This window comes from Stylophora pistillata, chromosome 1 (genome assembly GCF_964205215.1).
Source record: "Stylophora pistillata chromosome 1, jaStyPist1.2, whole genome shotgun sequence".
Lineage (NCBI taxonomy): Eukaryota > Metazoa > Cnidaria > Anthozoa > Scleractinia > Pocilloporidae > Stylophora > Stylophora pistillata.
In genome coordinates, this window is record NC_142519.1 from 5741880 (window position 1) to 6024944 (window position 283065).

General features: G+C 39.1%; 26 protein-coding genes, 4 long non-coding RNA genes and 4 pseudogenes across 52 annotated transcripts in view; 13 read left to right on the forward strand and 21 right to left on the reverse strand.

The window, feature by feature from the left end:
• LOC111324695 (endothelin-converting enzyme homolog) overlaps positions 1-13910 on the reverse strand; it is a 15172-nt gene extending 1262 nt beyond the window's left edge. Inside the window, exons 1-16 of the mRNA XM_022928305.2 lie at positions 11994-13910; positions 10953-11009; positions 10223-10342; positions 10057-10143; positions 8081-8214; positions 7357-7588; positions 6972-7070; positions 6782-6859; positions 6329-6432; positions 5557-5615; positions 4946-5000; positions 4336-4403; positions 3897-4039; positions 1071-1136; positions 643-738; positions 42-118 (exon numbers count right to left, since the gene is read on the reverse strand). Coding sequence (XP_022784040.2) covers positions 42-118; positions 643-738; positions 1071-1136; positions 3897-4039; positions 4336-4403; positions 4946-5000; positions 5557-5615; positions 6329-6432; positions 6782-6859; positions 6972-7070; positions 7357-7588; positions 8081-8214; positions 10057-10143; positions 10223-10342; positions 10953-11009; positions 11994-12731 — 2213 coding nt within the window. The 5' untranslated portion in view covers positions 12732-13910. The remainder of the gene's footprint in view (positions 1-41; positions 119-642; positions 739-1070; positions 1137-3896; positions 4040-4335; positions 4404-4945; positions 5001-5556; positions 5616-6328; positions 6433-6781; positions 6860-6971; positions 7071-7356; positions 7589-8080; positions 8215-10056; positions 10144-10222; positions 10343-10952; positions 11010-11993) is intronic.
• A 5121-nt stretch (positions 13911-19031) lies between these two features.
• Positions 19032-40958, reverse strand: LOC111324656 (endothelin-converting enzyme homolog). Of its 2 annotated transcripts, none has more exons than XM_022928268.2 (17): positions 40112-40958; positions 31169-31225; positions 30326-30439; positions 29743-29829; positions 28243-28376; positions 27740-27971; positions 27148-27246; positions 26352-26429; positions 25337-25440; positions 24974-25032; positions 24649-24703; positions 24180-24247; positions 23624-23763; positions 21397-21462; positions 20749-20844; positions 20258-20334; positions 19032-19986 (listed from the first exon to the last, which is right to left on the reverse strand). In XM_022928268.2, the coding sequence occupies exons 1-17, from the start codon at positions 40889-40891 to the stop codon at positions 19887-19889; spliced, it is 2346 nt and encodes a 781-aa protein (XP_022784003.2). In that variant the 5' UTR covers positions 40892-40958; the 3' UTR covers positions 19032-19886. The 2 variants fall into 2 exon arrangements, with proteins under 2 accessions (XP_022784003.2, XP_022784004.2); XM_022928269.2 differs by lacking the exon at positions 40112-40958 and adding an exon at positions 32258-33559.
• A 5374-nt stretch (positions 40959-46332) lies between these two features.
• Positions 46333-62011, reverse strand: LOC111324657 (uncharacterized). Of its 2 annotated transcripts, none has more exons than XM_088732028.1 (14): positions 61874-62011; positions 57297-57507; positions 56725-56866; positions 55568-55975; positions 55056-55256; positions 53838-54006; positions 52044-52324; positions 51896-51958; positions 51256-51368; positions 50160-50417; positions 49526-49662; positions 48556-49238; positions 47921-47985; positions 46333-46604 (listed from the first exon to the last, which is right to left on the reverse strand). In XM_088732028.1, exons 2-14 carry the CDS (start codon positions 57386-57388, stop codon positions 46580-46582), a joined length of 2637 nt encoding a protein of 878 aa, XP_088588154.1. In that variant the 5' UTR covers positions 57389-57507; positions 61874-62011; the 3' UTR covers positions 46333-46579. The 2 variants fall into 2 exon arrangements, with proteins under 2 accessions (XP_088588154.1, XP_088588150.1); XM_088732024.1 differs by lacking the exon at positions 61874-62011 and adding an exon at positions 59432-59561.
• Positions 60279-62830, forward strand: LOC148740991 (uncharacterized). The gene is made up of 2 exons (XR_015991320.1): positions 60279-61232; positions 61942-62830. It is a non-coding gene; the product is annotated as an uncharacterized LOC148740991 (long non-coding RNA).
• Positions 62831-63516: 686 nt separating this feature from the next.
• Positions 63517-69777, reverse strand: LOC148740992 (uncharacterized). Its single transcript, XM_088732049.1, has 2 exons — positions 69592-69777; positions 63517-64750 (listed from the first exon to the last, which is right to left on the reverse strand). Exons 1-2 carry the CDS (start codon positions 69673-69675, stop codon positions 63833-63835), a joined length of 1002 nt encoding a protein of 333 aa, XP_088588175.1. The 5' UTR covers positions 69676-69777; the 3' UTR covers positions 63517-63832.
• A 1352-nt stretch (positions 69778-71129) lies between these two features.
• LOC111324694 (transmembrane emp24 domain-containing protein 7) lies at positions 71130-81431 on the reverse strand. The gene is made up of 3 exons (XM_022928303.2): positions 81129-81431; positions 73163-73450; positions 71130-72505 (listed from the first exon to the last, which is right to left on the reverse strand). The coding sequence occupies exons 1-3, from the start codon at positions 81285-81287 to the stop codon at positions 72323-72325; spliced, it is 630 nt and encodes a 209-aa protein (XP_022784038.1). The 5' UTR covers positions 81288-81431; the 3' UTR covers positions 71130-72322.
• Positions 76273-81122, reverse strand: LOC148740993 (zinc finger protein 862-like). Its single transcript, XM_088732091.1, has one exon. The coding sequence runs from the start codon at positions 79035-79037 to the stop codon at positions 76647-76649; it is 2391 nt and encodes a 796-aa protein (XP_088588217.1). The 5' UTR covers positions 79038-81122; the 3' UTR covers positions 76273-76646.
• A 147-nt stretch (positions 81432-81578) lies between the features above and the next one.
• Positions 81579-103005, forward strand: LOC111324701 (uncharacterized). Of its 4 annotated transcripts, none has more exons than XM_022928315.2 (28): positions 81579-81741; positions 83324-83383; positions 84119-84653; positions 84868-85314; positions 85520-85659; positions 86401-86601; positions 86727-86841; positions 87031-87122; positions 87229-87380; positions 87778-87961; positions 88174-88234; positions 88563-88618; positions 88969-89055; positions 89171-89214; positions 90324-90419; positions 90876-91011; positions 91928-92074; positions 92648-92866; positions 93692-93913; positions 94054-94261; positions 95422-95570; positions 96229-96540; positions 97251-97529; positions 98190-98395; positions 98820-99129; positions 100194-100369; positions 100639-100829; positions 101673-101836. In XM_022928315.2, exons 1-28 carry the CDS (start codon positions 81703-81705, stop codon positions 101687-101689), a joined length of 4881 nt encoding a protein of 1626 aa, XP_022784050.2. In that variant the 5' UTR covers positions 81579-81702; the 3' UTR covers positions 101690-101836. The 4 variants fall into 4 exon arrangements, with proteins under 4 accessions (XP_022784050.2, XP_088588204.1, XP_022784048.2 ...); XM_088732078.1 differs by having other exon boundaries at positions 81582-81741; positions 95422-95564; positions 101668-103005; XM_022928313.2 differs by having other exon boundaries at positions 81583-81741; positions 101668-103005.
• Positions 102923-116598, reverse strand: LOC111324687 (uncharacterized). Of its 3 annotated transcripts, none has more exons than XR_015991356.1 (2): positions 116495-116598; positions 102923-103085 (listed from the first exon to the last, which is right to left on the reverse strand). XR_015991356.1 is itself a non-coding variant. In XM_022928297.2 (2 exons), exons 1-2 carry the CDS (start codon positions 116544-116546, stop codon positions 114798-114800), a joined length of 483 nt encoding a protein of 160 aa, XP_022784032.2. In that variant the 5' UTR covers positions 116547-116580; the 3' UTR covers positions 113723-114797. The 3 variants fall into 3 exon arrangements, 1 of the variants encoding a protein (XP_022784032.2); XR_015991359.1 differs by lacking the exon at positions 116495-116598 and adding an exon at positions 109349-110075; XM_022928297.2 differs by lacking the exon at positions 102923-103085 and adding an exon at positions 113723-115228 and having other exon boundaries at positions 116495-116580.
• Positions 103944-111131, forward strand: LOC111324685 (uncharacterized). Of its 2 annotated transcripts, none has more exons than XM_022928296.2 (2): positions 103944-104277; positions 110075-111131. In XM_022928296.2, exons 1-2 carry the CDS (start codon positions 104223-104225, stop codon positions 110584-110586), a joined length of 567 nt encoding a protein of 188 aa, XP_022784031.2. In that variant the 5' UTR covers positions 103944-104222; the 3' UTR covers positions 110587-111131. The 2 variants fall into 2 exon arrangements, with proteins under 2 accessions (XP_022784031.2, XP_022784030.2); XM_022928295.2 differs by lacking the exon at positions 103944-104277 and adding an exon at positions 107495-107706.
• Positions 116599-118046: 1448 nt separating the features above from the next.
• LOC111324688 (uncharacterized) lies at positions 118047-119833 on the reverse strand. Its single transcript, XM_022928298.2, has 2 exons — positions 119697-119833; positions 118047-119142 (listed from the first exon to the last, which is right to left on the reverse strand). Exons 1-2 carry the CDS (start codon positions 119743-119745, stop codon positions 118640-118642), a joined length of 552 nt encoding a protein of 183 aa, XP_022784033.2. The 5' UTR covers positions 119746-119833; the 3' UTR covers positions 118047-118639.
• A 68-nt stretch (positions 119834-119901) lies between these two features.
• Positions 119902-124647, reverse strand: LOC111319536 (uncharacterized). Of its 2 annotated transcripts, none has more exons than XM_088732141.1 (4): positions 124223-124647; positions 124009-124060; positions 121963-122140; positions 119902-121172 (listed from the first exon to the last, which is right to left on the reverse strand). In XM_088732141.1, exons 2-4 carry the CDS (start codon positions 124046-124048, stop codon positions 120533-120535), a joined length of 858 nt encoding a protein of 285 aa, XP_088588267.1. In that variant the 5' UTR covers positions 124049-124060; positions 124223-124647; the 3' UTR covers positions 119902-120532. The 2 variants fall into 2 exon arrangements, with proteins under 2 accessions (XP_088588267.1, XP_088588262.1); XM_088732136.1 differs by having other exon boundaries at positions 121963-122143; positions 124223-124646.
• A 3401-nt stretch (positions 124648-128048) lies between these two features.
• On the reverse strand, positions 128049-130387 carry LOC148740994 (uncharacterized). The gene is made up of 2 exons (XM_088732162.1): positions 130221-130387; positions 128049-129032 (listed from the first exon to the last, which is right to left on the reverse strand). The coding sequence occupies exons 1-2, from the start codon at positions 130282-130284 to the stop codon at positions 128578-128580; spliced, it is 519 nt and encodes a 172-aa protein (XP_088588288.1). The 5' UTR covers positions 130285-130387; the 3' UTR covers positions 128049-128577.
• A 77-nt stretch (positions 130388-130464) lies between these two features.
• Positions 130465-132532, forward strand: LOC148740995 (uncharacterized). Its single transcript, XR_015991383.1, has 2 exons — positions 130465-131381; positions 131665-132532. It is a non-coding gene; the product is annotated as an uncharacterized LOC148740995 (long non-coding RNA).
• Positions 132533-134285: 1753 nt separating this feature from the next.
• Positions 134286-135792, forward strand: LOC148740996 (uncharacterized). Its single transcript, XM_088732131.1, has 2 exons — positions 134286-134514; positions 134654-135792. Exons 1-2 carry the CDS (start codon positions 134341-134343, stop codon positions 135728-135730), a joined length of 1251 nt encoding a protein of 416 aa, XP_088588257.1. The 5' UTR covers positions 134286-134340; the 3' UTR covers positions 135731-135792.
• Positions 135793-135892: 100 nt separating this feature from the next.
• Positions 135893-138580, reverse strand: LOC148740997 (uncharacterized). Of its 2 annotated transcripts, none has more exons than XM_088732155.1 (2): positions 138203-138580; positions 135893-137845 (listed from the first exon to the last, which is right to left on the reverse strand). In XM_088732155.1, exon 2 carries the CDS (start codon positions 137285-137287, stop codon positions 136559-136561), a length of 729 nt encoding a protein of 242 aa, XP_088588281.1. In that variant the 5' UTR covers positions 137288-137845; positions 138203-138580; the 3' UTR covers positions 135893-136558. Both variants share the same exon structure in this region, with proteins under 2 accessions (XP_088588281.1, XP_088588283.1).
• A 3196-nt stretch (positions 138581-141776) lies between these two features.
• LOC148740998 (uncharacterized) lies at positions 141777-145411 on the reverse strand. Its single transcript, XM_088732134.1, has 3 exons — positions 144824-145411; positions 143272-143615; positions 141777-142562 (listed from the first exon to the last, which is right to left on the reverse strand). Exons 1-3 carry the CDS (start codon positions 145150-145152, stop codon positions 142267-142269), a joined length of 969 nt encoding a protein of 322 aa, XP_088588260.1. The 5' UTR covers positions 145153-145411; the 3' UTR covers positions 141777-142266.
• Positions 145412-154775: 9364 nt separating this feature from the next.
• LOC148740999 (uncharacterized) lies at positions 154776-159441 on the reverse strand. The gene is made up of 4 exons (XM_088733227.1): positions 159280-159441; positions 159067-159118; positions 156922-157102; positions 154776-156136 (listed from the first exon to the last, which is right to left on the reverse strand). Exons 2-4 carry the CDS (start codon positions 159104-159106, stop codon positions 155497-155499), a joined length of 861 nt encoding a protein of 286 aa, XP_088589353.1. The 5' UTR covers positions 159107-159118; positions 159280-159441; the 3' UTR covers positions 154776-155496.
• A 3632-nt stretch (positions 159442-163073) lies between these two features.
• LOC148741000 (uncharacterized) lies at positions 163074-173910 on the reverse strand. 2 transcript variants are annotated; one of them, XM_088732147.1, is made up of 4 exons: positions 173544-173910; positions 171991-172334; positions 170169-171276; positions 163984-164057 (listed from the first exon to the last, which is right to left on the reverse strand). In XM_088732147.1, exons 1-3 carry the CDS (start codon positions 173846-173848, stop codon positions 171149-171151), a joined length of 777 nt encoding a protein of 258 aa, XP_088588273.1. In that variant the 5' UTR covers positions 173849-173910; the 3' UTR covers positions 163984-164057; positions 170169-171148. The 2 variants fall into 2 exon arrangements, with proteins under 2 accessions (XP_088588278.1, XP_088588273.1); XM_088732152.1 differs by lacking the exons at positions 170169-171276; positions 171991-172334; positions 173544-173910 and adding an exon at positions 165247-165530 and having other exon boundaries at positions 163074-164057.
• On the forward strand, positions 165576-167944 carry LOC148741001 (uncharacterized). The gene is made up of 3 exons (XR_015991384.1): positions 165576-166414; positions 166698-166932; positions 167691-167944. It is a non-coding gene; the product is annotated as an uncharacterized LOC148741001 (long non-coding RNA).
• A 5083-nt stretch (positions 173911-178993) lies between the features above and the next one.
• On the reverse strand, positions 178994-180904 carry LOC148741002 (uncharacterized). Its single transcript, XM_088737623.1, has 2 exons — positions 180714-180904; positions 178994-179522 (listed from the first exon to the last, which is right to left on the reverse strand). The coding sequence occupies exons 1-2, from the start codon at positions 180769-180771 to the stop codon at positions 179209-179211; spliced, it is 372 nt and encodes a 123-aa protein (XP_088593749.1). The 5' UTR covers positions 180772-180904; the 3' UTR covers positions 178994-179208.
• Positions 180905-184227: 3323 nt separating this feature from the next.
• On the reverse strand, positions 184228-190204 carry LOC148741003 (uncharacterized; annotated as a pseudogene). The gene is made up of 8 exons (XR_016001700.1): positions 190010-190204; positions 189715-189924; positions 188428-189122; positions 187883-187996; positions 187402-187666; positions 186787-187063; positions 185860-186367; positions 184228-185827 (listed from the first exon to the last, which is right to left on the reverse strand). The product of XR_016001700.1 is annotated as an uncharacterized LOC148741003 (transcript).
• A 5845-nt stretch (positions 190205-196049) lies between these two features.
• On the forward strand, positions 196050-199146 carry LOC111334605 (uncharacterized; annotated as a pseudogene).
• Positions 199147-200994: 1848 nt separating this feature from the next.
• Positions 200995-206712, forward strand: LOC111334595 (uncharacterized). Its single transcript, XM_022940381.2, has 2 exons — positions 200995-201187; positions 206130-206712. Exons 1-2 carry the CDS (start codon positions 201103-201105, stop codon positions 206492-206494), a joined length of 450 nt encoding a protein of 149 aa, XP_022796116.2. The 5' UTR covers positions 200995-201102; the 3' UTR covers positions 206495-206712.
• Positions 206713-206857: 145 nt separating this feature from the next.
• On the forward strand, positions 206858-209865 carry LOC111334619 (uncharacterized). Its single transcript, XM_022940414.2, has 3 exons — positions 206858-207051; positions 208509-208673; positions 209457-209865. Exons 1-3 carry the CDS (start codon positions 207003-207005, stop codon positions 209681-209683), a joined length of 441 nt encoding a protein of 146 aa, XP_022796149.2. The 5' UTR covers positions 206858-207002; the 3' UTR covers positions 209684-209865.
• A 586-nt stretch (positions 209866-210451) lies between these two features.
• On the reverse strand, positions 210452-211739 carry LOC111334620 (uncharacterized). Its single transcript, XR_002695253.2, has 2 exons — positions 211618-211739; positions 210452-210861 (listed from the first exon to the last, which is right to left on the reverse strand). It is a non-coding gene; the product is annotated as an uncharacterized LOC111334620 (long non-coding RNA).
• Positions 211740-213566: 1827 nt separating this feature from the next.
• LOC148741004 (uncharacterized) lies at positions 213567-214546 on the forward strand (annotated as a pseudogene). The gene is made up of 2 exons (XR_016001861.1): positions 213567-213739; positions 213994-214546. The product of XR_016001861.1 is annotated as an uncharacterized LOC148741004 (transcript).
• Positions 214547-222843: 8297 nt separating this feature from the next.
• Positions 222844-224953, reverse strand: LOC111334615 (uncharacterized). Its single transcript, XM_022940407.2, has 2 exons — positions 224814-224953; positions 222844-223362 (listed from the first exon to the last, which is right to left on the reverse strand). The coding sequence occupies exons 1-2, from the start codon at positions 224857-224859 to the stop codon at positions 222995-222997; spliced, it is 414 nt and encodes a 137-aa protein (XP_022796142.2). The 5' UTR covers positions 224860-224953; the 3' UTR covers positions 222844-222994.
• Positions 224954-232836: 7883 nt separating this feature from the next.
• On the reverse strand, positions 232837-246462 carry LOC111334609 (uncharacterized). 5 transcript variants are annotated; one of them, XM_088732229.1, is made up of 2 exons: positions 246378-246462; positions 232837-233543 (listed from the first exon to the last, which is right to left on the reverse strand). In XM_088732229.1, the coding sequence occupies exons 1-2, from the start codon at positions 246442-246444 to the stop codon at positions 233179-233181; spliced, it is 432 nt and encodes a 143-aa protein (XP_088588355.1). In that variant the 5' UTR covers positions 246445-246462; the 3' UTR covers positions 232837-233178. The 5 variants fall into 5 exon arrangements, with proteins under 5 accessions (XP_088588355.1, XP_088588351.1, XP_022796134.2 ...); XM_088732225.1 differs by lacking the exon at positions 246378-246462 and adding an exon at positions 239122-239296; XM_022940399.2 differs by lacking the exon at positions 246378-246462 and adding an exon at positions 238107-238211.
• Positions 239389-243101, reverse strand: LOC148741005 (uncharacterized). Its single transcript, XM_088732219.1, has one exon. The coding sequence runs from the start codon at positions 242565-242567 to the stop codon at positions 240993-240995; it is 1575 nt and encodes a 524-aa protein (XP_088588345.1). The 5' UTR covers positions 242568-243101; the 3' UTR covers positions 239389-240992.
• A 17097-nt stretch (positions 246463-263559) lies between the features above and the next one.
• The window catches only part of LOC111334617 (uncharacterized), a 26662-nt gene continuing 7156 nt past the window's right edge, over positions 263560-283065 (forward strand). The window contains exons 1-3 of one of the 5 annotated variants that reach the window (XM_022940410.2): positions 263599-263796; positions 264706-264839; positions 265206-265519. In XM_022940410.2, the coding sequence (XP_022796145.2) occupies positions 263748-263796; positions 264706-264839; positions 265206-265433 (411 nt within the window). In that variant the 5' untranslated portion in view covers positions 263599-263747 and the 3' untranslated portion in view covers positions 265434-265519. Of the gene's footprint in view, positions 263797-264322; positions 264441-264705; positions 264840-265205; positions 265520-283065 lie in introns of those variants that run through there. The other 4 variants (XM_088732290.1, XM_022940411.2, XM_022940412.2 and 1 more) reach the window with 4 other exon arrangements.
• On the reverse strand, positions 264581-270489 carry LOC111334616 (uncharacterized). The gene is made up of 4 exons (XM_022940409.2): positions 270353-270489; positions 268380-268574; positions 268096-268281; positions 264581-266732 (listed from the first exon to the last, which is right to left on the reverse strand). Exons 1-4 carry the CDS (start codon positions 270408-270410, stop codon positions 266392-266394), a joined length of 780 nt encoding a protein of 259 aa, XP_022796144.2. The 5' UTR covers positions 270411-270489; the 3' UTR covers positions 264581-266391.
• On the forward strand, positions 272034-280727 carry LOC148741006 (uncharacterized; annotated as a pseudogene). Its single transcript, XR_015991425.1, has 16 exons — positions 272034-272506; positions 272588-272690; positions 273229-273434; positions 273525-273574; positions 274054-274133; positions 274324-274496; positions 274607-274752; positions 275068-275179; positions 275980-276063; positions 276720-276900; positions 277136-277225; positions 277339-277407; positions 277493-277549; positions 278133-278205; positions 278337-278524; positions 278793-280727. The product of XR_015991425.1 is annotated as an uncharacterized LOC148741006 (transcript).
• LOC148741007 (uncharacterized) overlaps positions 281695-283065 on the forward strand; it is a 2967-nt gene continuing 1596 nt past the window's right edge. Inside the window, exon 1 of the mRNA XM_088732279.1 lies at positions 281695-282344. Within this exon, the coding sequence (XP_088588405.1) occupies positions 281940-282344 (405 nt within the window). The 5' untranslated portion in view covers positions 281695-281939. The remainder of the gene's footprint in view (positions 282345-283065) is intronic.

Sequence of the window (283065 nt, forward strand, 5' to 3'; positions counted from 1 at the left end):
AACTTTCATTAAGAAAACACAGAACTTCTTTTGGGTCTTACCTGTAGCTTGGTATTGAGTGCACCCTTGTCTTTGTAAAGCGGAAGGCAGCTGATGGAGTCATAGCAGCGCAAAATGACTAAACAGAGTGAAATCCATTGTGAATAACTGCAAAGCTTTAACTAGAATTCAGTTTGATAACCCTTTCCCTTCAAAGATCTTATTAGTAGTTCTCCTTACTATCTGCCATATACAATTCTTAAAATGTTACTTTAGAGAATTTAGTATTGGATAAACTAATACACTGTAATGCCCTAGTTGATATTTTTCTTTATTCTCATCACTTTTCTGCTTGATATTTTGCTAATATTGTAAGGAGAAATTCTGTCTTGATCGCTTATGGTGATGGGAATTCAAGGGTTAACTCTTGTGCTTCATCTTATGTGCTCCCCTACCCCAAAAACAGATTTTTCCGTAATAGAAACGCACGCGAATTCCTTGTTTTACCTAAAACTCTGTTTTAATCTCTTTTGTTAGGAGGAGGAAGGTGAGATTAAAACAATTATCTCAATTAAGAATGGAAATTCAAGTTTTCCCTACCCACCCCAATCCTCACCTGACTTAACTACAAGTCTGCCCCCCTCTCCCCCACCCACTCCTCACCTGACTAAAGCTCAAGAACAAGAGCTGCTCGTGAGTCATCTGCAGGCCAGGCAGCTGAGGTTCGGGAGCATTGTTCTTAAGCCAGTCCTTATACCCCTGTGTGTGAGATTCATTAACAAGTTAAGGTGTACTGAATGATAACTACCATACAGACTGTAAACAAAAAAAAGTGGAACTGCAAAATTACATTATACGAATGCAATTATTAAAAAAAAATGGTTTGATACGGTTGGTCTCTCAGTGCGCCAGTCTTCATTTTTAATCTAAGTGACCTCTTCCTTCCTACACCCCACCATCCTGCACCCCCAGCATCTTCTGACACCACCAATTACTGTTTGTACTCGTACAACAAAAGAGCGAGTGAGCTAGTCATGTAGCTAGATCTTACAGAAGTTAAATGTGATGTGATGCGTCACAGTTAGACTTACCGAGTAGGCCATACGAATGCCACCGTTGTCTGCAATGTTTTCGCTCAAAGTCAATTCACCATTCAACTGCAACAATTTAAATAAAAAGATAAAAGCTTCCAAAACAATCTTGAATAATGAAAGATGGTCTCCGTTGATTTCCCTCACGCCTGCTTTTCGCGTTTTATTTGTCAAATTGGGGATTGATGAATGTATAGATAGATAGATGGATGGAAGGATTGATGATGGATAGATGGATGGATGGATAGATGAACTGATGGTGGATAGATGGATGGATAAATTGACTGATACAGAAATTGATGATGGATAGGTGGACAGATAGAGAAATTGATGATGGATAGATGGACGGATAGATGGATTGATAATAGATGGATGGACGGGTAGATGGATTGATGATAGATGCATGGACGGATAGATGGATTGATGATAGATGGATGGACGGATAGATGGATTGATGATGGATAGATGGACGGATAGATGGATTGATGATAGATGGATAGACGGATAGATGGATTGATGATAGATAGATGGACGGATAGATGGATTGATGATAGATGGATGGACGGATAGATGGATTGATGATAGATGGATGGACGGATAGATGGATTGATGATGGATAGATAGACGGATAGATGGATTGATGATAGATGGATGGACGGATAGATGGATTGATGATGGATAGATAGACGGATAGATGGATTGATGATAGATAGATAGACGGATAGATGGATTGATGATAGATGGATAGACGGATAGATGGATTGATGATAGATGGATAGACGGATAGATGGATTGATGATAGATGGATGGACGGATAGATGGATTGATGATAGATGGATGGACGGATAGATGGATTGATGATGGATAGATAGATGGATTGCTGATGGACAGATGGTCGGATAGATGGATTGATGATGGACAGATGGACGGATAGATGAATTGATGATGGATACATGGACGGATATCTATCTACATGGACGGACATATATCCGTCCATGTATCCATCATCAATTCAACTATCCGTCCATCTGTCCATCATCAATCCATCTATCCGTCTATCTATCCATCATCAATCCATCTATCCGTCCATCCATCTATCATCAATCCATCTATCCGTCTATCCATCTATCATCAATCCATGGACGGATCCATCTATCACCAATCCATGGACGGATAGATGGATTGATGATGGATAGATGGACGGATAGATGAATAGATGGTCCGATAGTTGAATTGATGATGGATAGATGGACGGATAGATGGATTGATGATGGATAGATGGACGGATAGATGAATTGATGATGGATGGTTGGACGGATAGATGAATTGATGATGGACGGATAGATGAATTGATGACGGATAGATGGACGGATAGATGGATTGATGATGGACAGATAGACGGATAGATGGATAGATGATAGATAGATGGACGGATAGAAGGATTGATGATGGATAGATAGACGGATAGATGGATTGATGATGGATAGATGGTCGGATAGATGGATTGATGATGGATAGTTGGACGGATAGATGAATTGATGATGGATAGATCGATGGAAGGATTGATGATGGATAGATGGACGGATAGATGAGTTGATGATGGATAGATGGATAGATAGATAGATAGATAAATGCATTGATTAATGAAGGAAAAACGGATGGATAGATGGTTAATATATGGATGGATGTATGCATGTTAGGATTGATGGGTGTATGCATGCATACATGCATGAATGGATGATGTGATTGATGCTTGGATGGATGGATGAAGGGATGAATAAATGGATGGATAAATAAAAGGATAGATGATGGACAGGTGGATGGATACATGGATGGATGGATGGAACCCCTTATTGAAATATAGCATTTTATCAAATTCAAGTATACAGCAATATTAAAATTTGGTTTACATAAATTCCGTACGCAATACGAGTTATATATTTACTATTAAAAAGCTTAATGTTCTAGAACTAGTTTTGCTGGTGCGGATAGTAATTGTCCAGCTTACCCATAAACTTTTTTTAGAGAAGTTTCTTCCTTTAAACTGTTTGGCAAATCATTCCAGATTCTTACGCCGGCAAATGCAAAACTGTTTCTGTAAAAATCTGTACGACTTTTAGGGAACGCGAGATTCATTCTGGAAGATCGCAGTCCATAATCATGAAAAGAAGCGCTATGGGTAAACATTTCAGACAGGTGCGGGGGATTGAGACCATACTGTATTTTAAACATCAAAATGGCTTTTTGACGTTTTCTCTTTGTTTCTAATGTCGTCCAGCCTAATTTACAAAGAACATCACTAGATCTTTGCAAATAGGAAGCACCAGTTATTATTCGCGCTGCACGGTTTTGGAGCTTTTGCAAATTAACAATCTGTGTTTCACTCATACTATCCCAAACAATGCAAAAATATGTAAAGTGAGGCTCAATTATTGACCTGTAAATGTCAATTAGGTTTTCTGTTTTTAGAAAAGGTTTAACCCTTCTTAGAACACTGAAATTACGGGTAACCTTCTGTCTTATACTTAGCATGTGGCTATCCCAAGTGAAATATTCATCGATATCTACACCAAGACATTTAACATATGGATACATGATTGATAAATGGATTGATGGATCAATGCATGGATAGGCAAGTGGATCGATTGGTGATGGATAGTTGGATGAGTGAATAAATCGATTGATGGATGGATGCATAAAATGCTTGTATGCAAAGATGCAAGGATGCAAGGATGGAAGGATGTAAAGATGCAAGGATGCATGGATGCATGGATACAAGGACTAAAATCTCAATGCTTCATTGACGATTTCTTCCTTGTAACTTACGTTTTCTCTTTTTCCATCTCCAACATCGACTGAGTACTTGTTGTACTGTTCCACGATACATTCGGATCTCTCTTTGAATCCTTGAGACGAAGAACTGCTCCACCAGTCTTCAACAACCTCTCCGTTCTCGTTGAATTTTCTCCCTGAAAGCGTAACGCGCGTAAGCTTTATCAAAATGTCACTAAAGCTTTTTACCACTCATTCAATTGGTATTTAGGTACATATTATGTGCCATTGCTGAATACAGTAGAGAGTGGGATGAAATGCTCCAACTGAGCAAGAGCAATACACAATTAGCGAAATCAAGTTGATAAAAACTACGCGATCAAGGATTAAGGTAGGTTGCCGTTTCTCCCACGAAAACTTCCAGTGCGATTACATCCGCCATTATTCAAACACCGCTTTTAGACTTAAATCACGCTATTTTTGCTCTACAAACCAGCCGCGTCGAATCCGTGCGATAGCTCGTGTGCTAGAATCATTCCAATCGCACCAAAGTTTATGGATCTGAAGATGAAAAGTTGACAAGTTAATTCCAACACCAGCGTTTTAATAAGAAAGACATCTTGTTTAAATCTAGTTCACAGACAAAGATATCCATCATTTTATATTTCTTGTCAGCGAAAAAAGGGGAAGATTGGAAAACCTTTTAATCTCAGCAACACCTGTTCAAGGAAAGCTGCCCCGTGTGCATTGCTCAATTCACTTCGAACCACCGCAGCGAAAATTTAGCTCCATGACGGGAATTTGTTGTTGCGATTGCTCCCACGATTTCAAATAATTATCCTGGATACGTAAAAGTGAAAGGAAAAAGTGCACGCTTTAGTTATCCAGCATTTTCTAACTTTGTGTACAACTTGAGTAGTAAGTCGTTTGAGATCCATTTTCCAAACATTAGCACCTGCCTGATTTCAGTATCATCTGTGATTTTTTTCTCTAGTCGCTTCCGAACTGAAATATCACCCTGCTACTTTGAAAATAAGTGTTCAACATTTCTCTTTCTCGCCAATCCATTTTATTTTTAAATAAAAGAGAGATCCTGCTCATACCTGGGAGCTTTTCGCCCGTAGTAAAATGGAGGCTGAAGAATTCCTGCGAGAATACCTACCGAATAAATTATCGTCATGTTAGACTTACATGAAGACCTTCGAGCTGCAGATCATGTTCAGATTTGAGAACTTCCTTTTCAAAAATTTTGAAGTTTGTAACAAGAGGAGAAATATGAGGGACGTGAGGTTTGATGGTTATGTTTAACAGTAAAAGTTAAAAAGAAAACTTGGTGCTGTTTCTTCAATGAAAAGAGATTATTTGTATTAGTAGTGAACACTTAAAGATCTTTTCTATTTTTTGTAATGTTTATGTAAGGATGATAGGAAAAGTGAGTAGGGGAAAAGTTCATTTTTTTCTGTTTGCCGATGTCGTTTCTTCAACAAACCTACAACGGATATAAAGGGAACCTTTCGAGATTTAAATATGGAGTCTTTTCAAAAGAGATAGGACTGATACAAGAAGTTTCTTACCCCTTAAAACGCGTTTAACACACAAATGTAGATTAGAAAAAATACTGTGCAATTCAATAAAAAGGAAAAGAATAAAGGTTTGGTACAAAGTCAAGTACTAGCCATGGGCTATCATTGTTTAAGATGAAATTCTTCCTTACTTATCTCGTTTCTGCTTCGTAGGTAAAATGCGTTAACTTTCTGAGGTCCAGTGAACCATCTGAGATGAAAGAAAAGCGGAAAAAATGTTTTGACCGTTACTATTTAATTATCACTGCTAATCCATCCTCGGGCACAGTCGAATCTCACTGCGTGGAACACATTCAGCTAGCTATTAGACTCCGGAAGGAGAAAGCGTTGAACTCGAGCAAATCTGCAATCAGACAACATACTGAACCCAAGGACCACAGCATCCATCCGAGACGTCCACATTCTCGAACGCAGTGACGGTAATGAACCATCATGGAGTTATTGCAATTGAGCTTTGGATAGCGACGCTAATGAAAAACCTAAACTGCATCCTTTCGCTTACGTACCCTTAAACGAAAACTGAAGTAAAACAATTGCGTACGATCAGGAGACATAAATGGGCTCCTGGCACGATCTTGTAGATCGAGCAATACCTAATTCTTTAAATATTTGCTAGCTTTCCGAAAAAAAGCAGATCGGAAAAGGAAACATTTCAAACTTTCTACTGCCGGCAGTCATCTCAGTTACATTATGAAATGTATAGTGACTAAACCGATCTTGAATCAAAATTTTAACTGCGGAGACTACTCGATACAAAATGACTAAGATTGGGCACACATCAGTAAACTAGAGGATTTGTAGAGACACAAATACACCGGCGAGAAGAGCATCGGATCGCAAAATATAATAGTGTAGTCAAGAATGTGCACCCTCGTAGTTAAGTATCAGGTATTTTCTACTTACTGGTCTTTGTCCACTACTGTCTTAATTTTTGATAAGGCCCGTCTCTTTTTCCACATCATCACATCCAAGACGTTCTTGAGATAATTATTCTCACTGATGTTCAGCTGAAGAGAAATTCAGTTTGAAATGATCTCAAGAGTGGCTTCACATTAGTTTTAATCAACTTTGCAGTTTCAGTGTAATTTCATTGATCATCGCAGGGAATAGAAAACTGTGACTTGTTCGTGAGATGAAATCTCAAGGAATTAAGGAAGTTGTTTTCCTTTGTAATCTTTCCACTATGGAAGCGATTTTCTGCTAGTGCTCCCAAACTTTTAGCGAGGGCTTCTGTAGATTGCACTTCAGCATTGAACTATAGATTTTGATCTACCAGGATGTAAGGATCACAGGTTTTTGAAAAACACAAAAAAATTCGTCCATTCGCCTCATACTGAACGGTATGTGCACACTTACGTCTTTGTAAAACTCGTTCAGCAATGTTTCGTTAGCACAGAGCTTCGGAAAACCAATGTTGAATTTCATAGCATCTTCCTACAATTGAACCGTGGACAACCTTAGATTGCCTGTCATTGACATAATAAGTGACCAACACGTATTATCAAAGTATTCTATTCTGACTTTGTTAACTTTTTAAGTACTGCACCTTTTCATTAATTTTTCGTCGGGTTTCGTCGTCAATCCAATCGAGGTGGGACATTTCATTTCTAAATGCACTCCTTATCCTTTTTGACATGTCTTGAATCTGTCGCAAAAACGCGTTTAAGTTTTAAAAATTTTGCATAAGAAATTCCAGAAACGTAATCTTGTTTAAGTCACTTTGACTATAGTAAAGCAGAATGTTCCGGGGTGAGGGGGAGGGAGGAGGGGGGCAGGGGGGGGGGGAAATGAAGGAATTACGTTTGTGCGTGTGATGCAATACTGTTAGGACAAATATCCTATCGACAATGACAAATCAAAACACCACGATTGTCGACAAAATCACTGCTTAGTTTGTTAACAAGGAATACTACATTACAAGTTGTACTCACAAATGGAATAATTTCAACGTCGAACACATTTGAAATCCATATATATCCCAAAGCGAATGTCAGTCCATGGTAATAGCCATTCTCGTCCTCAAGGCACGAATACCATCGAGGAGGGGCAGATTTGGTTCCTACCGTCTCCTTCTGATATTCCAATAAAGCAGACCGGAAGTCACGGGACATGTAGGGAACAACAGATTGAACAAATCTCCAGATCACGTAACTCGCCAGGGTCCTGAGCAAAGATGTGTAATGATATCAAATGTCAAATTTCCGACTGGCTGAATGAACTTAATGGCCAGGTTTTATTTTCACTATATAAATGTTATAGCCTAGTTGATAGTCTGATTAACTGACTGATTAATAGATTGGCTGACAGAAGGACAACAAGCTTACTGACTGAATTACCGACCGACTGATCTACTATTGGCTGACTGACTGACCAGCTAACTGACTGTGACTGACTGAATTGATGGTTGATTTGCTGATTAACCAAATAACAGGCTCCATGAATACCCAATAGCATTAAGACTTAGGAAAAGAGGAACAGAGGTTTTGGACTTTGCTCCTCAACAGTTGAGACTGAATGACTGACTGACTGAATGACTGACTGACTTGCTGAAAGGTTTAATTCACCATGCTTATCCGTGCTTTGTTCTTCCTTCGAATTCATTCCATTAAGTAACTAAAAGTCAAGCCTATAGAAAAATGTATCTGTTTTCCTTACTCTTTGCTAGTATTGTTGACAACGTCGGAGAGATTCCGAAGATACTCTGGCGAAGGGACCATGACTATGTCTGAAGCGTTCAGCCACACGTTGAACGGCTTTAACAGATCGTTGATAAATCCCAACCAGGTGAACTAAAAGGGAACCACAATCCGTTATTTAATTTCATTCAAATATGTCCAGATATTTCCCAGTTGCACACCAACTCAGTGAACTTGGGAGGGACAATAGGTTTTTCAAGCAGGATTCTTTCTGTGGCCTATCAAATTCGAATTAGAATGCGGCACATTCCAATTTTATGGGGAGGATCCGATATGATACTACGTTCAATCGAATCAACACTTTGTGAGAAGAGACTGTGGGATATCATCGTGGTGACTACACTAGTAATGAAGCGTTATCGCTTGTCTCATGATGACGTTCCTTCAGATGTGGAACGAGACTCTTCGACTGGAAACTACGAGGGTTCGTCATGTGATGAGACCGAAGTGATATTTATCACTTTGTGAAGCATTATGCCCCTCACTCATGTATTTCCTTCTCGTAGTATAAACTAGGAAAATATTTAGAACACAAAATACTAGAAAGAGCCACGGATTGGAGTTTAAAACTCGTGAGGCGTTTGTATCGCCGTATTAGATCTCTACACCAGCAATTGAATCAACCAAGATCTCTTTAAACAACAAACATATGAAATACATATATATGAACTGCGGTTATGAAACGTATATGTGCACGATCCTTCGCAGTAAAGCACTATTTAAGCAATAGTGAAAATCAGACCTGAAAAAAATTCAGGCCTGTACGGGATTCGAACCACTGACCTCTGCGATACTAGTGCAGCGCTCTACCAATTGAGCTAACAAGCAAACTGGGAGCAGGCCATCAAATTAATTCGACATAAACCCGTAGATGATAAATCAAACAACAAACATATGAAATACATATATATGAACTGCGGTTATGAAACGTATATGTGCACGATCCTTCGCAGTAAAGCACTATTTAAGCAATAGTGAAAATCAGTATTTCATATGTTTGTTGTTTGTTGTTTGATTTGTGCAATTAAGACCGTGACTTCAGATTGCAGCAACAGTCTCTATGTTGTAAAAATGAGACGATGGAAGGGAGAAATTAAAAGAAGCATACTTTATGTAATCATTGTTGCTTCCCAGAGATTAGGGTAACCATGAGGCTTTCGAACCGCAGTTCATATATATGTATTTCATATGTTTGTTGTTTGATTTATCATCTACGGGTTTATGTCGAATTAATTTGATGGCCTGCTGCTCCCAGTTTGCTTGTTAGCTCAATTGGTAGAGCGCTGCACTAGTATCGCAGAGGTCAGTGGTTCGAATCCCGTACAGGCCTGAATTTTTTTCAGGTCTGATTTTCACTATTGCTTAAATAGTGCTATACTGCGAAGGATCGTGCACATATACGTTTCATAACCGCAGTTCATATATATGTATTTCATATGTTTGTTGTTTGATTTATCATCTACGGGTTTATATCGAATTAATTTGATGGCCTGCTCCCAGTTGGCTTGTTAGCTCAATTGGTAGAGCGCTGCACTAGTATCGCAGAGGTCAGTGGTTCGAATCCCGTACAGGCCTGAATTTTTTTCAGGTCTGATTTTCACTAATGCTTAAATAGTGCTTTACTGCGAAGGATCGTGCACATATACGTTTCATAACCGCAGTTCATATATATGTATTTCATATGTTTGTTGTTTGATTTATCATCTACGGGTTTATGTCGAATTAATTTGATGGCCTGCTCCCAGTTGGCCTGTTAGCTCAATTGGTAGAGTGCTGCACTAGTATCGCAGAGGTCAGTGGTTCGAATCCCGTACAGGCCTGAATTTTTTTCAGGTCTGATTTTCACTATTACTTAAATAGTGCTTTACTGCGAAGGATTGTGCACATATACGCAAGATCTCTTTCATGCACAGAAGAAACATAGAAATCTCCTACCCCGAAACCGGGTGCCGAATTCTCCAATTCCGTCACGTTCATGTTGCGCAGGAAATTTTTCCCCAGTTCGCTTGCCGGAGGTATAATCTGTAATATCAGCACAAAAACAGCAGTATGTTATGATGCATGTTTCAATTCCGTTTATTCTTTAAGGAGATAACCTTACCTGTGCAAGCTTTCCTTCCAACTCCAAAACCTTCTCCATTCTTTGCTTTGTTTCATTATTTTCAGGACCGCCAAGCAACATCCCTACCTTGGTCATGTAATTCAAGTATGCCACCCGTGTCTAAAATAAGCCCCCAAAAAATAAATAAAAAAACATGAATTGTGATTTTTAATCTATAGCACAACATCCTGATTAGCTCACATGGGGAACGTCTGAGAAATGTCCTGTAATGGTATTAAAAGTGCGCTAAATATACCTACAATCAATTAATAAACGAGAAATAAGCCACAACATTTTGATCTTAAACTAGAACGTTCTTGAATGTCGGTGACTTCAAAGCGTGAGGGTGGAATTTTTTCCTAAGATTGGCGGCTTGCGTGGCTTTGGGAGTATTTTTTCAAAAGGTCTGAAGAAAGAGAGGGAAGGTCAAAATCTTAGCTTACCATACTGATTGTAAAATTCTCTTGTTTTCTTGACCACGATGTTCATAAAGTCGGACATGTAAATCAAGTGAGACCAGGTATGCTACGATAATTTAGTTTTCCGAGCATACCTGACCTCACTTGATTTACTCGTCTGCGTTTATAACACTCAAGGAGAACTTCGGTATCTCTCGTACAAGGACCAAGTTTGAAGAGTGTACCAGTTGATTAAGAACAGAATCCACTGAGCAAACATTTAGGAAATTATGTTTTAAGTTTCTGAAAGTAAAAAGTAGTGATCTTGATACCTTGTTATCCCCTGTTAAGTACTGCTCGCGAAGGAGACTCAAAGATGGAGGATCAAACTAGGACGAAAGAGAGAGTAAGGAATCAAAAAGGCTCGGTTGAGACAGACACCAAATGAAGTTAATTCAAATTTGGACTGACCCATATTAAAAAAAAAAAAGTACACCTGCTGATTCGTGTTCTCGTTTTATTACCTTGTCTGATGTTATTGAAACTTTCGTGACGATGTGATGTTGTGTTTGATAAAAATGTTAACGCATGACTAGGCGGTTATAGTCAAACGCGGATAAGCAGTTATTTTGTCGACTCATTGTCCAACCTGGTAAAACATGTTTTCTCGTGCATGCGCTTCAGGATTGCGCTTGCACAAGTGCAAATATGCTACACAAAGTTAAGTTATACAGTTGTTAGTTTAGACTGAGATCTTTTGATGCCGTAACTGATCTTGTTTTAAATTTATGTTCAGTCACCAAAAACTTCTTCATCTTTTTCGGTCGTCAATCCTTTTCTTGTTGGACAAGCTTCTTAATTGTTAAGAGCTTGGCGTAGTACAAACAAAAACAGAAATAATTTATAACAGATATTTCATTAAATGAGGTGGAACGGAATTCGGTTCTGTCCTGGTTTACCGGTTCACAAGGGAATTACCATTGTTCTTTCTTTATTTAGGAGTCATTGGTTAGCTGTTGTGTATTGTTCGGTCTTTTGTAACGGCTCTTGTGAACCGGTACACGAGGACAGAACCCGGAATTCTTAATCTCGACGGAGAAAAAAAATCTGTGGATAGTTGTTCATGAAGAGAACAAACTTCTAAATTGTAGAGTTCGGCGTGTTACAAATAACAACAGAAGTAATCTAGCGGAGATTGGATCACCTGTGGTAGAGAATTATTCATCATGATACCGGCTGGAACTTCAAAAATATTGTGAGAAGTTGTTGACACTGAGTTTTAACTGAGTATACTTTACCGCCAAGAGAACAAATATGATCATAAAGTGATTAGTAATATCATAACATGAATAAAACTACATTTTATGTCATACCTTTAGAATATACTCAGAGGAATTAAAAGGGTTCACATCTATAGTCATCGCAAACAGAGGTGTCATAGCAGAAAAATCACGATGGATTTCCAATAAAGCGTGAGTGAGACTCCATGTTGAGACATTCCAAGTGGCCATATCCAGTGGCCAGGATCCGAATCGACGAATAAGGCTTTTTAACTCAACAACTGTGGCGGTGTTATTATCGTCATAATCACTCATGCAGGATTTGAAATAGTTCTTCGCTTTCTTCACGGCATGTTCGTTTGGAAGCTCGTCATCTTCTAACAAAAGCAGCAACAATCTTTCATCGTTCTTCTTTGCTCCTTCTGTAAAAGTAGCAGTTATTGTTTCTGATGGTGGAATTGGGTTGTTCTTGATCCAACTGCCACAGGAGTATTGGTAGAAGTCTTCACACGGATCCACGGAATCGTTCAGGCTCTTCTTCACAGCGGCTGCAACTTCTAAGCATGTGGACGAAGTACAATATTTCACCTCATTTTTGGTCGCATCTTTTTCTTTTCTAAACGAGAGCAAGATCACATACGAAGCAAGAGCAAGACAAGCAAGTAATAGGAATGCACACACGATTGCCAACAGCCTGAAGCGAAACCGCTTTCTTCTCCCTTTAGAGAAAGTAATTGTGCTGCTCTGTACAGACTCCATTCCTAAAGTCTGGGTACTGCTGCCAAAACCCAAATTCACGCTTCCTTCGTTTTTCATCCGATAGGAGCCCATTGCAACTCTAAAACGTTTTGAAGATGTAAATGTCTAGAGATTATCTTTAAATAGTCTTAATTTCCGCTGCTCTTCGCCTGACTGGTTTTTCCACGCAAGTGCAATATCTTTGAATATCATTAATTATCAGATCGATTGGAAAAGTCTTAAACTGCCCCAAGGTTTCAGTTTAAGAAGTCATTCTAACTAAGAAAGGATATGACACTGAATAACTAAAAAATTAACTTTCAATTAATAGCATCTGTACAAACTCTAACTTGTCATCGCGAACAAGTTTCATAATCTTTCTTGTACACTTGAATGACTATCGGCTTTTCTTACGAAACACTTTCAAATCAAGGACCTATCAAATTCATTAAAGGTTGATATGTCTGGAAGTCACGTTGCTTCAATTTAGCCAAACGTTTTCCCCCGTTTGCGGCCAAAAGTTGTTTACTTGATAATTTTAACCAACACTTACGCTTTCGAGTACTTTCAAGTAAACAGAAGTTAATACTATAGTTTTCGCAACATTCTATACTTCGCTCTTTGTAAGAAATTCAAAAGACCGTCAAATGTATTATAATTCAAGTATGACTTAAAACAGCACCCCATTTTAATCCGGCTCAAGTACTTTAAATACGTCATGCTACATGCCTTTGTTAAGCGCTTTACGCTGCCAGCATTCATGGATAATACTACCATCTGAGAGGTTTCCGTTAGGCTTTCAGCGTGTTCTACCCCTCCGCACGAACGGCAAAGTCGTGGAGATAAATGAGGAATAAGTAATTGACAGTACGTAACTTCCCTTTCGTCTCCTTTTCACCTGAGCATAAGAGCAGTAATGAATTCTCCTTGACCCTATGGCAAACCCGGGAGGATGGCAGATAACACACCCACACACAGAAACCAAAGAGTTAGCAGCGTTATCGCGAAACAAAAACCGAAAAAATTTCTTTCAGTAATAAGGTAAAGTTTTGTTTATAGAAAGTCCTCTTTGGATGACTTGTTTCATGGTCTGTTTTATTCCCTCCCTGATTTCCGCTTTTACTTTATTGTCTTGCATGATTTCCTGTTTTGGCAGAGTTTATTTTTTGATATAATGAATTTGTAATGGCCGGGTAAGACTGACTAGACTCTCAAAGCAATTCCGGAAACCACAGAAACATTTTTTTTTGGGTAAGGGAAATAGATTACTTCCTTGAGTTATAATTGTTTTACCATGTGAAGGCAACAAAAATTCCTTTCAAACCACGCACTAAATACCCACAAAATTAATCATGCCTGCTTCGGCTCCAAAATCCTAAGTGTCAAATCCTGAGTGTCAAAATGCTTAGGGTCAAAATGCTTGTACACCCCTTCATTCTGATGAGAGATTATCTTTTCTGGGCACGAATGAAACTTAAGTGTGCTATTTCTTTTCTTGGTGTCCAGAAATCTGATATCTGTCTCAGAGAAATCATCATTACCTTGGAAGATAATGAAGACACCTGAGCCATATTTATATCTAAATTAAGAAAATATGTCACTTGTTTTGTCAAATGACAAAAAATTGCAAAACGTGACAAAACGAAAGATACTTTTCCGTAGTCAATGACCATTCACAGAATTTAAGATCCTCTTAATCTATTTATCACTTTCGACATTGTTGACGGTATTGGTATGCAAGACGTAAGTGATGCGAACCTCAAATTGCGTAGCTTGCTGTAGAGCATCGGGGGGCGAAATCCATCTTGCGCTGTTACATTCCTCTATTTACATTTGTATCACTTTTACAACTTTTGGCACCAAAGATTAGACATTTTAATTTTATCGCAGTTGACAAATTGCGTGTTTTTTGTTATGACTCCTTAACAAAGTTGATTCAAAAGCAATATTCCAAGCAAATATCCTAATTCCGTGGATGAGATGGGAAGTGCCTGTCACGACCAAACTCAGTAACGTTCGATATGTGAAACACGAAAGACTCTTGAGAAATCATCATCACAATAAAATATTGACATCCTTATCCACAGGCGTACATGTAATTTTCTAATTCTTTAATGACGCTAATTACCCCCTTCAATCAAAAACAATTTTAAAACACACTGAAGAACACCTTTTGCTAATTGTGGCACCGGATCAATATCTATTTGATAAAGGCTGTCAACTATATGCAGAAACTCTGAAAATGAAGTCTTTGGAGGTGTCCACGGCAATATTTTGCCCTGAAATAAAACCGGAAAAAACTTGGCAGGCCATGCCATATGAATTTAGTTATTTGGAAAAAGTGCGCATAAACAACATTCGTACGCTTTGACGATGGTGGAGGCCTGATTACGAACTTCAACTTCGGTTGATGACCAATAATTTTTTTTTTGTGGATTGTATTAAAAAAAACTTCATAAATAATTCTGCCAAGCAATAAAATAGATAACAATGCAGATTTAGCCAGTCCAATAAAAGCCGAGCTGCAGTTAGTTGATGTTTCACTGCCACTCACCTCTTAAAAATTTCCCACAGGATGTTGGTGAGTTTATTTGCAGCAACTTAACAACTGATCTTTATTTACGTAGACGAAAGAGGAAGTGGAAGGAAGTTTGGTAGTTCAAAAGCAGACTTTTTTTTTGTATTGAGCAAAAATGGGGGCTTGTTTTCACTAGGTTCATTGTTTGGTGAGAAATTTACCATGAGTGGTAAATACTGGACTTTCTTAGTCGCAGTTAAATATGAAACATAACCTTAGTCATGTTTTCTCCTGTGTAGTTTCTTAACATAAGAGTCAACCACATCCTCTTGAAGTCTAACTTTCTTTCTGTCTCTGCCTTTGCTAAAGTTTTAACACTGGGGGCCCACACAAAGCGGCGTGTCTGGTCGTTTGTTCGAAATATAAAGAAATGTATAGGAGAATATTGAAGAGTCGTAATATCGTAAACTTATGTCGAGGAATGTCTATGTTAAGGCTCAAAATAAATGTAAACCTACCTCACTTGCCGTGTATTGTCGTTTCTGTGGTTCTAAATGGCGAATTTGAGCGATTTGGTAGATGTTGCGTTGACTGTTACTCTTCTGTATAAGAAGGAGACAAGGGTGGAAAGCTCATTTTCGACCGTTTCGCTTTCGAAGCCGACTTTCACCCAGAAATTAGAATCGCCCGGCCTCCAAATCGAACACCAGATAAACCAAAAGGTTGACGCTTCTTGTCGTGTCATTCAATCGAAGATCTATTCAAAATCCAAGCGCTAACCGCCAAAAAACTTTCGAAAAATGCAGCTTTCCAAGCGATCGGCATCCGCGGCACAGATTTAGTGTGCCAGGGAGCAACCGTCACGCTGTTTGCTCCACGCTGATTGGATGGTGGTAAATAATGCCCTGTTTCAAATGCCTCATGTGAGAGGGTAGTCAGGGGCATATTCGCGCCGGCGATTCATCTACTGACTAGCCTGGTGTGAGGTTTTTGGCGCGTGACGGAAACCCTACACGACCTCAAACCTCTTTGTTCGCGTAACCCAATGAGCTCCGAGAGGATACTTGTGATTATTTTCGAATAACGGATTGAGCTGAACGGTAAAGAGAAGGAAGGGTTGAATAGCGCTTTATACTAATGACGTCATGAAATTTTAGACCCCCCGCGTGACTCAGACAAACAAACTCCACTTCTTTGAGAGCTACAAGGGAAATGGCGGGTAGTTCGCTTATTCCCTTACAGTTCTGACCGAAGAAGACGGCGTTCCTGGCTCTAAATTTGAAAGAGAACCAGAAGAATACACTGTAGACCAGCTAAAACGGTGGTTAAAATGTAGGGGCTTAAAATTTAACAGTAAACGAGAAGATCTTGTACAGACTGTGTGAGATGCGGGAATTATCACACCCTTGATCCGGCAATCGATCACGGAAAATGGTTTGCTGCCAAAGTTCTTCAAGAAAATTCTGATGTAAACAATGTAAAAAGGGGGTTGACAGGCCTACACGACTCCCCAGCGCGCGTTTAGAATAGCCTATTCAAAGTTTGGCCCTCACGAGTATGTCTTTGAGCGATCGCCCTCTTTTGTAAGATACGAGCGGCGGATTTTTGTATATTTCGCTCAATACTGGTTGTGTTTCTATTAAATGCCAGTTCATGTAGTTAATGTTTATGCAGTTGTCATTGAATCATTTCTGTTTCTTTGACGCTGGATTTTCTCTTTCTTTCGGTGCTTTCCTCTTAGGAGCATGTGCTCAACTTACTTGCGCTGGTCTTAGATTTGCCTTCAGTGGATCGGGAAATTCGGCTGTTGGACCTTTTTCGCCGGGCCAGTGAAGAGCACAAATATAACTTAAGTGTTTCTTGTTATGTTTTTCTCCGTAAAAAAATCACGGGAACATGCCACTAGCCAACGCTTGCACTTTGCCATGTCTCGCGAAGGTTTTGGGAAAGGAATGAATACTTTCATCCCCGATTCCTTTCACTCTTTGAGTGATTTTGGCCATTTATCTGCATGTCTTGAGTCTGTCTTACACTCACCCCAACAACAGTGTTTGGTACCAACCATGCCGCTTCCTTTTAGAACGCCAAGTAATTTTTTGACGAAATTTTTCGTCGTTTTGTTTTAATTTTACAGCTCTCGCTCATACATTTCCTTAAGCTGGTCGCAATGTTTGTCTGAGTCTGTGCGGGGGGTCTCATAGGTTATCACGTAACAAAATCTATTTTTAGTAATAGTATAAAGCGCTATTGGCGATATTTTCTGCGTTAAGAAAATGACAATTTGAGGTTACAAAACATCACAGGGTAAATAAACTTTCTCCAAGACTAAATGATATTGAAATGTAACGATAGAACGAATAATTTCTGTTTACCCTGCCATGTTTTCAACTGCGATTGTTCTTTCCAATTATTCATCCAAAAAATGAACGCATTTCTTGCAACGATACAAACCAAGACAAGATTTCGCTGGCGGGAACACAGGGGTTTTCGCAGTTTTGTCAACTCAGAGCTCATTGGGTTACGCGAACAAAGAGGTTTGAGGTCGTGTAGGGTTTTCGTCACGCGCCATAAACCTCACACCAGGCTAGTCAGTAGATGAATCGCCGGCGCGAATATGCCCCTGACTCCCCTCTCACATGAGGCATTTGAAACAGGGCATTGTTTACCATCATCCAATCAGCGTGGAGCAAACAGCTGACGGTTGCTCCCTGGCACACCAAATCTGTGCCGCGGATGCCGATCGCTTGGAAAGCTGCATTTCTCGAAAGTTTTTTGGCGGTTAGCGCTTGGATTTTGAATGAATTTTCGATTGAATGACACGAGAAGAAGCGTCAACCTTTTGGTTTATCTGGTGTTCGATTTGGAGGCCGGGCGATTCTAATTTCTGGGTGAAAGTCGGCTTCGAAAGCGGAGCGGTCGAAAATGAGCTTTCCAGCGCTTGTCTCCTTATACAGAAGAGTAACAGTCAACGCAAAATCTACCAAATCGCTCAAATTCGCCATTTAGAACCACAGAAACGACAATACACGGCAAGTGAGGTAGGTTTACATTTATTTTGAGCCTTAACATAGACATTCCTCGATATAAGTTTACGATATTACGACTCTTCAATACTCTCCCATACATTTCTTTATATTTCGAACAAACGACCAGACACGCCGCTTGTGTGGGCCCCCTGTGTTTTTTATAGCAGATCATTGACGAGAAAATCGGTTGCCCGCGCATCCCCTCAGGCGTCTGTGAAAATGAAAAGTTGTCTACGGAGTTTTAACTTGGCTGAGTCTTTATATCACTTGTTGTTTTGTGGTAGGGGATCAAGGAAACAAAGCTAGCGGTTATTGAAAGATTCAGCGTCGCAAGATAGGAACATCTGGAAAATATATAAGTAACGAGATATTATTTTACCGTGGCGAGTTATAAAAGTTGTTCTTTTCCGTTTCTTTATCGTAAAAAGTAATCTGGAAGGAAACCATTTGAGCAGATAGAGACAGGCGCACTTAACGGACTGCAAGTATCGGTGCACCGTTAGGAAAAGAGGTAAAATCGTCCTAAAACTCGTTCTATTGCTTACGACTGGATTTAGATCGAATTTCATAAGTGGCGGAAGATAGACACGGCTTAAAAGGTTATGATTAATAATCGTGGTGAAAGCAATTTCGATAGCGTTCAGGGTCTCGATGTGGTGGTAGCTTTTATGGACGATGAACGCCGGTACTGAAAGGAAAGTACCGCTGGGATGGGGTTGAAGTGCTACGCCCTATTTCCCAGTCCCCCCCTTTTCTATTCCCTAGCCCAGCGATTTTACGAAAGCTGACAGCCTCAGAACAACGTAGGCGCTGCTCCAAATATAACATTCATGTAATGATGAAGCACCGTGAAAATGATAATATTTATATTCAGTTTTATAGAGCGCAGCAGGTTACAAGCCACATGCTGTAGCAATACTGTAGCCTGCTGTATTGGTACCATTCACTCTTCCATACATCAAAAAATTATGATCTCGTTCTTTAATCCCTCTACAAATCGTTCGCCGGCGAACGATAATTTCGCAGAAATGTCAAAAAAAAGCTATACGAAAAAAGCTTTGATAGGTCCGCTTTAAAGTAAAACTTATATAATACTTAGTACTTCTAATTATTGAGTACGTATTTACTACTTGAACTAGCCTATATTTCATTAAGTATGTTTACTAGCGATGAATCAGAGCTACTACTTGCAAATTACTCATAGCTCTGCGGATATGAGCCCGTAGCTTCGCTACTTGAATGTAGAAATACAAAGAGACGATTATAACCGAAAATGTCATTTGAGACATAATTATATTTCTGCAAATTTTGTCCTTGTCGATCGTGTATAAATGACAGGTATTGAGAAAATTGTGAGCTAAAGGACGTAAAATCGACCTAACAGCTAATTCTCTAAACTACAGCATGGCGAAGCAAACGAGAAAGTATACCAAAATGTTCACATCACAATGGTAAAAAAACTTAACATAGAGTATATGTTCTTATTTACCACTGATATATTTTTCTACAACACTGGCAAGATTAAAATGTCGAATAAAATACCGGAAAAAATGGGAGAGACTTAACATGTTTAAAAAACTGTTTCAAAGTGTTTAGTCCTTGACAATTCTCTCCTCTGCGAAAGAAACGCAATCCATATTTGATACGTCTTTGGACATTTCAAACGAGTTAAGATATAAGTTTGAAAAGATCCCTTTCAGTGTTTTACCATATTTTACATTTTTTCTCAGGATTCATCCTGCTACCAGAGGGGCACTTGAAGACATCAGAGAACTCTTTCATATTTGAAAGCGAACCAATAACCCTAGAAACAGAACGAACAAATAAACAAATAAACAGTGTCAGAGAATCTTCTAATTAGTCAAAGCTTTGCGGTTGCTGTAACCACTTTGAGCGACGGGCAGACCAGAAAGTAATTTAGTCATAAGCGAGTCGCTAAATCGAGTTCCCCTACACAGCGTATTTTACATGGAGTCACATACGTGAAGGGAAAAGCATCTCAACACTGATTTAAGTTATTATTTTTCTCTTGTTGCGTAAAAAAAGTCTTTCTGTTTCCCTTCGTGTGCATGTACCTGTAATTGGCCAGAGCATGAGTGTCTGTTGATGCCATAACATAGGCCGCTGCTGGAGTAAATGCACTGCACCACATCTGTCAAGAATGAAAGATTTCCCATGTTATTGTAATGTACACCAAAATTTTACCTCCTCATGATCTTATAGGTTGAAAATTGACGAGCTTGTTGCTATCTCAAGCAGTAGAAATGTAGATTATGGACTCATTCCGATCTCACCGATTTGAGGAGAGAGGGAGGGAAGCCGTAGGCCTCTCCAGCTAGGTTTTTTGAAGTGCTTCCCTGTAACAATTTATTTAATGATGATTTTCACATTCTTTCACATTGCTGATGGAGGTTATTGTAAAAGTAAAGCACTTAAGTCAATTTTTTGTTTCGCTATTTTTGTTGACTCCGTCACGAACTTTGCCGGAAAAGAGGGAGCTCCTGTAGTCTAATACCGCGAAGGGCGTCAGAATTGAGCAGTTCAAATGTTCCAATCCAGATCTTACCTGAGCGAAGCTAACGAACAAAAGCTGGTCATTTGTCATATTGAGGCCGGGCAACTGAAGCTCAGCACCATTTTTCTTGACCCAGTCCTTGTATCCCTGTTTGCGAGAAACAAAATCTATCGATCATTTTCATTCTTCACTGGCCAGAATTTTCAAACAGTGAAAAAGTTTGCGAATCATCTTCGTCCCCGATTCCTCGCTTTGTAAAAGTATGCGTAAACTAAGTTTAATCTCGATCACGTTTGGAGATTTCCAAGGAAAACAAAAAGACGCACCTCACAGACAGCTTTTGCTGTTTTTCTCTTGTTTCCTCGAGCCAAGGATTTAGCTTTTAATTGTCCAAACACATCCACAAGAGACGGGAAAAAAGAAGAGTGACTTATTTTCACCTAACAAGTGAGCGACCAGGTTGCTCGGTAATACTTCAAAATAGGGATCACTATAGTCCCGATTTTACACACTTTTGCAAAACGCGATCAGATTTATAACTTAGTTTGAGGTTTTTAAAATTGAAGCTATTAAACAGATCGGCCTGACTGTCATGTGGCTCAACTCTCTAAACTTTTGGAATAACTTGCGATGCCATCATAACAGTCTGAAACTCATCATGAAAGAATCGATTTGTTACCACAGTAATGAATAATTTACCCAGTAAGCCAGTCTGATTCCTCCATTGTCGGCAATATTTTCACTTAGAGATAGCTCTCCATTGATCTGTTTGAAAGGTAGATCATAAGTAAACTTATAGAGCACTTCGGACTGGCTCAAAATTTTGAAGGATTTTTATGTTGTATCCCGGTCCCTTTTTAATTCCAGTAAGTGTTTTTAAGAGTTTGAAGTAATTTGGCTGAAACCAGGTCCCCGCGACTTCCCTGGGGATTGTCTTGCATTATCATCGCCAATGTTTACCATCCACAGACCGACAAAGGTACAAAAGACTCAGACATGCTGAACTACTTCTACAACTCTATGTCAGTCATTGAATATCGCTTCCCAAACTGTGAGATTCAAATAGCCAGCGATTTCGACAGGCTTAACAAGTCCCGTTTTTGTAACGCCTTCCAACTCAAGCAGATCGTCAAATTTAATAATAATAATAATAATAATGATATTTAATACTTATATTGCGCTTTTTCTATAAAAATACTCAAAAGCGCATTACAATATTAATTATTAAATCCGGTAAAATTACAATATTTACAGTATAAAAATTTCCAGAGTAATTAGTAAAACATAGAATTTTTTAAAAATCACAATATCAAATTAATTGAATAAATAATCTAACTAAAAGCCTTTTTAAAAAAAGTATGTTTTAACAGATCGTTTGAAGGAGTTGATTGATGTTTCCTGTCTTATTGGCAGAGGAAGACTGTTCCATAAGAAGGGGGCAGCTATTGAAAACGCGCGATCTTCGCGAAGGGGGCAGCTATTGAAAACGCGCGAATTTTCAACGCGCTGCAATCGTACACTTGACCCGACCTTCACCAAACAGGAGGGGTTCTACGAGACCTGGTTAAACGCCCGAATTCTGCCTCTCAGACCATGCCACCGTTGAGATCCAATCCCTATCCCGACCGCACAAACCAAAGACGTAATTCAGCTTAAGGGCTGCGATGTTGTTTATCGATGAACTCTACTCTACTGTGAAAGAATGATCCATTGAAATTGTCGCAACCTTATTAGAAACCAGTCTTATGCGGAAATAATTTTATACCATTTCTAGATGGCATTGTGTATTTAGGCTTGATTATGATGTGATGGGTATGCAGTTAAAAACAAACTTCTCTAAATTTCAGAAGCACCAAAAAATATATATCTATTTATAAACAGAGGGATTAAGCTTGGTGTCCGTGAAACAGTGCTCGATACAAATAGTAGAGCGGGTATGATATGTGGTAGTCGGAAAAAAAATAACTACAGATACAACCCTACAGACCTGTTTCGTGGTTGCCCACTCATCAGAGGATTTTAATGGCAGAATAATGCAATACCATCGCTTATATATTACACTAATTGCTAATTAACATGGTTTATGCAGTGTGAAAAGTGTCAAGTCAGCTGTTGCGTAGGAGTGCTTTGTTTCTGTGTCGGCAGGAAGAGACGAGTTCACAATGCATAAACCAAGTTAATTAGCAATTAGTGTAATATATAAGCGATAGTATCGCATTATTCTGCCATTAAAATCCCCTGATGAGTGGGCAACCACGAAACAGGTCTGTAGGGATGTATCTGTAGTTGTTTTTTTTCCGACTACCACATATTATATATACATATTTAACAAATGGTAAACACCACAGCGTACACTATTGAGTTATGGTGCACGCGGGAGGTTGCTAAGCACGAAAGAAGCGTAAGAGTCGCTCGAGGCGATAGCCGAGAGCGACTCTAGCTTCTTGAGTGCTTAGCAAACCTCCCAAGTGCATCCATAACTCAATAGTGTACGCTGTGGTGTTTACCATTTGTTTTATAACATAACATTGATACATTGTAGCTAAAGAGTTCCCTTTTATTTAACAAATCTTACGTGACCAGAAAAAAACAAGCGCGCACGGAAAAATAGTCTTTGCATTTGCTCACGTCAGCAGCGTACACCCATGGGCAAATGGAGGACGCTAAGTTGACCATTCAGAGCGCGCGCTTTACTTTGGTTATGTTATAAATATATATATATATATAGTTTAAATATAAAAACAAGGGACGAGTATATGACGGTCAGTGAGAGAGAGCAGGGTAGCCTGGTCAAAGTACATGGAGCATATTTAAAATTGCTTTTCTGGGATTGCAACGCAATGGTCATCCCCTCCTATGGCGCCGATAACGACTTCTCTGCTATTGAGGAAATAAATAGTTATTCCATCAAAACTTGCAGACTTACATGTATTGGACCATTTTCCCCGTCCACAGAGTAATTGTTGTATTGATTCACTATACACTTTGATTTTTCTAAGAACTTTTGTGAAGTCTCTGCACTCCACCAATCATCCGTCATCTCTCCATTTTCATTGAAATACCTTCCTGGTGTAAGAAATAAAAAATAAATTTTAAAAAGTCACACACAAAAACACAATTTTCTACTGGCCCCCTTTGTGTTAGTTACCGTGAATGGCAACTGCTTATTGTGGTGGTTCTTCACTAAAAACCCACAATCTGTTGACGATCATTTTAATCAAAGTATATACCATATCATTTCACGAATAGAAACCTTCCTTCAACTCTGGCTGTCAAACATATTATGTATCACTAGATTTCAATTTTGCGATCTTATAGCTCCTTTCCGAGTTCTCAGGATTCAGGGATCTGCTAAAATAAAGGCACGAGAGCAAGGCTAAGGCTCATTGACTCTTAGAAAACTGCCTAAGTTTGTAGAAATAATTGATTTGCACCTAAATTTTTGTCAAAGTTACGTGTGAAATGTGTATTTTGCCACTGACCTAATGCATCAAACCCGTGTGACAGCTCGTGACCCAGTACCATTCCTATTGCTCCAAAGTTGACCGCCCTAAAAGTGTGAGATAGAGGTTAGAGCCTGGATAATTTGAAAACGAAACCATCATTACCATGCTCCGGAATAACTGATGGAAGACTGTCCGCAAACGACTATCATATGCGATGATGCCGTTTGCTTAAGATATTTTCACATCAGTGTTTGCGGAGAGCTTAGCTTTCGGCTAGTTAGACTTCTTTGAGAATAAGATACAGCCTGCATTTCCGGCCTACGGACACAAGTGCAAGGTGGCCGCAAGGGAAGAGTCACTTTTCGCGCTCCTCCTTTCGCACATGACTCGTCCTCCGTGCTCGTTTGGAGCTTGTGTCGCGCTCTCCACGCGCTCTCCACGCGCTCTCCACGCGCTGCCTCCTCTTCCCTAAAACGCGTAGACAAATAACACAAAACATCCATACCTCGGTGCTTTTCGTCCGTAATAAAATGGAGGCTGCAGAATTCCTGCCAGGATGTCTAGTTAGTTATGAATAAAAGAAAAAGAACTGCTTGATGAACTACAATGAACAACTGGTGTCCGACACAGACTCTGAAACAAAATAGTTTTGGGATCAAATTGAATGAATTGAATGATCGATCTGCAAAGGTTTCGTTCGTTATTGTAGTAATCGTTGAACGCAGTCGACACCTCTTTAATTTGATATTTTACTAGTACTAGTTTCAAGGAAATTAAAATCGAAAAACGAAAAAAAAAAGCACACTCTTTTTTACCACAACGATTCTTACTTATTTCGTTTCTATTGGGTAGGTAGAAAGCGTTGACCAGCTGCGGACCGAAATACCACCTATAACAGTCAAACAAAAAAATTGTGTTAGACAGAAAAAAAAAAAAAAAACAGAAGTTACACATGGCATCACACCTTGCCTTCTGTCAACGATTTAAAAGTGATGTTATAAAGAAATATAGATAGAAATCCTAAACTACACAAAGACAGATGACAACGAATAACAGTAGCTAAGGCTCCAAGCTGAACTTTTTGACATGGATACCCCTAAGCTCTTCACCCGGCAGCCGCGTTTAACTTTCGTTCGCCGAATCTTAGGACCCCATAGTCCTGTGGCTCACTGATTGAATTGAAGACCACTTACTGTTCTTTGTCAACCGGAGTCTTGAGTATCGAAAATTGAGACCGCCTTCGCCATTTCGTCACATCCATGGCATTTCTCAAATAATTACTGCGACTGATGTTAACCTTAAACCAAATGATGACGACAATGGAGTGTGATCACAATTTTTTCAAAGTGAAGCCAAACAAGTTTCAGGAACGGAATGATGAGGGGCCAGTCATAATTATTGTTGGGTAGGGACGGGGGATGGGGGGCGGGGGGGGGCGGGGGAGTAGAATGTAGAAAACATGCATTTCAAGCCTAATTCACTGTGGACAAGCTCAGTAGTCAGTAGTCATACAGTTATAAAAGGAACTTGCTGGTCTGCTAAATATCAAATTGTTTTGCTTCAAATTCTGTTTGATATATTAAAGACAAAAACCTGCATAAAGGTAAAGTCTGTTTACGAGCCTAGTGGCCCATTAGGCCGGTGCTTAACTCCGATTTCTGTAGCATGAAGCGACTAGGAGTATTTCTACTACCCCCTGGATGGGATGCTAGTCCATCGCAGGGTTACCCCCAGCATTAAATTGCCGGTACCCATTTATACACCTGGGTGAAGAGAGGCACTGTGAGAGTAAAGTGTCTTGCCTAAGAACACAACACAATTGTCCCGGCCGGGGCTCGAACGCTGACCACTCAACCCAGAGTCGAGCGCACTAACCATGAGGCCACCGCGCCTCCACAAAAAAAAAAAAAAGAAAAAAAACCTGCATAGATTTGTAGATATTGTTGTTGGTATGTAGATATTGTTGTTGGTATAGTGTTGGTTTCGTCTTCTTGGGCATGACATTTACTCTCACTGTGAATTTAATGCTGGGGGTAACCCTGCGATGGACTAGCATTCCATTCAGGGGGAGCAGAAATACTCATAGTCGCTTCATGTTGCGGAAACCGGAGTTAAGCGTCTACCCGATGGGCCACTTAGCCGACCTCCCCTCCCCCCCCCCAAGTAATAAATTAGGACAAGTTCCTAAGTTACCTAAACGGTACTTACATCTTTGTAATACTCATTCAGTAAAGTTTCATTGGAACACAACTTCGGAAAGCCAACATTGTTTTTCATTGCTTTTTCCTGCAAGTAATTAAGAGCTCACAAAAAAAGTCATCTTAAGTTGGCCATTTCTAGCTATGACTATTTTTTGTCAAGTGAATACCTAAATTTCTTCGGAAAGATTCCAGAGAGCGAGGTCCCTTGTATTTGAGTATCATTTTTCGCAGGATGAGTCTTTACTTCGCGAGGCTATACTTTATGCGCATACGAACGTATTGTAACCTGTATTGGAAGCTTTCTCATGGGAACTTCAACAAGTTTACTAGAGCCCGTGATCCATCACGAGACCGTCTTGCTTCATTGGGTAGATGTCTATATTCAGTCATGATATACAACACAGATGAAAAGTGCTTTTCGCGCGCGCTGATTGACTAGTTCGGAAGTGATTAGCAAGTGCTATTTTTACCTCCACTTCCACGAATAATTGTCAACTATTGTGACATTTCTCTCAACTTTGAATTGCTAAGATGGAGGGAAACAATTTTACGAGATGATGGTTTGAACAAGAAATTATTAGCTGTTTATAATCTCCTGGTTTGTACGCCTGCATTGCAGGTTAAGAAACAAAGCTGGCCATGGTTCATTGAATTTGTTATACTGGGGATTTTATACGATTAAGGATAAACGGATCAATAATCACAGTAGAATAACAATGAAAATGGGAAATAGTCAAGTCATAGCAATTAAAAGGGTTTCAAAATCAAGCTACCGATTCAGGTAAAGATAAAACAACACTAACCTTTTCAATTATTTTTTGCCGTGTTTGTTCATCGATCCAGTCATCGCGCGATGTCTCGTCTCGAAAAGTTTTCCTTATTGTTGACATCATTTCTTGTATCTTCAAATAATCATATCATGATAAGCAGAATCATACATGTATTTGATTGGTTCTTACTTATAATCTATTGGAGGACAGATGCATAGATGACGTCACGATTAACAAATTTTGCTTTTGCTTTTTATCGTATAAAATAAATAGATTCCATGTTGTGGTGGGGCTATACGGTAATGGATCACAAAAGACGTCAAATTGGGATAAGAACATTAGTAACACACTCGACTTCTCTTTGTGTGCCACTTCTTCGTTCTTAACACATTTTGACTTCCACTATACTTAGAACCAAGCGAAAAAATCTGACAAAACCGTAACTGTTACCTCGGAATTGCGCGGGGGTTGGGTACGAACCGACATAAAGGGGATACGAATCGTCTGAATTTGAGTGCTAATCAACTGAATACGAAAGGTTCGTGGGCAAGAAACGACTGGATACCTTACCCACATCCCAGCATCAAGAAACAGGAATTTGGTACAGATTTAATTTTTCACTCACTAATGGTATGACTTCAGAGTCAAAGGCGTTGGTAACATAAATATAACCCAACGCAAAAGTAAGTCCATGGTAATAGCCATTCATTTCCTCCACACAGTACAACCATCGAGGTGTGGCTGACTTCTTCCCCTCTACTTCCTTTTCATATTCTAGTTTAGCAGCCCGGAAGTCACGTGACAGGTATGGAATAGCAGCGCGCACGAACGTCCACATCATGTAATTCGACAGGATCCTGAAAAGAACATTGTTCATTTAGGACCCGGTTTAGAAGCAAAACATTAAATGAACTGAACTAAGGCTAGTCCTTTGACTGAACTAAGTACATGGACAGTTCGGCACTTGAATCATTAAAAAACGGTTGTTTTAATTTCGAATCTTCCCGTATGGACTAGTCGAGAAGTTTGACTTTCAAACAGTTGTTTAATGCTGTTTTTTCTTATTATTATGATCGGGGATGGTGCAATGATGAAAGCGAAAGAGAAGTTTCACCGATTTGAGCTTACCTCTTATCCGTCTCATTAACAATAGAAGACAAACCCTTCAAATACTCTGGCGATGGGACAAGAATGCTGTCAGTAGCGTTCACCCATACGTTGAAAGGTCTTAGTACATCGTTAATGTATTGTAACCACGTGAACTAAAAGAGAATCAAGCAGCGCTCTTACTTTTACACATGAGGAATTCAACTATCACAGCTAAAATAGCACTTTTCATGTCGCATCACTGGTTTTGTAAACAAAATTCAAAGACATTTGCCTTCGGAAAAAAATTTTTGTTTCTAAGCGATTCACGTATTCTGGAATTGTTTCCCAGAAAATAAAATTTCTAGCGAGCATAAGTTCAATTACAGCTGCAACTGAATGCAATTCGTGGTGACGCTCTTATGACGTGTAGCTAATAGAGGAGTTTTCAATTGTGTCGAAAGTGATCCGAGATCGTTTTGGTTTTACATCAATCCAGTCTGTGATTGGTCAACAAAACTTCCGCCATCCTCTTAACCAATCAGACGCGAAACAAAAACTAACCTTGGCTCGGTCACCCATGTTTTAACGCCTTTTTTTTAATGGTTTGACTATTTTGACTCTGAGTCCTCATTGGCTAATGATACCGTAAACCTTCATTATGACTGGCTCACGTGATCACAGTTGTTTGTTTTGTCTTCTTCTTAAAACGTAACCACTCAAATAAAACTAAGAACAAGCTTCCAAGCATATATCAATCCATGTTCATCATCCAAAATGCTAGCAGTATTCTTAAGCGAGTTTTTGTACATGAAGTGGTCAATTAAGTGGAGATTGATTTTAGACGCCACCATCAACGATAGTTCCGTTGAACTTTTTAAAAAATTAAGCTGGTTACCTATAGATGACATTGTACGCGTTAGAAAACTTTGTATGCTAAATAAAGTTAGCCAAGGTCATTGTCCTGAATATTTTAGTTCATATTTTAATTATGTCAGATCTTCACATGGTTATTATACTAGATCTGCTATCTGTAATGACGTTCTAACACCATCTTGTAAAGGAAACTCAGGGCTTAGAACTTTCCACTCAAGTACATGTAGGCTATGGATTAAACTAGGTAACTCATTTAGAAACATAACTTCCCACTCAAATTTTAAGATAACGTTACTGAAAAATTTTATTAAAGAAAATACCTCGATAGAGCATAAGATCAGTAGGACGTTTTAAGTACAATTTTAGTATCATGAATTTTTTATTAGGTATTTTTATATTTAGTAGGATTTGTTGGGGGCCATTATGTAAAATACCGGGTAACCGGAAATAATGTATTTTACCCTCGGTAAATAAAGTGTTTGTTTGTTTGTTAGTTTGTTTGGCATAAAATGGCAGGTTGTTTTATTGTCTTTTCTGATATCACTCTACGGAACTTGTATTGGGCGCTCAATCAATATTTAGCGGTAACCTTGCCAGTCCTGTGATGGACCGCTAAGTACAGGTTCGATCGACTGTATCTGAGTTTAATTTTTTCTAGAACCTTACCTTAAAACCAGGCGCTTGTCGTTCGAGTTCTGATATGTTCATGTGGCGATGGTAATTTTGTATTAAAACGCTTCGCGGAGGAGTGATCTGAAGAAACATTAAGGACAAAGCTACTGCTTTTATACAAAATAGTCCTAATTGACAGTATTGATATTACGTTAAGCCTGCATTGACGGTTGACCATCAAGTAACTTTACAGTTTCCTAGTCATGATCTACTCATATCCTGGATTGAGAGAGGCTCTTTGTGGATAGAAGACAAGACGAGGAACCCTGTCTGATCAACCTCTTATTGTGGAACTTTCGATACCCCCATAATAACTCTTCCACAGCTCTCCCCGGTCTTAAGATCCACTGTAACAACTCTCCCCCAGTCTCTTCCCCGACTCTCCCCCCCCCCCCCCCCATAACCACCCCTCTCTAAACCCACCTTCCCCCCACAACTAAGTCAAACACTCTGGTGAAAATTTTTCATTTGCCATCACCACAGACCAAGAACAAACTTTCATTTCTCGACATATTTAAAATCTAATGGATTCGCTGGCTTTACGATAGTTCAAAGTGGCAGACTGTGATTTACGTACATTTGCCAGCCTTGCCTCAAGCTCCATAACCTCCGCCATTTGATCTCTCGTGTCGTTTCCTCCGCCAAGAAGCTTCCCCACTTTTGTCATGAATTTCAGATAAGCCAAACGTGTCTAGGGTAGAACATAACGATAACTTTAACGCAGTTTGATTAGTAGAACAGGTCGTTACATGTATTATATCGGTCTTTAAAGACGTTGCAAATCATCATGGCGAGGGGTAAAACAAAAAAATTGATGAACTTCAAGATCTCATGATAAGTTCTTCTTACTGTCTGGCATACATTTTTCTTAATTTTGGCTCTGAAAGTTGACGTCAATTTGCATAATATCCCCTCATCTGCTATTTTCCCTGTCCATTTATCACCTTTTTCTTTTGTCTTTGTCCTGTAATTTGTGCGAGCGAAAGATTTTAGCCTAAAAGCTTTATTAATAGTATTTCTTACTCATCGTATTCAAAGTGAAACCGATGAATTAAGTCAGTTTGCACATTTCTCAGCACGGAAGCCCTGATGGCAAATTTTTTTCGTTTTTCAATATTTGTTGACATCTCCGCACGCAGCTAACGGACCTCTATGCCGATGGAGGACTAGAAAACAATTTTTTTTTCTTTTTTTCTATCTTTCTTTTTCAGTTTTTTGAGGCTTTCCCCTTATAAATTCCTTAAGCTCTCAGGTTGTTATGGCCCTTACTTTGTGACTGTTTAAGCTCTAAAATAAGGGTTGGACCAAGAGACGTAATCTGCTTATCTTAGTAAGTATTGTCTCAGCGTTTTTCCGACCACTTAGTGTGACTGTATATGCGTAGGATCGAGTAGGAAAATTTTAGAGATAAGTAGAATACCTTGTTCTCCGGGGCTAGGTACTTCTCGCGAATCAGACTCAAAGTCGGAGGCATTATCTGCGAAAAAAGTATAAAATGTTGACATATTTACCCAAGTTTAGTTCAAGAAGCTTAGGATGATTTTAGCTGTCAAAGGATACGGCTAAAGGCTACAGTGTTCTGTTCATTATGCAAATCTATTTTTTTTGGTCATATGGTTTGGAGCATAACTCGCCATATATGTCACCAAACGTTCTGAAACCCACATTGTAGTTTATTTCAGGTCGCTGTTTGTGATTTCCTTCACCCTGGAAAGACATTTCTCATCCTACCGACAAGAACCACGTTAAAATGAGAAACTCCCAAATGTCTGTTGAAGCCGAAGAGAACAAAAGCAATGTATTGTAAACTTTTTTTTTTTCAATTTTTCTCTTTTTGCATGGTTAGTTTACAGAGGTTTGTCAATATTTATGCCCAGCTTAACAACGGGAAACGTCCTCAATGACGATGTTAAGACCTAAAAATACCAAAACGCTTAAAAAGCACGAAAAAAATCCCTCGGAACAATGAGCTTACTAAAAAGTGATCGACAGCCCGGGGAATCGTTGCATTAAATTGATCTGTTTCAGTCAACATTTTACGATATGTTGACTGTGTATTTTATTAGATATTTTAGCCTCCTTAAATAGCAAGCCTTTATCGTCGACATGCAATTATTCTAAATCATTCAATCGTCAATGTTGGAGCAACCATGACCCTTTAGTCATTTGCATAACTGTTACCGATAACCCCGTATGGGGGGTCGTATGATGCCTGTACATTAACGATAGCCTGAAGGGTGCAATGAAATACTTCAGCGATGTAATACTTGATCTACCGACGTTCGGTATCCCTTTGATTAACACGTAACCAAAAGGGCACGAAAGGTTCTCTCTCCAAGAACTTAGGCACTTCAACACTTTGCTTTTGGGTGTACCGCCCGTTTGAGAAAACAAACAATAGTCAGTAAATGGTGTTATGATTAGAATTTAAAGCATGGTATTGAATTGGTAATGGATATAATCACTTGATGAGCTCTAAAACATAACAATTGTCCCAGTAATGTAATACCTGTAAGACGCGTTTCGAGGAGTTGAAAGGGTTCACGCTCAAGCCTAATACAAACAGAGGTGACCCGGTCGAAAAATCTCTTTGCAACTCCGCTAAAAGTTTGATAGGATTCCAAGTTGACTCGTTCCATGAAACATCACCCAGGGGCCAGGAACCGAATCTAGTAATGAGGTTTTTTAGCTCGTTTAGGGAAGTTTTTTCGATTTCCTCCTCAGCCATGCATGACTTGAAATAGTTTCTTGTTTTCGAAACAGCATGTTCTCTGGGCAGGTCATCATTTTGTAGCAGGAGTAACAACATTTTTTCGCTGTTTAGCTTTGCTAATTTTCCAAAAGTGGAGAACCAGTTGAGAGATGGCGGAATGGGGTTGTGCTTTATCCAACCGTCGCAGGAATAGTGGAAGAAGTCCTCACACGGGTCGACGGACTCATTTATGCTCTTCTTAACTGCGGAAGCTACTGCCAAACATGCATCTGAAGTACATTGCATTTGCTTGTGTCCATTTTTCCCATCTGCGTTACCCATATCTTTCTCTTGATCACGCGAACTAACCACAACAAGGCACACAGCGAGGGCAATACAGACGAGAAGCAATGCTACACTGGTAAAAATCAAACCCATGGTCACTTTCTTCCTCCGTTTGGAGTAAAAGATGGAACCACTTGATTGAGAGTGGACACCCAAGCTCATGGTGCTTGTAGTAAAACCTGGCTCTGCATCAATTTTAGATCGATGTGAATCCATTTTAACTCCTGGTCCTTGCTGTGCTGTCTCCTGAAGGGGCAGCACCAGAGTGCTTACTTAACATTCAAACGCTTTGTATATGTTTAATCTAATGACAGTATTGACATGGAATGCCGTAATGAGCCGACGTCAGATTGTGACATAAGATAAGCTTGTTTCAATGCGATGTTTACACTTTGTCTTCTTTTGTTTCGAGATGTCTTCAGAACCTTTTCGGAATCGTTTATGAGGTACACTGCCTGATAAAAGGTTAATTTTTCCCTCTCACTCTATCTTGTGCTCGCAGTGACATACCTTTCTTTTTATTTGACTATTACCTCTTTTGGCCGTTGTCCAGCGTTTCAAGGAGATCACTGCAAGGTGCAAACTTAAATTTAGGGTGCCAAACCAGCTATTTCGCAACCGTAATAAGTTATCTGAAGATTCCAACTACATTCATCATGATATCAACTTCTAAGTGTCAATTCCATGAGGACAAAAAACGAGAAAAAACCAACAAATGAGACAAAACAAAGTGTAAAGGACAGTTCAAACCAAGATTGCACCGCGTGATTATTTAGCTAGCGCGGTGCTTGACTCCACCCACCTGGGCACTGTTATGATAACTTAGTCAACATAATTGTATTAAATGAATTCTAATTGTCAGATAGAAGGCAGTCTAGACTCCTTCCACCAAAAAGACCGAGGAACTTCGATCTCCAAAGTGTGAAAATGAGCAGATGAAATAAGCAAAACAGCTGTGGAACAGTTGTAGCCACAAAAACCAGTATTTTGAAGAGAGAAAAGAGAATTATTAGGCATGTTCAGACTGAGTGGAAGTTTCTTTTTAATTACACACGTTTCCTTCTTAACAAAAGATGTTTAAAGAGGTTTCAGATCAATACTGAGTTCTTTGATTTCAGCAATGATGTTTCTCTTCCGCAGATCAGATTCGACCAGGAAGCCATCGCAACGTGTCTGTAATTTACAACAAATCATTAAGGGCGATAGCGCTCCAAGTTTCATGCTGTAACTATCTATCACGGAATATATGCAGGACTTAATGCTACTGAAACGTCAGTTAACCTCATTACCAGTGACGTATTGTCGTCCTTCTGTGCGAAGTATCACTTGAGGAGACCTTTCAAGAATTTAAGTTCACAGTTGACTGTTAGCCACCCAGAGAGAGGACTGGGTGTAAAAAAAAAAAAAAGAAAGAAAAAAAAGTTCGTGACTTTCGTGCAGGAGTTACAGAAAAAGAAAGACAGACATCCGTTCGTTGTTCCCCATCTCTCGAACGGAAATTATACCGCCAGTGTATTAAAATCTCACACTTTCCAAGCAGTCTATGATTTGCATCAGGCCTGGATTTGCATGAGCCACAACGAAACTGTTCATTTTGATTACCTCTTTCTCATTGGACGCCAAAATTTCGCAAGCATCGACTTACACTATATATCGAGCGTTAGGCACGAGTGGAGCCTTACTCGCCACAGTCTGGCTGGCTATTTTCCGCAGCTCAGAAAGAACTGAGTTGAAAATGAAAAATTGACTCTTTCATTTCCTTCGGACTTTTGATCAAAGTTACTGAGATGCCCAGTGTTTGGAACTGATATACCTTGTAGTGAATGTTATTGATCGGAATAGAGGTCGCTTCGTTTCGACACGTGCTAAATTAGAACTAGAAGGTACGCACTTGGTTCCTCATTGTGCGAAAAGAAAAAGAACTACCACCAGTTTGGATGCTGTGAAAGTATTTCCTCTTAGTCTGAGGTCGGTCATATTTTAATTGTTATATGACCCGTACGTACAGCGCACTTTTATTGAAATAGCTTGGACAAAAATCCCCGTATAAGGCCCGTACGCGATGGCGTGAACAGGTACGGCTCCGACAGCTGCGAGTGGAAAGAAGAAAGAATTAATAAAAAAAAACACGGTCCTATGATAGAATGCTTATGGACTAAGTTAGGTCGAGCTGTTCGCTTTTTTATGTATTATTTTATGTTAAATGAAGGATGTCACCCCGATTTTACTGGCGTACAAAGGTACTTAAAGTTTTATACTGGTGGAAACTGATGAAAAAAACTCTTTTGGCAATAAGAGATGTAAAGAATGTAAGGTAGAAATGTAAGTATAGCTGTATTACGTCTTAAGTGTAAACTGTAAGTAAGGTTTCTGTAATTTTTTTCTCTGTATAATTTATTTATCCTAGGTGTTTGAAATATCGTTGTAATTAAGGCAAAAAAAAAAAGACAAACAAAACGACAAAAATCCAGAAGTATAGACCTTCTTGCTGCGCTCGGTCCGTACGTCGTTCATGTCCTCGAACTAGATATCAAGTCCCACCGGCGTTAGTGCGTAACAAAAGTCCCTCATTTTTATAGGCCATGCCGACCCTGTTACACAGCAGGAGCTTCACTTATTTGTCTTCTCGTCTTTAGCACAGATTTCGTGGCCCCCAGGGAAGCTCAACTCTGCTGGATAATGCGTGTTTCTCCAACACAGAGTCAGTTGAGGTGTCAGTTACTCAGAGTGCGACGGACCTCTGCCAGATCAGAGGTTATTTACTATTAAACTATTATTTACTTTAAACTATTCAAATACATTTACTAGCCAATGCATGAAGTGTATATTTTTTAAATGAAGTGAAGTGTATATGTTTGTGAGTTATTTATTCAAACCTTACTATTTTCTCTTTCACTTACTTATTTATGACTTTGTATAGTTTTATTTTGTAAATTTGCAATATTTATTAATACGAGCGCCTTGCTCTATAGAGTGTGATTATAAACAATTATTGGATGAGGTTTTTGTGATGTTCAGAATAATCAAGGTCGAGGTACTGTGTTATCAGCCGAAGCGAAGCCGAAGCCGAAGCCGAAGGCTGAGGCTGATAACACTAACCGAGACCTTGATTATTCCGGATATCACAAAAACTGAATCCAAAAATTGTTTTTTATTATACATTCTTTTAGTATTTTCCGAATCTTTATCTTCAAGTAATTTCTCAATTTCTCGCTGGGTCGATGAAGCGAATCCAGAAGCCATTCTTACTTCATTGTCCGTGAACTTGACATTGCTCCACCAGAAATCATGCATTGCGCGCGCAACCTACAGATTATTCACTAATCTGTAGGTTCAGATTAGTGAATAATCTGTAGGTTGCGCTGTTTCCCAGAATTAATTGTAGCCGTTTAGCCAATGAGAAGACAGATGGTGACTACAATGTATAATAATGCTCCAAAGCGCCTCGTAGAGAGATAAACAAATGAATAATTGATGGAACGATTGCTTGCTTGATTGATTGATTGATACCCGTCAACACTGATCTTATCTAGGAGCCTATTCGATCATTTACACCAATTTAGGTAAGGGAGGTGTCATGTAAAAACCATTTACATTATTTCAAAAGATGGTAAATTCAGGGGAAGGGATAATCTGCTGACATATTTTGAGAATTTGCCTTTTACAGCTATCCAGGCTTAGATTTTACTCAATATTCCAACACAAAGAGGAAGATATAAACAGTAAGGCCGTTACAAAGAGCATGCTCTTAGCAACCCTGAGATGGACGTGTTTCTGTAAATTGTATAGAAGAATCTTTTGTAGCTCAGTGTTAGAGAATCTGATTGGCATTGGTTTTCATGCTGTTGATAGCTCTGAGAATTCCCGTTTCACGATTATGCTTGTGTCACTGGCTGAAAAACGTTGATTTTCTTTCTAAAAAATTGGGCTTAGAAATATGTCAGACTTGTTTTGAAGAAGAAAAACAAACTGATTTGTCCAAATTTCCAATAATGCAGGCCTCAATCTGACGAAAACTTTGGGCGGGTAGCGAAAATTTTTATTTGCGCACAATGTTACATTTTTTTTTTTTGGCATGTATTCTCCATGATTAAATTGTAGAGAAAAACTTTTTAAACTGACAATCACTTGCCAGTTTAGTCGATTACATTCTAATGAATCTTGCATCGCCGAATCGAAGATCGAAACAATTCACCCCCAGCTCCCTTACATTGAGAGAAAAAACTGCGATTATGGAAAAAGTTAGTTCATAGTCATGAATAATGGGGGTAGGTTACTATAGAAACCGCAATCTACTGTAGACCGAAATTTGCGGCCTTTCCTTACACTTAGGTAGCACGAAAAGCCGTAAAACTCTTGAACAAAAGCTCATCTTTTAAACCGGCACAGTCTAAATCCCACAGGTATCAACGAACGCTTTTCATTCCACTAATTATTTTATTCGTGTTTTACTCGTTGCCATGTTCCCACCACTAACGTAGCTCCATTTTCTGCCTATAAAAGCACACACAACCCACAATTCCTCTATTCGCTCCGACGAAGGGCTGACGCTCGAAACGTCAGCTTTTTTAATCGTTAAGTTGGCCAATTTACCATTTCAACTTTGTTGATATATCCAAATTATTTCGTTACCCCTACCGACGCAGCCCCAAACAGTTTCTTTAGAAACTATCAGCCTTTACTATAGAAACTGTGGTGCTGCGTCGGTAAGGGGATCACAGAGCGAATGACGAAAAATGTCAGCTTTTAGGACTCTTTAAGGTGGTCAATAGGCCTTTTGCAGCTGGGGTCATGTGATCAATATTAGATATATATTATGAGATACAACTTGAAGAATACCAGAGATGGAAAGAGCATATCGAAAATGCCAAAACGGCCAAGTTTGGGCCCCGGGAATTACAGAGCACTGTTTTTAAAGCGGTTTGAACTTTCGGAAAATTTAGAGGATTTGTATGGAAAATGTTGCTAGAGAGCAAGGCCTTGCTCTCCAGCAACTTTTTCCATATAAACCTTTTTATTTTATTTATTAAAAAATTCAGAGTGTCATCAAATCTCATTTTTGAATAATGGAGGCCTCATTTTGTTATTTTCGAAATGCTTTTTCCTTTTCTGAATTCGGCTGAGTTATAGCCCATAATTTCATGAAAAGTAGCTCACGTGATGGCTTAGCTGCAAAAGGCCTATTTAAGTTATCAACTCAAAACATATAGTCACGTGGCCGACATGTGATTAACGAAATAGATGACAGGACTACGAAATGCAAAGGGACTGCACCGGATGTTGGTTGATTTTTTTTCCTGACCTGTTTTATTCTTGAAAGCTTTGTTGCTTGTTGTCTCCTGATCCTTGGAAGCGACAAAGAGTTTCAAACTCGATGTTGTTGGGTTGGTGAATTTGGTCGATGCTTTAGCTGCTGAAAGATTGACTAAGATAGAGGAAAGGGTTTGATGAATATATTCAGTTTGATATCTACGAAATGAATAACAAATAAAAAGTCGGTACACTATGACGCACTTTATTTTCGACCGAAATACCAAATAAATCTGTGCGCCCGATTGAAGTGACTGTTCGTCTGTTGTGGCAAAAAGCTGCTTCCTCTAGTTTCAAGGTAAGAAATATAGTTTGTTACCTGCTTATGGAAAGTTGTTTAGACTGTGCATTTGAAGTTTGAAAACATTGCTAGTGAATGATTCGTGTACGCACGGATTTCGCCCGGCGCCTCAAATTGACCCGTCGATATTCTATACAAAGACTTGACGATCTTAAAAAAGGGAAAAGGCTAGACAAATTTCAAGAACTGTTTGTTTACTTACCATGAACTAAAGTGAACTGGATTAATTTAAGAAATTAATTGGCATTAGAACGAAGCGGAAAGCCATTTTTTCCATAGAGTGAACAACACCACATCCGTGCGAATTTCAATTCTTGATTTGCTTCTCATTCAAAACTGGGATTTAATTATTGATAAGTCTGAGAACTTACTCTCTCAAAGATCAGGGCCACGTTACGCCAGTTGATGAATATTGGTTACAGATCGTAGTCACGTCGTTTAATCCGTTACAGCAGAGGTTGTCTCGATTTTTAAGGACTGAAATAAGTTTTGATAAGATGGCTTAAGTGAATAGGTTGATACGTTAAGATGTTACACAGATCAAACATAAAACATCTACGGTAGTTATTGGCCGGGTGTACAATTTTGTGGATTCTGGCTCATAACTTTGGGTAAATCCAAACACCAACAATTTCCATCGACTTGAATCCAAGCATTAATACTATCCAAGTATTCACCGAGCTGGTTTTTTCACTGATCAGTGATGAAAGCAAAAAACTTTTACTCCAGCTTTTTCAATCTAGTTAGATAAGGATTAAAACTAACAATTGTATTCAGGTGATTATTTCTAGTATTCATAATGATCTCTCTAGCTCCAAATTATCTTTTATTTCCTATTTTTGTGCATAGCCAGTTGTTACTGACGGGAAAAAATATATACTTAAGTTTACGTTTCTTATTCCCCTTTATTCTACACAGCCTGACATAAATTTGTTGCCGTTTATATGATCTGCGACGTCTTCAAGTCTCTGTAATTTCCCAACTACAAATCAATTTCCAGACACGGCAAACACATTAAATGATTCGAAAAACACAGCAAGTAAAGCGAATAACAAAACCTTCTTTTGAAGTCGAATAATCTCTCCATAGAATGAATCTCCAATGTTTTCAAATCATTGATTGTATATTAGAGATCTAAACATTGCATCAATCACGTAAGGTCTTGAAATGTTTCAAGGAGTTTTTCGTTATAATTCTTCTGTTAAATTCTTTATCTTTATCTTTAATTGGAAATTCAGTAACAGAAGCAGTAGTGGTAGAAACAGATGAGAGAAAAAGATAAAGACTGAAGCTGTAGCATCATTGAACAATAACTCACAATGATCACAGTAGTAACAAACAAAACCAGTAGCCAACATCACTTGCTTTATATAACCAATTCAGTGATGCTGCTTGACATATTGGTTTCAAACCAAGCTTTGCCACTGAAACAGAAGTACCTTTTCATATATCGTTCAAATCTTTTTTGTTCAAATATGTTTGCTATTTCATGCGAGCGACAAGAGATTACCTCACGTTATCAGGAAAAGGTCACATTTTTTTATGTTTGGAATACTGAACTGGTACTCTTAAGTTCTTACTATAAGCCTTCGTAAGCCTTTAAGGTTATCACAGGTTCTATATCTCTAGCACTGAAAAAACTCTAAAGAACTAGTACAAAACTTAAAAGGCAAAGTTCAAAAAGTAATTTCTCTGCTGTTTTAAACATCACTTACCAATATCATATGCTGTGAAGAATCTCGAGGATTAATCTCAATTTGCACTTTAAAGAGGGGCGTGTCTGCAAGATCTCTGATCATTTCTTGCAAAACCTCGGACCATTCCCACTGCGATGCGATCCACTTTTTCTTATCCAAAGACCAAGAGCCATATTTGAATATGTATGGTATCAGACCAGTGTTTGTTGCCTTTTCCACTGCTTCCTCATCAACGCACGAGTGAAAGTAACCTTTAGTCTTCTTAACAGCACTTTGTTTCGGAAGCTCATCCACCTCTTCCATTAATTCACGAAGCCTCCGCGCGTTTTCGTCTTCAACTTGAATGAAAGTATCATAAAAACTCTTTGAGGGTGGAATCGGATTTAACCTGATCCAAGAGGCACACGAATACTCATAAAAGTTTTCACAGGGATCAACAGACGAGTCCATATTCCGTTTTAAGGAAGCAGCAACTTGCAAGCAGTCCGAGGTGTAACAATGTTGATCTTGACTTATTGTGCCTTCAGTTGCTTCAGTCGGCTCCATGTTCGACTGATGATTCTTTTTGACTTCTCTAACGAGAAAGATGACTAACACAAGACAAGCGATGGCTAAAAGGACAGTTATCAACCCAACAGCCACGAGACAGGTGTTTTGCCGAATTTTTCGAAAGCATAATTTTTTTTTGAGTTGATCAGCATCTTCAAAATCTCGAAAATTTTTGTTTCTATCAATTGCGAGAGCTTGTGTGCTTGAGGTTTTTTCCGTGCCGTTCGTCTCGTTCGTCTCGTACGACATTTTTATCACAGGAAGCCTCTTAGGAAAATCACCGTTCTTGGTTTCGACGCTGAATACTTTCTGGCCAGTGTTGAGCTATCCATTATAAACTGCTTGATGACAGTTCAAATCGTGTTATTTCAAGCCATTTAAGTCCAAATTTCCTATTGGTCCAAAGCAAGAACATTGGCATTTGATGATAGATAATTGACAAGTATTTGTCAGGTTAGCATCATTAGGACATAAGAACTTTTGAAAAGATTCCAACACAATGGAAAGACAAGAACAGCAGGTGAGGTCTGACGAATGAACACGATGCCGTAAGAAAATAAATAATTTACCTTACATTCATATTACTAAACTGGAAAATTTTAAGCACAAAGATTCTAAAATTTGATATTAGTGCAAAGAAGAGTCTCTCTCTTCGAAAAATCAGTACACAGTATTTTACCTAAAGGGAGCTGTAAAACCGTTCAAGTGCCGAGTTAAGAGGCCTTTTTTTGGCTTTTGGGGTTGCTTTTCGTTTTAATAGAGCAACCCATGTAGATTGTTATTCTGGAGTTGCCCTCTACAGTCACTCAAGAAGAAGTTCACACTGAGAGCTGAACCGAGGGCAACCCGTTATCCTGCGCCAGATCAATGATTCATAACTGCCTGTCTAATTAATTGCTTTCGTGACTGATTATGGTCGATATTTTTTTCAACTTGGGTCGATTGACACTTTACCGAAAACGTCGTTTTAAACAAGAGGATAGAGACCTTAAAGTCACGGTTATGGAAACAAAACAGAGAGCGGCAAAAGCTCCATGAATTGAGAGCTGTGATGACCATTTTTTACACGCTTGATAAAATGTAATAGTGCAGACTTGTGAACAAGCTTTCCTTGTATTAGTGATGGATTACAGATATCCTAACAGTGATTTTATGGTTTTACAAATAAGATTTGTCGCCGGAAGGCTGAAAAAAGGTTAATCATTGCGACCGTCGGGAAATAACTAAACTATTAAGAGGAAAGTGCAGGAGTACGCACAATGAAATGTGTCTTCATTTTGAAAATTGATATAGCTATGGGACACCGAATAGATTTTGCAATATTTACAATACGAATCCACAAAATTCCAGTTTTCATTTTCATTTGTTTTTGTACCTACGGGAAATGCCGGACTCTTGAGGTCAAAACCAGTATAATTCTCTACAAGTTTCCGGTCAAAAGCTTTATTTATCGAAAAGATGAAATCAGTATATGCTGATACGCAAAAAGACCCAAAATCAACAACCCAAAAGGCTTTTAACTTTAGCGAACATTTTCAAAGGTCGAATGTTATGCAACCCTGTGGATGACTGAAATTCTTTGGTTTGGTCATGGCAGAGGAATAAGCCACTGGCTGCTGTCAAATGTGATTTCAATTATCCCAAATAATGAGCAATTCCTCAAAACGTATGTTTTAAATCTCAAAGCACCGTTTTATCCTTTCCCACTTTCGTACGTGTTTGGTACATAAATCGGGATAAAGGAATCAACTCACGAAACTCGAATTACGTTCAACGGATTAACTTAAGTAGCGTTAAGTCTCCATAAGGAAACCGTTTCCAACGTTGCGAAAAAAAAAAACGGTAACCCTGTGTCCTTCTCTCTTACTTAAACACTTCCGACAACTTACAAGCCACACAGGGCCATCAATCTCCTTATAACAACCATTACGTAGTTTTTCAAATTTCATTAGAATCTTGTTACCTCGGTCATTGGAAAAAATGACCTCTGTTTGTAAATCGCATTGGAAACATACTTTCGTCTCGTCGTAAGAACATTAGGATTCGATTGCTCTTAAGGTTGCACGCGACAAAAGAATTTTAAGATATCTGGGACTGTGCTGTATTACATGCTCAATTTAAAAATTTAGGACGGAATAGCACGCCCCCGTTAACATAAATAATCAGTGCGTTTTGGATTCCCCTATAAGCGGGCCTTTTGCTATACCAGATGTTGTCAGCAGTTTCGTATTACCAAATAGGAATAGTTCCTTTCTCAAAGCTATTTTTGCGGTTTTTCATCTACATCAGAATGACCGACGCCGTCAACAAAATTAAGAAGCTTACTTAACAAAATATGTCGCAATTGGGGGAAATAAAAATATATGTAAAAAAGGCCGTTTTAAGAAAACATCGAGTCGCCTCTTGTCTGGATCTCTAAAAAAGCTTTCAATCGCTGGGCAATTCTTATACAATTCTTTCTATCAGAGGCAGATCCCCGGCAGCGGCTTGTCGTCCATTGTCTGATTTCAGTTTTTGTAGAAGTAGGAAAAGCGACAAGCTTTAAGGAAACCTTCAAAAAGGACGAGATTTAATGAAAAGTCCAATCCACATCGTACACGTTCGCATGAGTTAAGCTCAGGCCTTACATCGGATGGGAATGCTTTCATTACGGCACTATTCCTCATCAGTTCGCTTGCCAGTAAACAGTTTGCCAGGCTGCAAGTTTTACAGGAAAATTAATTACCTGACGAAAGAATCGCGCGTTAAACTGCACGCGAAAAACGATATCGCTCAAATCGCGAAGCGATGAGCTCACTATTTGTTTTCAAGTGTAATTCAACGTGAAATTCACGAGTCAGATTTTCCTTGAATCGCATATTTAAAGAAAAATAAGAAAAAAGAAAACAGCAATGCTTGCTTTTATCCTGAATGCGAAACAAGAGATGCGAAACAATATCACACCCTCGTTTTCAATTCGCAATTCCTCGCTAATAAAATACCTCTTTCCGTTAACCAATCAGAATGCGAGATTCTATTAATTACGCGATTCTTGGGTAAATTTGGACGTATCAAAACCAATCGCAGGACATTTTTAATCTACCTAATCATTCTAAGCAACATATGGTAATCTGTGGTCTTTCCTTACATTTAGGTAGCTCGGAAAGCCGCAAAACTCTTGAACAAAAGTTTATCTTTCAAATCGGCACTCTTAACCCCATAGGTATCAACGAACGCTTTTCATTCGACTAATTTATTCGTGTTTTTCTCGTCACCATGCTCCCACCAATAGCGCAGCTCCACTTTCTGCATATAAACCCACACACAACCCACAATTCCTTCATTCGCTCTGACGAAGGGCTAACGCTCGAAACGTCAGCTTTTTAACTCTTTACGGTGGCCAATTCACAATTTCTACTTAGTTGATATTACTAAATCTGTAGCTAGTTCACCAAAGAGAAAACGTACCACTGTATACGTATCTCTTTTAGTTTGGCACACGCTGGTCTATGTTGAATAACGCGCCATATCTATCAGATTTCCCCGTCCACACTGAGCTTTCGTATTCCGCCAGTACACTCTTATCACGCAGCACCGTTTTGGATTCCGTGCCGTACCAAATCGAGGCTGGACGGGCATTGTGTTTCGCGTGTTTGGCATATTTCTATACAATTCACTATGGCTGAGAGAGTAGCTTCTGTTACGTGGTCGAAATCTCTTAAGAATATTCCTTATTTTGATTCAACTCGTCGAGAAATGGCTCGAGAAAGATGTAAAGGTCCCAAAGAAAGTAATAACCCGTGGTTACAGCAATTTCTACGAAGGCTACATCTTTGATATCGACGAGTTGTTCTGAGGTTGTTGTTGATGCCTCAACTCTGGATGAAGATGGAAATATTTCATTCGAACAGTTGGGTGATTCACGCCATTCATACCATTTTTACAGATATCGTATTGTTCTTATCTTTTATTTATGCCCGGATTCGTTAATCAAAAACTTCCAACGAAGTAAAAAAGTGATGAAATGAAGCTTTAGAAACCATGACTCGTAGCGTGTCCACGTTGTTACACATCCGCGTTCGCACCTTTCCTTTCAGTGAAAACACTAGACACAGGAGTCGTCGTGAGAGCTCGAAGCTACAAGTCACAGCGGAAGAATGAAGAGCCGTGGAGCTTGCAGATATTTATTTGACCATCTTGATTTAAACCTCGCCTTACGTACTACTAATAAATGATATTTGAGTAAAATTTTAGTGTTTTAATTTCGGGCAGTTTTTAGTAATTTTCTGTCGTGTAGTTCAAGTTTGTTGTAATTCAAGTTTTATTTTTCATTATAACGCGAATAAACGAGGGCCGGAGAATCTCATTTAATACATATTACAAAATCCGAGTTAATAAAAACAAACAAAATATTGCCATGAGCGTTTGACAGCTTGAGCCAAAAGTAAAAGACTAGTAGATTCCTTAAATGACTAGTGTTCTGGATACGAAAAAAGTAGGTATTTCGCAAAACGTGTAGTGGCTTTGTTTTCAATCGAAAGCAAAACTTCGGTCGCTAGTAATACGCGCGTCTGACAACTCGCCAGTCACAGCTCCGGATTCTTATCTCAAAATCTAGCCCTTCATCTCGCTTTATAGCGGCAATCCATTTCGATGTCAATAAAGAATTTGAAGGAAAGTTGAAAAAAGATAAATTCTCGCTCCTCTGATTTCTCTTGTTATTTGTACAGAAGTTAACAGAGCAATGATCCTGAGCCATGCTCACTTGTCATATATCCCCACTGTAAACACTAGTGTAACACAAACTTTATGCCCGTCCAGCCTCGATTTGGTGCTTCACGCAATCCAAGATGGCGCTAAGTGATAAAGGTGTATACCGAGACTGAAGCTCTTGCACCCCGATGACTACCCGTCGGATTTACCCTAATAAGCCCGTGCTTTCCGGTCACCAAACGACATGAAATGGTGCATACTTATGAAATTTCTTAACTAAATAGATCATTTTCAGCTAAGAATCGTCGGTTAGTGAATATTGAAAAGATCAAATGCTGACTCACGACTGCCCGTTAAGAGAACTTGAACAAAATTATATGAAAGTCGTACACTGTTTACCACAAAACAAGATTTCCTATTATCTTATTTACACTGCAAGCGGCTTTCCACAATCCAATCAGTTACAGATGTCCGGAAAGCATTTCACAGATTTGAGGCGTGTGGGAACGTAAAGATCCCACAAGCTGAAAAATGGAATTTTGAATGGCGAGCGCACGAACACAAGTCGAAAGTTCACACTTTCTTTCCAGGTCACGATTGAGTACGCCTCACGCAACCTCTCTTTCAGGGGAGGGGACGGGGAGGAATTTGAGCTATGGGGGGAGGGGAAGGAAAGGAGTTTGAGCTATGGGGGGAGGGGACAGGGAGGAGTTTGAGCTATGGGGTTGAGGGCATTAAAATTGATAACCAAAGTGAGAGAGAATTACTCCGTGTAATAAGGGCTTGACACGAGATTGCTTACCTTTCTTCGCTCCCAAGTTAAAGTTCAAGCCAATTGCGGGAATAACCTCGGGTTCAAACTTAAACCAATCTTGCAGAAAATCGGTTACATGCATTATTTTGTGAAACGAGCGATAAACCGATCGTAAGGCTGTCTAACACGCGCAAACTGAATACCAACATACCACAGAACATGAGAACGAGACTGACCAGGTTAATTTCAGTCAGATTTCCCGATTTATTTACAATAAAAAATATGTTGATCTGATTGTAATATTTACAAGCAATAAAATTATTGTCTCGAAACTGCATGAGAATTCCACTTCTCCCTCTTTTAGAGGTACAAATCTTGCTTGGTGTTTTTTTTTTTTTTTTTTTTTTTTTATAGCATGAAAGGGGAGTTCCTGACCATCAGAAAAGCTCAGCTCATTCTAAAAGTTATCGGGTGTCTTTGTTGGCGATACTTCATTCAAAGTCGTCCGTTTCGTACCTAAACACAATAAACAATAGTGTAAGTGATAAGGCTGCTATGCTACAGATAAACAGTTACCTTATCAAACGAACCCACCCTTTGCACCCTAACATCAGTATGCATATTCTCCATACTGTTCTCTATACATTTCCTAAGGTGCTGACAAGGAGAATTTGTTGAACAATCAAGAGCTTCTTTAGTTGGTGATCATTTTCATTTATTCTCCTGACCTTAATGTTTGACTCAGGGGTGATATCGTAGGGAGAAATTAGATGCCTCCCGGTTAGCTCAATTGGTTAGAGCGCCGGATTGTGTTGTGCGGGAGGTCGAGGGTTCGAGCCCCGGCCGGACCAATACTCATGGTCTTAAAATAACTGAGGAGAATTTGCTACCTTTCTATAATCAAAAAATGGATAGATATTCTAGTCTTCTGGGATAAAGACGAATAAACCATGGGCCCCGTCTCCTGCAGGGTTAGGGGTAGGATAAGTTAATTTCCCACTCACGAGATTACTGTGTAATGGATGTCCTCCCCTGGGGTGGGATGGGTGGGAATTGGCCCTGAAAAGCCCCCATGGGGAGTGGTCAACTAACGTATGTATGTATGTTAGTCACTCTTAGGGGTGAAAGTGTTAAAGACACTTCTCCCTAAGATCAACTCGCAAAGAGAATTTGAAAGGATGGTTTTGCTTTGGACGGAAACTGAAGAACTTAGACAAAAACCCATTAAGCGAGGAAGAAAATCAAAAACGATCTTAACTCACACGTAACAGCAGCTCTGCAAATGAAATCTAGGCCACAACAGGGGGGAGAGTGTGCTAACCTACGCCCCAGAAAATTTATATACCGTCTGTTACGCAAAGATATCTAGGGACTGGGTATCTCGTAGCAAAAACTTAAAGAAAAACAACAAATATACGTTTGCAGCACGAATTTCCCCACTGCTCCAGAAGGTGGACCCTAACCCAAACCCCTTCTTGGCCGGAATCTCTACTCTAAAAAAAAACGCAGAGGCGGAAAGGGGGCAGTCATTCTTACAGCTCGCATGATGACCTGCTGCCAGACAGGGTATAGTGTTTGCATCATTCTGTCCTAAACGGGTAGTATGATCTTACGCGAGTCTGTCTTGACAAAAGCCAGAACCTGTTCTTTCATTTCACTTAAAAAAACACCAAAAACTTCCTAGCGACTTTCTAGAAACAGTTCTTTACAGAAAAAATTACCTCGGCCTAGGTGGCTTAAGTATCACATGACACCAAACTCGTGGCATTAGGGTACACGTATCTCTCTGATCATATATAGGCAATTAAAATGATATACAGTAAGCATATTACCATGGTCTGTCGTCCTGTTGAAATCCATCATACGAATAAGGTAACATTTCATTTCCAAGGTTTTCCTATTGCAAGAGTAAAAAAGATATTGATCAATAATATCAACCAATGTTGCAACGGTTCTCAAAATCGTTATCATACTAACACAGAAAAGACATTGATCATTGATTTTGACAAATGTCATCAGGAACATATGAACAATGATTTCACACGGGACACGACTGTGCAACTTTAACCAACTAAAGACAAGAACATTTCTTTCTATTAATTCATGTCCCCTTTAGAGCATGATAAAATGGGACAGAAAGCTTAAAATGACCTTCCACCAACCCATCTAGTCTTGTAAACTAACAGCTTCTGAGTACGCTAGTAAAAGCTACAATGTAGGCGTAAGTTGCGACGCCGGTGAAAAAAGGTGAGAGTCGGCCTTAAAAATGTACTAATTATATTTGGATATATCAACAAAGTTGAAGTGGTAAATTGGCCACCGTAACGATTACAAAAGCTGACGTTTCGAGCGTTAGCCCTTCGTCGGAGCGAAATTTACGGCGGCCGCAGGCAGCAGCAACAAAAATAAAAAAACTTTGATAAGAACAACGTGGATTTAAAGCACTCAAATATTGTCATAAACCTACCGGGACGGATTGAACAGGGCGCTCAATAATAACAGACGGAATAGTGACATGCTCCACACTTTTCATGACTCCGTTCCTTGACAAAGGACTTCGACTCACTCGGCCATACCCACTCGTACCAGTACCACGCAACAGAGTCCTGACTGTCCGCGCTGGCGGTTTGGGCGGTTCGCGCGATTTCTCACTAGACATGTCTGTCCTCATATTAGATACATTTGACTCATTCGACGATTCCTTCCACGAAACAGTTTTCTTCTCTGTGCTCTCAACTTCAGAGGATTCTCTGTACAAAATGTGCCTTGAGTTCGTTGAATTCTTACTGTGCTCTTTCCATCGATTCGACAGGGGGTACCCCCTTTGAGAGCGTAGTCCGTTGTTACGCTCTCCATTACGCTCAGCATCACTGTCCGAGCTACTGACTGTGCTCTCAGAACTAAACGAAGGAGATTTACGTCTATTTGGGAGTGATCGTAACCTTGAAGGTGTGCCTACTCTAACTGTCTCATTTGTAGATTTTCTCTCGTCTCGAACGGTTTTTATTTGTATGTCATTCTTTTCTTTCAGGGTATATGTGCCAGAGTTTGGTCGGCTTCCTGATGTCGAGTCTGTCCGAGCAGGAGAATGGGATCGAGATGACGACGGAGAATAATAAGCGTCGGTCGACAAGACTTGGAGACTAGAACCTTCGGAATAAATGATGAGTAAAGTTGAGCGCAAAGCATTTTGCTCAAAATTTGAATTTCAAACGAGTGGACGAAAAAATAAATGCACATTTGAAAGGGGAATAACATTAATCGCTGCATCGACATGTGTTCGACACACTTTAACTTTACAAAGAACCGAGGAAGAATTAGCTGGGAAATTCGCAAGGTATACGTGTGTGCGTATGTGCGTGCGTGCGTACGTGCGTGTGTGTGTGTGTGTGTGTGTGTGTGTGTGTGTGTGTGATTACTTGACAAATGGTGAATACCTTTTATTCTCGGCTGATCCACAGACAGACCACCAACTCTGACAGGTGTCAATTTGGTCACGATCAGCGGCGATTCCTCCACCTTTTGAGCATGTTTCGACACAACAAGTCTACGAGTGTTAGCCGCTATTTGTTTCCTACAACAGGAGTTAATTATAATATCAAATGTAAAAATATGAATAAAGAAATAAAGAAAGAAATATCGATCTCCCACCCTGTATACCCCGCCCAAAATTTAAACCCATTTGACACTAGGAGTGTTTAATTAGGATTACACATGTAACGTTTGAGTTTATTTATAATTTGTCATCGTTGCACATATTCATGTGGAGTTGCTCGAAACGAAGTACCTTCCGTCAGTTTTCATACAAACAATGATTAGCGCAGCTTTGTTGACAAGATTGCTTTAGTCCGGCTTGGAACACTTCTAAACTGAGAGTTTGTAAAAAGAAAATCGGTACCAATGATCTACAAGAAAAATTTTCGTTTTATATACTTGAGGTTTCGAAAATATCACTGGGTAGATTTTTTCCGTGGAAAAGTCGCGAAGGAAACTAAAAGCTTTACCCTCCTGCAATTCGCCTCTCAAATCTACATACGCTAGCACAGGTTTTGTCTCTTCTAAAACACTTACGCCATTACATACTGCATGACCGTGGTATCTGTCGTTGTATCGGACCATGACATCGGTGAAGAAACACCCGAACCGCTGGAGTCTACGCTCCCCCTTTCGCTCGTTCTTCTAAGCTTTTTTAACTCTTCAAACTGACGAGCGCTCTTCACTTCAGCCTCTTCGTTCACAACTGTTGCACCATCTGTGTTAAGTTTTCGCTGCGGATGCCTGTGTTTAGGGCTGTGATCTGATCCGTTGACGTGATAGCGATAAGCAGTTCTAAGTGGCACAAGAAAGAAACCGTTTGAAATAAAATTAAAAGCAGACAGTCTGTTTAAGAAGTCTCCTTACTCAACTATACAACAGAGCACAGGGGTAAGTTTCCAAACAAACTGTGGTGCTGTATAGGTGGAGGGAACTACAAGATGAATTGGTTTTATCAAGTGGGTTGATATTGTAAATTGTTCACCGTAAAGAGTTTCTTGAGTCGATGATTGAAGCGTTAGCCCTTCGTCAGAGCGAAGGAACGGCTTCCGAGGACTGAGAAAAAATGGACAAGCATGTTGTAGCTAAGTCAGGAAATATGGCTAATAACTCTGACAGAGTTCTTCATTGAGTGTTCTGTTCAGGTTGGGAACTGGAAAATCACTGTTCATAATCAATCCCCATTCCCTCCTGAGTCGCGAATCATTTTGCATCTCATCAGTTGAGAAGTTAGTGCAAGTTTTCTAGACGAATCACAGAGCAAAGTGAAGTAAACCAAGTTGTCATCCAAGATTACATTCAACACTGCTTACCATCAAGACGGGATACCACTTCACTACAGGCTACCGTCACCTCGTTCGGGCGGAGGTGACTAATTATCAGCTACCTGTGCAGGGGAGGGTGGGGAGGGTCTTTTATTCTCATTAGCTGTTTGTGATGTCTTTTTCTTTTCTAATTTACCGCTGCGATCCGTTTTGTTTTGGTTTGAAAGCACTCTAAACTCCGCGTGGTAGCTTTATACCCCTCGGTACTTGTAAAGGAACTGTGTGAGCCTGAGTGTCTACCGTTATTTTCGTTGGTATGAGGTTTACAAAAAATCAATGGATTGGGTACAACAGTTTGATTCGCTAACCCGTCATGTCCAAATCCCTTGGGACTTTCTCCATCAGGTGTACTATCAGAACGACTTCTGTCGCTGTGTGGACTACCTTGTGGTTTACTAGTTCCAGTGCTACTCGTATCGCTCTGACGAAAAAAAATCAGAACAAGAAGAAATAGAAGGTTATTCATCTCAAGAATCTCAAGACAGAGAGTTCTAACGTAAACACACCCTTACTACGCAAAATATTTAGTAATACCTAGCGTCCTAAACTGAAAGACGCACACCGTTGTAAGTTTCCCGATATTTTGTTAAAACCGTGGTATTTTAGTCACTCACAATGGGTCATTTCCAATCAATACCAAATGAAAAAGTGATTCTTGTAATGCTCAGTCGCCACTTTTTGCCGGATCTCTTTCTCATGAGATACTCGTATCAGACTCCACCGTAACGAATACATTGACAAATAAAATTGCCAATCGGACAATATAACAGAGGACATTTTGAATAGGAGAAAGAAGGACCTATTTAGGACAAGGCTATAACCAGTAAATAGCATGGGCCCTGAAAGAACTCTTGGTCGAAAAAGGTCTATATCAAGAGCCCTCTGTTGCAGTGCCAGCCTTATTACTTACTCAGTTTAACATTCTTTTCTATATCTGAAAAATTTTACCTGATCTCCACCTACAGCCTCTGGTCTGTCAGGCATTCCAGATTTAGCGTGACTTTCAAGAACCTGTTGGCATAAAAACCGTACTGTTGAAACTCTTAACTCAGGAACAAGATACTCGACCATACTTGACCAAAAAGCGATGACTTACTTCAAGCCTCTTTTTGAGGTCTCTGTTCTCCGCTTTGCAATCTTTGAGTTCTTTGTGTAACTTCGCCACCCTTTGGGATAGCAACCAACACGATTCTTCCATTACCAAATAACGGGCACAACTGGTTTGACCGGCTGCGTAAGCGTAATCGGCAGGAGAGCGCCCATCATTATCGGCAGTGATGACGTCAATATTGTGATCCACAAGGGTCTGGAGACAAGTCATATGACCCTCCCTAGCGGCAAGGTGGGCGAGTGTTACACCAGATGAATCAGCGATGTCTGCAAGGGAAACGTGTCCAGGCTAATGAATCAAAAGAAATTCTATTTCATCGTAAAAGACAGTGACTGAGAATAGATGGAGAAAGCTGGTGGCGAACAAAGGGGGAGGGGGATGAGGGGGCGAGTTCACCGGTTCCCCAGGTTCTCACCTATCCACTACCCCCTTAGAAGAAACGTTTTCTCACCCCAACCTTCCTCCGATTTACATACATACATACATACATACTTTATTAGCATTCCCCTAAGGGCTTTTCAATACTAAACAGTACAAATATATTGTGATAATAAATGAATGAAGTTATAATTTATAAAAAACGGTCATTAAAATAGTTGTCTAGCATGTGTATTTTCACCTTCAAGTTTTTTTTAAATGGTGTTAAAGATAACTGTTTAAAATCATTGTCTACATTGTTCCAAATGTTGACTGCTCTGTAGAGGAAACGTCGCTGGCCGGACTTTGTCTTACTTGGAGGAATATCAAGGGTTTCTTTGTTTCTAGTGTCATGATAGTGAATAGACTTGCGCTTTCGAAAAGACTCACATAAGTATGCGGGGGCCAGGCCCTTGATGCACCTAAATGTCATTACAGTGTCTCTGTGGTGAAGATGCTCATTTACTGGTAGCCATTTGATTTCGTGTAATGCAGGAGTAATTTGATCAAATTTCTTGGTGTTTGTAATGATTCTGCACGCGAAATTCTGAACGGCTTGAGGCTTCTTGATGTTTGCGGCAGTTGTGTTTGACCAAGCGGTAGAGCAATAGAAAAACTTACTTAGGACTAGAGCGGAGATGATCGTAAGTAGTGTGTCCCTATCAAAACTGTTCTTTACCCTATTTATTTGACGAAGTTTGGCCATGCGCGATGAGGTAATTTGATGAATGTGTTGGTCAAAGGTTAAGTTATTATCTAGAATTATTCCGAGATCCTTGGCGCTGTATACAGGTGTGACCTCTTTCCCCAAGAAAAAGATCGCGATTTCATTTGGAAACCTGCGCAATAGTTGTTGTGTCCCGACCATTAGGAACTTGGTTGGGACACAACTTTGACGACTAAGATGGCGGCCAAACATTTCAGCCCAACAGGTCGTGCAGAAATTTTGAGAGTTATCCTGGACTGAATTCGCCTTCAGTGTATGCTTGAGAGGTTAGAGTTGTACTCTACAAGTTCTGTTTAACATAAATTGCAACACAAGCAAACTACTAAACGTTGGAGGATAATCTGAGAGGTGAGATTGCAATGAAAAACTCGTTTGCAAGTTTCCTATTGCACACATCACTCGTCTAACGCATATTTAAACAAAATGATGATATCTCCTTGATTTCCTTATTTGATTGCTTAAGTAAAATTCCGAAGCATTTGAAATCTGTCTTGGTAAAACATTCAAAGGCAAAGATGATGGAAGATAGATAATGGAAAATTACTCCCTAATTGATGCAGTTATAAAAAAAACACCTTTTAACGTATTCGTGGATAATTTCGATCATCAAATATTAGCAGAAAAACGACTTTTACCAAGCTCTAGGTATTTTCCACTGATGTAAGACAAAAGGTATTTCAGACACTCGTCCTGTCCACTTTGAACTGTCAGTTGGATCAGTGCAAATCTGCCAGAATTGTTAGACATTTCATCTGCAGAGGAAGTGTTTTCCAGCAACCACTGTGCACATTGAACACTCCCATGCTAAAGAGAAAAACAAGAGAGGAGAGTCAGGGCTCGAAATTAACGGTAACCCGTTAACCAATGGTTAGTAATTTTCAACTTTTGGTTACTAAAAATGTGTCCAACTAACCCGCCATGGTTAATAAAATTTTCTAACATATTTAGACATTGGTAGACCTCAGGACAAAGAGCACGTAGACCCGCATCTCAGACGAATACTTAGAATACTCAAGTTGTTTAATCAACTTAAACTCTTTTTAGAGAATGTGCTGTAGATGTACTGTTCTTGACTAATCATGATAAATGAGAGGGAAATAAAATAGGTGCATAATTGTCAACACTTTTGAGGTCACCATGCAATTTCAGCTACTCTTTAATTTGTCCTAGTCGTTATTATCAAAATGTTTCATATTTGAGATATCGTAACTTGTGAGGTTGGATATCACACTAATTTGGTTATTAAAAGAGATGTCTACTAACCCGAAGGGTTTGTCATCCAAAAATTAAATGCAAGTCCTGAGAGTACAATAAATAACTAAAGGACTAATAAAAAAAGAATTAAATAAAAAAAAGAAATTCCTATAAATTTCAAGGCAAAGATGTTTAAAAACCTCACATGAGACCAAAGAGGATTTCTTCCTTACAATAACAGTATAGTTTTGAGTTTAACCCTTGGATCCCTGAGATTCAGACTGGCATCTAGTTTTTCCTCAGAATATTACCCCTGAATCAAACTTTTAGATCACAAGAGTAAAGGAAATGATCACTAACTAAAGAAAATTGCGATACCTAATTAAAACAAATTCTCCTTGTCAGAACCTAAGGAAATGCATAGAAAACATTATGGAGAATATTCATATTGATGCGAGGGTGCGAAGGGTGAAGGGCGAACAGAGGAAAGAAAAAATTCAACCAAAGGATTTTGTCGAATTCAGCACCAAATTCTCAAAGCTCAAGTTATGAGAACTGTATGACAGTGTCAGTTCCCCCCTCCACATTTGTAGGTAACATAGAGGAGGGAACTGTAATATCAGTTACCATGGTGATGATAACAAACAGAGAACTCATACCTTAACTGCAATAGCCAGAGGTGTGTGGTAATCTTGGTTTGTAATATTCCTCACACAGTCATTTGGTAACTGTCCTACAAGCCACTGAAGGCAGCCAAGGTTACCAGCCTGTGCAGCTTTATGTACAGCAGTGTTTGCACATGAATCTGCTACTCTGATCAGTATTTCACTTGTTCCTCCAAGCTTGCTATAAGCCTCTTGCTGTTGGAAAAACAGTGGAAGACAGACAAGTATATTATTACAGCTTGGTTTCTGGTACATGTATGTATATGCTTTTACACATAACTATAATATGAACAAAACATAGTTCAACCAGCCCTTGGTTCAAAATATTTGTCGAACTATCATATTCTATCATTTGATCAAGGTACAGATCAAACAAAAAGGTATTTAATATAACCTTACATTTGTTTAATCATCAAAGAGCTCATATCTCACTAAGCCACATGTGCATGCTGAATACCTTAAATACACTTGAAAATCAAAATCAAAAGACAACTGGTTAATCTTACCATTCCTCTCAAATCCCCAGCTTGTGCAGTTTCAAGAAAATGTTCTTTCCATTCATCCATGTTAAACACACCATATTTACCCCAATTATTCACCTTTGAAATAGATGCTTGCACTTTAGAAATTCTGGCAGATCTAAGTAACTGTTCTCTCAACTGAGAAGGGGAAGAGCTGGTAACTGCATTAGTGCCGTTGACAATAGTCTCTTTAGTTACTATGCCCCTGGGTTGGAGTGCCTTGAATGCTGAACTCTGATTAGCTGAAAAAGTGTGCGAGAGCTGGTTATGATTCCTTGTGGTAGCATTGTTTTCTTCTTGAGCTAACTCAGCATGAATGTTAAGCAGTGATGCGGTGCTGGCAACAGAATTGTAGTCATCAAAATCATATTCTTCTAAATCACATTCCTCCACCTTCCAACGAAAATATACAATGCTTGTTAGTACAGGGACATTCCTAAAAAAAGGAATATTCTTTACTCAAGTCAAGTGGCCCATCTAGCTGGAGCTTATTGCTGTTTCCTTAGCATGAAATGACTAGGAGTATTGTTTCCTTTCCCCCAGTTCATCACAACGAAGGTTGAGGTAAAGGTAACGTCTGTTTATGAGCCGTTCTGATTTCTGTAGCATGAAGTAACTAGGAGTATTTCTACTCCCCCCCTGGGTGGGATGCTAGTCCATTGCAGGGTTATCCCCCAGCATTACATTTGCCAGTACCCATTTAAACACCTGGGTGAAGAGAGGCATTGTGAGAGTAAAGTGTCTTGCCCAAGAACACAACACAACGTCCCTGGCCAGGGCTCGAACCCGCACCTCTAGTTGAGCCTACTAACCATGAGGCCATGGCCCTCCCATACAACGAAGGTTACCTTCCAGCATTTCATCAGGCATCTGAAAATTTGCTGGCACCCATTTATACCCCTGGGTGGGGAGAGGTACAGCTGTGAAAGTAAAGTGTTTTGCCCAAGAACAAAACACACGGGCCAGGTCTGAAACCTGAACCACTCAGCTCTAGATTTGCCAAAAATAGGCCAGCATAAAAAAGGTGATTACAAAGTAACTCATATGTTGGATCATTCGCAACTCTGAGATTATTGCTCTTTGGTTTGGATTGTCCACAGGATGTTTTGTTAACTGTGATCTTGTGTTGTCATCTTGCTTACCTGTAATTCTTCAGGACTGCCATTAAGTACTTTTAGACATTCATCTAAATACTGTTCGTCTTTTTCAAAGCTCTGTGGTTCATCAACAGAACTTCCCTCTTCCAGGATGTTTGTAAGGATCAGGTCTCTTTGTTTTCCAGGTCTGAAGACAAATCAGAGTTATCAATTTTAAAGGTGCTCTCAGACTAGTAAATCAATGCTGCTTTTTAATATTTAGTCACATGTACAGTTACCTGAGGACCATATGTTTTGAAATGAATTTCTGGAAAACTTCTTAACTTTTCAATTTTTTGTGTATTTTTAGCTGTACTTTCAAGTCAATTCTTAGAAATGCAAATGCTCACATTTTTTCGGTTTTCATTTCAGGTAATGTGGTTGAAGGTGAACAATTAACATAAAAATTTTTAATCTAGTAAAAGAATTTCCCCTTAAGTCTCAAAACAACTGTACAGATCGCAGTTAAGAGAACATGTATCTTGATATTGGCACTAAATACTGTTCACATTACCAACAGTCACTATGAATAAACCAATTAATCAAAACATCTGAAGACAGATTTGTTGAAAATTTACCTGTGAACTGTTGCTTCAGTTGTGTGCAAGTCTGGTCCATTGCTGTGATTTGTTGAGCTAATGGCTTTTTTCACTTTGTGTAATTTGAACATCAGTCAGAGTGAGCATTTGCTGGTACACTCATGCCTGACCAGCTGGGCAACTAACACATTTTTTAAGTTTTCGATGTCTTGTTTATCTATGAAACTTCACATGGCCAAGCATTTACAACCTTGAAAACAGAATAATGGGCAAATAGAATGTGAGTACAATTTAAACATGAAAAAAAAAAAGTATAGAATGTGTTGTTGAGCTAACATCCAACTGTAATTATGACTTGCTGGCACAATCAGTTGCTGCCATCACTGAGTACTTCAAGTACAGGATACAAATTCAATACTGATGCATCTATAGTGTACAAATAATAATATCACATTTACATTAATTTAATTAACTTTCTGTACTTTAAATTTTGGTTACATTTATAAAGTCTTGCCTGAAAATTCAAATTTCTAAACCCCTTGCTTCTCTCCCCTCTCCCCCCCTTCCAAAAAAAAAAAAAGCTTTGAAGTACTTGTTGTATATTGATATGTGTGCTAAGCAGTACTTTCCGACAGATTATGCTTGCATTTGAAGGACTGTGTTAGTTTCTGTTTTAATTATGAATCATAAATTTTCCACCAAAGAGATGCATGCTGTTCAGGGTTTCCATAACATTTGCACACCAGTTCAAAATAAAAAGAAGACAACTTTGCATTTTGACCTTGATCAAAAGGTTTTTGATAAGCTCCCTAAATCCTTTTAAATGAATAAGCCCCCATCTCTTCTGCCAACTTGTGGCAATTAATAAGAATATTTACAGTACACCATTTTCTTTTAATTGCCAGTGAGAATTAGTTCTTATTAACTTTTTCATGCATAATTCTTTGTGGTTAATTTATTGGTTTCTGATAATATCAGGTTGTTTTCCTTGCATTTTTCATGATTTACAATAAGAACGCCAAGAAATATTAATATTAAGGCTCTTTGGTTAGTCACTTTACTCTGATTTAATCCCTCTCTCCAACCAGGAGGTAGAATAGGGGACGTGACATAATGCTGGGAGAGAGGGGTATCCAGTTATGAGCTGGCTTCTCATCTAAGGAGATTACCACATTCCTAGTGATCTTGTTATATTATCGAAACCGGGATAAACTCAAGCAACAACGGCCACTTCGCATCTAACCAGCGATCACAAGAATATGTTGAATAACCGTGAACAATGAATCTTGGTGGTTTTTAAAATGAACCTTTGTGAAATATCAGCGAAAGCGAATTCATATCGAAGACGACTACTTAATTTTTAAAAACTGTGGGACGATGGCTGGTTTGCTTAATTATCTATCGCTGACACGAAACTAAACGATAATTTACAAAGTAAACAAAATCGATGGGGGTTTTGTTCACATAAGGCTAATAGATGAGCGTAAAATATTCAGAACATTTTAACATTTGGAGACAAACGCAAACAAAATATTCAAGAAAGCGATAAATTATAACTTGATTTAGAGTTAAAGCTCAGATATGTGATAAAACCAAAATACATTTCCTTGGTTTGGATAACACAGAAGGAAGTCGAATGTTTGTGTAATATGGGTTTGATATTTGACTGTTCACGACAATTCTACTTCGATTTTCGGGCTTTTTCCAATGAACTAATGATGAAGATAAAACAAAATCGAATTGTTCAAAATTTGAAGAATGAATCAATGAACAATTAGGTCCGTTTAGTGGACTAAACAGATTATAATCTAACTTTCCAAAATAGCAACGGATGTGATCAAGTAGAGAGATTTGTCACTGGTCACGTCACAGCGGATTTCGATAAGGTGTTCTGTTCGATGTCATATTGGTTCTCAAACTCACGCATTCACGTGGTTTTATGCCACCCAAATGAAATTTTCAGATACATTTAGTTCCTACTCTTGACATGTCTATCCTTTCAGGACACAGCTGTCAAGGTGAAATGTGGTTTCAATAAATATTTGCACAGCTAGAGCTAGTCAAAGGATTGTGTACACTAAACATTAGCGATTTTCATCCGCGTTCAATATTTAGAGAGTGTTTATCTCAACATCATTTCCACGTCTTTATCAAATATATTAAAATACACTTACCTTGAAGTGCATAAATGGTGATATGAAGAGCTTCAACCTAGTCAAAACACGACAAAAAAGTACCGTAAAATGGCCGACGGCATGAAAAGGTTCAACAAAGCCCTTAATGAGCGGTCGCACTTTAGTAAAGAGAATTTTCACGTGCATCACAGAGTAACAAATTTAAGCCTCCTTGAAAATCTATATTTTTACCTATAATTGAAATTCCGCTTCAAATGAAAAACACAATCAGTGTTATTTAGTTCAGAAAACAGTCTTCGTTATAATAAGATTTTTTTTAAAAGAGCTTTTGCAGTTGTTCTTACACCTTAAAAGATCGTTATTAATTTCTCAATACCAAGCAGTTTAAGGCAAAACCGCAAACCTTGATGAAGTGTATCAAATGTAGATGGTATGTGGTTTACACGCTTGCGGCCGTTATAAATGTAAAACATTGGATGGTGGAAAAATACAAAGGAAGGTACATACGTCCTCAGCGGTTCTGGCTAATTAATCAAAATATATTGCGACACAAAATATAAAGTACTTAGATCATAATGTCTGAGGCGGTACAAAAACTACTCGGTCGAAATACTCGAAACTACAAACTACATAATATAATTCAAGAACACTCCAGCCATAAGTGGGAAAGAACAAAGAACATGTGTTTCTCACTTTCGTGATTTTCCACATTGATGTAAATTTAGGGATGGTGCAATTATTGTTTTTGGCGCTTTTAACTGACCGATTAGAGGTGATAACTTTCCATGCTGACAATTAATTCGCACTCAACAATGAGAGAACGAAATACGTTGCCCTCCACAGTGACTATCGATACGTAGATAGTAGGAAATTTAAAAAAAACTTTCTTTTTCGATGATGAGTTTGTTCTTTTCGATCTCGTTGATTAAGATCAAACTTCATGATATTTGCTTCAAACCGGGTTCAGGATTAGCTGACTAAGTTTGCTTGGCTTCCTGCACGCTCCTCAGTAATTGTACAAATACACGTCGAAGCTGTTGTCCCCAACCCCTGGCGGCTTCGCCGCTCAATGTTTTGTTCAAAAAATAGATGAATTAATTAATTCATACGGCATGTGTACGATCCGTAATCGATTATGCAGCACAAGTTCTTCATTACTCTCTCCCTGAATACCTCCACCAAGAACTAGAACGTATTCAGGAAAGATCCATGAGAATCATTTGTCCTGGTATGCAATACGAACAGGCCTTAGCTATTATGAATCTTCCAACTGTGAAAGACCACCATGAAAATATGTGTACAGCAACATTTCGCAACATAATGAACGATCCTCAGTACAAATTAAGCAAACTTTTACCACCCCGCTATGTAAGCTCTCATACCGGGTTAAGGCACGAGCGTACCTTTGCTTTGCCACTTTGCAAGACAAATAGAATTAAAAACAGTTTTTTTATTGCTTCGGCCAGAATACTCAACAGTTAAAAATAATGTACAAGTTCCCCCTTACGACGAACTGCGTATTTTTTAATAATAAGATGAATACATGTACATAGTTATTTTTATTTTATATCTGTGATTACGCAATTCAGTTCATGCTGCGAAGTATTTACCAATTCAGTATCTATCTATCTATCTATCTATCTATCTATCTATCTATCTATCTAATTCGTTGAGTGCATGGTGGCAATACAAAAATTCCAAATTCGAGATTTTGTCGAGAAGAAGAAGAACTCACTAGAAACTTGAAGCTCAGGAATAAGGATGGGGGCTTATCAAGGTGATCGCCTTATATCGCAGCAGACCTAATAGGTCGACACGGAGAGGCATGGAGACTTAACAGGTTTGTCAATTGGAAGTTTATTCTTTCATCAAAGTAGCAACTGAATGAACAAAGGAAAGAGAATGGGATCGATGAATAGAGATATTAAAAGGTAGGGGGATCGTTGGCTTAGATGTTACCGAGTGGCCTGGCATTAAGATTCTCAATTTCCTGTCTCCGTCTCAGCGACAGGGCAACATAAACCAGACTATGAAAATAGCAGCTGCCTTTAGTAAGTACATCATATCCACCTGCTTCCATTCCGGTGGCTTTAATATAACTTAAATGATAAGATGAACAGACCAACTGTCTATGCACGTATAGTTTGTAGGATGGTCATAGACGGGGGAACTTCAGAGACTAGTGAACCGTTGACGCTTTCGCATATAGGCTCAGTACTTGGTTAGACGAACTGAACTGGACGAACTACGTTCCAAGATAAATATATATTCTCTTCGCTTCTGTTTTCCTTCTCGTCTCCTAATAACTTTCGTTATTGGGACATTCAGTCACGGTTAAAATCTAATCATTCATTGATTAATAAGAAATGAACCATGATAAATCATGCACGGGGCATAGCTCTGCAGTAGAATTCAGTAGATGCGGGACTATTTCGGTTTCCGCTAATATTTCAACATTTCCTAATTATGTAATGAATTTACCTTTTATCGCGTGTAGTCATCGTTGTAAATATCTTGTAAAATGTACCCCATATGCATTATCTCGGCAGGTTGCCGTCCAGAGTAAGACTTCTGAATCTTGGGGAATAATAAGCCGAATGAATGGACAATTCGCATCTGACTGTTGACGAAATATGAATTAGAAAACGCACCGAGTGGCTTCTGGCATTAAGATTCTCAATTTCCTGTCTCCGTCTCAGCGACAGGGCAACATAGATAAGGCAAGACATCTCCCACGAGTTGCTAATTATAATTTTTCAATTGACCACTTTCAAAAATGGCTGCCGGATTAATATTCTTTTGTTTAAATTTAAATTAGCCTTTCTGGCCTCGCTTGAGATAATGTATCCTTTTGAATTTTGTACTGGAGAACGAGGCCAGAAAGGCTAATTTAAATTTAAACAAAAGAATATTAATCCGGCAGCCATTTATGAAAGTGGTCTATTGGCTGTAGTTAAAGGACTCTCTCAGATTTAATGCAAATATGATAACAAAATAATGAAACGTTTGTTGCGCGCTAGGATGGCAAAACACACAAAGACAGCATAAACCTGAATAATCTTTATCACTTTTGGGAGTTCAAAGCAAGCATTTTTCAAAAAGGGCAGATATGCTCACGGCTGGGACCACCCAAAGTTCCTCCATCGTCATATTGGCCATTCTTGATGCAGACTCAACAGGAAATGCCAAATGAAAAGCAGATGGCGTAATTCATGCTGAGTAGAGGCTGATTTTTTATTATTTTTACTTCAATCTGTGTTTACTCACTCAATATCTCGAGCTAAGATGCACCATAATGAGGCTTTATCAAAGTGAGTTATGGAATTACACTTGAGAAATCAATGAATTATTGATAAATTGAAGATAATCATAGAGTAGATGTCATTTGATTTTCTTATGTTCAATACTACGCCTAATATATTGAATTGGTTGAAATTATGTGAGAGGATGTCGATCTGGTGAATGCTTTTAGATAAAGAACCCAATTTAAGACCCTTTAATACTCTACCCAATAACTTTGCCAACTTCCTTCCCAGCTTCAGGGTCTTTTCCCTTAGGTAGGGGTGGGCTAAGGGTAAAGGCCTTGGGAACGAGGTCGTAATTGTGCACGCTTTTGACGTGACGGGTCGCATTTTAACGTGACCAATTTTAACGCCCAGTTAAAATTGGAGAATATCGGGTGATATTCCCCAAGTTTTCTTGCGTTCTCCAAGTTTTTCTTGCGTCCAATAAGATAAAAAGTTTTTGTTAACAAGGTGACGGTAAGAAGCGGAGGGGGATGGAACAGGCTTGCACGTTCATCAAGTCCCGCCAAAGGATCAAGGACGTTTTTCACAGAAGGCGGTTCGAAAATGATCTGCCCTGCGCGCTGCAAAAATCTTTGAAGGGTTGTTGCGCACAATTGCCTCAGTTTGGCGCAAAAAGGCTGCATCATTTGATCCAGAGGTACACTGAACAGATAATGTCCAAGGAAAGATATCCAAGCACATCTTCGTGCCAGATGGGAGCTATTGTTTATCAATTTTTCATCCAGCCGCAATGCTCTATAAGGGTTTGGATGCGCCCGCGATCCTCTTCACTGCTGGACACCGTGCTCGAGCTCTATGAGACACTGCAACACATCCTTAAGTGATAAATGACCTCATTTAATAAACTTGATATAATTTACGCAAAACCTTTTCAGAATGAAGACTATGGTATGACTAATTTTTGTTAATGTCTAAGGATGACTAAAACTGCTGTTCAAACGAATTTTTGGTACCCACGCAACCTAAGTTACGTCCTACCCCTCTGAGAGGAACACTTCGTAGCTAAGTAACTGAACTTTTAAAACTTTTTCTCTTATAATATAACATTTCAGCTTTGTCTTTCCGAACAGTTTTCCCGTGATACTAAGGTAGGCCTCTGGTCCAAACCTGCCTACTCTTGAGTTACTTCAGATCAGTTGTCCTTTTTGGAAGGTAACGCCTCGATACAAAGTGAAATCAAAATAGCCGATGCACTTGCTAAATCTGCGACTGTCACTGCAAGAGTGAAACCTCGTTCCAGATCATTCAAATAGTACATGAGTGAAACGAAAGGTACTTTCCATGCTATGCGATAAAACACAGCTGCTATTGGACAAGCCTCGTTTCCGTCTCCTCCTCCCAAAACTTGAAGCCAGCCAATAACTGCCACTTGCATGAAGAACAGGGATAATATACCCTTTGAAAAGCCCTGAAACGCGTCTAAGCCCATCAACTCACGCGCTATATCGGGCTTCGCCATAAGGGTGACTGATATCACAATTTCTAAATAGCCGATTATTTGTACAATGTTCGAAGACCATTTTTTTTCGGGGCCCAGGATGGGAATCATTAACTTTCCTATCTCCACAAAACAATTTTTTAGAGACGCTTGTGGAGTGTTGCGGTACCATATGATGTATGTTATAATGGCGAACCCAGAATCAAGAAGCGAAAATGCCGCTGCAAAGGGTAAAGAGACCAAAGATTGGTAACACAGCCATGCCAAGACTGGCACAACGAAAAACAACCTCTCGGGAACAGTTCCCAAAATTGCGCCGTTTCCAGTTATTAAAGGTCGAGATCGCGCCATCACAACGTAGAGGAAACCTATAACAGTGAGTAAAGCACACGTGATCCTCCAGTACAATTTGTCCCGACCAGTCAGTTTCATGAAGAGCATGGCAGAGAGTAGCTCATTGAAGATCACGCCGAGTAAACCATTCAATAAGTAAGCCAAGAGCGCCGACCACATCGTGAAGACGTGAAGGGTGTCGGAAGTTCGACTTTGAGGGGTGCACATCATCGTGGAAAACCAATTTGCTTTCGTTATCTTGCTAGAGTCAACTGTAGCCTGATAGGGGAAAAGTCATGTATTGTAGTTAGTACAAAGCTGACGGTTGGCGTTCACGTGAGCGGTTAAAAATTTTGCAACCGCATGGAACTCACATGATTGAACCCTTGTCTATTTTCGTTTCAGTTTAGTCTGACCTTGAGACCCTCTCACGAGGATCTTAGGAGCTGACAAGTATCTTTCGTGTATACATAGTTAGTGTGGTGCACGTGATTAATTTGGCTCAATGCCAATGTCAACGAAGCGGTTCACTCCTGGTGATTTATCCGTCACCAGACCCTCAGCCTGTGAGGGTGTAAGGCGCGCGAGGGAAAAACGCGGGTCTCCTTGCTCGCGCGCGAAAGTTTAGGGACCTCCTACGGCTTAGCAGCGCTCAAGTTACAGGACTAAGGCTCAGTTCGCACTACAGCCCAAACCAAAAATTTTTCGAAAAGTTGAAACCGCAAACGGAAGTTGCGAAAAATGTGACAGAATTTTTGGGTCACGACACTGAAATACAGAAATAGGCCATGGATAAACTAACTATGGATAAACATGAACGCATATCAAGCCTTGTGCTTTGCTTTTGTTTTGCCGTTCTACTTCCACAAATTATCCGGACATGTAACAGCAGCAAATTTTTGCCTTTTTCATCCTGTGTCAGAGATGGGTAAATAAATACATGCAATTTCTAACCGGCGCATTGTAAAATGGGAAACGGCCATCCACGTTGAAAGCTGGCGGGTGAATATTAAAATTCCCGCCGATTGAATAATTTAACTGCAGGTCATATCTGGCTTAAAGGACTGGTGTTGATAGCTGCGGAAGCGTGTCTTCTGTTTTTTTTTTTTTTTTTTTTTTTTGTTTTTTTCAAAATCTGCCTCCTCCACCCGGCATCTAGTAAAAGAAGGACTGGATTGGATTAGTAAAACATGGATTGGTAAAAAACATGGATTAGTAAAACATGGATTAGTAAAACATGGATTAGTAAAACATGAATCAGTAAAACGCGGATTGGTAAAATGAACGCTAAAAAGGGCGAGTTACATTTTATCTTACTTTTAATAGTATTTTATCTTATTTTTTTACTCTTACTTTTCAACCAAATTATTTCGCACAAAATAGACAGTTTCATTTAAATACTGATGTTACCTTTGCCCACCCACAGGCGGTTTCAATTGAAAACAACACTCCTTTACCATTGTTTTATTTGCATGGAAAGTGACAGTTGCGAAATAAACTGTGCTGACAAAAAAACGCACGCGACTAAAACGTGATGCTTGAGTAGCCGTACACGACTTAACGTCAAACTGGAAAATCAGCTACAAAATCTTCCTAGTTGAAGACAAACAGCTTCATTAAGGTGGCCGGACGGCAGCGTCGTTATTGTTTGTTTTATTATGGCTTTCACTTCCATAGACTTATATCCATTGTAGTTTAACTTGTAAGAAAGGCAGATTTGATTAACATCACGCAATAACTTACAATTCAGTAAGCCGGGAATAAAAAAAAGAGATCAGTTGTTAATCACGTTTTTGCAAGACGATTCATGTCCCGGAATCCCAAAAGATCTTGTATTTCGCCATTTACCTTCGAACCCATGGCAATGCGCATGAATAAGGGGTAACATGCAAGAACTATAGCTAACCAGTAAGCCGGGATATGCCGAGGCATTCCGAAAACGCATAAGTCAAACACTACATAACAGTAACTTCCACACTTCTTAAAGTTCGGACCAACTCAATGAAACTTTTCAAAACATAACCAGTAATATTTTAGTCTTCTACAATCGTTTCATACGGTCGACCAAATCAGTCGATTGCAAAACATATAGAAAACAGCTATGACGATGAGGTCGTTCGGCCACCTCAACTAAAGCCTGGTTCTCATACGCCGCCGGTGTATCTGCGATGTAACAAACGCCCGCTCCACCGAAATTAACATTCCTTTCCCAATCCTAGCCAATCACATTGAAAGCTGACCTTGACAGCAAGGTAAACTAATATTCTCCCAATCTGCTTGAAGCACTGAGAAAGCTTTCTGACCTCTAATAAATGTAAGATTCAGAGCAGCAAAAGTAAGGTTTAGTCAAATGTTAGAATACTCCGTGCACTGCATAATCTTAGCGAAGGAAATCAAAGAAGGAAACGGTTACTCTGGGCCGTCTAGGGTCACGTTCTAGGCCCTGTCTATACGTCGCATTTAATGACACGAATTTAATTGATGAATTTTTTTCGTCTGGGAGACGAAATTAAATGTCAGTTCATTTTAGACGTCGAATATAATTTCGATGTCGTTTTGTGCCTGCATTGACTTTGATCGGCGGAGAACTTCCAAAAACAACATGGGAGCGTTCAGAGAGGCATTAATGCTAAAGATTGCTCTGGCGAGGCGAAGGCGTAGGAATTTGTCTTTTCAGATGTCAACGCTTGTAGCAGTAAGACGAAAATTCAGGCTTCGACTGCTGGCTTTATTAAGTTTATTACTACAGCAAGTGGGAGAAGAAGAGGGACGTTTTGATAGCGAAGATGTTTCATCTACCAAATTTACCAAGATAGATACTTCTGGGCTCCGAGGAGTGGATGTTCGTGTATAAATTCTTGCACAAGGAAGACACTACCCAACTCGCTTCCCCGGCTCCCATCCCTCCGCGTCTTCATCCAGTTCAGCCACAGAACATTCCAAACGAACACATACAGGTCTGTCACATGAAATACAACTGTATTTCGTTTTAGCCTCGCATGACCAACAAGTCTGACTCAACGTTCTTCGGAAAAGGACTCCAGCAGTCGCCATGTTTTCTATTTTCGCGGGAACTCTTCTCCCCTTACCCATGCCATGCAGGTGGAAACTGTGAGCGTGGGCTCAAAATTAACCGGTGGAATAATTTATGTCATCGAAAAATAATGTATGCATTTACTTCGATGCGACTGAAAAGCGACGTATAAAACTGACACGCATTTCAGACGTTTTATCCGTCTGGGGTACACGGATAAAACGTCTAGGACGAACTTAATTCGTTTTAGACGTCGCTTTACTGTCGAAGAAAATTGCTGGAATTAAATTCGTGTGAATTAAATTCGTCTCTAATGCGATGTATAAACCAGGCCTATGTCGTGTATGGTTACTCAAGCGTCACGTTTTAGTCGCTTGCGGTTTTTTGTCGGCACAGGTTATTTCACAACTGTCACTTTCCACGCAAATAAAACAATGGTAAAGGAATGTTGTTTTCGATTGAAACCGCCTGCGGGTGAGCAAAGGCAACATCAGTATTTAAATGAAACTGTCTATTTTGTGCGAAATAATTTGGTTGAAAAGTAAGAGTAATAAAGTAAGATAAAATACTACTAAAAGTAAGATAAAATGTAACTCGCCCTGTTTAGCGTTCATTTTACCAATCCATGGTTTACTAATACATGTTTTACTAATACATGTTTTACTAATACATGTTTTACTAATACATGTTTTACTAACCCAATCTATGTTTTACTAATCTAATCCAGTCCTTGTTTTGCCAGATGCTCCCCCCCCCCCCACCCATACACTTCGGTGTCTTTGAAGTTTTACGGAATTTCCGAAATTTTAGAAATTTATTCGACACTGGTCGCATAAGAAAACGTCCTGTGACGACAGATGATAATCCTTTTTTAAACGCCTAATTAATTGATCAAAACTTCTCTTGTGCGATCGACTCTTGGTATATACCATCGTCTCGGCAAGTGATTTGCCCCCCTTTTTTTTTCGTAGTTAGTACATTAATTTGTCAAATGTCAATCCAGCTTGAGACTATAACCTACATAGCAAATTTTCTCTAAAATCAATTTAACTAGCCTTTGGACCCAACGCAACGCAATATACGTTTTTGATACGTTGACGGCAGCCGGAAGTTGAAAGATCTCATTGCTGTGTTCACTCCAGCGTTACGTTTTGGTCAGCGCATTTGATTTAGATTCCTAAAATGTCAACCAAACGCACGGAAACTAACTGTTACTGGTGAGAAAGACTAACGTGTTGAAGAGCATGGGTCCCTGGCTTTATACTGACTCAGCGATGCTTTCCTTCTTAAGTCTGTTTTTTTTTGTCATTGTAATGTATGTTTTTTTTTTCCTTAATAAATGACACCTAGGATAACAATTATCTCGCTCTAGTAACCGGAGGCTTTCTACTACGAAAAGCACGCAAAAGGTATTTTACAATAATCGTCATAACTGGTAACCCATCTCCGAACAAGTCGCCCGCACGTTGTGTCCTGATCTCACTAGGACCCCACTAGTGTTATTACGAAACGTATCATAATTATAATTGAGACCTTCTGGTTCTACTACTTCATGACTCTCAAATGACCTCAATATTCAGAGAAAGGTTATATTTAGAAGATAAACATTGTCGTGCTGACAAAATTAAACTATGGACTTGAGACTGAGTGATGCCTGGGGAGTGCGGCAAAATCCATGGATCATCACGAGAATAGCGACGGGTCACTAAAACCTCTCAATTGATCATAAGACTTCATCGTTGTCTGTTTCACTTTCTTATACCCATGTGAATTCAATTACTTTCAGCGCAAATTTGATCATCTTGCATATTAAAAAACTGCCACTCTGTGACAACTTATCACTCAGTGAAGCTATCATCACTGCTTCAGAATTAAAGCAGACCACACTCCTAGATGAGATTTAGATCAGTGTTTCTCCTGAATAGTTTCTCTTGTGGGTACAAGCTGTAATTTACCGTAAAATTACACGCCATACTATGTGCTAATTATTGAACTAAACGTTGCCTGTTGTGTACAAATTATGACACTACAACTACCACAATTATTCTTGGATTGTCCGAAGAATTGAACGAGTTCAAATGCGTACCATATTCTCCCTTCGCTTTCGGCTTTGTCTTCTTCGGTTGACGACCGTTTCTCCGGCCCGAAGCACCTCATTCAAATCCTCCATGGCGTCGGGTCAAGTTTGCCCTGGCTGTAATTTATTCTGTAGTTAATAGCATTATCAATTATTCAGCCAGTAACGGACACGGTGGTTCTTCAAAAATATTGTTGTTATGCAAAAACTAACACGCAAGAAAATTCTTGCTTAAAGAGCATGTTATGTGATATGAACTTAGAAAAATTTTTTCAGTACTAGAAAATGTACGTTTTGGAAATACATGTCTAATGATATATGTTTGAGTCCGGTGCGGAATTGATCGTCGTTGATCGGATAAAGATCGGTCTAGGTCGGAAGAATTCGGATCTCTTCGGATCGACCCAGATTGCCTGAGATTGGATTACGATGCGATAAGCCACCTGTCTGTTCAATAAGCCCCTATCAATAGTTTGTCAAAGCGCCAAATTTTCAAAGCCTGGTCCTCTTTGAAGAATGATTATGTACGATTTTTTACGGTGTTCCTTAAAAAAAACAGAGAAGGACTGGGGCTGCACTGTGTAGTGGGAAAAGTTAGTGATATTTCGTGTTTGTTTGGAGCATGTTTATTCGTTTTAGTGTTAATGGCAGAGTGGAGAGAGGTTGGAACTCCTCTCCACCCTGGTTAATGGTCTCTCTCTGCGTGTTGTCTCTACCGAGCTAGTTTCCCCCGTTGTTATTGCGTTCCCCGCATGAGTCCAGTTTTTAGCGAAAAAATTATCGTCACAACTGTGGATGGCTTGACTCGACTCGACTCGCATAGGGCTCTAATTTAAGAATGTAACCCTCCTGTCATAATCTTTTACCAACCTGACCGACTCCTGTCTTGTTTTTGGTTTGATTAAGCCCTCTGACCCAATGAGAAGCTCTCCGTGGTCATTTCGCGGTAAGAGGCCAAATCAACTTTATTAAGTTATCTAAGACTCTCGCAATATAATGCTCCCTATATTAACTCCTACCCGTTTCTCAGTCTAGTAGGACGCGCAACACCATGCCACTTTAGCACACTTTTGCGCTTTGTAATCCCGACGGCAGTACTGGGCAAATGGCTGGCTCTGCTCAACATCTATAACTATGTAATTTACTGGTAAAAATACGGAACCATTACACAATTTATCTTTGTCTGTAACTATTCATCAACAAAGTGATCTATTTTAAAAATTTATTTGTAAATAGTTTGTTCCAGGACTAGTTTTTTTTTTTTTTTTTTTTTTTCTGTAATAAAGTATCCTTTGACCAAATATTCTGTGGAGGGCGAACAAATAACAATGAACACAGTTTCTTCCAACTCGAACATTGACCTCAAGTAACATAACCTTTCTGTTGTCTGCTTCAAAACCTCTTTCCCATTTGAAGAACTGATCCGATCAGTTTTTTCATTCTCACGACCTACATGACTAGCTTCAGTCGTGTTAGGTAAGGAGAAGAACAGGATGGGGGTATCGTTATTGACAAGTTTGGAAACAAAAGAATAAAACACGCTTGAATAATATCTCTAGTAACTGAGTTTAATACAAAATAGATCTTAGATACCATGAGCATTCCAAGGATAAAACATTTTGGCTAAGAAAGAGATGTAACAAGAAATATGTGTCATCAAAACATTATAAAGCCCAATAATGCCATTAACACTCTAACTACCTTCATTTTAACCAGGGCAGCTTATTGGCAACGCTATATTTCCTTACATAACGAGTACTTTTCTGTAACCAGAAATACATAGCACAAATGTAGCTCTTCCAAATTCGACTCACACTTCGTTTGGCAAGCTCTACAGACTAAATGAAATATTTTGATGACAATACTGTTAAGAAAGGTAAAGACAGTTGGAAGCATGTAAATAATCGCACTACAGGCTTTTTGGATGGAAATAATGTTTTTCTTTTTTTTTTAAAGGAAGACCAAAAGAATAATTTTTGATAATTCAGCAGGACAAAAAAAGAAAGATACTGGAGCAAACTTGAGGTAGCTGCCAAGAGAGTCTGAAAGACACGAGTAGAAATGGTTTGAGAAGTAAAACTCAATATCATCCAAGTTGATCCTTGAAAGAGACTTCAAAGGTTTCGTGGATGCATCTACATTGTAAAAAGCTAAGTACAGGCATAAAGCAAGGGGATCTTTTACCCTAACAATTGCACTAGTTCTGCAAAGTAATATTATCCATGCATCTCATGGAGCCTTTGCAATTATCCAAATGGAAGGGGAATAACATGCATTTTTATCTGACTTTTTGCAGCCATCAGTTGGACAAGCAAGTAAGAATGTGTACAAATAAAATGCCATAATCACTGTAAGACTACATGGAAAATTATTCAGGGTCACCTAAAGAAGCCTGGTAAGTTTGTATACATAAAAGAATTAGTGGAAATTCAGTAACCTTGCTTCCAGCTAACCATTAACATTGTGAGCAACAAAACTACTGAGGTTCCACTTATTACCATTCACTACATATGTAGCACACCAGTTTAAGGAACCACAAAGCTGCCTTGCAAAGGCTCAGCTCTTGTTCCACTTTATAGAATGAGAACAACTTAAGTGTCTTCATCTTCACCAATCACAGTTCTTGTGATTGTGAGGCAACAGTTTTCCAGGATGATTTCTTATAAATTTGATGGAATTAATATCTTTACTGTACAAACTGGGAAAAGAATGATTTCTTCAAGCTGCAATGTTCCAAGAATTAGATAGTTGACCTCTTCTCAGCAAAAAATCGCCGTAAAATGACTACTTGACAGATTCCAACAGAAAGAATAAGACAAGCTTCTCCAACAGACCACCACTGTATCCTTTCATTCAAATACTCAGCCATATCGCGTCCTTGAGATTCTCGTAAACGATGGTGGGTTTGGTAGTCTGTTGCAATCTGAATGAGGCAAATCAAATAAAAGCCACTCAGATAAATAATTCTTTAAGAAAATGTTAATCTTTACAGACGGTGTAACATCGTTTCATTGGAATTTTTGAAAAGTAATTTGAGGAGAGGAGGAAGAGTATTCTCTCGGAGAAAGAAATGAAAAGACAATCAAAAGTTAATGGCAATTGATAGAAAGCAATCACAAGAAATAAAGCCAGAAAAAACAGAAATGAGACTGGCAAGGTTTATAGCTATACCTCCCAAATATAATTTGGTTGTTATTACAACATATGTTGAGGTTCATGTCAATTACTTGGGTGAGTTATTTGCAGCCCACTTTAAGTTATAGATAAAAAAAAATCCAGGTTCCCAAGTTCGAGATTTTTTTGGCTAAAATCCCAGACACATAAGGAAGGCTAATGAAGAAAAGAAAAAAGTTTGTTACTCTTTTTCCACAAAATTGATGAAAAAATTGGTATATTGTACGAGTATCTTTGTGGTTTAGCATGCAACTGTTAACCACTTCATGTTACAGTAAGGCTTTGCATTAATTTGTGCAAGGGTACTCTTCATGCATGGCTCACATGTAAATTATAACCCTAAGTTCTACAAGTTACACAGCCTTGTGTGCAAACAATTATGAAGATTCTAACAGAAAAGACTGACCTTAAGGTCTTCATGAATGGTTACACAGGCTGTTTCCATCTGTGTCAGTGCTGTTTGGTGTGCTCCCATTTCTTTGGTTAAAGGTATTTCATCTCCAGCTTGGAAATCAAAGTAAACCACCTTGTGACTAAATGTAGAAAATTCATTGCTGAAGCAGAACTTGTAAATTCCATCATTTTGAGCTGTAAATGAATGGCTGTCATACTGTTTCTTTTGGACGTTGTAAACACTGTTGCCATTTTCATCATAAAGAACTACATCTACATCATAGTTTCCACCACTTATAACCTGAAGAGAAAATGGAATTGTTCAGACATACTGGTGCTAGTTTTTCTCTAGGTTCTGGGCATTTCAAAAGAGAAAGCCTTACACATTAGGTATGGCAGATGCACCCGTCAATGGAAAGATAAGACGAAATATGTGCAATGCAAGATGGACACCACAGTAACCCATTGCAAGATCAAGCTGGTTAATGTTATCCCTTAAACAGGAAGGGGTTAACGCATTTTATGTCAGATATTTTCACAGGGAAACCCAGCAGGGGTACTCACAGTAGATACCATAAAAACCCACAGATAAGCTGCACTTTTTTTTCAAAAATTGTCGCTAGAAATTGGGGGTGTGGCTTATCTATGTGACCATTTGAAAAAAGTGTCATGAATGTCAACATTTTTGCATCTGATCTAAAGCCTGGTAACTAAGCTCCAAATGTTCTGCTGACATTCTTGTTGTAATGCAAAAGTCTATGGAAAAACTGTGTTGAATGAGGAAATTCCTGCCAACACATACCAGAAAAAGATCAATCATATGTCAAAGTCGGTAGAAATGGTGTTCATTATATTAAAGTGCCAAAAATTGTGGGTAAGACTTTCAAGTATTTTCCGTTGCAATGTTAATAGTGAGTTTGTGTTTGATAAACAGTGGATGAAGACTTCTCAAGACTTGACTTTGGATTTCTTTTGATTTCTTTCATAAAACTTTTTTCCCAAACTTTGAGCTGGTAAATTCAAGGAGCAGCTTATCTGCAGATGCAGGTTATCCACAGGTTTTTACAGTATGTACTGGGTATGATTTATTTGTTATCCCTACAAGAGGGAGAGCTGTTAGTATATAAGAGTAATGTTTCTACAAGTTAGTTTGGGTATCTAAATATTGTATGAGCAAAAGCTTACTTATCCTGTATCAGTTGCCTTTAATAACAATAATAATAATAATAATAATAATAATAATAATAATAATAATAATAAGTTACAACATTTTTAAAATCAAATCAGGCCCAAACTGGCCCAAGGCAATGAAAAACTAATAAAGGGAGTAGGTTTCTAAAGAAACTGTGGTGTTGCATTAGTGGGAAATATAACTAGATAATTTGGTTTCATCAACTGAGTTGATAAAGTAAATTGACCTCTGTAAATTGTTTCTAAAGGTGACCTGTTGGGCATTAAAACCCGTCATTATTCACTCTGATGCAAAAAAACATCAGCTTTTAAAACTCTTTGCAGAGGCCAATCTAAATCATCAACTCTGTTGATAAATCATAATGAAAAATTAGCTTTGTTCACTCATTATTTCCACTTACACTTATCAAGGCCAAGTAAGACTATGGAGGATTGATGTAAGGGGTCTAAGAAACTTGCATATTGCAAAAACAAGGTTTGAACATCAGCAACATAGCTATACTTGGAGAAAAGATAAATGCCTGTGCTCCCAGTATTGTTCAACCTTTGAAGTGCCCCCAATCACTACTTGCAATGGTGACTACAATAGGCTATTTATATACATACAGTTGGACCCTGATAATTCTAAGTCTCAAGGGAAAAGCAAAATAGTTCGAATTATCAGGGGTTCGAACTATAGGGGTCAAAAATAAATAAGCAATTTTTACCCCTGCATAACTTTATTTACCCTATTTCCGCGATATTAGTGAACAGCCGAAACTGAGTTCAATTTTCTGGAGCTGTTTGATCACCGCACAAGCTCCAGCACAGAAATGCATGCCAATTAGCACCTCGGTAAAAAAGCCTAAATTGAAAAACGATACCGACGAAGTGATCCACTTCCGCTAAAAGTGTGATTTAGCCTGTATTGTTTACTCATATCGCGTCCTTGTCATTAGACGCATGCACTCAACTACTAGATACCGGCTTTGAATTTGCTAAATCAAGCTCTGCTTAAATCATGGTTTGCCCAAGGAATGTTGCTTCGCTTCAGATAACACCCACATAAAGGGATATCACGACTACCAGGAAATCTGTAAACCAACAGTGAATGAAAAACTTTCAACCAGAAGAGAGCCCGATAACCCAGTGGACAAATATGCCGTATGTGGGATGCAAGATCAAGAAACCATTGTTGGACATCTGAAGAAGGGAAAGAGTGGACGATTTGCTAAGACAATCTTTTATTTTCTGAGAGTGGATAATAGAAATTCATGCACTGTTATTGTGACAGGCATGCCTGTTCATCTTGGCGACGGTGAAGGGATGCAAACTTTTGTTTGAAGGAGAGAAGAAATACGTCAGTATTCTTGAAAGAGAGTTCACAAAGCTGTAAAATTGGATTTTTAGTCAACTCTTTAGGCAGATGGATTTTCATCACATCAACATGATAATAACTTTTATAAAGCACCGCACATACAGTAAAGGGATTAAAGCACAGAGAACTGTTTTACACAATTATAAAGGGATTAACAAGCTGTGAAATGTTCGAAACTGTTATTACATAAATATATATTCTAATTTCTGACAACGTCTGTTCTTTTTCATTCAGCTGGTAACTTAACTTTGAATTATCAGGGTAAAATCTGACATAAGGGAACAGAAATTACTTCGAATTAGTGGGGACTTCGAATTATCCGAGGTAAAATGACTGAGGAAAGTGGGGCAAAACCAAGGGAAATGAATTTTACATCGAATTAGCGGGGACTTCGAATTATCCGAGTTCGAATTATCGGGTCCAACTGCAGGGGTTTCATTAACTTTTGAAGTAGGAGGGTTCTTGTGTTAGAGTAAGCGGGCACCCCCACCGACACGAGGGCCGAAGGCCTGAGCCGCTAGGGGGGTCCGGGGGCATGCTCCCCCGGAAAATTTTTAAAATAAGACTCTCGGAAATGCATTTTCCAGCATTCTGAGGTGGAAATTTATTATTCTACATCCTCATTTTGCAAACACAAATTGTGAATAATTTAAGGAGGTTTTACCCACTAGCACAAAGTGACTATATGAAAGACAATATTGCAACTGTTCACAGCCTCAGAGAATTTACTAAATTGACAAACATTGTTCTTTCATTAAAACACTACTGTAACTGTTCACAATTTACTAAATTGACAAGCATTTTGACCTCATTAAAACACTACTGCAACTGTTCGCAGACTCAGGGAATTCACTAAATCCATAACATGAATAATTATATTAAATCTAACTCATTGGCTTATATTGTTTACTTTGTTTACAAATAAACAGTGTTAGGTGAAACAACTAAACTAAAAGTCATCGAAATCAGAGCCATAATCTGAATCATCACCGTCATCTGCAGGTAGCTCAAGTGCTTTGGAGGTTGCATCAACTTCCTCTGCAATTGAAGGGTGACTTGGCATGACACCCTCCGCGTCACCCTCCGTCTGTACACCAGCATCCTGCACAGTTACAAAGTTCTCACTTATATCACCGGCGCTGGCAACCACTGGTGTGCTGACAAACTTTGGAGGACACTTTTGCCGTGGTTTTGCAGCTAACCAAGCTCTAACAGAAGCATCAATCACTTCTTCAAATTCCTTACTTCCCACTTTTGGACCATTAATGAGAATGTGTAGTAGGGCGTTGAGCATGTCATTCTTCATCCTACTCTGAAGCCTTGTCTTCATCAGTTTTAAAGAACTGGCACCCCTTTCTGGCCATCCATTTGAGACTGGAAGAGAAATCACTGCCTCTGCCACCTTTGCAACCAGTGGAAGATTAAATGGAACCAGGTCCTTCATGAACATTAGCTTCTGGAGGCACCAGTCAGTTGAAGTGACTGTAGGTTTGCTCCCACCAGGGGGCTTTCTTACTTCCTCAGGCAGCTCATTCTTCCATTTTGCCAAGTCGTACTTGAATACCTGCCACTCATCCATCAGCTGCCTTTTGTCGCTGTCTTCATCAAAGAACTGCTCAGCCAAGAGTTTCACTGATACACTGCCATAATCCCTAAATCCCGGCTGGCCCCTTTCTGGAACTAGTGCAGGGTCGAATATGCTAAAAGCAGACAGGAGAGGAAGGGTGGGAAATCTGCTGTTTAAGCTTTTTTTCAGTGAATTGACATATTTCACCAGGAAATTGCTGAGAAACAGCTCATCTCCATCAGAAGCAATGAGATCAGCTTGTTCCAGTCTGCCTCCAGGTGATAGATCTCTAAGAAACTCAGTGACTGGAACTCCCGTCTGGACAATCTTGTCAAGATCGTCAATACACTTCTGAATTGCTGGCTTTATATGGGAGAAGGAAATCTTTCCTTCTTGGAAGGTGCAGCTGAGTTTGTTGAGAACAGGAAGAACGTGATGCATGACTGTTACCACCCCAATGAATTTCACTTTGTACATTTTTCCAAGAAGACCTGATGCTTGGGCATCTTTCTGGTCAAGTTGCCTTAGTGTAAGCATGAGGGGTATGTAATCCTTATGTACACCCTCTACAGCCTTGCCCAGAGAGAGCCACCTTGTGCGAGTAGCTTTAGCAAGTCGACGGACACACTTATCTTTAGCCTCTTTAGAAGGCTCTTGCAGCTTTTTCACAGAAAGTTGGGTCTTTAGATATGCTGCAAGTCGTTTGGGGGAATTTTCAAAAAATTTCCAGGCCTGGAAAAGCCATCTCTCAACTTCTTGCATGTATGCGATCTCATCATTAGTGTCACAGCAAGCAAGTGACAGTTTATGGCAGATGCAGTGAATGCTGACAAGGTGTTTGTTTAACTCTTTGAGTCTGGTAGCTACCCCACTGGTTTTTCCCGTCATCACTGATGCTCCATCCGTGCAAAGGCCATTGAGCTTTTCAACTGATAAGTTACACTGATTTAACTCCTTTACAAGAGTGCTTGTTATGGTTTCTGCATTTGCAGAATCAGATTCAACAAGGAGATCATTAGCACTAAGAAACTTAATCTCTGTGCCACCAGAAGTGCTGTTCCAAAACTGCACGAATGTGATTAATTGCTCAGTGACAGCAATGTCTGTTACTTCGTCAATTAGAAGGCCATAAGAACCTGCTTTTTTTATTTCTTCTATAATCATGTTCTTGACCACATTTCCACTTGTCAGGAACATTTCTCTCACTGCAGCAGGAGATTTGTGGTTAAAATGCTGCATTTTGTCTAGACCAACAGCCCGGAACAGATTTAGCAAAGAGAAAAACTTAACATTGGCAACTGCCTCCTTTGCTAACCAGTACAAGGCTGCAAAAGCATTGTACAATACATCATTGCGAACTGCTTTCTTTTCTTCATACTGTTGATGAAACATTGACACCCTGTGATTCATTTCAGCTTCCACAGCAGCTTCATGCATTTTGGTTAAAGAATGTTCTCTGATGGCCTCTTTCCTGTATCTTGTGCTGGGTGTAGTGCTGAATACTGCAGCATTGTTTTGAGTGTTCAAAGTTTTATGTTTGCAGCAAAGAAAACAAAACATGCCTTGGTTTTCTGAGAAAAGAAGCCACCAAATGCCTGTGGTGTTATCATAGGCTAGTTCTCTTTCTTCAACCCAGCTGTGATGAAATCGTCTCTTCTTCAGCTTCTTCTGCCTGGCCTCTTCTTCTTTTGAGAAATCTTTGCAGCTTTTTTGTTTGCACTCATAGTAGTTGTGCAGGTTAGCAAGTCCACATCTCTCCATTTCTAATAACATAATGTCATCTGCTATTGCTTTAGAAACATTTGTCCCACGAGTTTTTTCTACTCGCTGTGACGTATCTGAGACTGCTTCATTAGAAGACTTTGTTTCTGCCTCTCCAGTAGCCTCTTGTACTGAAGGCACTGTTGAATTGTCTGCCAGGGCGAAAAGAAGTAAACAAAGCGGCGAAATCGGTGGCGAACGAAGGGCGATTTTGATGATTTGTTTATATTGAAAGGTCGTCGCGGTTCACTGAATCTTTAGACATGCAAATATACTTTATTTATATCCACCACTGCAAGTTTATTATGTTGAAGAAATGACTTGTGAAGTATTAAGAACTCACCTTTTGACTTCTTTGAAACGACAAAAAAATTGTCAAGGACGCCTTGAGAAGATCTTTTATTCGTCGCGGCCATTTTAAAACCATGTGCTTTTCAGTCGTGTGAAATGTCACGTGCAAATGTTATGCAACAGCTGACAAGAGGGGGTCCTGGTATCTACTTTGATATCGTAAGCGATGCGTTTCGCGAAGACACGCGATGCGATCAAACTTTGAAATTTATTACTTTGCTTGACAAAACACTCGTTAATCCGGACACAGAAATATTAGTTTACATGTAAAAAGGATTGTAATTCGGAGTTGCAATTCCTGGTTAACTAGCTTATGCTAGCAAAGCGGGAGAGTTGTGGAAAGATGTTTCGGTTAGTCTGAGTTTTTTTATTGTTCTTTTATTTATCCACTCATGACCTCATTTTTGTGAAGGCGGGTACTGTACTCAGAGTAGACGGGTGCCGGTACCCGGGTCCCGGCTTCTAATAAAACCCCTGCAACTGTATGTCGTATACACTCTTAGAAAAAAGACATTAAAATAAGTGGTCTTTGGTGGCCATTCATTCCTGGTAGCAGCGACTTGATTCATAAGTCTGTTTACGAATCAAGTGGCCCAGGCTGGCATGTAACTCAAGTTTCTATCGCATGAAGCAACTAAGAGTATTTCTACTCCCCCCTGGATGGGATGCTAGTCCATTGCAGGGTTACCCCCCCAGCATTAAATTCACCAGTACCCAGTTAAAAACATCTGGGCTGGGTTGTTCAAAGCTTGGTTAAGATAACCCAGGGTTGGTGTGAAAATTTCAGTTCAGATCTGTAAGCTTTAAGAGAAAATTCAGTTTAACTATTTTTGTCTACAATTTGATGATTGGATGCTCCAGAAAGAATAGGGACAATTATCCCATAAAGGTTCTTAAATAAAGAAATAAGGAAACCTGGAGGAAAATTTGACCCTGGGTTAGTGCTAATTGGCCTTCGAACTACTGGGCCCTGGTTGAAGAGAGGCACTGCGAGAGTAAAGTGTCTTGTCTAAGAACACAACACAATGTCCCCAGCCAGGGCTCTAACCCAGACCACAACATCAGGAGTTGAGCACACTAACCATGAGGCCACCGTGCCTCTAACCCAACTTGATACATGCTAAATATATATATATATATATATATACACAACATGCTTAACTTGAAGAGGGTCAAATTTGCACTTAAGTTCACTAATACACACTGAAATCTTGATTATGCACAAATGCATTCCAAGAGCCAAGTAGAGATTTTGAAATATATCAGTTGAAAGAAATACTTTTAGTACTTCTTATCACCTGCAGGTGTATACCAAAGATTAGTCAACAGTACTTCTTTGTTTTCAATGACAAAATTGTAATTCTAAGGTTAAAATCTCCCAGTAGTACAGGGTATTGACTAAACAATATCTATTTATTATTATCTCAAAGAAGGTTAAAATAGTGATTTTTTTTTCCTTTCAGCAAAATGTGCGTTGAATAAACTGGCCGTCATGCAGTTGTACGCCATTGATAGCGATCAAATTGGCAGTTTATATACTTGTTAAGGTAAATTACTCAACAAACAGAACCAAACAAACATTTATATTAGGAATCTAAGTAAAAACCCTGTACGTTTGACAAATCACACATTGGCTGATTTATATTTTAATGAGATTTGAACGCTGGCAATTAAAATTGGAAGCTCTTCACGACTGGATGAATAATTACAAGAAATCTCAGTTCTCGCATCCTAGATAAATTGAACACTGACCTGAAATTCAAGCGTTCCTTTAGTGTCTTTCTTGAGTTCTTCGTAGAAACATTGTCTAGCGTTGTCTTCCAATTCAAAAGTCAACTCAGTACATTCAACTGGAATCAGCGCTAAAAGCGCTAAAACTAAACCAACTAGAACGGTACTTAACCAATTCATGGTGCACTACTTCACTATCACCTCCTTGTCCAAATCAGTGGGGAAGCAAGTAAAATAGATTGTTCTAACGCCGGTTTAATCCGACGTTAAATTTTTGTTTCGATCAAAATGGCGCTGACAATACGTGGCATTAATGAAATGACCGTAGAGCCTTGTGGGAAGAAATGGTCATCTTCAGTCTTCTAGTCCTCCCTGGTAAGTTAGCTTTTTTTCCCTTAGGGTGCCTCCCCTTTGAGGACTTTTTATGGTAAGTGTTAGATACTGGCACTAGTAATAATTTTCGCGGGCAAATTCCCTTGAGATATGAAATAATCTTTTGAGTTGCAATCCGCTCATTTCTTCGTTCTTTTTTTCTGTTTTATCTTTGAGAAAATGCTTCGATCGAAGGTTAAGCACCCAGATAGATAATTGAGGAATGAGTGTTGGGATCAGCCAGGTGAATTTCGATGCTCAGGTAGGCATTTGCAGTTTGACAAGTTGAAATCAGAGTTGTGTTTGATTATCAACAATTTATCTCGAGGCACAGTGCACTGAAAAAACTGCTCGCTTTCGCTCTGTATATGCTGCTTTTAAGAGCTTTGATTTGAATCACTAGTTATGCAAGCATGATATTTCCAGTTTAGCCTTCCATAGTGTTGTTTTACGTTCCTTGCGGCTGTTTCACAATTCATTAGGATCAAATTTCATCTATGATTTCGTGTTGTGTGTTTGTGCTGACTAAATTTTTGTTTAGCCTAATTATATTGACAATACACAAGATTCTTTCTTCGTTCACTTGAAAATGTGATGCTATATTCATATTTTGGGTTGGGCAAGAGGTTTTCTATTAGATCTAGGAGACAGTGATGAAGATAGGATGTTTATTTCCTTTTCGCAAAATAAGTTACTCTGAGTTACTTTAGTGAATCTTTCGTGAAACAACAGGAGCCGCGTTGATTCTTTGAGTTTTGGTGTGTCAGTGTTTGCCCGCCCATCACATCTGCCACACATGCCAATTTTCCCATTTCAGTGAGACTGTGTTTACGTCGAAAATGTCTAATAACATCCAAAGTGACTTTGAAAGTACACGGAATCTAGTAAACTTAAAAATATCAAACAACTTCAGTTAATTAAGAATAGGAAGCTTGCGGCTCAATTGAAAGTGCATGAACTTATTAACATCTCTCAGATCCAGGCATTGTGTCAAGCTTATTAAAAGTGAAAATGTTGGCGAAAAATTTACAGACATCAAGAATGTATTTTCTCCTGCATCAGCTTGAAGTCAGGCCAAATGGCAATTCTTTTAAATTCCTAAACCCCCTGCCTTCCTTATGAAAAAGAAGTTGATGTCATATCCTGAATTTCCCATGGACATCCTATCTTGATGGAGGTTTTGGTATAATCCACCACAATCCAACAGGAACATGTAAATTTTTGAAGTACTCTGCTAAATATACATCCATGGATCTGTGACTTAAAGAATTAGATTTAATTTTTATATAATAAATGTCTGCATGCAATTTTTCTCGATGCACCAGCTGGTGTTTTTTTTTTTTTTTTCATATTGGGAAGTTTTCATTCCAAACTGTAAAATTAACATCATATTGTTTGAGCCCTCCAGTCTTGTCACTTTAGGGCATTTCTTGATATGATTCTTATTCTTATTCGAAATTGCAATAACAAAGCTATAGCACTCAAGAGATTTCCATAAGTTCCTTGCTGTTAACAATATGACACCCTAAAGTGGTCATGCAAAAAAGCAATTTTAAGTCATCCTACTTTAAAATTCCATTTCCTATAATTCAGAGATTTTTACATAATTATAAATTCATGTGTTTAGAATGAAAAGTTAAAAAAATTGAATGGCACTGTAAGGATTAAAACTGACTGGCAGAAAGATCAAGAAAATTTTAAAAATATGCATAGATATAATTTATATCATCAGGCAAAAAAGGTTTATGTACTTTTTACAACCTTATCATCCACATGGAATTGTGATTTAGATGGAAGTGGTGAAAGGTTAGGAACTCATTGTTGATGCCTTTTTTATATGACAGGTGCTGGAAGACGAAGAAGAAGCAGCATTGGAGAAGGAAGATCAAGAAAGAGAGCAAGAGGTACTGTATGGTGAATTGAACCAACCTAATAAAAAGAGAGTATTTTAATGATGTTGAGACCTTTTGATAATTTTGTAGGCTTAATGTTTTTTTTAGTACTTTCTTGGTGTCAGAAAGAGTGTAAAATTTATGCAAAAGAAAAAAATTTAAGTAAAGATGATAGTGATCTTTCATTTATGAACAAAACTTATAAACAGGAGTGAAAATAAAACCTGAAAAAAATTCAGGCCAAAATGGGAGTTGAACCCATGACCTCCATGCCACCAATCACTTTCATTTATCAATTATTTATCCCCAGTTCAAATATATGATATTCATATATTTGTATAAACAAAATAAACAGCTCAGTATGAGTTTTTTCTACTAAAAGATCCAAGGGAAGGATGCCTTTTTTTTTGTATGTTCTTGTTTGTTATATACATGTATGTACAGCTTAATTACTCATTCTGTACACTCAGTGGTTAGAACTGCAAATTAAAGTAAAACATCTATATATTCTGTGCTTGGAACTGCTTAATTTAGTGCAAATAGTTTGGTTTCTATTCAATGTAGTTTTGGATTTATTTATTTTATATTGCTGAATCAATGTATTCACCACCAGGTTTCATGTATCACGCGTAGTAAGAGGTTATTAAACCTTAAGTTAAAAAAGTAAAATTCCTGTTTTCTACAACAAAGTTTACGTGTAGCTCACACCTGATAGAGTATGCTGTGTTTATTTTTCTTCCTATTAAGATTCGAGAGTTGCTAGACCGTGAACTGGACGATGGACTTCTTGATGATGACAATGCTTCTTTTTCATCACACGATCCTCGAAGCTCAGGGTATAGCAGAGAGACTCCATTCTCTGATGAGATTTCTGAACAAGTACCTCCAGCTATCTTTAATAGACAAGATTCCAAAAGGATAATACCATCTGAGAATGGGGCATTTGAAAGACCCTCGCTAATGACGCAGCGTGCATTTCAGCTCGTCAGTGAATCAGGAAAAAGCAAAGTGTTAAATCCAAATGAGGCACAAGAACCTCATGATTATCACCCTGGACATCAATATGAGAATCAGTATGAAACTCAAGCATATTATCACAGAGAGCAGGAGAGTCCTGATGATGAAGGCCATGATCGGTACAATCAAAATTATAATGGATATGAAAATGGTGTGAATTATTATCAAACTTTGCCAAATGATGTTGATGTTGATCAAGGTTTTGAACAGTATGGGAGCTATAGTCCTCATCAAAATATACAAGGAAAAGCCTCTCCACAGAATGGTATGTAGCACTATGGCTCTCCACAGCCAAAATATCCTCAAACTAAAAACTAAAAAAAACTAAAACTAAAATTGTGGATTTATATTGCGCCGTTTCCATGACGGGATGATCAACTGCGCATTACAACAATGCATGGAATAAATACTAATTACATCATTACAACAATGCATGAAATAAATACTAATTACATCATTACAACAATGCTTTGTAATAGATGCCAGTTACTCAAACTTATCTGAAGACAGCAGCAATCATGGTGGTTACAACTTGGATGAAGATTATGGAGGTTACATTGACAAAGGAACATATTCACAAGCTCCAGTACAAACTCTTTATACCCAAGATGCAGACAATACACAGTATTCAAATGAACAAAATTATTACAGAATAGACACCCCTGGAAATTATAGAGTTCATTATCATGGACACCATGAAAGATTTCCCCACACAAACAACAGGGTCACCAAAAGAGAAGAACAAGGAAGAAATGACAGTGAAAATGGCTTTTCAGGAGATGGTACCCAGGACACAACACAACTTCAGATACTATACAAAGCACGAGGCAGAAAAATTGAAGAACTGACACAGAAGCTCCAAAACCAGGAGGAGGAGATGGCAAAAGAGATCCGTATTTTAAAACACCAGATTGCACTGATGAAAGGTTTGTAGTAACATAAAATGAAATATGTGGGAAAACCAAAGCACCTCACCAATCAGAGCAAAGGTTCTTGTAAATGTCTCAAGCAGAGAGGGGTAAGCAAGAGTAAATGGATTGCAGAGCCCGGAAAATTGGCCCTAATGAGAACTTTGTCCATACACTGCTTCATGCATTTTGATTTTTTGCATAGTAATTTGTATCTTTGCAGATGAGCGTGATGGCATTGCAACAAGTCTTGAAAACTCACAGCAAATGGTGCAAACATGTAATACAGAATTGAACAACTTGAAAGGCCAACTTGCTGCCGCTTATCAACAGATTAATGCTTTGAAAGAAAGTAAAGAAGAGGTACATATAATTGAATAACATACTTGATTCATTGAAACTGTAATCATACTAGACAGATGTCACTCAAGCTTTCTCTCCTCTCTTCTCAGAAAAGGTTTTGATCCACGAGCTGAATAAACTCCCAAGAAATCTGACATTAAAAGTTTACTCCTATCCCAGCTTTTGTTATTAGCCTAAGCAAAATAGGAGTGTTGGCCAGGAGTATTGCATTACCACCAAGATGGGGTTCTCTATCATTCTAGGTAACCCCTCCCATTTCATCATTCTTCCTTCAAAGTTTGGTGGTACCAATTTTTATTACACGACTCGGGCAGTCAGAGGGCCAATAACTAAAATCAACCAATCAAAATGCTCTATTACCGGTCCAATATTCTCTAAGTATTGGAGCGGGCACTGTCCCGAATGATACCGCACTTGTGTCCCTTTGAACTTCAGTGGTATAATAAATCTCTTATTAACCAAGCTTGCTCGGGACTGTGCTGGAAGAACATCGGCCCTTGGTCTTTTTTGTACGGACCGAGCTGCACTCGGTCGGTACTGTCAAGACCTCAGGCCGATATTCTCCCAGTACCGCCCTCGCACTTGGTTAATAAGATATATGTACTCCAGGGTGTACATGTACTATGAGACTTAAGTGTTGGGGCCAAAAACTCACTACTATGACCTTGGCCAGAACTAGAACTCCAACCTCGATGTGCCAGAGTCTGGGGTACTGGTCACCACATTTTCACATATTTTCAGGTGGTCAGCAAACTTCATGTCAGTGAAACCACAATTGACAGCTTGAACCAGCAGTTGGTTGAACTGAGTCGTTCAGAATCCTTGACCAGGGCAAAAGAACAGCATGAAAGTGTTACAAATGCCATGAAGAAAAAACATGAGGAGCAAACCCTGACACTAAAGCAGAAACTGGATGAAGCTATTTTATCAAGGGACTGCAAGGTGAAAAAAGACAAAACTGTATTACACTTTCTGTTGTTTCTGGAGTTTGACAGAAAATTCCTTTGTGGATGCTACTCTTGAGAAATAATTTTAGTCCATTTAACAAATAATTTGTATGCTTATAGAATGAAGAAGTTAATCAGTTGCGGGATGAACTTGTGCAGAAAGCAGAAATGATCAATTCATTAACAAGAAGTCTTGATTCCAGTCAAAAGCAGTGTCAAGAAATCCTTAAGTCAGGTAAAAAGATTGAAATGATTGCCAACAAGCCATCCAAGCAAAAGGGTGAGGATGACCTTTGGCATTTAAAGTGTTGATGCCTGAAGATTGGATACACTAGAAACTTCAATATCTATAATTAAGTACACCCTTTTCCTATCCAATGTTATTGATATTTTTCTGTCATCGTGTTTAATAATTTTTTTTTAGGGACAATGTCAGAAATTAACCAATTACGCATGGCTCTTCAAGAGACTTCCACTGCAAGGAATGTTGCTGAAGGCCAGTGCATTTCCCTCAAGGTTTGTTTTCTTATTATAATTAATTCTATGTTCATTTGTACAATGTTTAAAACTTTGGTTATGTGATTATTATATTAAACTTTGCACTGTCTACTTCACGTATCAGCATGAGCTGTCAGAACTTCAAGGGCAGATCAAGATGTATGGAAGTGCAAGTAGGCTCGGTGTAGGATTAGGGCCTGGAGGCCATAATGAGTCTTTGCCACATCTGACTGCGAGAAACTTGAACAAAGAGAACTGGAGCACTCCAAAGTCTCAGTAAGGAGAGATTGTCTGTAGTTTATCTGATTAATACTTGTCACTTGGGCTTTAGCACTTACCCTTTGTCATCCTCCTTAGGATGACTATCAACTAACTTCTTTTTACAATATCACACCTGAATCGCATGGTAAGGTTACAAGAATAAGAGATACAATCACTAACTAGAGACGGTCTTGATTTTTTAGTAAATTCTCCCTGTCAGCAGCTTAGGAATTGTTTAGAGAACAGTATGGAGAATATGCATACTGATGTAAGGGTATAAAGGGGTTATGTGCTTTGCTGTGTTTGAACCCTAACTGTGATCTGAGTATTTCACATTTGGGTTTTAATTTTACTCTAACCTAAAATGCAGATGTAAGAAGCAGAGCTTTTATTTATGTTTTCTTTCTGTCAGCAAAATTCCATTGGAAGAAACAGTGAGTGAGCTGAGGAAAGAACTTGAGCACTGCTTGATTAGTTACAAGGCCAAACAGGAACAGGTGCATCAACTAGAGACAAACCTTGACACCTTAAAAGATCAGCTAAAAGATCAGGAAATGAAAGCTCAACGCATGGAACAGATTGCACAGGAACATGAGGTGGAGTTCTATTCATTAGTTTATTGACAGCAGTTTTTGACTCATTACAACTCCTTTCAAGTGCTGCATTATATTTCTTTCGTACCTCACAAGGTGATCCAACGTGTACAGTGTCTGTACGTGTGGAGCACTTGCTGTTTTCTTCAGTTTAGACCTAAGGCTAAAGAAAATTGGTTTATTTATCAGTGTTTCCCTTTTGTGACATTCACCAGAATAAATCGTTACAACTGGAGAAGAAAATAAAAGAAATGGAGGATAACAAGAAAGATCCAGGTAAAAAAATTTCCTTTTTTTTTAATATGTTTGAAATTATTCCCCAGCTAGCAACCTGTCAAGTACAGTTAAACCTATTTTTGCTAGGACACAACCCATTTTTAGCTGGACAAGTATCCATTACATCATATCTTAAAACGTTCTTTCCCCCATCCACCTTATTAAACAAGTACATTTACCATGCTTTTTTTGTATGTGCAGCCTTGAGCTCAATACAGAAAAAGAGAGACAGCCATCTTGAAAAACTGAACTTTGCCCAGAAAAATTAAATTCCTCCTCCCTCACACTCCAACCATTGACATATACATGTATGTGCTGATCATTTCAGATGAGGAACACCAAAGAGTGCTTAAGGATTTAGAAATAACAACGAAAAACCTTCAGGTGTGTTGCAGATTGTCATGAACTTGTGAACTAGAAAAAAATTCTCATCAGATAGTTCATGTATAAAGGCTGATAGCTGATAGTTTCGAAAGAAACTGTTTGGGGCTGCGTCGGTGGGAGTAACGAAATAATTTGGATATATCAACAAAGTTGAAGTGGTAAATTGGCCACCGTCACGATTACAAAAGCTGACGTTTCGAGCGTTAGCCCTTCGTCTTTCGCTCCGACAAAGGGCTAACGCTCGAAACGTCAGCTTTTGTAATCGTTACGGTGGCCAAATTACCACTTCAACTTTGTTGATATATCCAAATTAGTTCATGTATAAGCTTTCTTCTTTTCTTTGAATGAAGGAATCCACTGCAAACCTTAAAGAGGCTCTTCAGGAGAGAGATGATTTGACAGATGCGTGTGCTGAACTTAAGCAACAAATGGCTGAGGTAGGTAGCCATAATCTCGAACTACTGTATATAAGTTGCACATGTCTTGAATTTTAAGTTTTACCCTGCTGCAGCATCTGCTCTTTGATTTACATATTTTTCCACTCTTTTTCAGATGGTTGCAGAATTTGATGAAGACAAAAGGAACAGCATAGAAAAGTAATATATTGTAAATCGTTCTTGAACTTTGATCTGTTGGTAAACAAGCTATTTACAATACCTGCACAGGGAGAGAGGGATTTGTTCTAGCAATGTTCCAATTTTTTTAAATTCTCGTGAACTCCTTAACCCTTGATTTTTCTTTGGACATCTCTAAAAACCAGGACTTTTTAAGTTTTAAAATGCTGATATATTTATTACTCTAAAAGAAAGCGTAACGCTTACACACAAGTATCTCACAGTTCACTTTAAACCCATTAACTCTCTAGATCCAACAAGTAATTCTCCCCACTTACTGCCGTACTTGTCCTTGTGATGTAGACTGGAGAATTTGGTCTTATTCCAAAATAAAATTCTCTAGCAGATGAGCTTGTCTATTCTCCTAACCTGTTTACAAGATAACTTAATGGAACTACAAGGAGAAGTTGCATGTTAATCTTGCGATAGTTATGCACTAACTGACGCACTGACTGACTCATCGACTGACCGACTCATTGACTGACTGACTCATCGACTGACTGACTCATCGACTGACTGACTCATCGACTGACTGACTCATTGACTGACTGACTGACTCATTGACTGACTGACTGACTCATTGACTGACTGACTCATTGACTGACTGACTCATCGACTGACTGACTCATTGACTGACTGACTCATTGACTGACTGACTCATTGACTGACCGACTCATCGACTGACCGACTCATCGACTGACTGACTCATCGACTGACTGACTCATCGACTGACTGACTCATTGACTGACTGACTCATTGACTGACTGACTCATTGACTGACTGACTCATCGACTGACTGACTCATTGACTGACTGACTCATTGACTGACTGACTCATTGACTGACTGACTCATCGACTGACTGACTCATTGACTGACTGACTCATCGACTGACTGACTCGTTGACTGACTGACTCATTGACTGACTGACTCATCGACTGACCGACTCATTAACAGACAGATTGACTGGTTGGCTGGCTAACTGGCTGAGAGAAAAACATCCTGACAGACAGACAGACTGTCTGACTGATATGTTGGTTGATTCATCTATCCTTAAAGTAAGTGATTGATGAGCTTCTCGACTTTCTTTTAGATGCAGAGAAGCTTGCCTACAGCTTCATGAGGATGCTAAAAACTTGCTAAGAGATCAGTTGACCCAAGAATATGAACAGAAATTCCACGAGTTGAAGTATATTTCTCTGGGTGTCTACTTTTGTATCTCTTTCACTTTAATTTACGGCGTGGGTTACTGTCCCACGAGAACGCCCTGCATTATTTACAACTGCACACTCTCCTTAACATCGTTTAAAATTTCAATTTTACACTTAAATTTCCTACAGTACCGCTCAAAGTTTCCCTCCAAACTCGTTCCTCGATTCACCATCCTCGATTCTCGAAAACCGTGATGATCGAGATCGAGCCGTGTTTTGAGACGGTCGAGTCGAGAGTCAAGACATTCGAGACTGGAAAACAAAGGATTTTCGCGCGATTAATTTTCACACAACTTGAAGCTTTGGTACCAAAGCCAAAATCCTACTACATGCACAAATTCTGTTTTACACTTGGCAGCCAAAGGCATTCATTAATCTGCTGATAAAAGCTTTTGAATAGACAAGCAAAGAACTCTTCTTTTTTTTTTTTTAAGGAAAGAGTTGGAAGAAAATAGTGAAGAGTTGATCAGGATAAAGGAATGTTATGTACAGCTAGGCGAGGAGAGCCGCGGTTTGGAACAGAAAATGAAGGAAGAATTTGAGAAGGAAAAACAATTGCTATTGTCCGGGGTAAGAGAGACGTCATGTCCAGGGTTTTAATGCTCTTAAGATTGAGATTAAAGGTCTCAGAATAATATGGTAGTAGGGATCAATGGAGTCCCATTGTGTCCGAAATGATATTATAACATAACCAAAGTAAAGCGCGCGCTCTGATTGGTCAATTTAGCGTTCCCCATTTGCCCATGGGTGTACGCTGCTGACGTGAGCAAATGCAAAGACTATTTTTCCGCGCGCGCTTGTTTTTTCTGGTCGCGTAAGATTTGTTAAATAAACGGGAACTCTTTAGCTACAATGTATCAATGTTATGTTATAAAACAAATGGTAAACACCACAGCGTACACTATTGAGTTATGGATGCACTTGGGAGGTTTGCTAAGCACTCAAGAAGCTAGAGTCGCTCTCGGCTGTCGCCTCGAGCGACTCTTACGCTTCTTTCGTGCTTAGCAACCTCCCGCGTGCATCCATAACTCAATAGTGTACGCTGTGGTGTTTACCATTTGTTAATGAGTGACGAACGCGAAGCGGGAATGCGATTTGTTAAACACGCCGAGTTTTAGAGTCAGAATTGGACGACACGAAAAACTGTTACCAATTTGTTGAAACTACGACAAAATTAATGAACAAAAAAAGATCTGACAAACTTGTTCATGAATAAAGAACAAAACGGTGACCTTTCCTACGAGAATATGAACCAAAAATGTGTATAGTACAACGTACATTCATGACGCCAACCGCATACTTCAAATTAGTTGACTTCGAGGAAAAAAAATAGCAACATAAAATTTATATAGACCTCAAAATGCAAGAAAAAACACTGCAAGAGTCTAGCACTTAAAATTTGTCCGAAGCCCAGACTTCCTTTGGCTTCTACTATTCGAGATTGACCACCAATGTGTACCATATTTTAATTTATCTCTTTCGTCAGAGTGAAGCCAAGTTAGTCGATGAATTGCGGGCTTCTCTTGAAACGCAACACGCCCAGCATCTGGAAGAGGCCCAAGATCGGTGGAGGAGAGAAGAGATGAAGCGAATCAATGATGAAGTTATGAAGCAAAGGGAACTGCTTCTAAAGGTTGTTACCGCTTTTCAAATGTGTCTATAGCCCGTCCGAAAAAAATCGCGTGCCTCACAGAGTTCGAACACGAACTCCTGTCATTCGCGATCTTGCGGTCTCTTTAACTGAGCCGTAGAGAACTCTTTAGCCATCTGTGGTAGGCCATTTGCGCAATGGTACAAGTTTGGGTTCATTAGTGATGAATATAGTGAGGTTCACCGTTGTTAAAAGCAGTTTTTTCCAATTTAGAGTAACGATTTTGGTTGGCTTGAATGCTTTGCGGTTCTAGTGTCGTGCAGGAGCTCGCCCTCAAACCCCCCCCGTAGATTTTTCACCATGCTCGTTATTGAGTAGAAGTTATGACATTTTAATCAGAGGTGTATTGTTTTTTCGATATGTCTATGACAAAAAATCGTTTATTTTCAGCTGTAACTTTTTCGAACCGTTGTAACCTCTTGACGCCTTGAAAGTTTCTCTTTTTCAGTAGACTTTACGTTTACTATAACTATTACAGTTGGGAGTTATATCTAGTTTAGTTCTTGTTTCTTGGAATTTTTATCAGGTGTGTAGTAATTTACTTTCAATGTACAGGATATGGGGGAAGAAAAGTTTAAAGCAGTTGAGGAAGCTGTGTCAAAAGCTCGTATGGAATGGAGCAGTGAGCAATCGTCTTACTTTGCTGATCAGATAGCTGCTGCTAAGAGAGAATGGATCAAGGATCATAACGATGAATTAGAGAAACGTTTAGCTAATGCTATCGAAGAAGTGAGACGAATATGGGACGAAGAACAAAAGCTGAAAACAAAGGAGGTATAGTAGTAATTTTAAATTTTATTACGATACAGGAACACCTTAATAAACGTCGGGTCGCATTTGACGTATTTTCACGATAGTAAAGTTTAATTTCGTACATCAGCCCGGTGACCCTTACTGCCCGAAATGATTCTAGTTTCCATGGTGAAGGGCTAGCACAATTTTTGCTCTCTCCCTGAAAAGGATGTTAGTCGATCGAAGGCGACCTCCAAACCGACATTTTATTCGTTTTTTATGACAGTTTAAGAACACCCATGTACAAATTTGGGTGGAGAGAGAGAGAGAGAGGCACTATGATCTTCCTCAATGTCTCTAATCTGTACTCCTCCCCCGAACCAAGTAATAAAAAAGTGACAGGAAATAACTTTTACGTGATTAAACGAGCCACAGTTTTCGTTTCCAGGCATCGATTGTTCCGCATGACGGTTTCCTGGGTGCTGGAAACCCTTTGAGTGATTTTAGACCTAGGCTTTTCTCTGCGTCACCCAAGGCCAGGTTGCTGAAAACAAGATTTGTCTGAGCCAGACTTGAAATTAATTTTTGATGTGGTTTTGTAGCTTTGCACAGATTGTTACTGTTCATACCGTGTATTTTGCTGGAAAGGAAACCTCACATAACGTCTGCCCTGATATGCGTTATTATGCATGAAAAAATTAAACCTACTTCCAATTTTTGTACCGGCTGGATTAACGATATACTTCTTTCGGAAAATTGGTGTCAATTACTAATAAAGTTAAAAGTATGAGAACTTTACGTTTCCCTTAGACATTAGAAACTATCATGATTACTTCCTTCCTGCTGATGTAGTGTAAATTTTGTCAGGAGATAGTTAAAGTACGCACAGAGTTGGAGAAAGCACACGGAGCATCCCGTGACCAACAGCTCAACCAGGCAGTAGAATTGGCTTTGTCTCAAGCCCGCGCGGACTGGCTGAAGAACGAAGAGGAAATGAGACAGCGAGAGATTGATCAAGCTGTTGAGGTGGCCATAACTAACGCAGTGGCTGAAGCTAAGAAGGAATGGCAAAAGGAGATTGTGGCTCAAGTGAGTACTTTCGGCAGAGTGACTGTCAACTCAATGTCGCTTTCTGTAGACTAAAAAGGCTTGAATAAGTATGGCTTCTCTCGAGTGCTTCCAATAGCCCCACAATGAGTTTTTACAAATCCTCACCATCGTTTTTGCAGGACAGCCTATTACAGACCTCTCTCACTCAGGAAAGGCTCCGATGGAAGAAGGAAGACGAAGCGGTGAGAACTAAAGCGATAGAAGCTGCTGTGGCTATTGCTGAAGTGAAGTGGTTGGAGGAGGAACAAAAGAAAATATCTGAAGCAGTGGAACAAGCCATGAAGACGGCGAGGGAAACGTGGCAAGAGGAGAAGAAACGGGACATAGGTATAACTATGCATAGAAACGTAATGGTACATAAACAAGTGGAAAAGGGAAAGTGACCGGTGCTTCGATCTCATTATGACGCCATTGTCGTGGTAACTGAAAGAGCAAAACTACTGTCAGAGTCAACATAACAAGTGCGCGAGGATGACAACGATACGTCGATCATATTTGCTACTACGAATGTCGCACAGTCATGAACCAATTCACCATATAGTTAACTGTAGCTCAGGGGTGGTGTATCAGAGCGCAGAATCCGAAAGTTATTCCCGCATTAAGATATTTTGCGCAGCACTCGTCTCATAAGTAGGGAGCTTAAGATACAGACGTTTTCGGGGCGACGGCGACGTGGAGACCGATTAAGATTGGGGCGAGATTGACTGCGCATGCGGCCCCGCCGTCGCCCTCACGTCGGCGACGTGAAATCAGTGAGTTTGCCGTCGTGGTGAAAACGTGAGTTGATCTTGTTTAATATACTGCCAATTTTGTCACTTGTATTAAAGTGATTGCATTATCACATTTCGCACAAATCATCACACGATGTCTCGGCCAACTCAAGAGACCTTTTGTTTTCTCTTTTGGTTAAAATGACCGAAGCAACAGTGAAGTCCAAATCGTCGAGGTAAGTTTTGGGCACGTACGCGTACAGTACTTGAATTCTTAACATAAAAAGGAATTTTGCTTGCTGCCATTCCCTCTATCAATTCGTAGATGCACCTCGAAAACGTACACCTCAGATCTATGGACATTTTCATATGGAAAATTGAGGTTTTTAGACGGAAACATTTCATACAAAACCAAGAACTCTTCATCGCTAATAAGATTAGCGTTTGTAGTAAAGGACGAGGAGATGGCGGAATTGTTCAAACTTAGCCATGCTACGACAAAAAAGTCTTAATTTATAAAGCGCAACAATTAATTAAACTCGACGTCATCAGAATCTTAACAACTTAAATTATGGCACGAAAACAGCAACCTCTGGCCCAGTCTACCTAGGTTGTCACGTCACCGTCGCCCCGAAAACGTCTGTATCTTAAGCTCCCTGGTTTCTTTAGATTTGCTTTACTTTGCAAACGGAACTTAGCAAGTATATTTGAGTACATGACTTACCTTCGCCATGTTCATCCAGTTTGTTTAATCTAGCATTGTTCGCCTTTCTGCAGCCATGGCGGTGGATTTGGCTAAACAAGGGTGGATGTCTAGGAAAGAAGATGAAGTGAACCTGGTCTTAGAGTCAGCCAGCTCTCAACTCGTCGAACAGTTTGAACAGCAGAAGAAAGAGGCTGTGGAAAAAGCTCTTGGCGAGGCACAGGTAAAGAGATCAGTTGTTACGCTTGTAAAATCATTCCATTACTCAACGTATCTCCAGCTGTGGTCGCCAAAGCTTTACACCTTTTTCGATATTATTATTCAATGGTTGTTTCCTGCCAAATTATATCGTACCTCAGGTTGTTTTCCCGCGGAACTTTGGTTGTCTCCCGCGTAATTTCGCAACGTTTGTTAGTTTGTTTTTGGTCAGGAAAGCTGCTGTGGAATTAAAAGAAGAAATCATCACTATCATTTATGCTGCTTTCCTTACCGTAAAACACCCATTCTGTTGCTTGCCCTCATGTACAGTTTTTACACACGGTTGTTTGATCCAATCTATTCGCATTCGAATAAAGGGTGTAAGTTTCTAAAGAAACTGGTACTGCGTCGGTGGGGGTGACAAGGTAATTTGGTTATATCAACTAAGTTGAAATTGTAAATTGGCCACCGTAACGAGTTAAAAAGCTGGCATTTCGAGCGTTAGCCCTTCGTCTTTCGCTCTGACTAAGGGCTAACGCTCGAAACGTCAGCTTTCTAACTCGTTACGGTGGCCAATTTACAATTTCAACTTAGCTGATGTAATCAAATTATTCGCATTCGGTTTGTTCAAGCTTTTGTACCATGCTATGGTAATCTTTCGTTTCTGTTTTTTATACATACAGTTGTTATGGGAAAAGCGATTGTCCGAGGAAAAAGCTTCAGAAATTGCTTCCATTAGGGAAGAAATCTTCAGAGAATTTGAAGAACAAAAGAAAGCTGAAATTATGGAAACCTTAGAGGAAGCCAAGGAAGCATGGACGGAGGAATCTGAGCAACAGAAACGTAAAGAAGTCAACGAAGCTATGGCTTACGTGGAGTCCGAATATAATAAGAATTTAGAAGACTTTAAACATAAGACATTGAGAGATGCTCTCGAGCAAGCCAGGAAGCAGTGGACTACTGAAGAACTTTCACATCGAGAGAAGATTCTTAAGGTGAATGTCGTAAGTTGTGTAAACTTCATTTAGAAGGGAGAATTACAAGCACGTGCTCTAGGGTTAGTACAGTAGATTATGGAGAAAACAAGATGTTTTGGAAGAAAAGGGAACTTTTCTTGTCTAAGTATTAATTTTATTCTCCGCTCCGAACTAGCTTGCGCTTTTGGACGAGTGTTTATTCGCCCGCGGGTAAGTAGGAGACTTTGAGCAGTGCGAGCCGGTGAGAGTACTGCGAGGGGTCTGGCACGGAAATTGAAGCCTCTTTATTAGTGCCATACCCCGGCAAAACTACCCGCTCTTTTCTCAAATCCTCCCGCGGGCGGAGAAACGCGCCACGTGCAGCACTAATAATGAGGGTCTACTGGCGGGGCTATCTCCGAACATGAATGATTTGTGTACGTAAAACATTTCGCCAAAATTCTTTATTTACAATTAATTTTAACATTTTCCATCCTTAGCCATCTGTGTTCCTCCGAGTTTTTTAATTCCCCCTTTTTTGTGTTTCTTTCCTTTTTTGGCTCTTCCAAGTTGAAAGTAGATCGCAGGTTTCACAGCGCAAAAAATTGCTGGAAAAATAGTTAGAGAAGAACTATCAAGTGAAGCTAAGAGGACGACTTTAAATATAGAGCGCTCTGCGTCGGGTAAGAAGGAAGGAGTCTCGTTCATGTTTGAAAAAGTTTAAGAGCTTGACCTCAAACTTTCTTTAGGCTCGTATATTAACAGCCCAAGAGGACTGGCGCAAAGAAACAGCTAAGTCTACCCAAGAAGAGATTGACCGAGCCTTGTCCACTGCCAGGGAGGCCTGGGCAGTTAAGGCAGATGAAAAATTGGAGAGTCGTGTCAGGGAAATAGAGGCGAATGTGCGACAACAACTGGGAGCTAAATTCCAGGAAGAAAACAAAAAACTTGTAGATGAAGCACTTCAGGAAGCAGAGGAAAGGTTTAACCACGAAAGGAAGAAATTAGAAGAAAACTTTCACAATAAGGTGAGCTTTACTCATGTGCGTTTTTTGAGGAGATAAATTGGCGTGATGGTGAGCGCACCGAACTCCAGATTCGAGTCCTGAACGAGTCAATGTGTTTTGTTCCTAGGGACGACACTTACTTTTCTCATTGTCTCAGTTCACTCAGTTCACCAAGGAGTATTATAAGAGAACACAGCGATCTCTCTGGGAAACTTGACAAAATTATGTAAAGTAACTTGCGATGGAATAGCATTCCTTACATGAAAGTAGCAACACTCTTAATCGCAGTATGCATTGGGATCAGGGTATTGGTATTGTGAGCCTTTTGGCGAGCAAGGTTAACTTGCCTGACAAACTGCCATACATGTTTGTCGGGAGCGAATCAAATTTAGCGGCCGTCCTACGGTTTTTGGTCAAGTCGTTGTTATGCTATTTAGTTTGATTTTTTTATTGCGTATCAGTTTGCTTCTGCTTTTGTCATGACCAATATTTGTATGTAACTTGCGGTTGGACCTTTATCTTTCATGACATTCCTCTGTCTAGAAATCTTATCACAGCTCTCCAAAAGTCCTGAAACCCCCTGAATACAATGAGACGAACATAGTAGAGAAGACATCTTGCGCTGGTTCACAATTCATGCTGCCATGCTGAATATCCTCTTTTCTTTATACCTATCCTTAGGCTGACGACTCTTCACGTGGACAGTGGGAAATTGAGAAGGCCCGCTTGTTGAAAGAACATCAAAACTATCTTGAACACATGCGCACTGAATACGAATCCAAGCTGGCTGATCAACGTGCAAAGATTGAGAGGGATCTGGACATGAGAATGAGAGGCGAAGTAGAGAAGGCGAGAAATTGTTTGAATAAAGAACAGCAAGATGTAATGTGAGTTTTCGTTATAATTAAACAATGGGCCAGTGGTGTTTATTATTAGTTCACTGCAATTTAACAATGGGCCAGTGTTGTGGGCACCGCGGGAGCTCCGGGAGTCGAGCGCTCGACTCCTGAATCTCTTGCGATGCGAAAGTCAAAAGAAGAGCTTCCGCAGCGCGCTAACGTCAATTTTTTCCATGGATTTTTTCGACTTGTGCGGCGGATCTCGCCGAAAAGGAGGGACTGCTCGTAGTCTACTCACGATGTCTCTCTGAACCTAAGAGTACAAATGGGTTACAGAAAACTGTCAGGCTGCCTGCTATGAACCAGCTTCCTGTTATTCTGTGTTATGGAAGCCGGTAACAGCTTTGGCAGTAAAGGGCCATTCTTTATTAGTTACGCCAATACTTTCAAAATCCTTACAAATCCTTTTTAGAGCCCGACTTGAGAAACAGTATGAACAAAAAGCGAGAAAAGCAGTAGAAAACGCAAGAATTCAGTGGGAGAAACAACAGCAACAGGAGATCAGCAAAAGTAACGAGGATGCTGTGAAGCGACAGCAGGAGTTACGGGAAAACGAGAGACGGGAAAACCTGTCTACCAGGGAGAACATGAAACACGAGCTAGCCTCGGTCAAGAAGGAATACGCGATGGTGATAGAGAAACTAAAGAGAGAGATAGCAGAGGAGAAAAAGAAAAGTCAGTACAACATGAAACGACGAGACTCGAGGGATAATGCTGCTCAGGTAATCTCAATGAGGTAATTTGGATATATCAACAAAGTTGAAATGGTAAACTGGCCACCGTAACGATTACTAAAACTGACGTTTCGAGCGTTAGCCCTTCGTCGGAGCGACGAGCGTTAGCCCTTCGCTCCGACGAAGGGCTAACGCTCGAAACGTCAGCTTTTGTAATCGTTACGGTGGCCAATTTACCATTTCAACTTTGTTGATATATCTAAATTATTTCGTTACCCCCACCGACGCAGCCCCAAACAGCTTTAGAAACTATCAGCCTTTAGTCTGAATGAGGTGTCTTAAAAAAGGTGAACTGATGAGCCAACGCTGAGGTATCTTTATTCGACACTCTGAACCATTTACAGCCTAACATCAGTATATTTTTTCTCTGTACTGTTCTCCATTCATTTGTTAAAGTGCCGACAAGAATGACTTGTTTAACAATCAAAATCTTCTTGAGTCTAGGATCATTTCCTTTACTCTTGTGACACTTATGTTTGATTAATAGTGATATTGTCAGGAGAAATTAGATGCTGGTCACTCGTAGAGGTTTAAGACAGGGCCTGGACACTAACTTTTCAACTTATTAGCCAAGTGGCTAGTGACAACGTAGATGTTACGACAATTTCAGTTTGTTTACTAGCCAAACTGGCGAGTGGAAATCGAAAACCACTAGCTTGAGCTGAATTTCTGCTAGTCTATGATTGGTAGGCTACCGTTAGTGTCGAACCCTGGTTTAAGGGTTAAATGGAAATACGAGTGTTTCTTAATAATTATTTGATATCTCAGGCTTAAAATAATTTGATAAAATTTATGTGCTTACAACCCGCTTTTGTTCTTTTGAAGTCTTTCCTTTTCCAGTTTCTTGATATTGACTTCCTTTTTATGCGTACCTTAGTGACATGCATTTAGTTTTGAAATAATAAACTTTCTTTGCCCTTCGTAACTGACTACAAGGTTGACTATCAAGCTGACTAACTGACAAAATGATAGATTGACTAACCGACCAGAGGGACAGGTAGAAGATAGAAAGATTGATTACTTGATCAATTGATTGATTCATTTCCACTCAGACCTTGCCACAAGCGAACAGCGGTAGTGACACAAGTTTCAGTAGCGTGGATCACGAGTCAGCCACCCGTGGACTCCACGAACTACGTCAATACTACTTGGATACCATCGCTAAGATACGTGATGACGTGTTGAATCACGTGCACCAGACCAAGGCTAGTGCGGCCAAGAAGATCAGGTGAGCAAAAATTTATTTTGCATGTAGTGCATTTTTGAAGCGCAAATAAACAGACACGGGTTTGGTTCCCGTCGCGGCCTGAACTTTTTCAGGCCTCTTTTCTGCAATTGCTAAAATTGCAGCTTGCCTGCTAGGATCATTACTTTACTTGACATAATTATTCCAACTACTCGAGTAACTTAAATTTCCTGAGAATCACCCATCAGTCGATGATCCCACAGGTAAAAGCGCTGCTGCTTTAAAGTTGCGATTTTTCATTTTTCGAACAGAGGTGAAGTTTTAAAAGAGCGTCACTCCACGGCCAAAAAGCTTCGTAAGTACTACCTCCAATGTCTGAAGCAACTTCTTGAGGAAGATCGCGTGGCTCTGGAGGGTAACAGGTCTCCCATCAGTGCTGACGATAAGTTGAACAGAATGGCGGAGGCTTTAAAAACGCTGAGTCCTGATAAGGAATCTACCGGTAAGCTTTCTAGTTTAAAACGAAAATCTTTGCAGATTAAATTTGAACTCCTTGCAGATTAAAATTAAAGAGGCCTGAAATAAGGATGAGAACCCGTTTCCCCGCAAAAACAGTGCGTCACTCTGCCAACTTTAGTCACAACTTTTTTGGGAGACCTCTGGTCAGTTGACATCCCAAACCCCAGATCGCAAACAATTGTCCTGCTTGAAAAAAAGTTATGTTCTTATAACCAGTTTGTACAGTGGAACCTCGATTGAACGAACCTCTATACAACGAAGTCCTTGGTATAACGAACGATACTTTAGTTTCAGCCCGGCTATAGTTACAGTAAAATGTATCAAACAACAAACATATGAAATACATATATATGAACTGCGGTTATGAAACGTATATGTGCACGATCCTTCGCAGTAAAGCGCTATTTAAGCAATAGTGAAAATCAGACCTGAAAAAAATTCAGGCCTGTACGGGATTCGAACCACTGACCTCTGCGATACTAGTGCAGCGCTCTACCAATTGAGCTAACAAGCCAACTGGGAGCAGGCCATCAAATTAATTCGACATAAACCCGTAGATGATAAATCAAACAACAAACATATGAAATACATATATATGAACTGCGGTTATGAAACGTATATGTGCACGATCCTTCGCAGTAAAGCACTATTTAAGCAACAGTGAAAATCAGAACTTCGACATAACGAACACTTGATATAAAGAACCAATTTCCCCAGTCCCTTGGCAATTCTTTAAATCGAGGTTCCACTGTATCTGTTACCCTATATTCATATACCTCAAATTCTTGACAAATTACTAAAAGAGTTCTTTTTTCCTTTAGGACAGCATTTCCAGCAACCTGAAGTGTATGAAAGCGCTCAAACGCCTCGTTCGGCATTATTCACTGTGTTACGAACTTCAAGCGAACCTGACGTCCGGGACTTAAAGTCACTATGTACGCCAACTCCCGTCAGACCACGTGACGGGCTCCCTGATGGAGCAAGCGACACAGCTCAGCCAGTCACAACTAAAGACAGAGCATTTACCCCCATATTAGGAAAGTTACCAGCAATGGACGACTTGCTAAGAAAAAAACAGTTTGCTCCGGAAAGGGAATATGAAAATTTTCCCTCTAAGAGGACAAATATTAGAGCCATGAAGGCCGATAATGTGGTTATTCCAGCTCTTAAGCATGCTACAGACATAAATTCAAAGCACGATGTTTCAGTACCTTCAGATGACAAAGAAAAACAGGTGGCCAATGCACCTCACGAGCGTGCCTTCAAGGATAAACCGTCTCCGTCGTACAAGAGGAATGCTGCTTCTCCCGCTTTTTCTACGAAATCTTACGAGTCAGACCAGTACAGTGAACTCCCCACAGTAATTCACGTTTCAAGACGAGAATCTAGTGGCTCAAAAGATAGCAACAGCAGTGTTCAAAGTCGTACCTCAGAGGCAAAGGATGACATAATCTCACCCATCAGGCCACCATCTGCGAAAAGTAGAACAACTCATGTGTTGTCTCGTGAGAAAAGAATACAGGCCTCAGCAGGTTTACCTTCGAAGCCTCGGATCGATGTTCGAACGAAACGTGTGCAAAAATCTTAACGATAGAGTTTCAGTTTGGTGTCATCCACTTATGGAACGGAGTGTGATCATTTCCGGAAACAGATATTGATCGTAGAGGTTTCCCCAACGTTGATTGAACCAGGCTTTTTCACTTAGCTTCTTCAATTTGTTCCTCTTAGTAAAGCTATAAATTCTTAAATGTCACCAAGCGAATGAGACTGATTATTAATCAAGTAACAAGTCTTAAGAGTCTAAGTGGAATTTCCTTCCTTTGTAGAGAAGGGTTTGCGCTTCCACCCTCAGAGTGGAAATTAAACGCCTACGCACGAGCTTGCCCATGTATACAAATTGTCGATTCGCTTTAATAAGGACGTTTGATTTCTCTTTGCAAAAAAAAAAGGGCGAAGTACACTAGAGAAAATACAAATAAGTAGAAAAGAATAGTTTTTAGTCCAATTTTTAATGTCCTATTTTTGCAATACTTGTCAAAAGGCATCCCTCAGTTGGTAAGACTGTTTCTACTCCAGTTGTGTACTAGTATTCTTTTCTCTGAGAATCTTTAATTTATTGATCAAAGTTTATTGCAATTTGTAATAAAAATGAAATCCAGTCTTGTCTAGATATTCTTGAAGCAGCACCGGTTGTTCTTGAGGCCTAAACCAAAGTTTGATGGCAAATTGCAAAATCAGCCTGCAAAAAACCAAACAATAAACATTGCTTTCGCATAATCAGCTTAGGGGTATTCTATGTTCATCAGTCAAAGAGGATACATACTGCGAAAAATTCTCTTTTTCGTTTATCGAGATGTCATCTAGTTGCTGAAGGTGTGAAGAAAAGAACTGAACCTTAAAAATCTAACCTTAAGAACTGAACCTCAAGAAGTGAACTGTTAGAACTGAACCTTAAACATGTAAACTACCGTAGGCGCGAGAGAAAGCGAGTAAGCAAGTCACGGTTGGTTTAAGTTTATCTGATCCATTAGGAGTGACGCTGAAAGTTTTTAGACCAATCACAAAGCGAAGTAATTCGAAACCAAAGCAATCTCGGACAAGTCTCATTACTCTTTTGAAAATTGCTCTGAACCACTTTCACTGTGAGAAACGAGCTAGCTATAGAGCCTCGGAATTTTAGGAGGATTACAACCAATGAAAACCTTTACAGAAGGTCCTCTTATAACAAACAGCGTCACAGTCTCATTGTTCACAACTGCTCTGGTTGAAGTTTGACGCAATATTGTTCAAGTTATTTCGTAATTAACAATGTAATGTTTACATTTCAAACTCCGGCAAGATGGGACGAACAAAGCCTTAAGGATGAGTGCACAAGGTCTAGTGACGTCAAAAACTCGCGAAAAATGAACAAGATGTGGTAAATGGCTTAGAACTGAACGAAACAGTCGATCGTGTATTGAGATCGTCCGCGTGAGGTGACGTCTAAAGAACTGTTGTTTATGACTTGAGTTTTGACAACCTTTAGCGGTAATCACCATTTAAGTCGATTCAACCCTTAAACTTGACTCTGATGATGACTTCCGCTCTGGTTTTCGAAACGTCAATCAATGTTACCAACAAGAGTCCTTTACTGAACAACTCACAGCCGTGCTGTTTGATTGAGCTTGAATGAGCTGAAAAGAGAATGCTTGGGAACTAGTGGACAATGTCGTACCTTAAGTGTGTTCTGACCAATTTTGAATCGATGACGTCATTTTCGTAACAAATGGGTGGAACTTCAGTACTTGTTTAGACTTCGAACAACTTCCTACAGCATATTGCAACGCATTGGAAGTATTGCGTATCTACAAGAGTAGAATTTCGAAGGCTATACAGAATGAAATCCATGCTTTATGTGGCTATTTTAGCAGTGATACACATTTCTACCCAAGGTATTCATTATTTGAATAGTTTACTGTCAGTATCGATGTAAAGTGGCTCGCTAGGTATTGCGTATCGAGTATTAAAATACTAGCTACATCAGTGTATGACATAGTTGATATCATAGTTCACTAATGTTTTCTCTGCAGGTCAGTTTATAGGGCATTTAGCTTCGAAATCTCAACTGGCTGAGGTTCAAATCGTCTTTCTGCGCTCATATACTGGATTTTAGGGCAATAATTAGCCACAGGCAGCCAAGAGGTTGATAGACACATTGTCAGATCTTAGTTACTCACCAGAGACTGTTCATCTTCGCTAACCGTCCAGTTATGAGTGTTGATCACAAACGGTGCGGTAACAATTTCTGACTGCGTTGCAAGAGACAAACGGAAGCTAGGATCTCTAAGACTAAACTTGTTACTTTTCGATAAAAAATGGACCTGATTTGACCCTATTTTCCAAATTGATCTCGTAGCAATGTAGCATTAAATTCCTAAACACTGTGAATGAAAATTTTTTCGCTTCTTAGTACTCAAACGAGACACATTTTTCGTCTCCATTTTGCCGTAAGTGTCAAGCCTGACCTCCGTTTTAAAATTTAAATTTAACCACACAATCAGTGATAATTCTGGGTGTTTTTTCTTTGATGCATTTATGAAAACTCTTTAAAAGTTAGAGTTAAAGTTAGTTAGATAACTTGGATAACAAACAGATAAGTGGTGAGAGCCACTCCACTACACGGTAAAGCCACGATAGGGCTAATTTGCATCATTGTTAGATTGGGTCAGATAATTGAAAACATTGCGCCAGGGTGGCATTCACTGAGACAAAAGATCTTGAAATGTGTCATTAATCTTAAAAACTAATTAAAGTGTAAATAGTTGAGTTGCAAAAAACAAGCAGCAATGATAACTTTTTTTCGCAGTACTCTCCGTAAGATTCCACAAAAGTTGCTATAAAACTGATTATTTTACAGTCGGGCTGTGAACTCTGACATTCGCTGATAATTAATTTTATAATGATGGCCTCGAAAGTGAACCACCCGCAAGACACTTAAGTTATTTCTTCAACCACTTGAATAAAAGGTAAATAAGTTCCTTTGCCAGTTATTGCTGAATCGAAGCTGTCATTTTGACAGCTGAGATTTTCAACTTTTTATTGCCAGTCATTTCAAGCGAAATTGCGCCCAGTTTGCGAAAAAGGAAAGCTCTGCTTTCCAGCTTTCCCGTCAATACGACCTTTCTTCCTGCGTCTACGACAAATGAAACAATTACGGATCTCTTGAGGACGCCCGCGAGCTGGAAATCATCAAAATTGTACTTGCAGAGGTAAAAAAACCACCAGGGTCGGAAGTGCTGCCCTAAATACCCTGCTTAAAACCTTAAACATATCCAGCTAGAGATGTAACGAAAAAAAAGGCATCCCTGTTGTTTGGTAAGCAAAAATCAAAACTACGATGACTGAGATCAAAGGTATTGCTAACACGAACTAGAACTGATAAGGAAATGACAATATCCACCGGGTAGTTCAAGGGAATAGAAACAAAGATTTCCGTGCGACCAAGTGATAACTCGATTCGCATATCGTCTCGAAACATGGCTGGAAACCCTACAAATTTTTCGGATCGTATGTACCTTTGCCGCTCTAGTATCACGGAAGCTCTCCTTGACAATTAAATTCTACGACTCCGATCATTAAAGTGTTGGAGGACAAAAATTTTACAAGTTTCTCCTTCTGAATTTGTGCTTTTTCAATTCAGAAGGAGAAACTTGTAAAACTTTTGTCCTTCAACACTTTAATGACAAATCTAAAGGTTTCGCATATCAGAGCTCGCGAATTTTTCTTTTCTCCTTGAACGTCAACAACAGTAGCGCCGCGCCGGGAAGAATTTGGAAATTTCATAACATCGCTTACAATAGAATACGCCGACTAGTAGCCAATAATTAAAAACTTTGTGATCGGTTTAATTATCGGACATGGCTGCGTGCGATATAAACTTACCTTGTGTGATGGAACAACACCTAAGAGTTTTGCCACAAAACCTTCGCATAAGTGAAATATGTTAGACAGGCCACCACTTTTCAAGCTAATTAATCAAAGAGTTTACCGGCCTTTTTCGAGACGCGATTATCAACAACAACAACAACTTTATTAGGTACTTCTATAAGTAGTACATGACATTACCGTAAGTAAGAATAAGTAACAATAATTATTTAACATAATTTCGTCCTTAACAGAACTTCTTGTCTGATATTCATTATTTGGAATGCAAAAGCAGAAATGAGTCTACATCTAGACGGATCAGCGTTATCAAAAAGGAATAACACTTTAGAGTTATGATCAAAGTTTTAAAAGCAAGGATACTTTCTTGCGATTTTTTTGTTAAGTTATAATCGAAAACTATCATACAAAGGACAACAAAAAAGCACATGTTTTTCATCTTCAATTATCAATGGCGATGAACCGCCTTTACGAATTTTAAATTTCGCAATGTGCCCCTTAAGCTTACTATTGTGCGACTCGCAGCCGCTCACAGCATGCTGTTGCAAATGTTTTTATCAACTGAGCCCATAGTCTTTACAAAAACTATAGACTGAACAGCCTTATGGCACGTTCAGACTTTTCTGTTGATGCAAGGAGGCGTTGAATCGTGCAAGTATCATCAGCTCGTATCATCAGCTCGTACCATCAACAATGGCAGTCGAACTTGGATGAATTTGAACATTCTGCAAATCAAACAGCTCGCCAACCTTTTCTTAACACGAATGAAAAAGGCGGTGGAAGTTCAAAGAATTTGGTCACAGATTTTATAACATCGCTCAAAACTGAGTCCATCGTTGTAAGCGACTCTTAATTAAGCCAAAGAGGTTATTGCAAAAGGTTGCTTTTCCACTATACGATAGATACCATACAAAGCAAGGCTTCAGAATTGACAGTTATCCAAAATGTTCGAGAATCAGCCAAAAGTTATCTAAATGTCGACTCGAACGTAATTGTTAACGATAACCGCTGGTCGTGGGAAAGTTTTTACGCCTCATTTATTTCAAGCCGAACCTTAACCCCAAAATTTTCAAAGCTCTAGATACGTGTCATTCATCAAGCTTAGTTTTAAAATACACATCTCAGAATGAACTTTAACAAATGTCCAGTGTTGGCAAATGAAGAGTATTCGTGAGATGTGTATTTTTGGCAGTTTCATCAGACTAAACTCGGTGGGATCCCGGGGGACGAATCGAGAAACTTCAGAAAACAAAGGAGTGACGTCACTTGGGTTACAAACAAATGTATTTACGGGTTCAACGGATTTGACACCGTTCAACCGAACTTGTCAAATATTTCAGAGATCGAAAGGATTGAATTTGTACACTACAAAATGGGATCGTGCAAAACGACTGTACTTTTTGCAACCGTTTGGACAGTAGTTTACATTTCAAGCGAAGGTAAGGGAGCAAAGACAAATGTTTTGCATTTTGTAATCGAGACTTGAGTGGTTTTCTCGTGATTCGACAAAAGATACAGACGGCTGCGGTTAAATTTCAGCAACGAAACAAGCGGCCTCAAGCTGCTGTTAAAGTACAGGTCATGATTATTTCTCTGTGGAATACACACAAAGATGTTATTTAATCATATCAATGACTACGATACAGTATTTAGTAACATCTTGTTGTCATAGCTTAAGCGAAACTGCTAGCGCTTGAAACCTCGCACCGCCGCATTGAACCGAACTTTCTAGTACAGATCGAATTAATGTGGAATTCTTGCTAAGCTTCACTAAAGAGATCAGTTTCTTGTTATATCAAGAGGAGTAGGTTTTTAGTGATATATCTGTATTTCAGTTATATCTTGTTTTCCTGTTTGCTTGCATGCGGTTATGACCTAATTCCGAAGTCAGCCATCGTTTTTGCGGATACGAAAGAGGTGTTTAACGAGAAGGTGGCCTTCGGGAGTTAAAGCCGGACAAGTTGCAAATTTTACCGGTAGATTCTTCGACTTTTATTCATTTAGGCACAATCGCTAAAGGCGAAAGAATGGCAGCTTTTAAAATTAGTTGGAGGGAATTATATCTTTTGCTTTTAGTTCTCTACATTTTAATCATATTTGAGAGCGCTGTGCTTCAACCTACATTGGCGCCAAGTTCTGTGACACTCTATATATAATTTAGTGGTTTTTCACGCATAAATCGAGAAAGAAATGCTCGAAGTCTTTGAAAGAACGCGGTGGTTTAAACGTGTAAAGCGAGCTCTTGCTTATTTGCATTTTCCGCAACTGTTCGCTGCACGACTTCTTTTCGAAGCAGTTCACAACAAAATTCTAAAACTGATAAACAAGACAGCTGTTGATCTATCAACACCTTTCAGCAGGGAAAGATGACAATTTGACCAAACGTAACCTTTATTGTTACAATTAATCCGTTTGTGATCGAGAAACATCATTTTTAACACTCGTCGTCATAAGTTGAGAAAGGCAATAGCGTTGTAGAGCACATCACTTTCTTTTATCAAACATCAACTTTCTACTTAGCTTATTATAACTGATAACGGTTTTAATAAGCGCTGATCGATTTTATCAAATGAGTTCCTGGCAAAGGTTGGATAACAAACGACGTATTTTCAGAACAGACAGGGTTTCCAACTTAATTTTCTATGACATTTCAAACCAACTGACAGACAGTTGAAAACCCCAATGACATCTCTTACAGTATGCGTATGGAAATTTTTTTCACATTGAACAATTACTTCTTTGTGTCCTCGCCATTTATGAAACAAAGCTTTTCTTTTAAGGCTTACACCTTTCAAGTGTATTATATTTTGACATACAGATTGCGTAAAGCGATTTTCCGAAAACATCAGCGAGTTAACATGAAGGATTACAAATTATTTTGAGTCAGTGGAATTAACTTAGAGCGCAAGACTTCGTTTAATTCTCTTTTGATAAAGAAAAAGAAAAATTAATCAAAATTCACCAAAATTGTTTTGACTGACCGACCACATTAATGAGGCGGTACTGTCTGAGTATAGTCAAGTAAAATAATCTTCAAAACTTAAACTACGGTCGTTCTTAGAATGCTTCTGTGTAATAAACCTTTTCCAAAGCAGCCTTTTCTAACCATTTGTGATTTACTTGTAACTGGGTCGAAAGGCCATTCTGAAAACTAGAGAAATAAATGCTCGCTTTCTATAAATCGGAAATTGATTTTATTGATAATCCACCCTTGAACTACCAAAGATGATCTTTGTGTGATTTCTCATTCTTTAAAAAAAGACTGAATGTTTTCTGTGTTCTTGCATATCACCACCTTAACTTTCAGCTGTTTTAGCAATGAGTACTTTAAGGATAGTGAAATGGACAGGTGGAAAATGTCAGCTGAACTTCGTCATCATTATTCAGACTTTGAATTTGATAAAAAACACTGCTTTACGCACATGGTGTGGCTTAAAGTCTGACAGAAAGTTTCACTAACATGCTGCTTTTTCTATCTGTAGTCTTAACTGCAATCAATAACCCTTCTCCCGGCGTCACTCGAAGGCCGGAATAGCAAAGGGTATTCGAGGTTTGAGTAGCCCATGATCGATCCACTGTTTTAGTGTATACTAATCAAAGATGAACTCAAGTTCGTTTAGCTTCATCAAAGAACTTTACTGATGAGGTCATAGTAATTTTTTTGCACTGAGGAAGGGTCCAGGTGTTCGAAGGCTGATTAGCACTAACCCACTGTCTGCCAATGAAACAAAAGAAAGCAGATTTTGATCAAGGGAAACAGCGCGTGTAATAAAATGAGTTGAGATCATCTGTGACATTGTTTTTCAGTGTTCGCTGCGGATCCTTCTGGCCTTTACTGCTTCAGTTGCCATGGATATGATGAAGATGGTCGCACGAAATGTAAAGGCAGAGAGAATGGTGAATTGTTCGTAAGAAAGTGCACCACAAACTCTTCTCTATTACCGGCCTGTCTCGAGTACACCGCTTTTTACAAGATTCCACAGATGATGGGCAACCAACTTAAAATGGTTGAGTCCGCTGTGCATGGTTTACACTGTGGAACACTGGCAATGTGTGCGAGGAGCGAATGTCCGAATTTCTGGCCAAAGGATCTCTCTACTGATAAGTGTAAAGTAAAATGCTGCACGGCTAAAGACAAATCCTGTTCATTCCCGACGCCGACTCAAGTTGAAATTGATAGATATGAGCAGCGAGAGGCTATGAAGGGTAACGTGGATGCTCTTGGGGTCCAGAGTGGAAAGAGAAGTGGCGGCGTAAACAGAATCTCGGTGTCCGTGTGGATACAAGGCGTGGTTCTTGCTTTTTGCTGCCTGGGTTAAGGTCTAAAGGTCTTAACACACGGTAATTTGCATGCCGAGTGTAAGCGTTAAGGGGCTGATCGCATCACGTTTTCACCACTGGTAGTTATATTTCAAGACTAAAGCTGACACTCTCTCTGTGAGACCTGACTGTTGAATTTCTTTGATTCCGATCCTCTCTCGAGAAAGAGGACCTTTTCATGAACAGAATTAGTAGTTAATGATGTATATTGAAGGCCTGACTATCATCAGAAAGACTCTAAATGTAAGGTGATTCCGGCTTCACTACAACCAATCCAAACGTGGGCAGCTCGGGGATGTGCTGCTCAAATATACTGGGTTTGATGCTGCAATTAGGCCTCATAGTTACTCTTCTGTTGATAGTTTTCTTGACGTTATCGATAACCCGATAAATATCATGTTTATGTATTCTTCGCCTTATCGTAATCTTAGTATCAGAGTGGGTGACTGAGTCACACCCTCTGCAACTTTCTACCGTATTGTATATATAAGAGGGTCAGGATCTGACTTGGCACATTCTTTTTTAACATGCTTGTACACAACTACTTTTCAAAAGACAGTATCTTTTTAGAACCATTAACAAACCATTCCTTGCTTTATAAATACGCGACGCCAATTGGAGTGTTACCAAAGACCTCTGACCTCACTGTGAGTCAAATGTTTACTTCACTTGCTTACTTACAACACAGCCGTTTGTCCATTTTTGTTTGATGCACACTTTTTTTTTTTTTCATACACGAAATAAGCCCTGCTTAGAGTGGTAAAGTTTAAGTGATGAGGGAAAATCTGTACAAATAATCAAAATTTTTGGTAGTGCGGATAGGTCTTCGCCACGTTCCCTTTGGAATGCATACCTGAGAATATTCAAACAGGAAATCACAAGATTTAGTGGAATGTGATATCAAACATTTCTTGTCGTTGGTGAGTGCAAACATGCCCACAATATTGTGGACTTCGAGTTCGTAAGTTTTCTTTTATTTACATCAGGCAAAAGTGACCTATATTTTTCGCCAACTTCGAATGCCTGTTTATTGTCCTAAACTTGAAAATGATCAGAATAAAACTAGTGTTGTAGCTTCCTTTCGGAAAAAGAAAGTCGAAAAACATCAGCTCATTGGCGGCAGAGAATTTCAAATTCTTCAAAAACCGATAAGTCAACCCAAAGTAACAAACAGATAAAATCATTCCTCACTTTGTAACGCATTTTCAAATTCTGCCGCTGTAAAGACTTAAATAACGTGATGGAAACGAATTTTTAAACTTATTAATCTAAGAAAGATGTTTGTAATTGTATGAGTGAGCAAAAGCTGTGATATCACTCGGGTAGTTTGGAAAATATAGAATGCCGGAATTCGGAGCCGGAATACCCGGAATTCCCGGAATGACCGAAAAATAATAAATTATAAGAAAATAAGAGTAAATAAATAAATAAATAAGTATTCCCTTTGGAATGCATACCTGAGAATATTCAAACAGGAAATCACAAGATTTAGTGGAATGTGATATCAAACATTTCTTGTCGTTGGTGAGTGCAAACATGCCCACAATATTGTGGACTTCGAGTTCGTAAGTTTTGTAATCATTACGGTGGCCAATTTACCATTTCAACTTTGTTGATATATCCAAATTATTTCGTTACTCCCACCGACGCAGCCCCAAACAGTTTCTTTCGAAACTATCAGCCTTTATAAATAAATAAGTATATTGATGATTAAAAATAAATGGTGAATTCACAACTTAATTAAAATAATATAATACGAAATTTTTCTCTGAAGGTCCCAAAAAAAAAAACACTTACTGGCAGTGTTCATGGAGATGCACGTATTAGAATTTTAAAAAGTCTACGTCAGGCCAGTAGCCCATACAGCCTAAGCGACGAAATATTTCTCCTCTCCCTTCCCCCTGGATGGGATGCTAGTCCATCACATGGTTACTCCCCGTTTTAAATTCGCCTCCATCCATTTACACACCTGTAGGATGTCTAGGGCGCCATGACCATTAGGCCGCCACGCTTTTCCAACCGGAACCATTACAGAAGAATAAACAAATGCAACATTTCCAAGTAGTTTAATAGTTCAATTGTAAAAAGCTCTGAACTATTAAAAGTTAATACTCTACCTTAAATAATTAATAACCATGCATCTCCTTGAAGAGTGCCGGTTAGTGTTTTTTTTTTGGGGGGGGAGGGGGGGGGGGCTCAGAGAAAAATTTGGTATTAAATCATTTAATTAAGTTATGAGTTTACCATTAATTTTTAATCATCAATATTCTTATCTATTTATTTATTTATTTATTTATCAATTTTTTTAAAATTTACTATTTTTCGGTCATTCCGGGAATTCCGGATATTCTGAGTATTCCGGTTCCGGTTCCAAATTCCAGCATTCTATATTTTCCAAACTACCACATCACTCGAGTATGGCTTGCAGATGTTTTGATCAGAATGTATCTTGTTTTGGAAAAAACGTTCATTGTTTCAATCCTGACATGTGTATCATGATATGAGAATATTTTCAAAAGAGTTTGGCCAAGCGACCGAGGTAGAATAAAAAGAACCATCCTTTGGCTCACTATCTAGTCGCTTCTGATGTAGACTGTAGTTTTTCGACTGCGTATCCCTTAGTTTTTTATTTATTTATTTATTTATTTATTTATTTATTTTTCTCTTTTTCATCACAAGTGATCTGGGCGTGGGTCAAACGATCATTATTCACGCAGTCGATAACTTTGAACAAATATGATGCATTCTGACATCTAAGCTAGATTTGAACAACACAAGCTGCAACTGTGTCTCTTTTTTTCATGAAACGTTTTGAGGAGAACATTTGTAGCCGCTTAATATTAAAAGAAAATGAAAGCCATTGTTTTTGGTTTCGGTCCTCTCTTCAACGGCGGAACAAATACCGTTCAAATCATATATTAACCCTTGGGCTGTACACGTGAGCTCAAACCTGTGGGTCAGTCAGTGCCCTTCCCCTCCCCTTTACGAATATCCCCCGTTCCCCTCTCCCGGCACCCTGAGAATCCAAGAGAAAGTCTGCACAGTCTGATAACTTGCACTTTTTTGTGTCAGAAACTTAAAAATAGAGACATCAGTATACCAGCCAACGATTGGGTCATCTATATGCCGGGTGTGTTTACCATTGCAAATATTTATTTATTAATTAAATGAAAAATTACAAACGTGTTGTATTTATCAAAATATTCAAATAGTAGTAGTCTACATGCAGACTGGGATGTTACGTTTTCCTCATCGGCCTCAAAAACCAAAGTATTGAGTGATGGGGCAAGTAGCTAACAACAAATAGCATTACATCAGAGCTTACCAGCTGCTTCGGTGAGCAAAACCACAATTACGTTTACTGAGGATCAAGCCTTTCAGTATTTCAGCTTATTTCATTTTTCCTCTACGGAAAACAACCGCTTCTTTTTCGAATGCAATCGACAAATCCATTTTCCTCTTCCACGCTGAAAGATTCAGTGGGTTACAAGTCCAAATGGAGTAGCTAGTTTCGACAAGGCGTGAGATTTTTGTTCGTCTCGAGAATTAACTTCCCCCGGTGAACAGAGGTGAACAAAGAAGACCTTATCTTTCAAAATGCTTGACAAAACAGTATCAGTGAGACACAATAATTTAAAGATAACATGTAGGGCCGGTTCTTTACACGAAGTCTGGCCCAAACCACGGTTTTACGAAAGCGGTGGGCCTCAGGTATTCTCTAAAATAGGGTACGTTGATTTGACTGAGTAAATGTCCTTCCACTGTTAGCTTTCAGTCTTCTTGACACTGTATCAAAAATGATTGTTCATATAAAATATTCGGCTAAATCGAAGACAGTTTAGAATGCGGTTTTGTTAAACAATGGCTAAACTTTGGTTAAATAACCGGCCCGTAGTAATTACTACTGTTCAATGTCATCATCTTCCAATCCTAACATCAAACTCTACACAAAATAACACGTACAGAGAGCGCGCGCAGTCCTTTTCCATCCTGAGAAACTAGTTATGGGGTTTTTATTTTCAAGGTACAGATACCTTTCTTTTTTGGTTATAAGTCGGTTAATTGAAAAATTAATCGAACAAAAATTTTAAAAAAATCCAAAAACATTGCCGCGTTAGTCACATCAAAGCATATTTTTCAAAGTTTGATAGGGCGCTGATGAAACTTTGCCTTACATTCTACATTCTACTTTACACTGAAAACTAAATCTTCATAAGAAGCAGACCCTGAAAAGACTCAGCAGAGCACTTGTTACCGTGACAGAAACACTCGCAAGATTTGCAAAACCTTTACCGCCTCGCGCTCCTTTCACCGGACCCTCATTTCCGTCAGTGATTGTTCTGTTTCCCTCGGGACAGAAATCCCCCTCACAACAGCTCATCTGGCAAACGTTGTAAGCGAGTGATTCCTCGCCGTAGTGTTCCGCAAAGTGGCCCGAACAACGCTTGAACACACACTCATCTTGAGATGCGCAGCCCCTCTGAAAACCTGTTTGATTTTCTCCGAGCATTTTGACGTATACTTGAACAGTCATGTTACGACAGCGATCCGTCGTCTTTGGACACTCGGTCTTCTTCATAAATTGAACACAATCATCCATGGATATCAGAGAAGTACATTTAAAGCACTCTGTAGACATGGCTGATAGAAATAAAGATAATTTGGTTACACCAACTGAGCTATGACGAGGAAGGGCTAACGCTCGAAACGTTAGCTTTCGAAACTCCGGTTAAGGTAGCGAATTTACATTTATAGATCACCGCGGTTGATAAAACCAAATTTTCTTGTTATATCCCCTTACCGACACAGTCCTTCAGTTTCCAAAGAAAATTACCCACTATATTAATTTGATGGAAAAAAAACTCGGAAGTCTTATCAACAAAAGGCAAACATTTTCGGTTTTTTAAGGACTTTCTCTACGTCTTACGGTTTCCGCTTTGTCTTTCCTTGTTTTTCATCAATTGTCCAGCTTGTTCGTCAGGCTCACGACCACCATGAATTGCACTTGCTAGAATGTGCCTTTAACAAACACGGCCGAACATTTTGTTCGCTAAATTTTATAGCAGATCACGGTTCATCTTACACAGAAAAGTTAATAACATTGCCGAGTAGCTAAGTATTTTAAAAATTTTCTCTCGATTCCTATACCCAACAATATAAAAATGCTGTTAATTTATGCACTGTTTACATGTGGATTTGAACTAAACGAATAAAAATGTAAATTGTAGTTAATGTGTTGTGTTCAAAGAAGTTTTATTGCGAACTGATTTTTTACCTCCTCCAGGAGAAAAAGGGTCAGTCTTGGTAAAGATTCCAATAAAAAAAAGGCTAACACTTCTAGGTATACATAATCCCATTTTTTCTTTCAGGCAATTTTTCAATGTGGTGTGATATTACCTAAAGCGATATTGTGGTACTGAATATTTCCTTATTTTAAAATTCATAATGACGAAGGCGCGACTATATCTCCTCGTGAATAAAATTCAACGCGGATTTTTCTTGAGAAATGGCGAAAACTTTACCAAAAACTGATGTTGAAAGATCCATCCCTTTACGGTCACGCTGTTTTTAGTTCAAAGATGTTTTCAATATAAACCAGTTGAAAAATAGGCTATGACAAAGAGTTCAATGTAAACATTACCACCCGGCAATACCAATGAATAATTCAAACTGGGCACGAAATCACATCGATTAAACCTTGCTATCGAAGTTTAGTCAAGCGTTGTGAAGTATTTATCAATCTGGCTTGAAATCCGTCATGGAATTTCTCTCAGAAATCTCGATTAAAATTGGATGTCTGACGATACACTACACAGTCATTGTTTGTAAATCTTGAGATCACGCTGAACAAATTATATTTCGTAACATTACAGACACAAAAACTATAAATCAGAATTATACACTCACCAAATGGAGATGAATACAAAACAAAGAGTGCTCCAAGGGCTATCCACAACATCTTCGGCCAAACTTTCAGGACAAAGACTGCGAAATATTGAAGTGAATCATAAGTGAGCCTGTTGACAAACTGTATTGCGGTATGTCATTAAGTCTAAAGTACGTCATGCAAATGAAAATGCACATATCAAAAGCAAGGCGCTGTGAAAGTACATGTATCGAGGGAAAAATTCCGATTTGGATAGGGATTTTAATGTTTTGGGAAGGGAGAGAAGTGAGCTTGGATTTCGACAAGAAGAAGGAGCAACAAAGGAAATTTATTGACTTTCGTCCAGCTTGTCAGTTTGAAGACAAGATGGTTGAATTTTTGAATGATGATATAATGAAAGCTTGGATGAAGTCAAGAAAGGGAGTAAGGTATCTTCGAATCTTTTAGAGTGGTTGATGTGTTGCACTGTCAGCTTTTGATGCCAACGTTTATGGCATTTATTCGTCATCGCGAGGTGTAGAGTTTTTTTCAATTTCATAATCTAATAGTGGTTGTTTCGAGTTATCTTGAAGTTCATCAGTACCAAGGAGGTCTTTGCCAAAGGGCTAATTTTGTTTGTTGTGCATGCCCTAGCCTGTGCTGCGGACGAAAAAACGAGCGAGCAAACAAAATTTGGTAGGTTTCATGGATGGAGAAACCGAAGTGCATAAAGACAACTCTAACCTTCACCTAACCTTAAAAAACGGCTTAAATAACCCGCCCTGAGTGTTTAGGGCGCTTGAGTTAAGATACAACTTTTGAAATTTGGTTTCAGAGATGAAAGATAAGTTCAATCTAACGTTAAGATCTCAACAGTTTATAATCTCTTGGTTCTCAATATGAAAACACGTTGATCTTCTCCTGCTTTCCAGTTTCTTGAATAAGATATAAACGATCGAGATATCGACATCGCAAAAGACAGTAGACTTTACCTTACCTGAATACCCAGTGACGGTAAAGGTGACAGCAATAAAAATCAACTTGATAATCATGTTTTGGAAAGGGAGACACTGACAGTTGATCATGCCACACTGACTCGTAATGCGATTCACCCGGTTTGAATAAAACGAAAGAGTTACACCCACAGCGAGTGGTCGGCCCCACTAATGAACAAACACAATTTCCATAACTTCTGTGATTTTTCTTAATGCTGTATTCTTTTTTGTAATAAAATAGAACGATGCTATTTTCAGAAGTTTTTTCTTTTGTTTGAATAGTGGCGGTTTAACATTCAAAGTTGGGGATGAAAGGACAAATACGATACGTAATGCGATTTACCCGGTTTGAGTAAAACGAAAGGGATCCACCCACAGCGAGTAGTCGGCCCCACTAATGAACATACACAATTTCCACGACGTCCATGATTGTTCTTACTGCTGTATTCTTTTTTTAAGTAATAAAATAGAAGGATGTTATCTTAAGAATTTTTTCTTTTGTTTTCCGGATGATAGTGACGGTTTAAAATGGAGGTGGAAGGAAAAATACAATGAAAAATATACTAGCGCAGAGCGAAGGTCATGATGAAAACTGAAAGCTGAAGACAAGGTACTTTAATACTACATCATAAAGTACAGGTTTCCTGACGCTAAATGCATGTAAACCAATGAACAAGCTGGCGACCTTAAAATTTTAAGAACTTGGTAGAAATGCTACGAGAACTTTTAGATAGAATTTTTCTTTTAATTTCTTTAATCTATATTCTTACAACATAATTTCGAAGAAAAGAACTTTTGTTTTCATTGGCAATGATCAATGGCTGGCTTACTTTTTAAAAAGACTTACTGATTTTGAGTCTCCGGTTTATTCAAATTTTAATTGATAAATGTGTCTAAATAAATAGTGGTAATACTAATTCGGCGTAAAATTCCCTACGTTGCAGCCCCCGGCATCAATGATAAGGCTGTCACACACACACACACAAAAAAAATGAAAATAAGACCTAAAAAAAAACCTGCAAGGGGACAAAATGCGATTGAACAGAGTTATGGGATAGCTAGCTCTTACATGACACACAAACACTTTGTACAACAAACAAACTCGCATAGGGTGACTTTTAACTACTACATAGGACAGTTTTGTTGGTGTTGGATAACAAGTTACTGACACATTGGAATGTACTCTCACTTCTACATCATCTCGAATACCAGTTGAATCACTGCAGCAAGGACAATGGTCATGCGCAGTGGTGTGTTAACGGAGTCTGTGCCACAGCCCGGCGGGGTAGAGACAGTAGAGTTTTGAAGCGAGGGACTGGATATAGTTTCGTTTATTGACGTGGAATTTTTAACTGGGGGTAAAGTGGTGGGGTCGCTGGGTAAGTCATCGTTGTTGCACATGTCAGAAGTGCAGCACCTTGAAGAGCAGTTGACCATGACATGTCCTTGACTGATTAAAGATAGATTCTTTGCATTACAAAAATAGTTCGGGTCGGGTTGATTGCAGGCAAAGGAAATACCACATTTCTTATCTAAATAGAAGCTTTCTTCCCCGCTACTCTGCTTCACAAATAACTTCATGGTAAAGCACTGGTCAAATCCCACATCAGTTGCACACTGCTCAGGCACGTGATTTTTCACGCAGTCGCTAAGTTTGCTATCTGTGGGGCACTTGTGGCAGGAAAGAGCTGAAGCTGAAAGAGAAAATAACAATATTCAATCACCTTCATTTCTTACGATGATTTAAGTTTTAATGCTTTTTTTTTGGGAATGATCGTTTTCTCTGTAATTCATTTTAAGTTTCCTCTCTAAAAGGTATAAGCTCTTCACTTGACGTTTCGATGATCTACTGCTATGCGCGAACTACGACAATATTTTTATGGAGTTACGAGCAAGGTTGCCCCTGATATAAGCTATGAACACGCTCTTATTTGACAAGTATTGTGATTTGTGGAAAATTTCCAACTAACTTTTCATTGCAAGAGGCGCGGCGAAGATAATTGTGACTGATTAATACACAAAGAGCCTACGAAATGTCAGTTTTCGTTTGATGTTCCTGAGTTCATTTCTAATATTTAAAAAGCTGCAAATAGCGACGTACTTTTTCAGTATGTCTGCTATACTAAGACCTAAGCAATAGACGAAAGAAAAGGTTTTTAGGTGGCGGCTCGATTGCCAACGAAAGACCAACACGAACAGTAAATTAAAATTTTGATAGCAAAGATGTCCTCATATCAAAATGACTTACCTGAACGATTGTTAAGGAAAAACAAGAATAAAATGAACACAAATTTCATTTTTTAAGTCATCCACGGCTGAGAACTGAGTTGGTTTTAGGAAGCCTCAGTAAGAAATGTATCTAAATACCGCAGTCTGTTTTCCCGTGGGTAAACTATATTACATTTAACAACCTGCAAAGCCCTCATCTATCACATACTGTTCTCAAAATTGGCTTTTGAGCTTTTTTGTTTTAATCAGGAATTAATTTCTCGCGGCTGATAACTGCCAAAAGATTTACACTGTAGGATAAAGAAAATCTGTTAAGTAATTGAATTGTTTCCCTCTGATAAGAGGTCTTGCTTCTTTAACTCCAGGATCGATCGATTACTATTTTGTTTTAAACAGGAATTAATTTCTCGCAGCCGATAACTTTCAAAAGATTTGCACTGTGGGATAAAAAAAAAAATCTGTTTAGCGATTGAATTGTTTTCCTCTTATACGAGGTCTTGCCTCTTGAACTCCAAGATCGATCGACTGCCAAAGAAAGTGCTGGGTTCATTGTCAGCCTGTGCTGATTTGGCTTATGTCCTTCTAAACACCCCTGTACAACGCTTGAAAGAAACTGAAAAAAATCAATTACAGCATGAGCTACCCACAGGCTTATTTTATCTTAAGCTTTATGCATTTGGTCAACTTTTGTTTCATTAATAACTGAATTTCCGGATAACATTGGATGTTTGGCTAGATACCCCCAGTAAGTCCTATGAATTCTGTTTCTGGATGTTATTTTAATGGAAAAACTAAATGTGTGCAAACGTGAAAATTATCTGTTCTTCACACTGGCAGTTCGCATTTGAAGGCTTTTTAAAGCAGTGAATTAAGTAAGGGAAATATTGATAGCAATATTGTAATTTGGCCTATCCTCATCGGTCGACCAGCATCACCACTCTCGATTTCTAGTTGCATGTTAGTTGGAAATTTTTGTCCCCCAAACGCGTTACAAAGATCTTCTCTACAACAGCTAACAGAGCAAGTTTTCACTTCAGCTCCTCTGTTAGTTGCCAGTTCCTTTAGCACTGCACATTTGTTGGCGATTGCATGACAATCACGACTCTCCGTAACGCAATCTCTCCATTCCGTAGCGGTAACTTTCCTCGTGCATCTGTCTAAAACCTGCGCTTGTAAAGAGAAGCACCAATCGTATGAACCATTTTTCAAACATCTCTTCTCGCGTAGTTCTCTTCCATTTAGATTTGAAACGAATTTTGGCTCGAATTCAAAGCACTTCTTTGGAGTTTTCCGTCCAGCTGATGTCGGTAGAATTTTATGAGTGCTCGATGTTATTAAATCTAGTGTCCCCACAGGATGGTTGCAACGATCAGCGGCACAGCACTGTGGGCGGCAGCTGGGCTCTACAAGAAGCCCAGGCCTCTCTCTCCACAGGTGAAGTTTGATATCTCTGCACGGCTGGGCTGAGTAACATTCTCTCTTGGACGAACATTGCCTAAAAAAGAAAACAATTACACTGCATTACGTTAGGAAATTGAGGAGTTTTGACAAATTTATCTATGTGGCTGCTTCGAACAAGAAAGCCCATCTCTCAAGATTTCTTTAAAATTTCCATTTTGCTTTGTCTTTGGGTAAATGTTGCAGATTTTCTTGAATACTAACGATTCTTAATCTTTGAACCCTTTAGTTGCCTTCGAAACAAACTGGGGATCCAGTACGATTATGTTAAATAAACAATATCATGGTTCTAAATCTGTACATAGACTGACTTGGAGCTCAATCCAGTTTTTGAAGAATGAAGCGACAGGATGTATAGCTACCCCCCCCCCCCCCCCAGAACAAATGCCGATCAAAGGCGCTTTTCCCATTCGGATGGAGAGAGACAATATAAGTGTAAATCGTCCTACTTAGGAACCAAAACTTGTAACTCTGTGTAAGCCACGAGTTAAGCCTGCGTCGCTAGCTATATTCATAAATTTTTGAGCGGCGAGGGTGCCAAAACTTGCGGCGAAGTCACGGGTGGGGAAGGAAGTTGCTCTTTTTCGTGGTTCCATCGTTTTTGTTTTTTTTTTTCATCAACCGCCCGAAACTCCACCGGCTAAGCAGATTAGTTGAACCCGAATGTTCACTCCAGAGTTTTGGCGCGAAAAGTATTAGGTATTGTGGTTGAGATATGGAAATCTGGAAAGGTTATCTTGTCAGTCTCTAAACTGCTACTTGAAGTGGAACTAGGGTGGCAAATCCAGTAACGATTTAGAGTAGCCGATTCTAGTACGGTATCATACCTTAAGAACAGAATTGACTTATCTCCCTTCAAATCTGTCACTGAGGCATCAACACTCATACAAACTGACTCGCCCTCTCGAGAGCAGCTTTCAACTCGGGAATTTCTCAAGCACTTGGTTGCTAACAAGGTCGCATTACATTTGTAACATTCTAATGATCTCGTTTCTTTGATTGCGGCTGCTAAAGACAAGAAGAAATAAACAGTGTTATAAGTAGTGCAGCGAAAAAAACAAAGAAACCGACGCAGTTCTGTTTGAATACAAATTTTCTCAAACTGGCTGGCTCTGGCTGGCTCTGGCTTGCATTTCTATCATATCTGTACGCTTGAGCCTAGCCTCAGTTATAATCAGCTACTTTAGAAATGACAGGCAACTTTAAGTTCTCCATTTGAATAGCTTATGTTCCGTGGGTATCTTGTTGACTTTTGCGTTCCCAAGATGGCCGACAGAGTTACTGCTTTCGACGGCAGAGTTCCAGTAAGAAAATTACGTTTCCGAATCGAATTAAAACATAACAGAATAATTCAATAAAAAGTTGTATATTAAATCTGCTTTCGGTTTCCCACAAGGAAGCCCAACCGTTCTGACGAATGCATCGTCCATCCTTCCTCTCTCAGAATGAAAAGACCTCTTATCAACAAACAGATGAACGCAGTTAGGGACCGGTCATAAAGTAAAAGGGGGGGCAGGTGGGCTAGGAAAGTTTTTTTTTAAAGTACTGGTTTTCAGTGGCCCACCCCCGAGTTATTTGACAAAATTAGAGCGGCCCACCCCTGGAGTGGCACATAAAAACCTAGTGACCCACCCCTCAATTAAAATCAGTAATGTGGATAGCTACATGGGGAACATTGTGAGAGAGTATTCTCCGTAATCAGTCACTCGTCATCTTATGGTGATGCGATAACCTCTAATCATTGTAGTGTGATAGGCCTTACAGCTTAAAAAAGAGAGATGGTCGCTGCATGGTTAAAACTATTAATAAGTAAAGGTCAATTTACAGTAGATGCTATTGAAACAATCAAAGCAAACGTGTCACAAATTGTATTGCGTGCTATAGATGATAGTGATAATGATGATGATGATAGTGATGATGATGATGATGATGATAGTGATAATGATGATGATGATGATAGTGCTGCTGATGATGATGATGATAGTGATAATGATGATGATAATGAAAAGGAGGAGGAGGATGATAATGCTTTTGAGGGTGATGGTAGTGGTGAAGATGACTATTAAAAGAAGATTGATAGGAGAAGCTGTGTAAAAAGATGTTTGAAATGATATATAAAGTGAAGGTTTCTGAACACACAGTAAAGCTAATTAGTGTTCGAGATTTTATACTTTAAAACGTTTCCTGACTACTCTGTAGATTTAAGACTGTACATAAATAGAAACAAAATATATAATATGTGAATTCCTGTTGTTACATAAAGTTGGATTAAGGTGGAAAATTAGATATATTATTAAAAAAAAAAAGATTCTACTAACGTTTGTGGTGATATGTGAATAATGCAGTGCATTTTTCCCCTGGCCCACCCTTTTTAACGTGATAAAAACTAGTGACCTACGCCCAATTTTTCAACGCCCACCTCCCCCTCCCCCCCCCCCCCCTCTACTCTACTTTATGACCGGTCCCTTATAAAGTAATGCAGAAAAATAATCACAAAGTAAAAGACAGTATTAAATCATAGGAAAACAAATCAACAACTTTGTTAATTGTATTTTACAGCGCTAGGTTACCGCGAACTTGTCGATGCAGCGCCGTACACTTTAAATAGACAGCTGGCAAAATGAAATTGTCAATCAAATACTGATTTTATTGGCTTCAAAAATATATGTTTCAAACACGTTTGCACGAAAATTTTGCTAATAGATAAACTGAAAATATAATTTGTAGATTTGGTGCACAGCTGAGTGTTTCCACGATAAATACACGTGCATGGAAACAGTGATAGACTTCGCACAAATAAGCTCAGTAACGTATTAGCTTATTATTCACCATTACATCACGTTTAGGAAATTTCCATCAAATCAAAAACTCACCTGTTGTAAGAATAACAACTACTAGAAAATGAGGTTCCATCAGGTCGATTTCCTAAAACAAGAATTGATTATATGGTGAGAAACAATTTGTTTTGATCACGAATACCTGGCCTCTTAACTGACATTCAGTCTTTTTCACAAACATAAATTGAATCAAAATGAAAGAAATGAAGGTACAGCATAACAATTTTATTGACGATATATCCAGACTCACCTCGTGAATAACTTTTTAGCTCTCGTTGTTTCACTTCACCCTAATCGCCTATTTACCTTTGTACCAAGGGCGTCGAATTTTTCTTGTGCGAGTTACCCTAACTGTAATTTGAGTTTAAAATGCGTGTTTAGGTGTGTAATGCTCTCCGCCAATGCTTACGCCCCTAAGAATTCAACCAGACTGACGAGAGCGTACTTCAGTGTGAAAAAATAGTTTTCTTGGGGCGACGCAAAAGATTATCCGACTTATCTCAAAGCTTAAAATTACACTTCCTTCGCTGCGAATGAAATTTTAATGAACTCAGCTCAAACGTAGTCGGGTGAGACTTTCTTAGAATAACAATCAAACTTTACTTGGCTTTTACATGATTTAGCAATTTTTTTTCCTTGCCTTAATTTATAACGTCAGGCATCATTTTTGTCTCACAAAGAATTTTCCTTCTGAACACAAATGAATTTGACAAATTATTTTATTTCATTATCATTTTTTATTCAAAAACAATGTCTGCGGTTTCATTACGCTTTTCCTTATCCAATACGTCTTTATTTTTTATCTGTCATTTATTTTGTGGTTGAACCGTGTTTTAGACTAATTTAATCCCTGTATTACATTTTTCATCATTCTAATGCCTTTGTTGGTATGTTGTAAATCCTCGAAGTACCCAATTAAAAAATTTCAACAAGAGAAATGTTGAAGATCATAACATTTTAGTGGTAGCTGGAAAGTAAGAAATTTGTTTGTTACCCTAAACAACTCCACCGGAGCATCATTAGAGAGCTCGTTGGCTGGCTAAGCTATACCATACACTACAACTGCGTTAAAATATTTACTTTTATTTTCAACCCTGGCTGATATAACCCGCTCTTTCTGCCACTTTTTTCCTCTGAATTTTTTCCTCCGGCGTTTTTCCTCGGAGAACACACTTAGGTATAGTTGGACGAAATAGACGAAACAACATTGAAGAGAGAAGGAAATTAAAAGGAGCTGCTTTTTTTCTCTATGTGGGTGAGTGATATTCTAGGAAATGATGCTATCTTATGCCTATGGAAAAATTGTCTCAACAGGGTTTGTCCACACTGGTAGAGTCCCGCATGATTTTATCTAACAGAGCCTAACGACCGCCGCGGGACGCTAGGAAAACGGCAAGGAAGAGAAGAATTTTTTTTTTCACTCGAGGTTCGTTCGAATCGGCCGGAGAAACGAGTTAACAACTAGGAGATATCAAGAGAAACTGCTTTTATAACCAAAATTTTGACTGCTTCTTCTTCCCCGAATCCGCTGTTTTTGTCATTGGTTTTTTGTTTTGAAGTCAACCGTTGTAACAGAACACTTTCCTGTTACTGGGTGACCGAAGGAAAAATAAGGAAAGAGTCTGGTTGGGTATGTTCGACTATCTATTTCGCTAATTTGTTTTCACTTGCGCGAAGCCGAGAAATATTCATATTATAGCGCCTGAACATTCCTTGTGTACTTCAACACCTCTTGCCGCCCTCTACACAGGCTTAGAAAACATCCTTTGATTACAAAACAACTGAACTATGCCGGTTGATGAGGCACTGGTGCCATTCCCATCCTTCTTAATCCACGCCTTTCTCTCCAAAGGAGTTCCAATTTATTCTTCGAATATACCACAAGATAGCTAATGCCTGATGGAACACGCGTTTAATCATATCCTTCATCGCCCGACCGCTGGCGCCGAAAGTAAAAATACTGAATGTTCAGAGTCAACTCAATGATTTCTTGGTACTAAGTTGATTTACCACGGCAGCGGTTCGGGTTGTATTAGGCCACAATTCCACATAATTATCAAGCAGGAAGTGAGAGATAATAAAGCTAAATATGGGGATAAAGGATGGAGTCACACTTCCCCCAGAAATTCTGCGGAAGTTTTCTCGTTCAACATCCGGACATATGATCACGTGCTGAGTGCTGGGTTTGTTTGTAACAATTTGTTCAACAACCTGGGAGTTTCTGTCATATCCATTGCACTATTTCATTTTAAAACTTTAATCGAAATTGTCAATTTCGGTTCAATCTTACGTGTTCCCTGTATTTGTAGATCTAAAAGCGAATTGGTTATATTTTAAAGCAAAAGAAAAAATCTCTTTCGCTGAGGACATTTACACGCGTTTCCTAGCCTTTTAAAAAAGATCATTATTCAATTCGATTCAAAAAAACCATTAGAACTAGTCATAACCTAAGATTTAGATATTTTAAATACAAAAAAGCCACTATTTTTCCTCAACCAAATTTGTTTTTATTGCCTCAGCCTGAATTAAAGCTTTCTTGGAATCCTCGTCAAAATTTACAGAGAGAACTTACAGTCAAACTAAGTGAAGCGTACTCCTTAAGATTACATTAATGAATTGATCATTTGGAAATTGAACCCCGCCAGTCGTTTCAAGAATGCAATAATGAATTGATTATTTGATTATTGAACACGCTAGCCGTTTCACGAATGCAATAATGGATTGATTATTTGAATATTGAACCCGATAGCCGTATCCGTTTTGAAAAGGCGCGAATCATTGTTCAAATTAGAAGTCCATTTCTGAAGTCCAATAAGATTGTTCTATTTGACGAGGAATCCTGAAAATTAACAAACTGCACTGTAAAAACACTGCGAAAACAGTCGATCGTAAATATTAACGAAATAAAAAAAGCCCTGTGATGGCTTCGCCCGTACACTATTTTTTTCGACCATGAATATACACAAGAATTTCTACAAGTTCGTCAAGATGTAAACAGGCGAAAAAAGCTCTCGATAACATTCCATTTACAACATTTACAAGAAGTTCTACACAACACTCGAACTCCCCTTTCCCACCATGTCGGACGCCATGTTGAATTAGTTCCGATCCATCATCACGTGTTCGCATAATCCAATCCGAAATGGACTTCTGATTTGAACAATGATCCGCGCCTTTTCAAAACGAATACGGCTATCGGGTTCAATATTCACTGAATAATCAATCCCTTAATGCATTCTGGAAACGGTTAGCGGGTTCCATGTTCAAATATTCAATTCATTATTGCGCTCCTGAAACGATTAGCGGGTTCAATATTCAAATAATCAAATCATTAATGTAATCCTGGGGGATACGCTTCACTTAGTTTGACTGTAAAACTCTTAAACTTGGCAAAAACTATCAAATAAAAGCTGCGGAAATTTCAGACAGCAAAAGGAATTGCCATTAATCTTGAATGCACATTCACCTTGCAAGTGGTTTTTGTTCTCATCAGTAAATAAGATTTTCAGTATATATCTTGAAATGAAAATCCAGTTAGTTTGTCAATACAATTTTCTTGAAGCAAAACATCCAACTTTTCCTTCACGGCGGGCAGTTTAGGAAGTTCTAATCGAGAACTTCTAAAATTCTTTCACTTAAACCGAAAAATAAAACGCTTCAAAACGCGGAAGCAACCAGTTAGTTTAACTGCATTTTATATTTGATAATGTTAAAAAAATCAAATCTTGTCGTTGTTTAGTCCGATTCGTTTCCTCCAAACCAAAGGCTTTTCACAAATTGTGACGATAGGTTTTTCGCCTACAACTGGACTCTCCCGGGGAACGTAACGACAACGGGAGACAACTAGCTGGGTAGAGACAACTTGGCAGCGAGAACAGAAACTTATCACGATTTCCTGGTACACGGAGCGGATCTGCTTGGAGAGAACTTGTACGGACATAAGGGTCTAGACAGCGTTGAAGGAAGTTTCAGTTTTCTATGAATAGACAGGCATATACAATGGAAGTTTGACCAATCAGAGGGCGCGTTGTATCTAAGTTATGTCTTAAAACAAAATACAATAAACAGCAAACATATCTGATGAAGTTACCTTAGACATTCATATTTCTTTCATTGATAATTAATACATAAAATTGAAAGGAAAGCAACCATGACTAATGTAGTGAGACGAAATAACAACTGATAGACATTTTTAAAGAGAAAAGTCATTAAAAATAAATGCAGACTTCATTGTTTTAGTTAATCGTTTGTAAACTTTAACATATGTACTCGCAGCGTAGTTTTATATACAGACGGGTTATATTCCTTTTAAATATAGGTCAACTTATTAACCTTTACACTCTAACATCAGTATTCATATTCTCCATAATGTTCTATATACATTCCCTTCGTTAATGACAAGGAGAATTCATTTGACAATCAAAGCTTTTAGGTTGGCGATCATTCCTATTATTCTCGTGAGCTTAATGAAAGATTCAGAAGTGTTAATGTAAATTCCATGCTGGCCACTCTCAGGATTAAAAGTGTTAAATTAATAAATCCCTCTCTAATAGATTCCATCAACATTCCATCAACATTAAGTTACATCGTATTAAGTGAGCTGATTTAGCTTATCTCTAAAATGTTCCAAAAAGCTAAAGAGGTTATTGTAATACCCAAAGTGCTTAAGCCAAAAGTTGTGGATGGGCTGCCAGACTGGGTACCAGGATCTTCTGGAGAAGACGTTGATTCTCGGTTGTTCGTGCCTTCTGTGGGGCTTTTGTTATCAACTGTGGTTGCGATCGTAGTTGGTGTTGTAGGTGAAGGGCCATTGCAGTAGTCCTTATCGCAAGAGGAAATTGAACAGTTATACACAGGTTTTGTCTGGTTTGCGACTTTGCAATATACGTTGATATACTGTGGTGGTAAGCAAGATTTTAGGTAGGTATGATCGTTCTTCGGGCGCGAATACACTGCCGTAGCACAGTGCTGGTTTGCATCTTCACACGAGACAAGAGTTTGGTTATTGTTGCATTCACTCTCAGAACCTGCGACACATTTATAGCAGCGAAGAGAATTCCCTGTGAGAGATAAAAAGAGCTTCATAAGAACTTAAAGAGAAGAAACAGATACATATCCATCAGCAATGTGTTAAATTGCTACTTTTGCGAAGCACACAAGGCTATTCAAAGAGAACAGCACTTTTTCATATCGGTAATTTGACCGAGTAAACTAAAGCCAGCTCTGATCAGAGAAAGGAAGCGAGTGATTTTCAAACTTTTCGAGTGCCCTTCCAATATCCCCGCTTGAGTTGTTACGTCAGTAAACGATAGAAAGTGCGGTCTATTGCTTACAAATTCATTTCGTACACATCACGTACGCTTGCGTTACTCGTGGAATATCGAGTTGCATCAGTATGAGGATCAAGAGATCAAGGACGCCTGATATTAGATCAGTAAAATCCGCTTTACAAGGAAATCAAGTTTATCTATGTGGTAAGCAGAAGACAATTGAGTCAGCCTTACTCTTTCCTTCTTCATTTCGTCAATCAAACTTTACGATCACTCATGTTTAGCTATGCTCGTCACTCATCTCTGAGGGGTAAGGTAAGACCTTTCCCATGGACTTATGTCTAAGATTACACCGGAAACACACTTCTTATTTCATAAACCCCGTGTTTCAGATTTCCTTGAACTTTGTTTAAGATTTTCCGGCCTAAATTCATATACATAACAAAATCAGCGCACGAAAGTTCGCAACTTCTCCTTCTTTCTCTGTGTTTTTTCAAATAAAGAAAAACCAAACACCTGAAATCACATGCTATTGTTAGGTTTCGTCAAAGTCACGCTGAAATGAAATCATTGCGAGCGAACCTTGAAGTTATCCCTGACCTTTCGGCCTACACCAACTGCAATTACCTATTTTTCAAGTCTACTAACGGGATAAATAATTAACTCAAGGGCAAATCTGTTGCCTTTTTTGGGTGTAACGATCGTGGATATTTACCCTCAACAACTCGAGTTCCCAACAATAAATAAAACCGTGCCTTCAATCATCGGTCCCTGAAAATATGGGTTTAAGTCCCTTCTTGAAATCACAATCACTGTTTTACGATTCGCTTGTCCGAGTGTATTTGAAAATGAATAGCCAACACAAATTTCTTTCCCTTGACCTGAATAAGAAATTTTCCCAAACAATAATGGCTACACTGAAAGCAGCCAGTAATCGAAACAACGTCACAACTCAAAATCCTGAATATATCGACTCACCACAATGACAGAAAGCTAACAACAGCGTACAACCCAAAAACGCTACACAAAAATTCAGCGTCATCTTCGTCTAAGTTCGCGTAGATATCTCCCTCGTGCGTAATAGATAAAGTGGCTGAATGCCCGAAAACGACGCGGTTTTATCCAGGTGAAACGTGGAATGTGTCAGCGTACACCTCCGCTATGTGTGTGTGTCAACAGCCGCGCCTCAAGATTATGACGTTTGCAAATATGAGATGTCTCATGACTCACGTTTTGATGCCGGCTAGTAGACTGCGGATAATAATAAGTAGATTTCTGGTGTCGATCGGGTCGCGGTAATATTTCATATGTTTTAAAACTGAAGTTGCTGTGGAGTAGTTGAGTTTGATGATAAGATTTCATCGCGGTTAACAGTGACTGGATTCAAGATTTCCGTCACCCACTGTTTACTTTAACGTTCTTCGCTAAAATGTATTTCGTCTGTTTCGGATGCAAAACAATGGATTGGGATGACCAGATATCAAAGATAATTAAGTGGAGGAAGTGATCAGAAGGCCCAACTTATATTGAATTACTCTCGTTGGCCAAAATTATCTCAAGAAAGAACGTCTTATTTGCTACTCCAGATGCTTGTGTTGTTATTCACGTGTCACCCACCGGATAGCGCGCCCAGTGGAGAACTGCACAGAAATTCAGAACAGCAAAAGTTATGTAATAAAAGTATTTTAAAGAGCCTGTTTTTTAATAAAATACCAATTCAGACCAATATCAGCGGAAACGAAGATACATTAAGAAATTTCCGTGCAGATTGCGTGAATGTGGCACGTCATTCGCACCGGAAACAACATCAGACCGAACTGTGGAGAGGCTCGGCTCACGAATAAGTTCTACATCCTTCCAGAGTTATCTCGAGGTCACAAATAAATTTGATCTTCTATGAGAAAGATTAGAATCTTAAACTTTTAAAAGAGATACAAAAGAGAGGATAGACTGAAAAATTTAAACTTTCTGATGTTGGTATTCGGTCTTTGGTTTGGTTTGCCCGACTTGTTGTCGATTGCGGCCCTTATGCTTATGTAGTGACATTGAATGTAGTGAAAAGTCACAGGAACAAAGCAATAAATTGTTCATGATGTCAGGATTAAGGAATCATACTAAATAAGGCATTCGTACATCCTGGTAAGTTGTTTTAGTCATTTATAATTTTATCATGTTTATCATTCTTGGCCAATCATATCTTCCTTTATCAAAGGTTGAGCAATAGTGTTTGCAATGGTTTTCAGTCGACACTTTATAAATATTCATTAATTCAACAAAATTAGTCATGTGTCAGCTGATCGCCATTATCCATACAACATTGGCAAATTCACCACTCTATTGTATACTTCCGCCCTGGTAAAACACGTTTAACGAAGAATTTTTATTAAAGTTTAAAGTATGTTCGCGATTGTCCCGATTGTAGATAACCAGAACTGATGAGTGCAAAGGAATTGTGGAAGTCGAGAAAAAGCGATTATCCCTCGCTGATGACTGTTTGACCCTAGCGTAAAGTATTTGAGACAGCTGCCAAAATAAGAAAACATCAAGACAAAATACAAAAAACTGCTTTTGTGGAGTGGGGAAGGGAGACTTTGCTGCTCTACCAGATAGAGTCGCTCAGAACTCTTCCCAGATCCTCTTTTCAAATGATACCACAGGTTACCCAAGCTTGTAAACTTTGCATGGGCTCTTAGCGGCAAACACACACTTAAAAATCTTTATCGCATATCGCATATGTCAGTTTCGTCGATCTCAGTGATTAAGGTAGCTAAATATCGCAAATTCACCAATAGTGATAACAAAATCACGATGAACTTTCACTAATTCCAGTGGTTTGATTGTGATAATTCTGAATCAGCACCGGGTCAAAGATTCTCAAATTTCAACTCGCTATGGAATCTTCATTAATTATCCTCAAGATCCAAACAGTCTTTCACGTTCTGGATTGACTTTGTACTCGCATAAAGTGTTCTAATGATAAACTGTCTCATATGGTACAATAGTGGGAACAAGTTTGTTTGCTGGATAAATAATACATTTTTACTATTTATCCTTGATTAAGAGTTTTTTGTGGACTACGGATATTGTTTCAATCGATCGATCAAAGAAAGCGATAGTTAAGGTACAACGGTCAAGAATAATGTGTGCTTAACTAAAGAATCGAAAAAATCCGCATATTTTATTGACATAATGCAAACGACATGTTTTGGAATCTACAAGGCCACTACAAATAAACTTAAACTTGCGCTGAAAGCCCTTGATCGGCACGACTGAAGGAGACATTTGATATTGATTTGTTGTTTTCATCTATTTAAAGCATCATTGGTCTAATTTCATCAAGAAGTGCCTTGTTGTTTCGGCGACCTAAATGAATTCCCGTCGGTTAAAATTTCATTTTCACTTGAGCCTTTGAATTTGTTTTCAATTAGACTACTTACCTTCTGGTAGAAGAATGAAGATCACACCAATTGTCACAAGTCGGAAAATGGACATGTTGCTACCCTTTAAACTCGTTCTAACCACTTCAACCTTGAACCAGTGCAACCGAGACGTGTCGGGGAAAACAACAACTGCCGACTGCGAACTGGGTCACCGGCCGGATCACTTCAATATCGTTCAATGAGCTCCAATGATAACAAGTAGATTCTAGAGCTAAGGAATTTTGATTGGCCAATTTGTTTTGATACGTTATTTGTCACTCAAATAATTGGTTAAAAAAATTCGATTTCTCGAAACCAATGTTTCTCGAATTTCCGTTTTACATATAAGGGCCAAGTCGCACTAGAGGACAATTTCAGATTTGTCCAGGACAAATCTGACTTGAAATCGGCCAGTGACAAAAAATTTGTCCGGAAAGCTACAGTCGCACTTGAGAACAAAATCTGTGAACAAAACATCACACCATGCTGTGAGCGTCACGCAATTTCCCTTTCAACTTGGGGGGCACTTTCGCCGCTGATCCCCGCTTCGGCTACATTATTGAAAGGTTACTAGGTCGCGGCATCCAAGGATCTTATCGACCTCATCGTAGTAGACGGATTTCCTAAGGTTTCCTCCTGTTTGGTTTTTGTTCCAATCTTTTGCATTCTTGTATCTTTCTATGATGTACTTCATTTTCCGAATACATTTGTCGGCCGTCTTGTTGGACTGTAGCGCTTTCGAAATCTTCTCAGCGATCCAGGCCCACGTTTTCCTGCACTCTCTGCTTTCCAACTGATCGTGTTTTTCAGCCCATAGTTGGACTAACAGTTTTTCCTCATCTTTAGTCCATCGTTCCTGGGCCTTCTTGTTCTCGGAAGATGTACGGCGCGAAAAAGTTTGGGATGATTCCGGCATTGAGCCGTCTTCGACGAACGGAAAGGATTCTGACAACGAGCCAGAACTTGCGGTTGAAGGAGATGGGCTTGCAGTTCCTCGATCATTAAAATTGTAAGTGCTAGGCAACGGATATATCCATCCTGGTGGATATTGAGGATATTGTTGCCCCATTTCATACGGAAAGTATTGGTTGCCCGTGCCTGGATTCATGTTGTTGCGAAATGAGAACGTGACCAATTTTGCCGCGAAGTCTATAGCATAGAGACTCTGCTACATATCACCTGTCAAATCATTTCCGAATTAAAACACCCTCGCTATTGTTTTCCAAAATTTGTCTCAATTTGGCCTGCTCCAGAGGGAGTTTGACTAATGGTCGTGGGTCGTGGGTCGTGGGTCGTGGGTACAAGTCGTGGGTCGTGGGTGTGGGTGTGGGTGTGGGTAAAAGTCGTGGGTGTGGTTAATACTTAATAATAAAAATAACCATTGAAAATATTAAATATAATAATACATAAATTTTATACAACCCTGTCATTCATTAATTTAACTGTTCTTTCTTCTAGTTATTTTATTTTGTTTATTCAATTTACCCTACTTTACGTCTATTTTTATCTGTTATCTCACTGTCAATGAAATTAGTTTCAGTTTCGCGACGCATTCCGAGATCTCGTTTGATAACAAAGGGAAGAGAGATAAATCTCGTAATAGAGTCCTAAAGTGTGACGTCACGTTGCCATGACAGCATTTTTTTCTGGTCTAAACAGTTTAAACTCATACTTCAAACATGGCGTCTTTATCGATATGCTCACTCGTTTCTTTCTTTTCTGGAGAGCGGAAATCGCTTGATCGCGGAGAAAACCACTTCAAATCCGACCATGTCCAAAGCTTTATTTATTCCAGGGGAGTCATCAAAGGTGAAGTCCAAGCAAGCATGAAAAATAAGGACTACAAAGTCACAGTAAGTTGCCAATTTGGGATCACAACACGTATGTTCAATTCGAAGAACTCCCAACCCCGATTTCACCTCCAATTTAATGTTTATATTGCGGAATATATATTGCAACTTACGTGTCTGTTTCGAATTATCTTTTTATCAGATTTATCTCGATGAAAACCTTGAAATAAAAAACACAGAATGCGAGTGTCCTCGCGGCGAGTTCAAGTGCAGTCACGCGGCAGCCATATTTATTTATGGCATCCATAACCTTAGCAGGACGGACCTGGAATGCCAATGGAAACGAAAGCGAAAGGCAGAAAGCGTACAGTCTGCAAGCCAGATGTTTCCAGCGCCACCGAAGAAGAAGGATTACAGCCCTTTGGCGCGCGATCCTAGCCGAGAAGATCGGATGTGGCTGTACAGCGAACTAAAGCGCTATGGCAAATTTACAGGGACCTGCTGGATCTTGAGTCCCGAACCACAACCTGCTACCCCTCTCCCGATCAAGACGATTGAGGATATCATTTACTCAGAAGGTTTCCTTATGGCATCTACGAAGGAAAAACAATTAGAGTACTTGATTGAGAATGCCAAAGTAGAGGAGAGAACCATAAATGTTGTGAGCACCCTCACGGCTGGCCAGCGAAACAGCCCTGCATGGCACCAAGCTCGTAGAGGCCGCCTGACTGCCAGTAATTTTGGCTCCGTCCTCCAGGCAAAAAGAGTTACACCGTCTCTTATCAAGCGACTACTTGGGGAATACAACTTGAGTGGAGTTAAAGCAATTGCATGGGGACAGGACAATGAGACTGAGGCCCTGAAATCCTTCACCAACATCACAAACTTTACACCTGTACAGACCGGCCTTTGGCTACACGAGTCGGGATTTCTGGGTGCTTCCCCTGATGGACTTGTGGGAGACGACTCGGTGATTGAGTGTAAGTGCCCCTACACACATCGAAATGCGACAATCAAGGAAGCTTGTGGGCACAAAGACTTTTACTTGGAGGAGAAGGAAGGGAATTATACGCTGTCTACCACACATGTTTACTGGCATCAGTGTCAAGGCCAGATGTTCCTGACAAAGCGCAAATTCTGCTACTTTGTTGTATGGACCACAAAGGATAGTGTAGTTATCAAGATTGAACGAGATGAATCTTGGGAGCACAATATTACTATCTTGAGTGATTTTTACTTTCATCAACTATTCCCAAAGATTACCGAGGGAGAACTTTGAAAAGTGGTGCACAGATGCTGGACATAATCAGAGTGGGGGGGGGGGGGGGGGGGAGTGGGAGCTAATGTAAATAGGCAGTAGCTAAAAGGTATTTTTTTAAATTTCATACATTAATTTCTTAATATAACATTACATATTCAACACTCAGATAGAGACACAAGATAAAGAACCCACATTTTTCCATTTAGCATAGTAACTTAATAATAAATTACATTCTTCCTGAAAGCAAGCTTAAACAATTTTTTTTTTGCAACCAATGGCTACTGGTAGCTGGTAACACTTATCCTGGTTACTCAACAGGGCCCAGGTACATAAAACTTATGCCACACTTAAGTAGGCTTGCATAGCAATGCAAAGGGAAGGGGTGAGAGCCAAAACAAAATCCATGCAGCACAGGTTATTTTTTCTGACTACCTCTCACCATCCCTTAAGCTAATTGAAGTGTGGCTTTAGTTTTATACACCTGGACTCAGGCTCCCAGCTTCACAGACACAAAAGTAAAACCTTTAAGCCAGCACGACTTTCACACTTGGAACTACTGGACGAAAGAATTCCATACTGGTCACATGCCCCTGACCTGGATTTAGTTGAAATGACAATTTAAGAATGTCACTGGTTTTCATTATAATCTATTTTCACAGAACACATAGTAGTTTGTATTAATGAACATAAAGGAGATGAATATCAGAAAAATGTAAAACTGACCACATCATATTTTTGACCAAAGCTATGTCAATACCATTTGATCTGTTACAGTAGGGCTTCTAGTAATACAAAAATAATATTAAAAACTCATTGTACTATAATTTAGTTGAAAAAAAGTTCTATTCAGTCAAATTCAAAGTCTTCGCAGCCATCCTTGATCAATGGATACTGCAAATTAACAAGAGCTGAGCACAGTTGGCATAGCTTGTCAGCATGGCACCTCAAAAATGCTGGGATGAAGCCAAGGATGCGAAAACTCTTAAGTCTTGCATTTGCACGCTCTACGTGGATGCGACATCGAGCTATTGATTTTGTCGCCCTTGCCTCACTCTCTGTAAACTTTCCATTGTTGAGAAATGGTGGTATGTTCACTGAAACACCTCTTGGAACTACATCGCTGATGAGAAAACCTTTGTCTGCCAGAACAAGATCACCAGCACTCAAATGTTTACAAAACCCAGACTCTTTAACCATGACCTTGTCACTGACTGAGCCAGGAAAAAGATCACTAACATAGGTTATAACTCCATTTGGGGCAACCCCTATAATGACTTTGAAAGAGTTCATTCCCCTGTAGCTGGAATATGTAGCACTCTGCTGGGACATGAGCTTAGGTGCAGCAATTTCAATGTCTGTACAATCAATCACAATGCGGCAACTGCTGTACTCAGTGAAAGAAGATGGCAAACACATCTTGTTCTTTTCTCTAGATGGCACAGTTGTCATGATGTCTTTGAACAGGAGAGAATGCAGAACATGGACAAAAGTTAGTACTATGTTAGCAACAGTTGCAACACTGCATGAAAACAACTGGGCTAAATGTAGATTGGTATAATTTTGTTTCAGTTTCATCAGAGTGATAAATATATCTGGTCCTCAAGTGTGATCGCCTCAACCTTCCATCCAGCATAATAGTTTATTTCACCCTTGAATCTTGAAACATATCCCACAACAATATCAAAAACATCCTTAGTGGGTAGACCTGTCTCCATCCGTATCACCTCAGGGCTCAAGCTCTTAGCAGAGTAGTGTGCACTATAGTAACTTGACACTTCCTTGTGTTTAGCAAGTTCTGTTGAAGTCATATCAAGCTCTATTGACAGCAGAGCTTCTTTGGAACTTGTCTTTTCCTCTTGTGAGCATTCAGTGGAACATGGTTCAGAGTTCTCTTTAATCTCTTCAAGCACAGATGCTACAGTTGGTAATTTCGTGGGCTCGGCAGACACTTTCCGTTTTTTCTTGGGGGTAGGTGTACTGGGAGGTGTTGGTCCTGTACCTGGCAGCAAGTCCAAACTATCAAACAGCTTGTGCCTGTTTCTGTCACTGATGGTTGGCATATTTTCTTTTCGCCCATCTTTAAAGTGACAACTGCAAAGTCGCGAATGTTTTCTGGGCTTTCTATCTCCTCTCCTATAACAGAAAAAGACAGAAGCATTTACTATACTTGCGCTTAAAAAACCCAAAGTTTAGTTGGTCACATGCTTAACCTTGTAGTCTAAGACGTGAATGCGAAGCGAGTATTTCTCTGAGCTTGTTACTTAATACTAGTTAGTGTAAAAGCTTTGATACTCACAACTATCATATAGTTTTTTAGTAACTAAATAATCTTAGATCAAGACTGAAGACAAGGAAAGGCAAAGCCGCGAGAAAAGAAATAAGACAAGAAAGAGAAACAGCTAATCGTGAATCAGTTTGAGATAAAAAAAAAACAGCTATTTCTAATCGATGGTACAGCATCGAAATATATATTTTTCGAAAAATACTCACCTTACAAATGATATCCACTTATCATAGAGTGTTTTATGTTTTTTCTGGTCTGGAAACGAAAAGAATCGGCAGCAGTGGCTTTCAGATGTGTGATTGCAATCTGGATGAAAACACTGGCCCATCGCAAACTTCGTCTCCGTGGCGTTTTGACTCGAATTATTGCTCACCAGGTGCTTTTGTCCGCTTATTATACTCTTTAATAGTAAGGCCAAAGGTTATCTTGATTCTCTTTATCTTATTTCTATTATTGGAGGATAAAATGCGCTATTATAGCTCTTGAAGTGTTCGAGGTCAACGACAATGTGTCACGCTAGGGACGCCATATTGGTTTGTTTAGACCACAGAATTCCGGTGCTATGGAAACGTGACGTAAGCACTTTAGGACTCTATTAGACACTGTATACACGTTTTTCGAGCTGTGCGGTCTGCGGTCTGCGTTCTGCGTTTTCGAGGTCTGTGTTAACGAGACACCTGAGTTGCTTTGTACGATTGTACCAAAAATGAATTCATATAGTAGAAGAACTATAACGTTAAAATTGCGACAGCGCTCGTGAATTCTATATTTGCGGCTAAAGTCAGGGCCAAAGAACAGAAATTCCGAGATCTCGTCTGACAACATCAATGACAAAAGAATGATTGATAAATCTGGTAATTACACACTGTATACACAAAGTCGACTGACTCAAAAGGCACACACATAACCTCTGCCAGACTGGTAACTCGACAGTGGAGGATCGTAAACGCGATATCAGCTGTTGTAACACTACAGGGTTTTGTCCTAGGGAAACTCAAATTTGCAAGTGTGACCGATTTTTCCCTAAGTAAATTACCTCGGGAAAGTTTTATCGTCTGGGGCTTGAAAACCGCAAGAGAACAAAAGAATGTCCTGTGGATTTCCCTTGACAACAACCCTAAAAAGCAGAAAAAGGGAAAAATCAAATCCCAGAGTAGCCGACCAATGGACACTCGTCGGCGATCGCGCTGGTGACAGATCCGGAATTATCGTGTTCTGAAACTAATTTAATGTAATTACAAGATTTATCTCTCTTCCCGTCGCGAAACTGAAACTAATTTCATTAACAGTGAGATAACAGATAAAAATAGACGTAAAGTAGGGTAAATTGAATAAACAAAATAAAATAACTAGAAGAAAGAACAGTTAAATTAATGAATGACAGGGTTGTATAAAATTTATGTATTATTATATTTAATATTTAAATGGTTATTTTTATTATTGAGTATTAACCACACCCACGACTCTTACCCACACCCACACCCACACCCACACCCACACCCACGACCCACGACTTGTACCCACGACCCACGACCCACGACCATTAGTCAAACTCCTCCAGAGGTAGTCGAGGGCATCTTCGAAGTTTGTCCGCCCGCGACCAAATTTTGTCCTTTGGTGAACAAACCGGTCGCACTTGGTTTTTCATTGTGATGACAGATTTTTGACATAAATAAACAGTTTTGTCCTCTAGTGCGACTTGGCCCTAAGTAATCGAATCAAATCTTACTCTCGTTACTAGTCAAACACAACCTTCCACATAATTTTACAACTTTCACAATTTCCCAGGACCTTCGAAACTGATAGAGACTGCAACAACAAAATAATCAATTAGTGATTCATTTAGAAATAGAGCTGAGAACTTCAAGTATTGCAAGAACACATAATTGACAACCTTTCAAAGGATCGTTTGGCAATATCTTGATGCAAAAGAGTAAAATTTCGACCTGAAAAATTGAGGCTGGTTTATTATTAAAGTGACGTATGGGACGGACCATTATTTTTGGGGTCTGAAAAGACAAAATAAATTGTTTGCAGGCGTGATAGGGAAAAAAATATCTGTGGAGAAGTCAGGTAAGATATTAAAAAATATTATTACCAAAATTTAAAAAAATAAAGTGATAAATTGAAGCATTAGTATAAGAGTTGACACAATGTGGGCCTGTCCTATGCCCTTTATTTGCGTCAATAGCAGCCAAAAAACTTTAAAAGATGAGTGGAGTGTATATCGACGAAATAAGTGGCTATAGCACTATTGATTACGTTCTTCGTAAAATAGTTCAATAAGGCAATGGTTATATTCAGCACAAAAGAAAAATGCAAACACAATTGTTTGCACGCAGATGATATTGAGAAAAAATGTTTGCGGATCTCGGAGATGTATATATTTAAAAAAAAAGAACGCTTGCAGCAGAAAATTTCTCATACCCCCCTCCAGAAAAATAATGGTCCGTCCCTAAGTGGCGTCGTATTTCCCGAAAGCCTATCTTAGAAGTAGAGTTCCAGGAGAGAACACCCTACACTCCTTTATCGGCCGGTTTTCTTCTGCTATTGTTCGTATCCCCCCCTCCCCCAGTTAAAATATCCTAGATCTTTCACAGACACTGATGTTACTTGTAATTCAAATCACCTACACTTTTATCAAACGACACCAAATTGACTATTCTAATTCATCCAGGTACTGCTGCTTTGATTTTCGAACGGAAAATAATATTTTCTAATTTTTTATGGTCTGGATTCCTTGACTCAAGTGCTGAGCATAACTTCTCCACAACATAATTCTAGAGCTTGCGTAAGTGATGATACAAAGACATATTTGAGGTCAAGAGAGCCATTAACATTTTAAATGGCACGGAAATGTAAAGTACAGTTCGATTAACGAAATGAAATCATTGATTTTGACACGTGAAAGGTAAATAAAGCAAAGAAACAAGCTTTAGCGGTAAGGTGAGATTAAAGCAATTGAAGAAAAGAAATGAAGCCGGGAAAAAATTAGTCCAGCTTTCGTCGTCATTTGAACCCGCACATTCGATATTTGTTCCTCGTTCATGTCGTAATTCGCCGAGCGGCTATAGTAGGATAGAAGATAAATGAAACGTGCAGTCGTTTGTCTCACGATATGGAGTCAAGCTATCAATTTACTGATCGTGACGTTTCAACTGCTCTACTATTAGTCTTCTTCAGGCGACGAGATCGTACCTTTAGGATCCGGAGTTGCTATTTTAAGCACCTTGGTTTTCTGTTATTGGTTTGTTTTGGCGCGCTGTCACCGCAATGAACAACATTTTCAGTGATATTGGCTAAATAGAAATAAGCAATTGTCTTTAAATATCATTTAGATATTCCTTGAGAAAAAACAACATTCCCCCTCTTTCAAAATATGATACCTCACCCCATGGTAACCGGGTTTTACCAGGTTCTTCATTCTAATTTACCGGCATAACAAACTTTGAATTTACCTGCATATTTCCTCCTGGAGCTAAAACATCATTTTATAGTGAGACCTTGTTTTATCTTGATATTGTTGATTAAAGTGACGTTTCCACGAACTCAATTAACTCCGCCAGATAATCTCTGAGTGAAAGTTTCAGAGAATGTTAGCTAACTCATCTCAGGTGTTGGAAATCCCAGTACAGCAACACTAGTCACTCGCGTAGTTTTTTTTTTCCTATCTTTATTCTAGTCGTCACACGCTTCGTACCGCGTCGATCTTAGCCTATTCTTTTTCAAAATCACAATATCGTAAAGACCACCCTTGGTTTGGCGTTGCGAGGTTACAAGGCTGACGTCACTTTTCCGACATAGGGCCTTTTAATATTCATAGATATTCCTGTAACTCTTGCCGGTGAAAAGAAAACGCCCATGCGGATGAAGAAAGAATTTTAAACACAGATTCCGACCAAAGAGAAAATAGAAGGTTGTGATCTACTTTTTTACAAATTGACCTAAGTACGTGCGGTCTTAGTGGTCGTTTTCCTATAAATCATGAAAGTACATTCTTCTGAGCTGTAACAACATAGCTCACAGCCGAGTTATGAAAATTTGACTTTATTTCTCTAGATCTAACGAGTGAAGGCTATAGCGACGAAAATTGCTCAATAAATGAAAAAATCAAATCAAATTACCACGAGCAGTTTACGAGTTGGAAATGAAAACTGAGCTCTTAACAAATTGATTAAAATGAAAAGGTTAGCAAGCTGAACACTATTAAGACGAAACTAAATAAGGGCAGAAATCGAAAAGATTTGTCAATTTACTGTTCAGTGAGGTTCTACCGAATAAGACGGTTGGTGTGGCAGCCGCATATTCTCTTTGTAGCAGTCTTGGCCTCTTGATAGAAGCTTGGAAAGTAAAAGACACACACTCCAGCGAATATCATGGTCTGTCCATAAATCAGCAACCGAGGAATAAAGAAGAAAATGATCTGGTTTCCAGGCCACAATTCAAAGTTTCCATCCACAATCTCGGTCAGCCGCGCTGGACTGGCACAGATAAGAATGGCCGTTGCCAGTGCGAGACAAATCTTGCGTAGATTCATCTTGGTTTGGCCATTGTGGTCATCTGGGTCTGTGGATAGAATTGCAAAATTATCTTTTTTTTGTATTTAGTTTAAAAAATACTGGTATTGAAAGAAATCTAAGTGTAAGAGGGAGCTAGGCTTTCAAATTTTTGTTGTACTCGTTGCTTTCACTACCCTGTCCATGAAATTGATTTTCTGTGATGGATAAACGAATCTGATTGAATTGGGCTTCATCAAACTATAAAATCAAAATCAAGCAGTTGGGCTGATGCTTCCACAGAAGTGGGCCACTTTAGTGGCAAACCAAACACTTTCAAGGAGTGTGACTCGACAATCAATCCTTGGCTATTATTTGAGAATCCCTTCATCCCACATATTTAAGCAAGGGTTAAGTCTACTTGCTAGCCTAAAGGCCCGTAAGGCCCTAAAGGCTTTCCCAATTTCTTCAAAGCTTTGCGTAACTGAGTGGACTGTTACCCCCCCCCCCCGAAATGCAAGTCTATCATAGGTCAGGGGTCAGAACTAAGCATTCAGTCGGATATCCTTGGCACATCCAGCACGGTTACACCCACTTTTACTTCTGGCTGGAAAGACTGGCCTGTACTTGAAAATGGACTTCTTTTGACTACAACCCTACCGCGGTAACCACCAGGCCAGCACGCACCTCAATCCCTGGAGCTTAACGTGTATAAACATAGTGTAAGACCGTGCGAAGATCTTTTCTGAGTCAAAGTGATGAGCTATCATCATACTTACCAGTTTTGTCGAGGGCTTCGTAATTTGGGTACTCGCCAAACTTGTTACTGTAAAAGCAAACCGCCACAAGAGGCAAGACGGCCACGTACAGGAACTCAGTCCACTGGAACACTGGCATCCGTCCCAAACTATTGGTTACCAGTGTGCACCGTGTGCACCTCCCAGGCGTTCTTGCAAGAGAGGTGAAGAGCAGGGGGAACGCGAACACCAACGCCACGACCCAGTTAGTTGTACAGGAAGAGGGTTGCGTGGGAAAGCCAAATGGGGTGTAAGCATCGCGCACCATGTTCATGATGTGGGTTGCTATGGCAATGTAAGTCGCCTGTTCGACGAAAAAGTGTAAGCTGAAAATGAAATGCGAAGAAATTAAGTTTTAGTCATTTAGGAAGTCGACGTTTGGTGTTCCTCCGAAAAAAGTCGGCCTTAACCTCAAGAGTTCCATCCAAACCTGGGTAGGTTCCTCAAACGAAGTGGTAGGAAAAAGCCGCTGGCATTTTGAGCCGACGCACGCGATTTTTACAGCAAATTGTCCAACCGAAAAAGGAATCTTCGACTGCCTCACTACCTCAAATATCGAGGAACGTTTGTAAACAAGCCACGCTGCTGAATGTCCCCCACAAAAGAAAGCTTATTTGTTCACAGATTTATTCAATCCTTTGAGGTGCCTAAGTGTATACTTTTGGTTTTTTATCAGGCCTTCGTTCATTCCCGTCTATGACTTTGTTTTCGAGAAAGCCACGCGCTAGTTATCTGTAGTGGTTTCTCGCCACAACGTTAATTTCCTGTTTTCCTTCGGTTTTATATTGATTTTTCAGCTAAATCGTATCATAGTATCCCTCCAATTCATTATGGTAAAAAGAAAAAAACATACTAAAAGAGAAAAAAAATTCAAGAGCCAAGTCACAGAGGTGCATGCGATAATGAATACTCAGACCAGCTGTCCTCGTCTAGTGTCCTCGAAAAGTGAGACGCACATTGCTACTTTTTCACTTTTTTCTAGCATCTTCTTTCTTATCCATACTACACGCAGAGAATCATTTACACTTGTTACGATTTGGCCTTTAATAAACATGCAAATTTTGGAGCTCGCACGAAAATTAGATCTTTCCGTCATTTGCCGCCAATCGGGAAGAAATATTGCTCCCACCGTGAAGCTGCCTAAGCTAAGTATTACCCTTCTAAAATGGTTCATAAAACTTGACGAACAAAACTGTCGCTTCTTTGACAAGAAAAAAAACCAATATATTTGTCAAAGCGAGGAAAAAGATAGAAAATAAAAACATATTCGCGATAACAGCACATTACAAATCCTGATCAGTGATTGAACAGAACTGAAAGTTGGCGAGTTATCTCAGTCACGTGTACGGATGCATATCTCAGAAAAGACTACACGAAAATTAATAGTGAAGCAAAAACAAGATTTTAAATTTAATCAAGTTACATTGAGAAGAACTCATCATGAACGAACAAGAGCACTTTAGTCAAGTTCCTTTGAAAGTAGATTGAAATTATCATATCGAGTGTGTGGAATGTTATTAAAACTCGGATATACCTGCAGAAAAACTCCCTGAAAAACCAAGATCCATTTGTTGTGAAGCTGATGATATCCAAGGGCATTCTGACCATAAAGATCAAGTTTGCAATGGAGCAGTGAGCCAGATAGTCATTGTGGTTCTTGCTCTGGTATTTAGAATTATTCCCTTTCTTATAACTTGTCAAAATGAGCAAAACGTTGCTTGCAAAGCCTACCAAGAATACGGCAAAGAAATATAGAAACTCCACGAACAGGAATTGACCACATTCATACAAACATACATACATACATACATACATACATACATACATACATACATACATACGTACGTACGTACATACATACATACATACATACTTTATTGACTTTCCCCAAGGGGGCTTTTCAAAGACAATGTTATAAAAATAATCCTATTTACAATTAAAGATGTTTTAAAATCTGAGTGTTCTAAAAGAAAAATAAAAGTATACAAATACATATATAAAATTACAACTCTTTGAGTAATTTGGTCCTTAAACGATTTTTAAAAACATTAACGGAGCTGCACAGTTTAAAGGAATTATCCAAAGAGTTCCATAAGTTTACAGTTCTATAGAAAAATGTTCTCTGACCGCAAGCTGTTCTAAAAAATGGAATTTGCAAAAGCTGCGATCGAATTTCTGGTGCTACGTCGACTAACCTCGGCTCGCTTTATGAATTTTGATGAGAGGTATTCTGGGGCCTGACCAGTCATGCATTTAAAGGCCATAGTAGCGTTCCGGTAGTAAAGCTGGCTTTGAACTGAAAGCCAATTTAATTCCTTGCGAATTGGTGTAACGTGGTCAAATTTACGCGCACTGCTAACAATACGGCACGCGAAGTTCTGCACCGCCTGTAACTTGTTGACATAACATTTTGAGGTATTTGACCAAACATTGGAACAATAAAATAACCTGCTGAAAACTAAGGAATTAATAATCATCAAAAGTGTACGTTTGTCGAAAACATGCTTGACACGGTTTATTTGGCCGAGGCGGGACATGCACGAGGAAGCGGTCTTAATTATGTGTTCATCGTAAGTTAAATTAGAATCCAAAATCACACCAAGGTCTTTGGCGGTGTCTGCGGGGGACGATGTCCTCACCGATAAAGGAAGGGGAGCGAAATTGCAGTTTTGCAAGCATTTGCGTGCTGCCAAATATAATCAGCTTGGTTTTGCTAGGGTTAAGTAACAATTGGTTGTTGGAACACCATTCTCCTATTTTAAACAAGTCGTCTTCCAAATCAGCAGTTGCATCCAGGTTGTCTTTAAGTTCGAAGGAAGTGATGAGTTTCGTATCATCTACATAACTCTGAGTGCTGCATTTCTGTGGGATCGATGGAAGATCGTTCGTATAAATGCTAAATAGTAGTGGGTCTAAGATACTTCCTTGAGGGACGCCGTTGGTCACAGACAAAGGCTCAGATAGCGTTGAATGGATTCGCACTACTTGTGTCCTGTTGCTTAGGTAACTACGAAACCATTGGAGAGCGTCACTGGAAATTCCGACATCTTGCAATTTTAAAATTAACGTGTCGTGATTGACGCTATCGAAGGCTTTGCTCATATCTAATAGAACAACTGCCGTTAACTTTTTTTTGTTAATGGCGTTAAGAATTGTGTCAGTTGTTTCAATCACAGACGTTTCGCGCGAATGCCATCTCTTGTTACCGCTTTGGCTCTTTGATAGGGTGTCCTTCGATTGCAGATACGGGGTGAGCTGATTATGTACTACCCTTTCGCAAACCTTTGATAAGACTGGTATAAGTGAGATGGGTCTATTATTGTTTGCCTGTTCCTGGTCGCCCTCTTTTGGGATTGGTGTAACCACGGCTGTTTTCCATTTTGATGGAAAAACACAGTTTTAAAAGGATGCATTAACAATAGACGTTATTGGGTGAACAATTGGATTAAGACAATCAGTGATGACACGAATCGGGATTTTTTCTATCCCTGGGGCCTTGTTTGAAGGCATCGCTGCTATTATACGTTCTATTAGTTTATAATCAATGGTACTCAGTGTGAACTGGTCAGAGAGAACGTATTGTCTCGGTACAAAATAATTCTGATTAAGTGTTAGGTTGCATTCATTAGCCAGGGACGTAATTTTGTCAACAGTGCTCTGACCAACAGATACGAAAAACTGATTAAATTCGTCTGCAACAGCTTTGTCGCTATTACTGTATGTTCGCTGAGATGTAGATTTACTGGGGATGCACTGGCGAATTGCTTTTCAGATATTATTGGTGTTAGGCAGTCCAGAATAGCGGATAATTTTTTTTCTTTGCTTTCTTACGCCAATCATCCCTGGTCTTCATCAATCCACGGATGTTGTCTGTTACGCATGGATTTGGTTTACAGCGTGCTTTAAAGGTTTTAACTGGAGCATGGCGGTCGAGTATCTCAGTAAATAGCGAATCAAGTGCATAAAGTTTGTCCTCGACATCGTCGAAAACATCAACTATGGACCATGGTGCCAGTGATACGTCGTTGCTAAAATCAACTGGACTGTAGTGTTTAAAACTTCTGGTTGTAATATAGACGGGTTTGGAGCGCGCCTTCTTCAATTTTAAGGTGACATAAACCAAGTCATGGTCGCTAATCGAGCTTTCCACAACCGTAGCCGTTTGAACTTGTCTCGTGTCCGATGCAAGGATAGCATCTAGAATTGACTTCGAAGTCTCTGTAACTCGTGTTGGCGTGTTGATCAGTAATGACAATTTATAGGAACGGCAGAAATTAACAAGGGCATTAGCTCTGGGATCGTTGCTATTATCAAGTCTGCAGTTCAAATCTTCCAATAGATAAATTGGAACATTGAACGACGAGGCATAAATAAAGTTCTCTGTGAGATCTGAATCGAAACAAGATAATGATGTGTCCGGTGGTCTATAGGTTGTACAGACAATGAAAGACTTCATGTTCCTGACGTGGATTTTTAGCCACAGTTGGTGAAAGCCAGAGGCCGTGATAAGAGATGTATCGCTCAAGTACTCCGTCCTGTAATTTCGTGAGACATAAGCACATATTCCACCGCCAATCTTCGCCTGTCGGTCGATACGATAGATAACATAGCCAGGAATTTCTATCTCCAAATCCGTAACTGAACTGTTGAGCCATGTTTCAGATACGGTAAATATGTCAAACTTATTTTCCAGTACCGCTTCCTTTACAAGAACGAAATGCTCACGGCATTTAAGCGAGCGAACGTTGAGATGTGCAATCTTCACATTGCGATTTGACTTTTCAGACTTGTTTCTAATAGAGCTGTTTGCTGGTCCAGGGTTAAGTTCAACATCATGTAACAGTTGTATAACAGGTCTAAAAGTCGAGGTTGAATTGGCATAATAGGCTGTAGTAACGTTTGCTCGTTTCACTCTAATAGTGACATGCACGTGTGCCCGCCATTTTGTACAGAGTCTCGAATCCCAGTTTGCCACTTTAACCGACGTAGATTGCGGGAAACGTAGACCAAAGTACTCATTGGTAAAAGAGTAGTCTTGTTCATCTTTCCTCGAGATATGAACAAGACACAAGAGGAGTACAAGTCCAATAACTGGGTAGCACAGAATCACACATCCACCCTCCATGATATGCATAATTTCGGTTGACTTGAAAGGGGATATGGTGACGATGATGAAGAAGGGGTTTCTGCTGATAGCTCAAATGGAAATGAAACAGTCCGTGTGATCGAAAAACAATAAACAATTTTCCTTTAACTATCAAACTGAAAAGGCAAATCGACAAACTACAAAGTCTGTCTTAGATGATAGGTTTACCAAGCCAAGCTAATTTATTGATAGACAGCATTGGTAGGTTTGGGTGAACATCTGTTTCAAAACACTCGTTCACTGACCAAGCCCAATACTGATTCCTTCCCAAGCGTTACCCGCTGCAGGCAACGGGCGCGAGCGATTGGTGATGAGTATAAAGCTCGAAGGGCAATGGGGAAAAGGGTAGGTGCTTACTAAATGTTTATTCTCTATAATCCATTAAATATTTTTTCTCGCGAGCGATTGGTCTATACGCATCACATGATCAAATATGTCCAGCTAAATCTGGGGTTTCCAAGGATATACCCATAGTGATATTCCGCAGTTTTTAAACCCTAAGTCTACTACCGTGACTATAGAAGTATTTTATTCATTTAAAATTTAGTTCAAGATGAGAGAACGTTTAGCTATTCTTACAGAAGAAGAGACGTGTGTGTTTTTTTATATAATCGTACCAGAAAACACTGAAATATAAGCATCCTTAGTAGCAGTCAGTAAATTGTCGCGGTAAACATTTCGCCCGCGCGAAATTGAAGGATTATAAACTGATACTGATAAATATCCGTGCATTTTTTCGCGCCAGATGGAGGCTATTGTTCATAAACATGCCTCTGTTATACTTAGCTCGCAATTTGAGCAGCTCAAAAGTAACAGTCAAGGTGAAATTTGTTACTTTAAAAAGCAATTTGACACCAAATATATGGAAAGCAGCGCTAAGTCTTCCTATATAAAATTGTCTTTAATCACGAGCGACTTAAGGCTGGGATCTGAAGCGCAAAAAATTTCTCAGTCAATGCTATATGCAAATGATGAAGGGAATAAACTAGAAAAATAGGCAATGAACGCTCTACAAAAATGTAATTTGCTATCCTTTTGCAACCCCGACGTTCGTGCACGTACGCGAAAAATCAGGAATGAAATCCGTTGTACTTACCAGATGCTTATTTTCATTTTATCTTTTTTATGGCTAGAACAGAGATGTCTCTACGGTTTACCTCGTCAAGGGCGACAAAGATCATTGTCTTTTAAGCGGTGAACTTTCAGTGATTTTACATTGATATTGTTCAAGCGTGTAAGTTATGCACAGAACTTGACGTGCTAAGGAGTTCATTTCTTAATTACCACAATCACTATTATATTTTTGAATTGTCAATCTGTAGTCTATATTGACCTGGGACACCTAATGGCATGGTTTCCCTTAAACCAGTTTTAGTAATTTTCCATCAATTCGCACTGAAGACCTTTCTTTAAGCTCCAAAAACTACCCAATTTTTTTCTTGTTGTTTTGTTTTGTTTTTTTGTTTTTGCAATTCTAATCAAAACATTCTCTAAAAATAAAGTACATGATGGCGAAAATCTAGGTCTTCGCTAAAATGTTGTGTGGAATAAAATTCTCAGTTAGAGCGGGGGCAACGATGAAATATAGAATTAAAGTGGGCTCGACAAATACACATTTTTTCTTCAAAACATGAAGACTGGGAACCGATTTTTGGTATCCGTTGCTGAGTCGGTAGACGCTGAGTTTTTTCAGCGCATTTTTTTTCATCTTCTTTCTTTTTCAATTCATTTAGTAGCAATAAATAATTGCAGATAAAGTATTGATTCATCTGATTGGTAAATATTGATGTATACTGATGTACGTAGTATGTCACAAAGAAATAAAATGTTTATTGACCTTGCGTCCTAAGAATAACCGTCATTAACTAAGATGACAAAATTTATGAAAAATTAATATTAATAACTACTTCAAAAATTACACCGACATCTGGAACTTGCTTTTGACGAATTTATGTCGATCATTAAAATTCCAAACCCTACAACACCATTTGAATACTACTGTAATTGTCTTCAAAAGAGATCTAATAGCCAAACAAGAAAAAAATTACAGCGCAGGCCATCATGACGAGGGTGCTGGCCATACGACTGTTAACGCCATTGCAGTAGTCCCTGTAGCAGCAGTCCACGTTACAAGTGACACCAGGCTCCCGGCAGACGGCAACACTAGAGGCATTGCACGTGCGCGCGCAGGCTCGAAGATAAACGTTTTCCTTGGAGCTGTGAGCGCTGGCTTTGAGGCACCTTGTCGAAGTTAAGCATCTGACTCGACGTCCATTGGCATCGCAGTCCTTCCAAGAGGTTGCACTGAAACACTCAAAACATTCACGGGAAATCACTGGATTTGGGAGGAAAATTTCAGAAAATGTCAGATGTTTTCCGTGTAAGATAACGTCTTGTGATAAAGATGTTCCTTGTCTTCCCTTATGCTACGGATATTTGGGGAGAAGGAGCAAGGGTCGGTATATAAATAACCGCTCCTGAGCCTACCCCAGCTAAGAACTGGGTTAATTTTTTAGCGTGAAAAGGACGGAAAATAATCATCTAACGTAGGCTACGGCATATGTAGTTCTAAAAACCACCACTCCCAAAGAAATTGCAGTTTTCAAATTAAAAACAACTTGTCAATAAAACTCCTAAACTCACTAGAACTACCTGAATGTGCATCCGTGCATGAAAATAACTCGAAAACCGGAAAATTAAGACCTCGTGATATAGTATCGAATAGGAACTGGAATTACCTGTTTAATCTTTCGGTTCAAATTACTGTGCGTGTTAGCAAACTACTGAGACTCTATGAGCTAAAACCTCGCTAAACACTGACGATATTCGCATGCACATACTTATCCCATTTTCTATAAAACATTACCAACGTGAAAAGCAACGTTTCTGTATGAAATAATTTTAATATATCAACAAATTTGAAATGATAAAATGGCCACCGTTACGATTATAAAAGCTGACGTTTCGAGCGTTAGCCCTTCTTCGGAGCGAATAGAGGAATTGTGGGTTGTATGTGCTTTTAAAGGCAGAAAATGGAGCTACGTTATTGGTGGGAACATGGCAACGAGAAAAACACCAATAAACTAGTGGAATGAAAAGCGTTCGTTAATACCTGTGGGATTTAGACTGCCGGTTTGAAAGATGAGCTTTTGTTCAAGATTTTTACGGTTTCTGTATAAACCTCTCTAGATCCTCGGTCTTCGAAAACTAAGGCTAGCGAGGTTCTGTTTATCTTTCGGATTGGCTGCACAAAGTGCTGAGCTCAATGATGAAATGTTTTGTAAGTGTATTTGAGCATTACTCATGACAAATCAAAATTAGTCTAACAACTTGACACGCGGAAGAACTGTTTCGATTCGCGACTCGGTATTTAAGAAACTTTAATAGCTGTATAACACAGCTAGCGAAAGAAGCTAAAACTTCACTCTATAAAACTCCAAGTATGTAAATATTGTATTTCTTCCGCAAAGGAGAAGCTTTAAAATGAATGAACCCTTAACGAACATCATGCTGATACAACAACATGGCAGCGTCGTAGAACTCGAAACAGGATGTAACTAGTGATGAGAATCTTTATCATTGATTAATATGAAGTATTTACGTACCCACTGGCAAGAAAATGAGGAACATCACAAGTGCCAAGTTCATTACTTTCGGCGACATGTTTCGTTTTTACCTTCGCGTCGTTGGAGTGTTCCTTGTCGGCACTGTAACAACTTGTAAACTGTGATAGCTACGAGTCTTTGGAACAAAGTGAACAACACGTCCGACTAAAACATGATGCGCCCGAAAAGAGTTTAACTTAATCTGAAACAATATTAATGCTTGTCAAAAAAAACCGTAGTTTGATTGGTCGATATGCGCTACACACTACCAATAATTTGTCCTCTGATTTTCTTCAGCGTCACTCTTAGCAATCATGATAGTGCCCCTCAGTTTTTTGTGAATGATTCATTTCGTAGCAGCTGTGTAACTTCTCATGACATAACGACGGATTCAACGCATGCTGTCACTAACCCATTTCCGCCAGCTAGGATTTCCTTAAAAGTATGATTCAAGCAGAAGTTTACGCGATGTCAAAGTTTCTTAATCATTCTCACCGTAGTAAAGATGTTCTTTCGGAAAGTCAGTTTCACCCGACCATGTAATTGATGATGACTAAATGCAAACAATGTCTTACGTCAATGGCGTAAGAAGGACTGAAGTACAAGGTGAGGGCAATCAAACAATAAAGGCTTTGACAATGATGAAGCAGTTTAAAAAAAGAGCACATTAAAACCACTGGTTTCTGACTATAGTAGCCTTCGCAGTCCATTCCAGAGGTGAGAAATACAGTCCAACCTGTATTGAAGGACACCGTGTAATGCAGTCACCCTTTATAGACTGGATTGCAAAAATGTAACTTCAGACGTTTGAGTGACATGGAAATAAATTAGTCACAAGTTGATATTCTGATGACATGTTGAAATGGTTCACGTGGCATCATGGAAGTTTCCGATTATTTAAGCCTTTCGCGGGAAAATTAAGTAAGTCTATGTCGGTCAGTCTTATGTGTGACCACTTACTTTTTTTGTCTTCCAACTCCCTGTAAAATATCATTGCATTCACTGATTTTCTGTGCCATTAGTAGTGGAACCAGGTCAATTCATTTTTTCCTCGGGGTATCGTGCTGCCGCCTTGGATGAGGAATAAGTTTCCACATATTTTTTGGCCACTTCTAAGGGTATTTTTTTGGTGTCTTTTTTTTGTAGAACCCTTCAGTTCAGTGTAGACATGTTAAGATTGTACCAGTATGCGCATACTTCACGACTAGCTGACTCGTCCTAAATAAACTTTTCACGCTGAATGTCTCCTCACTGAGTGTGGTCACTGAGTGAGGTCAGAGTCATTGATACCTACAAACCGTTAGAAATGCATATGAGCGATGAGACCCAACGGTTTTACGGGTACATGTATGTACATATATAATAACCACTATTTTTTGCACGAGGTAAATGATAGAAGTCATCCTCAATTTCCGAAATAAAGGAAATATCAAAGACAAAGATTTACTATACATAATGGAAAAAGTAAAGCACTGACCATGTAACCATATAACATTTCTCATAAACCATTGGGTCTCAACAACCGACCGCTAAAAATTAAAGCGGTCGGTTGTTGCCGTCATGATTTTTTCCCCCATTAGTTGCTCTAATTGCGTCGTTGAATAATTGTTCCTGTTCAGTTTTACACATTTATTGACATTTGATTAAACATAGGCATGCTACGTATGCAAGAGTTATTTTTGTTTTATGGCTGGCTGATGTTTTCGTCAACAAAAACAGAAAAAGAGGCTCAGCATAGCTTTCAAAAGAACGAAAATATGGCATTATTACTTTACCTAACTTATGGGAGAAAAACACAACCTGCCAATTCATCTGAAATAAACTCAAACAGGTATTTTGTGGTCTATTGTTTCTGTTGTCTAAATACTTGTAAGATAAAAAATAAACTGCATCTGCAGTCTTCTTGTCTTTCTTGCTTTTGGAGCCAGCCTCGTTCCCAAAGCCTTTTTCCTTATTTGGGGCAGGGTGGGGAGATTTATAGGAATTTTTCATTTGTCTCCCTTTCTTTGGCTGAAACCTACACTTTAAAGGTGTTTCTACGCTCTGTTTCTTAAGCTTTTGGTTCTGCTCTCGCTATTGTCACTGAAAGCCAACTTTTTTAGAGTCAGAGAACACACTTTGATATTTTCCATCTCTTTTGTTTGCGAGTGTATAAGTAAGCTCTTCAAGATCAGAAATCTCGTTTCTTATTTTTTTTTCATAGTTATTTACAATGTCTGCCGAGTACATTAACTATGCGAGTACTATCCTTTGTGTAAGGATTTCCGCCGCTGAGTTGTCAAAGGCAGACATTGATGCAACTGCAGTGGAACCCCTCTAAACCGGACCCTCATTAAACCGGAATCCTCTCTTTACCAGACCATTTTTTCGGCCCCTAAATCTCTGTCATACATTTTCTCTATTTTTAACCTTAGTAAACGGGAACCCCTCACTTTCGGAAACCGCACGCTTTTTTCAGTCCGTAATCACATACTGACAAAGAAATTGATCTCGTTAAACCGGACGTGAAAGTTTTAGGCTTGCCGCCAAAATCAAATCACACGTTTTTAAACGTGATTAAAATTAAAACTGTAATCATGCAAGTGAAATCCCAATCAAAAGTGAGAAATGTGTATCGGCTAATTACTCATTGTTCAATCGGTACTGAAGCAAAAAATCCAAAGTCGACGATCGTGCAGCTGTTGCAGGGTTGAATGAATGACAACAATAGGGGTTAGGTCAATTGTTTGTTCCTTTACTAATGTGCTTTATTAGTACTCGTGTATCATGCACTGGTAATTACAGTCAGGCGATTGCAATACAGGCGGTGTGCGCACTCTGATTGCGTTGCATCATGGTCGTAAAACAAAAATTGAGTCATTTGCATCTTGACGAGTTGGAGTGAACTTCGCTGATGGCAGCGAGATTGCGTGAATATACATGGATTATAATGGAGATTCACTGTCTGTTGCCGTCCCTTCGAAAGTTAAAAAGTTTGACGGGCCTGCGCGACTCCTGTCATTCCTCCGTGACGAATTCGTTCTTAGGAGGCAACTGACGTTATTTGAAAAGATTCGAAACTGCAATCTGCCTAAGAATCTCGACACAAATGGCAACAGTTACACTCACAACCGATGGCGGGATGAATAATTTCAGAGTCAGAAATTATACTCCTAGACACGAGTTATTTAACAGGGAATTGACCTTTAACATACAAACGCACATTTGGATAAAAACAGGAAAAAAGATCCTAAAATTCGTTTCCACAGTTTTCCGAATGATGCGGTAATTTATGCATTTGGTCAACTTTTGTTTCATTTATAACTGAATTTCCGGATAACATTGGTTTTTTGGCTAGATACCCCCACTAAGTCGTATGAATTCTGTTTCTGGATGTTATTTTAATGGAAAAACTAAATGTGTGCAAACGTGAAAATTATCTGTTCTTCACACTGGCAGTTCGCATTTGAAGGCTTTTTAAAGCAGTGAATTAAGTAAGGGAAATATTGATAGCAATATTGAAATTTGGCCTATCCTCATCGGTCGACCAGCATCACCGCTCTCGATTTCTAGTTGCATGTTAGTTGGAAATTTTTGTCCCCCAAACGCGTTACAAAGATCTTCTCTACAACAGCTAACAGAGCAAGTTTTCACTTCAGCTCCTCTGTTAGTTGCCAGTTCCTTTAGCACTGCACATTTGTTGGCGATTGCATGACAATCACGACTCTCCGTAACGCAATCTCTCCATTCCGTAGCGGTAACTTTCCTCGTGCATCTGTCTAAAACCTGCGCTTGTAAAGAGAAGCACCAGTCGTAAGAACCATTTTTCAAACATCTCTTCTCGCGTAGTTTTCTTCCATTTAGATTTGAAACGAATTTTGGCTCGAATTCAAAGCACTTCTTTGGAGTTTTTCGTCCAGCTGATGTCGGTAGAATTTTATGAGTGCCCGATGTTATTAAATCTAGTGTCCCCACAGGATGGTTGCAACGATCAGCGGCACAGCACTGTGGGCGGCAGCTGGGCTCTACAAGAAGCCCAGGCCTCTCTCTCCACAGGTGAAGTTTGATATCTCTGCACGGCTGGGCTGAGTAACATTCTCTCTTGGACGAACATTGCCTAAAAAAGAAAACAATTACACTGCATTACGTTAGGAAATTGAGGAGTTTTGACAAATTTATCTATGTGGCTGCTTCGAACAGGAAAGCCCATCTCTCAAGATTTCTTTAAAATTTCCATTTTGCTTTGTCTTTGGGTAAATGTTGCAGATTTTCTTGAATACTAAGGATTCTTAATCTTTGAACCCTTTAGTTGCCTTCGAAACAAACTGGGGATCCAGTACGATTATGTTAAATAAACAATACCATGGTTCTAAATCTGTACATAGACTGACTTGGAGCTCAATCCAGTTTTTGAAGAATGAAGCGACAGGATGTATAGCTACCCCCCCCCCCCAGAATAAATGCCGATCAAAGGCGCTTTTCCCATTCGGATGGAGAGAGACAATATAAGTATAAATCGTCCTACTTAGGAACCAAAACTTGTAACTCTGTGTAAGCCACGAGTTAAGCCTGCGTCGCTAGCTATATTCAGAAATTTTTGAGCGGCGAAGGTGCCAAAACTTGCGGCGAAGTCACGGGTGGGGAAGGAAGTTGCTCTTTTTCGTGGTTCCATCGTTTTTTGTTTTTTTTTCATCAACCGCCCGAAACTCCACCGGCTAAGCAGATTAGTTGAACCCGAATGTTTACTCCAGAGTTTTGGCGCGAAAAGTATTAGGTATTGTGGTTGAGATATGGAAATCTGGAAAGGTTATCTTGTCAGTCTCTAAACTGCTACTTGAAGTGGAACTAGGGTGGCAAATCCAGTAACGATTTAGAGTAGCCGATTCTAGTACGGTATCATACCTTAAGAACAGAATTGACTTATCTCCCTTCAAATCTGTCACTGAGGCATCAATACTCATACAAACTGACTCGCCCTCTCGAGAGCAGCTTTCAACTCGGGAATTTCTCAAGCACTTGGTTGCTAACAAGGTCGCATTACATTTGTAACATTCTAATGATCTCGTTTCTTTGATTGCGGCTGCTAAAGACAAGAAGAAATAAACAGTGGGATAAGTAGTGCAGCGAAAAAAACAAAGAAACCGACGCAGTTCTGTTTTAATACAAATTTTCTCAAACTGGCTGGCTCTGGCTGGTTCTGGCTTGCATTTCTATCATATCTGTACGCTTGAGCCTAGCCTCAGTTATAATCAGCTACTTTAGAAATGACAGGCAACTTTAAGTTCTCCATTTGAATAGCTTATGTTCCGTGGGTGTCTTGTTGACCTTTGCGTTCCCAAGATGGCCGACAGAGTTACTGCTTTCGACGGCAGAGTTCCAGTAAGAAAATTACGTTTCCGAATCGATTTAAAACATAACAGAATAATTCAATAAAAAGTTGTATATTAAATCTGCTTTCGGTTTCCCACAAGGAAGCCCAACCGTTCTGACGAATGCGTCGTCCATCCTTCCTCTCTCAGAATGAAAAGACCTCTTATCAACAAACAGATGAACGCAGTTAGGGACCGGTCATAGAGTAAAAGGGAGGGGGGGAGGTGGGCTAGGAAAGTTTTTTTTTAAAGTACTGGTTTTCAGTGGCCCACCCCCGAGTTATTTGACAAAATTGGAGCGGCCCACCCCTGGAGTGGCACATAAAAACCTAGTGACCCACCCCTCAATTAAAATCAGTAATGTGGATAGCTACATGGGGAACACTGTGAGAGAGTATTCTCCGCAATCAGTCACTCGTCATCTTATGGTGATGCGATAACCTCTAATCATTGTAGTGTGATAGGCCTTAACAGCTTAAAAAAGAGAGATGGTCGCTGCATGGTTAAAACTATTAATAAGTAAAGGTCAATTTACAGTGGATGCTATTGAAACAATCAAAGCAAACGTGTCACAAGTTGTATTGCGTGCTATAGATGATAGTGATAATGATGATGATGATGATAGTGATGATGATGATGATGATGAGAATGATAATGATGATGATGATGATAGTGATAATGATGATGATGATGATAGTGATAATGATGATGATAATGAGAAGGAGGAAGAGGATGATAATGCTTCTGAGGGTGATGGTAGTGGTGAAGATGATGATGATAGTGATGATGATAATGATGATAATGATGATAATGAGAAGGATGAGGAGGATGATAATGCTTCGGAGGGTGATGGTAGTGGTAAAGATGACTATTAAAAGATGATTGATAGGAGAAGCTGTGTAAAAAGATGTTTGAAATGATATATAAAGTGAAGGTTTCTCAACACACAGTAAAGCTAATTAGTGTTCGAGATTTTATACTTTAAAACGTTTCCTGACTACTTTGTAGATTTAAGACTGTACATAAATAGAAACAAAATATATAATATGTGAATTCCTGTTGTTATATAAAGTTGGATTAAGGTGGAAAATTAGATATATTATTAAAAAAAAAAGATTCTACTAACGTTTGTGGTGATATGTGAATAATGCAGTGCATTTTTCCCCTGACCCACCCTTTTTAACGTGATAAAAACTAGTGACCTACGCTCAAGTTTTCAACGCCCACCTCCCCCCCCCCCACCCCCTCTACTCTACTTTATGACCGGTCCCTTATAAAGTAATGCAGAAAAATAATGACAAAGTAAAAGACAGTATTAAATCATAGGAAAACAAATCAACAATTTTGTTAATTGTATTTTACAGCGCTAGGTTACCGCGAACTTGTCGATGCAGCGCCGTACACTTTAAATAGACAGCTGGCAAAATGAAATTGTCAATCAAATACTGATTTTATTGGCTTCAAAAATATATGTTTCGAACACGTTTGCACGAAAATTTTGCTAATAGATAAACTGAAAATATAATTTGTAGATTTGGTGCACAGCTGAGTGTTTCCACGATAAATACACGCGCATGGAAACAGTGATAGACTTCGCACAAATAAGCTCAGTAACGCATTAGCTTATTATTCACCATTATATCACGTTTAGGAAATTTCCGTCAAATCAAAAACTCACCTGTTGTAAGAATAACAACTACTAGAAAATGAGATTCCATCAGGTCGATTTCCTAAAACAGAATTGATTATATGGTGAGAAACAATTTGTTTTGATCACAAATACCTGGCCTCTTAACTGACATTCAGTCTTTTTCACAAAAATAAATTGAATCAAAATGAAAGAAATGAAGGTACAGCATAACAATTTTATTGACGATATATCCAGACTCACCTCGTGAATAACTTTTTAGCTCTTGTTGTTTCACTTCACCCTAATCGCCTATTTACCTTTGTACCAAGGGCGTCGAATTTTTCTTGTGCGAGTTACCCTAACTGTAATTTGAGTTTAAAATGCGTGTTTAGATGTGTAATGCTCTCCGCCAATGCTTACGCCCCTAAGAATTCAACCAGACTGACGAGAGCGTACTTCAGTGTGAAAAAATAGTTTTCTTGAGGCGACGCAAAAGATTATCCGACTTATCTCAAAGCTTAAAATTACACTTCCTTCGCTGCGAATGAAATTTTAATGAACTCAGCTCAAACGTAGTCGGGTGAGACTTTCTTAGAATAACAATCAAACTTTACTTGGCTTTTACATGATTTAGCAATTTTTTTTCCTTGCCTTAATTTATAACGTCAGGCATCATTTTTGTCTCACAAAGAATTTTCCTTCTGAACACAAATGAATTTGACAAATTATTTTATTTCATTATCATTTTTTATTCAAAAACAATGTCTGCGGTTTCATTACGCTTTTCCTTATCCAATACGTCTTTATTTTTTATCTGTCATTTATTTTGTGGTTGAACCGTGTTTTAGACTAATTTAATCCCTGTATTACATTTTTCATCATTCTAATGCCTTTGTTGGTATGTTGTAAATCCTCGAAGTACCCAATTAAAAAATTTCAACAAGAGAAATGTTGAAGATCATAACATTTTAGTGGTAGCTGGAAAGTAAGAAATTTGTTTGTTACCCTAAACAACTCCACCGGAGCATCATTAGAGAGCTCGTTGGCTGGCTAAGCTATACCATACACGACAACTGCGTTAAAATATTTACTTTTATTTTCAACCCTGGCTGATATAACCCGCTCTTTCTGCCACTTTTTTCCTCTGAATTTTTTCCTCCGGCGTTTTTCCTCGGAGAACACACTTAGGTATAGTTGGACGAAATAGACGAAACAACATTGAAGAGAGAAGGAAATTAAAAGGAGCTGCTTTTTTTCTCTATGTGGGTGAGTGATATTCTAGGAAATGATGCTATCTTATGCCTATGGAAAAATTGTCTCAACAGGGTTTGTCCACACTGGTAGAGTCCCGCATGATTTTATCTAACAGAGCCTAACGACCGCCGCGGGACGCTAGGAAAACGGCAAGGAAGAGAAGAATTTTTTTTTTCACTCGAGGTTCGTTCGAATCGGCCGGAGAAACGAGTTAACAACTAGGAGATATCAAGAGAAACTGCTTTTATAACCAAAATTTTGACTGCTTCTTCTTCCCCGAATCCGCTGTTTTTGTCATTGGTTTTTTGTTTTGAAGTCAACCGTTGTAACAGAACACTTTCCTGTTACTGGGTGACCGAAGGAAAAATAAGGAAAGAGTCTGGTTGGGTATGTTCGACTATCTATTTCGCTAATTTGTTTTCACTTGCGCGAAGCCGAGAAATATTCATATTATAGCGCCTGAACATTCCTTGTGTACTTCAACACCTCTTGCCGCCCTCTACACAGGCTTAGAAAACATCCTTTGATTACAAAACAACTGAACTATGCCGGAGGATGAGGCACTGGTGCCATTCCCATCCTTCTTAATCCACGCCTTTCTCTCCAAAGGAGTTCCAATTTATTCTTCGAATATACCACAAGATAGCTAATGCCTGATGGAACACGCGTTTAATCATATCCTTCATCGCCCGACCGCTGGCGCCGAAAGTAAAAATACTGAATGTTCAGAGTCAACTCAATGATTTCTTGGTACTAAGTTGATTTACCACGGCAGCGGTTCGGGTTGTATTAGGCCACAATTCCACATAATTATCAAGCAGGAAGTGAGAGATAATAAAGCTAAATATGGGGATAAAGGATGGAGTCACACTTCCACCAGAAATTCTGCGGAAGTTTTCTCGTTCAACATCCGGACATATGATCACGTGCTGAGTGCTGGGTCTGTTTGTAACAATTTGTTCAACAACCTGGGAGTTTCTGTCATATCCATTGCACTATTTCATTTTAAAACTTTAATCGAAATTGTCAATTTCGGTTCAATCTTACGTGTTCCCTGTATTTGTAGATCTAAAAGCGAATTGGTTATATTTTAAAGCAAAAGAAAAAATCTCTTTCGCTGAGGACATTTACAGGCGTTTCCTAGCCTTTTAAAAAAGATCATTATTCAATTCGATTCAAAAAAACCATTAGAACTAGTCATAACCTAAGATTAGATATTTTAAATACAAAAAAGCCACTATTTTTCCTCAACCAAATTTGTTTTTATTGCCTCAGCCTGAATTAAAGCTTTCTTGGAATCCTCGTCAAAATTTACAGAGAGAACTTACAGTCAAACTAAGTGAAGCGTACTCCTTAAGATTACATTAATGAATTGATCATTTGGAAATTGAACCCCGCCAGTCGTTTCAAGAATGCAATAATGAATTGATTATTTGATTATTGAACACGCTAGCCGTGAATATTGAACCCGATAGCCGTATCCGTTTTGAAAAGGCGCGGATCATTGTTCAAATTAGAAGTCCATTTCTGAAGTCCAATAAGATTGTTCTATTTGACGAGGAATCCTGAAAATTAACAAACTGCACTGTAAAAACACTGCGAAAACAGTCGATCGTAAATATTAACGAAATAAAAAAAGCCCTGTGATGGCTTCGCCCGTACACTATTTTTTTCGACCATGAATATACACAAGAATTTCTACAAGTTCGTCAAGATGTAAATAGGCGAAAAAAGCTCTCGATAACATTCCATTTACAACATTTACAAGAAGTTCTACACAACACTCGAACTCCCCTTTCCCACCATGTCGGACGCCATGTTGAATTAGTTCCGATCCATCATCACGTGTTCGCATAATCCAATCCGAAATGGACTTCTGATTTGAACAATGATCCGCGCCTTTTCAAAACGAATACGGCTATCGGGTTCAATATTCACTGAATAATCAATCCCTTAATGCATTCTGGAAACGGTTAGCGGGTTCCATGTTCAAATATTCAATTCATTATTGCGCTCCTGAAACGATTAGCGGGTTCAATATTCAAATAATCAAATCATTAATGTAATCCTGAGGGATACGCTTCACTTAGTTTGACTGTAAAACTCTTAAACTTGGCAAAAACTATCAAGTAAAAGCTGCGGAAATTTCAGACAGCAAAAGGAATTGCCATTAATCTTGAATGCACATTCACCTTGCAAGGGGTTTTTGTTCTCATCAGTAAATAAGATTTTCAGTATATATCTTGAAATGAAAATCCAGTTAGTTTGTCAATACAATTTTCTTGAAGCAAAACATCCAACTTTTCCTTCACGGCGGGCAGTTTAGGAAGTTCTAATCGAGAACTTCTAAAATTCTTTCACTTAAACCGAAAAATAAAACGCTTCAAAACGCGGAAGCAACCAGTTAGTTTAACTGCATTTTATATTTGATAATGTTAAAAAAATCAAATCTTGTCGTTGTTTAGTCCGATTCGTTTCCTCCAAACCAAAGGCTTTTCACAAATTGTGACGATAGGTTTTTCGCCTACAACTGGACTCTCCCGGGGAACGTAACGACAACGGAGACAACTAGCTGGGTAGAGACAACTTGGCAGCGAGAACAGAAACTTATCACGATTTCCTGGTACACGGAGCGGATCTGCTTGGAGAGAACTTGTACGGACATAAAGGTCTAGACAGCGTTGAAGGAAGTTTCAGTTTTCTATGAATAGACAGGCATATACAATGGAAGTTTGACCAATCAGAGGGCGCGTTGTATCTAAGTTATGTCGTAAAACAAAATACAATAAACAGCAAACATATCTGATGAAGTTACCTTAGACATTCATATTTCTTTCATTGATAATTAATACATAAAATTGAAAGGAAAGCAACCATGACTAACGTAGTGAGACGAAATAACAACTGATAGACATTTTTGAAGAGAAAAGTCATTAAAAATAAATGCAGACTTCATTGTTTTAGTTAATCGTTTGTAAACTTTAACATATGTACTCGCAGCGTAGTTTTATATACAGACGGGTTATATTCCTTTTAAATATAGGTCAACTTATTAACCTTTACACTCTAACATCAGTATTCATATTCTCCATAATGTTCTATATACATTCCCTTCGTTAATGACAAGGAGAATTCATTTGACAATCAAAGCTTTTAGGTTGGCGATCATTCCTGTTATTCTCGTGAGCTTAATGAAAGATTCAGAAGTGTTAATGTAAATTCCATGCTGGCCACTCTCAGGATTAAAAGTGTTAAATTAATAAATCCCTCTCTAATAGATTCCATCAACATTCCATCAACATTAAGTTACATCGTATTAAGTGAGCTGATTTAGCTTATCTCTAAAATGTTCCAAAAAGCTAAAGAGATTATTGTAATACCCAAAGTGCTTAAGTCAAAAGTTGTGGATGGGCTGCCAGACTGGGTACCAGGCTCTTCTGGAGAGGCCGTTGATTCTCGGTTGTTCGTGCCTTCTGTGGAGCTGTTGTTATCAACTGTAGTTGCGATCGTAGTTGGTGTTGTAGGTGGAGGACCATTGCAGTAGTCCTTATCGCAAGAGGAAATTGAACAGTTATACACAGGTTTTGTCTGGTTTGCGACTTTGCAATATACGTTGATATACTGTGGTGGTAAGCAAGATTTTAGGTAGGTATGATCGTTCTTCGAGCGAGAATACACTGCCGTGGCACAGTGCTGGTTTGCATCTTCACACGAGCTAAGAGTTTGGTTATTGTTGCATTCACTCTCAGAACCTGCGACACATTTATAGCAGCGAAGAGAATTCCCTGTGAGAGATAAAAAGAGCTTCATAAGAACTTAAAGAGAAGACGCAAATACATATCCATCAGCAATGTGTTAAATTGCTACTTTTGCGATGCACACAAGGCTATTCAAAGAGAACAGCACTTTTTCATATCGGTAATTTGACCGAGTAAACTAAAGCCAGCTCTGATCAGAGAAAGGAAGCGAGTGATTTTCAAACTTTTCGAGTGCCCTTCCAATATCCCCGCTAGAGTTGTTACGTCAGTAAACGATAGAAAGTGCGGTCTATTGCTTACAAATTCATTTCGTACACATCACGTACGCTTGCGTTACTCGTGGAATATCGAGTTGCATCAGTATGAGGATCAAGAGATCAAGGACGCCTGATATTAGATCAGTAAAATCCGCTTTACAAGGAAATCAAGCTTATCTATGTGGTAAGCAGAAGACAATTGAGTCAGCCTTACTCTTTCCTTCTTCATTTCGTCAATCAAACTTTACGGTCACTCATGTTCAGCTATGCTCATCACTCATCTCTGAGGGGTAAGGTAAGACCTTTCCCATGGACTTATGTCTAAGATTACACCGGAAACACACTTCTTATTTCATAAGCCCCGTGTTTCAGATTTCTTTGAACTTTGTTTAAGATTTTCCGGCCTAAATTCATATACATAACAAAATCAGCGCACGAAAGTTCGCAACTTCTCCTTCTTTCTCTGTGTTTTTTCAAATAAAGAAAAACCAAACACCTGAAATCACATGCTATTGTTAGGTTTCGTCAAAGTCACGCTGAAATGAAATCATTGCGAGCGAACCTTGCAAGTTATCCCTGACCTTTCGGCCTACACCAACTGCAATTACCTATTTTTCAAGTCTACTAACGGGATAAATAATTAACTCAAGGGAAAATTTGTTGCCTTTTTCGGGTGTAACGATCGTGGATATTTACCCTCAACAACTCGAGTTCCCAACAATAAATAAAACCGTGCCTTCAATCATCGGTCCCTGAAAATATGGGTTTAAGTCCCTTCTTGAAATCACAATCACTGTTTTACGATTCGCTTGTTCGAGTGTATTTGAAAATGAATAGCCAACACAAATTTCTTTCACTTGACCTGAATAAGAAATTTTCCCAAACAATAATGGCTACACTGAAAGCAGCCGGTAATCGAAACAACGTCATAACTCAAAATCCTGAATATATCGACTCACCACAATGACAGAAAGCTAACAACAGCGTACAACCCAAAAACGCTACACAAAAATTCGGCGTCATCTTCGTCTAAGTTCGCGTAGATATCTCCCTCGTACGTAATAGATAAAGTGGTTGAATGCCCGAAAACGACGCGGTTTTATCCAGGTGAAACGTGGAAATGTGTCAGCGTACACCTCCGCTGTGTGTGTGTGTGTCAACAGCCGCGCCTCAAGATTATGACGTTTGCGAATATGAGATGTCTCATGACTCACGTTTTGATGCCGGCTAGTAGACTGCGGATAATAATAAGTAGATTTCTGGTGTCGATCGGGTCGTGGTAATATTTTATATGTTTTAAAACTGAAGTTGCTATGAAGTAGTTGAGTTTGACTGATGATAAGATTTCATCACGGTTAACAGTGACTGGATTCAAGATTTCCGTCACCCACTGTTTACTTTAACGTTCTTCGCTAAAATGTATTTCGTCTGTTTCGGATGCAAAACAATGGATTGGGATGACCAGATATCAAAGATAATTAAGTGGAGGAGGTGATTAGAAGGCCCAACTTATATTGAATTACTCTCGTTGGCCAAAATTATCTCAAGAAAGAACGTCTTATTTGCTACTCCAGATGCTTGTGTTGTTATTCACGTGTCACCCACCGGATAGCGCGCCCAGTGGAGAACTGCACAGAAATTCACAACAGCAAAAGTTACGTAATAAAAGTATTTTAAAGAGCCTGTTTTTTAATAAAATACCAATTCAGACCAATATCAGCGGAAACGAAGATACATTAAGAAATTTCCGTGCAGATTGCGTGAATGTGGCAAGTCATTCGCACCGGAAACAACATCAGACCGAACTGTGGGGAGGCTCGGCTCACGAATAAGTTCCACATCCTTCCAGAGTTATCTCGAGGTCACAAATAAATTTGATCTTCTATGAGAAAGATTAGAATCTTAAACTTTTAAAAGAGATACAAAAGAGAGGATGGACTGAAAAATTTAAACTTTCTGATGTTGGTATTCGGTCTTTGGTTTGGTTTGCCCGACTTGTTGTCGATTGCGGCCCTTATGCTTATGTAGTGACATTAAATGTAGTGAAAAGTCACAGGAACAAAGCAATAAATTGTTCATGATGTCAGGATTAAGGAATCATACTAAATAAGGCATTCGTACATCCTGGTAAGTTGTTTTAGTCATTTATAATTTTATCATGTTTATCATTCTTGGCCAATGATATCTTCCTTTATCAAAGGTTGAGCAATAGCGTTTGCAATGGTTTTCAGTCGACACTTTATAAATGTTCATTAATTCAACAAAATTAGTCAAGTGTCAGCTGATCGCCATTATCCATACAACATTGGAAAATTCACCACTCTATTGTACACTTCCGCCCTGGTAAAACACGTTTAACGTAGAATTTTTATTAAAGTTTAAAGTATGTTAGCGATTGTCCCAATTGTAGATAACCAGAACTGATGAGTGCAAAGGAATTGTGGAAGTCGAGAAAAAGCGATTATCCCTCGCTGATGACTGTTTGACCCTAGCGTAAAGTATTTGAGACAGCTGCCAAAATGAGAAAACATCAAGACAAAATACAAAAAACTGCTTTTGTGGAGTGGGGAAGGGAGACTTTGCAGCTCTACCAGATAGAGTCGCTCAGAACTCTTCCCAGATCCTCTTTTCAAATGATACCACAGGTTACCCAAGCTTTTAAACTTTGCATGGGCTCTTAGCGGCAAAAAATCTTTATCGCATATCGCATATGTCAGTTTCGTCGATCTCAATGATTAAGGTAGCTAAATATCGCAAATTCACCAATAGTGATAACAAAATCACGATGAACTTTCACTAATTCCAGTGGTTTGATTGTGATAATTCTGAATCAGCACCTGGTCAAAGATTCTCAATTTTCAACTCGCTATGGAATCTTCATTAATTATCCTCAAGATCCAAACAGTCTTTCACGTTCTGGATTGACTTTGTACTCGCATAAAGTGTTCTAATGATAAACTGTCTCATATGGTACAAAAGTGGGAACAAGTTTGTTTGCTGGACAAATAATACATTTTTACTATTTATCCTTGATTAAGAGTTTTTTGTGGACTACGGATATTGTTTCAATCGATCAATCAAAGAAAGCGACAGTTAAGGTACAACGGTCAAGAATAATGTGTGCTTAACTAAAGAATCGAAAAAATCCGCATATTTTATTGACATGCAAACGACATGTTTTGGAATCTGCAAGGCCACTACAAATAAACTTAAACTTGCGCTGAAAGCCCTTGATCGGCACGATTGAAGGAGATATTTGATATTGATTTGTTGTTTTCATCTATTTAAAGCATCATTGGTCTAATTTCATCAAGAAGTGCCTTGTTTTTTTCGGCGACCTAAATGAATTCCCGTCGGTTAAAATTTCATTTTCATTTGAGCCTTTGAATTTGTTTTCAATTAGACTACTTACCTTCTGGTAGAAGAATGAAGATCACACAAATTGTCACAAGTCGGAAAATGGACATGTTGCTACCCTTTAAACTCGTTCTAACCACTTCAACCTTGAACCAGTGCAACCGAGACGTGTCGGGGAAAACAACAACTGCCGACTGCGAACCGGGTCACCGGCCGGATCACTTCAATATCGTTCAATGAGCTCCAATGATAACAAGTAGATTCTAGAGCTAAGGAATTTTGATTGGCCAATTTGTTTTGATAATAAAAATTAACGGTAAAAACTACGACGTTTCGAAGTCTGCATGACCTCATTATCAAGTAAAATGTTAAAACTGATGTAAAATTGTAGCTCAGAGATTATATACAAATAAAATGTGATAACTTCATTAGAATAATGAGCGCGATCTGACATGCTAAACACCAATAACAATGAACGCTCATTATTCTAATGAAGTTATCACATTTTATTTGTATATAATCTCTGAGCTACAATTTTACATCAGTTTTAACATTTTACTTGATAATGAGGTCATGCAGACTTCGAAACGTCGTAGTTTTTTACCGTTAATTTTTATTATCAAATGTATTTCTAAACATTCTCCAATTTGTTTTGATACGTTATTTGTCACTCAAATAATTGGTTAAAAAAATTCGATTTCTCGAAACCAATGTTTCTCGAATTTCCGTTTTACATATAAGTAATCGAATCAAATCTTACTCTCGTTACCAGTCAAACACAACCTTCCACAAAATTTTACAACTTTCACAATTTCCCAGGACCTTCGAAACTGATAGAGACTGCAACAACAAAATGTCATCATAATCAATTAGTGATTCATTTAGAAATAGAGCTGAGAACTTCAAGTATTGCAAGAATACATAATTGACAACCTTTCAAAGGATCGTTTGGCAATATCTTGATGCAAAAGAGTAAAATTTAGACCTGAAAAATTGAGGCTGGTTTATTATTAGAGTGACTTATGGGACGGACCATTATTTTACTGGAGAAGGGGTATGAGAAATATTGAAAAAACTATTTTGTAGGGTCTGAAAAGACAAAATAAATTGTTAGCAGGCGTGATAGGGAAAAAAATATCTGTAGAGAAGTCAGGTAAGATATTAAAAAATATTATTACCAAAATTTAAAAAAATAAAGTGATAAATTGAAGCATTAGTATAAGAGTTGACACAATGTGGGCCTGTCGTATGCCCTTTATTTGCGTCAATAGCTGCCAAAAAAATTTAAAAGATGAGTGGAGTGTATATCGACAAAATAAGTGGCTATAGCACTATTGATTACGTTCTTCGTAAAATAGTTCAATAAGGCAATGGTTATATTCAGCCAAAAGAAAAATGGAAAAAGAATTGTTTGCACGAAGATGATATTGGGAAAAAATGTTTGCGGATCTCGGAGATGTATATATTAAAAAAAAAAAAAAAACGCTTGCAGCAGAAAATTTCTCATACCCCCCTCCAGAAAAATAATGGTCCGTCCCTAAGTGGCGTCGTATTTCCCGAAAGCCTATCTTAGAAGTAGAATTCCAGGAGAGAACACCCTACACTCCTTTATCGGCCGGTTTTCTTCTGCTATTGTTCGTATTCCCCCCTCCCCCAGTTATAATATCCTAGATCTTCCACAGACACTGATGTTACTTGTAATTCAAATCACCTACACTTTTATCAAACGACACCAAATTGACTATTCTAATTCATCCAGGTACTGCTGCTTTGATTTTCGAACGGAAAATAATATTTTCTAATTTTTTTTGGTCTGGATTCCTTGACGCAAGTGCTGAGCATAACTTCTCCACAACATAATTCTAGAGCTTGCGTAAGTGAGGATACAAAGACATATTTGAGGTCAAGAGAGCCATTAACATTTTAAATGGCACGGAAATGTAAAGTACAGTTCGATTAACGAAATGAAATCATTGATTTTGACCCGTGGATGGTAAATAAAGCAAAGAAACAAGCTTTAGCGGTAAGGTGAGATTAAAGCAATTGAAGAAAAGAAAAGAAGCCGGGAAAAAATTAGTCCAGCCTTCGCACATTCGATATTGGTTCCTCGTTCATGTCGTAATTCGCCCAGCGGCTATAGTAGGATAGAAGATAAATGAAACGTGCAGTCGTTTGTCTCACGATATGGAGTCAAGCTATCAATTTACTGATCGTGACGTTTCAACTGCTCTACTATTAGTCTTCTTCAGGCGACGAGATCGAACGTTTAGGATCCGGAGTTGCTATTTTAAGCACCTTGGTTTTCTGTTATTGGTTTGTTTTGGCGCGCTGTCACCGCAGTGAACAACATTTTCAGTGATATTGGCTAAATAGAAATAAGCAATTGTCTTTAAATATCATTTAGATATTCCTTGAGAAAAAACAACATTCCCCCTCTTTCAAAATATGATACCTCACCCCATAGTAACCGGGTTTTACCAGGTTCTTCATTCTAATTTACCAGCATAACAAACTTTGAATTTACCTGCATATTTCCTCCTGGAGCTAAAACATCATTTTATAGTGAGAGCTTGTTTTATCTTGATATTGTTGATTAAAGTGACGTTTCCACGAACTCAATTAACTCCGCCAGATAATCTCTGAGTGAAAGTTTCAGAGAATGTTAGCTAACTCATCTCAGGTGTTGGAAATCCCAGTACAGCAACACTAGTTACTCGCGTAGTTTTTTTCCTATCTTTATTCTAGTCGTCACACGCTTCGTACCGCGTCGATCTTCGCCCCTTCTTTTACAAAACCACAATATCGTAAAGACCACCCTTGGTTTCGCGTTGCGAGGTTACAAGGCTGACGTCACTTTTCCGACACAGGGCCTTTTAATATTCATAGATATTCCTGTAACTCTTGCCGGTGAAAAGAAAACGCCCATGCGGATGAAGAAAGAATTTTAAACACAGATTCCGACCAAAGAGAAAATAGAAGGTTGTGATCTACTTTTTTACAAATTAACCTAAGTACGTGCGGTCTTAGTGGTCGTTTTCCTATAAATCATGAAAGTACATTCTTCTGAGCTGTAACAACATAGCTCACAGCCGAGTTATGAAAATTTGACTTTATTTCTCTAGATCTAACGAGTGAAGGCTATAGCGACGAAAATTGCTCCATAAATGAAAAAATCAAATCAAATTACCACGAGCAGTTTACGAGTTGGAAATGAAAACTGAGCTCTTAACAAGTTGATTAAAATGAAAAGGTTAGCAAGCTGAACACTATTAAGACGAAACTAAATAAGGGCAGAAATAGAAAAGATTTGTCAATTTTCTGTTCAGTGAGGTTCTACCGAATAAGACGGTGGGTGTGGCAACCGCATATTCTCTTTGTAGCAGTCTTGGCCTCTTGATAGAAGCTTGGAAAGTAAAAGACACACACTCCAGCGAATACATGGTCTGTCCATAAATCAGCAACCGAGGAATAAAGAAGAAAATGATCTGGTTTCCGGGCCACAATTCAAAGTTTCCATCCACAATCTCGGTCAGCCGCGCTGGACTGGCACAGATAAGAATGGCTGTTGCCAGTGCGAGACAAATCTTGCGTAGATTCGTCTTTGTTTGGCCATTGTACGTGGTCATCTGGGTCTGTGGATAGAATTGCAAAATTATCTTTTTTTTGTATTAAGTTTAAAAAATTCTGGTATTGAAAGAAATCTAAGTGTAAGAGAGAGCTAGGCTTTCAAATTTTTGTTGTACTCGTTGCTTTCACTACCCTGTCCATGAAATTGATTTTCTGTGATGGATAAACGAATCTGATTGAATTGGGCTTCATCAAACTATAAAATCAAAATCAAGCAGTTGGGCTGATGCTTCAACAGAAGTGGCCCACTTTAGTGGCAAACCAAACACTTTCAAGGAGTATGACTCGACAATCAATCCTTGGCTATCATTTGAGAATCCCTACATCCCACATATTTAAGCAAAGGTTAAGTCTACTTGCGAGCCTAAAGGCCCTTAAGGCCCTAAAGGCTTTCCCAGTTTCTTCAAAGCTTTGCGTAACTGAGTGGACTGTTACCCCCCCCCCCGAAATGCAAGTCTATCACAGGTCAGGGTCAGGGGTCAGAACTAAGCATTCAGTCGGATATCCTTGGCACATCCAGCACGGTTACACCCACTTTTACTTCTGGCTGGAAAGACTGGCCTGTACTTGAAAATGGACTTCTTTTGACTAAAACCCTACCGCGGTAACCACCAGGCCAGCACGCACCTCAATCCCCGGAGCTTAACGTGTATAAACATAACGTAAGACCGTGCGAAGATCTTTTCTGAGTCAAAGTGATGAGCTACGATCATACTTACCAGTTTTGTGGAGGGCTTCGTAATTTGGGTACTCGCCAAACTTGTTACTGTAAAAGCAAACCGCCACCAGAGGCAAGACGGCCACGCACAGGAACTCAGTCCACTGGAACACTGGCATCTGTCCCAAACTATTGGTTACCAGTGTGCACCGTGTGCACCCCCCAGGCGTTCTTGCAAGAGAGGTGAAGAACAGGGGGAACGCGAACACCAACGCCACGACCCAGTTAGTTGTGCAGGAAGAGGGTTGCGTGGGAAAGCCAAATGGGGTGTAAGCATCGCGCACCATGTTCATGATGTGGGTTGCTATGGCAATGTAAGTCGCATGTTCGACGAAAAAGTGTAAGCTGAAAATGAAATGTGAAGAAATTAAGTTTTAGTCATTTAGGAAGTCGACGTTTGGTGTTCCTCCGAAAAAAGTCGGCCTTAACCTCAAGAGTTCCATCCAAACCTGGGTAGGTTCCTCAAACGAAGTGGTAGGAAAAAGCCGCTGGCATTTTGAGCCGACGCAAGCGATTTTTACAGCAAATTGTCCAACCGAAAAGGGAATCTTCGGCTGCCTCACTACCTCAAATATCGAGGAACGTTTGTAAACAAGCCACGCTGCTGAATGTCCCCCACAAAAGAAAGCTTATTTGTTCACAGATTTATTCAATCCTTTGAGGTGCCTAAGTGTATACTTTTGGTTTTTTATCAGACCTTCGTTCGTTCCCGTCTATGACTTTGTTTTCGAGAAAGCCACGCGCTAGTTATCTGTAGTGGTTTCTCGGCACAACGTTAATTCCCTATTTTTCTTCGGTTTTATATTGATTTTTCAGCTAAAACGTATCATAGTATCCCTCCAATTCATTGTGGTAAAAAGAAAAAAAACATACTAAAAGAGAAAAAAAATTCAAGAGTCGAGTCACAGAGGTGCATGCGATAATGAATACTCAGACCAGCTGTCCTCGTCTAGTGTCCTCGAAAAGTGAGACACACATTGCTATTTTTTCATTTTTTTCTAGCATCTTCTTTCTTATCCATACTACACGCAGAGAATCATTTACACTTGTTATGATTTGGCCTTTAATAAACATGCAAATTTTCGAGCTCGCACGAAAATTAGATCTTTCCGTCATTTGCCGCCAATCGGGAAGAAATATTGCTCCCACCTTGAAGCTGCCTAAGCTAACTATTACCCTTCTAAAATGGTTCATAAAACTTGACGAACAAAACTGTCGCTTCTTTGACAAGAAAAAAAACCAATATATTTGTCAAAGCGAGGAAAAAGATAGAAAACAAAAACATATTCGCGATAACAGCACACTACAAATCCTGATCAGTGATTGAACAGAACTGAAAGTTGGCGAGTTATCTCAGTCACGTGTACGGATGCATATCTCAGAAAAGACTACACGAAAATTAATAGTGAAGTAAAAACAAGATTTTAAATTTAATCAAGTTACATTGAGAAGAACTCATCATGAACGAACAAGAGCACTTTAGTCAAGTTCCTTTGAAAGTAGATTGAAATTATCATATTGAGAGTGTGGAATGTTATTAAAACTCGGATATACCTGCAGAAAAACTCCCTGAAAAACCAAGATCCATTTGTTGTGAAGCTGATGATATCCAAGGGCATTCTGACCATCAAGATCAAGTTTGCAATGGAGCAGTGAGCCAGATAGTCATTGTGGTTCTTGCTCTGGTATTTAGAATTATTCCCTTTCTTATAACTTGTCAAAATGAGCAAAACGTTGCTTGCAAAGCCCACCAAGAATACGGCAAAGAAATATAGGAACTCCACGAACAGGAATTGACCACATTCATACAAACATACATACATACATACATACATACATACATACATACATACATACATACATACATACTTTATTGACTTTCCCCAAGGGGGCTTTTCAAAGACAATGTTATAAAAATAATCCTATTTACAATTAAAAAATCCTATTTACAATTAAAGATGTTTTAAAATCTGAGTGTTCTAAAAGAAAAATAAAAGTATACAAATACATATATAAAATTACAACTCTTTGAGTAATTTGGTCCTTAAACGATTTTTAAAAACATTAACGGAGCTGCACAGTTTAAAGGAATTATCCAAAGAGTTCCATAAGTTTACAGTTCTATAGAAAAATATTCTCTGACCGCAAGCTGTTCTAAAGAATGGAATTTGCAAAAGCTGCGAATTTCTGGTGCTACGTCGACTAACCTCGGCTCGCTTTATGAATTTTGATGAGAGGTATTCTGGGGCCTGACCAGTCATGCATTTAAAGGCCATAGTAGCGTTCCGGTAGTAAAGCTGGCTTTGAACTGAAAGCCAATTTAGTTCCTTGCGAATTGGTGTAACGTGGTCAAATTTACGCGCACTGCTAACAATACGGCATGCGAAGTTCTGCACCGCCTGTAACTTGTTGACATTACATTTTGAGGTATTTGACCAAACATTGGAACAATAAAATAACCTGCTGAAAACTAAGGAATTAATAATCATCAAAAGTGTACGTTTGTCGAAAACATGCTTGACACGGTTTATTTTGCCGAGGCGGGACATGCACGAGGAAGCGGTCTTAATTATGTGTTCATCATAAGTTAAATTAGAATCCAAAATCACACCAAGGTCTTTGGCGGTGTCTGCGGGGACGATGTCCTCACCGATAAAGGAAAGGGAGCGAAATTGCAGTTTTGCACGCATTTGCCTGCTGCCAAATATCATCAGCTTGGTTTTGCTAGGGTTAAGTAACAATTGGTTGTTGGAACACCATTCTCCTATTTTAAACAAGTCGTCTTCCAAATCAGCAGTTGCATCCAGGTTGTCTTTAAGTTCGAAGGAAGTGATGAGTTTCGTATCATCTACATAACTCTGAGTGCTGCATTTCTGTGGGATCGATGGAAGATCGTTCGTATATATGCTAAATAGTAGTGGGTCTAAGATACTTCCTTGAGGGACGCCGTTGGTCACAGACAAAGGCTCAGATAGCGTTGAATGGATTCGCACTACTTGTGTCCTGTTGCTTAGGTAAATACGAAACCATTGGAGAGCGTCACTGGAAATTCCGACATCTTGCAATTTTAAAATTAACGTGTCGTGATTGACGCTATCGAAGGCTTTGCTCATATCTAATAGAACAACTGCCGTTAACTTCTTTTTGTTAATGGCGTTAAGAATTGTGTCAGTTGTTTCAATCACAGACGTTTCGCACGAATGCCATCTCTTGTTACCGCTTTGGCTCTTTGATAGGGTGTCATTCGATTGCAGATACGAGGTGAGCTGATTATGTACTACCCTTTCGCAAACCTTTGATAAGACTGGTATAAGTGAGATGGGTCTATTATTGTTTGCCTGTTCCTGGTCGCCCTCTTTTGGGATTGGTTTAACCACGGCTGTTTTCCATTTTGATGGAAAAACACAGTTTTGAAAGGATGCATTAACAATAGACGTTATTGGGTGAACAATTAGATTAAGACAATCAGTGATGACACGAATCGGAATTTTGTCTATCCTTGGGGCCTTGTTTGAAGGCATCGCTGCTATTATACGTTCTATTTGTTTATAATCAATGGTACTCAGTGTAAACTGGTCAGAGAGAGCGTATTGTCTCGGTACAAAATAATTCTGATTAAGTGTTAGGTTGCATTCATTAGCCAGGGACGTAATTTTGTCAACAGTGCTCTGACCAACAGATACGAAAAACTGATTAAATTCGTCTGCAACAGCTTTGTCGCTATTACTGTATGTTCGCTGAGATGTAGATTTACTGGGGATGCACTGGCGAATTGCTTTTCAGATATTATTGGTGTTATTTGGATTCCTCTGGAATTGCTCGGCAACAAATATCTGTAGGCAGTCCAGGATAGCGGATAATTTTTTTTCTTTGCTTTCTTACGCCAATCATCCAGGGTCTTCATCAATCCACGGATGTTGTCTGTTACGCATGGATTTGGTTACAGCGTGCTTTAAAGGTTTTAACTGGAGCATGGCGGTCGAGTATCTCAGTAAATAGCGAATCAAGTGCATAAAGTTTGTCCTCGACATCGTCGAAAACATCAACTATGGACCATGGTGTCAGTGATACGTCGTTGCTAAAATCAACAGGACTGTAGTGTTTAAAACTTCTGGTTGTAATATAGACGGGTTTGGAGCGCGCCTTCTTCAATTTTAAGGTGACATAAACCAAGTCATGGTCGCTAATCGAGCTTTCCACAACCGTAGCCGTTTGAACTTGTCTCGTGTCCGATGCAAGGATAACATCTAGAATTGAATTCGAAGTCTCTGTAACTCGTGTTGGCGTGTTGATCAGTATTGACAATTCATAGGAACGGCAGAAATTAACAAGGGCATTAGCTCCGGGATCGTTGCTATCATCAAGTCTGCAGTTCAAATCTTCCAATAGATAAATTGGAACATTGAACAACGAGGCATAAATGAAGTTCTCTGTGAGATCTGAATCGAAACAAGATAACGATGTGTCCGGTGGTCTATAGGTTGTACAGGCAATGAAAGACTTCATGTTCCTGACGTGGATTTTTAGCCACAGTTGGTGAGAGCCAGAGGCCGTGATAAGAGATGTATCGTTCAAGTACTCCGTCCTGTAATTTCGTGAGACATAAGCACATACTCCACCGCCAATCTTCGCCTGTCGCTCGATACGATAGATAACATAGCCAGGAATTTCTATTTCCAAATCCGTAACTGAACTGTTGAGCCATGTTTGGGATACGGTAAATATGTCAAACTTATTTTCCAGTACCGCTTCCTTTACAAGAACGAAATCCTCACGGCATTTAAGCGAGCGAACGTTAAGATGTGCAATCTTCACATTGCCATTTGACTTTTCAGACTTGTTTCTAATAGAGCTGTTTGCTGGTCCAGGGTTAAGTTCAACATCATGTAACAGATGTATAACAGGTCTAAAAGTCGAGGTTGAATTGGCATAATAGGCTGTAGTAACGTTTGCTCGTTTCACTCTAATAGTGACATGCACGTGTGCCCGCCATTTTGTACAGGGTCTCGAATCCCAGTTTGCCACTTTAACCGACGTAGAGTGCGGGAAACGTAGACCAAAGCACTCATTGGTAAAAGAGTAGTCTTGTTCATCTTTCCTCGAGGTATGAACAAGACACAAGAGGAGTACAAGTCCAATAACTGGGTAGCACAGAATCACACATCCGCCCTCCATCATGATATGCATATTAATTTCGGTTGACTTGAAAGGGGATGTGGTGACGATGATGAAGAAGGGGTTTCTGCTGATAGCTCAAATGGAAATGAAACAGTCCGTGTGATCGCAAAACAATAAACAATTTTCCTTCAACTATCAAACTGAAAAGGCAAATCGACAAACTACAAAGTCTGTCTTAGATGATAGGTTTACCAAGCCAAGCTAATTTATTGATAGACAGCATTGGTAGGTTTGGGTGAACATCTGTTTCAAAACACTCGTTCACTGACCAAGCCCAATACTGATTCCTTCCCAAGCGTTACCCGCTGCAGGCAACGGGCGCGAGCGATTGGTGATGAGTATAAAGCTCGAAGGGCAATGGGGAGAAGGGTAGGTGCTTACTAAATGTTTATTCTCTATAATCCATTTAATATTTTTTCTCGCGAGCGATTGGTCTAAACGCATCACATGATCAAATATGTCCAGCTAAATCTGGGGTTTCCAAGGATATACCCATAGTGATATTCCGCAGTTTTTAAACCCTAAGTCTACTACCGTGACTATAGAAGTATTTTATTCATTTAAAATTTAGTTCAAGATGAGAGAACGTTTAGCTATTCTTACAGAAGAAGAGACGTTTGTGTTTTTTTATATAATCGTACCAGAAAACACTGAAAAATAAGCATCCTTAGCAGCAGTCAGTAAATTGTCGCGGTAAACATTTCGCCCGCGCGAAATTGAAGGATTATAAACTGATACTGATAAATATCCGTGCATATTTTCGCGCCAGATGGAGGCTATTGTTCATAAATATGCCTCTGTTATACTTAGCTCGCAATTTGAGCAGCTCAAAAGTAACAGTCAAGGTGAAATTTGTTACTTTAAAAAGCAATTTGACACCAAATTTATGGAAAGCAGCGCTAATTAAGTCTTCCTATATAAAATTGTCTTTAATCACGAGCGACTTAAGGCTGGGATCTGAAGCGCAAAAAATTTCTCAGTCAATGCTATATGCAAATGATGAAGGGAATAAACTAGAAAAATAGGCAATGAACGCTCTACAAAAATGTAATTTGCTATCCTTTTGCAACCCCGACGTTCGTGTACGTACGCGAAAAATCAGGAATGAAATCCGTTGTACTTACCAGATGCTTATTTTCATTTTATCTTTTTTATGGCTAGAACAGAGATGTCTCTACGGTTTACCTCGTCAAGGGCGTCAAAGATCATTGTCTTTAAGCGGTGAACTTTCAGTGATTTTACATTGATATTGTTCAAGCGTGTAAGTTATGCACAGAACTTGACGTGCTAAGGAGTTCATTTCTTAATTACCACAATCACTATTATATTTTTGATTTGTCAATCTGTAGTCTATATTGACCTGGGACACTTAATGGCATGGTTTCCCTTAAACCAGTTTTAGTCATTTTCCATCAATTCGCACTGAAGACCTTTTTTTAAGCTCCAAAAACTATCCAATTTTTTTTTTTTTTTTTTGTAATTCTAATCAAAACACTCTCTAAAAATAAAGCACATGATGGCGAAAATCTAGGTCTTCGCTAAAATGTTGTGTGGAATAAAATTCTCAGTATCTGTTTAGAGCGGGGGCAACGATGACAGATAGATTTAAAGTGGGATCGACAAATAATATTTTTTTCTTCAAAATATGAAGACTGGGAACCGATTTTTGGTATCCGTTGCTGAGTCAGTAGACGCTGAGTTTTTTCAGCGCATTTTTTTTTCATCTTCTTTCTTTTTCTATTCATTTAGTAGCAATAAATAGTTGCAGTTAAAGTATTGGTTCATCTGACTGGTAAATATTGATGTATACTGATGTACGTAGTATGTCACAAAGAAATAAAATGTTTATTGACCTTGCGTCCTGACATGGAATAACTATCATTAACTAAGATGACAAAATTTATGAAAAATTAATATTAAAAACTACTTCGAAAATTGCACTGACATCTGGAACTTGCTTATAACGAATTTATGTCGATCATTAAAATTCCAAACCCTACAACACCATTTGAATGCTACTGTAATTGTGTTCAAAAGAGATTTAATAGCCAAACAAGAAAAAAATTACAGCGGAGGCCATCATGACGAGGGTGCTGGCCATACGACTGTTAACGCCATTGCAGTAGTCCCTGGAGCAGCAGTCCACGTTACAAGTGACACCAGGCTCCCGGCAGACGGAAACACTTGAGGCATAGCACGTGCGCGCGCAGCCTCGAAGATATACGTCTTCCTTGGAGCTGTGAGCGTTGGCTTTGAGGCACTGCGTCGAAGTTAAGCATGTGACTCGGCGTCGATTGGCATCACAGTCCTTCCAGGAGGTTGTACTGAGACACTCAAAACATTCACGGGAAATCACTGGATTTGGGAGAAAAGTTTCAGAAAATGTCAGATGATTATATCTTCCTCAGATATTTTCCGTATAAGTTAACGTCTTGTGATAAAGCTGTTCTTTGTATTCCAAAAGGTCGAGACAGCAGAAAGCAAATCGTTATCTTCAAGAAGAGTACGACATTTTTTAATTTCGAAGACATGTTTTGATGTTACGAACATCATCGTCAGTTACAGAATATTTGAAAAACCGTTAACACTACATAACAACTAGGCGAAACATGCATATTTAGTTACGATTAAGTGCTTTGTATTCCCTTATGCTATGGACATTTGGGGCGAAGGAGCAAGGGTCGGTAGATAAATATCCGCTCCTGAGCCTAACCCAGCCAAAAAAGGGGTTAATTTTAGCGTGAAAAGAGCGGAAAATAATCATTTAACGTAGGCTACGGCATATGTAGTTTTAAAAACCATCACTCCCAAAGAAAATGCAGTTTTCAAATTAAAGACAACTTTTCAATAAAACTTCTAAACTCACTAGAACTACCTGAATGTGCATCCGCACATGAAAATAACTCGAAAACCGGAAAATTAAGACCTCGTGGTATAGTATCGAATAGCAACTGGAATTATCTGTTTAGCCTTTCGGTTTAAATTACGTGCGTGTCAGCAAACTACTGAGACTCTATGAGCTAAAACCTCGCTAAACATTGACGATATTCACATGCACATACTTATCCCATTTTCTATAATACGTTATCAACGCGAAAAGTTTCGTTTCTGTATAAACCTCTCTAGATCCTCGGTCTTCGAAAACTAAGGCTAGCGAGGTTCTGTTTATCTTTCGGATCAGGCTGCACAAAGTGCGGAACTCAATAATCAAATGTTTTGTAAGTGTATTTGAGCATTACTCATGACAAATCAAAATTAGTCTAACAACTTGACACGCGGGAGAACTGCCTTTTGAATCGCGACTCAACATTTTAAGACACTTTAATGGCTATATAACACAGCTAGCGAAAGAAGCTAAAACTTCACTCGATAAAGCTCCAAGTATGTAAATATTGTATTTCTCCCGCAAAGGAGAAGCTTTAAAATGAATGAGCCCTTAACGAACATCATACTGGTACAACAGCATGGCAGCGTCGCAGAACTCGAGACAGGAAGTAACTAGTGATGAAAATCTTTATCATTGATTAATATGAAGTATCTACGTACCCATTGGCAAGAAAATGAGGAACATCACAAGTGCCAAGTTCATTACTTTCGGCGACATGTTTCGTTTTTACCTTCGCGTCGTTGGAGTCTTCCTTGTCAGCACTGTAATAGCTTGTAAACTGTGATAACTACGAGTCTTCGGAACAAAGTGAACAACGCGCCCGAATATGACGCGCCCGAAACGAGTTTAACTTGATCTGAAACAATATTAATGCTTGTCAAAAAACCGTAGTTTGATTGGTCGATGTGCGCTACACACTACCAATCATTCGCCCTCTGATATTCTTCAGCGTCACTCTTAACAATCATGACAGCGCCCTTTTTTGTGAGTGATTCATTTCGTAGCAGCTGTGTAACTTCTCATGAAATAACGACCGATTCAACGCATGCTGTCACTAACCCATTTCTGCCAGCTAGGATTTCCTTAAAAGTATGATTCAAGCAGAAGTTTACGCGATGTCAAAGTTTCTTAATCAGTCTCACCGTAGTAAAGGTGTTCTTTCGGAAAGTTTCACCCGACCATGTTAATTGATAATGACTAAATGCAAACAATGTCTTACGTCAATGGCGTAAGAAGGAAGTACAAGGTGAGGGCAATCAAACAATGCAGGCTTTACGAGAGGACCAGGCAGGCGTGACACACGCCATCTCACCAATTTCTCTCAAACTTTCACAGATGATTAAGATCATAAAGTACCCTGGTCCCAGAGGTTCTCTTCTCTCTACCGGAGTACGAGAATTCGGCGCGAGGCGCCGACCAACGAGCTGCAAAGCAGCGAGCGGAGAGAACCTCTGGTCAGGACCGTTGAGAATCTCACTTTCATGCCACCAAGCTTCGGGTGACAGCCATCAATCACGCCCCTTTCCGACAACCAATCAGAGTAAAGTGCTAAAATACCTCGGGGGGGGGGGGGTAAAATACCTCTGCTTAGTTGTCGGAAAGGGGCGTGATTGATGGCTGTCACCCGAAGCTTGGTGGCATGAAAGTGAGATTCTCGACGGTCCTGACCAGAGGTTCTCTCCGCTCGCTGCTTTGCAGCTCGTTGGTCGGCGCTTCGCGCCGAATTCTCCTACTCCGGTAGAGAGAAGAGAACCTCTGGGACCAGGGTAATCATAAAGTTATTCAAGAGTCCAAAGTAGTTTGGGCTCCCGGTTAATCCCCGGGGTACAAGGGCTTTCACCTCAAATCCCAGGGATAAAACCCCGAAATTAGCCCTAAAATTGCACTTCCAAAAAAGATCTCGCACACTGATAGAATGCGGTGGATTTTAATCTCATTTCATCCAACAATTTTTTGAACCTAAAGCAATCAAAGGTTCAAAGTTGGATTGATTTCAAATCATCCTCGCCAATCGAGAGCATTTCATAATCAACCATGTCACGCGACAACTTTAAGAGACCGAAAATTAGGCTTTTTTAATTGCATATATCTCCAATGGGCAACGTTACATGTCGATCAAAATGTAATCACAGTAAAACCCAATCATAGTGCTATGTTTCTGACGAAAAACATTTTTGGCCTCTGTGAAATATTTGTTATCAGATTCCTCCGAAGTGCGTGGAGGCAAAGTTGATTTACCGTATTTATTCGCCTATAAGCCGAGCGATTTTTCCAACAAATCAAACTGAGAACAGGTAAATTCTCGCCAAGGAAGGGGGTTCGGCTTATAGCCGTGTATTTTCGCCAAAAAATATTTAAGGGTGCTTAACAAGATTCGAAATTCAATGTTTATTCGACTGTAAGCCGAGCGATTATCAACAAACACAAATTTCCGAGATCACGAAGGGTAGGTACATGTAAATCATTGTTGGTTCTGCTCGACGGAAGCTCGAATCGCATAGGAGTTTCATCCATATTGAACAGCCTGGAGAGCGAATGGCCATACCGCTGCCGAAGTGCGATCACGAACCGATGGAACAGGATGATCTTTTCTTCCAGATCTTGTGGGAGTCGCTGGGCCAGGGTTGTCCTAGTGCGAAGGCTGATGGAATGGCGCTTTTTCCATCTCTGGTAGCAACCCAGTGAGGCTTTGAAGTCTGGATCACTGCTCAACTCCTTCGCCTTTAGCCGTAGAATTAATCCACTTACAGCAATTCCTGTAAAAGATAACAGAGATCAATTGTTTGACTTGTTTTGACGACATGAAAAACTGGCCAATCAGAAGCGGTCATTCCCACGGTTTGTGTAAACATTGCAACACGATCTGACAGATATCAGTTGATCGAAGCTTTTCATTGTTTTAAAGAAGCGAAAGACTTACCTTGACTCCCCTGCTCTGAAAACCAGTCCAGTAGTGTTTGATCCAATTCAGGATACTTTGGCGAAAAGCAGCCCATCGTCTTTCGCCTTGCTGACATTTTAAGCTCACCATAAAACAGGTTCGCTTAATCTTTTCGCCAGCGACGCACCATCGATTCACTGATTCCGTAATCTCTAGCGATGTCGGAGTTGTTCTCGACGGCCTTTGCTTCAGCAACGACTTTTAGTTTGAACGCTAAGTTGTATGAAGAACGACGAACTTTCGGCATGATGATCGATTACGATAACTTTGAAAGAGAGCGATTGCTTGAGACAGGATTCTGAACTTAGGTGAATGTTTTGTTATGTCACGCATGGTTCTATTTATTTACACACTAAATTCAACTTATCTGTGATTTGTTGTTACTTTCAATTAAACGACCAATAACAACTGAGTAAAATAACCTACTTTTTCTTTGCATGTTTCTCCAGAGGGAAGCTCCTTTTGTTTTCGGTTTATGTTAATTCATCTCAGTTAACGACACGCGTGGAGTACTTTGCAATTATTAGGTCTCGGCTTATAGCCGAATGTTTTGTGTTTATTTTTTATTTCAATGCAACAGCTGCTGACATGAAGAAGTTTAGGGTCTCGGCTTATAGCCGAGATCGGCTTGTAGGCGAATAAATACGGTAACCACTTTTTGACCACAAGCTGCTGGTTAACGAGGCGAATCAAATCGTTTAATGGTATATGTGACGCCAAATGTTTTGTTTTTCGGCTCTAAAGATATTAAAAGATGTTTGGTTGCATAGCTAAGGCGTTGAATTAATTGTACATTTCGTAGATATTGACCCAATTCACTGATAGTTACCTAAGAAGATCTCCTAGCAAATCTAATGACACCGATTCGTGTTTATATACTGAAAGTCGACAGCTGAAAGCAAAGTATGCCAACTATTTTTTGTAATTTTTTTCTTTTCATACTTCTTAAATTTATCTTGAAACATGGAGCGTGCTTAAAGTAATTTCCTTACCGAAGAAAAAACAGCCGTCATGTAAATTTAGGTGTGCGCGTGACACATGTTTCTGTTACATGTACTTCAATGCATGAATTCAGAAATAAAATTCACTGTGCTCGAAAAAAAAAAAGTCTCTCTTTGACAGGCAATCCATATTCGACTTAAGTTCAAGTTATTTTTGTTTACTGTACTAAAATCTAATGGCATGAGTATTTTTCTGAAATCAGGTGAATCTAAGAACTATCGTCATGAAAAGTAAACAAAGATAAAAGAAAAGGACGTAAGCGATCAGTTTCCTTGCCACTTTGTGCTTGTATTCATCAAAATTTTCTCTATTTCTATTCAACTATGATGTGGGAACTAGGGTAATTTAACTAGACCCATGAAATTGTACTTATTGCACTATTAGTTAGTATTACGCACTTTTTCCATTGTTTTCTTTTAGTTTCATTTAATTACATTTAATTTAATTCCATTCTTTTTCTTTTAGGTTTGACTACCACGCACTTACTGTTAGATACTATTTCATGGTAAATTATTATCTTCGCGCCTCAATAAATCCTTTAAATTATGTTTTGTGGTATTATTAACCAATCCGAGAATAATAAAAAACGGCATTCGAAGATTCATGTTTCGTATGCAATATTATCAATTTTGAAAGAACAGAAGTGCGAAGTAACTGAGAACTTACTACAAAATACTTTAGTTGCTACAAAATTTTAATAAGTAGGGAAAGAGCTGCTCAAGTCTATATGCTAGATTGAAAGATACCCCTGTTATTTTGATTGTTGCAGTTTATTTTGTTTTGGTAAGCGTTTGTGGAGTATCCCATAGCAGTAGTCTTGCTCACAATTATTCACGTTAGGACTGGAGCCAGCCTCTTATATGTATTTAGTGGACATAAGTGCTAAGCTTATTTCCACGTTTCATTGCAGTTACAATTGAATTCGCATTGCTATATATGTTATGTGGCAAGGAGTTGCTAGTAGCGTTGTGGTACTCAAATGCAGAGGGTTTTGCTTTCCTCTGTTTTGCCAGGCTCCTTGCCAGATATTATAGACAGTACTTTTTACCTCACGGTATCCATGAGAGCCTTTTGCAGGTTATTTATAATTAAATAGAGATTACTTCGATTAAAATACACGTTTTGAATTAAATTTCTAGTTCCCTTCCTATTTGGAATCTTGTCTCCATTGCTTCTACTTCGCTGATATAATCATCAAGGTCCTCTTTCTCCTCTTGGGAAGCAGTTACATTTCGCTTCAAGACACCACCCTTGTTAAGGGCTGACAGCCTGCTGAAATATCTTGCAACTTGATGTGTTGAAAGCCATTCTTCCTTTGAAAACAATTTATCTCCATTTGACGATCTTTGACTCCTCATTTTACATGCAATATCAGCGGGATTTGCTTTAACACCGGTTTCCTCTCCTTGGAAGAATGTTTCCTGCAAATAAGAGCGAACGCGTTCCGAAAATCGGATTGACTTCTTTGATTTCTTCATTGCCCAACCCACCTCCAGTGATGGACTGTCAGCTTATACTGATGAGGATTCTGTTACTGACGGTACACCACCAACCTCACCTTCCACATGGTCTCTTGTAACAGTTTTACAGGTCTCTGCCCACTTTGTTATAATGCTGTCATAGTCCGATTCTCTTTCTAACTCGATTAGGTGGCGTCCAACATCGAGATGTTTCTCTAGACCTTTAAATTCCTTGTAGACTTTGACACATCCTTGTTCAGGGCAGGATCGGAATAGGAGGCAATCGATCGCGTTGCTGACTCTGCTTCGTCTGATTGCATTATTTGCACCTCCGTTGGCGCTAATGGTCCGACATCTTGGGCCTGCGTTGCTCCTGCACGAAACGTGCCGACATCTTGTAACGGTTGGCTAAATGGCTGAAGTTCTTTGATACCTGTGGGACCTTGTAGAATACCATACTTTTGAAGCTGTGCCAGCGAAAAAAACCTGCCGGTGCCCACGTTGTATGCCTTCCAAGCTCTCAGTCCTGCTGACTCGAACAAGAAATTGTTCAGTGCTTGAATTCCAGTCATGCTATGTTTCGTCATATTTTGAAAAGAATCTTGGATTTCTGCTACAGTGGCATAGCAGCCCTTTACTCCACCATACGATTCAATTGCAACCTTCATGTCATTGGCGTTGTTAATGTCATTTCCCTCGTTTGTAAATCGCCGCATGTGACTTTTAAGAGTGGCTATACGGCGGTCACAAACATCTTTGCCGGCTTGGGGATCGCTGAAGTTATCGGATCGCAAGCTTCACTGAGGTTAGAATAACTAGCCTTTAAGGCCACAAGCGTACTTTCCAGGATTGATGCCACTCCAAACCAGTTTTGGGTGCATTTGTCGAAAAGGTGGATAAAGCTTCTTGTCTAGAGAAAAAACGGGATTGTATTACCTAATTAGTATGGTCACCATTAGGCTTGCAGCTAATGTTGAGATAAAGCTCTATATTATGAAAGAACCTACGCAATAGGGAATTTTTTGAAAGCATGTACTTGCATTTTCGGTTTACCCAACATTTTTACCTCCAGAAATTGCGTACAATGTGTAAATCAACTTTTTCTGGCCAATGTCTTCTTCAAAGATATAAAGTTTGCAAAAATCTTGGTTGCGGCAACGCTTTCACGTTAATGCGTTGATCTAAGTTAGTATGATGATCACTAGATTAGTTTATCACTCCTTACGTTGCGCTGGCGTGATGAACACTAATCATAAATCAGTTGTAAGTTTTCTTTTTACTAGACGTCGATCTTAGTTAAATTACGGCCAGACGCAACTGAAACTCTACCTTAATTTCTCCGTCATCCCCCTTTTTGACAGCAACAGAAACATGCCATGACTTTCCTTTCTTCCCAAACCAATCTCGTTGTGTTTCCCGGTAACCGATTGGGAGAAATTTCATAGCCCAATCCATAATGATAAGTACTTGGTTATTGGCCAGGTTCTCGATAACCGCACTTTTTGCAGTGTTCTGGTGAGCCGCCCTGAGGATATGCGCTTTCCTTCTATCAATATCAGGAATTGCGTTATCCACATCGTACTGTAACTCTTTCAGCTGGTCTTTAGTGCTAAAAGACGTATAACAATATAACTTAAATAATATGCTTTCTTTTGAGATTTGAAAACTTGCTTATTATTTGGTAAATTCTTCTCAAGGTTCCACTTGAAAACAAGTTGGTAAATACAACATTAAATACGGTTCAGTTCTCAAGCATTTCATAAAAGTTTAAGAAGATTAAAAAACCGTTCCAGCCTTTGTGATATGACACTGAGATTGATAGTTATTTGTCACGTCATCTTTGACTGCTAGTTACATATCGTGGACTTCAGTTGCATACTGCATTCGAGAACAATACGAAGGTTGTGAGGAAACCAGATGGTATCAACTGTAAACACATATAATCCCCTGAATTTGACTTCTTGTGAGTCAAATGCCAACTGAAGGTCTGCTTTTACATTCTTAAGATCCTCGCATCGATCACAGTTGACCGTGTGCTGATGCGCACAGCTTCCGTGGAATTCTGGATCGGAACTACTCAAGGCAAATTGTCGGCAGTGGTCAGGACAAGGACTCTCCCTTGCTAGGTGGATTTTGTAATCGGTCTTTAAATACTGCCTCCCACTCTTCAAGCGGCGTTTCATATCCTTCGTTCCTTCTTCTTGTAGACCTAAAAAGGTATATATTTAGAAATATATATAAAACCCTGACAGTTGATGCATGTAGTTCCAGATGCTATAAAACTGATATGAAAACATTCATTTACGCATAACAAGGGAATAAAGTATATTTCAAACCTTTTATTACCAGGAAATTCCCTAACAGTTTTACGGTCTAATAAGTTGCTCTTTCTTTAGCATTTGCTAACTTTAACGATTTTACTTACCGAGTGAGCATAACCTTTCTGCTCTTTCTACTAATCAGTGGCAAAGGCACACACACCATCTGTTTGAATGCTATCCAGCCCTGTGAGCGATTTCTATTTAGAAGCCGCGCATACCTTTTGAAAAAAAGAATTCAACTGCAACGTTTGACGCATGTCATGCCTGTTAGTCTATCTATCTTATTTTTGAAGGTGCATCACGCAAATAGGATGATGAACTTTACTTGTGTCTAAAACTATCTCGCACCAGGTGCCCTTGGTAGGGAACACCTACCTAGTGACATAAGTGTGAAAGTAATAACATTATTGATGCAATATCTGTTTTCTTTAGATCTTAATATCGATCATAGGCAGCGATCTGTACATCGATCTCCTTACTAGTAGCGATGCTACTCCGGAGTTTAGGACTAAGGTACCTTCACGGAGTAGAGAAAATGTTGAAATGTAGGCAGAGCAAAGTCGGTTTGTTTACAAATTGATAAGGATCAACGATGCAATTGCCTTAATTACGTATCGAGAGACTTTCTTCTATTTTCGAAACTGCTTACCTTCAGTATGTTAAACAGCGTCGATGATCGACCTAAAGGTTGAAATCCAGTCGCGGAACAGTACGAAGTATACAGTTGGACAAGTCTCGATGCTATCACAGTTCTCACCACATTAGGAATTTCCAGTGTGTTGCCATCGGAAAGTTTAAACTTTTTTGTTCCGTACGCGACATCTTGCAAAAAAGACGGACTAGAAACAAAATCAAGAAAGTGGTGAACCTTTGCTGGGTGCATTCTACTTCGCTTGATCTGTGGTAGTTCTATTTGTTGACCAGGCTCGTTAAGAAAAGCGTGTTTTCTTGCTTTGTCGATTCTCCATTTTGTAAGACCCGGAATTAAGGTCAATAATTCAGACCTCGAGTGGTCACAAAAAAAAATAGAGAGTATCTGCTGTCTGGTATACCATGAATTTGCTTCTTCATTGAGCTTTACGAGTCTTCCAAGAAGTTGATTATCTGGCCTGTTTCCATCCCCTCCACTGCTGTACCTCTCAACAACCCGATTGAAAAGCCTAGTGGACCGCTGTGGCGCAATTGCCTCCAGTACTGCTCTACAGCTTGCACTGCTTTACGTTTGTAGTAGCGACTTGAGGAAGGGGACAAATTCAAAACATCTGTACAGAGCTGAGATCGAATGGGACTTACTCTTCCTTCCGCAGAGTTCCGGAGAAAGTTATTCAGAAAGTGAAGCCTATGCTGATGATGATGATGATAGAAGGTTTATTAAAAGTATTCAAAAATGGCACCCAAGTGGTGAAATACATGTGAATTTACAAATATGCTTTAAATATTTAAAAAGTACGAAAATCTTACATTTGACTTTAAAATTAAAAATCTAAAGGGACTGGGAATTACAAGAATCGGCAGTTACATACCAATGAAAAACGCTTAGGTTTGCTTGATTACAAGAACTGGGCGTTAGACGCCATTGTTGGAAAGAAAGATTTTTTAAATCTTTCGGTCCGGCATTTAAAGAGTGATACATGGTTTTTGTTGCGCAACTCATAAACGTGGCAATCGGCGCGCTTTGGTGGAATAAGGTGGTACAGCCGTGACCCAGGCACACAGATACCGCCCCAAACTTTTTTGCAGAGTTCGTCTCTTCTCACATTTAGGCGAGTGGAGTTTGCAGCCACAATGGCGTCTTTGTAGCTCAGCGCCGGAAATAATATACGCAGAGCTCTTTTCTGAACTCTTTCGATCATATCCTTGAGGTAAATTGGTAGGCTAGTAGACCAAGTACTTCAACTCTTCAAGTAACTCGCCAACTCTTCAAGTACTGCTGTACTTGAAGAGTTGGCTGCCATTCTAGCGACGTTTCGATCTCAGGTACTGATTCTTGTAAAGAGGACGAAAGAGCCTCTGAACTTGCATAATCTGACCCCACTGGGAGTTGCAGAGTTGATATTATCCCGGGACCGACCTCTTGTGCGGCGTATGAAGGTGCCTCAGAATTTACATCATCTGCCCCCGCTGGGAGTTGTGGGTTTGGTATTGCCTATAGAATTAAAAAAAAATACATTACCGCAAAAATATAATATACTGCAGGTGCGTTCGTTTTCCCTTTCTTCAAGAAAATTTACCTCACTAGGCTGTTCTCGGAGTGATGACAGAGTAAATCCGGGCTCGCTGACTGCAGTAGGATCAAGAGAGGACTGAGGCTCTGGTGATGCGGGTTCAACGACGAGAGCAGCACCGTGTTCGCTGCGGCATAATTTGCAAATACCTGTAATAGTTCGTAGCAGAAACATTAAAATATATTTTAAAAGGGAAAAGGAGAAGGGGTCCAACTACATTAATTAGTTGGCATTATATGTCTTTTTACATCGATTGCAAAGAGTAGATTTGCAACAAAAAGAAACCCCTCTTACAGAATCATTGTCGTTGGCTGCGATCTTTTTACCCATCTAATTATCGATTGCTTGTCAAACACTGGATGAGACACTTGCCTAGTTTTTTTTTTCAAGTTCGTCATTTGCAATCCTTGTTATTAAGTTCACCATTCTTAACGAATAGCGATCCTTGTTCCGTTCTTGCATCTTTAGTGTTTTTCTGCCCTATAAAACGATCATTTCAAGGTTTCATTCTATATAAAGGCAACTCTTTACGACTGTAAAAATGACTCAAAATATTGTGACGTAGCTCCCTTAAGACCAAAAAAGCAAGATCGTCTAGCCAATACAGAACTTGAATCTGTTCTAAAGTCGAAAGTTATCGACTACCTTTTACCTTGTGTGCAAAGTAAATGGTCAAAAAATTATTTTTCAGCTTCCTGTTGAAACTTTTCTGTCACAAGAAGTGAGCAGTTATCGTCATATTGACCTGCGAAATGAACTATTTACAAATTCTGTTAATTCCCTATCCAGTTTAAGTAATTTCAGTTAGTAAGTACAAGGAATACCACTGGTGTCTATCTGGTTCTACAAGAGACATGATTCCAAACAGAAAAAAATGAAAACAAAACCATACCTGCACCGACGGGAACAAGAACTCTCCATTTCTCTATAATCTCTTTTCACATCTGTAGGCTTGCTCCTCTTTCTGGTTTTCGTCGCTTAATGCCATGCAGAGGATGGTAACATTTGAGACTTGGTCTCCACCAGGTGCCTAACGCAGCGCGATGCTTCGGACACACTTTCATATCGTCCCCCATCACATCAAAGAATCCCACTCTAGCTAAAATGAGGTCTTTTTCCGACCTAACAGATGTTTGGGCAACCTTCAGCTGTCGCAAATGAGATTTGACATCCTCGTACAGTATGACAAAGGGAATAATTCATTCTTCTCTGGAAATCTCGCTGAAAAATCACAAGTGCTCTTGGAATGCGAAGAGAACGAATAAGACAATTGGGCAGCCATAGCTTTAAGTTGCAGCTCCAAAAAAACGACAAAGTAACTAGAAAAACCTACGGCAAGACTTCTCTGGGAAGAAAAGACTACGTGCTTTTTTGTTATCTTTGTCTATTTTTCATGGCGACGGTGTTTACATTAGCCTGATTGAAGGATCTCTACCTCGAAAACAATCCTGCAATCAGACTTTACAAAGGTGAAATAAAATAAGTTTATTTAAAATAGAATATGGATTGACTTTCAAGATAGACGTTTATCTTTTTCGAGCTCTGGGAATATCATTTCTGAATTCATGCAAGTACATGTGACCGGAGCACGTGTCACGCCACACACCTAAATTTGCATGACAGCTGTTTTTTCTCCAGAAGGAAATTAGTTCAAGTGCATCCTAAGTTTGATAATAAATTTAACAAGTATGGAAAGTAACAAAATGTGCAAAATATACCTCGCATACTCTGTTTTTAGCTGTTGACTTCCAGCATAAAAACACGAATCGGTGTAATTAGATTTACTACTAACTGTCAGTGAATTGTGCCAATATCTACGAATTAGTACAATTAATTCAGCGCCTTAACTATGCAGTTAAACACCTGTTGATACTTTTAGAGCCAAAAAACAAAACAATTGGAGTCGCATATACCATAACACGATTTGATTCGGCTCATTAACTAGCAGCTTGTGATCACAAAGTGCTTAAATAAACATTGCCTGTCACGCACTTCGGAGGAATCAACATTGCCTGTCACGCACTTAGGAGGAATCAACATTGCCTGTCACAGACTTCGGAGGAATGTAATCACGAATGTTTCACAGAGGCCAAAAATTTTTTTTGTCAGAAACATAGCACTATGATTGGGTTTTACTCTGATTACATGTTGATCGACATGTAACGTTGCCCATTGGAGATATATGCAATTAAAAAAGCCTAATTTTCGGTCTCTTAAAATTGTCGCGTGACATGGTTGATTATGAACTGCTCTCGATTGGCGAGAATGATTTCAAATCAATCCAACTTTGAACCTTCGATTGCTTAAGGTTTAAAAAATTGTTGGATGAAAATAGATTAAAATCCACCGCATTCTATCAGTGTGGGAGATCTTTTTTGGAAGTGCAATTTTAGGGCTAATTTCGGGGTTTTATCCCTGGGATTTGATGTGAAAGCCCTTGTACCGCAGGGATTAACCGAGAGCCCAAACTACTTTGGACTCTTGAATAACTTTATGATCTTAATCATCTGTGAAAGTTTGAGGGAAATCGGTGAGATGGCGTGTGTCACGCCTGCCTGGTCCTCTCGTGGACAGACTCTTAAGCCTTTCGCGGGAAAATTAAGTCATTCTTGGTCGGTCAGTCTCATGTGTGAGCAATTTCTATTTTTGTCTTCCAACTTCCTGTAAAGTATCATTGCATTCATTGATTTTCTGTGCCATTAGTAGTGGAACCAGGTTAGTTCACCCTTTCCTCGGGGTGTCGTGCTGCTGCATTGGATGAGGAATACGTACCTTGTTACCCCCACCGACGCAGCACCACAGTTTCTTTAGAAACTTTCAGCCTTTTTTTTTTTGTAGAACCCTTCAGTTTCAGTGTAGACATGTTAAGGTTGTATCAGTATGCGCATACTTCAAGACTGGCTGACTCGTCCTAAATAAACTTTTCACACTGAATGTCTCGTCTGAGTGAGTGTGGTCAGAATCATTGATACCTACAAACCCTTAGAAATGCATATCAGCGATGAGACCCAACGGTTTTACGGGTACAGTGTATGTACATATATATATAATAACTACTATTTTTTGCACGAGGTAAATGATAGAAGTCATCCTCAATTTCCGGAAATAAAGCAAATATCAAAGACAAAGATTTCCTCATTTACATAATGGAAAAAGTAAAGCGCTGACTATGTAACCATGTAACATTTCTCATAAACCGCTGGGTCTCAACGACTGACCGCTAAAAATTAAAGCGGTCGGTTGTTGCCGTCATGATTTTTTTTCCCCATTAGTTGCTCTAATTGCGTCGTTGAATAGTTGTTCCTGTTCAGTTTTACACATTTATTGACATTTGATTAAACATAGGCATGCTACGCATGCAAGAGTTATTTATGTTTTATGGCTGGCTGATGTTTTCGTCAACAAAAACAGAAAAAGAGGCTCAGCATAGCTTTCAAAAGAACGAAAACAAGGCATTATTACTTTACCTAACTTATGGGAGAAAAATACAACCTGACAATTCATCTGAAATAAACTCAAACAGGTATTTTGTGGTCTATTGTTTCTGTTGTCTAAATACTTGTAAGAAAAAAAATAAACTGCATATGTAGTCTTCTTGTCTTTCTCCCCCTTCCCCCCCCTCCCCCCCTCCGTTGGAGCCAGCCTCGTTCCCAAGGCCTTTTCCCTTATTTGGGGGTGGGGAGGTTTTTGGAATTTTTCATTTGTCTCCCTTTCTTTGGCTGAAACCTACACTTTAAAGGTGTTTCTACGCTCTGTTTCTTAAGCTTTTGGTTCTGCTCGCGCTATTGTCACTGAAAGCCAACTTTTTTAGAGTCAGAGAACACACTTTGATATTTTCCACCTCTTTTGTTTGCGAGTGTATAAGTAAGCTCTTCAAGATCAGAAATCTCGTTCCTTAATTTTTTTTCATAGTTATTTACAATGTCTGCCGAGTAGTATCCTTTGTTTAAGGTATTCCGCTGCTGAGTTGTCAAAGGCAGACATTGATGCAACTACAGTGGAACCCCTCTAAACCGGACCCTCATTAAACCGGAATCCTCTCTTTACCGGACCATTTTTTCGGCCCCAAAATCTCTGTCATACATTTTCTCTATTTTTAACCTTAGTAAACGGGAACCCCTCACTTTCGGAAACCGGACGCTTTTTTCAGTCCGTTATCACATACTGACAAAGAAATTGACCTCGTTAAACCGGACGTGAAAGTTTTAGGCCTGCCGCCAAAATCAAATCACACGTTTTTAAACGTGATTAAAATTAAAACTGTAATCATGCAGCTGTGAAATCCCAATCAGAAGTGAGAAATGTGTATCGGCTAATTACTCATTGTTCAATCGATACTGAAGCAAAAAATCCAAAGTCCACGATCGTGCAGCTGTTGCAGGGTTGAATGAATGAAAACAATAGGGGTCCGGTTAATTGTTTGTTCCTTTACTAGTGTGCTTTATTACTACTCGTGTATCATGAAATCGCCTTATGGGTAAAACCTCAGTATACCGGACACCCCTCTATACCGGACATTTGCTCCGGTCCTAAGAGTGTCCGGTTTAGAGGGGTTCCACTGTCTTAAAAAGAGAATAAAGGTAAAGACAGACCACCACGGACTCCTCATGTGGCTTTTGCAGTTGCGTCGCATTATCGCCTTCATATTTTTTCTCTCACAAGCATGTCGTAAGGGATTCGGTAGGACTCCAATAACATCCTGGCCTTTTAGCATATATCCTAAACACTTCATTTGAAGAGGTTTTAAAGTTAAAGATAGAAAATTACCGTTATTCAAAGGAAATCCGACTCGGCGAAATATTGACAAAAGCTCTGGTTCTCCCGAAGGGCCCGTCGTCTTAAATGTTTCGTTTAACATATGATAACTTAGTTCACCTAAGATAATAATAATTTGTAGACTTACATTGCGCAATTATCGATATAAGAATTTTCAATTGCTCATTACAATTAAATGTTAAAAAATTCAACTCTGCATAGATACTAAAAACTAAAAAATAAAAATGTTCACTAAGAAGATGTAAAATATAAAATGACATTTATTACCAAAGAGAATAAACTAATTTACGCAGTCTGCGCCGCGTTTAACATTATCCCGGAGGGGTTACATCCGGGACTTACAATGGTAGATACTTAAACATCCGAACATGTGATTTCGGGCCTCTTTTAGTTAAGCTTCGGTGCAGGGCAAACATTTTTATGAAGGCTGAAGGGCTTTCGACGGAATCCTTCTTATCTTCCTTCAGAAGGACTTCAAGAGAGGTGTCCATTTCATCGTTCAGTTAAGTAGGCTGTGTTTACTTGAATTAAGCGCAGTTAATCGCTATAACAAGTCATACAGACTAATCACATGGCGGCGGGCGAACACCACGTGTGCGCGTCTAAGATTAGTCGGTCGTTAGAATTTAGATTGCAGGAATAGCGATCCAGACATCACTTGGAAGGCTTCACTTAGACTTCTGTGATCTTGAAAACATTCACAGCACAACCTCCATTTCAATCACTTTAGCTGAGACCGGGCGACTTGATTCAGGATGTGCGGCTCTAGGCAAATTACAGTTGGTGCCAACGACTAGCCCTAAACGCGCTTGTTGTAATACTTTCAATCGGCATTTCATACTATCAGTCAGCTCGTTGTGTTGCTCACCGAGACAGCCACAGTGAAAACATTATTTGATTTTCCCAGTTGTTGCTAATTTGTGTGGCCAGGTTGTCACCTCTTTGGCTGTGTATGGAAGGGATGTACAGTTCTGGCTTTGTCAGCATAGGTCATGATACTTACTCGACGGGAGTGTTATTACTCTGTGTCATTCATGTACCATTTGTGCTGTTGCATCTTTTATATGCCTAAAACTACCTTGTGGTGTCATAGATAACTTATTTGTGCCAGATTGTTTTATACTGTCATCTCTCTTCCTTTTATTTTACTTATGGTTTAACTTAGGATTCCAATATTTTCTCATAGCTGAACAGTAAACTGATAAAAGAGCTTTACTTTTGATGTAATTCTTAATAACCATACTACTTCTGGATTTGTGCTTTCAACAGAATGCCACCTAAGAGAGGACAACCCTATGCCGAGAGAGTTAGCAAGAGGCGTCGTGCCGCCAACAGCAGTGCCACTTTAGACTCAGTGGTGCAGCCACATCCATCGCAGCTTAGGCCAGTCGACTTGCAGGAACCTCCACACGCTGCCCTGGCAACATTACAGCTCACCCTTTCGCCAGACGTACTGGCAGCACTGACCACATCCATTTCAAAAGCGATCTCAGAAACACTTCTCAATGTTGCACAACCCCGGCATTCTGCAGCAGCGCCAGCAATCCCGGAACTGCAGTTTGTTCCAGATCCCGGTTCAACTTCAAGTACAGCAGGGAACAGAGGTTCAAGTATTATAAATGATAACCCCACCACTATCAATGCTGACCAAGCGGTAATCCACACTGTCAACAATGCAGTACAATAGGTCACAAGTTCTTTACTACCTGGTGCAGCACCTCAAAGTAAGAACACTTTTTTGTCCACTGCAGTGCCATTGACACACCGTGTACCTGATAAGGTCAAAAAAACAAATATGGTCCAACGAGTATGTAGACTTTTCACTATTGTTAAACAGTAGCTTTACTTAGTCAGAAGATCATTATACCTTCTGGTTAGAGAAGGGTGAAGGTGGCAAGCCAGCTTTAGTTTTAGCACCTAGTCCTAAGCGGCAGACTGTTCAGTCGATTGATCAATGGGTCTCGGCCTTTCAGGTGTTTCTCGCCATCTATTCAAAAAAAGCCCCTTACGATACCCCAGCCCTCATGAAGTATGGGTCAGTCATTAGAGAATTAGCCTCTCAGGGAGCCAATTGGAGGCTCTATGATGAGAATTTTTGGAGCATTAGGCAGACACAGGGTGCTCCTTGGGACCAAATTCACTCTGAGCTTTGGCTTAGGTCTCATTCCTTTCTTCCCAAACTTAGTACCCAGCCAGGAAAAAGTAAACAACGGGGATCATTTATCCCAAAGGGATTTTGTTGGAAGTTCCACAAAGGAATTGCATACCCAGGATGTTCTTACAAACACCAGTGTTTCAGGTGTGGAAATAGCCACCCAATTTCCAAATGCCAACAAGCCCCCAAATAGCCTATGGGAAATACCGGGCCCAATCCAACTTCCCTCCGAAGCACTCCCAACTCCAGTCAAAGTTAAGAGCTTAGCAAAGTACTTATCGGAGTACCCAGAGAAGCTGCGTAATTATTTATTAAGAGGTTTTTTACATGGCTTCCGTTTACATTATTATGGCCCCATAGAGAGCAGGTTTTCCAAAAATCTCGTCTCAGCATTTGAGCACCCAGATCAGGTTTACAAAAAGTTAACTAAAGAGACCCAAGAAGGTCGTATAATGGGACTATGTCGGTTACCGTGAACAATGCCTTATTTCGTTTAGTTGTTATTGCTCTTTGTTGTTTATGACCGGAAATGACTTCACTCAATTTCCCAGAATGTACTTTGTACTCCTAGGTATCACGTAGCTACTTAGTAAAATATAGCGATCCTGCATGCGCTCGAGTCGGTTGATGCTGTAGTTAAGCCTGGAGTTTAAGCGGAGTGATTCTTAGAATAAAGGAGCTGATTAATTAGGAAACGTGTTGGTGCGTTTTGGACATCGATAGACAAGCGAGCAAGAGGAATAAAATTAGATACAAAGAATTAAAAAGAACGAGGTTGCAGTTGGAGGGAGAGAGAGCAAGTTGCGTGACGAGACCAAACAACGGTTGCGAATGAAAGTACCCTTAATGCCGTTCCTCTACCAGAGAAGGAAGATCAAAATTATTCGTTTACCGTTAGTTGCCTCAAAAATATCATTTCACGTAATTTTACCGTAAAAAATAAACGGAAACTCCATTGTATCTCTTACAAATCCTAACCGAAGATAAATTGCCATCTCTGTTCTTCGAATAAGTGAAAATACACTTAACAATGAGAAAAAGAGCACATTTCAAAGAGGGCTCCCTGATTGGTTGTTGTATGTCTGGACTTTGCTCCCCGTGTGTTAAATATGTAATACAATGAGGGTTGTTTACAAGAAAATGACACTTGATCACGGAGCAAAGTCTAATGTGGCGAAATGGAATTTGATTGGTGGATTATCAAAAATTACCTAAAGTTCATGTAATGCAGTGGTTGGTTAGGTATGTTCTGATTGGACTTTGGACGTTGTTTTCATTGTTGGTCGTGGAATGTAAGTTGTTCGGCGTGTGCGTTGCAAGTAGAAGAGCGGAAAAACACATTTTTACTTAAAAATTACCCGCCAACCTTTCTTATCCCGATAAATCTCGACCTTGATCGACGAGACTCTTACGATGGCCACAATTTTAACACTTACGAAATCAGCCCAATATGTCTGGTTAATGTCATTCTTTGGCCCAGTCCCCTGATTCTATGATTTCATTGGCAAGGAAACAACACCCAAATGCTGTGATTGGTGTAAGATTTCGAAAAACTGTCATATGATTGAAGCGAGATACATGCCCTAATGAGGCAATCTGATTGCTGTCTTAGCTCATTATTTGAGACCTTAAGCAAACCACGACGGTGACGGCAACGAGGACGTAGAAAAACAAAAGATCTAATTGGAAGAACAATAGCTCAGCATGTGCATTTTAAAACTTAGTACATTTCATAGCCTTGCTGTGCAAAAAACAACGTGAAATCACCAAAACTTGCTCGTTCACGAACCGAAACCGCAAAGGCAAACTATTTTAATTTCCATTTGAAACTCAACGCTACTTTTATATGTCATTTTGGGGTTGAGTTGTGGCGCCGTATGAGATGGTAAACACATGCAGCAATTTTCGAAATTCTGATTAAAAGTAGAAATTTATTTTTTAATCAACGTCTTCCTTAGCGTTGCCTTCCTGACTGCTTAAGGTCCCTATTGACTCATTAAGGCGGAGCCAAGACACAAAGGCCTTGTAAATTAATGTTTAATCTATTATTTAACGGGCGCATAGTTCAAGCTGGCTATTTTCAATGATGGGAAAATTTTAGACTTTCAACTAAAAGAATAATTTGCAATAACAGTCTCTAATCACAGATGAAAATGCTTATTTTCATGTCTAGAAGTAAAATGACTAAAAATAAAATTATTTTGTTGCTATATGACTTGATCGTAGGCTTTTGGCTTCACTTTTTGACAACTATTTTGAAATTTACCTTCAATCAAAAGAAATCTTTTTCCAAATTTGCAACTTATTTACACCTTATAAAGCTTCTTCCCACTCCATCCAAATGATGGTCAATAAAATCCATTGTAAGGTAGAAAATCAAGCTGTGCAAGCAGAATTATGTCGATTTTATTTCAGAAATAATACATCAGAAGAATATTCTCGAAACTCGGCTGAAGAGTCACCTGTCTACTAGTATGGCCCGTTGTCTTAAATATATATTTTTAAAAACTTGCATATAAATTTTCAAGGAGATACGGTTTCATTGCCCATTCGTCGAATCCTGTTGTTTTTTTTCTTTCCCTCATATAAATATCTACAATTTTCATCAACGAGTATTCTTCTCAGTGCAGGTAAAATTCGAAGATATTTCACCCTACCGGCTTCGCAGCGCAGCGAACGTCTACTGCTATTCGCCTCTACTTCGGCAAATAATTATTAAAAAAAAAAAAAAAAAGCAGATGTATATTCGTGGTATCTAGCACAGCCCTTTCGTGATTAAAATTCTCACACTGTTCAGTAATTATTAAGGTTGACTACGATTAGAAAGGTTCATACTAATAAAAAAAAAAAAAGACGAAAATCACAGCCACGATTAAAGCTGGGCCGTTTCTATGGGCCTTTCTAAGCATTTAAGAATAGTTTCATACTTAGTGTGTGTATCGAGGTATGGATGCACGCAGGAAGAGAAAAATGAAGCGTAAGAGTTGCTCGAGGCGCAGTCTTGGGCAATTCTAGCTTCTTGAAAGGCATCCAAACTCTCCAAGGGCATTCATACTTCGGTGCACGCACACCTAAAAAAAGTGAATTGTGGTTCTTCAAAATAGTGTCTGTATTGCCACCAAGGGCGCATTTGCTGAAGAATGAATCCCTTCTTGAAACTCGAAACTTGCAGTTTTTTTCTGTGAGCGCCAGCCACAATGTCATTTCGACCGACAGTAATACCGGTAAAAGAAGTTTCAGGTGTACTGGTGACAATTTCTTGGCTAGTTTCCTCAATTGACAGTCGGAAATTAATAAAGGCTGATAGTTTCTAAAGAAACTGTTTGGGGCTGCGTCGGTGGGGGTAACGAAATAATTTGGATATATCAACAAAGTTGAAATGGTAAATTGGCAACCGTAACGATTGCAAAAGCTGACGTTTCGAGCGTTAGCCCTTCGCTCTGACGAAGGGCTAACGCTCGAAACGTCAGCTTTTGTAATCGTTACAGTGGCCAACTTACCATTTCAACTTTGTTGACTGTCGGAAAGTTGATAAAAGGGAATGGACGGGAACTTCGCGGTGAAATGCAACCGCAGGCGTCAAATTTAATACACACGGCTCGGCGTTCTTACCTAAAGATAAAAGCCGCGTTCGCTCAGTAAGAATAAGTTACGCCTACAAAAACTGTTGAACCGCATATTGAAAGAAATATCAAATAAACAAATAAATTAAACTTACATGATGTTTAGCTTCACGGACTGTCTACTGTTTTGAAGTGAGTTGGTGTTTTGCTCGCAATTAAGTTCATCCAAAGTTTATTGTGTTCTGACAAAATCAATTATCCAGTTAAAAAACTTGAGTACATCAGTATTCCGTCTAACTGCCTACTGCACAATGATGTAAAATGGTTTTCTGTAATGATTGATTCGGATTAAATCAACTGTTACATTGCCGATATCGCAGTCAGAAAGTCAATTTTGACGACAGCTTCTGGTGCTTCAATGCAGATATTATTAATCACTATTCAACCGGCGATGAGACGTCTTGCAGGTGTCATGAATACAATAATAAACTAAAATATTAATGACTTGCTGAAGTACTTCTTCGCAGAATTTGTGTATGCCGAGTAACGTTGTGAAAACTGCCGGTAGTAGCTCAAACAACGAGCCAACTTGATCCGACGCACAAATGGCAAATTTTACCCGTTCAAATCGGGGCCGTGGGAAAATTTTCATTTTGTTTCCGTTACTCCTAACAAGTTTTCTTCCTAAAGGTAAGTTTGAGCGAGTAATGAAACCCAAATAGAAGCGTCGTTTTGATGTTTACTTGAAAAAAGAAACTATATTTTACTTGTCAAAAAGATCGGTAAAATCCTAGTCGACCACGAATACAGTTAAAACTTTGCTAAAGTTTGCGTGATCACCAGACACAGGAACTGGTTTGCAAACTTAATGACTTGAAATAAAAATTCCCTGAATTCCACATCTTTTAACGAAGCAATCAAGTAATGACATAATATAAGCCTTAAAACAAAAAATCTAATTTTGCTCATGCTGCTTTATATGTTTTAACTAATACATGTAATTCAAGACGATGGGGAAATCCACGCTGACGCAAAGAAATCAGTATCTTTGTTATGCATAGCCCGTCTTTCTTATCATTTCTTTTGTACTCACGGTATTATATTCAAGTAGCCATTTTCGATAACTCCAATTTGACTTTGAACTGCTTTTTCTCACTGACAACTTGAGAAAAATACAGTCATCGGGCGTAGTCCATGTTAATATAAGTGATCACTCTCTTGTGTTTGCCATGCTCAGGGCATCGGAACCGAGAATACGATCTCGGAAAATACAATTCAGATGCCTTAAAAATTTTGATAAACAGCATTTTCTACATGATTTGCGTAATGTTCCTTTCCAAGTAGCTGAAATATTTGACGACGTTAACGATAAGCTCTACGTGTTTGATTGTCTATACGAGGACATTCTTGCTGAGCATGCACATTTGAAACAGGTCCGCATAAGGGGAAATCAAGTTCCTTTTATGAATGAACAATGGCGCAAAGCTATTCGTCAGAAAAACCGTTTGTGGAAACGTTTCATTCGCGAAAGAACTGTTGCTAATTATGAATTGTATAAGAGACGAAGGAACATTTGCACCTCTCTAAGTCGTAAAGCTATTAAAACTTTCTTCGATAAGAAAAGTGAGTCGGAAAACCCAAGGGAGTTTTGGGACACATACCGCCCATTTTTTCATTCAAGGAAAAGCACGCAAGCAAATGACATTAAAAGAACACGATGTCGTGATAACAAACAAAAACAAATGGCGGAGCTTTTTAATAGTTATTTTGTCAACATCGCGGACGGCGTGCCAGAGATTACTGAACAGAGTTATGGAAAAGACGTATATGAGCACGATCCTTCGCAGTAAAGCACTATTTGAGCAATAGTGAAAATCAGACCTGAAAAAAATTTCAGGCCTGTACGGGATTCGAACCACTGACCTCTGCGATACTAGTGCAGCGCTCTACCAATTGAGCTAACAAGCCAACTGGGAGCAGGCCATCAAATTAATTCGACATAAACCCGTAGATGATAAATCAAACAACATCATCTACGGGTTTATGTCGAATTAATTTGATGGCCTGCTCCCAGTTGGCTTGTTAGCTCAATTGGTAGAGCGCTGCACTAGTATCGCAGAGGTCAGTGGTTCGAATCCCGTACAGGCCTGAAATTTTTTTCAGGTCTGATTTTCACTATTGCTCAAATAGTGCTTTACTGCGAAGGATCGTGCTCATATACGTCTCATAACCGCAGTTCACTCATATGTTTCATATGTTTGTTGTTGTTTGATTTATCATCTACGGGTTTATGTCGAATTAATTTGATGGCCTGCTCCCAGTTGGCTTGTTAGCTCAATTGGTAGAGCGCTGCACTAGTATCGCAGAGGTCAGTGGTTCGAATCCCGTACAGGCCTGAAATTTTTTTCAGGTCTGATTTTCACTATTGCTCAAATAGTGCTTTACTGCGAAGGATCGTGCTCATATACGTCTCATAACCGCAGTTCACTCATATGTTTCATATGTTTGTTGTTGTTATGGAAAAGAGTTGGATGCGCATCCTAGCATTCAGGCGATTTTCAACAACAATGAACAGCTCGCTGTGAGAAACAAATTTGCTTTTCAATATACTAATAAAACCCAATTGGAAGCTTTGTTACTCAAAATCAACTCCCGAAAATCCTGTGGTCATGACAGAATACCACCGCGACTGGTAAAAGAGTCTGCCAACGCGATTGCTGGTCCTATTGCTGCAATAATGAATCACTCGATCAGGACAGGACAGTATCCGTCGCGCTGGAAATTAGGTCAAGTTACTCCTTTATCGCCTCCCGGTTAGCTCAATGGATAGAGCGCTGGACTGTAGTGCGGGAGGTCGAGGGTTCGAGCCCCGGCCGGACCAACACTCAAGGTCTTATTATAATTGAGAAGAATTTGCTATATTTCTATAACATCAAGAAATGGTTAGATATTCTAGTCTTCTCGGATAGGGACGAATAAATGGAGGTCCCGTCTCCTGCAGGGTTGGGGCAGGAGACGTTAATTTCCCACACACGAGATTACTGTGTGATGGATGTCCTCCCCTGGGGTGGGATGGGTGGTTTAGGACAGCAGGTCCACATCAGCTATTACAGCTGCCAATTAATCAACCTGCTTAAACAAATAAATGAACTGAACTAAAAAGGACGATGAACTGAACAAAAGCAATTATCGACCAGTGACCGTTCTACCTGCGCTCAATAATGTTTTCGAGAGGCTGCTTTCAGCTCAAATGGGCGATTTTTACCAAACCATATTGTCTAAATACGTATCTGCGTACAGAAGGCACCATAGCTGTGAGAAATCTTTGCTTAGGCTGACTGAGCAATGGAGGCGTAGTCTAGATAATAAAGAGATCGTGGCGGTTATATCAATGCATTTGTCAAAAGCTTTCGACACCGTACCTCATACTTTGCTACTAGCGAAACTGAAAGTGTATGGTTTGCATGAATCCAGCTGTGCCCTTATCGGTGACTACTTCACAGATAGAATGCAGCGAGTGAAAATCGGTGATACTTATTCGGATTGGATGAGCGTGAAGCGTGGCGTGCCACAAGGCAGCGTCCTGGGACCCATGTTTTTGAACATGTTCCCCAATGAACTCATCTTTCACATTAAGTCTGTAAAACTTAACACTTATGCTGATGACTGCCAACTGCACACATTTGACGTAGACCCAGTAGCCTTGGAACAGCGGATCAATCATGAGGTACAACTAGCAAACAAATGGTTCGAAGACAATGGGATGAAAGCCAACCCCGCTAAACACCAAGGGATGGTTCTTGGCAAAACCGATTACCCTTTCTCCTTCTCAACCACAAGATGCCTGGAACTTTTTGGAATAATTCTTGATAATGAACTTAATTTCAAGGAACACATCCTCTGTATGCAAAAAAATAAATAATCAGTTCAGTGTCTTCAAAAGATTTGGCAAACTTATTTCTACCGAAATTATGCTTCGCCTTTATAAAACGTTTATGTTACCCTATTTTCACTACTGTTCAATGATATGGCACTTTTGTAATTCAGAGGACTCTGTTAAACTGGACACCTTAAATAGACGTATTTTAAGATTTGTTTTAAAGGACTGGGACTCGAACTATGATGATCTTTTAGACAAGGCAGGTGTGTGTGGTTTAGCCAACAGGATGATACAAAATATGATGATTTGTATATTCAACTGTCTCCATCTTGATAAATATCCGTGCTATTTGAAACAACTGATCAAGCTAAGATCTACTGCTTAGTCCCTAAGGGGCACCAATATTTTATCACTTCCTAATCCGTTTACAACCACATATGGTCTAAATTCTTTTAGCTATTCACCTGTTAAGTACTGGAACTCCCTCCCCGACCACTTTAGAAAGACTGTAGATTGTAGTGAATTTAAGCGCAAACTGTTAGTGCACGGTTTCTGTTAACATTACATTAATTTTACATTATATTATTATATTATTAATTATTTTTTTTAACTTTTTAGCCTTGTTCTTGCTGTAACTTTTAAAATTAGTACTTTGGATCGGAGATACTAGCTTGTAAGCTACACTGAAATCCGAGGATAAATAAGCTTATGTATGTATGTATGTATGCATGTATGTATGTATGTATGTATGTATGTATGTAGAAAAGATTAATTTACTTCGCGACATTGTGTCTATCACCCAGAGATTCAGACTCGCTTAGCCAAGGCCGTTCCGTTCCAAGAACTGAAAAGCGTTAAAAATTCAATGGAAGTTTATCGAGAACACTTTTAAGTAGCGTCAACTGAGGAAATATTTAGTTGAAGCTAAGTAAATATCTGAATGGAGCCAAAACGTTACAAAGTGGATGGATGACCACGTAAACTTGTGGTGTCGTTCTTAGAAGTCATGAGTGTCATGGTAAGGAATGGATAAAAACTTAGAATACTCTCCTACGAGACAAAAATAAATCGGCCTCGTTTCTTTCTGCTCGCGTTCACTTCTTAAAATATTTCTCCTTTATCAAATCTAATTTACCCTGCTAATCTCTCTATTGTAAGTCTCCCACAAAATATAAATTCTTAAAACTTCCGTTGACTCGTAACATACAAGCAGAAGTGTCATTTCAATATTTCAACGTGTAAATCCATTTATAAACCTATTACGTAAGTCAGGAAGGCGCGACGTTAAGTCTCCTAATATGGCTCAACCATCAGAGAGTGACAAAACATGCTTGTCAAGAAGAAACCAAGACGTTTGACAACGATATCCGCCTGTAATTCTTCATCATCATCATCTTCGTCATCATTATCATCTTCATTACTATTATGATTACAATTATTGCTATTATTATTATTATTAGTAGTAGTAGTAGAAGTAGTAGTAGTGGTAGTAGTAGTAGTAGTAGTAGCAGTGGTAGTAGTAGTAGTAGTAGTAGTGGTAGTAGTAGTAGTAGTGGTAGTAGAAGGATGTACTTAAACGTGGCGCTCTGGTAGCAAGTTAACTAAGCCCAGCAAAAAAAACCTTATCAGGGAAACCTACAGTTAACAACCTCTTCAGACACATGAATAATATCGTTATCGTTATCATTATCGCGATCATGCCCATCATCATTTTTAAAACCTAACCTTACATATAATTTATATCTCTTCTAGCATTTAGCCTTCGCTGTAAGGCCTGCGAAAGCAGAGAGTCATGGGAAAACTGCGACAAAAACATGACGACCAAAGAATGTGCCGTCCAAGAAGAGAGATGCGTTAAATACGACTATCATGTGACATATGATAACACTACCATGCCACAATCAAAGCGTTTTCAGCGTGACTGTTTGCCTCAGGCCCAGTGCTCCAGCAGTGAACTTCAAGCTTGTAGAGACCTCGACAAACTTGGTATGGAGATGAAAGTAACGTGTCACGTGTCATGTTGTGCAGAAGACTCTTGCAACTCTCAAGTGAAGACGAGTGCCTCTGTTCAAGTGATGATTGTTATTCTTCTAGCTGGGGGCATCTTTCATATTTAAGGGACAGTAACAACAGTACTCTTTATTAAACACAATGAACTGCTTTCTAGAAAACTGCCTTCTTGATAATCAATCTTAGTGATTAAGCGTTCTCACATTAGCAAAATTTTACATCGAAAAGGTTATTGACATTTTTTTTTTCAATGTCAAGAAGACTTTTATTTCTCACGGTAATGTCATCGTAATGTCAACTTTGAATAAAGCTATTGATTCTCGGATTTAATGATAGCGTCTTAGCAGAGATTTTAACTGACCCTACTCCTTGATGATTGATGAAAATATTATGGTGGGTACAATTTTTTCCTTTGGTGTTTCTCCATCTGCATGCAACTCGTCCACCGATCTGTTTTTTAGACAGCTCAGTAAACAGAGCAGCCTAATTATGCAAACATCATTTACATATGTAACTTTCTTTTAGAAACGATTTATAAAAACATCGGTTGGAGAGAAGCCAATCAAGAGCATTAAGTTTTTGAGACGCACTGCCAGAAAACGATCTCAAATCAAAATGAAAGTGCTCTTAGCAACACTGGTTGTAGTTTCAGTCTTTATGCAAGGTACGTATTGCTTCTTCCTAAATGGCGATGAAAATAAATCAGAACCTTTTTGACACTTAATGGCGCGCGTAGAATGTGATTATGTTTCTTACCTGCACAAAGTATTCGTGGACATTATTGCCGCCATTTCAAGCTTTTGGGAGTCTTGATAAAAAACTGATGAACAGACCTCATCATTCAGCGCCAGAGACGTCCTGGGTTTCGCTTTCCTCAAAGTTGGTTTGTAACGTTCGCAAGTAGAACTGTAATCATTCATTAGAATTTTTCATTTAATCCGACGAAAGCTATAAAGATTAGGTGCATCGCGTTGTCGTTATATGAAAGTCAATGGTACAATTTCTTAGTTTGCTATTTTGCCACATCAAAATAAGGCCCATTTATTTTTATCCTCGTTTGTTTGCGAAAAAATTGCTTTGTTCAGAAAAAGCAACCATATACGTAAAACAAATTTTTAGTTCATAAGAAAGTTTGGGAAAATGCCAGATTTAAAATTTAAACGTATTACTTTTTAAATATAGGTACAGAACTTATTATGGAAGTTTTTGCTCCGTTAACTATCTGAAATCGTTGCTAAATTTTTCTGTCCTGTCAGCCTATTAAAATTCCAGTTGATTAAACATGACTTCATGTATGAAATAATAGTTAGCCAAGAGAAAGGTTTATTAGCTGTTCGAGTTTCCTAAGCAAATGTTATTCTCTTCAAGTCTTCTTTTTCGTGCACCGTAATTTAACACGAAGCAAGAACGTGACGCTATGGGATCTTTATCAAGCATGAACGTTTCAAATGGGCACATTAAAGATCACGCATTCATTTCTTTATAGCGAACATCTCAGAGAAAGTTCTCTCTGTTCAAAATTCATTTTCTCTTTAATTTCTTTAAACCTAAAAGGAAAAAAAAATAAAAAGTTGTAAGTTTAAAATCAGTCCGGTGGAGTGTGGATGGAGCTTAAAAGGTGATAAATTGATAAAATCTGAGCCTTTCCCTCCCTCCGTGAGGTTTCAAAATTCGAAGTGATAGTCTACCACTATGCTCTAAGCCATGTAGAGGTCGTCAGTGGGATGGATTACGTGTCATAATCAGATCCTCATTATCAGTGCTTCGGCACGAGCACCAGTTTTTCGCCCACTGGAAAGTTTGAGGCCTTGACCAACGTGAGCCCGCGAGAAATCTGCAAGGGGTTTGGCAGTGTCATTAGTGCCAGACCCCCGGCAAATTTTTCCCGCACTCGTCTCAAATCTCCCCACGTGCAGAGAAAGGCGTGTCTTGCAACACTAGTAGTAGGGGCTTGCAATAATCAGTGGCGGATCAAGGGGAGGGGCACGAGGGGCCGCCCTCGCTATTTTGGATAAACAAAAAAGCCCCCCTCTAGCTCCCTTAGCTCAAAGGTCTGGATCCGCCACTGATAAGCATTATTAGTTAAAAGCGATTTTCACACCTTGATGTTTTATTGTTTAGGATGGTCGATCACGTGCTATCGTTGTGGTGGGGCTGCACCAAGTTGTGAGGGGTCTGGCTCAGCGACGGTGAAATGTGATGATTCATCCATGCCTGGTTCTGTGTTCGCCTGTCAAGTGTACACGGCAAAGTTTACGTCATATGACGAAATCAGAGTGTTTAAAAGTAAGAAAATCCAAAAGACAGTGTGAGACGTGTTTAGGATAACAAAGATGTCAAAAAAAAAAAAAAAAAAAACCAGAAGCGATAAGGTGAAATGCGAATACAGTTTTGGGAAGTGATTTGAGGCGTAATTATCATGGTGTGCACATGATGTTTCAAGTAAGTGATCATAACATGACATGATAGATTGAGACAGCGTGACGAGACATCTCGAGAAAGTTTTAACATACGGGACATAAAAATACGCGATAAACGTTAGATATTACGTCATGGTTTGCGTGACAGATATGACAGGAACGGGATGAAATGATGTAATGTAAATAACTTGAAACAAAATGACGCAATATCTATGGCGATAAAAGTGAAATGATCATGCGTGACTGATATGACACTGCATTATGTAACATTACACCACATGAGCTATCAAATGTGACAAACGTGACATAACTGTGATCTGGAGATCAAATTACAGACGTGCGGTTATATAACACTCCATGATAGATATGACAGACGTGACACGGTATTGCATGACACAACAGGACTGACATGACATTACATGAGGGAATGACATATCGATATATCGACATGACATTACATTCGATGCCATGCAATGAGAGGGTATTACATCGCATGGAATTCTGTCACATTCGATACGATGATGAGAGGTGAAACAAAATCAAAAGTGTTTGGATAACACTTTCATTTTGTTTACCCAATTAACATTTCTCAACCCTGGAAGTACTTTGGCCTATGTTAAAAAAAGGATTTGATTTTCCTTGATAACAGGTTGCTGCTTGTATGAGGACTGCAACAAAGATCCCTGTAAGGAGTTCGGGAAAGAAATAGTCTGCTCTAAGATGGCCAGTTGTCAAGAAGACAAATGTAACTTCGATTACGACTCTGCCAAGGCTTCCCAGCCTCCCACGCTTCCCTCTGAAGCGAGCAGCGTTACTTTGGGAAAAGTCCTGGAAGCGACTCTTATCATGGCACTATGTATCTCATTGTTCATTTGAATATTTGGAAAATTTTCTTTAGCAGACATCATTTAAGATGAACTTGCAGCGTTTGATTTATTGCACGGTGTTTAAAAAAAAACTACATGAATTATGCACAAACTACACTTAGTTGAATCTTTTGAGAACTTATTGTAAGGCCAATTAAGAGAATAAAATGATTAAAATTAAATAAAGTAATATTTATAAACGCACTCCTTGCTTCTAGGGTTTTATTGCCACCAGTAGCAAGGCAAAAAAGGCCATTATAATAATTTTAATGCGACAAGGAAACCATAAATAAAATAACATTAGGAAAGAAACTGATAATGAAAGTACGAATTCAGTCTCCCTACAAGTCCGTATTATGGCAACGGTTCGCACAAAGAAATGGAGAATAGATTCTTCTAAAGGTTTAGAACAATCGAGAATTTCAACTATGGTGGCTGATTTAAAAAAATTTTAGAGCGGAAACCAACAGCTGGAGCCCTGCCTTTCTTTTTCGCGACTCCTCCTTTCTCATTTATTTCAGTACTCAACCATTCTCCCCGGCATGAAGTCCTTTTTCACTATTCCCCGTCCGTGAGGGTTTATTCGTTATTTATCTATCAATTTATTTATTTTTGATTGTATTCCATAAGGCTTACTTTTATTCGTCTTTTTCTGGTTTAATTTCTAGCTCTCTTAGGTGTTCCCCTGGCAAATGAAAAAACTCCCCTAACCTTATTCCTGTTCACAGTTGTTTCTGTCAACAGTAGTATTTGATTCTAACACGACACTTCACCGGCGTCACATATACTCAATGTTTATTCATTTTCTTTTATCACATTCACATTTAATTTTGTATATTTAACTGATCTAAGCCCAAAAACCGGAATAGCTCTACAGTCTTGAATCATTATCCTGCACCTAATTAGTCAATGAAAATCGAGAATAAGGAAACCATAGATTGTCGTCTTTTATGGCCCCTCAGCAATCTTCATCTGCTTCCTGACTTGATCTTTCGTCTTACATGGCCGAAACCTCCACCGGTCGAGCATCAGCAACTAGACTGAAGCCTTCGTCAGCCCCAACATTTGCATCTTGAAAACTGAAGCCATCATCCGCTTCAATACCAGACTCATCTTCAAGGAAATATTCTCTCATTTCACTTTCCTCTTTTTTGTTCGGGAAAGCTATCGCAACACTGCAAACGATGGCTATAACAAAAAAGATGTACAATTGTTTCCGTTTCTTGATACATAAAACAAAATTAAGTTCGACCGTAATAGAAATTTCCTCTTTTTGTAATTATTGTGATGAACTACAAAGCGCCCTTCTGCCAAGTCACTGTCCCACTGGTGGGACAAATATTTGAGCTGTGGGCTCATGCATCGGCTAAGCTTCGACGCAATCAGTTGGAATATCTGTGTTCGCGCCAAAACTCGTGCACGTGACATTGCTGTGTGGCATGCGGTTTCGTTTTTGTTTTTGTTTTTTATTTTACTCTCGCCATTCTGTCTAGAGTTGTCGTGTAGTTCGTTGCGTAAATAAATCATGCTAAAATTGAACGTACTCGTCGTCCTGAATCCTCGTTAAATCGCCGGAACAATCTGGGAGGACTTTTTCTTTATCTATCGTGAAGAAAAGGACTTATCTGGCACTTTTATTATCTTTAAAACTCGAGGAATCGCTGATATATTTTAACGTAAAGCCAAGTTGTTCCGATGAAACGTTTTTCTTGAATAGATCGTGTTTTGGGAAAGGGAAATTTATTTAAGGGGCTTAACAAAAGCATTCTAAATTGACAAGGTCGACAAAAGCCTCTTTCTTTTGAGTTCCTAAAGCGTTTCTTCTTCGTGATATTATTTCCTAAAAAATGGTAAATTACCTCTTCTTATTCGCGTTTACCATTAGTATATCACAAAACCAAGAGAATCAATTGCCTCTTGACATGACTGAAATTATTCTCTTACCCAACAAAAATAGCGAAAAATTCTTCATGGTGCTTTAGGCCTGGAGTTTTCACGGCGGCAAAGATTCGTTGGGTTGGTGGAGTAAATCAGACCTCCAAACCAGATATAATGATTGCTTGACTTACGTTGTCTCTCTTTTATTACCCCCTATCAATGTAAACAAGAGACGTCTATTGTCAACATTTAGTTAACAGGCGAGCGCAAAATTAATCATTACTTTGATGTGATGTTTGATGAGCTGTAAAGAAAAATAATGAGACAAACGTCCATTGATGGTACGACGTGTAAAGTTTGTTGAAGGGGTCCTTGAAAGCTCTGCCCCTTTAAATCCCGCACAGCTGGCAGACACATTGGTGAAAAAAAGTTTCACTCAATTTATGAAGCGTGGTATGTAGTGACGACAAAAAAAACTGATTTCGCCGAAAGGAGATCGTACATAAAAGACACTTCCCGTCCAGATGCCATAAAGCTCTGATAGTTTTTTTTTTAAATAAAGAAGTCACACTATCCTTTTCCCCAAGAAATTTTACGAGGGGCACAAAACGCCTATTAGAATGTCTCCATGCGGTTAACCATTAGCCATTGAACGGCCAAAAAACTGATAAATTGCAACTTCAATTCGCAAAAAAAGTTTGATTGTAAATAAAATTTCTGGGGCAGCAACGGAAAGATATCAACCGTTGTAAAATGGCCAAAATTTCAACTGTTCGCCGCAAAAGCCATCACCCTTTGGAGACCTCCTATTGACGCTTGTTGTACTATTTCATTTGAGCCATCCTCACCGACGGCTACATTGTTAGAGTTCGAATATAAACAAAGAGAAATAGAAAAACCAAAGAAATTGCATTTCGAATCCAATGTGACTATTTATCATGACAATTATCACACTCTAAAAAATATGGATGTCATTTTTTACCGTGACCGTGGTAGATGTTGTTTAGAGTTAACCAGCTGTCAAAACACACTTTGTGGCAATGAAACATTTGAAAAAATTAATCAACATTGTTTTTCTCTAGTTTGTTTATTTGTTTGTGCTCAAGCTTTACCAGTTTAATTAGTTCCAATTTTTTTTCTCTTCTCTCGTCGTCGGAAGAGGAATTTCTCCGTTTCAGTATAAAAACAGACCGTAGAGATGAAAATTCTACGATTGAATCGCATATCGCCAGATACTCTTAGCAGCTCCCAACTAAAACTCTTTTAAAAGATTTGTGATTTTGTGAAAACATATCTAAAAATTATTTTTTGATTTTCAGGATTATAATTCTCAGTCGTAAGCTCTCGTGGATTTTATCATTAAGCAGTAAAAAGGCAATAAAATTGCAATTATTTCAATCAGAGTAACTGTGCTTTGAAGCTGCGCGCATGTTATCCAATTCAATTAAAATCCCGCATCACCAACAAACAATATAAATATAAAAATCAAATTGTACTCTTTGTTATTTACGATGCACGTTTTCCAATAAGTTCTATCGAAAAGGCATTGTCCAAGATTTAGTGAAAAAAACTAGTGGAAAAAGGTAACCCTAGAGATGCAAAAAATGTCCGCAACTAAAGCGAGTTGTTCCGGTCAAGGATCTTCAAATGCGGTTGAAAACGATCCTGAAAATCGGTAGCAGTTCATAACCAAACAAAATACAACAAGTGAAATAAGAAATATCTCAAATTTGACTGATACTAGCAGAAGGGAAAATATATATCCTCGTGGACGAACTGCCAAATATCCAGCGAGGATAAATTTCATCGTTGCGGGTCTTTAACCCTGTGGTGCTTTTTAAATACCGTTAGTCACTACTACCATCTAAGCTACGCCACCTTACATCAGAGGCGAGGTAAAGTTTTCAGTTTTTTCTAAATGTGATCTCCTTAAAGAGTTTAAACATAGTTAGTAGAGGGGGACTGGTTAGGAAAGCCGGCGAACTTCTAAGAGTCAGCCTATTGTTCGTGGTTTTATGTTGAAAGTACCGTCACGTGACCGCGACCCTGTACACAACACCAAACAAACATGGCGTCGGTAGGGACTTCTAGTACTGATTTTTTGTTTGGAGACGATTTTGATGCTATATTTGAAGCTTTACGTGAAGATGAAGACTTCGAGGACTATTTAGAAGCTGTTGTTGAGAAGGTTAGTGTATAAATATGCGCTTATTTCGCGGAATTATTATGATTTGTACGCGATTCTTCACGCGAATTCAAGGGCCGGTAGCTTATACACAAGCTAAAGTTTTACTCAAAGAGTTTTATTTATTGCTTTTGCTATTTCTGTCTTAATATTGTCAGTGCACATTCCTTAAATAATTCTATAATTAATAGTGTAATTTTCAAAGCAAGAAAGCTTTTATGGCAATGCTAAGGTAGATATCTGTTGTTCCCTTGTAGGTTCAAAACGAAGGAGTTTCATGTCAGTTTTGCACGAAGATTTGTAAAAGCAAGCAAGGCTTAAGTAGGCACATAGCTGCCAAACACAAAGACCAGGACCAAGCTATTAAGACTAAAAGGAAGAAGGAGACAGCGTTAAAATATGGCGTGTTTGCCCAGCTCGTGAAAGACACGACACAGAATATCGTATAACGTGAATTTTTCCTCAAGTCCTTGAAAGACGAAGTCAAAGATTATTGTCTTGAATTTGAAAAAACTACTTCGGAATTTATAACAGTCCAAAACCTATATGATTCCTTTATTTCCAAAGGAAATTCTGAAGCTTTCTATGCCAAGTTTTATGGGGAAATTGTGCTCAACTCTTCGAAATACTTCAAAGGACTTCCCCAGAGAGCAGCAAAACTCTTCGCCACCAAGCTAGCAGACACTTCTGCGCCATGCCAAAGAAGGATTGGAAAAGAAGTCTGCTAAAGATGTTGTCACAACTGTTTCCTTGTCTGAGAATGAACTAGCGGCCATGCAATATTTAGGAGGATATGTCCCCCTCTACTAACTATGGTTTAAAGGAAGCGTATCAAACAGAATTTCACATGAAACAGAAACATTTAAACACGAAGGCGCGCTATATAAGGAAGTCTTCCCTGGGAAGACCTAGGCTTATTTGTCACTGACCGTTGACGTGAGCTAACCGCCTCCCGGTTAGCTCAATTAGTTAGAGCGCTGGATTGTTGTGCGGGAGGTCGAGGTCGATGGTTCGAGCCCCGGCCGGACTAACGCTCAAGGTCTTAAAATAAATGAGGTGAATGCGCTACCTTTCTATAATATCAAGAAATGGATAGACATTCTAGTCTTCTCGGATAAGGACGTATAAACCGTAGGTCCCGTCTCCTGCATCTATTAATTAGTTAGTTTGGTTAGGCAGGGGACGTTAAAGAACCCAGTCACGAGATTGCTGTGTTATGGTCTGGCCTGTTTACTGGGAACTTAGGGGAGGGGGCATCTTCAAATGCGTTTCTTTCGATTGTTTGTAAACTGCTGATGCAGTCCGGCCAAAGTCCCCCGAAAAGTGTTGTGATGCGCATTTGATCATATCCACATGTTAATTTGCGCAATATAAATATTAAATTAGTAATTAGTATTTAGTATTAGTCAAATTTAAATGCTGGTAGACGAACAAAAGGAGCTAATGAGATGTCTATTCTAATTTTCCTACGCTTCCTTCGTCTATCTGATTCATCATCACGGGTTTATTACGAATCAACTTAACGGCCTGCTCCCAGTTGGCTTGTTAGCTCAATTGGTAGAGCGCTGCACTAGTATCGTAGAGGTCAGTGGTTCGAATCCCGTACAGGCCTGATTTTTTTTCAGGTCTGATTTTTGCTATTGCATAAATAGCGCTCTCTGCTGCGACATAGTTAGTAGAGGGTCCCCTCTACTAACTATGATAAAGTCCGTTTATCAGAAAGAGTGTTTAGCCAGGCAATAGCACAAAAGCAACTACAGGCTGTGATTACGTGATTACACATCTTGAGTCCATGACGGACAGACGGGGAAAGTAAACTAAACAAATCACAATCATCGTCATCATCATTTACTGCGAAAATAAAATTTATACACGTTCAACCGCATGGTAGGTTGAGGAGACCTTAAAGAAACCATTAGGCTTATAGGGTGGTCTTCCTCGATGGTCATTATGTTTGACATATTGTTATGGATCATTTCATCAAAAATCAAATCATCAGAAGCCACTCGAAGAAATAATCTATGTTGCGAGAGAATGCCTAATTCTACCTCACCAATCCGATACCATTCGGGATCACGTGAGATTGAGCACGTGACCGAGACCCATGAGCGATTGAGATCCATGTGGTGAAGACGTAATTTTGTCGACTCTTGCTAAATCCCGTAAAATGTACCTGTATTTATCAGCGCTACGTCCGAAAAGTTTCCAGCTACGTGTCCAAGATTTTATGGGAGCCGATCATCAAGAGTTTATTCGAATCCTTGATTTATTTCTCGAGCTTTTGTATCAAAGATGGCGGACGAGAGTTCCTCTCCCTCCCAGCGCAGAGAGCGTTCTGCAAGCCACACTACGTCTCAGCAACACGAATCCTTCAATATAGACGATCTACTCAGAGATACTAATCCACAAGTGGATCAACGATGTGATTTAGGGGAGCAAGCTCCTCAAAAACCACCAACTAAAAAAGGCGCGAAAAGTGGTGCAGTTTCCAAGTCGAAGGCTTCAACGGCCAATCCTACAACTTTAGAAAGCACCTCAAAAGGGAAACAGGTGAAAGCGCCTGAGATGGATACAACAAATGCTCTACTTAAAGAGTTAGTGGGTTACATGAAAAATTTCATTCAGGAATCCAGACAGGAAAAATCACAAATCGTAAACACGTTGAATTCTGTGAATGAAACCATAGCGGCCATGACAAGTCAGAGGGCCGACGATACCAGCATGTCGGAATCTGAGCCTGAAAATTCAGAGCCAGAAGATAACCCGCCAAAAAGGCAACGTACATCCGACAACTCGGACGCTGTGGAAGATGCTATTGCAAATCTTCTGCTCGTTGGTGAAAGCACTGGGGTAAAACACGACGGAGAAAACTCAACTCTTTCTTAAAAGAGCTAGTGAACGAATTTAACGATGATACCACCGGGCCAGACATTGATAAAGAGCTGGCGGCCATCGTTAACGGGTCTATGACCAAGGCACTGCCTGAGGACAAACTAAAGGCACTAATGGATAAATACCCTAGATCTAAAAACTGTGAATCGTTTATTGTGCCCAAGGTGAACCCAGAAATCTGAACAAAATTGACCTCAAACACGAGGTCAAAGGATATCAAACTACAAAAAGTTGAAAAATTTCTGTGTAAGGCAGTGACCAGTCTAGGCCTTCTAACAGATACATTGCTAAAAGTAAGAGATGACAAATCCAAAGATGATAAATCTAAGCGAGAAAAGAATATATCTGATATTGCTAAGACAGTACTTGACTCTGAACGTTTTATTGGGCAAGCCCAGCAAGAGCTACATCAATTTAGACGCTTAGAAATTAGGCCTGATCTTAACCCAGAATACAGGCAGTTGTGCACTTCACAATTGACAGCAACAAAATTCCTGTTTGGGGATGACCTTGCGAAGGTGGTGAAGGATCTTAACGAAATGAACAAAATGACGGGTAAATTATCCCACTACAAAGGCAAGAGAAAATTTGCCACTAAAGACAAATCTTTTTTGTACAATCGCCCCCACCAGTATCACAACAAGTCACACCACTGGTACAAAAACAAGGGGCAGTACAAAGGCAAATTCAACAAGAAGAAAGAGCAGAGCAATCAGTCAGAGCTCAATCACAGCCTGAAACCGAGGTAAGACCTCATTGTACTTGGGATGTATTTTTAAATTGCACTATGGATAAATTGCAAACACTGATTAAATCATTTCAAGCAGGCCAATTGAAAAAATTTTCTAAAAAGTAGTTGCAAATAACTTCTGATGCTTGGATTCTAAAAACAATTGAAGGTTGTGACATTGAATTCATACAAAGGCCTCAGCAAATTCAGAGGCCTTTCGCAATCAAATTAAACCAACAAGAAACCTCCATAATTGATGAGGAAGTTGATAAATTGTTACAGAAAGGAGTAATAGAATTGACGTCTCACTCTAAAAATGAGTATATCTCAACCATTTTCATTAAGCCCAAGAAAGGTGGGGGCTACAGATTGATATTCAACCTTGCTAATCTAAATAAAAATGTACAAAAAAGACATTTTAAGATGCAGACTCTTATGTCTGCTGTTAATCTTGTCACACAAGATTGCTATATGGCTTCCATTGACTGGAAGGACGCCTATTACTCTTTACCTGTAGCACCTGAATATCGCAAATACTTGCGGTTCATTTGGAAGAACAAACTTTTTCAATTCACCTGCTTACCAAATGGCTTATCAAGTGCCCCGCGAATTTTTACAAAAATTACCAAACCCTTGTTTTCGTATCTACGAATAAGGGGATATCTTAACTCGTCATACATATTCGCTCCGACGAAGGGCTAACGCTCGAAACGTCAGCTTTTGTAATCGTTACGGTGGCCAATTTACCACTTTTACTTTGTTGATATATCCAAATTATTTCGTTACTCCCACCGACGCAGCCCCAAACAGTTTCTTTCGAAACTATCAGCCTTTCGTCATACATAGACGATGCCATTGTTTTTGGGGACACTGTAGAAGAACGCAGGGATAACGTCATAGAAACAGTAAACAAGAGTTTGCAATTGGGTTTTGTAGTTCCCCCTAAAAAATCAGCTCTTGAACCATCTCAGGAAATTGTGTTTTTGGGGTTTCTCATTAATTCAAAAGACACGACGGTCTCCCTGACCCCTGAAAAGGCTGCTAAGCTCAAAACTTGCTGCAACAACATTTTAAATAAACATTCCGTATCTATAAGAGAAATTTCTCAGCTTATTGGCCAAATGGTAGCCAGTTTTCCTGCTGTAGGGAGAGCCAAAGTTTACTATCGCAGGCTTGACAATGAAAAATGTAGACAGCTGGAAAAATCAAAGGAAAATTATGATCAGATATTTGACATTCCTGTTTTCTGTAAAAATGATTTACAGTGGTGGATAGAAAATACTGAAAATGCAAAAAACCCAATATCTCATGGCCAGCCTGTATTAGTCCTTCAAAGTGATGCATCCAAAAGGGGATGGGGTGGTGTAAGACATGGAACATCTACCGGAGGTTTTTGGACTCATGATGAGCAGACAAATCACATTAATTATTTGGAAATTCTTGCAGCTCTCTATGCTTTAAAAGCACTTTATCCATTAGAAAGCAATACACACATTCTCCTTGAAATAGATAATACTACAGCTGTAGCATATGTTAACAATATGGGTGGAACTAAGACACTATGCAATGATGTAACCCGACAAATGTGGGAATTGTGTTTTTTAAAAAATATCTGGCTCACTGCTCGACATCTTCCTGGGTCTGATAATACACTTGCTGATGCAGAAAGTAGGAAAGAACATGATAATACTGAATGGAATTAAATACCCATATATTCAGAAAGCTTATCCAAATATGGCTAGAACCAAGTACTGATTTGTTTGCTTCAAGAATTAACTATCATATTAAACCCTTTATTTCCTGGCGACCTGATCCCGAAGCAATATCATGTGATGCATTTACATGCACATGAGGAAAAAAATTTTATGCATTCCCTCCTTTCTCCTTACTATCCAAAGTCCTTGTGAAAATACAAGGCTAGGGCATTTTGATTGCTCCATGGTGGACTACACAACCATGGTTCGCAAAACTAACTAGAATGTTAATTGTTCTCCTCTTCTGCTCCCTAGATCAACATCAACTCTGATACTTCCTCACAAGCCAACTGTAGTACATCCACTGCTACCCAAAATTACTCTGGCAGCATTTCATGTATCAGGAAATCACTTGAAAAATACAGAATTTCTGAACAGTCAAAAGACATTATCATGTCCTCTTGGAGAGGGTCTACACAAAAACAGTACAATGCCCACAATATCGTTTTGTCGTCAGAGGAATATTAATGTCAGCAAGCCATCTGTAGGAGCTATTGTTGATTTTCTTACAACTCTTTATCACAAAAGTTTGAGTTACGGCGCAATAAACACTGCACGTTCAGCTTTATCATCATTTATCTATCTTGACACTCACATAGCAGGTCAACACCCTTTAGTGGTAAGACTCATGAAAGGAGTCTTTAACAACAGATCATGCTTTCCCAAGACATCGGTTTCATGAGATAGACAGTGACAAGATAGACAGTTTATTTGAAAAACATTGCAACCGAAGGTTAAATTACGTATTCATTTACAAATTTAAGAAATATATAAAAATGGTAACATACTTAAAATATTAAAAATTAGGTTACATAAATAGAGTCAGCTTATACAAAGCGTGCGCAAATGATGAAAGATAAAACTATCATGGTACCTGTTCGTACGAACCACAGGTAAATTAAAAGCGCGCTTTTTCCTCAATTCCACCCTAGATACATTCCTGAGCGGCAGGAGCTTATGCAGCTTGTGATTTGGTACAAGAACGTTAGAAAAGAGCTTGTTGGCAATATTCTCGCGCCGCTCATGCAGCGAGATAAGCCCAGTGCACGATAGCGCCTCGTCATATTCTTTATCAGGGAAGATTATACGTAATGCTCGCTTCTGGCATCTTTATAAATCAACTGATAAATATTGAGGTAGGCTGCTGTGAAAGAGCGCGCATGCGTATTCCATAACAGATCCAATACATATAAGATAGAATAAAACGAGCTCCTTAGACTTAACCTGGGCGCGCTTTAATTGGCGTAAGAAGTAAAGCCGCTTGTTGACTTTCTTTACTATCTCATCTACATGTGCGTTCCATTTGAGATCGACGGAGAAGGTGACACCTAACATTTTAGCTTTATGAACGTACTCTAACTCCTTACTACTGACCACAATTGGGTCGAAGTCAGGTGGGGATCTTGAAAATGAGATGCGTAGCTCCTTACATTTGCCCTCGTTCAACTGGAAACCGTTCATAGCTACCTGTCTACTTAGATCATCAACAATCCGCTGGAGATCACTGTTCTGGCTCTTTTGGACAACCTCAGATATTGTGGTGTCATCCACGTACTTCCACATATTCCAGTTTCCAGTAGGCGACAGATCGTCAATCATAATCACAAAGAGCCAAGGGCCGAGCTTTGTGCCCTGTGTCCCCTACATGGGATACAAATATAGTTTTACAATATCTAAGAGATCTGGACACATCTGATCTCAAGAATCTGACTCTGAAAACAGTAACCTTAACAGCTTTGTTGTCAGGCCAACGTTCACAAACACTCCATCTCTTAGACCCGAGAAATATGTCTGTGTCCCAGGACCTCTATAAATTTCGAATTGGTGACATTCTTAAACATAGCAGACCTGGACATCACCAAACTGAAATTGAATTACCAGCTTTCCCTCATAATGCAAGATTGTGCATAGTCACTATACTCAATGAATACCTATCCAAAACACAAGAGAATAGAAAGGACAAGTAGCAACTGTTTATTAGTTTTATTAAACCTTATAAAGCTGTTTCTAAAGCTACAATATCAAGGTGGGTTAAGTCTGTGCTAAAAGATGCTGGAATAGACATGTCTATATTTAGTCCACATAGCACTAGATCTGCCTCCACTTCTAAAGCTAGTAGGTCTTCTGTACCCTTGAGTACTATTTCGAAAACAGCAGGATGGTCACAAAGTTCTACATTTGCTACATACTACAAAAAGCCTCTCCATCACCCTGAAGAATTTGCATTATCATTACTGCAGTAACTGACCATAATCCTGACTGCTTATGGTTCTTAGCAGTAACGTTGTATTTCTGTTTGTAACCAAGACTTGTTCATATTGTTTTTTCTTGTGCTTTTGACCTTATTAAAAGGCTATACTTTATTTCATTTTTTTTTTACTTGCTGTGTACTCATGACTGCAAACTTTGAACATCTCACGTGATCCCGAATGGTATCGGATTGATGAGGTAGAATTCCCAATTTAAACAAGACTTACCTGTAAGTTGAAGTTTGATTGGAATTCTACCGAGCCAAGAAGATACTGAGGGATTACGTGCCCACCTCTTATGTCCCTCCCTAAATTTTACCACTGGAGTTTATTCGTCCACACTTTGAAGCATGGGTCTCGGTCACGTGCTCAATCTCACGTAATCCCTCAGTATTTTCTTGGCTCGGTAGAATTCCAATCAAACTTCAACTTACAGGTAGGTCTTGTTTAATTTGGGAATTTTAGGACCTGGGTAGAGTTTTGTAAACTACTTAAGATAAACAGGGTTAGGGGTAGGATACGTTAATTTCCCACGCACGAGATTACTGTGTGATGGATGTCCTCCCCCGGGTGGGATGGGTGGGTGTTGGCCCTGAAAAGCCCCTATAGGGAGTGGGGTCAATTGACCTATGTACGTATGTAGGTATGCATGTAAGTCACGCGATTAGAAAGGAAAACCCTTTCTCAGGATCTCGTGCAGTACAGTTACTTGCATCCTGGAATTATAAGCTTGCATTCTGTCAAACACGCGCACGAGAATCGGTTAAATTAAAACAGAGAGACGAGCCGGGCAATTTGCAGTGCTGGACTCGCTATGCTTTAAAAATTCTTATTTATTTCCAATTGCACCATGAAAGACTGATGGCCGGCGATAAACATTTAATTTTTAACTTTTCATCCGTACATTAAGCGATGCTGTGTTTTTTTGCTTTCCTCATGCAATTGTAAACAAGTCTTCCCTGTTAGCTAACTGTTAGTAGGTGGTGGAAATCAATGTAGTGCCTCACAAGTATTAGGCTCAAGCCTGGACAAGAGACAAAGTGCTTTTTGCGTTATATAACATGCAGCGCCTGCCACGCAAATTTCCATTAACCAAACCCTGAAAGTATCATTAAGATTTTGACGGAGTAGAGGCAATCAAAAATTTCATTAACGAAACAGTGTGATTCAAATGTTTTGATAATGGCTTGTAATTACTGACAGGGTCCTGGTGGGCCAATTTTCTTTTTTGAATTCTAAAGGGAAAAATAGTTCACTTTTTAAAATGTTTCGTAAATAGAGTTGTCCTTGTTTCTCGCTTAGAATATTGGGCATCTAGTCAAAAGAAACTCGGTTAATTTAGCCCAAGAAAACTCAGCTCAGTCTAGATATAGTCTTTGAAAAGGAGTCTGGGTAGAACCAGAATTTCAGCCTTAGTAATTGTTAATAGAGTATGCAAGCATTCTTAGATCGCAAAATTAAAAGAAAATTTCACTCGGAATATTTTCTGTGTAGAATTGAAATCTTTATTCAGACAACCTGACGGTTTTCATTGAAAATGAGTCAGAAGGTTTTGTGAATTGATTGACTTAAGAAACTTGCCCCTGGTGTATACGTGTAAAATGCTGCCAGTGGAGTTGCACTATGTTCTACTTCACTTTATCAGTGCCAAGCCGATGATGGAGCAGGCGGCCAAGAAGATCACGCCGAAGGAGACTTTAGAACTGCCATTACATTCGTCTGAGCTACAGCAAGCGATGGCGCACTTTTTCATCGGTTTTTCATTTTCATCTTTCAGCTCGTTGTCTTCACATTTCTTTTTAAGATCGTCACAGGCTTGCTTTGTCATGCAAGTGTTGGTGACGTAGCTGTCGTCATCACCCTCCTTCTGGCCCCAGGTCCTCATGCACGTATCCATACCTGCGACACAGGTGTCTGTGTATTTTGTTTTGTTTCCTTCAAGTATTTCCTTGGTGCAGTCGGCCTCTTTACCATTGCAATTATAACACCTAAGGCCATAACCTGTAAAAGGAAAGTAGAACAAACAGTTTTGTCTTTTTCTCATTCTTTGTCTGTTTCCACTTTTAATTGAATAAGAAACAAATGGGTCGCCATCAAAATGTTTTGAGACATTTAAGTGAGGAGCCGAAAGTGAATGGGCTGAAAATTTGAAAATTTAAAAGTCACGGATCAATGTCTACAACAAATGCTGCTTTTGTTAGTCGAACGTCTATTTGAGCTGAGTGGCACACGATAATTTCCTGATGAGGGGGGTGGGGGGAGTTTGAACGTAACTGAAAAGCAATACTTGAACGATGGCACGACAATGTCATTTTTCCGAGGGTGGTTCCAATTGTGATCCTGAGGGTTACGCGTATGGACAAAAGAAACGATTTAGAAGATAGCTTGCAAGTCGATTTCAGCGGATGAGAATGGCGCTTGTATACAATCAGCGCTAAATTTTCGTCCGATTTCGTTTGATATGCTTCTTCGTGGAAGGCTTACATTTCTTTACGCTCAATGAATTGAGTTTTATAATTGATTAATCTTATATGCTAAACACACCTCGGCGGTGAAGAAGCTAATTAAAGTCATTCATATCTCCGTCGTTCCATTTAAAATTGTCTACAGCATTCCAAAAATAAACTACAGGTGACTCAGCTGCAATCCCTCACAAACCACCGAGCCGCAAAAATAACTTTCTATACTAGTTTTTATCATGAAACACGCGAGGTCATTCCTTCCGTTTCGCTAATAATTGATACCGAAAATCAGTATCAATTAGCCAAAAATCTCGATTCTTAAGTCTTTGCCTTCGACGAAAAAATAATTGCTTGAAATGCGCGAACCGCACTTCGTCGCTATTCAGTGTGTGTGGACACTGAAAGTCTGGCTAACTTTTAAAACAAAGTTTACCCTGGGTTTGTCAGTTGTGTTTATTACCATAGTTACCGGTAACCATACAACACAAAAATTAATGTTTTCCTGATAATTAAACCCAGGTGAAAGATTTCCCAGTCTGAGCTCGAGGAGTGAAGGTTTTATTTCTCATCCTTTATGATGCTAGTGTGAACATCTCTATTGAAATCAGACTTTTGCGCATTCGACAGCCTTTTCTTCGTGGGTCCGTAAAACTTCAATTACCGTCATACATACAAATTTGGCCTGCTTCTGAATAACTCTTTCACAATTCCTAAACTAAAGAGGTTCAATTCTGATCTCTACCACATCCATCCTCAACCGACCGTTTTAAGTTAACTCTTTTTCAGTCGCGGGTATCTTGCTACGCTAAATTACAACTATTATGACATAAAAAAAAACCATCTCAGACAGGGGACAAAATTGTACGCACGAAAATCAGTTCACAGGAGTGCACCACTTCGACCGATACAGGTTTTCAAGCTCAAAGCTTAAACCAATTGTGCTTTAAAATTGAAATTCTATTTAAACCAAAAGTCATACCATTCACTCACCGGTGCTCAAAACAGCCAACAGAACTAAAAGCGAAAAACTGTTCATCTTGTTCGGCTTAGGGCTCTTGTTGCGTTCAACAGTCGTAGTCACTTACCCCTTCGAAGAGCGGCAACCTTAATTAAACGTTTCGTTCTTCACTCCCTTTACATATTTGGCATGAGCCAATAGGATTTGAGAAAATTTGCAAGCAAATAGGCGCGGTTTTGCCGAAGGGAAACAGAAAACAGAAAAAAAAACAAATATAAAAAATTGATGTTTGCGCCCGGCGCGGAATTCTCCCAGAGTTCCTCGTGCGCGACGGACTCCTCGTAGTCTAAATGATATCTCGTCTCGGAAGTAACCATGAGTCGTTGTCAGCCTTCACAGTTTAGGTCGTGTGCCATGACTTCAGCATTTTTCTTGTGCGATTACTCAGCTACACAAGTTACTCGTCTATCATGAAAGAATTGGTTCTCGCTTAGCGCGCGTTTATCGATTTATGGATGCATGTGGGAAGTTTTTGTTTTTTTTGCTCAACGTGCAACCGAGAGCAACTCTAGCTTTTTGAGTCGGTTCAATTTTCTTTCTCTTATTTTGCGACACAGCAGTTGTTTCGTATGTATTCCGTTGCAAGTTTGCGCGGTTAACTGACGCGCGGCAGGTCAGACGTGATCGACGTTTGACCGCTGTTAAAAATTGTGCCGTAAAATCACATATCAATACATTGATATCACCCTTAACTGTGGTCCGAAATGTGCAAACCTGTGCTAAAGGGGAGAACCTTACAGGTAAAAAAAAAAAAAGTATAAAGGCTAGACAAGACAGAAAAGGAGAAACTATTTTTAAGACCTCACAAAGCCTTTTAAGACCGGGATGTACTCAGTAGGCAATAAAGCCTTAGGAAAAACCCCATTTGTGTGTCTTCTTAAAAAGAGGCAATTATATTCACAAACATTTCCCACATATCACCAGGCGAGATATTTCCGTGACCTCTTCCCTCGCCACGGCGAGTCAAGGTGAAACTGAACTGAAACTCTGTATTCGCACTATTTCAGGCGTTCGCTATTTCCAGGCGTTCAGCTGCGTGGAACGCGCAAATAGCCTTTGTCATTTATTCACAGAACTGAGGTTTATTTTTGAGAGAAGGAGAAACAGTTTGCGACATGTCTCGTCCATGATCTGTCTCCGAATCTCGTGACTGGACTGATTGACTTAAAAACGGATTATTTTGTGTACTTTGTCTTTTCCTTTTTTTTTTTAGGGCCGTGTGAACTGCACCTTCAAAATAACATGATATAGTGCAGTTCTTTCAACTGAGTAGTTTTGTTTTGTTTTTAAACTATTTTGATTACTATCCAGCGGCGCTAAGGAGGATTGAATCAATCATTCCAGGACGAAACGGAAAGACTACCTACTTCCTTTGTTACATAACAACATGACACATCAGCGCATGTTGGGGTGATTAGTTTGCCGTAGGTATCAAAACCGCTATAATTAATCTTGATTTGAAACATCAGTTGTTGACTAATCTTCGTATTCTCACAGTAAAGAGAAGTCATTTGCGAATTTCAAGCCCTGGCTGATTGCTTTATTTCCATCTATAGGTGGTTGGGATACTTTTGTAAACAAACTTAAGGAGACCGATGTTAGTTGACAAGAGAATTTGGGAATAAAACATTTGGAGACTAAAACAGATCTGATTGGGACGATAAGAACTGTTTTAGTTTCATCGACCTCACATTTATGAGGTTTCCAAGCAAAGAATGTTGGCTGTTTACAGACCCTTTTATTTTCTCCCGTCTCAATTTGCGCTTCCTTCTCCAAAACAAAGAAACAAACAAAAATTCTTCAATTCGGTGGCCTGGTTAATCTTTATCGACCATTACTGACTTGATTTCAGAATAAACTTCATTAAAATAACCTTTTGATGTTTTTTCTTTGAGTTACAAAACATTTTTACGCCAAGATTTCGAGTTGCACAGCCCCATACTTCATTATAGGTGCAGTTCTTGGATAAAGAAAATAAAAAGTGGCTAAAATCTAAATATATTGCCTTTGTGACCACTGCTTTGTTTTAAAATAGTTTGGTGTTAAAACCTGCTTGTCTCACTTTCCCACTTAACGTTTATGAAAGATTATCGCAGAAAATCTCTAATATGAAAACATTTGGACAAAAACCCCCATACATAAATTTTACAACGTTTAGATAAATGAATGCAAGAGACCAATTTATAATCTCTTGATGAATAAATAAAAAGGGAACGAAGCAAGGTAAATTGATCCCGTCACCTTCCACTGAACACTGGCCTTAAAAGGTTTGTTTAAACTTCCCTTTGATTTAGAGGACATTTGAAGCTGTATGCTATGATACATGCATGTTTTATTTACTATGTTGTTTATGCTCAAGTTAGTCGTGTAGAAAAGCGAGGAAAGAGAAATTGTTAAGGAGATGATTTGAAGAAATCGTGATTGTAGTTGTGTTGGCTTTACATGTGTCGCCTATCTATTTCATTGGGGAATTTATGGTAATACTCATAAGATTATACTTCTAATAACACTGTGAATGAATTTCACTGAGAAAAAACATATCGGCATACTGCATAAAGAATTGAGACTCATTCTGATCAATTTTTGATACAAATGCCCTTTCATAACTGGCCAGAACTGATTGTCTGAGCAAGAAGGAAGATTATACAGTTTCTTTAGCTTGATAAAGTTCGCCAAAATTGCTGCAGGTTAATGGCTGCTTTTATTCATTTCTTTCAGTTTTATTTCAGCAATTTTCCGTGCATATCAGTACTTAATTCATTGATAAAAATGCCAGTTTTATGTCTTGTGACGAGCGTGCGGGGACTGGGAAAAAATCCTGAGTCCGCATGAGGAATCGAATCTCTACCACTGAGCCACAAAATCTCCATGGTGAGCTACGCCATATGTAACACACATCCTTCAAAACAATTCTGAGTCATGGGGATTCAGAATTTTTACCATGTCCCACGCTTGTGAAAAGACGAAAACAAAAATCTTTCTCAATTTCATAAGCGAGCTAAGAAAACTCTTTTTCTTATTTCCTTAGTTTATCATTTTCTATTGACTATTAATATTTCAATGTCTGTATCTTGGTTACCATTTCTTTTCGTCTGCAGAGCTTTTTCCAGTTCTGATCCAAGATCTCATTTCCTGTTAACTATTAGCCGTTAAACGGCCAAAAAATTGATAAATTGCAACTTCAATTCCCAAAAAAAAGTTTGATTGTAAATAAAATTTCTGGGGACAGCAACGGAAAGATATCAATCGCTGTAAAATGGCCAAAATTTTAACCGGTCGCCGCAAAAGCTATCACCCTATGGAGACCTCCTATTGACGCTTGTGGCACTATTTCATTAGAGCCATCCTCACCGACGGCTACATTGTTAGAGTTGGAATATAAACAAAGAGATATAAATAGAAAAACCAAAGAAATTGCATTTCAAATCCAATGTGGGTTTATCAATGACAATTATCACACTCTAAAAAATAAGGATCTAATTTTTTACCGTAACCATGGTAGATGTTGTTTAGAGTTAACCAGCTGTCAAAACACACTTTGTGGCAATGAAACATTTGAAAAAATTAATCAACATTGTTTTTCTCTAGTTTGTTTATTTGTTTGTGCTCAAGCTTTACCAGTTTAATTAGTTCCAATTTTTTTTCTCTTCTCTCGTCGTCGGAGGAGAAATTTTTTGTTTCAGTATAAAAACAGACCGTAGAGATGAAAATTCTGCAATTGAATCACATATCGCCAGATACTCTTAGTAGCTCCCAACTAAAACTCTTTTAAAAGATTTGTGATTTTGTCAAAACATATCTAAACTTATTTTTTGATTTTCAGGATTATAATTCTAAATCGTAAGCTCTCATGGATTTCAGTTTTCATTAAGAAGTAAAAAGGCAATAAAATTACAATTACTTCAATCAGAGTAACAGTGCTTTGAAGCTGTGCGCATGTTATCCAAATCAGTTAAAATCCCACATCACCAACAAACACTATAAATATAACAATCAAATTGTACTCTTTGTTATTTATGATACACGTTTTCGAACAGTTCTATCGAAAAGGCATCGTCCAAGATTTAGTGAAAAAAAACTAGTGGAAAAAAATAACCTTAGAGATGCAAAAAATGTCCGCAACTCAAGCGATCGAGTTGTTCCGGTCAAGGATCTTCAAAAGCGGTTGAAAACAATCCTGAAAAACGGTAGCAGTTCATAGCCAAACAAAATATGACAAGTGAAATAAGAAATTTCTGAAACTTGACTGATACTATCAGAATGGAAAATTATATCCTCGCGGACGAACTGCGAAATATCCAGCGAGGATAAATTTCAGCGTTGACAGGTCTTAAACCCTGTGGTGTTTTTTAAATACCACTCAGTCGCTACTAACGTCTAAGCTGCGCCACCTTACATCAAAGGCAAGGTAAAGTTTTCAGTTTTTTCTAAATGTGATCTCCTTAAAGGAAGTGTATCAAACAGAATATTTCACATGAAACAGAAACACATCAAGAGAAGCATAAAGCCCATTTATCAGAAAGAGTGGTTGGCCAGTCAATCGCACAACGGCAACTAAGTGCTGTGACTACATGATTACACATCTTGAGTCCATGACGGACCGACGCGGAAAGTAAACTGAACAAATCACAATCATCGTCATCATCACTCATTGCGATAATAAAATTTATTAGACGACTCGGGCAGTCAGAGGGCCAATAACTAAAATTGACCAATCAAAATGCTCTATTGCCGGTCCAATATTCTCTAAGTATTGGACCGGGCACTGTCCTTAATGGTCCCGAATGATACCGCACTTATGTCCCTTTAAACTTTAGTCGTATAATAAATCTCTTATTAACCAAGCTTGCTCGGGACCGTACTGGAAGAATATTGGCCTCGGTCTTTTTTGTACGGACATCGCTGCGCTCGGTCCGTACTGTTAAGACCTCGGGCCCATATTCTCCCAGTAGGGTCCTCGCGCTTGGTTAATAAGATATATTTATAGACGTTCAACCGCATGGTAGGTTGTGGAGACCTTCAAGAAACCATTAGGCTTACAGGGTCGTCTTCCTCGGCGGTCATTGCTTGACATATTGTTATGGATCATTTCATCAAAAATCCAATCATCTTTTTCTTAAATGTAGAGAAGCTAGTCAAAGAAATGATCAATATTGGGCAAGAATTCCAAATTTTAGGACCTAGGTTGAGTGTTGTAAACTGCTTAAAATTAATGAATAAAGGGGGTAACGTTCTAAAGAAACTATGGTGCTGCGGTGGAGGGGGTAACTAGGTAATTCGGTTTTATCAGTTGAGTTGGTAATGTCAGTCGGCCGCCGTAAAGTATAAGCAACGGAGAATTATGTAGTCGATAACAATCACCTATTTTTATGTTATAACTGTGAATTTGACTACTTGTACCATAAAATAATCACAGACGATAACTGTATATCGGTTCCTTTTCTGGAGCGGCTGCGAATGAGAATTCAGATCTAGGTGACAAAGGCAACAAGTGATATTTCATTTGTAGTGGCAGACGTGAAACTGAGCAGAGCCATCTTACACGCCGGATTTTTTTTTTTTTTTCGTGGGTTTAGTCACGCGACTAGAGAGAGGTTAACTTTTTCTAGATCTTGTGCAGTATAATGGCTTGCGTCAGGCTAGATTATAAGCTCGCATTCTCTCTCACAAGAGAACGGGAGTCATTGAAATTAAAACAGAGAGACGACCAGGCAATTTTTCAGTGCTGCAGATGCTACATTTAAAAAATTCTGATTTATTTCCAGTTGCACCATGAAAGACAATGGTCGGTTAAACAATTAACTATTGACCGGAATTCGTTGAAAAGAAGGGTTTATTTTTCGTTTGCACTCAAAGCGACAGCAATCGCAGTCAATTTTACCCTCTCAAACGGCTGACAAATTTTTCAGTTTTTGCTATGTTTTTAATGACTTTCCCGCGCAATCAAGATATCTGCGTTATTAACCAAACGTGAGGTCATGATGGCTGGATATAAGCCGAGTTTTTTTTTTTCGCATTTTTATGGACCAAGACGAAGTCCATAAAAATGCGAAAAAAGGTACGTGGCTAATATCATCCAGCCATCTTGACCGAACAAGCTTGGTTAATAAAAGATTTATCATATTCCCAAAAGAATTCGCTTTATGTATATGTGAACGATCCTTCGCAGTTCATACATATGTTTCATATGTTTGTTGTTGTTAGAATTCGCTTTATTAAGAATTTAGATTGACTTGTTTACTTTGAGAGCTGGGACAGAAAGTTAGTCGTTTCTGTTTCCTTTTTTTCTACTATCTTCAGCCACTTTTTGCGTTTCCACCTGCGGAAATTGTCCAAGAATTACGAACTTAGTTCTAATTCAATTTTTTCATGCGCGGGATCAATGCAGGCAATCCCGAGCGAGCAAGATGGGCCCATCTTGCCCGCTTGGGTAGCCAATAAGAACACAGGATTCGCTTCATCTTGCCCGCCGGCGCTGCGAGCGATGAAGTAATATATATTAGTGCCTCTATCCAGCTCGTTCCCTGCTGTAAACAGGTCTTCCCTGCCTGTTTCCCGTTAGTAGGTGGTGTAGTGCCTAACAAACACTCGTCTAAGGCTTGAATGGAGACCAGTCAGCGGCTGCCACGCAAATTTCCGTTGACCGAACAGTCTAAATAAGATTTGACAGAGTAAAGGCAATGAAAAAATCCATTAAATTTTATTAAAAATTCCATTAACGAAACAGTGGGATTCACCGGCAAGTTCTAATAATTATAGGTTATTTCACGGTTGTTGAACGTATGCTTGTCCAAAAGGGACAATATATCAAGATGTATTTATTTACATCAAGTTTTATATATCTATGTCAAGATTAATAAACACATATCAAGGTTTGCATACACGTAAAACAAGATTTCAATATACATATCGAGATTTACGTACACGCATCAAGATCCGCTTGCAAGTACATCAAGTCTAATAAATATTGATCAAGTTCCTCTCGCACGGATCGACAATCAAATATTATATCGAAGTTCGCGTACCGACATCAAGATTCGCATTTCTACATCAAGATTCGCATATATACATCAAGATCCTCATATTTACATCAAGATTTATACGTCGAGATTGTGATAGGCTTGTATGATGTCATGCAAGTGAAAAGTTTGCCTGGTCACTTAGCACGATATTAGCGTAGGCGTAAACATAACAATCGCGGCTGATAATGCTAAGAGAAATGCACGGTGAAATGTCTCATCTCGAGCACTTTTTCGAGGAATTTCTGAGAACTCTCCACGAAGAAACTGAAGGGCTCAAAGGTCAGCAGTGTGAGTCAAATCGTGCGAATTCCCTCCTCTATCGTCTTCGTGACTTTGAAATAACTCTTGGTTTGATCTCAAGCCGACTTGCGTCACTTGGTTCCTCAAATCAGTTTCTTGAAGACATCGACGAACTTACAAGGGCCCTACCCTGTGTTCGTTACAGGCAAGCTATTTGTCCAGGTACAATGATGAAAGTGTCACAGAGCCTGGTAATGAAGCTCTTTTTCAGCTTGACTGCCCTGTTACACGGGTCTGACAGGTCGGCCACTGTATAAGGCCGACGAAGGTACAACGGCTGCGGAAAGAGTCTTTCAAGTGGCTGGAGACATCGTAAAAATTCTTGGAGTTTCTTCAAAGACATTGATTTACGTACAGTAGAGAAAGAAAGGCAAGAACCAGGTTGGAGGTCGTGGGAGGAGGTGCGGACAGCACCAACCAATCGAGAGGAGTGGAAAAGCACTGTGAAGGCCTTATATGCCACCAGGCATGAAAAGGATTGATGATGATGAATCTTGACATAGATTTATAAAACTTGATGTAAATAAGTACATCTTGATATATTGTCCCTTTTGGACAAGCATATGAGCGCGTACGATTTTTATTCACAAGTTGTGTAAAAATCGCACCAGCGAACTAAGCGTGAAATAACTTATTTATCATATAGATACCGAGATTCATAAGCGAACAGAACTCAGAGATAAAAATATATTTATTTCCTTTCAAAGGAAAGCAACGCGCGGTCAAGCCGCCGTTCAGGAGTTGCACTGAAATGGCTTCCTTGTAAAATACTTCTTTACATCTAAATACACCACCAGGTTTAGTATTTATTAATTTCGAATGCGAGTATCATATCGCAAAGCTAAAAGAATTTTACTCGGAATATTTTCTGTGCAGAATTTAAATCTTTATTCAGACAACCTGACGGTTTTCAATAGAAATGAGTGCAAAATTTTTGTGAATTGATTGACTAAAGAAACTTGTTCCTGGTGTATACGTGTAAAATGCTGCCAGTGGAGTTGCATTGTCTTCTACTTCACTTTATCAGTGCCAGGCCGAAGATGGAGCAGGCAGCCATCAAGATCATGCCGAGGGAAACTTTAGAACTGCCATTACATTCGTCTGAGCTACAGCAGGCGATGGCACACTTCTTTAATTTTTGGTCATTTTCATCTCTCAGCTCATTGTCTTCACATTTCTTTTTTACTTCATCACAGGATTCCTTTGTCGAGCAAGTGTTCCTAACGGAGATGTCATCACCCTCCATCTGGCCCCACATCCTCATGCACGTATCCGCACCTGTAGAACAGGTCACTGTGTATTTTGTTTTGTTTCCTTCAAGTATTTCCTTGGTGCAGTCGGCCTCTTTACCAGAGCATTGATAACACCTAAGGCCATAAGCTGTAAAAGGAAAGTAGAGCAAACAGTTTTGTCATTGGCCGTTTCCACTTTAAAATGAATAGGAAACAAATGGTTTGCCATCAAATGTTTGGAGACATTTTAATGGGGAGGGAAGTAAATGAGCTGATAATTTGAAAGGTCAAAAGTTACAAATCAATGTCTACAACAGATACCGGTTTCCTAGGTTTTAAATCTCTTTGTGAGCTTAAAAAATTTGCTCTGACTGACACATGATAATTTTCTGATGGGAGAGGACGGGGGTTGAACTGAAACAACAATGAACGATAGCACGACAATGATTCATTTCCAAGAGTTGTTCTACCTGTTATGTTGGGGTTAAGCGTATGGACGAAAAACCAATTAAGAAGACAGTTTGTGAATCAATTTCAGCGGATAAGAATGGCACTGGTATACATTTTCATTTGCCTATCGAGTTCTATGATTGAGTAGTCTTTTCTGCTAAATACACCGCGATGGTGAAGAAGCAAACAATTCATATTCCGTCGTGCACAGCATTCGAAAATAATCTACAGGTAACTCAGTCGGAATTCCTTACGCACCACCTAGCCGTAACTGGTGTACAATTGCTCTTGAGAATATTACAAGATATTTGTGCATGATAAGCTAAAACAAGGTATAATAGAATTACATTGGATACTTGATTGATGCCAAAACTAGAAAACTGGTGGCATAAAAAGAGAAATAGCTGAGGCCATTTCTTTCGCTTTTTATACAAGTTGTTATCATTTAAGAAACACCCCAGGTCATTCCTTTCATTTCGTAAATAATTGACACTGAAATCTAGCAGCCGCCCCAAAAAGGTTAAAAATTCCAATCCGCCAAAACTCTCGATTCTTAAGCCTTTGCCTTCGACAAAAAATAATTCCTTAAAATGCACGAGTCGCACTTCGTCGCTATTAAGTGTGTGTGGACACTGTAAGTCTGGCAAACTTTTAAATTAAGTTTATGCTTGTGTTTGTCAGTTACGTTCATTAACATAGTTACTGGTAACAACACAGCACAAAAATTAATGTTGTCTTGATAACTGAACTCAGGTGAAAGATTTCTCCTTCTGATTAATAAACTTCAAGATCTAACCTCTCATCGTATAACAAGTTTCATTAGATTTGATCGCAAATCGTGTTCATAAGAACGAAACCGGTGTTAAAGCTCACGTCGACATTCTTTGTTCTTGAAACAAAGGGTTAACCAAACAAAGAAAGGACACCAAAGTCTGTAGTCGGACACAAACCGTTCTATTTAAAATTGCCAATAAACAAGGCTTGAGGGCATTACCTAAGTTCCGCTTGGAAAAATAAAGCACTCCAAAGACACTCTTCGAAATCATTTATAGACTAACACGCAACACAAAAATTAATGTGTTCCTGATTTAACTCAGGTGAAAGATTTCCCCATCTGAACTCAAGCAGCGAAAGCTTTATTTCTCGTCCTTTACGATGCTAGCCTGAACTTCTCTATCGAGATCAGAATTTCGCACGCTCGACAGCCGCATTTCTTAATTCATTAAAACAAAAAGTAAACCAAACAAAGAAAGGATGCCAAAGTCTGTTTGAGTCAGTAAACTTCGCTGTATTTTTACGCGCGTTTTAATTTCGCAATATACTTCGACTTCTTAGCATTTATATGATATAAGTTTCACGCGATTTCATTTATTCACTCGGCGAATATCACTCTGGTTTCGCTGTTTGCAAACTGATCATAATCTTCGTGATATCAACATGTTTCATTTCGTTTAACATTCCATTAGTGAGACGCAACATCTTTCCCTTTTCGCAATAAACTACTACATCTTAGCTATCATTTGATGTAAGTTTAATACATAACGTTTTGGTCAAATCGCCACTGGTGGCGATTTCACTTTGAGTGCGGGCGAGTTTTGTGGCGAGTTTTGTCACTTCTGATCTCTACCGCATCTATCCTCAACCAATCGTTTTAAGTTAACTCTATTCAGTCGCGGTTATCTTGGTATGCTAAATTTTAACTATTTTGACTTGAAAAAAGGATCTCAGACATGGGATAAAATTGTCTTCACGAAAATCAGTTCATAGAAGTACACTACTTTGACTAATTTTTAAGTTCAGAGCTTAAACAAGTTGTGCTTTAAAATTGAAATTCTACTTAAAGCAAAAGTCGTACCGCTCACTCACCGGTGCTCAAAACAGCCAACAGAACTAAAAGCGAAAAACTGTTCATCTTGTCTGGCTTAGGGTCCTTGTTGCGTTCAACAGTCGTAGTCTCTAACCTCTCCGAAGGGCGGAAACCTGAATTAAACTATTCGTTCTCCACTCCCTTTGGCATGAGCCAATAAGATTTAAGAAAATTTGCAGGCAACCGATCGATGCGGTTTTGCATGAGGGTATGACATAAGTTCCCTTTGGAAAAATAAAGCATTCCAAAGACGCTTTTCGACATCCGGCATGCATAGACTAACACACAATACAAAATTTAATGTTTTCCTGATAATTGAACTCAGGTCAAAGATTTTCCCATCTCAACTCGAGCACAGAGGGCTTTATTTCTCATCCTTTATGATGCTACTGCGGATTTCTCTATCGAGATAAGAAGTTTGCACGCTCCACAGCAGTGACGGCCGCATTCCTTAATTCATTGAAACAAAGAGTTAACAAGACAAAGAAAGGATGCCAAAGTCTGAGTACACTTCGCTGTATTTGTACGCACTTTTAATCTCGCAGTATACTTTGACTTCTCAGCATTTATATGATGTAAGATTCACAGGATTTCATTCATTTACTCGGCGAATATCACTCTGGTTTCGCGGTTCGCAAACTCATCATAATCTTCGTAATATCAACATGGAAGTTACAAAACTATACTTAAAATTTTACTCGGAATATTTTCTGTGCAGAATTGAAATCTTTATTCAGACAACCCGACGGTTTTCGATAAAAATGAGTACAAAAGTTTTGTGAATTGAGCCGTAACTGCTGTACAATTGCTCTTGAGAATATTACAAGATATTTGTGCATGATAAGCTAAAACAAGGTATAATAGAACTACATTGGATATTTGATTGATACTAAAATTAGAAAACTGGTGGCATGAAAAGAGAAATAGCTGAGGCCATTTCTTTCGCTTTTTATACAAGTTGTTATCATTTAAGAAACACCCCAGGTCATTCCTTTCATTTCGTAAATAATTGACACTGAAATCTAGCAGCCGCCCCAAAAAGGTTAAAAATTCCAATCCGCCAAAACTCTCGATTCTTAAGCCTTTGCCTTCGGCAAAAAAAAATTGCTTAAAATGCACGAGTCGCACTTCGTCGCTATTAAGTGTGTGTGGACACTGTAAGTCTTGCAAACTTTTAAATCAAGTTTATGCTTGTGTTTGTCAGTTGGGTTCATTAACATAGTTACTGGTAACAACACAGCACAAAAATTAATGTTGTCTTGATAACTGAACTCAGGTGAAAGATTTCTCCTTCTGATTAATAAACTTCAAGATCTAACCTCTCATCGTATAACAAGTTTCATTAGATTTGATCACAAATCGTGTTCATAAGAACGAAACCGATGTTAAAGCTCATGTCGACATTCTTTGTTCTTGAAACAAAGGGTTAACCAAACAAAGAAAGGACACCAAAGTCTGTAGTCGGACACAAACCGCTCTATTTAAAATTGCCGATAAACAAGGCTTGAGGGCATTACCTAAGTTCCGCTTGGAAAAATAAAGCACTCCAAAGACACTCTTCGAAATCATTTATAGACTAACACGCAACACAAAAGTTAATGTGTTCCTGATTTAACTCAGGTGAAAGATTTCCCCATCTGAACTCAAGGAGCGAAGGCTTTATTTCTCGTCCTTTATGATGCTAGCCTGAACTTCTCTATCGAGATCAGAATTTCGCACGCTCGACAGCCGCATTCCTTAATTCATTAAAACAAAAAGTAAACCAAACAAAGAAAGGATGCCAAAGTCTGTTTGAGTCAGTAAACTTCGCTGTATTTTTACGCGCGTTTTAATTTCGCAATATACTTCGACTTCTTAGCATTTATATGATATAAGTTTCACACGATTTCATTTATTCACTCGGCGAATATCACTCTGGTTTCGCTGTTTGCAAACTTATCATAATCTTCGTGATATCAACATGTTTTATTTCGTTTAACATTCCATTAGTGAGACGCAACATCTTTCCCTTTTCGCAATAAACTACTACATCTTAGCTATCATTTGATGTAAGTTTAATACATAACGTTTTGGTCAAATCGCCACTGGTGGCGATTTCACTTTGAGTGCTGGCGAGTTTTGTGGCGAGTTTTGTCACTTCTGATCTCTACCGCATCCATCCTCAACCGATCGTTTTAACGGTTAACTCTATTCAGTCGCGGTTATCTTGGTTGGCTAAATTTCAACTATTTTGACTTAAAAAAAAAGGGATCTCAGACATGGGATGAAATTGTCTTCACGAAAATCAGTTCATAGAAGTACACTACATTGACTAATTTTCAAGTTCAGAGCTTAAACAAGTTGTGCTTTAGAATTAAAATTCTACTTAAACCAAAAGTCATACCGCTCACTCACCGGTGCTCAAAACAGCCAACAGAACTAAAAGCGAAAAACTGCTCATCTTGTCTGGCTTAGGGTCCTTGTTGCGTTCAACAGTCGCAGTCTCTTACCTCTCCGAAGGGCGGAAACCTGAATTAAACTATTCGTTCTCCACTCCCTTTGGCATGAGCCAATAAGATTTAAGAAGTTTCCAGGCAACCGATCGATGCGGTTTTGCATGAGGGTATGACATAAGTTCCCTTTAGAAAAATTAAGCACTCCAAAGACGCTTTTCGACATCATGCATAGACTAACACACAATACAAAATTTAATGTTTTCCTGATAATTGAACTCAGGTCAAAGATTTTCCCATCTCAACTCGAGCACAGAGGGCTTTATTTCTCGTCCTTTATGATGCTACTGTGGACTTCTCTATCGAGATAAGAAGTTTGCACGCTCCACAGCAATGACGGCCGCATTCCTTAATTCATTGAAACAAAGGGTTAACAAAACAAAGAAAGGATGCCAAAGTCTGAGTACACTTCGCTGTATTTGTGCGCACTTTTAATCTCGCAGTATACTTTGACTTCTTAGCATTTATATGATGTAAGATTCACAGGATTTCATTCATTTACTCGGCGAATATCACTCTGGTCTCGCTGTTCGCAAACTGATCATAATTTTCGTAATATCAACATGGAATGCAGTAAATGGTTTGAACCCGGGGGTAACACTTGACTAAAGACGAACAACGCGCACTGAAACGACTGAGAAACGACGAGAACATAGTCATCCTACCAGCCGACAAAGGACGAGTTACTGTTGTTATGGACAAAACTGACTATCACGACAAAATGGACGCACTAGTTAACGACAAACGAACCTACGAAGAACTCAAACGTGACCCAACTCCTGCCCTTCAACGTAAACTCAGCAGTAAACTACTGACACTCAAGAAAACGAACGCCTTTGACACCCAACGGTACTATCGACTGAGGTGCTCGGTACCACAGCCACCGAAACTCTACGGTTTGACGAAGCTACACAAACCTGGTTTCCCGATGCGACCTATTGTTTCTTTCTGTGGCTCTCCCACATACCAACTATCCAAGTACCTGACGACAATACTACAACCGCTAACCGACAAATCCAGACATAAACTACAATACACTGAAGACTTCATTAACGCTACCAAGACTGTTCAGATACCTGACACTACAAACTAGTGTCATTTGATGTGAAATCACTGTTCACAAGTATTGCACTTCAATTAGCATTACAATGCACTGAGACTGCAATCCGACAATCTACCGATCAATCAATCAATCAATCAATCAATCCTTTATTTAAACACGTGACACCTAGGAGTACAGAAGTTTTCGTTAAAACGTGTACGTGTATGTACAATTAGAAATAAAACATAATTTCTGTAAGAATACAAATAATAAGTAGATCTATTAAATAACTAAAAACAGGATCGAAGATCGTAGAGAAGAGCTATCAATAAAAAGTTACAATATTAACAATATTAACAATAACGATATTTACAATCACTACCACTAAGCCATGTGGGCTTTAAGAGAACGCTTGAATGAAACAATATCTTGAGATTCTCTGAGTCTAGGGGGTAGCGCATTCCAAAGTTTACTAGCTAAAAATGAAAAAGACCGATGTAAAAACTCAAGATTAAAAGGAGGTAAATCTAGCCGTGTACTGAGCCCGCGCAAACTATACGGTACATTTCTAAAATGAAAAAAATCACTTATATAAGGAGCCCCCTTATCATACAAGCACTTATATAACATAACTAACGATTGGAATTGCCTACGATTCTCCAAAGATTTAATGTCGGCCAACTTGAGGAGGAAGTCGTATGACACAGACTTCGAGAAGCCTAATATAGTTCTTAATATAAAGTAATTAGTTGTCTCTATTTTAGTAGTCTCCGCGTTACCTACTCCCAGTAAAAGGGGACTGCAGTACTCGAGATGAGGGAGAACATAGGCCTTATATAAACGAACTAACACGTCCTTTGAAATAAACTTACGTATTCTCCGCAAAGCCGAAGCCTTTGCGCATCCCTTATTCAGCTGTTGCTTTATGTGCGCTTTAAATGTTAATTTGCTATCTAGGACCACCCCAAGGATTTTGAGTGTGTCCTTTGTATGGACATTAGAATCATTAAGATGGAAATCATACTGATATGAAGACGGGCCAATAGCGATAGCTTGCGTTTTGGCGGCATTAATCTGTAAAAAATTCATTGAGAACCATCTCGATAGAACGCTCAGATCAGAGTTAATTATATACTGCAATACTGTTGGTAAGACATCAGAGGCGTAATGAGTAGTGTCGTCAGCGTATAGCCTGAAGGACGTATTAGTAATAAAATAATTAAGATCATTAACATACAAATTAAATAAGAGTGGACCCAACAGGGACCCCTGTGGTACACCAGTTTTAACGGTTCTCCACGAAGAATATACACCATCAAGTTTGACTCTCTGTCTCCGTCCAGTAAGGTAAGCGGTCATAGTTTCCAGCGCATCATGCGTAAAACCATATGCCTTTAATTTAGCTAGGAGAAGCGGGTGACAAACAGAGTCAAAAGCTTTACTTAAGTCGATAGCCACGGCTGCAACAGCTTCTCTTCTGTCAAGACAGGCTCTCCAATCTTCAGTCAATTTCAATAAGGCCGTGCAACACGAGTGACCCTTGAGAAAGCCAGACAGGTTCGGTGAGAGTCGCCAATAAAAGGCTTCATAGATTTGATCGAACAATACCTTCTCATATAATTTCGATAAGGAAGTCAGAACAGAAACTGGACGATAGCAGGTCTTATCCGTCATACTTTCCTTCTTGAAAACAGGAACAACGTCACCGCTTTTCCAAACTATTGGCCATTGACGATTGGTAATAAACTAATTGATTAAACGGGTAACCGGCTCGGCAATAACAGGTGAGAATAAACGAAGTAGCCTCTGAGATATCTTATCGCAGCCAACAGCCTTGCGAGGGTCAAGAGTATCCAAAATTTTCCTTATGTCGCCAACATCAACTGGGACGAGGTCAAAAACATCATCACAAGTTTTCTCAGCGATGACTTTAACACTAGGATGATCAACAAACTCAACCATTTCCTTACTGTCACCATCACTCCTGGACACCTCGCAAAAGTAGTTGTTGAACATTTCAGCCACCATTAATGAATCAGTACTTACACGCTCATTCTCAATCAGAATTATCTTTGATTGCTTCTTTTCTTTGCTTGGCAACAAAGGTCTCAACTTATTCCAAAACTCACCATGATGTTTAGTGTTTGACGATGCCTCCATGCAGAACGCCTTCAACCCTTTTCGTTTCAGGGATGTGACCTTGTTTCTCTGTTTCTTGAATTCCTCCCAAGAGGTTGTTGTTGGGCTCTTTGCATGTTTCTTAAACAGTCGATTACGACGCGAGATTTCGCGTTGAATTAATGGAGTTATCCATGGCAACTGATCACCTCTGACCCGTTTTTTCTTTATTGGTGCGTGTTTGTCCAACACTTCAGTGTACAATTGAGCCCAATGGTGCCATAGATCATCAACGTCGTCATAAATGTAAGCAGAACTCCAGGGAACAGTTTTTAGGTCATTTAAAAATTTTTCTAAATCAAATTGTCGCATACTTCTGTATTCAATTTCACGTGCCTTAGCCCTTGGTAATTTATTCTTTCGCACTGCATAGATAAGATCGTAATCACTGAGACCCATATGCAAATTACCACAAATTGCATATCGTTCCGGATGGCTAGCGAGAATGACATCGAGTAAAGACTTTGTTTTTTCAGTCACCCTTGTCGGTTCACTAATTTGGTTTTGCAAACAGAACCTATCACAAAGGTCCATGAGTGAGTTATCCTCAGCATCAACACCATGCTCCCCAACAAGCAAGTCGATATTAAAATCACCAATCAATAATATTTCCTGACGTCTTGTATACATAAGTTCAATAGCTGATGTAAGCGACGACAAGAAATCAGTAATTTTACAGAATTTAGGTGATCTGTAGCACGCACACACTATAAAGCGAGCCTTTTTAGAATCCATGACATCAAGACATAATGATTCGACTGATTCGGGCTCCAGATTACGTCGTCGACAGACAGGAATATCTTCCCGTACAAAAGCTATCAAGCCACCAGCTCCTTTCTTGCGATCATGTCGAATAGTGCGATATCCCGGTTGTTGGAGAAAACTATCTGAGGTTGTACCATCGAGTTTTGTCTCCGAAATAAAGAAAATGTCAAATAGGCACTTGTTAAGAATATTCTTGACCTCGTCAAGCTTATTTTGTAAAGAGTTGATGTTCAAATGACCTATTTTCAGATTGGATTTGTTGTTAACCATTGACGTTCCTAAAAAACCAGTCAACAGAGTCTCCTGAATATTCCTCCGCAATCTCAAAAACCTCGCCAGTGGAGCTTGAATCGCATGCCGCCGAAGGTGAGAGATCATCAAAGAAGCTGTCAGAAAATTGAGGCATCGTACAAGAAAAGCAATACCAGATCCTTTCTCTCCGATAGCAGGACAGCTCGTTCTTGCTCATTTTCGTACATTTGATGTGGAATACTGCCGGGCAAGACGAGCAGCGGACGCCATTTTGGTTCCTTCTCATGGTTTTAGCACAATTACTACAAAGTGTTTTAGAAGAATTATTAAACTTCCTTGAGGCCCCTGAGGGCCGGGATTAGACTCCACGTTTCCAGATAGCTTCAACAGTAATAGCTGAGTCGTAGCAGTACTGTTACTATAGTACAAAGCACGCCGTCCGAGGTATGCCTTCTTGCTTCTTCGCATGTAATTTTGACGATGCAGACATGAGCTCAAAGAACCAAAGAACTGAAGCTGGGTAGAAACATTACCCATGTCCTTAGGTCCAGCACATATATATTTGGTGGGAGATAAGTATGCGAGACCAGAACCGAATCCTCCAAGAGTGAAAAGAGCGAAAAGAAGCAGCGCATACCAACAAGTGTAAGTCGCCATCTTGCTTCACAAGACTTTGTACCACAAACTCGAACTAAGCTTGATAAACTGCGGCAGTGGAAATATAAGGTTGTTCTTCTTATCAGTGACAACCACGTTCAACGGGTAAGACTTGAGAGAACTATGATCATGGCAACCCCAACGACTGTTGTACGCGACATCCGAGACGCATCACCCACTACCGCTACCGACAGACGACATCATGGACTTGCTAAACATTTGCCTAACTTCTATTTACTTTCAGTACAACGGTAAACACTACAAACAGTTACACGGCACTGCCATGGGGTCTCCAGTTTCTGTTGTTATAGCAGAAATTGTGATGCAGAACATCGAGGAACGCGCCCTTTCGACTTGCCGACAAACGATGCCGCTTTGGTTACGTTACGTTGACGACACATTCACCGCCGTTCGACACGACAAAATTGACGCATTCCACTACCACCTTAACGAACAAAACACTGACATACAGTTTACCAGAGAAGTCGAAGAAAATGGCAAACTTCCTTTTCTAGACTGCCTGGTAAGCCACAACGACAACTCATTACGAACGACAGTTTACAGGAAACCGACACACACCGACAGATTACTAGACGAGTCATCCTACAACCCTATATCGCACAAAGCCACAACTATCAGAACTCCAACACGACGCGCACAACTAGTATGTGACTCGACAGACAGCTTATCCGACGAGAAGAAATACCTTCACCGTGTTTTTACGAAGAACAACTACAACAACGACTTCATCCGACGAAACACTCACCGACCCACTACCACTACCGAAACAAACGACACCGCAACCCCTACGACTACAGCAACCATACCGTACATAAAAGGCATGTCTGAAAACATCTCGCGCATCTTACTACCCTTCAATATCCGCGTCGCCCACAAACCCATCACCACACTACGTCAGTTACTAACCAACGTTAAAGACAAAGACGAACCGAGGAACAGACAGGGAACGATTTATAAGATCAATTGTTCCGACTGCCAAGCCTCCTACATCGGTGAGACTGGCAGAAACCTCACAACAAGACTGACTGAACACAGACGGGCGACGAGGAAAGGTGATGTCAGCAATCAAATTGCCGAACACCATCGACTTACCAACCACAACATTGACTGGGACTCTGCGCAATGCCTAACCTACAGCACTGACTATTTTCAACGACTGACTCTGGAAAGCTGGTTTACTAACTTAGAACAGACTCCCCTAAACAGATGTCAACAACTACCCGCCCCATACAAACGACTCATTCACGACATAAACATTACAAACGGCCGAAAAAGAACAACCTAACTTTACCGACAGATCGAAACAGATCAATCACGACCGACTTACGTCACTTGAGTCTTACAGCCAATAACATCACGGCAAAATCAACCGATCATTTCACACGAACTGGAATAAGAACATTCTACTGACAACAATCATTCGCTTGACTCAGGTTGTCGAAACGTCAGTCACTACCACCGACAACAGTCCTTCTCAGGACTACACTCACCCGGACGATCAGACTACACCTTCACTTCAACATGGAAGTTACAAAATTATACTTAAAATTTTACTCGGAATATTTTCTGCGCAGAATTGAAATCTTTGTTCAGACAACCTGACGGTTTTCGATAAAAATGAGTGCAAAATTTTTGTAAATTGAGCCGTAACTGGTGTACAATTGCTCTTGAGAATATTACAAGATATTTGTGCATGATAAGCTAAAACAAGGTATAATAGAACTACATTGGGTATTTGAGTGATGCTAAAATTAGAAAACTGGTGGCATAAAAAGAGAAATAGCTGAGGCCATTTCTTTCGCTTTTTAAACAAGTTGTTATCATTTAAGAAACACCCCAGGTCATTCCTTTCATTTCGTAAATAATTGACACTGAAATCTAGCAGCCGCCCCAAAAAGGTTAAAAATTCCAATCCGCCAAAACTCTCGATTCTTAAGCCTTTGCCTTCGACAAAAAATAATTCCTTAAAATGCACGAGTCGCACTTCGTCGCTATTAAGTGTGTGTGGACACTGCAAGTCTCGCAAACTTTTAAATCAAGTTTATGCTTGTGTTTGTCAGTTAGGTTCATTAACATAGTTACTGGTAACAACACAGCACAAAAATTAATGTTGTCTTGATAACTGAACTCAGGTGAAAGATTTCTCCTTCTGATTAATAAACTTCAAGATCTAACCTCTCATCGTATAACAAGTTTCATTAGATTTGATCGCAAATCGTGTTCATAAGAACGAAACCGGTGTTAAAGCTCACGTCGACATTCTTTGTTCTTGAAACAAAGGGTTAACCAAACAAAGAAAGGACACCAAAGTCTGTAGTCGGACACAAACCGCTCTATTTAAAATTGCCAATAAACAAGGCTTGAGGGCATCACCTAAGTTCCGCTTGGAAAAATAAAGCACTCCAAAGACACTCTTCGAAATCATTTATAGACTAACACGCAACACAAAAGTTAATGTGTTCCTGATTTAACTCAGGTGAAAGATTTCCCCATCTGAACTTAAGCAGCGAAGGTTTTATTTCTCGTCCTTTATGATGCCAGTTTGAACTTCTCTATCGAGATCAAAACTGATTTCGCACGCTTGACAGCGATGACAGCCGCATTTCTGCATTCATTAAAACAAAAAGTAAACCAAACAAAGAAAGGATGCCAAAGTCTGTTTGAGTCAGTAAACTTCGCTGTATTTTTACGCGCGTTTTAATTTCGCAATATGCTTCGACTTCTTAGCATTTATACTATGATATAAGTTTCACACGATTTCATTTATTCACTCGGCGAATATCACTCTGGTTTCGCTGTTCGCAAACTGATCATAATCTTCGTGATATCAACATGTTTTATTTCGTTTAACATTCCATTAGTGAGACGCAACATCTTTCCCTTTTCGCAATAAACTACTACATCTTAGCTATCATTTGATGTAAGTTTCATATATAACGTTTTAGTCAAATCGCCACTGCTGGCGATTTCACTTTGAGTGGTGGCGAGTTTTTTGGCGAGTTTTGTCACTTCTGATCTCTACCGCATCCATCCTCAACCGATCGTTTTAAGTTAACTCTATTCAGTTGCGGTTATCTTGGTAAGCTAAATTTCATTTATTTTGACTTAAAAAGGATCTCAGGCATGGGATAAAATTGACTTCACGAAAATCAGTTCATAGAAGTAAACTACTCCGACTAATTTTCAAGTTCAGAGCTTACACAAGTTGTGCTTTAAAATTGAATTATACTTAAACCAAAAGTCATACCGCTCACTCACCGGTGCTCAAAACAGCCAACAGAACTAAAAGCAAAAAACTGTTCATCTTGTTCGGCTTAGGGTCCATGTTGCGTTCAACAGTCGTAGTCTCTTACCTCATCGAAGAGCGGCAACCTGAATTAAACTTTTTTTCCACTCCCTTTACGTCTTTGGCAGGAGCCAATAAGATTCAAGAAAATTTGCGAGCAGCCGATGCGGGTTTACCACAGGGAGACAGAAAACAAAAAAAACCAAAAACAAAAAAAAAGAGCAAAAAAATTGATGTTCGCGCACAGCGCCGGACTTTTCGTAGTCTAAATGATATCTCATCTCGGAAGTAACCATGAGTTATTGTCAGCCTTCACAGTTTAGGTCGTGTGCCATGACTTAAGCATTTATTCTTGTGCGATCACTCAGCTAAACAATAATAATATAACTTTTATTTATATAGCGCTCATATCCTAAGCTCATGGCGCTTTACAACAGTGTACGGGGGAGTTTACCACACTGCTTAGCAGTTTACAATCAATGGAAGGCGAATCTAACAGATGTCTCCTCCCCCCAATTCCCAGTAAACAGGCCAGACCTCATCACAGTAATCTCGTGAGTGGGTCCTTTAACGTCCCCTGCCTAACCAAATTAACTAATAGATGCAGGAGACGGGACCTACGTTTTATTCGTCCTTATCAATCAATATCAATCAATCAATCAATACTTTATTTACCCACGTAGCGTCAAGGAGTTCATAGAGCTCGTTCAAAATACGTACGTGCCTCTAAGATTAAGAATCTAAAAAACCTAATACATACTGTCAAAACCTAATTGATTAAAAATTAAAATAACTAACAAATAATATTAAAATTTAAGTTTGTACAGTAAAATTCAAAGTCACTTAAATACAGGTATAAAATGATGAAGCAATAGCTTAAATAATTTAAAATTAAAAATTTAGTTTGTACAATGAAATTGAGAGTCACTTAAATACAAGTATAAAATTGAGAAGCAGCTAAAGTTTCAATGTTCTCAATAGCTTCTTAAAAAGGTTGATATCATTGGCCAGTTTTACACTTGTAGGTAATCCATTCCACAGCTGCGCACACATATAAGTGAGAGATTTTTTCATAAAATTTCAATTAAATTTAGGTGCGCACAAATTAATGCCGGTTCCTCTCAGGTTGTACAAAATTTTCCCTAAAACTAAAAAAATCTCTGATGTATTTGGGACCGTCGTTATGCAAACATTTATATAACAGAATAAGGGATTGTTGTTTCCTTCTCTGGTCTAACGTTTCCATATTCAAGATTCGCAGCAATTCATCATAAAGGGTAGACTTGTGACAACCTAGCAGTGATCTAAGAATATAATAGTTGGCATCTTCTAGCCGATTGGCTTGCACTTTCCCCAATCCAAGTAAGAGGGGGCAACAGTATTCAAAATGAGGGAGAATGAAAGTTTTATAGAGCCTTAACATAACATTGTCGGGGACAAAACGCCTGATTCTCCAAAGTGCGCCACTTTTAGCATATACTTTTTGAAGCTGTTTAGTAATGTGATCCTTGAAAGATAGCATGCTATCAAGTTAAACGCCAAGTATTTTGATAGATGGCAGTGTCTCAATGACAGAGCTATGTATGGCCAGGTCGTAACTGCACTTACTGGGACCAATGGGTACTGCTTGCGTCTTTGTGTTATTGATCACCAGATGATTCTCTCGAAACCACGATGATAACCGCTCAAGACCATTATTCACTACAAATTCGAGAACCATGGGCGAGACGTCTGAGGCATACATAGTTGTGTCGTCGGCGTATAACCTCAGAGATACACCTGGTATGGCGTAGTTCAAGTCATTTATATAAATGTTAAACAGCAGCGGTCCGAGGAAACGCCCACCATTACTTCTGAGTAGCTGGAGCAAACACCGGACAACTTAACTCGCTGTCTTCGCCCCAACAAATAGGAAGAAATCAAGTTTAATGCAGACGGAGAGGAGCCATACGCTTTTAATTTAGCCAATAGGAGGTTATGGTTAATAGAATCAAATGCTTTGGACAGGTCCACTGCCACGGCTATAACTGACTCCCTTTTGTCAAGGCTTCGCCTCCAGTCCTCAGTCATCTTCAAGAGTGCGGTGAAACAAGAGTGTTTCTTCAAGAACCCAGATAGATTCGGAGAAAGATGTTCATGGAAAGCGCCGTACAGCTGGTCAAACATAACCTTCTCGTACACTTTAGAAATGGCGGTAAGAATGGAAACAGGACGATAATTTTCTTTGCGTGTATCATCATCTTTTTTAAGTACCGGTGTCAAGTTCCCACTCTTCCATTCGGTTGGCCATAATTGGTTCATAATCAGATAGTTGATCAGCTGTGTTATCTCCTCCGTTAGGATGGGAGCAGCGAGCCTTAAGAGACACGGTGAAATTCCATTTACGCCAACAGCCTTCCGGGGATTTAGATTGTGTAAGATTTGACGAACATAGCCGCAGCTCACAGGCTGGAAGACAAACTGATCTAGCAGATTAGATTGGATTAGATTTACACTTGGATGATCGTTGAAGTCATTTTCGCGGTGATTTGTTGAAACTACATTTGCGAAATAGCTATTAAATATTTCCACCACCTGCCTGGGTTCCGTCGTGACCACACCGTTCTCTACAAGAGTTATGTTACTTAGTTTAGATATGCCAGAGTTTATTTATCCGAGAAGACTAGAATGTCTATCCATTTGATGATGTTATAGAAAGGTAGCACATTCTCCTCAGTTATTTTAAGACCTTGAGTGTTGGTCCGGCCGGGGCTTGAACCCTCGACCTCACGCACAACAGTCCGGCACTCAACCAATTGAGCTAACCGGGAGGCGGTTAGCTCAATTGGTCACTCGTCTATTAAAGAATTGGTTACTCGTCTTTTAAAGAATTGGTTCATGCTTAGCGTGCGTTTATCGAGTTATGGATGCACGCAGGAATTTTTTATTTTTTGCTCGACGTGCAACCGAGAGCAACTCTAGCTTCTTGAGTTAGTACAATTTTCTTTCTCTTATTTTGCGAGACAGTAATTGCTTCGTATGTATTCCGTTGATAGTTTGCGCGGTTAACTGACGCGCGGCAGGTAAGACCTGATCCCATGACTCAACGTCTGACTGCTGTTGTAAAAGTGTGCCGTAAAATCACACATCAATACATAGATTGATATCACCCTTAACTGTGGTCCAAAATCTGCAAACCTGCAAACCTTACAGGTAAATAAAAGTATAAAGGCTAGACCAGATAGAAAAGGAGAAACTATTTTAAGACCTCGCAAAGTCTTTTAAGACCACGATGTACTCATTAGGCAATAAGGCTTTAGGAAAAACCCCATTTGTGTGTCTTCCTAAAAAGAGGCAATCATATTCACAAACGTATCCCACATATCGCCAAGCGAGATATTTCCGTGACCTCTTCCCTCGCCACGGCGAGTCAGGATGCCTCAATATTAAAGGTGTCCAGCTGCGTGGAACGCGCAAAAAGCCTTTGTCATTTATTCACAGAACTGAGGTTTATTTTTGAAAGAAGGAGAAACAGTTTGCGACTGTGTACTTTGTCTTTTCCGTCTTCTAGAGCCATGTGAACTACATCTTCAAAATAACATTATATCGTAACAGTTCTTTCAACTGTGTAGTTTTGTTTTATTTTTAAACTATTTTGATTATTATCCAGCGGCATTAAGGAGGAATGACTTAGTCATTCCCAGACGAAACGGATAGACTACCCACCAAGGCCCTTGCTGGGTTTACTTGTGGTACTTCCTTTGTTACATAACAAACATAACACATCATCGCATGTTGGGGTGATTAGTTTACCGTAGGAATCAAAAACGCAGGGCTGGATCTTGTTTGAAACATTAGTTGTTGACTGATCTTCGTACTCTCACTGTAAAGAGAAATCATTTGCGAATTTCAAGCCGTGGTTGATTGCTTTATTTCCATCCATAGGTGGTTGGGATACAACCTCGTTCCCAAGGTCTATAATCTTCCCGCCCCCCTCTTACTCCAGGGGGCTGGAAAATGATAGACCTTGGGAACAACAACAACTTTAACAACTTTATTTTTTTCACCCCAAAATATACAAGAAAGAAAAATTTATAATAATAGTACAGACAATGATGGGGGCGCTGGCTGCCCGAAATAACCTAAGAGTTAAAAATGCCAGGCAGCCAGTTAAAAGAAAAGATGTTTAAATGTTTAGGTGAGGGACACAAAAACAAAGAAACACAGAAACGCACACAAAGATAAACTACCAGTATATTAGAGAGACTAAAATTCATACATTGCAAAACAGTATTATTTCCATTTTAAAGTTACATAGACAATACAGATGTCTAGTAATCTTTGATAAATTGCTGCTTCACTTTCTTTTTAAACAAAGACAATGAAGATAATTTTATATCTTCGTCAATGGAATTCCATATTGATGGACCTTGAAATCTGATATTGAATATATCATAATTTGTTCTTGCTTTTGGAAGATAATAAGACTGTTTTGCACCAAGCCTTGTATTATAGGTATGGATTTGCGAAATTTTACTAATAAAAGAATTAAAGACTGATGGCAATAATTGATTATGATATTTATACATAAAGATTGCTAAATGAAAAGTTACTAGGTCTAGGAATTTTATAATTTCAAGAGATTTAAATAAAGGACTAGAGTGCTCATCAAATCTAGAAAAGGTAATTAATTGCATTGCTTTTTTTTGTAAAATGAAAATTGGTTGAAGAGTGGTCTTATAGGTATTTCCCCATTTTTTAAAGTAAAAAAATTTAAATATATTGCATGCACTATCATTGGATACAAAAATAATTTCCCAGTCAATTAATTGAATCTCACTAATGAGGGCCTGCTGATGAAATTTAGAGTAATCTCTTTTGAATATTTTAACATTGCAAGGAAGTGATGAAAATTTATTAAAAATTAGGAAATTAGGAAGGTGATCAGAGAGATCATACACTATGGTACCACTGATTGTAAAATGCTCAATTGAATTGAAAAAACTATTATCAATTAAAGTTGCTGAATGATTTGTAATTTTTGTTAGTTGCATTATATAGGGCTGAGAAAAAATTAGAACCCAGAGTGTTAAGGAAACCATCAGTTGCTGAGTGTGATTCAAATTTCAAAAGATCTATGTTAAAGTCTCCCATGATTATACAAGTTTTGTTTTCTTGATTAATTCTATCAGTTGTGGAGCTCACATATTCAATAAATCTTTCTAAGTCACCATTTGGATGCCTATAAATTATTCCACAGAGTAAGTTTGAATGACAATTATTATGTACCTCAATCCATAAGGCTTCAAAATCATTAGCAGTGATTGTAAATTCAGGTCTTATGTTAAAATTTAAGTTATTTTTTATGTAGAAAGCAACTCGCCCAGCATTGGAAAGGCTTGGCTGGGAGAGATACTGATATCCACATCAGTCAGTGTTAGATATAGGAGGCTGATCAAATTTCTGTTTGATTTCAGTAAGACCAATTAATGAGAAAGGAAAATATAGCTCTGATGACAATGGTTGACAATTTATCATGATTAGCTGATAGGCTTCTAATATTACAATTAATCAAAGAAAAAGATTGACCACTCAATAGACACTCGTCGATGTCATATTTACTATGAAAATCATGAGTACTATAGAAACAAAAATTGTTTTCCAAAGGCATGTTTAGGTCAGCATCTAAATCAGTGAGGTGCGGAATGTTACTAGGAGAATTGATAATTAAAGATGGAAGTGAATTGGCCAAATCACAGGCCATATCACTAGTGTCAGTTACACATTTTAAACAGTTCATCAAATCGTTAAAGTTCAGAAAATAAATACTTATCTAGATTGTATCTTCTGAAGATCCCCTTTGTTATTAATATGGTGAACAGCAGATTCTTTGTCTTTTCTCATTAAGATTTTTCCATGTAAAGTCCAAATGAACTTGAACTCCACATCCTTCTTTACCTTCAAACAATCTTTGAATAACATTCGATTCCTTTCTGTCAGGCTCTCTGCAAGATAGATCTTGTGTTGTAGAGCGTTTTCAAGGATTGATATTTCAAGTGTTTTTAGGTTTGCCTTTTGTTGTATTAAGTCGCACCTTTTCGCCCCTACGTGCTATTTTGATGAATCTATAGTTTTGATCATTTATTTTTAGTGTGTGCTTGAACTTGGCTCAGCACTTACCGTGCTAGACATTTATATCTCTTGTTATGGTTGAGGATAACTAGTTTGCTAGGTGATCATGTTTGAGTTGTTAAAACTGACCTTGAGTCTTACCCACACTGAACATCCTGTTTTGGAAATTCCCACGGTTAGCTAACTCAAACATGTCTGTGACTTTTTGTATTTAATACTGGAACACTCCTTGCTCCAGTAGTAGAAAATAAGCAGTGGAACAGGAGAGAGAAAATTAGCTGTAGTAGAAGCAGCAGTTTAGGAGAATAAAGAAGAAAATTACAGAGTCTCAGTACCTCTAGTTAATTCGCCAAGCGAGTGGTAAAACTCCCCCAACACTTGTTTTTCTCGGAATATCCAAGATCTCGCGTTGTTAAGTCCTTGAGCTGCTTCCTTGCACGATAGAAATTATCTTTGACATCACGCATAGTAAATTTGACGATAATAGCTGGCGGTCCAGGCTTGCCTTTGTGTTTTTGATTTTGAGGCATTCGATGGCTCACTGAAATGTCATTTTGAGTAATATCCATTCCCAGTAGTTTACCGACATCCGTCACAACATTATTAGTTTGCTCTTCTGATGGAGTAGCAGCAACAGGGATTCCTCGGATTTCTACACACTCTCTACGAGTCTACTGCTCAAGATCATTGTTCGCTCACGTAATTGATTCCAGTGAACTTTCAATGCCGCGAATTGTTGCCTTCAAGATCTTATTCTCATCGTGCAAAATCTTATTCTCATCTTTCAAAGCCTTTCTTTCCTCCTTTGAGCTCTTCACCATCTCTAGCAATTCGTCATACTTCGCATTCACAAATTCGAGAAAACTCATCGCCTCTTTAACTGATTTTTTTTAACTCGGAGATTGTCGAGTTAAGTGGATTGAGTTTCTCGTCTAAAATTTTGGTAAATTCGTCGCAATTAATAGCCGGCGTACTGGTAGATACTCACAATATTAAACAGATACAATATATCACACGCTAGAGAGCACTAGGGAACGAAGTTGGTTGGGTTACTTTTATAAACAAACTTGTGGAGACCGATGTTTATTGAAAAGAGAATTTGGGAATAAAACATTTGGAAACTAACACAGATCTGATTGAGACTGTAAGAACTGCTTTAGTTTCATCGACCTCACATTCATGAAGTTTCCAGGCAAAGAGTGTGGGCTGTTTAAAGACCTTTTATTTCATTTTCTCCTGGCTGAATTTGCACTTCCTCCTTTAAAGCATGGTTCACGTATGATTGCAGACGATCGCAGGCGATCGCACTCGATCACCAGCGATCGTCTGCGATTATATGTGAACAGCTCTACGATCGTGTGCAATCGAGTACGATCGTGTGCGATCGCTATCGCAAGCGATCGCGGGAATAGAACCATGTTCTAGTCGTGCGATCGAGTGCGAACATATGTGAACAAAGTTCTGCGATCATGCGATTGGAATGTGTCCAATAATGCTATGCAAGCGGAATGCTATCATGACAACCAGTTGTTTATCAGCTTTTACACGTGCGTGTGTTTTGACAAGACGGAAGGTGAAATTGACACGCAACAGTCTATGGAAGAAATAAGAAAATACGATTGTTTGTTCAATCGCTTTAGCAAAGAATTCTTTCTTTCTTAAGACTTTTTGCACCAAGAAGCGACGTTTCTTCTTTGATCTGGCAGCGATTCTCCGTTAAGTCAAGACAACAGAAGCAGAATATTAACAGAATATTAAAAGTTCAGCGTCCTTTGCGTTTATGTTGGTTGACTGGAGTTACATTGTATTGCCGCTGAATGGTAAACCATGGACTCGGTTGTCACAGATCGCTGCGATCGGCTGCGATCATATGTGAACATGCGATTTGCGATCTTCGGTTGAGCCTCGTTAGCCCTAATCGTCAGAGCGAATATGGGAATTGTGGGTTGTGTGTGCTTTTAAAGGCAGAAAAAGGAGCTACGTGATTGGTGAGAACATGGCAACGAGAAAAACACGAATAAATTAGTGGAATGAAAAGCTTTTGTTGATACCTGTGGGAAAGAAACAGCCAAAAATTCTTTAACTGGGTGACTTAGTTAATCTTTATCATTCATTACTAACTTTATGTCAGAATAAGATTCATTCAAATCATGAAACGTTTGATGTTACGTTCTTTGAGTTACAAAACATTTTGACGCCAAGATACCCCCATACTTCATCATCGGTGCAGTTCTTAGATTAAAAAAAAAACTTGAAATATGGTGAAGACAATATATTGCCTTTGGTACCACTGCAATGTTTTAGAATAGTTTGGCCGGGCTATACGGGAATCTTTCCCACTCTTCTAACCCATTTGTCTCAATTCTTCATTGAACGTCTATTGACGATTATCGCAGAAAATCTCTGACATGAAAACATTTGGACAATAAAACACGTACATCAATTTTACAACGTTTGAATAAATGACTACAAGAGATCAGTTTATAATCCCTTGATGAATGAAAAGATAAATAGAAAGGAAAAAAGCAAGGTAAATTGTCGCCGCCACCTTCCGACTGAAGATTGACCTTCTTAAAATGTTTGTTTAAACTTCCCTTTGATTTAGAGAAACAGGTGTGAATTTTTGAACATTTGAAGCTGCATGCTATGAGACGTGTATGTTTTATTTACTATGTTGCTTATGTTCAAGTTAGTCGAGTGGAGAAGCGCGGAAAGTAAAAAATTTACGAAGATGGTTTGAAGAAATCGTGACTATCGTTGTGTTGGCTTTACATAATGATGATTTTAGTTCGCCTATCTAATTCATTGCGGCATTTATGGTTATACTCATAAGATTATACTGCTGATAACACTGTGAATGAATTTCCCTGAGAAAAAATATATCGACATACTACATAAAGAATTGGGTCCCATTATGATCAATTTATGAGAAAATGCCCTTTGACAATTGGCCAAAACTGACTGTCTAAGCAAGAAGGAAGATTATACAGTTTCTTTAGCTTGATAAGGTTTGCCAAAATTGCTGCAGGTTAATGGATGCGTTTATTCATTTCTTTCAGTTTTATTTCGGCAATTTCTGCGCATATCAGTACTTAATTCATTGATAAAAATGCCAGTTTTAGGTCTTGTGACGAGCGTGTGGGGATTAGGAAAAAATCCTGAGGCCGCATAAGGGATCGAATCTCTACCACTGAGCCAAAAAATCTCCATGGTGAGCTACGCCATATGTAACACACATCTTTCTAGACAATTCTGAGTCATGGGGATTCAGAATTTTTACCACGTCCCTCATGTTGTGAAAAGACGAAAAAAAAAAAAACATCTTTATTTCATAAGCGAGCTAAGAAAACTAACATCTTTCTTATTTCCTTAATTTATCATTTTCTATTGACTATCAATATTTCAATGTCTGTAGCTTGGTTGCCATTTCCTTCCGTCCGCAGAGCTTTTTCCAGTCCTGATCCAACATCTTATGTCCTGAGCGATATCTGGCGTTAATTTGAGCGGAAGATCTGAAAACACAGCAAGAGGGCTTCTGCACGCATTAGGCATGACGCCTACATACCTAATATCATATTTGCATGATTGAAGCTCGTAAAAAGTGGATAAATTATGTTCATCAAATCATTCGTTCTCGGTGACAACCAGACTGGATGGAACCGAAATTTTTAGTAAAACGTAATTATTGATTCTCTTTTAAAATTTTCCCTCTCTATTCATCTTAAGCAGTCCGAGTCCGAGGTCCGCCGTCAAAACAGTTTCTATAAAAGCTGTTTGATCATCGCTGAGTTTTTCTTCTTTTTAAGAAATGTCATGGATTCTTTGAATCATGTAATCTGTATATCTATCTAATCTTTTCTTTTTTTAGATAATATGAACATTTTCTTTGGACCCTTACTCTCTTTATCTCTAATAAGTCAGATTAAAGCTGATATATTTCTTCTTTTAGCACATAAAACGGATACATAAACAGTTAAATTTTCGCGTGGTTTCGTAACATGCAACAAAAATCTGGTATGTACGCGTCGCAGACCTATCCTTTACTAACGTGACCGCCGTTGGTGTAATTCACGCTGCTTGACGGTTGATTATGTCATTCGCTATTTAATTTTTTTTTTTTTTTTTTTTTTTTTTTTTTTTTTTAACCTTGTGCCGGAAAAACGGATTCTGGCAAAAATTATGGTCCTCTTAGATAATGCAATCCACAAAACTTTCAGTGTTTTAAATGGGAATGACAAATTACGTAACACAGGATACCCAGCCTTATATTTGTTTTAATTTTTTTGTTTTAAATTTTTTATGGTAGAAATCATTGTTTACTCTGTTACATAACGACCGGTTAATTATCTAAAGCGTTTCTACGGAAGCTTGTGGACCTATGAGAAAACCGGATTTGTCGATCGGACAGATATGTTGATATCTTGGCAAGGAAATAAACTTGCTGTATTGCTTGTTGTTCATTTATTTCTCAAATCCGTGCCATTTACAAACTTAAAAATTCCATAACTCGCTTGAATAGCTTCGGTTTGGCCCGGGGCGCGAGACAACATGTTGATAATTCAACAAAGAATAGTTCAACTTTGAAATCTGTTTGCCCCAAGAACATCAATCACGTATCATCTAAAGCAGGAATCAAGAGCTCCGATAGCCATAGTTTCACGTTTCGTTCGTTGCACTTGTTTGTCACTCAGAACCTCCGCTCATCATAGGCTTGGGCTGCCTGTGTTAAGCAATAGCGCGAGCATGCAAATTTGACACCGCCATCACTCAACCGCCGCGGCAACAAACCGGCAGCCAAGCGGCAGTAAAACGGGAATGATGGTTCGCTTTGTGGTGCTGTGGTGCCTCCTAACGATGCCGATTTCTGGTAGGTACGCTTGTAAAGGCGAGATCTTCAGTTTAAGTCCGTTTGATACCGACAGTTAACAGTTTGATCCAGGGAATAATAATAATACTCTTGAGATGTATGGATTTTAGTGCGTAAATTGCTTTTGTTGTACAGGGTTTGGTTATAAGAAAGTTTTGCTCGAAGAGAACCTGCCTGATATAGGAAATCGTGAAGCGATCGATGAACGAAGCTGAGAATTCAGTCATTCAGATCGGTCAAGCTCTTAGCACGATGAAAACGTTGAAAGGCACATTTGACCGACATCACTGAAACTAAACTGTGTAGCTGTTCATTGTTCACTAGAATACAATCACAGAATGCCAAGCAACCTTAAGAACACTGAATAACATGGTTAAATATTTCACTCCAAGACAATCATTTACAGTAGTAGAATACCGCTTCTACAAACGTGTCGCTTTTATGTCGAATTTTCATAACAATTCACCTTCGCTGTACATTCCAGTTCCCACATGATCAATATTACGCAAAACAAAGCATTTTTGTAGTGTTTCTATGTATCTTAAATTTATAAACATTTATTTGTGTGTATCATTTAGTTTTGGCCTACATGGCGCTTCCTACAATATTTCCATATCGCGAATGTATTTTTTAACGAGATATATTTCCCCCAGAGACAAGTATATTTCGTGACGTGGTCGGACACTATTTAATGTAATATTACCAAATGAACAAGGCTGGAGGGCATGACCTAAGTTCCATCTAGAAAAATAAAGCACTCCAAGACGCTCTTCGAAATCATTCAGACTAAAATTTGCATGCGCTGGCGTGTCACGCAATTTATTATAAATACATTGCGCGGTGAGAGTAGATTTGGTAGACCACCTTGCCGTGGGCAAAATTTAAAATATGAATATTTTATTGGAACAATTTCATATATGAGTATTAAAATATTCTTTAAAGAAAGCTTTTGACCACAACTTTAAATTAATCGATGTGAGAGTCTTTGAATATGTTTCAGCGATACTGGTTGCTGAATTGTTCGCGGGGTGTTTTCTTGCCACGTGACAATAAGCAACTTTACCCTCTTGAATTTCTTTTATAATTACTCTTTTGATATTTGCATCAGTTCACGACACCAAAATAAAGATGATTGTATGTGACAGTTAACTGAAAGGTAATACGTCGCCAATCGTTGGTTGATTTATAGTAATTAAACGCTACGAAATTCATAATAAGTGTTGTTTACAAAAATATCAAATACACGGCCAATGAATAAGAAAAGGAAACAGCAGATGTAAGATGAAAGATGTTGATTCGTTAAAACCGCATGAATTTTTTTTCCAGCACAGAGTCAAGGCTTCAAGAGAAATAACTGTATTTTTTTTTTTTTTTTTCTGTATTCCTTTCTACCTCGCGACTCCTTATGTTTGAAGCTGTTATTTCAATCGTTCTGCAGAAACAAACCGTCTTTCTATTTAGTTTTGAGTGTTTTGCCTTCTGGCTTAAATGTCTCACAGAAAAGATCTGGCATTTCCCCATAAGTTTTACAATTTAAGTATATTCATGACAACCCACGAAAATTTGACTGTTGTCTCTTCCTAGAAGTGAAGAATTTGATCCTCGCCGCGGTGGGGTTGGGAATTTGAAACAGGAGTGTGAAGTCTTTCTAGCAGAACACATGAATATAATCTTTTAATATGGAGATGTTTAAAGGTAAAGAGTTCACTTTCGTGTGCAGATGGCTCAAAATAAAACGTCTAAAAGTTAAACAAGGTCGCTAATTTCTTTTTTCTTACCAGCAATTTGTTTGTCGAATCCGGCACTTGGGTGGGCATTTGAATGCTATTTTGGCCGGGGGGGGGTAGGTGGGTATTTGAACGAACCAATCTTCAAAAGTTTCAATGCGCAGGGGGACGTGGAAGCTCCGTGTTGAAGAACGCATTATTTCCTAAGTTTCATTTAGAAAGCGATAATTTTAAAGTTGTAACTTGCTTTCAGCCAGACATAGCTGAGTAATAAAAAAAATGATTATCGGTAATTATTTGCAGGGCAGAAAACGTCAAAAATGTAATGCACCAACCCTCCAATACAATCCGTTGAGAATGTTCACGTGTCATATTGAGTAGAGGATTCTTTTATATTGGGGAATCCTTGTTTACAATATTTGCCTCATTAGCATAAGCAATTCAGTTTCTGATAGAGCTAAAAATAAATCAGTTCTGAATATCGAAAGGTCAAAGTACGATTAACTCGGCCAATGAATACGAGCCTGATGCATTGAATACTTTTTGTGCAACACGGGTTTAAAAACTCAAAATTTTACATAGAATGCATGAGCTCATTAGCGCTTTTGCCACCCAGAAATTTTGCAGTTTTTGATGGACTATTTCTCCTTGAATATTACACCCAAAGAGCTAAAAATTTCACCATGTACTAAGGTTTTCTAGCTCTTTAGCTGCCTGAAGTCAATTTGTATCTAACATGCCTCCTTCTTTACGCAAAGCCGTATGCAAATGAGCAAAAATGTAAACAATGACGTCAGCATGAATCCGCCAATATCTAGGATGCCAAAGGAGCTAGCTTGGAATTAAAGAGAAAAAAATTATTCATGAAAGCAGCGTGGCCGATCGGGTCAGCGTGTCGGACTCGCAATCTACTGCTCCTGGGTTCGAATCCCACCCTGACCACTACCTGGATTTGTCTCACCGTAGCTCCGAGTTCAAATCCTCGGTCATGCTTGTAAATAGCCAACTGGTTTGCCTCCGGCCAGTTGGGATTCTTATTAATGTTATGTTCAATTTGAATTATTTGCTTCAGTTGTTTGCTCGGCTCCCACTTGCACTTGTGCTATAAACACTGCCGAGGGTAAGTTTCTTTAAGCACTTTCTGTTAATAAGAAATGCCTTGTTAGGCCGGAAACGCTTTCCGTTCTTAAACAAAAACAGTCAAAGTTGTGAGACTAGATCATGGAATTCCAGAATCGCACCCTCTGTTTTGATGTAACTGGTCGAAGAAAAAGCCAATTCAATTTTTTTTCTGGTCGGCCTCCTGATTGGTAGAGGGGGATCTAAGAATTATTCTCTTTTTTTTTTTTTCAGTCTTGTCGCTAGAATGTTTCCACTGCAATGATAAAGCCTCACGATGCAAGCCAGGCACTAACATCTCGAAGATTATAGAATGTACCGAAGTTACCAGTCGATGTTTTGGGAGGACTGTTGAAGGTGAAACAAATGAAGAGGACATGATAGAGCGAGGCTGTATCAATGAAGAAGGCTGTGATATAATGATAAAAGCATGTGAGAATTCTGTTGACTGCAAAACTACCTGCTGCCATCAAGATCGGTGCAACAGTGCCGTTGGCAGTGGCTTTACATCGAACGCTTGCACATTAGCATGTGTGCTGGTTATAATACTCATATTGAGGTGGGAGGTTTCTTAAATAAAACAAGCAGGAACGGAAAGCATCAATTAATTTCGCGCTCGTCAGAGTTTTCTTTGCCACCTCATGCCGATTTACAAGTCTTTACAAGCTCTCCCGGAGGAAATTCCATGATGTCTCGGGATTCCTTAAAACCGTTTGTGTAACTTCACTTCAGTTCATCACTTTTTCCCACGCCCTCCTCACCGCTGAATAGCCCTTATCGCATTTGTGTCTGCAATGCAAAGGGTCCGCGGAGTTACAGTTTCAGGACGAGGCTATCGGGACAACTTTTCTCGAGAAACACCAGAAACACTCCATGTCTGACCATATAACTCTGGAATCTGCGTTTTTTTCTGCCGAGGAAAAGGTTAAAATTCTTAGTGGTAATTGTCCTGGCATCACGAAAGGAAGATTGAAAGAATGGCTGTCATTTCGGAAAGGAACGGCAAAATTTTGTCGCGTTTGTTCGTGACTACGGTTGTTGTTCCTTTGTCGGCCTTTTTGAGGTTTAACTCAGAGTCACGTTTCAAGGCCCTCTGCGCCTTGCGTTCGGCCGGAAGCAAATTATCTTTTGGCTTTGTAATTTCTATTTCTGAAAAGTCACTTTTAACCTCTTCTAAATAGCTTTCAAGGGCTACTGATTTTTGTATTGGTGGTATCCATGTAGATTTGACGTGGCAGGGATGGGTTTTTTTGTCCTCCCCTCGGAATATGTAAATCAGACGCATTCTCCTTGCGAACTGATCAAAGTCACACAATAGTTGTTGTCTGATCTGGTTTTGTTTTGTAGCGGGTGTTGGAATGAATTTAAGCCCTTTTGCCAGTAAATTAATCTGGTCGTTTGTAAGTTCTTTATTTGAGAGGTTTTTTATGTGCGTTTTTAGTTTGATAGTTGAACGTGTTTGGCAAGACCGCGGTTTCGATCTTAATCTTGTGGATCTCGTCAGTTGCCGATTCACTGAATAGACTGTTGCACCCGTACGCAATAGAATGTCTAACCATGACGAGAACATGCTGTATCCTTAAGAAAATGAATAAAAATGCATCCAAACGTAGCCGTTTGCTTCGATTTTACTTGAAAGTTTTACCTGTGTGACGCGTAGCCTCGTTTCGAAACTTCAAAGTCCGCTCAGCTCTCGTACAGTGGGCGTAAATGCGATAATGGCTATTGGTGCGGACTGGACACTAACATCGAGAGAATGTCCAATTTTTTGTATACTCCGTACGAACGATGGTGCATTTTTTTTTTAAATGCAAAAGTAAATAATCATACATGATGCGTCATATAAAATAACTGATAAGTTAATATTCCAATTTTATCGACATTGACTTCACAACTTAAATTTGCAATAATTAAAACTGTTCACCGAAGTAGACAAAAAGATTACTTCAACTCATTTATTCCTGCGACGATTACAGTATTTTCGATCGCTAATCCCATGCGGATTGCTCAGAGATGCATAGCAAGGGATGTTCGGCCCTTAGCCTGATGATATACCTGTTTTAAGACTCAACTTTTCAGCTCGAGAATTTTCAGAGATTAGTGGGCAAAAAAAAAAAGACACAACCAGGGAAACGTTCGGTTTATAACCGTTCTGTGGGCTTATTTAACTTATTTATCATTACGTCTAAATTGACGAATTTGAATGAAAAAGCTCTATGAGTTGACAACTTACCACTTTCTACATCTTTAGAGTCCCTCTCAAATAAGCCATATCTTTCGCAAAACCGCGAAACGCCTTAGGGGTATTTTAAAACAGTCCTCAAGAAACGTGCATGTAAATGATTAAATGACTTTTTAGGAATAATCAACTTAAGGAGCCCAGGGTAATGGGCTCCTGTCAACCTCGAATGTTATTACTTTTGGAAGGATATTAGTTATATATTGTAATACCAAAAAGGTGTTTTTATATCCAATTGTACTGAGTACAAATAACGTTCGAATTGAGTACAAATATCACGCGACATTGTACAGTTGGTTACGTTGTAATGTAGAAAAAAAACCGGCTTAACCTGTCTGCTGCGCGTAGTACCCTCTCTTCCTGCTTTGCTTTTCCCTCCCTTTTAGAAATGCGCCTGAAATAAAGCAGTCGGATAATGAATAACGTATTAGACGTTTTAGAGGTTTGTATTGCTGAGTATTTTCACTCGTTTTTATTTTGATGAGCCCTAGGGCGAGTAAAAAAAAAGGCGCAACTGGTAAAAATACTCAGCGATACCACCCGCGAAAATGTCTAACTATTAAAAAATGTGTTTTTAAAGAAACGTTTGCTAGATCGGGTGACTTTTTAAAATTTGATCAGTTACTCTCCGGCCATTTAATAGGCGCTGGTTGAGAAAGACCGCGCACGTTGAACACGCGAGCATGACGCGCAACGTGAGTATCGTGTGCGTTTTTACCTGAATGACTCAAGTGCTTTGTATACATGCTATTCTTAGCGGCCTTGAAAATTTGAACTTAAGCTCCATTTTTCTAGATCAAGTTTTGTCTATCATGATTTTCTACGCCAACGGCAACATGTTTTCCTTGAGACAGGCAGAAACAGACAATAAATAAAAGCAAACACTAAGCGTGAAACAACTAAGGTTGAGGGTAAAACCGCAGTGGATTAGCTGTTAGAGGCGGGGGGGGGGAGGGTGCCGAAAAACTGAAACTGTAACCTCAGAAATAACTAAAGCCAAAACCTATGAGGCCTACTCCAGACACCGGCTCTCGTGATAACACCGTGACTCTAAGCAGGGTTCAAAATTGTTTTAATTATGTGAAGCAGGACAACTGCTGTGAAATTAGCGAAGAATTGTTAAAGTCAGTTAATGCACCTGTCGGAGAAGAATACGTCAGTATTTAGAGCACGTTCGGACATTTTGCCAGAAAGGATCTGAGAGGAACAGTAACGTTTTGTACGACTGGTGTCGGATTATTGACGACAGGTTCAAAGGACTCTCGCGAAAAAAAAACTGATGGCAAATATTCTTGCGTCGTTATGCGTCGCGCTTTCATTCATCAAAGGTAAATAGGTTGTAGCCTAAATTATATAACTGCTAAAGACAAGTTGGGTTAAGTTTCAAAACTGTTGTTGTGAAAGAATGACACGCGTAATTTCGAGATGTCTCTATATCAAACCAAACTTTAATTACTCTCCACATTTCCAAAAAAGATATTCTGAATCTGCCGATATAAAAACAGGTCTATACTGAACATAATTCCTTAAATTAAGAGTTGCTAGATACTGAAGCAAGTTAAACACTAGACAAATTTACCATAATTTCAATTTGTTGAGCATTATTTTAACCCTGATTTTTAATTAGCAGTTTTTAAGGGAGAGGGCAAACTAATTGAATTACTGAAAATTAGAATTTGAAAATAACATATGCATAAAAATTAGGTTTCGAATTAGACAAAGTAACTCTGTATTCTATGTAAGGAACCTTCTTATGGCTACGCCGGCTAAACTTTATTTCATGGGTTATCACCTAAATTTTGCGTCAACCAAATTCCCAAGGCCATCTCCGCTTTTCGAAGAAGGGAGACCCTGGGAACAAGACTGTGGTCACCGAAATAGCTCGCGCTTTTTAGCTTAATTCTTTCGGGCAGAGCGGTTTGAAGTGTGGATAACTTTGGTCCTGGATTTGCCTAATGACCGAATATGACAGGTAACTCTCGATTAAATATTAGTATGCTTATAACAACTTGGCTCTGGTTTCTCACTAGAAGTTGGTTAGAACTGAATGCCAAATTTCTCTTTATTCAGTGTAAGACAAAACTCAGCAGTCAAAAATTCATTCCACACAAGTTCCCACCATGGTTACTCATTTTCTTTTATTCTCAATTCACCTAACAGTAATTATTATTTCCTCACTATTCTCTAAATCTTCATTCATACTATCTCCCTTAAGCAATGTTGGTGATTTGTTTCAGAAGTATCCGGAATCATATGTTTTACATGTGATGAAGGCAGTGACTGTCGGAAACACACGGGAGAAGAAATATGCCCTGTGGAACCACTACTCAAGGACAGGTGCATTGAGATAATGAACAACGAGAATGGACAGGTATTTGAGAGGTGTTACATTGATTGAAAAGCAATGTTATGATTAATATTATATCAACGAATGTTTTCCAAAGTCTCAGTTTTCTAGGATTGTCTGCCAAGTGATAAGAATTCGGATCCTTTTGGCAATCAAATATCACATGATATCGTAACTAGTTTTAATAAAATGAAGAATTACACCCCCAGCGATCACGAAAACTCCTCCTTTCTATCATTTTGCACAGTTATCAGGAGTGAGAGCTTCTGCAAGAACATTGTGGTGCGCAAAATGACCAAATATTTTGGTAAATCATACATTGGATCTAGAACTCCATCTGAATTTGATCTCATTGCCTGATGGACTGATCGATACTGCAATTCATTCCAGGTGGCCAAAGGATGTGCCAACATCAAAATGTGTCAAACAGCAGAGAAAAGTTGCAGAAAGGCCAAAGAAACAAGGACTGGGGATTGTGACGTCACTTGTTGTACAGCTGACTTGTGTAATGCTGGCTCAAAAGGGTCCTCCTATCTCTGGTTTCACGCGCTCTGCTTCTTATTTTATGTATTGTTCACAGACTTTCTCAATATTGATATAACAAACAAACAAATATAAAATCGACGGTAAGGATAACATAGACAAAAGATTGTACTTCCTAGTATTAAGACAATAAACTACCGACTAAAAGATGTATTCTGAAATTGCCACAGTGATTGAGATTTAACAATGATTGCATATTTGCTCACATTGCTTTTTAAGAAAATGAGTCAAGCAGTTTCGTAAACTTGACGAGCCAGGTGTGCTCTTGTATATTGAATAATTTTAGGGACATCTAGACTGCTTATGATATGATACGGTCAGCAAGATCTGAATTATTGTCATTGATATAAATGCTACACATTCAGAATATCCTGTAATCATAGTTAGCTTTCTATCCTGAAGACATCCTTTGTTCTAACAGAAGAACTGACCTTTACACACGAGTCATCCAAGCTATTGTAAGTTGTAATATGTTAGTCAAAAGTCCAAAAAACAAAATTGGGGTTTTCTATTTAGAATCTTCAATCTCGTGACAATCCACAGATGGAAAACTGATCACGTGACATTGTGTACTAGAAAACTCTAACATCAGTCACTAAAATTAGACATCATGATTGGCTAGGGCAATTCTTTTTTTCTGGTAGCGTATTCGTAGATCTATAATTTATAATTTATAATGCACTTGTCATTTCTCCAGGATCCTTTCTATCAGTCGGATAGAAAGGATCCTTTCTATCAGTCAACTTTGGCTTCCCCTTTGATATCCTTTGATATGTCTTTGATTTTCCGTCGGAAAAAAACTTTGTCTATAAAACCTTTGTCTGACCAAGACCCATTTGTTATCGAATCTCTGACATTTATTCAATGGCGTCTCGTGTAAATGACGGAAAGAATTTTGGGTGACAAGAATTGCCGACTACGAGCGACGATGACCTCCTTCAGCGAGCATGCGCAGTCTGTTACGTGACATCTACCCTAGAAAGGCGGGCAAACAATATTTACGCTGTTGTGAATAGATACCATCGACGCGCACCTAGGAAGGACCATTTCCTATCTCAGATTCTCTTAATAAGGAAAAGTTGATTGAGAACACAGCAGCAAATGAAAGAGCAATGATTCCTTGAGGATAGCCCTTCAGACTTTTGCCTGCATTACACAAGTTCCCATGGCAACACTGCTGTGAGCATTTACGATGGCCGTTGCAGCGCTGACTAAGATTTGTGCAGTCACTGTCTGAAGCGCAATCCTTTGTAAATGCCTCTTCCTTTGTTATTGCACTGCAATGTTCAAACTTATAAGGACATATCTTCTTTATCATATTTTTGTTACAATGTTCCCAAGATGTATTACTTCGACATGAGAAGCACGTTGAACCTGCAATTTAACAAAACGAGGTTGAATCTCTTTAAAAAAAAAGGTTCGTTCAATTTTTACCCAACCAACTGCGTATTTTTTTAAAGATAGTGTAGATCGCTACGCATTATTTTTTGTCTATTGTTTCTTGTGCAGTAGTGTTAATTGTAGTAAAGTTTTGTGTGCGCTTTCTTTGTGTCATTACGTTACGTAGCATGTATTTAAACCGTATTGTTCGTTGTAGTTTGTGCAGTTTTTTTCCAGTGCAGTTTTGTCAAGTGTAGTTGGCATATTCGTTCTTTTCGCTTCGCGCAACTTGTTCGCCACTAGGCAGGATTCACAACATCGCAACAAATGTAAGTTTGTATTAAGTAGTTTTCGTCGTCGTTTCCTTTGTAGCTTTCCTTGGGTATTTAGTGTTGTTTATATTGTAATAGGTTTTCGTTTCCTGTTCTATTTGCAGTTTTAACCGTGTTGTTTCATGTCGTGTCGTTTCGCCGTGTTAAAATTGTGCTTGTTAGAATTAGTCGCCCGCGGCAGTAATAGATAGTATCCTCTTCGTGGCCATTAAGATGTGGTTGTACTGAAGGCTGACTAGACGTACGAAAGGAAAGCACATTGATTTTTATGGACATTGTTGTTTAATCAAACATGCCACTTAGGAAACTCTTTTATCAAGAATGTACGATATATACCTGTCACGAACAGTCTCTTTGCTAGGATAGGAGGCAACCGCTATATTTAACAATTATTCGCCGAAGGCGAGGTGAATATCGTCGAATAATCCCCGAGACAAAGTCGAGGGGATTATTCGACAATATTCACTGAACCTGAGGCGAATAACTGTTTTAGTATGATTTCAGAGCTGAGCAACAGAGAAATTTCTAAAATCATAATATTTTAGTACCATTTATTAACATTTTATTTTAACATTTTATATAAACCGCATGGAGCGGTTTACATAGCGTCATATAAGGAACCGCTCGACCAATCAGATTGCTGGAAACTCTTTGCTCAGCTCTGAAATTATACTAAATGGTGATAGTAGTTGTATGAATTAAGAGGGTACGTTTCCAGGGAAACTGTGGTGCTGCGTCGGTGGGGGAGTATAAAAAGGTAATTGGGGTTTTATCAATTGAATTGAAAATGTAAATTGGCCTTCGTAAAAGTTTCAACGCTGAAGTTTCGAGCGTTAGCCCATCGTCAGAGCGATGGTGATAAAAGTGTAGCTTAAACACACGCAAGTATATTTTGTGTTTATTGTGTCTGATCTTAGGCAACTTTCAGTCATTCTGATCTGATAATCGAGGGCAGTAGGAAAATGGCTTAGTATTCTAACCTGCTATTGGTCAAGGGAAAGTTAAACACCTCCATTTACACTTACCTGCACAATATCCCCAGTCCGATCTGCTCAAAGACCTGTTAGATTCATTCTGTGTTGCACACCAGTATCCACCATTTGGATCACTATCATTGGCTACACAGCTGAGGTAGTCTCTCCCAAGATATTTAAACGGGAATTTGCAACAGTCTCCTTCTGTAGTCTTTACAAGACATTGCGATTTTCTCACTGTGTGAAGGGAAGACAAGTAACGTCAGTAAAGCTTACCATTCTGAGAATGCCTTCTAGAGATAAAGGTCATAATACAGGATTTAGAGTAAGCTTACATTTGCAGTAGCCCCAGCTACTTGTTTCGTTATTGCTATCTCTAACGTCTACAGTGGCGCACCAAAAGCGGCCTTCGGCGTCTCCATTATTTGTGCATTTCCTGTATTTTACCCCTTTGTAGCGGAATGGAAATCGACAGCAGTGATAATCAACCGTTCTCTGGATGCAAGCCGCATTTCTCTCTGCGACAGTTACTGAAACGAGTACGAAACAACAAAATGAATATACACCATCGGCAGAAAGGACAAGACTGTGCAGTGTGGACGGTATAACAGCTCTCGGCTTAACTGATGATTTTGAGTGAAAGGATCTGAATGATATTCAGCAGTAGAAAAAGGAAAGATGGCAATGCTATTGAATTAATTAAGCCCATGTTACAGTGAAGCAGTGCTTTCCTCCCTTTCTTAGCCCTTAGGCAGTCAAGGCGGCAACACCGCGGAAGATGTCGATTAAAAAATGAATTCGCGAATGGCTGAATTTCTTCACTGTCTCTTAAGGCACCACACCTCAACTTCCGCATAACGTATGTGAGCAGCGTTTAGCTTCAAACGGAAACTTAACTAATTTTCCATCGGGGTTTCCTTTCTCAGATCACGCACTTCAATTTTTTTTTTTTTTTCGGGGAGTGGGGGGGGGGGGGGAGGGAGTTGCATGATCCCACGTTGTTGTTTTGCAGAGGACGTCTAAGGAATGGTCAAAGTTTTAAACGCACGTGCTGAACTATTGTTCTGCCCATTAGATCTTTTGTTTTACCACGGCCTCGTCGCCGTCGCTGTAGTGGTTTGCTTAAGGCCCCTTTTATCGGCGATGCACATAGATGGCGGCTTTTCCTTGATTCGGAAAGGCGTGATTTTAAGGCGCATGTGGACACTGCCGGACGAACATTTTTTTAACAGAGTTCACAATTGTCCTGAATTCTCCATTCTTACGGGATTTTTACTGAACTATGAGTGGACCTTAAGATGCTCTTGGCTTTCTCAAAGCACACGAGGCAGTTCTAATATATTCAATTATGACACAAGACATTTAACCACAGTCTTTGCATGACTGTCGTAACCAACATGGTCTATAACTACATGTAATAAGGATCAATGTAGACATGGCATAACCCTCAAACTCGCGATTTTACTTGCAGTTCTGATATCCCCTACTATTAAATTATGCTGGAATATTGCGGTATCCGGCATTTCTTAAAGTTTAGCAGTTGAAAATCGATCTTCCATCGAAGCTATTAGAATATACAAACAGACAAGAAAACGATTTTAACTGGCGTTCGCAAATCATCACCTGCTGATATATGAATATTTAATCTGTCGGGCAACCTACCGTTTTACATTTTAAGTAAAAAGGGATCTAAATCGCACCCCATCGAGCACTTCCATAAAGAATTAATCCTTGAAACTAAGTAAGCCATATTTTCCTGATTGCTTTCACCGCTTCATTAACCCGAAGTAAACCAGTATCTCCACAAACACATTTTAATACATGGCTATTTCTCTCTTGAGCAATTCTCAATTTTTTTAAAGTAAACATGTTATACCAGGATGAAATAGTTTTTCCTGTTAAATTTGACGTCTTTCAGCTTTATTTTAGGTGAATCGACCGCTAAGACTCTCACCATACGGTGAATGAGTCAGAATATGTCCATACTCTGATATCTTCGTTTGAAACTGATTTTGCATATGTAAAAGACTAGCAAATTCAACATGCAAGCTCTTTGTAATGACCCTTCGATGTGTTTTTTCGCCCAGCAGAAGATAACTATTTTTTTGTCCTTCGAATTCTTCGCATGCACTGGGCTCAGTTCGTCGGACTGGGTTCAACAGTTTGAACAACTTCCCTCGAAACCGCTCACTACGAAACGCTTTGGAATAACCCGCAGCTGTTGGACCATGAAAGAACTTAAATTATGACGTTCAAACAAGAAAAAAACACATTTTCTTCGATCGCTCGGAGAAGTATTTTCCCTTACCTCTGAAAATATAAATTAGTAGTGTAATAAACAAACGCGTCGTGCACGCTTTCATCATATGCTATCTTCAGGGTGAATCGTCAGTGGCCACCTGGCTGGTATAATGTTGAGGTTATCGTGGCTCAAAGATGCATTTTTGTTCCCTTAAATGCGATTGGTCATTAATGTTTCAATCACTCGACCATGCTAATCGACATTCGTAAGTTGTCAACAACTGGCAATTTTACAACCAAGCCGATTTTATTACAAAGACCTACATGAAAAAGATGAATTAGAAAGGTTATCACTATGAAACAGGCCGTCTGATTAAGTCATCTAAATAACTTCAGCTTTGTTTATAAAAACGTTTTGAGTATATTTAGAGAAGCACATGATATTGCTTTCGGCACATGATGACCATGATGTTGATGATGATAAGTTTTAGATAAATCCCAAAAAATTGTTTTCTTTCTATATCTTAGTTCGTTTTGATTTACTTTGAAATTCCGATCATCTTTTTTCGAAGTTTTAAATCGACTGAACGGATTTCAACCTTTTTTTTTTGGCAGGGATTCGTTTTCTTTTCTTTTCTTTTTTTTTTTTTTTTTTCCTCCTTCTTTTTCTCATTTTTATTGTACAACTCTGGCAGTGCCGCGATTGTATCCTCTCCTCGATGATAACATGTAAGAAAAAAACTTCCTCAGTCTTAAAATAATGAACAACATCAACTTTTGACTAACAAGAAACAAGAAAACCCAAACAAAACAAGTACAGAAAATAATCAAAAACCGCCTTTGCATTCGGTCAGTGTTTCCTGGTCGGCAAAAGTTCATCAAACGTTTTCATAATGATTTTGCCGCCGCTTAATGAGGACGTTTTTAAGAGGGGATTTAAAAATTAATCTGCACCAGCCAGCATAGGCCATTCAATTTTCCAAAATGCTTGCCATTTGAAAACAGCCGAACATCGAGGATGTCACAGGGAAGACGTCGAGTTTTCCCTTGCGGGATAACGTTCCTCGTAGCACTATCACCATTATGTAAGTAAGCACAGAACTTCCCATCATCTGATCCTCATCTGAGTGGTGGACTAGAACCACCTCAACCGACCAATTAGGGACCTTTGCAAGCTCAAGTTTTAATACTCCTTTTATGCTTTTGTTGAACGGCACGAGTCGGCGAGCACTGCATCGAATCTCTGTTTTACAAACCAAACAATAAGAAAAACGAAAGGGGGAAAATGAAGGCACTTATGTCAGTTTGGCATTCCATGTTAAGTTTTGCTGATTTCGACTGGGTTTTATTTTACAGGAAATTGCATTAACTCACGCTCGGGTTTATGGAGTTTTCCTAAAATCATCTCAAAGCATCCCGAGTCAGGTTATCAGGTTATTCAGGTTATTCAGGTTATTCTCGTGCGTTTCCATTTTTTTTTTTCTTATAATTATTCTTGACAAGATCATTTTGAATCTTTCTTCATATGCTGAGTACTCATTACTCAAAACAACTCAGTTCTTCCCACGAGATAAAAGCATCATTTCCCACCCTACTTACACAATCTAAATGGCTAACACCCACGTAATCTAAATTTAGATCAGTGGGTTCAAGCCGTGTCAAATGATCATCTAAGTCTTCCCAGTAGCTTATTAAATATGCATAGACATTTCGACCAATGAAATCCCTCACTCGAACTCATCGGTGAACAAGCCAAGGTGATCGCTGCGAAATGCGTCGGTTAAAGCCGGTCTGCCTTGATGTGAAGAATATTGGGCGCGATGGAAAGAAAACCACTGTATCGATTCCGCTGAGAGTGGATCTTGGTAAGCAGCCTCATAAGAGTACGGAGAAAAATAGTCAGGACACCAACAGTCTAGTAGAACAAGATGTCCCTCTTGACGATCTCGACAAGCAGGAACTCTCAACTCAACAGCAAAATCGTGTTTTGAGTATCTCTGCTAACTGGGAAAAGGTACGGGAAAAGTTGCTGAACTCGTACATCGAAGAACAGCATCTTCCAGACAAGATTAACTGTGTGAACTGTCAAAAGAGTATCGCTACAACACGATGTGAATACTGTGGCCGTCGCCAGTACTTCTGTGTTGAATGTGCACGAGCTCTACATGTCAATCGAAACAAGTTTCATGTACTTGAGCAATGGAAGAATATTTTGGGGCCGGTTGTATTCTAGCTACTTTTAGTGTAACATATCTGGTTAAACTGTACTTTTATCTACTTCTTACTTTCTTTATTTTATTAGGATGGGGTATTTTCTCCTTTGTATGCGGATGAGGCAACTGTTAGCTATGGCCATACGTGCAGAACCGCAACAGTAAAGCTGTTCAGACTTCTGGATGCCTCAGGTCAGCTCATTTCATTTATAGTGGTTAGAAAATACTAGAATGGTTTTAAAACGAAGCGTTCTTTTTCAATTTTATCTGCTCCTTTGTCACATTTTCCTGCCGCTTGCCTAAAATCAAGAACGCTGATGATAATGATACGATATTTAAATTCTCTCAATATGTCAGGGCCCATAATTGGCTGTCCAATAATTTCTAAGTATTGGACCGGGTAATGTCCTGAATGATTCCACATGCAATTAAGTTTTGTAATGATATGGCTTGCCATTAAGTCCAAAGAAAAACAATAAACTTGGCTTGCATCTATCTGTAAGAGCCTTTTCTGTCATGCTGGGAGAATATTGGCCCTTGGACTTCTATGTACAGACCTCGCTGCACTTGGTTTGTACTTTCAAGACCTCAGGCCAATATTCTCCTAGTATGGCCCTCGCGCTTGGTTAAGGTGTCTACATGGCCCTCAACAAAGTAAGAGGTATGTAAAGCTGTATGTAATGTTTTTTTTTTGTTTGTTTTGTTTGTTTTGTTTACTTAACTTCATAAGCTGTTCATTTATTTTTTGATTGTGAGCCGCATGCTGTCACACTCTTGAAATGTCAGTTCTGGCCAGGGTCACCAGCAAATCCCACCACAGGTTTCAGCTTCAAACTGATGGAGTTTGTGAAGAAGGTCTTTCTTCATTGTCAAGTGTCCCTGCTAAACATCACAGAAGTGATCACAGAACTCAATCCTCAGCTACAACCAACACATGTAGGTTCGCTTGCAAAGAGTCTTTTTCAGACATATGACCAGACTTTTTTTAATTGATTGATTTTGGTTGGACGGTATGTTTTTTTTTAGGTGAGCTCAATTTACAGTATCCTTAATTCAGAATGCTTTGAAGAATTCAGGTATGTGTGGTTATAGGTTGAGAGTATCAAAGCTGCTAATTTGTGGACGTACAAGGTCTACTAAGGTGTTATTGATATTAGAAGTAATAAAATTATTACTACTATTATTATTGTTGTTGTTCTTGTTATATTATTATTATTATTAATTAATATTATTATTATTAGTAGTAGCAGTAGTAGTAGTAATAGTAATAGTAGAGGCAGTCACAATATGATTTACAAGTGCTTCTTTATATAATTATTATATTTCTTTATTTATTATCTAGTTGCCCAGCTTAAATATATAGCTGTCAAACTCATGCTTTGCTTTTGTCGCTTTTGTGTTCATATGACTCAAAGATACATTGACTGTTTGTTTTAAGGTGAACATTCCATGTACATTAATTTACAAACATATTTCTTGCTGTACATGTACATCTACTGACTTGCTGTAAGAAAAGAATTGGTCCTAATTGACATTTTGTTGTTTTCACGTGAAGGTATTTCATGCATCAGTACAAGCATTGTACAAACTACAATGCAAATTTGTACAATGGAGCTTGGTGTCCTATATGTCCAAGGGTAACTATACATTGTAATTTGTTCTGAAGAGTAGCTTGCACTTGAGGATTATTATTATGGCATTCATTTTGGGGCACACAAAATGTACTCATCTTTACACTAGTGCTGTAGTTCTGCAGTATTCATTTTAAGTTGTTGTTGCTGTTCTGTTTTATATCTATTTTTCTCTTTTCCCCTCTCTTTTGAATGGGATGATGGTGTACTCATTGAAAGCATGGATGGGTGCTTTGGATTGTGTAGAAAAAAGGACAAAGGGCATGATTTAGGAACACCCAAACATGGAACACTCCTATTTACAGACCAGGATGATGTTGACAATTTTGTCAACAGTTATGGCAAAGCTGGAGCAGACATGGAACAGGTCTGTATATAAGGTGATGCAATGCTCAGATGTTAATTTGAGAACTGCATGATTTTCCTTTTGGCCCTTTGAATTCAAGATTTTCTGTTTTTGTCCCTTGTTTATCACAGAACTGCACTAATTTCCATGCTGGAGAGGTTCTTTCAGCTTTAAGATCAAAAGGCAAAAACAAACTCTTTGATGAGAAAGGTGTCTTTGGGCGAGTATGCAGACATGACTTTCCTAAAGGATTCCTTAACGTAAAGCATGGTGAAAGGTATGGAGTATAATTATGTAAATACATTTTACCTAATGTTGTGCTCAATCCTACATGTATTGTCTGTTAGAATTACATGATAGAGCCATGATTATTATGAATTTGTCAAGCTGACAATTAGCACACTTGTATATACAATGCAGGAGCATCCTATGATTTTTTACACTAATAGCATCATCATTGTATAACTTTGTTTTAAATTTGAATGTCATATTATAGGAAATATATTAAATTTGTCTTAGATTTTGTGTAAAAATATTTAAAAGAAAAAACTGGTTATTGATTCACCTTTTCAATAATCTTTTCTCTCTACAGAATATCATACTCTGTTTATGAGCTTAAGAGGCTTAGAAGTCTTAATGAGAGCACCAGAAGCAGAGTAATCATCATGTATGACATCGCTTGTCTATTAGCACACCATTTGAAGGTAAGTAAATTTTTTGAACATGAGTGTGCAGGTGGCTAAATGGTAATTCTAAAGTGGTATTTAATTTTGTAGAACTGTCCAAAGTATTTTCTATTAAATTTGGGATGAACTAAAATAATTTATTACACGACTCGGGAAGTCAGAGGGCCAATAACTAAAATCAACCAATCAAAATGCTCTATTGCCGGTCAATATTCTGTCAGTATTGGACCTGAGGCACTTGGGTCCCTTTGAACTTCAGTCGTATAATAAATCTCTTATTAACCAAGCTTGCTCGGGACCGTACTGGAAGAATATCAGCCCTCGTTCTTTTTTGTACAGACCTCGCTGCGCTCGGTCCGTACTGTCAAGACCTCAGGCCGATATTCACCCTGTACGGCCCTTGCGCTTGGCTAATAAGATATATTTATTGGAACAGTCTGGAATTATGTGAACTGTGGGAATTAAATGAGGATGTAATCGACAGAGTTATGAAATGAATTTTGAGCAGTTGGCTCAATCAAATAAAACTTCATTTTTGCAGCTCACGTTAGTCCATTGCCTGTTTCATCACTTCCTCTCGCGGGTACTGGCTTGCTCCCAACATATGGCAGTTCATAGCTCAGTGGATAGAGCATTGTAATGACAATGTGATGGGCTGAAATCCCAATGGGGCCAGATTCGTTTCTTCTTTGTGTTTGGTTAAATTCCCATTATTGCTTGCATTTAAATTGCATGAATATCTGTGAGGATCACATCTTAACTTCAGAATAGTTTGTTACTTCTTACACAATTTTCATTTACATGATTATATTTGTTAGTGTTCATCTCAGGAAAGCCTCTTGGAAGGTGTTGATGTTGCCATACCCATATTCCATTGCTATGGGCACAAGGCATCATGCCAGGTTAGTAATTATATATCACTTTGACGGTAAATGGCCTGGTGACAATGTGAAGAAATGTGTGGCAATACCACGACATTGGTTAAATACAGTTGTAATTATAATAAACATCCCATGCTTACCAATGGGTGAGCAGTGTGGGATCAGAAATCTGACAGCAGTTTCCAAAATCAAAAGCAAATGATCTCCAAGGGTCAGCTTAGCTAGCGAGGTAAAATATTTAAGCACATGTACATGTTCCTTTTAAAAGAGTGGCCACCCTACATAAACCTATCAGCTTCGGAAACACCGGCCGGTGAACCTTTATTCGAGGTTTATTTTACCTAAATTGAAAATTATAATTTTTGAGTATATAGCATGCAGTGTAGGTGGTTTAAGTGGTTGTTATCTTTTGAGTGTTTGTTTGACTGGAAAGTTGGGGCGAGAATGCAATGCGGGAGGAGGTCTCACGCCTACTGGCTTGGTAAACATATTTTTGCTCTAACTCTCCACTGTTTTCCTAATTCAAGATGGTGCTTTGAACACTCAATTTGGAAATATTCACTCACACTGCTAAAATCTGCCTGCACTGCAGGCTAGTACATGTATTGGGGAACTATCTCATGCAAGGTCCATGCCATATTGATTCTTAGGTTTATCTTCAATGTGATTGTCTGTAGATCCAATAAAGTCCAAGAAGGATCAAGGGAACTGGATTGACAGATGGTGAAGGGGTGGAAAGGTTATGGTCCTTTCTGCGTAGGTTTTCCTCTGTCACTAAAGAAATGAGTGCTCACAAGAGGACAGATGTTTTGACTGATGGGCTTCTTCACTATGCCCAACATTTGTATCACAAATTTGGTATGGTTAATTTTATTGAACACATAACTTTCACGTTTCTGTAGGTTTTGCTGAAAAGTAAAAGATATATCAACTATTGACCAGAACTTTAGCTGGACAGCTTTATCTACCCTGTGTTTTCTGTCGTATAAGTTGCAATTCTTCATGTTTTCAATAAGGACGTGTGTTAAGATGTAAGTCGTGGTTGATTACTTTCATAAGCACATATTAAAGTGATTCCTTTCAATGTTCACAGGTGTTACTCTAAAAGCAAAGTTTGCTAGGGCAGAAACTCTTCTACATGCTGTAAGTGCAAAGCTTGAGGAACTCACTGAAAAACTTCCAGGTATACATTTTAAACTTTTTTTTTTACTCATTGCATTGAAAAACAGCACAACGACTTACATGCAAGCGTTTCTGCCCGATTATTGCAATACAATTTGCATTTACCTGTACTAGGTTGTGATGATGATGTGATACAAGAGTGGCAAAAGGAAGAAGTGGAAGCGCTGAAACCAAAAGAACACGGTAGTTTTATTCCTCAGCATTTATTACAAATCAGTAGGGAAAACAGTTTTTTTGTATTCACTAATACATTATTAATCTGTCACAGGATTAACACTGCAGTGGGACGAATCATATGTCAGCTTGCTCCTTAGGTCTAAAAAAAACTCAGGTAAATAGTGTGGAAGTACCACCTACCAAATTCATGATTTACATTATAGCGAGTACCTGAGCTTTTCGAAAGTGATTAATGTTGTAAAAGGCGCAATTCCTACCTAACCAATCGTTGTGGTAGACTACGTGAAACTAATCTTTTAGTTGATTCATGGCATTAGCTATAATCCTTTGTGACTTCGGCTTGAATAGAGATGTTTTGTAGAGCTTTCTTCAGTCAAACCCAGTCTGGTCAAGTCAGGTAAGAAACTAGTCAGCTCAGTGGTACTTAATAAATATACTTTGGAGCCAACTTTGTTGTTGTTAGTCATTGCTGCGAGGATAGTCAACAGCCGTAATTAGATCTCGGCCTTCCTGCAGCCAGCGAGTGCCCCCAGGAAAAACCTTTTCCCAGAAGAAGTTTATCGAGTTGTCCCCCATCCGTCCGTTTATTTGTGAAGGCAAAAACCCGTTTTCACAATAATATAACAAACGTATTCGTACTTCCCTTTCTTTCCACCTTAGCTGATATAATTACTCAGTATTAAACTGAACATATCTTGTACTTATCTCCACCCACTTAATTTTTTTTTTTTTTAGAAATGAATTGAACTATGTACAAGATGAAGATGAAGGGAAGGTAAAAGATGTTGAAAAGAAAATCAAGCGGTAAGTCATAAAGATGCAAATTTCTTCCTTGCAGCAACGACTGCAATAATCAGGTTCTGCAGAGAGTGAATTAGGGGTGCCAAATTAAAGACAGATAATAATTCTCTCTAACTTGCATTTATTGTACATAGGAACGAGAAGGCCATAGTAGCCATGGAAAAGAAGCATCACATCAAAGAAAGATGGTCCGCTTTGTCCCGTGTGTTTGTAACCGTAAAGTCACGCCTCTACGAGAAGAGAAAGAGCGAACTCTTGTTGAAGTTACATTGTATGGCATCCGAAAGATGTTTCTTGGTGGAATTGAAGCGAAAATATGCTGGTAATAAACTGAAGAAATTGCTTTGTAAAATATTCAGTAGCATGTGTATTTTGGTGATCATGGTCTGCAGTAATTCCGTCGTTATGTTATTGCGTATGCCAGTTGTATTTAACTGCGAGGCTAGGCATTGTACTGCGATTATTTGCGAAGGGGTATGAGGGCTAAATTTTCCCAGTTTCCAGGTCTTACACATTTACATTTTTCCGTCTTATCCATAAAACTGCCACTGCATTGCGTCTTTAGTTATTGTGAACTTTTTAATTTTCAGATGGCCAAGCAATTGCCATAAAGCTCGCAAAGCAGATCGACAAAGTCGTGAAGTCCATCCATAAAACTTTGTCTGAAGTAAATGGGTATCTTCTAAATGATGTACCCAAAATTCTTTATGACGATGCTAAGGATCCAAGGAGCAGCATTTACTCTGAAGTCCAAGAGGAAGGGGACACCGTTCCTGCTCTTATTAGGAGGCAGATAATTGACCTTTTCTGCTTACACAACAGGTGTCAGGAAGAGCTTGAGCTGTTAAAAGAGAAAATGAATCGCCTCGTCTCTTTTCTCCAAAACGAAATCAGGCTTATAGACGAATCAGTGGAAGCGCTTCTGCCTCTCACTGATGACCCTCTTCATGCAGGAATGATAGCTTGCCTTAAAAAAAAAAAACGGATGATTCACTGTAATCACATTTCCTCGCTGCTGCTTTTGTGGGGTGGTATCTTGGATTCCCCTCAACGTATTGATCATGCTAAGGTAGCAAAAACCTATGCTCATTTGAGTGGTATCGACTATCTTCCTGATGACGAGAAATCAGACGAATTGATGATGGAGGAAGATGTGGACGATGAGGCCTTTGTGTTAGAACTATCATCAGACAGCGAATTATCTGATGATGAATAAAGCTCATTTTGTCTCTGGTGCTTGCCAAAACCATACAGAAACAGCCGTTGTTTTGTTTACGTGCGAGCGCTAATAGTGGGTAAACCTCTCGGAAAACCCAATAAATATCAATTTATTTTAGTAGCTTCGCCAACCGCCAGGGACATCGCAACAGCTTGCGCCAATTACTGCGGGCCCAGTAAACCCACCCATCCCACCCCAGGGGAGGACATCCACTGACACAGTAATCTCGTGCGTGGGAAATTAACGTCTCCTACCCCCAACCCTGCAGGAGACGGGACCTCCATTTATTCGTCCCTATCCGAGAAGACTAGAATATCTAACCATTTCTTGATTTTATAGAAAAGTAGCAAATTCTTCTCAATTATTTGAAGACCTTGCGTGTTGGCCCGGCCGGGGCTCGAACCCTCGACCTCCCGCACAACAGTCAAGCGCTCTATCCATTGGGCCAACTGGGCGGCTATACATCGTGTAGGATTGTAATGACTGGCTAATCCAATATGTTTTCATAAATTCTCACCGTTGGCAAATTTCATCTTGGTGGTGATTCGTTGCAGTTTTACGTTATTAGGACTATACATAACATGTGTAGAGGGCATATTTTATACGCTAATCGATGCCGAAGCTCCCTTAATTAACGGACACTCGTAAGTGGACAGCTCTACGTAGCCACCCAGTCAAAACCCCGTTTTATTAGACTCCCATACAGACTCTGTTAGGTTCTGATATGATTGAAAATCATGTTTGTATGGATTGGAGTTCACTGGAGGTACAATTGTAGGCGTGGAAAAGATGTCGGACCATGAGTCACCGTTGTCATGAAATTTTGAGAGGTCCACCATTGTCGAACAAAAACATTAGTCATCTTTGACGATCTGTACCAAAGGGAATGATAGATAAACAGAGATTAGCAAGTGTGGGGTGGGTGCCTCGAATATCTACATAAACTCTGTATTTTAATTATCGCTTTATATAACTTAGGTTTGAATACTCTAGTTGATGAGCCAAATACTGAACTCGGTCGTCGTCCTTTAGCACATTGTCAATTCGGACCATCCTTACTGAACTGAAATGACGCTTTTTGAGCGTTGCATAGTTTACGTAACCATCACCCGTCCAACAAAACTTTTTCGTTTTTAATTTCAAACTTCATTTGTATCGTTGATCTTATCTATAGAGTTCATGCGGTTTTATCTTTTTATTAATTTTTATATTGTTAATGTAAATTGTTTCGATAACAGCTGGTCCACATCAGCTATTTTTAGCTGCCTTAATTCAACTGCTATACCAAATAAAGTGTATGTATGTATGTATGTATGTAGATATACCCATGTATCTCCTATCATTCTTAGATGGCAATGGATCTCATTATGTAACCTTGCTATACAGTGTTTAGGCTAAACATATCTGGGTGACATCCATGAAATAGTCAATATGTGCCACATAATTTCCAATTTCTGTTATGTATGATATCAAGTAAAATATATCAGTATACGTCCTTTGTGAGGCCATAACGAAATTGACACACCCGTAACGAAATTAGCACGTGCCGGAATTACTGAGGAAAGGTTATAAGTTGTAATTATTTCAGGCGACTTAACGGATTATGTTGTTAAAATGGTAAACAGGCAGTCAGCGCTACTCTGTAAAAGTGTTCTGCAAATTGCGCAGAGGTTTAACGCGATCAATTGCTAACTCTGGATCTTCGCTTTATTCGTTATGTTGTCGTGTTATTGTACATCAAGTAGCAAATCAACCACAAGGCACACACGACGTCGATCGTCCTCCAACCTCCATGATACTAGACTATTTCTTAAAATATCATTTTCCTGGCGAAGGTAATGTTCAGTAATAGTTTTTATCGACTGATTTCTTCATAAAATTGTTCTAAAGGTTTTTTTTTTGTCCTTTTCTAGATAGTCCAGTAGTCAGGTTTAGCACATGATTTCATTATAGCATATAACTACCGTATTCCTCTCCAGTGTTCACAATTGTGTCTACGGACGTCTGTGTTTCAAGATTATTTTTGACGGTGAATTCATGTTTCTGCAAGAAGATATCATAACAGCTATTTACTGTGGGTTGGCTAACCATGTGAAGTTTTTCTAAATTCTTTTAACGAGATTAGCACGAGCGCTGGTGTCCTTGCGCTATGATGACCATGATAATGTGAAACTTCTCCACTACATCGAGAAGCCATGTTTTTCTGGCAATCAAAGTAACAAACGTGGAAGAATCATCGCATCTAGGTAAAGTTGGGAAGGGGGGTGGGGGGAGTTAAGGTGTGAGGCGTGGGAGGAGGGAGAAGGGGAAGGCGAGGAAAAAGAGACGGAACGGTGACGTACTGGGACACCGCGATTCATTTTTCTTTTTTCAATCGATTGCTGCTGAAAAAAAAAAAAAAAAAAAAAAAAAAAAAAAAAAGAGAAAACGTGTTGTGCGTGGCATATCTTCAAACTACATCTTTGAACTGAAAGACTCAAAGGCTGAGTAATGCTACAGCTGTCTACCTCTAACCTCAATGACTGGGAACCAGACCCCCAGACAAGCCAGAGGGAGGGAGGTCACGAACTTACGCTGCTCTTTGCACCCTTCAATTGAAATGTATTTCCATTTCGAAAATGGATACGACCCTATCGATCTTGTTGTTCAATTTCGCCAAGAAAAGAAAGTGGCAAAGGATATTGGATTAACGCAAAGAAGCCACTTTCTCGGTTTAATGGAAAATCTTGTTTGCCATTTCCATGAGATCCGAAACGTGGAGTCGACAACCTCCATTCGTACAGGAATGTCAATGGAATTGATAAAGATGAAGATGTCCAACGAGGCCGAAAGCATTTTAAGTCACTTGAATGATCATAACCTGTCAAAGTTGCCACAGCGGAGGAAACGACTGAGGAAACAAATTTATAAATACCCCTGCAGTGTGAGTATGACTTGTTAAGTTTTCAATGTAACGGACGAGACGGGGTCAGGAGGAGGGGTCAAGCAAGGTTTGGGGATTTTGATATTTTCTGTCCAAAAATTGTCATATTTGCCACCCCTGTCAGGACACCGAAATTGGTGAAAAAAGTGTCTAAATCCCTACCTTAGGGCAAGTGAGTGTGGTCATTTATAACGATTGCCAAAATTCATCATGCACCCAAGGGACATGAATGACAGAAAATCAAAACACCTACCTTGGGGACTGCCCTCACAGTCAAATTTCCATGGCTAGCCTGACAACCCCCTTCTCCTTGGGCTTTATGTTAAAAGGTACATATGTAGCACTATGATGTATAACTATAAACAAAAGACACCCATCTTGGTACTCAAAAGGATTCAAACCACAGAGGTGGTGGAGTCTGTACAGTGCTGTGAGAATGACATCTAGAATTATACCTTTAAGATGTTGATATTGGCCCATCCCTTCCTATCATAAGAAAATACTTTGGGAAACAATCTGCAACATTGCTGGATTATTATTTTATTAGCACAGCAGTGTATGGGAATCTGGAATTTTATTTGCACAAAACAATGTTACATACGAATAGATCACTCTTTGCAGGTGATTTGTTGATGCTTGGCCTATCTAGATCTAATGATCTCAGCTACCTGTCATTTTGCAATTAAAAGCTAAGCAGTCATGATGATTCAAAAATGAAATA

Bases quoted from the DNA above. Each gene is read 5' to 3' on its own strand.
- LOC111324656 (XM_022928268.2), bottom strand. From the start codon at position 40,891: ATGTCGTACGAGACGAACGAGACGAACGGCACGGAAAAAACCTCAAGC. The intron at 30,440-31,168 runs GTATTCTACTTA...GTTCTACCCTAG, and splicing joins ACCTAGCCCCGGAGAACAAG to ACACGTTTGGCTTATCTGAA. The intron at 20,845-21,396 runs GTAAATTATTCA...TCTCGCAAACAG, and splicing joins GAATCAGACTGGCTTACTGG to GGATACAAGGACTGGGTCAA.
- LOC148740996 (XM_088732131.1), top strand. From the start codon at position 134,341: ATGGCGTCTTTATCGATATGCTCACTCGTTTCTTTCTTTTCTGGAGAG. The intron at 134,515-134,653 runs GTAAGTTGCCAA...TCTTTTTATCAG, and splicing joins ATAAGGACTACAAAGTCACA to ATTTATCTCGATGAAAACCT.
- LOC148740993 (XM_088732091.1), bottom strand. From the start codon at position 79,037: ATGTTATTAGAAATGGAGAGATGTGGACTTGCTAACCTGCACAACTAC.
- LOC148740998 (XM_088732134.1), bottom strand. From the start codon at position 145,152: ATGTATGTATGTACGTACGTACGTATGTATGTATGTATGTATGTATGT. The intron at 143,616-144,823 runs GTATATCCGAGT...TTTCATTTTCAG, and splicing joins TTCAGGGAGTTTTTCTGCAG to CTTACACTTTTTCGTCGAAC. The intron at 142,563-143,271 runs GTAAGTATGATG...TTCTATCCACAG, and splicing joins CGAAGCCCTCGACAAAACTG to ACCCAGATGACCACAATGGC.
- LOC148741005 (XM_088732219.1), bottom strand. From the start codon at position 242,567: ATGATCTCTCACCTTCGGCGGCATGCGATTCAAGCTCCACTGGCGAGG.
- LOC111334616 (XM_022940409.2), bottom strand. From the start codon at position 270,410: ATGATGAAAGCGTGCACGACGCGTTTGTTTATTACACTACTAATTTAT. The intron at 268,575-270,352 runs GTAAGGGAAAAT...TACTCGTTTCAG, and splicing joins ACTAATTTATATTTTCAGAG to TAACTGTCGCAGAGAGAAAT. The intron at 266,733-268,095 runs GTAAGTGTAAAT...GTTAAATTGCAG, and splicing joins GGACTGGGGATATTGTGCAG to GTTCAACGTGCTTCTCATGT.
- LOC111319536 (XM_088732136.1), bottom strand. From the start codon at position 124,048: ATGGAACCTCATTTTCTAGTAGTTGTTATTCTTACAACAG. The intron at 122,144-124,008 runs GTGAGTTTTTGA...TCTTGTCTTTAG, and splicing joins AGTTGTTATTCTTACAACAG to CAGCCGCAATCAAAGAAACG. The intron at 121,173-121,962 runs GTATGATACCGT...TTTCTTTTTTAG, and splicing joins AAGTCAATTCTGTTCTTAAG to GCAATGTTCGTCCAAGAGAG.
- LOC111324688 (XM_022928298.2), bottom strand. From the start codon at position 119,745: ATGAAATTTGTGTTCATTTTATTCTTGTTTTTCCTTAACAATCGTTCA. The intron at 119,143-119,696 runs GTAAGTCATTTT...TTTCTCTTTCAG, and splicing joins TTTCCTTAACAATCGTTCAG to CTTCAGCTCTTTCCTGCCAC.
- LOC111324657 (XM_088732028.1), bottom strand. From the start codon at position 57,388: ATGTTCAAATTACACAAAGTGAAAAAAGCCATTAGCTCAACAAATCAC. The intron at 56,867-57,296 runs GTAAATTTTCAA...ATTTGTCTTCAG, and splicing joins ACTGAAGCAACAGTTCACAG to ACCTGGAAAACAAAGAGACC. The intron at 54,007-55,055 runs GTATGAGTTCTC...TTTTCTCTTTAG, and splicing joins CTCTGGCTATTGCAGTTAAG to CATGGGAGTGTTCAATGTGC.
- LOC111324694 (XM_022928303.2), bottom strand. From the start codon at position 81,287: ATGAATTGGTTAAGTACCGTTCTAGTTGGTTTAGTTTTAGCGCTTTTA. The intron at 73,451-81,128 runs GTCAGTGTTCAA...TTTTCTCTTCAG, and splicing joins AAGGAACGCTTGAATTTCAG to GTTATAAGTGGTGGAAACTA. The intron at 72,506-73,162 runs GTCAGTCTTTTC...TGCCTCATTCAG, and splicing joins CCATTCATGAAGACCTTAAG to ATTGCAACAGACTACCAAAC.
- LOC111334619 (XM_022940414.2), top strand. From the start codon at position 207,003: ATGAAAGTGCTCTTAGCAACACTGGTTGTAGTTTCAGTCTTTATGCAA. The intron at 207,052-208,508 runs GTACGTATTGCT...TTTATTGTTTAG, and splicing joins AGTTTCAGTCTTTATGCAAG to GATGGTCGATCACGTGCTAT. The intron at 208,674-209,456 runs GTAAGAAAATCC...CCTTGATAACAG, and splicing joins CGAAATCAGAGTGTTTAAAA to GTTGCTGCTTGTATGAGGAC.
- LOC111324701 (XM_022928313.2), top strand. From the start codon at position 81,703: ATGAGTGTTGGGATCAGCCAGGTGAATTTCGATGCTCAG. The intron at 83,384-84,118 runs GTACTGTATGGT...CTTCCTATTAAG, and splicing joins ATCAAGAAAGAGAGCAAGAG to ATTCGAGAGTTGCTAGACCG. The intron at 86,842-87,030 runs GTAAAAAGATTG...ATTTTTTTTTAG, and splicing joins TCAAGAAATCCTTAAGTCAG to GGACAATGTCAGAAATTAAC.
- LOC111324687 (XM_022928297.2), bottom strand. From the start codon at position 116,546: ATGTTGTGGATAGCCCTTGGAGCACTCTTTGTTTTGTATTCATCTCCA. The intron at 115,229-116,494 runs GTGAGTGTATAA...TATTTCTATCAG, and splicing joins TTTGTATTCATCTCCATTTG to CCATGTCTACAGAGTGCTTT.
- LOC148740997 (XM_088732155.1), bottom strand. From the start codon at position 137,287: ATGAAACTGAAACAAAATTATACCAATCTACATTTAGCCCAGTTGTTT.
- LOC148741000 (XM_088732147.1), bottom strand. From the start codon at position 173,848: ATGTATGTATGTATGTATGTATGTATGTATGTATGTATGTATGTATGT. The intron at 172,335-173,543 runs GTATATCCGAGT...TTTCATTTTCAG, and splicing joins TTCAGGGAGTTTTTCTGCAG to CTTACACTTTTTCGTCGAAC. The intron at 171,277-171,990 runs GTAAGTATGATC...TTCTATCCACAG, and splicing joins CGAAGCCCTCCACAAAACTG to ACCCAGATGACCACGTACAA.
- LOC111334595 (XM_022940381.2), top strand. From the start codon at position 201,103: ATGGCAAATTTTACCCGTTCAAATCGGGGCCGTGGGAAAATTTTCATT. The intron at 201,188-206,129 runs GTAAGTTTGAGC...TATCTCTTCTAG, and splicing joins AACAAGTTTTCTTCCTAAAG to CATTTAGCCTTCGCTGTAAG.
- LOC111334609 (XM_088732225.1), bottom strand. From the start codon at position 239,254: ATGAAGTCTTCAGTGTATTGTAGTTTATGTCTGGATTTGTCGGTTAGC. The intron at 233,544-239,121 runs GTTTGTGTAGCT...TTCCTTTTACAG, and splicing joins AGGTCGCATCGGGAAACCAG to CTTATGGCCTTAGGTGTTAT.
- LOC111334615 (XM_022940407.2), bottom strand. From the start codon at position 224,859: ATGAACAGTTTTTCGCTTTTAGTTCTGTTGGCTGTTTTGAGCACCG. The intron at 223,363-224,813 runs GTGAGTGAATGG...TTCCTTTTACAG, and splicing joins GTTGGCTGTTTTGAGCACCG to GTTATGGCCTTAGGTGTTAT.
- LOC148741002 (XM_088737623.1), bottom strand. From the start codon at position 180,771: ATGTCGCCGAAAGTAATGAACTTGGCACTTGTGATGTTCCTCATTTTC. The intron at 179,523-180,713 runs GTACGTAGATAC...TCCCAAATCCAG, and splicing joins CCTCATTTTCTTGCCAATGG to TGATTTCCCGTGAATGTTTT.
- LOC111324685 (XM_022928295.2), top strand. From the start codon at position 107,640: ATGGGATCGTGCAAAACGACTGTACTTTTTGCAACCGTTTGGACAGTA. The intron at 107,707-110,074 runs GTAAGGGAGCAA...ATTGTTTTTCAG, and splicing joins AGTTTACATTTCAAGCGAAG to TGTTCGCTGCGGATCCTTCT.
- LOC148740992 (XM_088732049.1), bottom strand. From the start codon at position 69,675: ATGGAGGATTTGAATGAGGTGCTTCGGGCCGGAGAAACGGTCGTCAAC. The intron at 64,751-69,591 runs GTACGCATTTGA...TTCCCCTATCAG, and splicing joins GAAAGCGAAGGGAGAATATG to GCTACAGTTGACTCTAGCAA.
- LOC148740999 (XM_088733227.1), bottom strand. From the start codon at position 159,106: ATGGAATCTCATTTTCTAGTAGTTGTTATTCTTACAACAG. The intron at 157,103-159,066 runs GTGAGTTTTTGA...TCTTGTCTTTAG, and splicing joins AGTTGTTATTCTTACAACAG to CAGCCGCAATCAAAGAAACG. The intron at 156,137-156,921 runs GTATGATACCGT...TTTCTTTTTTAG, and splicing joins AAGTCAATTCTGTTCTTAAG to GCAATGTTCGTCCAAGAGAG.
- LOC148740994 (XM_088732162.1), bottom strand. From the start codon at position 130,284: ATGACGCTGAATTTTTGTGTAGCGTTTTTGGGTTGTACGCTGTTGTTA. The intron at 129,033-130,220 runs GTGAGTCGATAT...TATCTCTCACAG, and splicing joins GTTAGCTTTCTGTCATTGTG to GGAATTCTCTTCGCTGCTAT.